Genomic DNA, 288,358 nt, shown 5'->3' with positions numbered 1-288,358 from the left:
AGAGCTTTTATAGGCCAAAGACAGGGAGGCAAAGTAGACAAATCGCCTGATTGGCTATAACTAGGCATTTGCCTTGTGGGATATGACTGGTGTCCTTATAAAAAGGGACATTTGGACACAGAACACATACAGGGAGAATGCATGGTGTGATTTGTTGGCTGCTTACGATTGGCTGAAACCTATTTGTTACAAAAATGTACTATTAAGTTAGGTTGTGGCTTGCTGTGTGGGAACTCTTAGAGACAGCCTCAGGCCAACAGCCTCCTGCTTATTGAATTCAACACTTCTTTTCAAAGGCTGTGGGGGAGAACCTGTTCCATGACTTTTTCTCAGCTTCTGGTGGTTTGCCAGCAATCTTTGGTGTCCTATGACTTGTGGAAGCATCGTCTCAATCTCTGCGTTTATCTTTTTATTTATTTTTATTTTTATTATTTTTATTTTAGGAGACGGGGGTCTCACCATGTTGCCCAGGCTGGTCTTGAACTCCTAGGCTCAGGCAATCCTCCCACCTCAGCCTTCCAAAGTGCTGGGATTACAGGTATGAGCCACCACACCCAGCCTATTTTTTTTTTTTTTTTTTTTTTTTTGAGACAGGGTCTCAACTCTATCTCCCAGACTGGAGTGCAGTGATGCTATCATAGCTCAATGAAGCCTTGACCTCCCAGGCTCAAGCCATCCTTCCACCTCAGCCTCCCAAGTGGCTGGGACTACAAGTGCATGTCACTATGCTCAGCTGATTTTTTTTTTTTTTTTTTTTGGTAGAGACAGGGTTTTGCCATGGTGCCCAGGACAGACTCCAACTCCTGTGCTCAAGATCTTCCCACACCTCAACCTCCCAAAGTGTTGGGATCACAGGCGTGAGCCACTGCGCTTGGCCTTTGCCTTCATCTTCACATGGCATTCTCCCTGTGTGTGTTCTGTGTCCAAATTTCTCTTTTTATAAGGACACCAGTCATATCCCATTAGGCACTTACTCTACTTGAGTGTGACCTCATTTTAACTAATTACACCTGCAGTGACCCTATTTCCAAGGTCACCTTCTGAGGTACTGGAGGTTTTGTGCCCCCCAAGGTATGAAGTTGGGGGGCACAAAAACAAGGGGCAATGGTCATCATTCACACTGAAGCCTCCCAAACTCCTTCTCTTCTATTCACTCTTTTCATGGTTGTGACACCCAGTGACACCTCTTTCATTACGTAGGAAATGCATTACAAGAAGACTCTGAAGCAACAGAATAGCTGCCAAAGGGATGTAAAAAATCTGATGGAGAATCACTGAAATGAAATGATATCAGGTCAAAATCTGATGGAGAATCACTGAAATGAAATGACATTGGTCATAGGAGGTGTCCTGGCCTGGGCATCAGAACACATGGGCGGTAGTCCCGGCTCTGATTCTACTCCACCGGGGAAATCTGAGCACATCACTGTGCTTGCTAAGCTGCAGTACCCTGCCCCATAGGATGGAAGGGCTAGACAACCCCCACTTGGCGAATGAGCCAGCCGTGGCTCACAGAGGATAAGTGACCAATCCACTCGCTGGCTGAATTGGAACCAGGAAAAGAGCCCAGGTAGATCTCTTTTGGCCTATGACTTTCTCCACTGTACCTACATCTCTCTGAGATTCTAAGTCCAATCTCCTGAGCCCTGAGAGTCTAAGTCAGGCCTTTTCAAGGCTAACTACAGGCTTAACATATAACCTTCCCTCAAAACCTCTGACCCACCTCAAGATCGGTAAGTCACCCCATAATCCTTTTAGAAGGCCTGGTGGCTGGACAGCCTATAATTTCCTTGACTAGCATCACCCAGCCCCACAGACCTCAGAACTGCTCTGGGTGGGACAATTCCTGGTATTGAGAAGACTCTGGGTTTGCTGGTCTCGGTAGATGGTTTTCCACGGCCAGCGCTCACAGAGGGCTGTTCTGGAGGCCCATGCCGAAGCCAAGTGTGGATAGCATTACAAGTGTGCATAACGTCAGGCCCAGCACACCAAAGTTTGGTTACTCCCACTCCACAGGGGTTCCACTCATCTGAAAATGGAAAAAGCACTAAAACCTTAACCATTTACCTTTCCTTCAACTTTCTGCCATGTCCCACACTCACAAATAGCATAACAAGCCCTTTTTCTTCCTCCCTGTGAGAACAGTCTGAAAATGCTGAACACAGATTGCTGGTTAGCATTAGCCACAGGGAGGGAAAATATAAGATATTAATGTCGCTTTTTCATATGGCAATGTGAGACTTTGTGGATAATAATAAACCCTTATTTGCAGGGTCAAACACCACAATATGTACATATCCCTAAAGAGTGTTTGCAAAATAGGCAATCACGGCTAGAAATAGACTGTCTCGGAATGGCTAATAAACAATAAGCCCCTTGCCTTTAAAATTAACAACAACAAAAAGAAGCATATTGTGTGTAGTCTACACTGGGCAGAGTGGGGTGCAGAGGAAGGTGTTCACGACTCATGTCTGTCTGCACCGTTACTTCTGGCACAGCAGGAAGGCACGGTCCTGTAAAACAGCGACAAGAGCAAAACCCGCAAACGCTGCCTGGAGAGGCAATGCCAGAGAAATTCAGAATTTTACAGCTGGAAAGAACTTTTGTGTCCCTTGAACTCCAGCTTGCCTGGTCCTCAGTGTGCAGTGACTTACCCGAGGTTACACAAGGTAAAGCAGGAAATGCCCACAGGAATCTTCCAGTCTGAGGAAGTTACGGTTTGGGGGTTTGCTATCGAATATGCTGGGCTTGAATCCAGGAGCCCTGCGTTTCTCCCTAGCTCTGCTGCTGTGTGAGCTGGAATACATCCCTAAACCTCACGGGACATCACATTCCTCTGCAAATAGAAGTGGAAGCACCTATTCATGGTGTTGCTGTATGAGACAACGTGGGTAGCAGAACCTGGCAAATGTAAAATGGCATTAAATGAAATACATCAAGCAATAATGTGAGTAAGAAATGCTATTTTTTTTAAGTGATACTGTTACAATGATTATAAAATCTCAGAAAGTCAGTTGCTATCCAAGTCGATAAATACCTCCATCTTTGCAGCATGAAGTAATTGCTTCTGGAGTAATAATAATATCAGATATGTATTTAGACCTTTCCTGGTTACCAAGTGCCTTTAATACACCTTTCTGCATTGGTTCTCACTGAGGAAACCAGAGCAGAACCAGACTCAAAGCAGCCCGCAACATCCTCAAGGTCACCCAGTTAAAGAATGGCAGGGCTGGACTTCCAGTGCTCAGTGAGGTGCACCATCAACAAAACCACATTGCCTCGGGAAAGAAACTGCCCAGTCTGGGCAAACTAGTATCTCAAAGTGGTTGCCCATTGTTGACAAAGGCTCATCCGGACCCAGGACCATTGCTGGGCTGGTTTGCAACCTCACATGGAGAGTCCCAGAGCATGGGGCTGAACACCCAGACTATAAAGCAGCCTTCTCCCATGAGGCACAGCCCTCCCACAGTCACTGGAATGGGAGACGTTGCTCAAGGCAGCAGGAAATGAGGCTCAGCCCAGCCTCGTGATGTCCCTGATCTCAGATCCTCCTTCCCACTGTCAACACCTCTTGTAAATCAGTGCAATGATATAAACCCCTGAGCCCTTTCCAGTCCCTGATCCCAAATCCAAATAAGACCTGCACATAGAAGCAATAACTCTCTCCTGGATGAAATATTCAGAGTACCAAATCTCATACAGAAAACGAAACTGGCCGGGTGCAGCAGCTCACATCTGTAATCCCAGCAACTCGGGAGGCTGAGGCAAGAGGGCAGCTTGAGGTCAGGAGTTCAAGATCAGCCTAGGCAACAGAGCAAGATCCCCATCACTAAAAAAAAAAAAAAAGTAAAATAAGTATTCAGTATTTTGTTTGTTACCAAGAGTTTGCACATGTGAAACTATTCAGCTAAATGCATAAATTCAGCTTTTTATTGGCATATTTTCTCACTGTAAAGAGAATCACAAAGACACAAAGGAAGCCTCTGTGCTCCTCAGTTCCTAGGGCTAAAATTTCAGAGTTATTTCTGGAAGCCCTTTTGGCATTGTCCATCAAGTACTCTAAGTTATCCATATCCATTGGCCCTGTGATTCTCTTTTATTTACTTATTTGTTTATTTTGGATTCAGGGGGTACATATGCAGGTTTATTACGTGGATATATTACCTGCTGCTGAGGTTTGGGCTTCTAATAATCCTGTCACCCAAGTAGTGAACATACTCCCAGATAGATGGTCTTCCAACCCGTGCCCACCTCCGTCACTCCCTCCCACAGTTATTCCCTTTATAAGAATCATGATCAGAAATCCAGATGAAGATATTCGTCACTTACAATTGTGAAGAGTCAGCCATGAAGCTCAGTGTTTGCCACAAGATGTTAACGGCGATGAGGTTATGACACAGCTGTATTTTTCTCTTTTTCTTTACATGTTTCTGTAATTTCCAAAATTATCTATAATGAGAAACAACCCAAATATACATTGACAGATGAAGGGATAAACAAAATGTGTAGATGCCCACAATAAAATACCCTTCAGCCTGTAAAAGGAAGGCAGTCGGGTCACACGCTGCAACATGGATGAACCTTGATGATGTTATGCTCAGTGAAATAAGCCAGGCACAAAAAGACACATACTGTCTGATTCCACTTGTATGAGGTTCCTAGAGTCATCAAACTCATAGAGACAGAAAGTAGAATGGTGATTGCCAGGGGCTGGAGGAGGGGGAGTGGAGAGCTGGTGTTTAATGGGGATGGAGTTTCAGTTTGGGGAGATGAAAAAGTTCTAGACCTTTCTTCCTTCCTTCCTTTCTTCCTTCCTTTCTTTCTTCCTTCCTTCCTTCCTTCCTTTCTTCCTCTCTCTCTCGCTCTCTTTCTTTCTTTCTCTCTGTGGCCCGGGCTGGCCCGGCCTGCAATCTAGTCAGCTGGCTGCTACACCGCCACGCGCGCTGCCTGGGATTGCCGGCGCGGCCTGCTTTCCCTCCTTTGCCTGCAGGCGCGGTTTCGCCATCTTGGCCACGCTGGTCTCCCCCTCCTGACCCCGAGTGCTCTGCCCGCCTAGGCCTCCCGAGGTGCTGGGACTGCAGACGGAGTCTCGCTCACTCGGTGCTCGCTGTGGCCCGGGCTGGAGTGCGGTGGCGTGGTCTTGGCTCGCTGCAGCCTCTGCCTCCCAGCCGCCTGCCTTGGCCTCCCAGGGTGCTGGGATTGCAGCCCCTGCCCGGCCGCCCCCGTCTGGGAAGTGGGGAGCGCCTCTGCCCCGCCACCCATCGTCTGAGAAGTGAGGAGCGCCTCTACCCGGCCACCCGTCGTCTGGGAAGTGAGGAGCGCCTCTGCCCGGCTGCCCCGTCTGGGAAGTGAGGAGCGCCTCTACCTGGCCACCCGTCGTCTGGGAAGTGAGGAGCGCCTCTGCCCAGCCACCCATCGTCTGGGAAGTGAGGAGCGCCTCTGCCCGGCCACCCGTCGTCTGGGAAGTGAGGAGCGCCTCTGCCCGGCCACCCGTCGTCTGGGAAGTGAGAAGCGCCTCTGCCCGGCTGCCCCGTCTGGGAAGTGAGGAGCGCCTCTGCCCGGCCACCCCGTCTGGGAAGAAGTGAGGAGCGCCTCTGCCCGGCCGCCCCGTCTGGGAAGTGAGGAGCGCCTCTGCCCGGCCACCCATCGTCTGGGAAGTGAGGAGCGCCTCTGCCCGGCCGCCCCGTCTGGGAAGCGAGTGCCCGGCCACCCAAAAAAAAAAAAAAAAAAAAAAAAAAGAAAAAGTTCTAGAGACGGATGGTGGTACTGGCTGCACGACAATGTGAGTGTGGAATGTGCTTACTGCCACTGAACTGCACACTTAAAAATGGTCAAAATGGCAAATATTATGAATATTTTACCAAAATAAAAAAATGTTTAAGGAAAATTATTTGTAAATATGTATTTTACTGTGCTAGGAAAAAAAAAAAAAGTTGCATTACAAGAAAATTAGGCCAGGCGTGGTGACTCACACCTGTAATCCCAGCACTTTGGGAGGCCAAGGTGGGCAGATCACCTGAGGTCAGGAGTTCGAGACTAGTCTGGCCAACATGGCGAAACCTCATCTGTACTAAAAAAAATACAAAAATTAGCCGGGTCTTGTGGCGTATGCCTGTTATCCCAGCTACTCAGGAGGCTGAGGCAGGAGAATCGCTTGAACCCAGGAGGTGGAGGTTTCAGTGAGCTGAAATTGTGCCACTGCACTCCAGCCTGTGAGAAGAGTAAGACTCCAACTCAAAAAAAAAAAAAAAAAAAAACGGAGAAAATTAAATAACCATGCTGGGTTTGTCTAGATGCTTTCCCTTCCAGCTCCCACCAGCCCTGCCTTGATGCTGTGTTCCTATCTGTGCAGCGACATGATGAGTGGTCCACGGCCATGCTAAACAGTGACCTCTGGACTCATCTCAGATGCATGCAGAGACTCTTATTTAGAAAGAAAGAATGAAGTCTCATTATTTCCTTTTAATAAGTTCCTTTACATTTTATACTAAGTGTTTTTTTTTAAAGGAAATTCCAAATCTAAATTCAGTGCTTGAGGGGTACAAATATGCTTGCTTAGACCTTTTTTTCATAATCACAAGAATGAGAAATTGAGGCGAGCATTACATTACCTACACATTTTCTGTATCAGGTCACATCTGTTACATTTAACTGAGTAGTAATACTTGGCAAATATGTCATGTGCCTTCCTGTTCAATCATCTACAGTTTTAAAAAATGATCTGGGCCAGGCACTGTGGCTCATGCCTATAATCCCAACACTTTGGGAGGCTTAGGCAGGAGGATCACTTGAAGCCAGGAGTTTGAGACCAGCCTGGGCAACACAGACCACCAAGTCTACAAAAAATTAAAAATAAAAAATTATCCAGGTGTCATGGTACATCTCTGAGGTCCCAGCTACTTGGGAGGCTAAGGTAGGAGGATTGCTTGAGCCTAGGAGTTCGATGCCACACAAGAGCTATGATGGTGCCACTGCACTCCAGCCTGGGAAACACAGTGAAACCCTGTTTTGACCAGGCATAGTGGCTCAAACCTGTAATCTTAACACTTTGGGAGGCTGAGGCAGGAGGATGGCTTGGAGCCCAGGATTTTGAGGCCAGCCTAGGCAACACAGCAAGACTGTTTTTTCCAAAAAAAGAAAAAAAAAATCAAAAAATTAGTCAGGCATGGTGGCGTAGGCCTGTGGTCCCAGCTTCTTGGGAGGCTGAAGTGGGAGGACCACTTGAGCCCAGAGGTTGAGGCGGAAATGAGTCATGATTGCACCACTGCACTCCAGCCTTGGCAACAGAGTGAGACCTTGTCTCAAAAGAAAAGAAAGAAAAAGAAAAAGAAACCCTATCTCTCAAAAAATAAAAATAAAAAGTAGCCAGGTGTGGTGGCTCACGCCTGAAATCCCAGCACTTTGGGAGGCTGAGGCAGGAGGATCACTTGAGGTCAGGAGTTCGAGACCAGCCTGGCCAGTATGGTGAAACCCTGTCTCTACTAAAAATACAAAAATTAGCTGGGCGTGGTGGCATGTGCCTGTAATCCCAGGTACCCAGGAGGTTGAGGCAGGAGAATCACTTGAACCCAGGAGGCAGAGGTTGCAGTGAGCGGAAATTACACCACTGCACTCCAGCCAGGGCAACAGAGTGAGACTCCATCTCAAAAAAAATAAAATAAATAAAAATAAAAAGTAGAATCATACAATGTTTGTCTTTTTGTGACTAGCTTACTTCACGTACTGTAATGTCTCCAAGGTTCGTTGATGTAGCATGTAGCAAGATTTCTTTCCTTTTTAAGGCTGAATAATAGTCCATGTAGGTATACACCATATTTTGTTTATTCATTCATCCATGAGTAGACACTTGGGTTGCTTCCAGCTTTCGACTATTGCGAATAATGCTACTGTGAACCTGGGTGTACAAAAATTCAATACAAATTTTAAGAATCGGTGAGCCATATGTGTCTAGGAAAATAAAGTAGATGACCTCTAGCTCACTGGTACCAGGAAATCACTTATTTCATGGAATCAGAAAATGTTAGACCAGGAAACAATTATTAAATCATCATCTATATTTATTTATAGATGAGGAAACAGACACGAAGAGACTTAACTAGGATGGTTTGTAAAATGTTCAGTTCCTACGTTTGGGGAGGAGGAGCTGTTGAGAAGAACCCCTCTCCCAGGTAAAATTTTCTACCCAACTTGTCATGCCACATACCTCAAATTCCCTACATCACAGATTTATTTACTTAGATGAAGGCACTGGTAATTTTACCAGGAATCTCCTAGTAAAATTAAAATAGCTCCAAGGGAAAGCCATTGTTGACCCACAAGCCTTTGTCTTGAAAGACTGGTTTTCCATGAAACAATAAGCTTGGAGTGGTGCTCTTAGGGAATAGAGCCTGCCCAGGAGAACTCAAAGAGGAGGTGGAGTCTCCAGGAATTGTCAGCATAGACAAGCCACAAGGAAACAATCGCCTCTTGAAAAGCTCCAGGCATCCAGGGGTAGTCAACCCCAGAAAAGTCTAGCTAGAGAAGGCCAAAGACCAACTCAGGCAGCATTACAATGCTGGCTAGCTCTTTACTCCACGTTGGGCTTCATGTCAAAATATAAGACTTCGCCATCAGTGCTTTGGGGCCAGGACTCAGTTCAGGATGTTCGTGGCATATTTCACCAGGCTTTCTCAGTCACATGAGCAAAGACTCTTTTTTTCATTAGCAAGAATGGAAAATGCCCAAATGCATCACCAACTGAGGAAAGCATTTTGTTTCAACAGATTTCAATCTCTCTGGCACCAAAATGTGTTTCATGATGGAGCTGAGGGAATTCTGTCAGCAAAATGCAGTGTTCTAAGACCAAGAGAACTCCATTATAACACAGCTCGTTAGCACAAGCATCTGAACATTCCTCGGGTCAGAGACTGCTCTCTATAAACACAGCAACCAAGGTCGATTCTTCAGTAAAGTGTTATTTCTACCTCCAATTCCAAAGCTGTGAAGTGGTTCCTTCTTATGCCTGCAGAAGAACAACAAGATTTGAAAAGAGAATTATGGTAGACCAAGGAAAGCATGCACCTACAAATATGTTTGACAACAACCACAAATGATGGATAGAGCCTTTTACAATCCCAACATTAAGGCCGATGAGACCAGAAAACCTGCTATTTGTTAAAAAATAATAAAACAACATATAACAACAACAGCTAATTGGCCAATAAGACATGAGATTTACTGTTACATCCGCAGGTGAGTCAAGAGAATGTAGAAACTGGGTAATTAAAACAAAGTCAGGCCAGGTGTGGTGGCTCATGCCTGTAATCCTAGCACTTTGGGAGGCCAAGGCAGGTGGATCACTTGAGGTCAGGAGCTCAAGACCAGCCTGGCCAACATGGTGAAGCCCTATCTCTGCTAAAAATATAAAAATTAGCTGGAAATCGCTTGAACCTGGAAGGCAAAGGTTGCAGTGAGCTGAGATCGTGCCACTGCACTCCAGCCTGGGCAACAGAGCAAGACGCTGTCTCGAAAATAAATAAATAAATAAATAAATAAATAAAATGAAACAAAGTCAGAGGTGTGGCTTAGTGGCTCACACCTGTAATCCAGCACTTTGGGAGGCCAAGGCGGGAGGATTGCTTGAGCCCAGGGGTTCGAGACCAGCCTGGGCAACATCATGAGACCCCATCTCTACAAAAAATACACACACACACACACACACACACACACAGTTAGCCAGGCATGGTGGCATGTGGCTGCGGTCCCAGCTACTAGGGAAGCTGAGTTGGGAGGATGGCTTGAGTAGGGAAGGAGGAGGTTTCAGTGAGCTGAGATTGTACCACTGCATCCCAGTCTGGGCAACAGAGCCAGACGAAAAGGAGAAGGGAAGGGGAAGGGGAAGGGGAAGAAGAGGAAGAGAGGAGAGGAGAGGGGAGGGGAGGGGAGGGGAGGGGAGGGGAGGGGAGGGGAGGGGAGGGGAGGGGAGGGGAGGGGAGGGGAGGGGAGGAGAGGAGGAGAGGAGAGGAGAGGAGAGGAGAGAAGAGAAGAGAAGAGAAGAGAAGAGAAGAGAAGAGAGAGAGGGAGAGAGGGAGGGAGGGAGGAAGGCAGGAAGGCAGGAAGAAAGGAAGGAAGGAAAAAAGGAAGAAAGGAAGGAAGAAAGGAAAGAAAAGAAACCTGGCCGGGCATGGTGACTCACGGCTGTAATCCTAGCACGCCGCTTCTGCTCAGGAGTTTAAGACCAGCCTGGGCAACATAGTGAAAGCTCATCTCTACAAAAAGGTTTTTTTACAATTAAAAAAAAAAAAGCCAGATACCACAGTAATTAAGACAGTTTACACACATTAGCTGTATAGTTTATTAAACTAGGAATCAACCATACTCTGGGGAGAATCCAGAAAACAGTATTTCTGGGGCCCTGCCATTGTGATACCTATAGTATGTGATAAGTAAAGTCCACAATAACAAAATATAGTAAGTTCACAACAAACTAATCTAAACAATAAAAATAAAATAGTAGCATTACTCCAATTCCCATGGTGGTAATATTTGGCTTACTTCACTGGCAAGGTAATTGTTAATTGAGACAACATCTGCTTTATCCTCTCCCATGTCCCAGTAGGCCAAGCTCATATGACCTATTCCAATCCTCCCCAGAGGCCTTCCTATCTTGTGTCTCAGCAGCCTAAGGAAGCATACTGGACTGTGTTAAGCTAGCCCCTAACCAACAGAGCCCACACTGCAATCTTTTTTTATGGATCTTACCACGGAGTAGACAGCCCCCAGAACTGGGTTGGGATTGTCAGAGACACCACTAAAGGCTGTCCTCTCCAGCACTTGTAAGCTTGGTTTCATTTTTCCATTAAAAAAAGGAATATACGGCCAGGCACGGTGGCTCACGCCTGTAATCCCAACACTTTGGGAGGTCAAGGTGGGTGGATCACCTGACATCAAGAGTTCGAGACCAGCCTGGCCAACATGATGAAACCCCGTCTCTACTAAAAATACAAAAATTAGCTGGGCATGATGGCGGGCACCTGTAATACCTGCTACTTGGGAGGCTGAGGCAGGAGAATCACTTGAATCCGGGAGGTAGAGTTTGCAGTGAGCTGAGGTTGGGCCATTGTACTCCAGCCTGGGCGACAAGAGTGAGACTCTTATCTCAAAAAAAAAAAAGTATATACACAAAACACATTATATTAGTACGTCCCTTCTATAATGACTATAGAGGGAGGCACGGAATATTCCTTTGATCAGTTTGTTTTATATTTTTCCAGCACTTTTTCCAAGCATTTATATATATGGCTTATAATCTATTTTGCAACTAGAGATTTTTGTTTAACAAATATGGCTCAGATCCTAGGTCTTCTGCAGGTTTCCTAGAGGCTTTTTAGCAGGGACGTGAGAGAGGGTTTGGCCTCTACAGTGCCCCCTCAGAACCTGTCCCTTCAACCTGTTCTCTCTGTCAAGCCTTTCGCACTTGAAGGAAAGTCGCATCAAAGCAAAGGGGCTGCCTGTCTCTACAACATGCTCTGGCAGGAGGGCTGGGCTCCAGCCAAGCCAGAAACCACACTGGAAACCAGAGATCCAAATAAAGGGAGCAAATGAGAGAAGGTAGCACATCTAGGAGGCTATAAAGTAGATCGAGCAGGAGGCCAAGACCAAGGGCTCGGAACCAAGAGCAGGAGGAAGACAAACATGGGCAGGGATATCAGGGGTATGAGGCATGGGCTGGTCTGCCAGATTTAAAGAGTCCAGGAGGCCAGGGCGGTGGCTCACGCCTGAAATCCCAGCACTTGGGAAGGCTGAAGGAGAAGGATCCTTCGAGCCCAGGAGTTCGAGACCAGCCTGGGCAACATAGCAAGACTTCATCTCTATGAAAAATATTTTGTTTTTGTTTTTGTTTTCTACTAAATTTTTTTTTTAATTAGCCATGTACGGTGACATATGCCTATAGTCCAAGCTACTTAGGAAGCTGAAGCAGGAGGATCACTTGAGCCCAGGAGTCCAAAGCTGCAGTGAGCCATGATCACACCACTGCACTCCAGCCTGGGCAATAGAGCGACACCCTGTCTCTTAAAAAAAATTTAAAAAATTAAATAAAATATATATACGTGTGTGTGTGCATATATACATGTGTGTGTATATATATGTGTGTGTGTATATATGTGTCTGTATATGTGTGTGTATATATATGTGTGTGTATATGTGTGTGTATATGTGTGTGTATATGTGTGTATATATGTGTGTGTATATGTATGTATGTATGTGTATGTGTGTGTGTATATATGTGTGTGTATATATGTGTGTATATGTGTGTGTATATATGTGTGTGTATATATGTGTGTGTACATATATGTGTGTGTATATGTGTGTGTGTTTATGAGTGTGTATATATGTGTGTGTATATATGTGTGTGTGTTTATGTGTGTGTATATATGTGTGTGTATATATGTGTGTATATATATGTGTGTATATGTGTGTGTATATGTGTGTATATAAATGTGTGTGTGTGTATATATGTGTGTGTGTATATGTGTGTGTATATATATGTGTGTATATATATGTGTGTGTGTATATATGTGTGTGTATATATGTGTGTGTGTGTATATATATGTGTGTGTACATATATATGTGTGTGTGTGTGTGCATATGTGTGTGTGTGTGAGGCAGTTTGTGATGGAATCTACTGGATTTGCCCCAGTGAGTCCTGAGGGAAAGAGGGCAGCAAGGGGTCACAGGTGACCTACGACAGGGAGAAGGTGGTGCAGTTATAGAAATGGGGAAAGCAGGGCCCAGAGGCAGGTTTGGAGAGATGGATGAAATGAATCTTTTGGATGGGGAAGACAGTGGTGGATGTTTTCCTCATGGTTCTGTCTGCTCCCGACATTCCTTACTATAGTGAGTTTATGGAGGAAAGGGGCATCAACGTGAGAAAATAGGTTCATTTATCCACCAAAAAGCCCTCATCCCACCCTCATTTGGGGCATCATCTTTGCTTACCTTTTCTTATCTCCCACTGGGAAATACACTCCTAAGGGAAGCCCATCTGTCTTTGTCACCTCTGTAGCACTTTCTAAGGGATTTAAAGTGGCTTCATGTTTGGGAAAACAGCCAGATCCATCTTTCACGCCTGAGTTAAGGTTTCAGCTCTAGTGATGGTCACAACAGCCGAGGCTCCAAAGCCCCTCTATGCTTTTCAAGGTCCACGCACTCAGAGAAGGCAAGGCACGGGCTGCTAGAAAGACCTGGCAAGGACCAGAGTGGTGGAATCTGTCCAGGATGTCCTGGGGACAGCCACACCACAGAAAGGAGAAGGGAACAAGAGAGAAAAGATGGGAAAGCACATATATAAGAGACTGAAATAGGAAATTCTGGACCATCTTCATGGAGAACCTTTACAAAATATAGGTGGAACTTATGCCTTCAGAGAGAGAAGAAATGATGAACCAAATCCCCAAAGCTTAGCAGTGTTAGAAGCTGCATGAAAACATTTGGAAACACCATGACTCGTTTTTGGCATGGGAGCAAGGATGCAGATTGATAGATTAAGTTAGCATCTTGAGTGGCATTATGCAGATACCTCTCTGGAAGAAGCCTTCACAGGCGGCCCAGAGGCACCTGAGCTCAAGGTCGACCAGGCGACCCATCTGACCAGCAGGGCTAATTTATTGACAGAGAGCAGTGAGAATATACCTTTCAGCCAAGAGCTGGGAGTAAAAGTTAGGGACAAGAATGGAATCAAGACACTTATTTAGGGCTGGGCATGTGGCTCACACCTGTAATCTCAACAATTTGGGAGGCTGAGGCAGGAGGATTGCTTGAGCCCAGGTGTTCGAGATCAGCCTGGGCAACATAGTGAGACCCCATTTCTTAAAAGAAAAAATATAATTAGCTGGGCATGATGGTGCACACCTGTAGTCCCAGACACTGGGGAGGCAGAGGCAGGAGGATCGCCTGAGCCCAGAAGTTCTAAGCTGCAGTGAGCTGTGATTGCACCACTGCATTCCAACCTGGGCAACAGTGCCAAACTATCTCTAAAGAAATTTTTAAATTAAAAAAATTAAAAAGACACTTATTCAGGAAAAAGGAGGCTCTGCCAGGAGGTGTGGCCCAGGGCCTTTAAGAACCTTTGCTCTAGCCCACTCTGTCCAAAATACAACAGTTACAAAAGGAGGAGAATGAAAAAATAAAGACAAAAAAAGAAAAAACAGTAATACAAATTTCTCAAAAATAAACAGTTCAACACAAAACAGGGGAAGCTATAATCATTACAAATAGAAATAAAGTCAGTTTTTTTTCTTTATTTCTTCTTAAAAAACAAAAACAAAAACGGGATCCATGTGCAGAACATGAAGGTTTGTTACATAGGTATACATGTGCCATGGTGGTTTGCTGCACCTATTGACCCGTCCTTTAGATTCCCTCCCCTCACCCCCCTACCCCCAACAGGCCCTGGTGTGTGTTGTTCCCCTCTCTGTGTCCATGTGTTCTCGTTGTTCAACTCCCTCTTATGAGTGAAAACATGCTGTGTTTGGTTTTCTGTTCCCGGATTAGTTTGCTGAGGATGATGGTTTCCAGCTTCATCCAAGTCCCTGCAAAAGACAAGAACTCATTCTTTTTTATGGCTGCATAGTATTCCATGGTGTATATGTGCCACATTTTCTTTATCCAGTCTATCATTGATGGGCATTTGGGTTGGTTCCCTGTCTTTGCTATTGTGAATAGTGCTGAAAGTCATTTCTACTGCCTGTGCTTTTGGAAATGCATCAGAGGAGTGGACCAAAAATGCCAACCCTCACCCTCAGCCCAGCGGCTTCATATTACATGGGGACTAGCAGGTGGTACCCTCAAGTTCTGGGACACTTTGTTTCTTCCAGCACTTCTGCAAGTGCTATGGTGGGAGGGCCGTGTCACTTTGGGGGTCAGTATCTCAGGGCAATGGTGTGCCTGCATGCAACACTATATTGTGTTGTAATACAGCCTTTATTTGTATCCAACTATATTTATTAAAATATAATAATCTACCTGACACCTTTGTTTTCTCTCTCAAGGCTCATTCTGCCCCAAACTATTTTTCCTCTTGCTTTTGTACAGTGAGATCTGCAATCTGAATGCCAGCTTGCTGAGGCCATGCCTGTGGCTCTAGTTTTGAACAAGGAAGTGTGACTTGGAATCAAACGTGTTTTGAGGAGCTGGGGGAAAGAATTGGTGGAGACCGCGGTGAGGAGAAGGGATCAGGGCAGTCAGAAATGGGCATGGGGGCCGGGCGCGGTGGCTCACGCTTGTAATCCCAGCACTTTGGGAGGCCGAGGCGGGCGGATCACGAGGTCAGGAGATCGAGACCACGGTGAAACCCCGTCTCTACTAAAAAATACAAAAAAATTAGCCGGGCGCGGTGGCGGGCGCCTGTAGTCCCAGCTACTCGGAGAGGCTGAGGCAGGAGAATGGCGTGAACCCGGGAGGCGGAGCTTGCAGTGAGCCGAGATTGCGCCACTGCACTCCAGCCTGGGCGACAGAGTGAGACTCCGTCTCAAAAAAAAAAAAAAAAAGAAAAGAAATGGGCATGGGGCCAGGCGCGGTGGCTCACACCTGTAATCCCAACACTTTGGGAGGCCGAGATGGGCGGATCATAAGATCAGGAGACAGAGACCATCCTGGCTAACACGGTGAAACCCCATCTCTACTAAAAATACAAAAAATTAGCCAGGAGTTGTGGCAGGCGCCTGTAATCCCTCTACTTGGGAGGCTGAGGCAGGAGAATCGCTTGAACCTAGGAGGCAGAGGTTACAGTGAGCCCAGATCGCGCCACCGCACACCAGCCTGGGCGACAGAGCGAGACACTGTCTCAAAAAACAAAAAAAAAAGAAAAGAAATGAGCATGGAAGGACGGTGGCATGAGAAAGGCAAAGGGACATTCATCTAACTGGAGTTATTTGTTAAATTTTTTTTAATTTCCATGTGCCCTTCTGAACCGTATTTCTCCTCAATAGTAAGAACCAAATGCCTCCCACCTCATGTTATTTAATTAATTATGCCACCTCAATCTTAGCATCACTGTTACGGAAAGGCAATCAGGTTAGTGCCTAAGTGTGGCATTTTATTTTAAAAATCAATAAGCAATCTAGAAAGCTAAATTTTAGCAATATTAATTCTTAAACAATGTTTGACACTTAAATCCAGAAATTTGATTTTTAAAGGTTTCCTAATTACTTCACCAAAATCAGGTTGAATGAAAACTGCTTTTGTCTAAAATAGTTTTGCAGATGGCAATTGTTAAGTCATTGTATTTTTCCATTTTGCAGCTTACAATTTCACTGAAAGGCAGATTGATGAAAATCTGCTAGGCCAGTTTCTGAACATTACCCTGTCCTCCAGAGGGCACGCCTCCAGGACAATCTGTCTCTTCTGGCCTGCCTTCACAGGGATCCTCCAGTACCTGCCTCTCCCAGGAACATTGTCCTGAACAGACAAATCTAGAAATGAGCTGGGCACGGTGGCTCACGCCTGTAATCCCAGCACTTTGGGAGGCCGAGGCGGGCGGATCATGAGGTCAGGAGATCAAGACCATCCTGGCTAATACAGTGAAACCCCATCTCTACTAAAAATACAAAAAAAAAAAAATTAGCCGGGCCTAGTGGCGGGCGCCTGTAGTCCCAGCTACTCAGGAGGCTGAAGCAGGAGAATGGCGTGAACCCAGGAGGCAGAGCTTGCAGTGAGCCAAGATCATGCCACTGTGCTACAGCCTGGGTGACAGAGCTAGACTCCATCTCAAAAAAAAAAAAAAAAAAAAAAATATATATATATATATATATATAGAAGTGAGTGGCCAGGGGTGCAGGTGCCCGGCCTTTGCTTTGGAACAATGGCTAATTCCTGTTTCTGCCAGGAGGAGGGACCCAAGGGAAGCCGCACGTTTTCTTGGAGTCACAGGAAGAGGGGACTCTCAACTTTGAGAGTCGTTCTCGCTTCCCCTTTCCTCATTCACTCATATCCAACAGACATTGGCTGCAGGTCTGTGCTCTGCCACACTCTGGGAATAAATACCAAGATGAGTTATGTGGGGCCTCCAGGCTCATGGGGTATGGGGCAGTCATGCCAGGACACAGTTACAACCCAGTGTGAAGGTGCTGGACCCTAGAGAGGCCCAGGCTCCACGTGAGCACATCAGAACAGAGCCTAAACCAATATAGCAGTCAAGCAGTTGGAGTCACGGAAGAGTGCCTGGAGGAGTGACCCTAACACTTACATCCATTCAGCTAGTATTGAGTGATTATCATGTGCCCGACACAGCTCTGAGTGCTGAGATATATATAATATATAACATATTTCATTTAAAATATTCTTTATATATTGTAATGATATAAAATATATATTTTATAAAACATATATATTAAAATGTGTGTGTGTGTGTACTTTTTTTTTTTTAGGGAAGAGGTCTTGCTTTGTTCCCCAGGGTGGAGTGCAGTAGCGTGATCACAGCTCACTGCAGCCTTGAACTCCTGGGCTCAAGCGATCCTGCTGCCTCAGCCTCCTGAGTAGCTGGCACTACAGGTATGTGCCACCATGCCTGGCTAATTGTTTAATTTTTTGTAGAGATGGGTCTTACTATGTTGCCTAGGCTGGCCTCGAACTCCAAGGCTCAAGATATCCCCCCGACCCTTAGTCTCCCAAAGTGCTGAGATTACAGGCACAAGTTGGTGATTTTTATGCTGAGACCCTAATGACAAGATGGAAGGACATGCTTTTCTTTTTTTTTCCTTCTTTTTTGAGACAAAATCTCGCTCTATTGCCCAGGCTGGAGTGCAGTGGCACAATCTTGGCTCATTGCAACCTCCATTTCCCCGGTTCAAGTGATTCTCCTGCCTCAGCCTCCTGAGTAGCTGGGATTGCAGGCGTGTGCCACCATACCCAGCTAATTTTTGTATTTTTAGTAGAGACAGGGTTTCACCATGTTGGCCAGGCCGGTCTGGAACTCCTGGCCTCAAGTGATCCGCCCACCTCAGCCTCCCAAAGTGCTGGGATTACAGGCGTGAGCCATCGCATCTGGCCAGGAAACGCTTTTCAAGCAGAGAAGAAACGGCCTGAGGCCAGAACAAGTTTGTTGTGCCATGAGAGTAGCAGAAAAAGAGACCAGTGTGGATAGAATTTAAGTGGGCTAGGGAAGCATGAAGGAGCTCAGGTCAGAGGTTCAAACAAGGACCAGATCAACCAAGGCTTACAAATTTGGATGGTTACAAAGTTGGATGGTTACAAATCTGGATTTTATTGTTTGCACTGCGGGAAATCATTAAAAGATTTTAAGCCAGAGAGTGACAAAATCAGATTTGTGTTTTTTATTTTATTTTATTTTATTTTATTTATTTTATTAAGACAGGTTCTTCCTCTATCACCCAGGCTGGAGTGCAGTACTGTGATCTCAGCTCACTGCAACCTCCGCCTCCTGAGTTCAAGCAATTCTCCTGCCTCAGCCTCCGGAGTAGCTGGGCTTACAGGCACAGGCCACCACGACAGGCTAATTTTTTATTTTTGGTTGGGGGGGAGGTTTCCACCATGTTAGCCAGGCTAGTCTCGAACTCCGACCTCAGGCGATCCACCCGCCTCAGCCTCCCAAAGTGCTGGGATTACAGGCGTGAGCTCCACACCCAGCCTAGATTTGTGTTTTAAAGTGGTCACCCCAGCTGCATGGTCAACCCAGGGAGTGGGAAGGAGGAAGAGTGCTTGAAGGAGGCAGCATGTGAACAGGCCCTGGGAGAGGTGGCCCCAGCGATGCAAAGCCGTTCTGTGTGGCCATTCTGGGAGCATAGCATCTGGTGGAATGGAGAGAGGCAAGGCCAGACCGACAAGATTCTCCCATGCCACACCAAGGTTCTCATGTGCCACTCCACACATACCATGCCAAGCATAATGGCATCAGTTGGAGGCCTCGAAGCAGGGCTGACATGATCACTAGTTACTAAACTCACTTGATGGTTTTTTGTATGTGTAGACCGCTCCAATATTGTTCAGGCAGGTCTTAAATGCCTTGGCTCAAGCAATCCTCCCAGTTTGGTCTTCCAAAGTGCTGGGATTAGGCCGGGCACGGTGGCTCAAGCCTGTAATCCCAGCACTTTGGGAGGCCAAGGCGGGCAGATCACGAGGTCAGGAGATCGAGACCATCCTGGCTAACACGGTGAAACCCCGTCTGTACTAAAAATACAAAAAATTAGCCGGGCGTGCTGGCGGGCACCTGTAGTCCCAGCTACTCGGGAGGCTGAGGCAGGAGAATGGCGTGAACCCGGGAGGCGGAGCTTGCAGTGAGCCAAGATCGTGCCACTGCACTCCAGCCTGGGGGACAGAGAAAGACTCTGTCTCAAAAAAAAAAAAAAAAAAAGGCTGGGATTAGAGGCGTGAGCCACCGTTCCTGGCCTTGGTGGCTTTTCTATTGTGGGTAGTGTTGAGGCAATGAATTCCCCTAATAACAAGGACCAAGTGTGTGGAATAAATTCTGTCTTTAAAGATCCAAATTTTACACTGCTTTTCAGAGTTACTAAAATGTATTAACATTCTTCACATTCTTCCACATGAAGCAATGGTTTTCTCATTCTCCAGAGCTCAATGGGTAAAGGAGAGAAGCTGATTATTCCAACTTAGGGTGTATGGATATAAAATATGGACTTATGTCAGAAATAAAGATTTACATCAGAAATACACTAGTCCTTGAAGAAGAGATGCAGTATTTCATAAGGATGTAGGTTCTAGAGCCAACATGGCATCCACCTCGCCAGCTGTGTGACATGTGGATCAAGTTGCTTACCTCTCTGGTTTCAGTTTTCCCATCTATAAAATGGGAGCCAATACGATACCCACTTTATGGGGTAGTTATAAGGCTTATGCAGGTGATATAAGTAAACGGCCTAGACAAGAACCAGGCACAGAGTAAGCACCAATATGTGATTACTATCCTTATTTTTATTTTTATTTATTTATTTATTTATGTTTGAGACAGAGCCTCACACTGCTGCCCAGGCTGGAGTGCAGTGACTCACTGCAACCTCTGCTTCCCAGGTTCAAGTGATTCTCCTGCCTCAGCCTACTGAGCAGCTGGGATTATAGTCATGCACCACCACACCCAGCTAAGTTTTGTATTTTTAGTAGAGACAGGGTTTCACCATGTTGGCCAGGCTGGTCTCGAACTCCTGACCTCAGGTGATCCATACACCTTGCCCTCCCAAAGTGCTGGGGTTAGACGTGAGCCACCATGCCCAGCCACTATCATTATTTTATTGTCGTTGCAATTTACTTTCTTACTGCATTTCACACTACTGATCACTCACTTCCTTCTTAAACTTCCTTCCTTTGGCTTCTATGACTCTGGACTGCTCTGGTTTTCCTTCTTTGTTCCTTTCTAGATTGTTTTACTGCTTCCTCTTCATCCTCTCACCCTCTAGGAGTTCCTCAAGGCTCTAGCCTCTACTCTTTCTCAGCAGTTCCTCCACCCATGTGGGTGCTCTATGCTTATGAATCCCAGGCTAATCTCTGTGTTTCCAACCTCCCTGCTGAGCATGGCACCCACATTTCCAAAGTTGCTGCCCACCCGATGTCACAGGGGCCTCTCAGGTTCAGTGGGGCCAAACTGCTCTCTATCTTCCCCAAACCATTTTCTTATGAAGTTCTCTTCGTTAGTGCAGTCGCCTGTTTACCCAGACTAGAGTCCCCAGCCACTCTCCCTCTCTCTCGCTCGCTCTCCACACCCAACTGATCAACAAAGCCTGGGCCTTGTCATTTCTCCCACGTCTTTAGAATATGTCCCTTCCTTTCCTTTTCCATGGCTACCATCCTAGTTAGCTGTCATTCACCTTAACTGTTGCAACCATCTCGAAATGGTCCCCTTGCCTTTGAAATTTATTTGTTATCTCAATTTATCTCAAGCCCCAAGCACAATCTTTAATCTGGCTTTGTGCTGCTCACAGTAAAAAGACACCATTTAGGCTTGAGTTTTCTCAACTCTCCGCCTCATCAAGCCTACTCCTACTACAGTCTCTCTACATCTACATTTACCCTTGGTTCTTCTCCAGTCCAACCTGATCCCCTCATCTGTATCCCACATTCTAATCCTTTCATCTCCACTCCAGACTCTATTTATCTCGTCTCCACTTCTCTCCCCGCATACAGCCACCAAGTTCTGATTCCCATGGTCAGTACACAGGTTCATTGCCAGAAACTAAGGGATTCTCATTAGGGCTGAACAATATGCACCAGCTACCAATGCCAGCTGGTCTCCAGATCTTCATCGAGCATGTAAAAGATAACCAGGGACAGGGCGGTGGCTCACGCCTATAATCCCAGCACTTTGGGAGGCTGAGGCAGGTAGATCACATGAGGTCAGGAGTTCAACAACCTGGCCAATATGATGAAACTCCATTTCTACTAAAATAGCTCAATTGAAAAATGAACTAAGGATTTGAACATACATTTCTCCGAAAAAGATATACAAATAGCCAATAAGTACATGAAAAGATGCTCACCATTATTAGTGAATAGGGAAATGCAAATCAAAACCACAGTGAGATCCACTTCACACCCAGTAGGATTGCTGTAGTGAAAAACAAAATGAAAATAACAAGTGCTGGAGAGAATGTGGAGAAACTGGAACCCCACTACACTGATGGTAGGAATGTAAAATGGTGCAGCTGCTTTGAAAAAGTTGGGTAGTTCCTCAAAATGTTAAATATGGAGTTAACACATGGCCCATCAATTCAAGTCTTAGGAAAATAAAAACATGTATTCATACAAAAAGTTGTGCATGAATGTTCACAGCAGCCTTATTCATATTAGTCAGAAAGTGAAAGCAACCCAAATACCCACCAATTGATGAATGGATAAACGAAATGTGGTCTATCCTACAAGAGGATATTATTTAGCAGTAGAAAATAAAGTGCTGGGCCGGGCGCGGCGCCTCATGCCTGTAATCCCAGCACTTTGGGAGGCCGAGGCAGGTGGATCGCTTGAGGTCAGGAGTTCAAGAATAGCCTGGCCAACATGGTGAAACCCAGTGTCTACTAAAAATACAAAAATCAGCCGGGCGTTGGGAGGCTGAGGCGGAAGAATTGCTTGAACCTGGGAGGTGGAGATTGCAGTGAGCCAAGATCATGCCACTGCACTCCAGCCTGGGCAACAGAGTGAGACTCTGTCTCAGAAAAAAAAAAAAAAAGAAAGAAAGAAAGAAAGAAAAGAAAGTGCTGGTATGGGCCGGGCGCGGTGGCTCACGCCTGTAATCCCAGCACTTTGGGAGGCCGAGGCGGGCGGATCATGAGGTCAGGAGATCAAGACCATCCTGGCTTACATGGTGAAACCCCATCTCTACTAAAAATACAAAAAATTAGCCGGGCGTGGTGGCCTGTAATCCCAGCTACTCGGGAGGCTGAGGCAGGAGAATGGCGTGAACCCGGGAGGCAGAGCTTGCAGTGAGCTGAGATCGTGCCACTGCACTCCAGCCTGGGCAACAGAGCTAGATTCCGTCTCAAAAAAATAAAAATAAAAATAAAGAAAGTGCTGGTACATTACAACAAGGATGAACCTTGCAAACATTATGCTAAGTGAAAGAAGTTAATCACAATAGTCCTTATATTTATGATGCTTTTATTCTTTTCTTTTTTTTTTTTTTTTTTTTTTGAGAGAGGGTCTCACTCTGTCACCCAGGCTGGAGTGCAGTGGTGCAGTCTCAGCTCACTGCAGCCATAACCTCCCTGGGCTCAAGCTATCCGCCCACCACAGCCTCCTAAGTAACTGGGACCACAGATACATGCCACCATGCCTGGCTAATTTTTGTATTTGAGATGGAGTTTCGCCATGTTGCCCAGGCTGATCTCAAACTCCTGGGCTCAAATGATCCCGCTGCCTCAGCCTCCCAATGTGCTGGATGACAGGCATGAGCCACTGTGCCCAGCTACTATGACACTTTTTATTTGAAATGTTCAGAAGTTCAGAATAGACAAATCTAGAAACAGAAATAAGATTAGAAACAGAAATTAGATTAGTGACGGCTGAAGAGGGTAGGGGAAATGGGGGCTGATAACTAATGAAAATAGAGTTTATTTTGGGGATGATGAAAACGTTCTGAAAGTGATTGTGGTGGGTGGTGGAGGTTGCACAAGAAACAAATTACAGTTGTTGCTCCTGGGAAGGGGAACTTGACAACTGGGGACCAGAAGTGTCTATATATATAGACTTGTGTGTGTGTGTGTATATATATACATATATACACACACACACACAAAAGTGGGTAAGTATATATAAGTATACACACACACACACATAAACGTATATATATATATATATATATAGGCGCCCTGGGTGCTTATTTGATTTTCTATCACGAGTATATATAACCTATTCACTAAGAAATAAATAAAATAATATTTTACAAAGAAATTGCATTTGGGACCAGGAGTGATGGCTAATGCCTGTAATCCCAGCACTTTGGGAGGCTGAGGCGGGCAGATCCCTTGAGCCAGGAGTTCGAGATCATCCTAAGCAACATGGCGAAAACCCATCTCTACAAAAAATACAAAAGTTAGCCAGGCTTGATGGTGCACATCTGTGTTCGCAGCTACTCGGAGGCTGAGATGAGAGGATTGCTTGAACCTGAGAGGTCTAGGTTGCAGTGAGTCTGGATGACAGAGTGAGAGCCTGTCTCAAAAAAATAAAACATAAAAAAGGAAATTGCATTCGGAATCACAAGAGTCATAACCACAGATTCAATAAAAATTCAAAAAGTATTAGAGAACAATGTATTTTCATAAATACATATGTAGCTCTAGATGAAAAAGGTAATTTTTAGGACAATAAAATGTCAAAAATTGACTTTGAAAAGGATAGGAAACCAGACCAGGCTAATGGTTAGACAAAAAACTGAAAAGATAGCCAAAATTATATCCCCTCTCCCACAAAAAAGAACATCAAGGGCAGAAGCGTTTTACTGGTGACTTCCAATTCTTCAAAGAGCAGGTACTTCTTATAAACTGTTTCCAGGAACGGGAAAATAACCAGGGCTCCTCCACTCATTTAATAGGAATAAATATCAGTGTATACAAATTGGAGGATAACAAAATGGAAGAAAGAAAGGAAGGAAGGAGAGAGAAAGGGAGGGAGGAGACAGCAGAAGCATCGCTCCAGTTTTGTTTGACCCACGCTGTTGTCTCTATGTATCTTTTTTTTTTCGTTTAATGGGACAGAGTTTTCACTCTTGTCCCCAGGCTGGAGTGCAGTGGTGCAATCTTGGCTCACCACAACTTCCACTTCCTGGGTTCAAGCAATTCTCCTGCCTCAGCCTACCAAGTAGGGCACGGTGGCTCATGCCTGTAATCCCAGCACTTTGAGAGGCTGAGGCAGGCGGATCACCTGAGGTCAGGAGTTTGAGACCAGCCTGGCAAACATGGTGAAATCCCATCTCCACTAAAAATACAAAAATTTGCCAGGCGTGATGGCGGGCGCCTGTAATCCCAGCAACTCGGGAGGCTGAGGTGAGAGAATCGCTTGCACCTGGAAGGTGGAGGTTGCAGTGGGCGGAGATGGCGCCATTGCACTCCAGCCTGGGCAACAAAAGCAAAACTCCGTCTCAAAAATAAAAATAAGAAAAAAATAGAATAAAAAGCCAAAGATATGAGTGGGCAAGTGTAGATAGACAGATAGATAGATGACAGATATTCAAAGAAACTCACATTCAATAATATTGAAGGAAGCAAAAATTTAAACAAAAATGAGAAATCATTTTTACCCATCAGATTGACAAAACTTTTAAAACTTATAATAATCAGCCTGTTAGGGTTTGGGAAAATAGATACTTACTTTTGTCCTCATGGGTATTTAAATTGGTACAACATTTTATGGAACAATTTGAAGATGCTTATTAAAAATTTAAAAGTGCATATATTTGAACTCCAGCAAATCCACTTCTCTGTGTCTATCCAGGAGAAATACTGGGAAATGTATTCAGATGACCATGGTGTTTTCTATTGCTACATAACAAATTACCACAAAATAGCTTCAAACGACATAAAATTGCTGTCTCACAGCTTCTGAGGATTAAGAGTCAGGCGCAGCTTAGTTGAGTCCTCCAGTCAGGATCTCGCTAGATTTAAGTCAAGGTGTCAGCCCAGTGCATTTTCTTTTTTTAATTTTTTTACTTTAATTTTTTCTTTTTAGAGACGAGGTCTTGCTTTGCTGCCCAGGCTTGTCTCAAACCCCTGGGCTCAAGCCATCCTCCTGACTCAGCCTCCCAAAGTGCTGGGATTATAGGTGTGCCCCACTATGTCCCGCTAGCCCAGCGCATTTTTTTTCTTTTTTTCTTTTTTTATTTAGATGGAGTCTCACTCTGTCACCCAGGCTGGAGTGCAGTGGCGTGATCTTGGCTCACTGCAACCTCCGCCTCCCAGGTTCAAGCAATTCTTCTGCCTCAGCCTCCTGAGTAGCTAGGATTACAGGCACCCACCACCATGTCCAGCTAATTTTTGTATTTTTTTAGTAGAGATGGGGTTTCACCCTGTTGGCCAGGCTGGTCTCAAACTCCTGACCTCAAGTGATCCACCCACCGCGGCCTCCCAAAGTGCTGGGATTACAGGCGTGAGCCACTGCACTTGGCCCTTTTTTTCTTTTTTTTTTTTTTAGAGACAGGGTGTCCCTCTGTTGCCCAGGCTGGAGTGCAGCAGGAGTGAACCACTGTGCCAGCCAGCCCAGTGCGTTTTCCTCTGAAGGCTCAGCAAGGGAAAGATCTGGTTCTGAGCTCCCTCAGGTTGTTGGCGGAATTCATGTTTTCAAGGTTATGTGGGGTCCCCATTTTCCTGCTAGCTGTCAGAGAGGGCCCACTCTCAGCAACTAGAGGTCCTGGGAAGTATCACATGACCTGGCCTCATAACTCCCTTCCTTATGCCCCCTCACACTTCCAAATCTCTCCCTTCAGGGATCCCCTTTTAAGAGATCCCCTGATGAGGCCAGATCCACCTAGGATAATCCAAGTTGATCAACCTAATCACAGGGTTGTATCCCATCCAGTTTCAGTGTCCTGCCCATACTCAAGGAGAAGGGATGACACAGAGAAGGGGCAACAAGGTGGGTGAGACATTCGGGGCAATCACAGAATTCTGGCTGGGCACGGTGGCTCACATTTATAATCCTGGCATTTTGGAAGGCCGGGATGGGAGGATTGCTTGAGCCCAGGAGTTTGAGACAAGCCTGGGCAACATAGCAAAACCCCATCTCTACAAAAAATACAAAAATTAGCCAGGCATGGTGGCGTGCGCCTGTAGTCCCAGCTACGCAGGAAGCTGAGGTGGGAGGATCACCTGATCCCAGGAGGTTGAGGCTGCAGTGAGCCAAGATTGCACCACTGCACTCCAGCCTGAGCAACAGAGTGAGACCATTTTATTTTATTTTTATTATTATTTTTTTTCTTTTTTAAGATGGAGTATCACTCTGTCTCCAGGGCTGGAGTGTAGTGGCACAATCTCAGCTCACTGCAACCTCCACCTCCCGGTTCAAGTGATTTTCTTGCCTCAGCCCCCCAAGTAGCTGCGATTACAGGCGTGTGCCACCATGCCCGTCTAATTTTTGTATTTTTAGTAGAGATGGGGTTTCACCATGTTGGCTAAACTGGTCTTGAACTTCTGATGTCAGGTGATCCACCAGCTTCAGCCTCCCGAAGTGCTGGGATTACAGGTATGAGCCACTGTGCCAAGCCAAGACCCTTTTTTTAAATCTCAGAATTCTGCCTGCCACCGCCCATATTAGAGGATGCTCCTACCAGTAGAGAGCTGGTAAGGATGAAAAACTGGAAACCATGTAGAAATGGTTAAATACATTGTGAATGCTTATATAGACTATGTACATCTATACTATGGAATATTGGACTGAGTTGTAAAATTGAACGAAATAGATCAAGATGACATAAAAACTAGCACAAAAAAGGCAAGTTTCAGAATAATATATACAGTGGGATCCCATGTATGTATTAATAAATAAATGCTAGCTTCCTGCCTCTACCTTTGTCCTCTGAAATCCTCTATTCTGCTGCCAGAGAGGCCTTTTCAAAATTCAGATCTGATCAGGCCACCAGCCCCTGGGCCCACCGTGCCCCCCAGGCTTAAAATCCAACCTTGGATTCCCATCATTCTTAGGATAAACCCTAAACAGACCTTTACCCTGGCCTGGGTTGCGGCCCTGGATGGTCCCTGCTGCCCCGAGCTCCAGCCACAGCTCTCTGGGTCCACAGTTCTTCCTCTACCACTGAGCCTTACCAGCGACTTCTCTGCTAAAATGCTCTCTAGTAACCCCCCTTTCACCAGGCCAACTTGATTCATGCTTTCAATCTCAATTCTAGCTGGGAACAGCGGCTCACACCTGTAATCCCCAACACTTTGGGAGGCTGAGTATTAAGGCCAGTATTCAAGACCAGCTTGGGCAACATAGTAGGACCCTGTCTCTTAAAAAAAAAAAAAAAGAAGAAGAAGAAGAAAAGAAAGAAAACAAAATCTCAATTCAAATGACACTCTCCTATCTCAAATCTCCTGTCTGCCCACAGACCAGCCAGATACCCTGTCACAAGCTCTACCCATGCTCCCTCACCACTCCCACAGTTAGTAAGGCTTCATTTATGCGTGCGTGGATCAGATCATTTATCTGACCCATATCTTTCTTCCTCAAACGACCTTAACTCCACAAGGACGGGACCTTATCTGGCTTTGCTTACCATTGTGCCTCCAGTGCCTGCTACACTATCTGGCACCAAGCAGGGGCTCAATCAGTATTTGTTTCATGACTCTGGCTCTCCTGTCCCTTCCTCATCAGATTTTGCACACCGTGCCCACGCACTTTCACATCTCTGGGCCTGGGCATGTCATTTTGTCCTTCTGGAATGCCTTGCCACTTTTGAATTGCCCGGCAAACTCCTACTCATTTTGTAAAGCCCAGTTGAAATGGCCCCTCTTGAAGCCAAGATAAAATGAAGAAGGAGAGGCCAGGCGTGGTGGCTCATGCCTGTAATCCCAGCACTTTGGGAGGCCGAGGCAGGTGGGTCACTAGGTCAGGAGCTCAAGACCAGCCTGGCCAACATGGTGAAACCCCATCTCTACTAAAAATACAAAAATTAGCTGGGCGTGGTGGAACGTGCCTGTAATCCCAGCTACTTGGGAGGCCGAGGCAGGAGAATCACTTGAACCGAGGAGGCGGAGGTTGCAGTGAGCTGAGACCACGCCATTGCACTCCAGCCTGGTGACAGAGCAAGACTCCATCTCCAAAAAAAAAAAAAAAAAAAAACAAGAAGGAGAATGCCAAAATGTGAATAATGAAGGGTGAGATCACAAGTGATATTTATTTCTGTTTTATGCTTCCTGAATGTTTTGCAATGAGTGGCTATTACTTTCATAATTATAAAAAGTAAAATAGATTCTGTTCCAAGATGGTCTAATAGGAAGACCTCCGGTCTGCAGCTCCCAGCATGATCGACACAGAAGATAGTGATTTCTGCATTTCCAACTGAGGTACCTGGTTCACCTCATTGGGACTGGTTGGACGGTGGGCGCAGCCCATGGAGGGCAAGCTGAAGCAGGGCCGGTCATCGCCTCACCCAGGAAGCACAAGGCGTCAAGGGATTTTCCCTTTCCTAGCCAGTGGAAGCCGTGATAGACTGTACCTGGAAAATCGGGACACTCCCACCCAAATACTGTGCTTTTCCAGCGGTCTTAGCAAACGGCACACCAGGAGATTACATCCCGTGCCTGGCTCGGTGGATCCCACGCCCAAGGAGCTTTGCTCACTGCTAGCGCAGCAGTCTGAGATCGACCTGCAAGGCAGCAGCCTGGCAGGGGGAGTGGCGTCCACCATTGCTGAGGCTTGAGTAGGTAAACAAAGTGGCCGGGGAAGCTCACACTGGGCAGAGCCCACTGTAGCTCAGCAAGGCCTACTGCCTTGTAGACCCCACCTCTGGGGGCAGGGCATAGCTGAACAAAAGGCAGCAGACAACTTCTGCAGACTTAAACGTCCCTGTCTGACAGCTCTGAAGAGAGCAGTGCTTCTCCCCCAGCACGTGTTTGAGCTCTGAGAATGGACAGACTGCCTCTTCAAGTGGATCCCTGACCCCTGTATAGCCTAACTGGGAGACACCTCCCAGTAGGGGCTGACTGACACCTCATACAGGTGGTGCCCCTCTGGGAAGAAGCTTCCAGAGGAAGGATCAGGCAGCAATATTTGCTGTTCTGCAATATTTGCTGTTCTGCAGCCTCTACTGTTGACACCCAGGCAAACAGGGTCTGGAGTGGACCTCCAGCAAACTCCAACAGACCTGCAGCTGAGGGACCTGTTAGAAGGAAAACTAACAAACAGAAAGAATAGCATCACCATCAACAAAAAGGACATCCACGGCAAACCCCATCTGCAAGTAACCAGCGTCAAAGACCAAAGGTAGATAAAACCACAAAGATGGGGAAACCAGAGCAGAAAAGCTGAAAATTCTAAAAACCAGAGTGCCACTTCTCCTCCAAAGGATTGCAGCTCCCCACCAGTGATGGAACAAAGCTGGACAGAGAAGCTGATAGAAGTATGCTTCAGAACGTCAGCAATAACAAACTTCTCCGAGCTAAAGGAGGATGTTCAAACCCATCACAAGGAAGCTAAAAACCTTGAAAAAAAGATTAGACAAATGGCTAACTAGAATAAAGAGTGTAGAGAAGACCTTAAATGACCTGATGGAGCTGAAAACCATGGCACGAGAACTACATGATGCATATACAAGCTTCAATAGCCAATTTGATCAAGTGGGAGAAAGGGTATCAGTGTTTGGAGATCAAATTAATGAAATGAAGTAAGAAGAGAAGTTTGGAGAAAAAAGAATAAAAAGAAATGAACAAAGCCTCCAAGAAATATGGGACTATGTGAAGAGAACAAATCTACATTTGATTGGTGCACCTGAAAGTGATAGGGAGAATGGAACCAAGTTGGAAAACACTCTTCAGGATATTATCCAGGAGAACTTCCCCAACCTAGAAAGGCAGGCCAACATTCGAATTCAGGAAATACAGACAATACTGCAAAGATACTCCTCAAGAAGAGCAACCCCAAGACACATAATTGTCAGATTCACCAATGTTGAGATGAAGGAAAAAATGTTAAGGGCAGCCAGAGAGAAAGGTCGAGTTACCCACAAAGGGAAGCCCATCAGACTAACAGCGGATCTCTCGGCAGAAACCCTACAAGCCAGAAGAGAGTGGGGGCCACTATTCGACATTCTTAAAGAAAAGAATTTTCAACCCAGAATTTCATATCCAGCCAAACGAAGCTTCATAAGTGAAGGAGAAATAAAATCCTTTACAGACAAGCAAATGCTGAGAGATTTTGTCACCACCAGGCCTGCCTTACAAGAGCTCCTGAAGGAAGCACTAAACATGGAAAGGAACAACCGGTATCAGCCACTGCAAAAACATGCCAAATTATAAAGACCATCAATGCTAGGAAGAAACTACATCAACTAATGGGCAAAATAGCCATCTAACATCATAATGACAGGATCAAATTCACACATAACAACATTAACCTTAAATGTAAATGGGCTAAATGCCCGAATTAAAAGACACAGAGTGGCAAATTGAATAAAGAGTCAAGACCCATCAGTGTGCTGTATTCAGGAGACCCATCTCACATGCAAAGACACACATAGGCTCAAAATAAAGGGATGGAGGAAGATCTACCAAGCAAATGGAAAGCAAAAAAAAAGCAGGGGTTGCAATCCTGGTCTCTGATAAAACAGACTTTAAACCAACAAAGATGAAAAGAGACAAAGAAGACCATTACATAATGGTAAAGGGATCAATTCAACAAGAAGAGCTAACTATCCTAAATATATATGCACCAAATACAGGAGCACCCAGATTCATAAAGCAAATCCTTAGAGACCTACAAAGAGACTTAGACTACCACACTACAATAATGGGAGACTTTAACACCCCACTGTCAATATAAGACAGATCAATGAGAAAGAAGGTTAACAAGGATATCCAGGACCTGAACTCAGCTCTGCACCAAGCAGACCTAATAGACATCTACAGAACTCTCCACCCCAAATCAACAGAATATACATTCTTCTTGGCACCACATCACACTTATTCCAAAATTGACCACATAGTTGGAAGTAAAGCACTCCTCAGCAAATGTAAAAGAACAGAAATCACAACAAACTGTCTCTCAGACCACAGTGCAATCAAATTAGAACTCAGGATTAAGACTCACTCAAAGCCGCACAATGACATGGAAACTGAACAACCTGCTCCTGAATGACTACTAGGTAAATAACGAAATGAAAGCAGAAATAAAGATGTTCTTTGAAACCAATGAGAACAAAGACACAATGTACCATAATCTCTGGGACACATTTAAAGCAGTGTGTAGAGGGAAATTTATGGCACTAAATGCCAACAAGAGAAAGCAGGAAAGATCTAAAATTGACACCCTAACATCACAATTAAAAGAACTAGAGAAGCAAGAGCAAACACATTCAAAAGCCAGCAGAAGGCAAGAAATAACTAAGATCAGAGCAGAACTGAAGGAGATAGAGACACAAAAAACCCTTCAAAAAATCAATGAATCCAGGAGCTGGTTTTTTGAAAAGATCAACGAAATTGATAGATCACTAGCAAGATTAATAAAGAAGAAAAGAGAGAAAAATCAAATAGATGCAATAAAAAATGATAAAGGGGATATCACCACTGATCCCACAGAAATACAAACTACCATCAGAGAATACAATAAACACCTCTACACAAAGAAACTAGAAAATCTAGAAGAAATGGATAAATTCCTGGACACATACACCCTCCCAAGACTAAACCAGGAAGAAGTTGAATCTCTGAATAGACCAAAAACAGGCTCTGAAATTGAAGCAATAATTAATAGCCTACCAAATATCCATCAACGATAGACTGGATTAAGAAAATGTGGCACATATATACCATGGAATACTATGCAGCCATAAAAAAGGATGAGTTCATGTCCTTTGCAGGGACATAGATGAAGCTAGAAACTATCATTCTGAGTAACCTATCACAAGGACAGAAAACCGAACACTGCATGTTCTCACTCATAGGTGGGAATTGAACAATGAGACACTTGGACAAATGGCAGGGAACATCACACATGAGGGCTTGTTGTGGGGTAGAGGGGAGGGGGACGGTTAGCATTAGGAGAAATACCTAATGTAAATGACAAGTTAATGGGTGCAGCAAACCAACATAGCACATGTATACCTATGTAACAAATCTGCAAGTTGTGCACACGCACCCTAGAACTTAAAGTATAATAATTTTAAAAAATTAATAAACTGGAAAAAAATTTTTAAGGCAAAAAAAAGTAAAATAATCTCTCAGCATCTTCAAAAATATACATTTGCTTCATGAAGCAACAAATGAATTCCCTTCTCAGTCCTCCAGATCCCCCTTCTCACGGGAACTTGGCCTTTCCGTTCTCATCAGACACTCCCTCATCAAAGTGTATCTGTCTCCGGGTACTCAGTGTCCTGTACTGGATTGTTTGCTTACAGACCAAAGTGTCCCTCCTAGTCTGAGCTCTTCCCCAACGCCATCAGCCCAGTGCTCACCCTAAAGAAGAGCTCAGTAAACGCATAATGAGAAAATGAATGGACAACCAATCAGCCTCTTTCCATTATCTCCACTATTTCCAGTGGATGTCCTGTTTGGGGATGGCCCTGGGTCTTTAAGGCTCACTGCAGCAAGCAGGCTCTCTTCCTGCATGGAGGGTGGAACAGGCGCTGGGGGCACAGACCCACTACAGTGGCTGGGAGGGAGGGAGTCCTTTCTGGGAGGAAGAGGATGGCAACAGCGAGTGTGGCAACAGGCGGTGGGAAGTGTAGTCAGCACTGGGGAGGCCCAGTGCAAGGAATATAGTGTCTCACCAGACATGAAGAGCCACATAATGAGGGGTCCCGACGGAAGCCTCTGTTCTGAGTGAGACATCGGAGAGGGACCCCACAGGGCCCATCCCAGGGCCCTGCACAGTGCCCAGCTGTTCCACAGGCCAGAAATGGAAACTTGACACTGAATTCTGTGCCCTCCAAACCAATGTTTTCTGAGCAGTTTCCCCTCTGCCCCCCGGCTTGCATGCCCGTCCTCCTCAGCTGCAGGGTCTAAACAATGAAGAACCCAGCAGCAACAGGGGCAGAAAGTGAAAGGGAAAATGATTGAGTGCAGGGCAAGAAAATCAAGGTGTGAAAACCCTTTTAAGGGGTGTAAGCTGAAAGTATGTTTTGTAAACTGTTGAAATTGGTGCCCCTTTAGTGGGGTGTGGTGGTGCGTCCCCATAGTCCCAGCTACTTGGGAGGCTGATGCGGAAGATAGCCTGGAGCCCAGGAGGTTGAGGCCGCAGTGAGCCATGATCTTGCCACTGCACTGCAGCCTGGGCAACAAAACAAGACCTTATCATAAATAAATAAATAAATAAATAAATAAATAAATAAATAATTTTAAAATTAAAGAAAAAAAAGGCCAGGTGCGGTGTCTCACACCTGTAATCCCAGCATTTTGGGAGCCCCAGGCATGTGAATCGCTTGAGGTCAGGAGTTTGAGACCAGCCTGACCAACATGGTGAAACTCCGTCTCTACTAAAAATACAAAAATTAGCCAGATGTGGTGGCACACATCTGTAATCCCAGCTACTTGGGAGGCTGAGGCGGGTGAATCGCTTGAACCCGGGCGGCGAAGGTTGCAGTGAGCCAAGATCGCACCATTGCACTCCAGCCTGGGCAACAAGAATGAAACTCCGTCACTCTGTCTCAAAAAAAGAAAAGAAGAGAAATTGGTGCCCTCCATTAAGGCAGGCAAGTCATATTCAAACGGACCTGCAGGAGTTTGGGAATATCTTCATCTCCAGGTCATTTCACACAGTTCCTGGGCCCCTGCTTCTGAGGTGGTGAGGGCATCCCTCCAGGCACTCCATCACTGTTCCTCTCTTAAAATCCACCATTCTCCATTGTGCCTTCATTTAGATAGATCTGACTTCTGGAATCTAGAACCCAGAATTCACAAAATTAAAAGAAGGCAGAAACTAGGAGCACTCAGAAGTTATTCAACGGAACTTTCAAAATAAGAACTTTTACCTAACAAGCACATTCAGATTTTCAAGAACATCCGCCCTAGCCCTCACTTTGGGGCCTTTACTAGGCAGAAAAAAACATGCAGCGGGCATCGGGAGGCATTCTGGAAACAAGACTGCGCTGGATTGCAGAAGAGCCATGCCAAGCGACAAACGGGAAGGAGGAGAAAATGCATCTCAGCACTTTCAAAGCAGAAACACAAATTACTGTCCCCACCCTCCTCTCTCCATCTCTAAATTTCTTTAGTAAGATAAACTTGGAATTAGGGTTAAATAAAGCCATCCAAGTACCCCTTCCCCTCCAGTCTATGCCACAAGGAATCTATCCACTGACTCGGACATCATCTGGAGTTTCTGTCTGTATGGGGATAAGTTGTCTGCATGGGGATAAGAGAATCAAAGGAAATTTAAGCTACATGTTGTTTAGGTTACTGGGGTTATGCAGAAAGTTAGACTTTTCCTGCCAAATAAAGTAGCTACAAGGGGCTGGGCATGGTGGCTCACACCTATAATGCCAGCACTTTGGGAGGCAGAGGCAGGAGGATCACTTAAGTCCAGGAGTTCAAGACCAGCCTGGACAACATAGTGAAACCCTATTTCCACAAAAATTAGCTGGGTGTGGTGGCATGCACCTATGGTCCCAGTTACTTGAGAGGCTGAGATGAGAGAATCACCTGAGCCCAGGAGGTGGAGGCTGCAGTGAGTGAAGGTTACGCCACTGCACTCCAGCCTGGGTGACAGAGCAAGACTCAGTCTCAAACAACAACAACAACAAAAAGTAGTTACCAGGGAATTTTATCTGGGAAAGTTTCCCTTTGGAAGAATTGAAAGGAAAAAAAAAATGTTACCATTGCATCAGAAAATAATGAAGCCCAAGAAAGGGTATGAGAAGGGTAACATACCAGGGGAGTGGGCACAGGTGACTCCTTCAGTCACACAAACAATTGAACACCTAGCAGACAATGTTACCATGAGGTTCCTGGGCTTAATTTGAATAAACCACATGATTTCATCATCTTAGGGAATTGTGATATAGTTCAATTCTCAAATAAAATTATTCTTAATTGGTTTTAATCTTTTAATATTAGCAGAGATGAGAAGGCATTAAATCAAACAGACAGCAACATAAAAAACAACTTCAAAAAATATGAGAGTTGTCGCCTTATTTCTGTGGTTCCTTCCTCAAATGCTGCCACCCATCTAAAAAGAAAAATTTCTTTCTCTTTTCTCTCCTTATCCAAATAATTGAGAGCATGCTCCCTCCTTTTACACTCCATGATTCAGGCATCAAAGATCCAACCTCAGCCTCAGCGTAAGTATTTGCCTGTGTCAAGCAAAATCTACAAGAATACATCTCTCTCTCTCCCTCTCTCTCTGTCTCTCTCTTGGGTAGGTACACAAGAATCTCCACATCAGTCGATCATAGTGGATTGGCTCTACCCAGTGTCGTAAACCGAAAGATAACAACAAGGAATTTTCTGCAAAATGTCAAGTAAATAATAAACACGCACATACACACACACAAATACACACACACCACCACCACCTTCATCTTCAACTGTCAGAACTGCTCCCAGCAAGCTTTCTACTTCAGGGGAAGACAATGTATGTTGTATTTAAAAAAAAAAAAAAAAAAAAGACATTTGGGAGTTGCTGATTTAAGATGCAAAAATGAAGGCTGGGTGTGGCATCTCATGCATGCAATTCCAGCACTTTGGGAGGCCAAGGCAGGAGGATTGCTTCAGTTCAGGAGTTCAAGATCAGCTGGGGCCATATAGCAAGACCTTGTCTCTACTAAAAATCAAAAAAAATTAGCCAGGCATGATGGTGCACACCTGTAGTCCCAGCTACTCAGGAGGCTGAGGTGAGAGGATCACTTGAGCCTAGGAAGTTGAGGCTGCAGCAAGCTGTGATTGTGCCACTGCACTCCAGCCTAGGCAACAGAGCGAGACCCTGTCTTAAAAATAAAAAAAAAATTAATTTTTAAAAATGCAAAAGTAAGAAAATATACTTTTTTTTTTTTTTGAGAAGGAGTCTCGCTCTGTCGCCCAGGCTGGTGTGCAGTAGTGCGATCTCGGCTCACTGCAACCTCCGCCTCCCAGGTTCAAGTGATTCTCCTGCCTCAGCCTCCCAAGTAGCTGGGATTACAGGCACCCACCACCATTCCTGGCCAATTTTTTTGTATTTTTAATGGAGACAGGGTTTCACCATGTTGGCCAGGCTGGTTTCAAACTCCTGACCTCAAGTAATCCCCCTGCCTTGGCCTCCCAAAGTGCTAGGATTACAGGCGTAAACACCACACCCAGAGAAAATGTACATTCTTAACTGGTATGGGGCAAAGAACCTTTTCTGGTGGAGCGCAGTGGCTCACACCTGTAATCCCAGCACTTTGGGAGGTTGAAGTGGGTGGACTACTTGAGCTCAGGAGTACAAGATCAGCCTAGGCAATATAGGGAGAGCTCATCCCTACGAAAAATTTAAAAATGAAAAATAAAAAAGAAATTTTACTATTTGTCTACCCTCCCCCAATAAAATATAGGCAGGAATGGTATAATAAGTATTAATATTTGTTGAGCAGTTATCACATGCTACACTCTGCATGGATTATCTCATTTAGCCCTCACGACAATCCTATAGGTAGATACCATTATTATTCCCATTTTACAGGCAATGAACTGAGGCTTAATGAGTCTGGCAATGAGCCCAGGAGTCTGAGGTTACAGTGAACTATAATTGTGCCACTGCATTTCAGCTTGGGCAACAGAGCGAGATCCTGTTTAAAAAAAAACAAAAAAACAAAAAAACCTAGCGAGTGGCCGAACCAAGCTATGCACCCAGACAGTCTTACTTCAGGGCTCATTTCCTTAACTAGTAAGCTCTGCTGCCTCCCTGCAGAATGTGGTAGACAGGAATCAGAAGACTGGCTTGGCCTCAAGACCTTCCTCTTACTCGCCACTAGCTTGTTCTAACACATTGAGTAAGACAGGGGAAGATCTTAACATGTTTGACCAAACAACGTTCTACAGGTATTTCCTAGCTCTTCCATTTTGGTTTTCCAGAAACCTCACAACTGACTTCGCTGAGTCTTAGGGATTGCTGGCGAAGGAAATGAAGCAATCTTTGCAAAGGAGTTTTAAAACGCAGAAAGTGCTGTGTCAGAGGTTGCAACCTACTGAAAGGTGAAGCCAAAGTTCTGACCCTTTAGCCTAGCCCTGTGGGGTGAGGGTGGGGTGAGAATGATCATGGGTAGGTCCCCAACTCCCAAGGCAATGACAGCAGCTGCAGACCCCATGCTGTATAAACTGAAGCTGCTACTGAGTGCACACACTGATATGCTTGATATAGGGCACCTACACAGTCTGTTAACATTTGTGTAGTGACTAATGGATGCAAAGCTCTGTACTAAACATGACACCATCCAGCCTTGTCTTCCAAGAGCTGATGATCTGAGGAGATATGAGACAAATAATCATGCAAATGGCTCCCAAATATACAGCAGAAAACAAAAAGAAAGAGCTGTTATTAAAAGCTTGGGGTGGCCGGGCGCGGTGGCCCACGCTTTTAATCCCAGCACTTTGGGAGGCCGAGGCGGGCGGATCACGAGCTCAGGAGATCCAGACCACGGTGAAACCCCGTCTCTACTAAAAAAAAAAATACAAAAAAATTAGCCGGGCGTGGTGGCGGGCGCCTGTAGTCCCAGCTACTCGGAGAGGCTGAGGCAGGAGAACGGCGTGAACCCGGGAGGCGGAGCTTGCAGTGAGCCGAGATTGCGCCACTGCACCCCAGCCTGGGCGACAGAGCGAGACTCTGTCTCAAAAAAAAAAAAAAAAAAAAAAAAAGCTTGGAGGTAACAGGAGAGAGACAAGCAATGGAGATGGGTGAGGTCAGACCAAGAATTGAGATAGTCTTGGGGCGGCAAAGACAGGGTTGCTTAACCTCAGATTTTTATATAGGCTCAAAAGAAGACAGTGTTGCTGGGGCAGAGTGATCTTTTGGTCTTTTTTTTTTTTTTTTTTTAATTTTTAGAGATGGGGGTCTTGCTTTGTCACCCAGGCTGGCGTGCAGTGGCATGATCATGGCTGACTGCAGCCTTGACCTCCCAGGCTCAAGCAATCCTCCCACCTCAGTCTCCCAAGTAGCTGGGACTATAGGTGCACACCACCATGCCGGGAAAATTTATATATATATGTTTATTTTGTAGAGACGGGGGTCTCCCTGTTTCCTGATCTTGAACTCCTGGGATCAAGCAATCCTCCCACCTCGGCTTCCCAAAGTGCTGGGATGACAAGTGTGAGCCACCACGCCCTGCTGGCCCTTTGGTCCTTATCATCTTGTTTGAGAAAAGAAGCATTAATGCCACATTTACTTTTCTGTTTCCTACTTTCTTAAGGGAATGTTCAGCCTTCTTCTATCCAGGGGAATTTCTACGGGAGTAGGTGTTCAGTAAATATCTGGCTGGATCAATGAATTGGGAGGTGGGGGTGTCTTACGTTGGTGCATTTATTCAACACATTCTCATTTATTCAACAACTCCTGTGGTGGTTTTAAAGTATGTCCACAAATTCTTTGATATGCCGTCCTTCTTCAAAAGGTGGAGGCTAATTCCTCTCTTATTAAGTGTGAGCTGTATTTAGTTTCTTCTAACAAATTCAGTGTTGCCAAAATGGCCAAAATAATGATCCAAGTGAGTCTAGGACATACTAGGCATAGTGGTCTCCTCTTTGCTCTCTTAGATCACTCTTTCTGGGGGAACTCAGCTGCCGTGTCATGAGGACACTCAAGCAGACATTTGGAAAGGCCCACGTAGTGGTGAGTAGCTAAGGCCTCCTGCCAACAGCCACGTGAGAGGGCCATCTTGGAAGATCATTCAGCCCCAGTCAAGCCTTCAGATGACTGCAACCTCGTGAGAAAGCTAAGTTGCTCCCAAATTCCTGACCCACAAAAAACTGTGACATAATAAATGCTTGTTGTTTTAAGCCACTAGGTTTTAGGGTCATTTGTTATGCAGCCATAAATAACTCATATAGGCCTCTACCCTACTGTGTGCAAGGCTCTATAAATATGATAGTATATAGAATAGCTCTATCCTTGGCCTCACAGAGCTCAGTCTATTAGACAATACAGACAAAAACCAATTATATTGAGTGACAAATGCTCTAATAGGAAGAAAGAGGCCCCAGTGGGTGGGAGTCTGAGGATGGGATAGTGATGAAAACCACCTAGCCCAGTCTGGGAGGTCATCTCTAAGTGATATCTAAGCTTTAGATCTAAAAGATAAGCAAGAATTAGCCAAGTGAAAGCATACAAGGAGAGGGGAGACCAATCCAGGCCGATGGATTAGCATGTACTGAAGACCACATAGGCAAGATGTAGTATGTGAAATTGGAGAATTATGAGTGCGAAGTAGGGGAATAGAGGAAAAGTTGATGCCAGGTCATACAGGGCCTTGTGAGCCATATCAAAACATTTAAATTTTATCCTAAGAGCAGTAGCAACCCTTGGAGGGTTTTAAGAAGGTAAGGAGACTCACATTATCCGAGTTGCATGAATTGACAGCAGCAAGAGTCCACACAGGGAAGAGATGATGGTGGCATGAACTGAGGTGGCAGTGATGAGGTGGAGAGAAATAAAGAGACACACGTAATTATGGAATGGAACGTGTTAAAGGATTAGCTGTTGTTGGGGGAGGGAATGGGAAGAATGGAAATGATGCCAAAGCCCCTAGCTTTGGCCAATTGATGGCCAGTGGTGCCCTTCTCAGGGATAACACAAGAGGGCTCGGGGCAAAGAGGACAAGTTAGGTGTTGGACCTTTTGAGTTTGACGTTACTCAAGCCACAAACTTGTTGTGCATACGTGTGCACCCAAGAAGAAAGATATAGTCTGACGACAGAGATTTGGAAGCCATTCACATAGAGCTGACAGTGGAAGCCCTGATAATGAATGAGATCTCTGAAAATGAGAGTGCCTTGAGATGAGAGAATAAATATATCTTTGGAAACCACCAACTCTGAAGAGACAAGCAAAGCATCATTCAGAGAGAGAGGAAGGAAACCAAGAGAATAGATTCATTCAAAATATGACAGCAGCAAATGATGTTGAGAAGTCAGATAAGAACTGTGATGTGCCCCTTAACTGTAGCAACAAAGACATCGCCCAAGACCTTGACAAGCAGGTCAGTTTCAGGGATGCTCTTTTGAGGTCAAGGAGTTCTTTTTTTTTTTGGAGGGGGGGCAGAGTCTCACTCTGTCGCCCAGGCTGGAGTGCAGTGGCACGATCTCCGCTCACTGCAAGCTCCGCCTCTCGGGTTCACACCCTTCTCCCGCCTCAGCCTCCGGAGTAGCTGGGACTACAAGCGCCTGCCACCACACCCGGCTAATTCTTTGTAGTTTTAGTAGAGACGGGGTTTCACCATGTTAGCCAATATGGTCTCGATCTCCTGACCTCGTGATCCACCCGCCTCGGCCTCCCAAAGTGCTGAGATTGCAGGCATGAGCCACCATGTCAGGCCAGAGTTCTTAATAGTTTTAAATATATTAGAAAGATTTCTTTTTCTTTTCTTTCTTTTTTTTTTTTTTTTGAGACAGAGTCTAGCTCTGTCACCCAGGCTGGAGTGCAGTGGCGTAATCTCGGCTCACTGCAACCTCCGCCTCCCAGGTTCAAGCAATTCTTCTGCCTCAGCGTCCTGAGTAGCTGGGATTACAGGTATGTGCCACCATGCCCGGCTAATTTTTGTACTTTTAGTAGAGACGGGGTTTCACTATGTTGGTTAGGCTGGTCTCGAACTCCTGACCTCGTGATCTGCCTGCCTCAGTCTACCAAAATTCTAGGATTACAGGCATGAGCCCCTGTGCACAGCCGACTTCTTTTTTTTTTACGAACAGATGAAGGGAGAGCTACTCAGCCATTGGCATTGCCCCCAAAAAATTCCCTTCCTCATTGGATTAGCAAAATGGCCCCAGGTTTTCCCTAAGGCCAACAGAGAGGTCATTAAGACAGGGTCATGTGAAATATAGCAGGAGCCTCTTGCTAAAGGCTCAGGAACCAAAAGAGGCGTCAATGGACATGGTTTAAACACAACCAACTTCACCCAATATCCTTCCAGAACACAGGAAATAAATTATTTCTTTTCAGAGAAACACAGGGGAGAGGACTTAATTTCCAGTGCTGTCACAAGTATAGGCAGAACCCTGTCCAGAAGGTCCCTAGCATGTATTTCTTTCTCTAGACAGCGTAGCCTCAATGCCTGAGTTTGATATTAGCTAATCACTCTGCACTCATTACTTAGCCTCCTCAAATCTCCATTCCTTCATCTGTAAAATAAGGGTGAATATAGAACTCACCATAAACGGCTAAGGATTGAGATTACTGAGCACAGTGCTTGGCACACAGTAAGAATTCAGGGGAATGTTTTTGCTATAATAGATAGTAAAGTTATGCAATGAATATTATCACTACTAGATTCAAGTCAGCATCAGAAATCTGTCTCTTTGCATTGTTTTTTGGTGCGTGTGTTTAAGTGTGTGTGTGTTTATGTCTTATGAGTAAAGTGCCAACATCTTAACAAGGTTTCGCATCTGTGCAAAAACTCAATCATTATGCTTATGAACTATAAAAGGGCTTCTCTTTGCCTTGTAACTTATGACTCTGCAGGTTTTTCTCAGCCCTCTCCATCACTACTTGCACCTCCACCACTCCTTTTCTGCCTGCAGCCCTGCTCTTAGAAGCAGGAGATAAGTCTCATTATTTTATTTTATTTTATTTTTTTGAGACAGTCTCGCTCTGTCACCAGGCTGGAGTGCAGCGGCGCGATCTCACCTCACTGCTTGCTCCGCCTACTGGGTTCAAGTGATTCTCCTGCCTCAGCCTCCAGAGTAGCTGGGATGACAGGCGCGCACCACTACGCCCAGCTAATTTTCATATTTTTAGTAGAGACAGGGTTTCGCCTTGTTGGTCAGGATGGTCTCAATCTCTTGACCTTGTGATCCACCAGCCCCAGCCTCCCAAAGTGCTAGGATTACAAGCGTGAGCCACCGCACCCGGCCTATTTTATTTTATTTTATTTTATTTTATTTTATTTTATTTTATATTATTTTAGAGACAGGGTCTCTCTCTGTCACCCAGGCTGGAGTGCAGTGGTGGAAACTCAGCTCATTGCGGCCTTGACCTCCTGGGCTCAAGGGATCCTCCCACCTAAGCCTTCTGAGTAACTGGGACTATAGGCACACACTGCCATGTCAGATAACTTTTTTATTTTTTATTTTTTGTAAAGACAGGGTCTTGCTATGTTGCCCAAGCTGGTCTCGAGCTCCTGGCCTCAAGGCATCCTCCCACCTCAGCCTCCCAAATTGCTGAGATTACAGGTGTGAGCCACTGCACCCAGCCTCATTATTCTTATCACACACTCGATGTCTAGTATAGTGCCTGGCACATAGCAGTACATCAATAATGCTGTGGGATGAGTTAATAATAAATTCCAAGTTTATCCCCCAAAATGTACTTATTATAGCAGAGAAATGTTGCTTCTAGGAACAGAAAATGTCATCTATGAGGAGCCAAGGAAAGGTTGGGGAGTCTGAAGGGAGAAGGACCTGAGGCTTGCACCATATTCTGGATGAGGAGCACGGAGATCACTCTCAAATGAAGTTTGGCCAGATAGTGAGCAAAGCAACAGAGCAGCCTGACCGCTCAGCAGGAAGAAAAGATAACAGCTCTGTGGGGTTTTGTTGGTTTTTTTTTTTTTTTCCCTTGCAGGGGAACTCCTTTCATAGGCAACAGACCAGAGAGAGCTGTTGAAGATGAATGTGTCTCTCTTGGTAAATGCTGAGGAGTGTGCACTTCTATCACATCATTAATCAGGAGGTAGAAGAGAGAGGGTTCTGGTGACCAGTGATGATTTGGGAACACCAAAAAAAAAACAAACAAACTCCAAATATAATCCAGTGAAAACCCAACAAATTACATGACATTTCAAACCCAGCAGGAGACAAAACACAGACCCCAAAGAGGAAGTGATGTATTCACCCTAGCCAAACAAAGAGGTCGACACTTTGAAGAGGAAAAAGAAAATCAAGTACAAAGGGACAACCTAAATTCCTTAAAAGAGCATGGAGGTTGTGACTGAGATCCCATTCCTGGCCTCTGAATCCTGTCTCCCACAAGCAGTCAAGCCTGTGGTGATCCATGGACTACCATGCGCTGGAATGAACCAAGAGAAATTAAAGCTTCCTCTCTTCAGAGACAAAACTTCATGCAAACGACATCACTTGAAGTCACCATGGAAAAGAACAGATGGAGTGGGGAGGGGACATCATGGAATGAATAGTGGGAAAGGTGACCAAAAGACCTTGAATGATATTCATTCAAAGGTAGGCCTCGAGTTGACAATAAAGATGGACTCTTCCATGTAATGCTGCTTTGCAGTAATCAGATCTCTAATCCCAGTTATCGCAAAGAAACGCAAACATTAATGAGGTATTCATTCCCAATGTCTCTAGGGGAATTCCATCTTCATCCTTCATTTAACTGAGAAACTGGGGTGCAAAGAAATGAAGGTAATCGCCTAAAGGATGACAGTGTGAGTCAGCAGCCCGACAAGGAAGCCGGGGCTGCGACTCCTCACTTCCTAGTTTTCTCTACAAATGTGAAGAGTACATTCCCTTCCTCTCAGAATCGGTTTGTGGCAGCAATTCTCTAGCTTAGAAAGGCAGCTTTCCAGGAGAGAAGGCACGGGCATCTGGCTCCTGCTGGGGGGAGGGGGGGGCGCGAGGTAACCCGACATCAGGTCCACAGAAACTGAAATTCCTTCCAAGATGAGGCTTTCCCCTTCCTTCGCCTGGAAAACCAATTTGCGCTGATGCCCTGACTCCCTCTCCTTAGAGGAGTGTCCTCCCTGCTCACCATTCTAAAGCAGAGGCTGCACAAATTAGCAGTGCTCTTTGTCCCTAGAGCTCCAGAATCCGATTGTGTTCCAGTGTGTGCCGCAAGCCTCGATGTGTGCTGTGCATTGTAAAACACTGGCACGTGCTTCTGCAAAGAATTTTGTTCTTCTTAACAGCCACCAGAAAGTTTGTTTGGCCATCCATCCCACTGAAGCAAAAAAGGAGAAGAAAGAGAAGAAAAGGCTGTGAACCGCTTATTAGAAGCTTCCAAAGCTGAGTGGAAGTTTAACCAATTTCAAGGAAAGCACACACACACTAAACCCCCCACTGTTTGAGGACTTTCCACTTTTGCATGCACTGGAGCTGGACTCTGGAGCAAAGGGCAGCAGTGATTATTGTAGAGGTTATGTCATAGATGGTGTAACATTATCTTCTGCCCACTGGGATCTTATCAGCCATGTGTGCCTGGTCTATTTTGAGACCCATCTGAGCCTGCTACCTGGGACATGGGTAGTGTTAACAAATCAACATATGGCTGACAAGAGTTTAACCTGCCTCGTCTGGTGAAGAACAGTCAGAGCAAACTGTCTGTCAGCAGCAGCAGCTGAATTTGTGATATGAAATATTGCTTTCTTGCCTAAAAGCAGGACAGAGAAAGAAAAAGAAAAAGGAAGCAAAAGAAATATTGCTTTTTCTTCCAAATAAAATTTAGAGGCACAGCGTAAACTGCAACTGTGACCCAAATCAACCAAGTAGGTGAAACACACACACACACACAGAGACACACGCGCATCTTTTTACTTAGATAGCTTTGTTATTCATCAAGAAGACAAATTATTAAAAAGTTGCTGGGCACAGTGGCTCACCATGCTGTAATCCCAGCACTTTGGGAGGCCGAGGCGGGTGGATCACCTGAGGTCAGGAGTTCAAGACGAGCCTGGCCAACATGGTGAAACTCCGTCTCTATTAAAAATATAAAAATTAACTGGGCATGGTGGCGGGCGCCTGTAGTCCCAGCTACTCGGGGGGCTGAGGCAGGAGAATTGCTTGAACCCAGGAGGCAGAGGTTGTAATGAGAGCCCGCCACCACACTCCAGCCTGGCAACAGAGTGAGACTCCGTATTAAAATAATAATAATAATAAAATAAAAAAATAGAAAGTTGAGCTCTTTCCACAAGTCAGGGCTGAGAGCTGGCATCCTAGGCAGGCAGGCCAGACCCAGGGTGTGCAAAGGCCCTATTTGTTGCCTTGGTCTTATGTACAGAAGACCTTGGCTTCTCTCTTTGCCATTAGCAGGAGTCGAATTCTCAGGGCCTAACCTCAGGTTCTATTTTCAGCTATTTCCACAAAGCATGCAGCCTCTTAGTCTGCCTGTCTTCCTGCTCTCCCTCACCCTCCAGGCCAGCAGCAGTGCCGGCCACCTGCCAGTAGCACCTGCTCCCTGCCCTGCTGCCTTGCTGCTTCCTTGGTTCCAGAAAGCCATCCCTTCCTCCCAACTCTCAAATATAAGTGGCTTCCAGGCAGGCACGGTGGCTCACACCTGTAATCCCAGCACTTTGGGAGGCCAAAGCAGGAGGATCACCTGAGGCCAGGAGTTCAAGACCAGCCTGGGTAACATAACAAGACCCCCATCTCTACTTTTTGAATAACTTTTTCTACTTTTTGAAAAACTTTTTAAGTGGCTTCCTCTTATTTGTCTACCCAGCGAGTGGTGACGATTTATGTAGTGTAGGGAAGATGTCAGAAGCTGTCAGCCTGAAACACCTGGCTTTTGTCTTCCTAAAGAGAGGGGTTTATTTCTGGCAGACAATCCTACCAGATTTAAAGTTGGGGTGGTTAGAGGCTGCCTCTTCATCCATCTTGAAGTGGACATGCTGAGGAAAAAATATACTGAGGAAAATGGCCAGTTAAAGACTTCATTATTGGCTGGGCGCAGTGGCTCATGCCTGTAATCCCAGCACTTTGGGAGGCTGAGGTGGGCAGATCAGCTGAGCTCAGGAGTTCGAGATCACCCTGGCCAACATGGTGAAACCCCGTCTCTACAAAAAATACAAAAATTAGCCAGGCATGGTGGCAGGCACCTGTAATCCCAGCTACTCGGGAGGCTGAGGCCAGAGAATCACTTGTACCGGGAGGCGGAGGTTGCAGTGAGCCGAGATTGTGCCACTGCACTCCAACCTGGGCGACAGAGCGAGACTCTGTCTCAAGAATTAAAAATAAATAAAGACTTTAGCTGATGGTAATATGGCTCAGGGTCCTAAAAAGCTCATAGAAAGTGAGAGGTGAGTTCTCTTCAAAGTACCTAAGAAAGGCTGGGTGGGAAGAGAAACCAAGAAGATTCTCCACTTTTTTAGCCACCATACGTGCCAAATAGTGGAATCTTCCAGGGTGCACATGTTACTTGTGACTTAACAGCTATTGTGTGCAATGGCCTCTTCATTGACTTCTCCTCAGACAAGTCATAAAAAAAAAAATCTCCCTTTCTTTCAGGAAAGTTAGAAATTCATTTGCCTCCAAAATAATTTCCTCTTCTTTCAGGTAGAGAGGCCTAAATAAGTCTTTCAAAGTCTCCCTTTTTTTGATGACTGTTTCTAGAAGTAAAAGCCAGAAAGGGCAGAATAATTAGGTTAAGTCACATCTAGCCCTGTGCCATCTGTGCATGGTGTGTGCAGATGATCTCGGTAGCGGTTAAGCCACTTACTAACCTCCTATCCACTGGGAAGTGATGAAGGAAGAAGTGACTAATGATGCTAAGGAGACAGCTGTCCTTATTTGGGCTCAGTTTACAGCAATTCTTGACTTTGCAAAGATAACCAGGGGTTCAAAGCATTACATCTAAGAGTGGGTGAGGAAGCCCCATCTGTGCTAGTTAGGGCTTTGGAGTCACAGACTTGGGTTCTAATTCTAATTCTGTCACTCACTGGCTGCATGACCTTAAATTACTTAACCTTGTTAAGTGTAGATTCCTCATCTGTAAAATATGGAAGAAGAAGATTTGCCTCTTAGGGTTGTCGTGAAGATTAGCATAAAATGCCAGGTGCAGAATAAGGGCTTAGTAAGTGGCAAATTATTATTGGGGAATAAAATAAATGAAGAGGATTTTGTTAATAAACAAGATTCTTCCAACTAATCCCACCTTCAATTATGATTTGGGAGCTCAGTGTATATCATCCTTCGCACTGGAACCCTGCTCAGCAATGATGCCATCTGCTTGTTTGCTTGCTGTAATAATCCAAGACTAAAGACCCTTAAAAAAAAAAAAAAAAAAGATACCCTGCTGAAGGGAAAATTATACAGGGCAAGTAGAGAAATTCAGAGTAAAAATGTACTTAGTAATAAAACCCTCTGAGTCACTATGAGCACCATTTGTGTTTCTGACGAGTACCACTCAATTTTGTTTTCATGACCATAAAAAGTTCCAGCAGACACGTAGATCTTGAGTATTTCAGGTCTGATAGTGTGCATGGATTGTAAAACCTTTTCTTGGCTTTGGGCACCAAAGTAGATTAGGTGCAAAGAAGAGATGTTTGGAGCTTCCAGTTTTGATAGCCAAATGATAAAACAAATGTGATGAGAGCATAGAGTTATCCCCAACACCGTTATATCCCATAAAAATCAATCAAAAAATTATGTGTTACATAAAATAAAGACAGAGAGAAAGAGAGAGAGAGAGAAAGAATGCCTGCTTTACTAAATTGATTTTCTCTCTCATCAGAGTTGCTTCTCCTTTTTTGACCCCCACCATATATATAAGACAATAGCTGTACTTTAGTATTCATTAATTTAAAAGATACATAAAAATTAGCTGGGCATAGTGGCATGCGCTTGTAATCCCAGCTACTCGGGAAGCTGAGGCAGGAGAATCGCTCGAACCTAGGAGGCAGGGGTTGCAGTGAGCCGAGATCACACCACTGCACTCCAGCCTGGGTGACAGAGGGAGGCTCTGTTTCAAAAAAATAAATACATAAATGAAAGATACATAATAACAAAATAATAATGTAAAAATGTGTAAATGTAAAAATGCTTTTAAATGAATTTGTGATTTATTAATTAATGACAAAGACATACATTTGGACAGAGTGCCTTTATATGCCAGTACTATTATTCCATTTGCAGGAAGTGCTGGGTGCACATAAAGCACTGTTGACCCTTTGCAGTAACTCGGTGTCCCTGAGGGAGTATTTAGCCACCAACTGGGAACCACTGACTTAGAGCAGAAATATAATGTGAAAGCAGGAAGGGATGCTCAATACATCCTTCAAGTGTTTTTCTGAAATTTAAGCAAGGTGAAATAAAAATATTTTTCCCCTAAGCATCTGAGCCCGTGAAGTTAGTCTCATCTTGCAATTAGTTTCATTTCCGTGTGCTTAGAAATCAGCCCACGTTACAGTTTTTCACCTCCCTACAAAACCAGAAGTTTTGCCAATCAAATATTTATTGAATGATAGTGATCTTGCTTATAACCTCAGTGGTGTCTATCCCTTAAATTAACCACATTCATTGTGTTGTCTTTGTGAGATTTTGATCGTTTCCAGCTGCAGATACACCTTATATGAATAGAAAGAGAAAAAAATCCAAAGTCATTCAAAATAGAACTAGAACTGTAGCTACCACATGTGTTTTAAATATATTACCCATACAATTAAGAATACAGTATTATAAACCAGCTCTATAAATCTTGTAATAAAAACAGAAATGCACCAACTCTTCTTAGCCACAAAGAGGCCCTTAATGATACTATAGATTCCATGATGATGTGGCGTTGGGACTAACTTAATATTCCATAGGAAGAATGTTAGCTGGCTGAAATAAATAGAGCGTATCCCTTTCCGTGCATAACTAAAATGAAGGGAAAATATTTTTCTTTCATATAGACAAAAAAGAAGCCCTTTTTATTTTGGAAATTCTTAAAGATACACAAAAGTAGAGATAATAGTATAATGAATTCTCACATGCCTACCACCCAGTTTCAGCACATGGCATCTTATTTCATTTATATTTTTCATTTTCTACTCCCACCAAAAAAAAAGCTGTATTATTTTAATACTAGACATCACATCATTTTGGTGCAAATATTTCATGATGTATGTCTAAGACATGAGAACTCTTTGAAAAAAACAGTATGATCACAAATTCACTAATACTCAAACCAGTAATTCTTTAATAGTCTTTAATATATAGTATTCAAATTTCCCCAAACATCCCATATTTGTTTACTTTTTAAAATCAATTGTATCTTCAACTTTTAAGGATAGTGGCTGTTTTTAAGGAACTCACATAGCTGAAATCCCCTTACAGTTCCTCTGAGAAATGTCTTTAAATAAGTGCTTAGTCATGGGACATTTTATCACTGATTCAACAATCACTCTAGGCCTTTATTGAGATGGGCGCAAACACTGCACAGCAGTGGAAACAGGCTCTATTAAGACTTCTCACTGTCTCTTACTATAGGGCAGTGCCTTAAAGTGCACAGAGCTGGGGGCGGGGAAGCTTTGATTCTAATCTTCATGTGGTTGTTATATAACTGTATAACCTTGAGTATATCTCCCTTCTTTGTCTCAGTTTCCAGGCCTGTAAAAAGAGTGGGTTAGCCTATGTAATTTCTAAATTTCTTTCTGGCTTTTAAGATTCAACACGTTTGGTTTTATGTCTATGTCAAAAGCTGTATCTGCATGGTGTTATTTTCAAAAATGAGAGAATGTCTATTGTAAAAGAGAGTGGGTCTTATGAAATCATAAGACTAGTTGAATCCTGACTCTAGGCCCTTGGGTAAGTCGTTAACCTTTCTAAGCCTTAATGTCACACTGTATTACAATTATTTATTTTACATATCATCTCTCCTATCAAAAGTGAGCTTCTAGAGAGTGGGGTTTTCTCATATTTGTCTTTCTATCATCAAAGTCCAGGGTCCTGGCTGGAGCCTGGAAGGTTCTCAATAAGTGCTTGTTACATAAATGAATGGGAGGGTGTGCAACCTGAGGGTAAGAATGGTGGCTCCATCTACTTTACAGGATTACTGCACCGTGAAATGAGCTAATGTACATAAATTCACATTTTATATTTGTATTTTAAACATTCTAAGTAGGATATTTTATTTGCTTATAAAAATCTCTGCTTTACTTCTTACCTTTAGTAAGGGATTAGTGAGGTAGATTTTTCTTTCCTATGCTCAATTTTTGTTTGTCTTTTGTTTTTTTTCAGAGACAAGATCTCACTCTGTCACTCAGGCTGGAGGGCAGTGGTGCGATCACAGCTCACTGCAGCTTCAAACTCCTCGGCTTAAGCAATCCTCCCACCTCAGCCTCCTGAGTAGCTGGGACCACGGGCACGTGACAACATGCTCAGCTAATTTTTTGTTTTAAGTTTTTTGTAGAGATGGGTTCTTGTGTTGTTGCCCCAGGCTGGTCTCATCCTGTCCTCAAGAGATCCTCCTGCCTTGGCCTCCCAAAGTGCTGGGGTTACATGTGTGAACCACCACATCTGGCCTTCTATCTCCAATTTTATTTGTCTTTGGAAAATTGTACATGCCTCTTGTTCTTTCTTTTTAATTAGAGTGAACTTTTTTTTTTTTTTTGTGATGGAGTTTCTCTCTTATTGCCCAGGCTGGAGTGCAATGGTGGGATTTTGGCTCACCGCAACCTCCACCTCCCAGGTTCAAGAGATTCTCCTGCCTCAGCCCCCCGAGTAGCTGGGATTACAGGCATGCGCCACCACGGCCAGCTAATTTTTTGTATTTTTAGTAGAGATGGAGTTTCTCCATGTTGGTCAGGCTGGTCTCGAACTCCTGACCTCAGGTGATCCTCCCGCTTTGGCCTCCCAAAGTGCTGGAATTACAGGTGTGAGCCACCACGCCCAGCCTAGAGTACACTTTTATGTGCTCACCACCCTTTCTTATTTTTCTGTAACAATGTTTTGGGGGACTTTTTGTAAGTAATTGGGGAGTAGCTTAGTGCCAGTCTAATTTAAATAAGACATTTTTATTAACTCCTACAAATTAAAATAATGCAGGAGGTAGTGTAACATGGATTAGAGATATCAGATGCATGAATTTTCCGACATACTAAATGTTCACTGGAACCAATTCCCTAAAGATGGTCCTGATTCAGTTTCTATTACAGCCAAATGTGAACAGTTCTGCCTCTAAATGTTTCCTCAAGTGGTCTTTCTGTCTCTTTTTGGTAATTATACTAAAATTTAGTTTATCAGTTGATGATTCCTAATGACACCATTTTGAAACGTGAACATTTCTCTCAACCCTGTTCAAATCTGGCACAATTCCTACAGCAGCAGAGCAGCAGCACCCAGAAGGAATACTAGCCCTAGGCAAAATCCTCACCAAAAACAAAAAACAAAAACGGTGACTGAACAAATATACTTAGGAAAGTTTTCATATTATAAACTCTTCGTGATGATTCACAAACACCTTAGCACATCAAAGATTCTGAAAGGCCTTACGCTGCTGTATTTCTTGTGTAACAAATACACTTGATTTAACTTGTTTAACTCAGCACTTCTCAAACTTCCTTATTTTATGGACCACTAAGAAAGAAAATCATTGCCAATTAAACTATGACCCAATGCTAAGATGGCACCAAATATAAGACATCAGAGATGTTAACATTCAAAACTGTAACTGGGAATAAATGTGTTGTGATATATGACCACAGAGCCCTTTTTTCAAATATAACTTAAGGCCATATTGAAGATTTAGTTCTTTGGAATGATATTCTGGAAAACTACGCTCTAGCCTAGACTTTCATAATTATTTCAGAGGAAAAGGGTAGAAGGTGATTTTTTTTCATTAAGAAGTAAAAGAAAATAATGTCATGGGATTAGAGAAAAGAGAAAAAGAAGTAAAAGAACCAAAAATGTTTAATCTAAAAAAGAGAAATACTGTTCACCCGTTTGTGGTGTGAAATAAATTGACCTTATCCAGTTAAAAAGTAATTTCCAGGTACACGTCACAATGTAACTGTCCAGCTGGCCTCATGAACATGCAAATATCTTTAAATTTAGATGGCATGTAATTAAATCACTCAGCTGGTTACCAGGCTTCTCCGCGCAGGTAGTTTACTTTCACTTGAAATAACCGCTTTGCGTCTGAAGATCCCCACACCCTGAAGTGACTAAACTTCATGACACCACCATTGAAATCTCTAGCTTTACAGGCAATAGGCTTGGCCAGCGAGCATCAGTAACTCGGCAGTGAGTCAGATGAAGAGCTCTGGGGAGGAAGGTTGGAGGCTAAGTTTGCTTGCAGGGAATGGGTGCGGTTGAGCGCAGGGGCCTGGCCGGGGCCTGGCCAGAGCCTCCCAGTTTACATCCTGCTTCCCTGTTGCCATTCCGGCTCCCGGCAGCCGCCCTGAAGGGGTGTGGGCACGACTTCGGGGACATCGGGTACCATCCCACGCCGTCCCAGGTTCCCTGTACTCCTGGATTTAGCCCCACTGAAGCTTCTGAAATGTCTGAACTACATGAATCCACCTTCCGGGACGCGCACCTGGGACTAGCGAGACCGGCCAGGGCTTTGGGCAGTCCTTAAGACCCGGAACAAACAGCTGATGACCCCGGGGTCACATTCACACTCTCCTCTGCCCCACACCTCGTAGCCCTCGCCAGCGGCCTGCTGCGGCGCGGGGCCGGGCGGGAGGGCAGCAGCCCTGCGGCGGCTCGGGAAGCACAACTTGTGCGAGCTGGGCCGCGCTTCCCCCGGGCGCTGCATCCGCCTTCCGAGATGCTGGCAGCGCGGGACGGCCTAGCGACGCCGTCTCCTTATTTATCCACCCAGCACAGTTTCCATGGTTCCGCCGCCATCCTTCCGCCCTCTTCCTCGCGCAGAGCCCAGCGGCAGTCGAGGGCCTGGCTGGTGGGGGGCTGCGAGGTGCGTGCGCGGCGCGGGGCCCGGGCGTACTTTCCAAGCCTCGGGGCGCGTGGGTGCGCCCCCCAACTCCTGCCCCCCAAGAGGCTGTGCCACTTCCGCAGCCCCAGCCCAGTCCCTTCCCCACTGGCCCGAACCTCCACTCTGCCCCCCAAGGCGCCGCGCAGTCCCCGGCCCGGCCCGGCCCGGTGGCGCGGGGGAGGGGCGCGCGGAGCAGGCAAAGTTGCTGAGTTGCTCTGCACGCTCAGAAGTTGCAGCTGCGACGGCAGCTTCCCTCCCCCTTCCTGCACTGGGCTACCCGGAACGCACACCCACCCGTCACCACCCGCTACCTGCCCTCGCCCCTGCGGCCCCGGCCGGGACTCCACAGCATTCCCACCCTGCGCCCTCGAGGAGCCCAGGTTTCCAGCGGAGTTGGGCTGGGGGCGGGCCCACCCCATCTCCCCGCTCCGCCTCGGGGGAGGCGGGTGATGCCGGGGGCGGGGGTGGTTAGGATCCCCTCCACCGAGTCGCCGCTTCCCTGCGGCGCTTTTGCACTTTGTTAAGCTGAGCAGCTGTGCAGGCGTCGCCCGCCGGCCCCTGCACCCTCCAAGCAAAGCGGGGTTTACAGAACGGGAACTGGGCAGTGTTCCCATTCCCTCCCGCAGGGAACTTTGCCGTGAGGGTGGAGAGGGGGCGGCAGGGGGCTCGGCTTGGGGCTGAGGTCGCCAACAGGTGCTCGCGGGTCCGTGTGACCGAGGAGGGAGCGCGCAGGGAAGCCGGGGGTGGGGGTGGGGGCAGGCTCCCTCGGGGTCCCCCCCGTAGTGCCCGACGCCGGGTGCACCCAGCCGGCAGCGGTCTAGGGAGTGCTCGCGGGTGGCTGTTCGGAGCGCTGGCACCCTCGCGGCCTGCCTGGGAGGAGGAGGAAGAGGAGGGGGAGGGAGGGGACGCGAAAGTGGGTCAGGAATGTAACTGGATGCTGCACACCCCCCACGCACACCCCCGCTGTGGCCGACCGAGGCGGCCAGCTCCAGCCTTGGAAAGCGAGTCATTTGCTGTTGTGGTTCCCCAGCATTATCGGTGGACGGTTACCAGGGGATCCCGAGGGATGTGTTTCCCTGTGACCCTTTGGGAAGGAAAACTTAGTTGCCTCAGTAACCGAGTTTGGCTTGGATGCAATGATGCAGTGAATGTTCTAGGTGAGCCTGGCCGAGAAAGAGGCTGCTGTTGCACTAGGGGGTGGATTAACTTTTCTTATTACCGAACCAAGACGTGAAAGGAAAGCTGGGGAGGAGGTGGAGTTTTGCTCTGTGTTTGTTTTTTTACTATTTCAGAGAATACGAACTAAACGTTTTTGCGTTAGGGTTTGAGACTTCCAAATGCATGCCCGGGCTGCCATACATTTATCAAAGTTTTACTACTGACCACTAAGTTCACACAAAGGTTTGAAGCTGATATCCTAGAGTTGGAAGGAGCAGGGGACAGTGACAGTTTTGTATTTGAGGAAGGCCTGAGAAACAAACGTGAAAAGGCCTTTATTAAAAGGAGAGGAAAAAAAAAAACCGACCCTCCTCAAAGCAGAAGAAGGAGAGCAGCCCAGTTCCCTTATGAGCACAGTGGCACCTCACACCCCAGGCACGTGATGAGGAAAGGGAGGAATGGAGATTTAAAAGGGATGGGCTTTGGGTTTGAATGCTAGTGAGACAAGCAAAGTCAAGAAAAAATAAAATAAAAGATGAGACTGCAAAGGGAAATTTAGCTGTGTGAGTGTATAGCCCAAACTCTTCTTGAGCACCCTACCTGGTTTTTGTCCCATTTTTTTTGCATCGGGTTTTGTCCAGTGGACCTTAGTCACAAGGTGTAGGCAGGACTGCTGAACCAAGGCCCAAAGAGCAGTGAAGCTGCAAACCCAGAAGCAATGTGCAACTGCTGGGACTTTTTATCCAGAAGCAAAAAAAGGGGTGTGTTATCCTCTTAAGGGTTATCTGAAAAGCTGACTTAGGAATTAAATTTCTGTATCCACGGCACTCTAAAATAAAGAAACATACATTGAGATGTATTTTACTTTAAGGAGTATATAGTATATTCTTAGGAGACAAAAACTAATCAATTGAATTATATTCTAAACATGTAAAAGTAGAGGTTATTTTGTTGTGAAAACTTTTGTGGAGATGTAATTATCCCCAGTCTACATTTATTTATTTATTTATTTATTGGTAACTAGGTAAACCTTGCTGAAGTTGTCTCACTAGTAGAATGAGAATAATAATAACAATTGGCCTTACTGGCCGGGTGCAGTGGCTCACGCCTGTAATCCCAGCACTTTGGGAGGCCGAGATGGGCGGATCCCGAGGTCAGGAGATCTAGACCATCCTGGCTAACATGGTGAAACCCTGTCTCTACTAAAAATAAAAAAAAAATTAGCCGGGTGTGGTGGCATGCGCCTGTGGTCCCAGCTACTTGGGAGGCTGAGGCAGGAGAATCCCTTGAACGTGGGAGGCAGAGGTTGCAGTGAGCCGAGATTGCGCCACCGCACTCCAGCCTAGGCAACAGAGCAAGACTCTGTCTTAAAAAAAAATCAAAACAAAAACAATTTGCCTTCTTTGAGGAGGTAGATTGGACTTTTTTAGTTTTTGTTGCTGTTGTTTTAATTTTGTAGAGATGGGATCTTACCATGTTGCCCAGCTTGGTCTCGAACTCATGGGTGAGCTCAAGCAGTCCTCCTCTCCCAATCTCTCAAAGTGCTGGGATTACAGGCATGAGCCACCACACCCGGCCTGGATTTTCTACATTATTTTCTGGATAGAGAATCTTCAGTTCAATTGGCAAAAGTCATTATTTTCATTTATGGTGTTTGCTTAAACTGCAGAACAGCTGTAGTTGAAAGATCGCAAATTCTATACTTTGAATAGTCTTACATTCTGAATGAAAATAGCGAAGTTATACAAAAGTTTTCTTGGAACTAGAACACATTCATGATCTTAGATTTTGTCATCCTGTTAAGGAGCAGGGTTTCCTTTTATGTAAGATAATTAGACTTTAAAATTTTGGTTCAAACCAGAATTGTTGCTATAGAAATAAATTGAAAATTTAAGTAAAATGAAGTGGCAAACTTCGTTTTTCCTCTCATCCTTTCTCCCTACCCCCATATTTCATCTCTGAATTCATGAAACATTTATATATAGGTTGATCTGCATTTTAGCTGTAAATCAGATTAATAAAGCAAATTAAAGAATGAGCATCTGTTAAGAAAAGATTACCAATAGGATTCTTAATATTATGAAGTGTTCCTGTATATTTAGAACTTTTGATATATACATTTTGGGGCACTTTTCAAGAAATCATCTACGTATAGCAGGTTTTCACATAGATTACCATGGGCAATGCACTTGGAACCATTTACTCACTGACACCCCCAAAATATTTTTTGAATGAATGTTTTAAACATCTGAGCCACCTATTCTGTGGGCAGATCTATGTTTAACACTTTGAGAGTTACAGAGAAGTAAGTATATGCATGTTCCTTTAAGAGTCAAAGGGTTCAACAGCTAGATGACAAATATAAGAAGTTTAACTGTTTTAAATATTTTTTTAATTTTTAGAGACAGGGTCTCACAAGGTTGTCCAGGCTGGAGTGCAGTGGCTTTTTTTTTTTTTTTTTTTTTATAGAGTTTCACTCTTGTTGCCCAGGCTGGAGTGCAGTGGCGTGATCTCAGCTCATTGCAACCTCCGCCTCCCAGATTCAAGCAATTCTCCTGCCTCAGCCTCCCGAGCAGCTGGGATTACAGGCATGCGCCACCATGCCCAGCTCATTTTGTATTTTTAGTAGAGACAGGGTTTCTCCATGTTGGTCAGGCTAGTCTCAAACTCCCAACCTCAAGTGATTCACCTGTCTCGGCCTCCCAAAGTGCTGGGATGACAGGCGTGAGCCACTGCACCTGGCCAAGAAGTTTAACTGTTGAAGAGTTAAATAAAAACACCAGTAAGGCGGGGCACAGTGGCTCACACCTATAATCCCAGCACTCTGGGAGGCTGAGGTGGGTGGATCACTTGAGCTCAGGAGTTGGAGACCAGCCTGGCCAACATGGTGAAACCTTGTCTCTCTACTAAAAATACAAAAATTAGCCCAGTGTGGTGGCACAAGCCTGTAATCCCAGATATTCTGGAGTCTGAGGCAGGAGGATCACTTGAACCTGGGAGGCAGAGGTTTCAGTGAGCGGAGATTGCACCACTGCACTCCAGCCTGGGCAACAGAGCCAGACCCTGCCTCAAAAAAAAAAAAAGTGAAAAAAATGTGCATAAAAAGAGATGGTGGATTCACAGACAAAAGTTTCCATGAATTGAGAAGTGGAATAATAAGAATTTTTTTTAAGTTTTTTCTTCTTGCTTTTATTTATTCTCTAAAATGTTACTAATAAACCTGTACTGCTTCTGTATAAGAGATTTGCTCTTTTTAAGGAAACATTGCCAGGAAGTCAGTGTATGAATGACTGTCAATGAAGTGTCAGACAAAAAGTGCCCAGGAACTTCCAGAAAGGGCAGAGAGCAAAGCAGGCTGGGCCAAGAGGACTGTGTGGAGTACTAGGAACCAAGTTCAGCTTTGTCAAAAGTAGAACGCAGAGGGAACGAGGGAAGGGAGAGGGGAAGGAAGAAAGGTTCAGATGTTGCGGGGTGCTGGGTGTGTTCTGGGAGGGTGGCTGTTAGGTGGCAGCCATCAGGAAGTGCTTCAAAGGGAGATGGTAGGACTTGAACTTAGGCCTTAAAGGCTGTACATGATTTTATACCCAGCGAGAGAGAGGCATTCCTAGTGGCATAAGCCTAGTGAGATAAGCCAAGAGGCAGGAAGTTGCACGACACCTTTGGGAAATTTGAATAGGTCAGCTTTGCTAGAAGAGATGGATCAAGTATGAAATCTGTCATTTAATGATAGCTTATAGTGTTAGGCCCTTATATGCAGGTAATAGGGAATTATGAAAGGATTTTGAGCAGGGGAAATACATGGTCAAAGTTGGATTTGGGGAAGGTTAATCTTATAGGTCCGATTGGAGTGGGAGGTTAGGGGCCATGAGTGGCTATTGCAGGGAACCAAGGGGACCTGGACAAGGATAGATCAATGAGAATTGCTTGGAACACAGTGCTTTGTGAGTTATGAAAGAAAAATTGTCATCATTTTATAGTGTTTAGATGTGGAAGGCAGGAGACTTGAAGAGTCCAAGATGACAGAGGATTTAAATCCAGAGAGACCTTGAGAGGTGGGACTATCAACAGAAATGAGAACAGGAAGCCAGTGTTCAAGGTAGGTTGAAGGGTTGATTTGCATTCAAGGCTAGGAGGGGTAGCTGGGTTTAGGTGAGTTAGGGGCAATAGATGGGTCAGGGCTGAAACTAGAGCTGTGAGTCATCTATATAGAGGTGATTATCATTCACAGGTGTGAATGAGCACCCAAATTTGAATTTGGTGGCAAAGGACTAGTTTTAGGGAACATTCACAATTAGAACTTGCCTCAAAATATAATTTTGCAGGCTGGGAGCAGTGGCACATGCTTGTAATCCCAGCACTTTGGGAGACTGAGGCGGATGGGTCAGTTGAGGCCAGGAGTTCGAGACCAGACCTGGGTGACAGAAGTGAGACTCTGTCAAAAAAATTTTTTAAATATATATTTATATATAAATTAATATTAATAAATGTAAATGTATTACTAAAATTACATATATATGTAATTTTGCAGATTGTCCTCCTTCCTCATAGAGTGTAAGTTAGTCATTCCTTGGCTTTAGTTAGAGCCGATATGCTGACTCGGCACTGTTCCAACCAGAGTGCTTTAACCCAGTGGCTCCCTAACCTGCCTCATCAGATTAAGAGGCCGCACCATACAGTTGTTGCACCAGAATCTCCTGGGCCAGTAGTCCATTTTTTTTTTTTTTTTTTTTTTTTTTTTTTTGAGACAGAGTCTTGCTCTATCACCAGACTGGAGTGCAGTGGCGCGATCTCAGTTCACTGCAACCTCCACCTCCTGGGTTCAAGTGATTCTCCTGCCTCAGCCTCCCGAGTAGCTGGGACTACAGGCGCGTGCCACCATGCCCAGCTAATTTGTGTATATTTAGTAGAGATGAGGTTTCGCCATGTTGGCCAGGCTGGTCTCCATCTCTTGACCTCAAGTGATCCGCCCGCCTGGGCCTCCCAGAGTGCTAGGATTATGGGCGTGAGCCACCGTGCCTGGCCAGTCTGTATTTTTAATAAGCCTTACAGGTCACTCTGGTATGGATCATTTTTGGGAACCAATTTATTAGCTAGTTTGTTGTAGAGCCTGAGACCTTCCCATGAGACCTCCTATGTCTCTCCCAGGGAGAGAAAGACCTCAAACTTTTTATGAGTTCGTTTCAACCTGTCCTTTTGCTTTCGTATATGATGGACGGTCATTGATAGTGGTGCTCAAAGTTGTTTTTATCCAGATGACCTGCTGCTTTCCAAATTTAGCACTGGTCTGAAAGAGCGGAGGGATGTGTCAGAAGTCCTCTGCTCTGCTGCTAGGCTGGAAGGAGATTTGGGTTGAAGAGCTATGTGGAGAGTGGAGAGTGACTCAAACTTTGTACATTGAAGCTTGTTGGAATGATGCAATCACCCAGGCATTGGACAGACCACTTCCTGTACCTTTGGATATGCAGACCCAGGGTGTGGTATTTGGCAGTACTCTCAGGAGTAGACTGGCTGATCCTTTTCAAGGGAGCTGAGTAGTCAGAGGTAAGGCCAGGCAGGCTGCAGGCTCCAAACCCACAAATGTTTCTAGTTTAGAGACAGATGGATCATCAGAAACTTGGAGGAGGATTTCTAAAAGGTGATGAGTACGAACACCTGTCTCAAGGAATACCTGGCTCTCTAGGTGTATGTTTCTTTCTTTATTGTCAGAAAACAAATGTCTGTCCTGTGGAGCAGCAGTTATACATGTTGTCACAGCCAGCTTTGAATTAGTTTGATGCTGATGATCTGCCTACAAATTATCATTTGCTCTTCATTTTCCCATTTGGTTTATAAGCTGTAAAGAGACGAATTCACGTGTCTATATTATTACATGCCTGGTGAATGAGCAGGCGGAAATGAATGTTTAAAATTGATGATGGAGGCTGGGCGTGGTGGCTCACGCTTGTAATCCCAGCACTTTGGGAGGCCGAGGCGGGCGGATCACGAGGTCAGGAGATCGAGACCACAGTGAAACCCCGTCTCTACTAAAAATACAAAAAATTAGCCGGGCGGGTGGCAGGCGCCTGTAGTCCCAGCTACTCAGAGAGGCTGAGGCAGGAGAATGGCGTGAACCCGGGAGGCGGAGCTTGCACTGAGCCCAGATGGCGCCACTGCACTCCAGCCTGGGTGACAGAGCGAGACTCCGTCTCAAAAAAAAAAAATAAATAAAATTGATGATGGAAGGTTTGAGGGGCAGGATCACACCACACCCCACCCCCCATACCTGACTCCAGCATCACATACACAGAATTCAAGCTGTCCATTTTTCTAAGTCTCTAAGGGGTGGGTCATTTTGTTATTGCTCCACCCCTACCCAATAAACAGTGGAAGTTGATACAGTCTAGTGGGTTTTTTTAATTGTGGGAAGGTATACATGTAAAATTTATTATCATGGCTTAAAGCCGGGAAGCAGAGGTCACAGTGAGACAAGATCACACCACTGTACTCCAGCCTGGGTGACAGAGCGTGACTCCATCTCAAAAAATAAAGTAAAATAAAATAAAATAATTTACCATCTTAACCATTTTTTTTTTTTTTTTTTTTTTTTTTTTTTTGAGACGGAGTCTCGCTCTGTCGCCCAGGCTGGAGTGCAGTGGCGCAATCTCGGCTCACTGCAAGCTCCCCCTCCCGGGTTCACGCCATTCTCCTGCCTCAGCCTCTCCGAGTAGCTGGGACTACAGGCGCCCGCCACCACGCCCGGCTAATTTTTTCTATTTTTTAGTAGAGACGGGGTTTCACCATGGTTTCGATCTCCTGACCTCATGATCCGCCCGCCTCGGCCTCCCAAAGTGCTGGGATTACAAGCGTGAGCCACCGCGCCCGGCCCATCTTAACCATTTTTAAGCACACAGTTCAGTAGTGTTAAGTGTATTGCACATTGTTGTGCAAGAGACTCTAGGTTTTTAGAAATCCATTTAGAATATAAGAAAGTATTCTAAAAATGTCAGAAAATGAAACCCAGAGTTATTACAAAAAAGACTATACATGAAAGAGAATAGTTTTATGTGCAAACACAGCATTTGTATTCTATCCTAAGAGAAGGCACATAGAACGTTTTTCTTGTAGGACAGGCTTGCCCGAGTCTGTCCTTTCACAGTACCTAATTGTAATCAGTACAGAGGAAAAAGACAATTTGGTGCTTGAGATGGCTTTAAGAAGCCAGAAATAGGCCAGGCACAGTGGCTCATGCCTGTAATCCCAGCACTTTGGGAGGCCAAGGCAGGGAGATGACGACGTCAGGAGTTCGAGACCTGCCTGCCCAACATGGTGAAAACCTATCTCTACTAAAAACACAAAAATGAGCCGGGAGCGGTGGTGTGTACCTGTAACCCCAGCTACTGGGGAGGCTGAGGCAGGAGAATCACTTGAACCCGGTAAGTGAAGGTTGCAGTGAGCCGAGATTGCACCACTGCACTCTAGCCTGGGCGACAGAGCAAGACTCCGTCCCAAAAAAAAAAGAAAGAAAAGACTGGGTGCAGTGGCTCACACCTTTAATGCCAGCACTTTGGGAGGCCAAGGTCTTAAAAAAAAAAAAAAGCCAGAAATAGCACTAGCATCTTGTTTTATTGTTTTTTGTTTTTGAGACAGAGGCTTTATCTGTCACCCAGGCTAGAGTGCAGTGGCATGATCTCGGCTCACTGCAAACTCCGCCTCCCAGGTTCAAGCAATTCTCCTGCCTCAGCTACCTGAGTAGCTGGGACTACAGGTGCCCGCCACCATGCCCAGCTAATTTTTATACTTTTAGTAGAGATGGGGTTTCACCATGTTGGCCAAACTGGTCTCAGACGCCTGACCTCAAGTGATTCAACTGCCTCAGCCTCCGAAAGTGCTGGGATTACAGGTGTGAGCCACCAGGTCCAGGCTAGTGCTAGCATCTTGATACAGATGTTCAAGTTTTCTTGAACCTGCGAGTGTACAATGAGAGGAGACATCCAGTCAACTGTGAATTTACAGATTTTAATTTACACAATTTCCTAGAGTTTCCACTTTGTTTTCCTATACTGTATGAAAATATTCTCTTGACAGACACTGAAAGTAAGTGATATTTGCCACTGTTTTCCTAGTGAAAGACAGCTTATTATTATATATGAAAATATGGATATCAATGGCCAAAAAAATCCAAATGAGCAGGAATCTTTAAATCTGTTATCAGGTAAATGACCACATTGTTAAATGAAAGAATTTTTAAAGTTAAATGAATCTTACTTAAGATTCACAAGAAATATTGGAAACGTTATTGCCGTTTGCTGAAGTTCTTAGTCAACCCAAACTGTATTAACAGTTCATTCTTTTTTTTTCACATTAGAAAATTTATTTTCACAACACTTACTGTTTGCACTCAGTTATTCATAATACCTACAAAACAGGTTTGAAGGCAGTCAGTCCAACAGGATGTGAGCTACAGTTCCAAAGAAAGTATGGTTTGTGTTTTACCAAAGGAGAAATGCCTTCCCATATGTATATGTCTCATGGCTTTGAAAATTTGTAGCTTATTTAGCAACCCTCCATTTAAAAACTGCTGCTAGATTTGAGAAAACTTATAGAATAATTCTGAGTTTATCTTATTCAAAACTGCTTCAGTAAACTTTTGCTTATCAGTCTTGAAAAGATGTGTTAAAACCAGTTTGGCAACTTTTTAAATATAGCATGCTGGAAGGCCTTGAGAGAAGAGTTTTGAAGCAATATCAGTGTTGGAACTAAAAGGGAACACATTTATTTATTTATTTATTTATTTATTTTTGAGACGGAGTCTTGCTCTGTCACCCAGACTGGGGTGCAGTGGCACGATCTCGGCTCACTGCAACCTCTGCCTTCTGGGTTCACGCAATTCTCCTGCCTCAGCTTCCTGAGTACCTGGAACTACAGGCGTGCACCACCACACCTAGCTAATTTTTGTATTTTTAGTAGAGATGGGGTTTCCCTATGTTGGCCGGGTTGGTCCTGAACCCGTGACCTCAAATGATCTGCCCACCTTGGTCTCCCAAAGTGCTGGGGATTACAGGTGTGAGCCAGCATGCCCGGCCTAAAACGTAACACTTTTAAACAAGAATATTCATGATGCACATTTCTCTGTATTTGGAGGGCTCATCTTTTAAAAAGCAAGGTTTTGTGATGGGACTGAATTAGTGGAAGAGTTCTCAGTGGTAGAGCCATACCCAGCATAGGCAATCTAGAGCCTTGTTAAGAACTCAGGAGATTGTCTATTCTGTATGACATCTACATATTCACAACCTTGCCTCTCACTCCATTCCATAAAACTTACTGGAATCTGTTTAGAAGCAGACTTTACACAGATATTTGAATACTTTGTACTGTAATAGCATAGACATACAGCATTTCAAATGAGAGTTCTCTCTAAAGGCTTCATTTGGAAGTCATAATTATTTTTAATAAGGCTGGGCATGGAGGCTTACGCCTGTAATCCCAGCGCTTTTGGAGGCCAAAATGGAAGGATCACTTGAGGCCAGGAGTTCGAGACCAGCCTGGTCAACATAGTGAGACCACATCTCAATTTTTTTTTAAAAAGTATTTTAAAAAATAAGGTACAGTCACTCTAGCAATTTGAAGGGTATGAAGCAACTATTTTATATTGCAGTTCTAGAATATGTTTGTCCTTCCCGGTGCAGTATAGTCACGAGTTTCAAGGGAATTGCTGAAGGAAAGGGGCAGCTGATTCATATTTCTGCATCACAAATCTGTATATAAAAGACAAGTTGAGATGGCTCTGAGAGTCCAGCATATCTTAATTTTAACTTTTATTATAAACCTGAGATCTTATATTTTAGTTGAAAATGCTCTCCTCTTTTTTTTTTTTTTTTTTTTTTTTTTTTTTTGAGACGGAGTCTTTCTCTGTCCCCCTGGCTGGAGTGCAGTGGCGCGATCTCGGCTCACTGCAAGCTCCACCTCCCGGGTTCACGCCATTCTCCTGCCTCAGCCTCCCAAGTAGCTGGGACTACAGGCGCCTGCCAACACGCCCGGCTAATTTTTTTTTGTATTTTTAGTAGAGATGGGGTTTCACCGTGTTAGCCAGGATGGTCTCGATCTCCTGACCTTGTGATCCGCCCACCTCGGCCTCCCAAAGTGCTGGGATTACAGGCTTGAGCCACCGCGCCCGGCCGAAAATGCTCTCATTTAAAATCAAAATATTTATCAATCTATGGAAGCCTATTTTTACAGTGAAATTCTGTGATCACAAACAGGAAATTTAAGTATTGCATGCTGGTGCAGAAATACATTGTTCTACAGTGACGGCCCTTTGCTTTGTCATAGCTGTCTTTAACAGGACTTTCTGCCTCCTGAAATGTCAGCGTAGCCCTCAAACTCGTGTCTATTCTACTTTTGATTACCTTGGTCCTCAGCCAGCCTCATATTTGACACTTTCAGCACGGGCAGTGTAGGTCCTTCTTGATGTTGAGCTGTTAATCTTTTTATTATTTCCTGTCACTTTTCACCATGATTGATGCTCTTGAGCCAGAGGAGAGAAAAGTGATGAAAATGACTTTGAAAACAGCTTTGAAAAGGAGTATTTTAAGTTGGACTTGGGTCTTACCTGAGACCATAAAACGATTGAAAAAGCGCACCGTGTGTTTTGTAAGGCACTACATGGGTCCATGCAGTGAGGGAGCAAGTGTGCTAATAATGAGTGCTTGGGAGTAGGAGTGCTGAGGGCTTTCCTGGTGTTTGTGCAGCGATTCAGTTGACTCAGGTCTCTGGGTCTCTGGTGTGAGGGATGCTGAGACCTTCCAGATGGTCTGTATTTAGCTCTACGGAAAGGTTACAGAAAAGCGTCCTCTTTCCCTTAGACCTAAAAATAAGATTCTTTTTCAGTTTTAGGCATTACCAAGGCTCAGACATTTTTATTTTCTCCAGTATTCCCTGTACCCCACATCCGATTCATTAATTTTGGGTTTGGCTTTGGAAACTTCTCCTCATCTCCTTTCCCCATAGCATGCAGGGTGACCCACTGGAGTGTGAGAAGAAAATATTATAACCTCTATTTGTATTTTTACTTTGTCCTTTCTAAAAAAACTATTTTATTGTGGCAAAATATATACAACAACATTTGCTGTTGTAACCGTGTTTGTTGTTGTTGTTGTTGTTGTTGTTGTTGTTTTTGAGATGGAGTTTTACTCTCGTTGCCCAGGCTGGAGTACAGTGGCACAATCTCAGCTCACTGCAACCTCTGCCTCCCAGGTTCAAGCGATTCTTCTGCCTCAGCCTCCCAAGTAGCTGGGATTACAGGCACTCGCCACCATGCCCGGCCAATCTTTTGTATTTTTAGTAGAGATGGGGTTTCACCATGTTGGCCAGACTGGTCTCGAACTCCAGACCTCAGGTGATCCACCCACCTCAGCCTCCCAAAGTGCTGAGTTTACAGGTGTGAGCCACTGCACCCAGCCCCATTTTTTACATATATAATTCGGCGGCACTAATTCACAGTATTGTACAACTATCACCACTATTTCCAAAATTTGTTGTCACTCCAAATAGAAACCCCATACTCATTAAGCAGTAGCTCCCTATTCCCCCTTTTCCCAGTCCCTGGTAACCTCTGATCTTTCTTTTCTTTTTAAATTTTTTACATAAGAAAGAGACAGGGTTTGTCATGTTGGCCAGGCTGGTCTCGAACTCCTGGCCTCCAGTGATCTACCCACCTCAGCCTCTCAAAGTGCTGGGATTACAGATGTGAGCCGTCTTACCCAGCCTTCTGTGTTTAATTTCTTAGGATCCTCCATACTGTTTTCCACAGTGGCTACACCATTTTACATTCTACCAGCAACGATTTAGGGTTCCAGTTTCTCTATACATTGACCATTATTTGTTACTGTTAAATATTTTCCATTTTAAAAAGATTTTAGCCATCCTGTTGGATGTGAATCACATTGTGGTTTTGATTTGCATTTCCCTGATGGCTAATGATGTTGAGCATCTTTTCATGCGCTTACTGGCCATTTGTATATCTTCTTTGGAGAAATGTCTGTTAAGTCCTTTGTACTGGGCTGGGCACAGTGGCTCACGCCTATAATCCCAGTACTTTGGGAGGTTGAGGAGGGTGGATCACTTGAGGTCAGAGTTCAAGACCAGGCTGGCCAAGATGGCGAAATCCCCTGTCCACTAAAAATACAAAAATTAGCCAAGTGTGGTGGTGCGTGCCTATAGTCGCAGCTACTTGGGAAGCTGAGGCAGGAGAATCCCTTGAATGTGGGAGGCAGAGGTTGCCGTGAGCTGAGAAAGTGCCACTGCACTCCAGCCTGGGCGACAGAGCGAGACTCCGTCTCAAAAAAAAAAAAAAAAAAAAAAAAAAAAAATCCTTAAGCTTTATCAGGAGAATCATATTTGGTTAAATATAACATGTTTCTTGGAGGCACCATATGAAATTAACCCGAGGGTCCCAAGGCTGTCTTTTATGATGTTTCCTTTTGGTACTTAAGAAAGTGAATCTTGGCTGGCCGCGGTGACTCACGCCTGTAATCCCAGCACTTTGGGAGGCCGAGGCGGGCAGATCACGAGGTCAGGAGATCGAGATGATCCTGGCTAACAAGGTGAAACCCCGTCTCTACTAAAAAAATACAGAAAAAAAATTAGCTGGGCGTGGCGGCACACGCCTGTAGTCTCAGCTACTCGGGAGGCTGAGGCAGGAGAATGGCGTGAACCTGGAAGGCGGAGCTTGCAGTGGGCTCAGATCGCACCACTGCACTCCAGCCTGGGCAACAGAGCGAGACTCTGTCTCAAAAAAAATAAAAATAAAAATAAAGTGAATCTCCTTGGATGGGTTTTAACATAGACTTGCCATATGTTCAATCCCGTTTTATGGTTAACGGTGGCGTTCCAAGGTGCTAGTATATTTTATTAAGAGATAGAAACGGTTTTTCGTACCATGTTAAATACGACAACCAGAAGGCACAGATTAGGGCCAGGCACGGTTGCTCACGCCTGTAATCCCAGCACACTGGGAGGCCGAGGCGGGTGGATCACCTGAGGTCAGGAGTTTGAGACCAGCCTGGCCAAAATAGTGAAACCCCATCTCTACTAAAGTACAAAAATTAGCCGGGCATGGTGGCAGGTGCCTGTAATTCCAGCTGCTCCAGAGGCTGAGGCAGGAGAATTGCTTTAACCTGGGGAGGCAGAGGTTGCAATGAGCCGAAATTCCGCCATTGCACTCCAGCCTGGGCGACGAGCAAAACTCCGTCTCAAAACAAAAAAACAAAAACAAAAACAGAAGGCACAGATTAAATCTAAAGGAAGAGATTTGATTCCAAAATTATTATTATTTTTTTTGAGACAAAGTCTCACTCTGTTGTCCAAGCTGGAGTGCAGTGGTGCCATCTTGGCTCATTGCAACCTCCACCTCCCGTGTTCAAGAGATTCTCCTGCCTCAGCCTCCCGAGTAACTGGGATTACAGGCAGGCGCCATCATGCCTGGCTAATTTGTGTATTTTTAGTAGAGATGGGGTTTCACTATGTTGGCCAGGCTGGTCTTGAACTCCTGACCTCGTGATCTGCCCACCTCAGCCTCCCAAGGTGCTGGGATTACGGGCGTGAGCCACCATGCCTGGCCTCTAAAATTATTATTATTAGAATATCATTTATAAAACTAATTTGATTATATAAAGAATTTAGCTGTGAAGGTATGGAACCAGCTTACCTAATGACCCAGTAAGAGCATTTTAGGCCTTTGGGGTTTAATTTTACCTTTTTTTTTGAGGCAGAGTCTCACTCTGTCACCCAGGCTGGAGTGCAGTGGCTCGAACATGACTCACTGCAGCCTCCACCTTCTGGACTTATGCGATCCTCCCACCTCAGCCTCCCAAGTAGCTGGGACAACAGGCACGTGCCACGATGCCCTGGCTATTTTTTTTTTAATTTTTTATACAGACAGGTCTTGCCATGTTGCCCAGGCTGATCTTGAGCTCCTGAGTTCAAGCAGCCCTCCCGCCTGGGCCTCCCAATGTGCTGAGATTACAGTGCCTGGCTAGGGGTTGAATTTTTTTTTTTTTTTTTTTTTTTGAGACGGAGTTTTGCTCTCATTGCCCAGGCTGGAGTGCAGTCGTGCGATCTCAGCTCACCGCAACCTCGGCCTCCCAGGTTCAAGTGATTCTCCTGCCTCAGCCTCCCCAGTAGTTGGGATTACAGGCATGTGCCACCACGCCCAGTTTATTTTTTGTATTTTTAGTAGAGACAAAGTTTCAATGTGTTAGCCAGGATGGTTTTGATCTCCCGACCTCCCAGAGTGCTGGGATTACAGGCGTGAGCCACCACGCCCGGCCCAGGTGGTTGAATTTTTAACAGCTTGATATTCCCATTGTTGTCCTCGTCTCTGAAAGTAAACTTTGTGAAGTTGCCCTAAAATGCTAGCTTCTATCAAGGGTGTGACATCACTATCCTGGTACATCCTGGTGTGTTTCTTGGAAAGTGTACACACTGGCAGGCATTTTCCAAATAAAACATTTGTTTCAGTAAACAAGTGTTTTATCCAGCAGCCCAAGTGGAGAATTTTAAAACCAGTGTTTGTTTTGCCAGCAAACATTTTGTTTCAATCCTTGCAGCTAAACAAGTGGGTAAGATTTAAGTGGCCTCCTAGTAAAAACAAATGGAAAACCATTTTCAGAAAACTCAGGGCTGAGCAGAAATCTATTTGCTGTTAGAGGGTGAGTGTAGACCTTCAGGGATATAATTTGTACTTTCTATATAGTTCTGTGCTTAGCTGCAGTCAGAGTGAAAAGTCTTAGGTTTGGGGAAGAGAACTTAATTATTTTTTTTGAGGCAAGAAGGGAAGAAAAAGAAAAGAAGTATTAAATAAAATGTATTGGCTAAGTGTGGTGGCTTACACTCATATTTCCAGCACTTTGGGAGGCCGAGGCAGGAGGATCACTTGAGCCCAGGAGTTTGAGACCAGCCTGGGCAACATAAGGAGACCTCATCTCTATAAATAAAAAATAAAAATAAAAACAAGGTATCATCATATTGCCGTATTTAAATTTTATAGCCTACCTTTAAAATATAACTAAAACATCATCAGGTATTTGCTCTGCTGTGAATTTCCTACCTCTTTTCTAATTATTTTTGTGATAATTCCTCCAATGCATAATACAACTCAATCTCCATGCTAATTTTCAGGCTTCATCTTCTAACAAAATTTGACCAAAAATCAAATTTTGGTCAGCTGTTGTTGCTTTTATTTAGGGTTTCTTGTCATTGAGCATTCTTGCTGTCTTGAATAAAATTTGATTGTGACATATTTCTCTTTTTCTTTTTTTTGAGACAGGGTCTCGCTCTATCACCCAGGCTAGAGTGCAGTGGTATGATCATGGCTCACTGCAGCCTCTGCCTCCCAGGCTCAAGTGATCCTCCCACCTCAGCCTCTCAAGTAGCTGGGAGCACAGGCATACACCACCATGCCCAGTTAATTTTTATATTTTTTACAAAGACAAAGTTTTGCCATGTTGCCCAGGCTGGTCTCGAACTTCTGGGCTCAAGCAGTCCACCAGCCTCAGCTTCTGAAAGTGCTGGGATTACAGATGTGAACCACCATGCCCAGCCTCTTTTTCTTTTTCTTGTTATTTATTTTTAATTTTTTTTTTTTTTTTTTGAGACCGAGTCTTGCTCTTGTCACCCAGGTTGGAGTGCAATGGTGCGATCTCGGCTCACTGCATTTTCCGCCCCCCAGGTTCAAGCAATTCTCCTGCCTCAGCCTCCTGAGTAGCTGGGATTACAAGTGCCTACCACCATTCCCGGCTAATTTTTTGTATTTTTGGTAGAGATGGGGTTTCACCATGTTGGCCAGGCTGGTCTGGAACTCCTGACCTCAGGTGATCCTCCCTGCTTGGCCTCCCAAAACGCTGGGATTACAGGTGTGAGCCACTGCGCCCGACCTACATCATCTAGTTTTGCAATTTTGAACATCATATAAATTAGAGTAGTATATATTACTTTTTATACGTTTGCTTTTGTCGACATTATGATTGCGAGTCTGGCCCACGTTGATGCCAATAGCTATCATTTATTCATCTTCATTGTTTAGTATTCCTGTGTACTACAACAATGCGTTTATCCGTTTTACTGTCAATGGACATTGAACTGTTTCTAACTTTTGACTCTTATGAAAATGGCTGTGAAGGACATTGTTGTATGCATCTCCTGGTACAGTTACACAAAAGTTTTTCTAGGGTATAGGTGGAAGGTGGATTGTTGGATTGTAAGATATTTGTATTTTTAGCTTTGTGCTATAACTGTTTTCCAAAGAGGTGGTTCTAGTTTGTACTCCCTCTAACAGTGAATAAGAGGCTGGGTTTTTTTGTTGTGTGTTGTTTTTAGATGGAGTTTCACTCGGTCATCCAGATTGGAGTGCAGTGGCGCAATCTCGGCTCACTGCAACCTCTGCCTCCCGGGTTCAAGTGATTCTCCTGCCTCAGCCTCCCGAGTAGCTGGGACTACAGGCACGCACCACCATGCCCAGCTAATTTTTGTATTTTTAGTAGAGACAGGGTTTTACCATGTTGGTTAGGCTGGTCTTGAACTCCTGACCTCAGGTGATTCACCTGCCTCAGCCTCCCAAAATGTTGGGATCAAAGGCATGAGCCACCCTGCCTGGCCGAGGTTGGGTTTTTAAAAAGGGTTTTTTCTTTTCAGCTTTATTGAAGTATAATTGACAAATAAAATGTTAATATACATTTAAAATGTACAACAGGGGCTGGGCGCGGTGGCTCATGCTTGTAATCCCAGCACTTTGGGAGGCCAAGGTGGGCGGATCGCTTGAGCTCAGGAGTTTGAGACCAGTCTGGGCAACATGGTGAAACCCCATCTCTACCAAAAGTACAAAAACTAGCCAGGCATGGTGGCACATGCCTGTGGTCCCAGCTACTCGGAAGGCTGAGGTGGGAGGATAGCTTGAGCCTGGGAGGCAGAGGTTGCAGTGAGCAGAGATTGTGCCATTGCACTCCAGCCTGGGTGACAGAGTGAGACCCCATCTCAAAAATAAGTAAATAAAATAAAATATACAATAGGATGATTTTGTATATGTATACATTGTGAAATGATTACCGAAATCAATTTAACACATCTGTCACTTTACATAATTATCTTTAAAAAAAATTTTTTTTTGGCTGTGTGGGGTGACTCATGCCTTTAATCCTAGCACTTTAGAAGGCTGAAGTGGGAGGATTGCTTGAGGCCAGGAGTTTAAAACTAGCCTAGGCAACATAAGAAGACCCCATCTCTACAAAAAATTTTTAAAGATACTAGCTGGGCGTGGTGGTTCTTGCCTGTAGTACTAGCTAGTTGAGAGGCTAAAGTGGGAAGATCTCTTGAGTCCAAGCGTTAAAGGTTGCAGTGAGCTATGATTGCACCAATGCACTCCAGCCTGGACAACAGAGAAACTCTGTCTCTTAAAAGAAAAAAATAGAATGAGCATTTTTATTATTCCTAATTTTCACCAAAACTTGGTATTGTTAGATTTTTATATTTTTGCCAAAATGGTGACTATGAAATGGTATCTTGTTGTGGTTTTAATTTGCTTTTCCCTTTTTACTAATAGGTTTGTTGGCCATTTGTATACTTTTTTTTTTTGAGTGTTTATTTAAACTTTTTGCCCATTTTTCTGTGGATTGTCTCTTTTTATAAAACTAATTTGTTACTGATTTGTAGGACTCCTTAATATATTCTGGTGTGAATCTTTTTTTCTTTTTATTTTTCAGTGCCCAGCATCCGAAGATATAGTATGACTCTTTTTGTCGAGTATATGTGTTGCAAATATCTTCTCCGACTTTGTGATTTGTCTTTTTACTTTTTACTGATAAATTCAACAATATTAAAATTAAGAATGTGTATGCATTCAAAGGCATACACATTCTTTTTTTTTTTTGAGACAGAGTCTGGCTCTGTCACCCAGGCTGGAGTGCAGTGGCATGATCTCAGCTCACTGCAAGCTCTGCCTCCTGGGTTCAAGAGATTCTCCTGCCTCAGCCTCCCAAGTGCCAGGACTACAGGCATGTGCCACGACGCTGGCCAATTTTTGTATTTTTAGTAGAGGCGGGGTTTCACCATGTTGGCCAGACTGGTCTCGAACTCCTGACTTCCCGTGATCCACCCACCTTGGCCTTCCAAAGTGCTGGGATTACAGGCGTGAGCCACTGCACCCGGCTGGCATACCCATTCTTAATTTTAATATTGTTGAATTTATCAGTCTTTTTCTTTATGGTAATACTTTTATATTTTAAGAAATTCTTCCCTATTTATGAAGTTATTCTCCTGTATTCTTCATAGTTTTTTGAAGATATTCTCCTCTATTCTTTATGGTTTTTTTCCCCTTTCACATTTTCTTGTATGGTATTTCACTCATCTGGAACTGATTTTTATGAATGTTGGAAGGTAGAGGTCCATTCTCAGTTTTCATTTAAATAGAATGTGCTTGTCCAGGCACTGTTTTTTGCAGCTTCCATCTTTCCCACACACTCTAGAATGCCACCTGTGTCTTGCGTGTGCTCCGTCTGTTTCTGTGCTCTCTATGTGCCATCCGTCTCTCTGTCAACCTTAGACCCAGCTCTACACTGTCTTAGTTATGACAGCCTTTAAGGAGTCATGCCATCTGGGAGGGCATATTCTTCCACCTTGCTCTTCTTCAATGATGTCTTGGTGTTCTTGTCCTTTTGTGCTTCTATATACATTTTAGAAACAGTTCCAATTCCCTTACAGAACCTTTTGGAGTTATTAGGACTGCACTGAATCTGTAGACCAATGTGGGGAGAACCAGCACGTTTACAATTGTGTGGCTACCACATTGAAAGGCAGTGTGCAGTATCGCTAAAAGGATGGAGCCAGACCTCCTGGGTGTAGATCCTAGCTCTGCTCCTCACTGGCCATGTGACCCTGGAGAATTTGACCTTAGAGTGTCTCAGTTATCTCACTTGTGTAATAGGGATCCTAGTAGTACCTACCTTATAGGGTCATAATAGTACCTACTATATAGGGTAATTGAAGGATTAGGTGATTACATGTCTTGCATATAATATGTGCAAAGTGCTCAGAATAGTCTCAGGCATATAGTAAAATTATATAAGTGCATGAACACCAATTATGTATATCTTCTTCAATGCCCCGAGAACGTTGTGGTTTTCTTTATAAAACTCTATCTGTAGAATATACAATCCGGTCATGTGTCACTTAACGAAGGGGATGCATCCTGAGAAATGCATCATTAGGTGATTTTGTCATTGTGTGAACATCAGAGTATACTTACACAAACCTAAATAGTATAGCCCACTACACACCTAGGCTATAGGTATATAGCTTATGGCTCCAAGGCTACAAACCTGTACAGCATGTTATTGTACAGAATACTGTAGGCAACTGTAACACAACAGAAATTATTTGTGTCCTTAAACATATGTAAACATAGAAAAGGTACAGTGAAAATATGGTGTTATAAGGAATGTGTATATACTATCCCTCATGGGACCTCTGTCATATATACAGTCCATTGTTGACTGAAATGTTGTAACTGTATTCCTACATCTCCCTACATATGTAGAATATATTATATTACAGATGTATTAGTGTATAGTAAATATTCCTACATACCATATATAGGAATATATATAACTTTTAAAATATATTAAAATACCTTAAAACTTTTGATGCCCTTATAAGTGGTATTTTTAAAGTGTTTCTGTGTACAGCATTGTTGTGTTTAGTTAGTACGTTTTAAGAGCCGATTATGACCATCTTTGATAAATACTTAAATACTTGTGTTGCATGAGATACTGCTTGGAGGCTGGGCACAGTGACTCATGCTTGTAATCCCAGCACTTTGGGAGGCCGAGGTGGGCGGAACACTTGAGGTCAGGAGTTCAAGACCAGCCTGGCCAATGTGGTGAAACCCCCATCTCTACTAAAAATACAAAAATGAGCCAGGCGTGGTGGTGGACACCTGTAATCCCAGCTACTAGAGAGGCTGAGGCACGAGAATTGCTTGAACCCACGAGGTGGAGGTTAAAGTGAGCTGAGATTGCACCATTGCAATCCAGCCTGGGCGACAAGAGCCAAACTCCTTCTCAAAAAAGAAAAAAAGAGAGAGAGAGAGAGAGAGAGATACTGCCTGGGACCAGAAATATGGACACTTTTATCTGGGTGATGGCCCATCACGATTACTCCTCTGTTCTCACGGGGTTGAACATTTTACTCACTTTACATGATTTTAAACCACTGTATCCCATTGACTTCTGTTGTTGAAACTTGCCAGAGGATTTTGGCAACCTGGTTCGTTTTCTTTGTATATCAGGTTCTTTGGGTTCATTACCTTCTTTTTAATAAGATCATGATATTTCAGTGTTCATTTATAGCTCACCCACCATTTAGGTTTTATTTCCAGTGCTCTCATGCTTCCCTAAATCCTGTACGAAAGATGCTACGTTGGGAAGCACGGTGACTCAGGCCTGTTGTCCTGGCACATAAGAAGGCGAGGTCAGGTGTTTGAGAATAGCCTGAGCAACATAGGAAGCTCTCATCTATTAAAAAACAAAAAACAAAAAAACATGCTATGTCCTTGGCTGTTGGAGCCACAGCTTTGTGCATTGACACACATCCAGCATCAGCAAGCTTTTTCTAAATGAGAACAAGCGTCATTCCTTTGTCCATTTGTCAGACATGTCACATATGTCTCTATGGGATTATAATTTTTTTAAAAAAGAAAAGAAAGTAAAGGGGAAAATATCTGTAGGTTCCCCTTGCCTGTGTATTCCTCTGGTTTCAGCTCTTCAGCACAGGCAGTCTCGGTCACGTGGCCCCCACGCTGCGAAGCTCTGTATGATTGTGTTTTGGGTTGCAGGAGGCAGAAACTCAAAGTGAAACCAATGAAAAAAACCAATGTGTTCTTAATGGTTTTTACCTAAACCATAAATCCCGCTCTTCGAGGGAGAGGGGAATCACCCAAAATTTGGCCCAGTTCCCTCATTAAGTTCCAGGGCTATATTTGTCTGTATTTTTTCTTTTCTTTTTTTTTTTTTTTGTTCATATGTGTGTCAGTTTGGTGACCACCTGTGTCCAACTCACTCAAGGAAGATATTTAAAATGCAGATTCCAGGGCCTGATCTAGACTAAGGGAATAAGACAGTGGGAAGAGGAGGAGGTAGAGAGTTGAGTCTCCTGACTCCCTGGTGGTGCTGACAGTCAAGCAGGACTTACTAATAATGATGAAGGTATTATGGGCTCAGATTTTTATCCATCACTACATTATCACTAAATTTTTTTTTTTTTTCTTTGAGACCAAGTCTCACTCTGTTGCCCAGGCTGGAGTGCAGTGGTGTGATCTTGGCTCACTGCAGCATCCGCCTCCCAGGCTCAAGCGATTCTCCTGCTTCAGCCTCCTGAGTAGCTGGGACTACAGGCGCGCACCACCATGCCCAGCTAATATTTGTATTTTTAGTAGAGACGGGGTTTCACCATGTTGGCCAGGATGGTCTCGATCTCTTGACCTCATGATCCACCCGCCTCAGCCTCCCAAAGTGCCAGGATTACAGGTGAGAGCCACCGCGCCAGGTTTAATTTTTATATTTTTAGTAGACATGGGGTTTCACCATGTTGGCCAGCCTGGCCTTGAACTCCTGACCTCAGGTGATCCACCCGCCTCAGCCTCCCAAAGTGCTGGGATTACAGGCATAAGCCACTGCGCCTGGCCTAATGGAAAATTTTTTACCAGGTTTAAAATAAGATATCTAATGCCAGATGCTGTGGCGCACACCTTTAGTCCCAGCTGCTTGGGGGGCTGAGGCAGGAGGTTTGCTTAAGCCCTGGAGTTTGAGACCTGCCTGGGCAACATAGTGAAACCACATGTCTATATGAATAAAACAAATACATAAATAAATAAAATAAATGAAATAAGGTAGCTAACACTTATTAAGTGCCATGTGTCAGGCAGGCACTTCACATTTAAACCTATGTGTAGGCTACTATTGTTAGTCCCACTTTATAGAAAAGGAAACTGAGGCACATAGAGGTTAAATGCTTTGCCCTGAGTCAAACACCTGATGCAGAATTGTCATGTTCTTTGACAATCTTCAAAGCAAATTCATGATATTTGTTAATTACAAAATAACAGTCTCTGGCACAAATGGGCCCAAAGAGTCTGCTTGGATCATAATCATGCCTTGGTGCTATATTAGGTCCCTTATAAATTATTCATTCTTTTAGCAAGTTCTTACTGAGCATTTAGAGTCCCCATGACTTGGGACAGGTATTCCACAAAAGGGAGGGATGTACAGGAAGTTATACAGACAAACTAGAAACTTCTTAGCAGATGCCTGTGCATAAATGAGAGGACTTGGATTAGGGCCGGGGGGAAGCGGTGCTGAGATAACTACTGTCCAGAGAGCTGTTATCTTGTTATCTGTTATCTTGGCTGTGTGCTAAATGTTTTAGGTGTATTTTTTTCACTAATTTCTCACAAGAACCCCACTGGGTTAAATTCTATGAATAATCTATTGAACAGGAAACTGAGGCTTAGAGATGTGAAGAGACTTGCCTGTGGTCATATGGCTTCAGCCTTATGGTTGTGATATGAAGGCAATGCGTATCTCTCTCTGGACCCTGGCTTTCATCCACTGGATTTTCTGCTTTCGTCAAATAGGATTTCGTTTTCTAGAAGAGAACTGCCATCCCTCTGATAGTGACCCAGATGGCCCCATCACTAGGATCACTCTGGGCTTTAAAGAGATCATGGCTTATGATGTCAGTCATCGATGGCTTGGCCTCTCTATTTTGTCCTCTGGTTCTGGTGTCCTCACCTGGTCCCTAGGGAATCCTTCAGGAATATTAGTATCAAGGCCATGTCCATGGCCTATAACCAGATTGGCAGATGTCTATAGGCTGGAGGAAGCCAAGAACTGTTTCTGAAGGAGCATCATAGCTTTGCCCATCCACACTTACTGCTGTGCAGAGGTGAGGGGCCTTCTGTCCCTACTCAGGCTTCTTCATTTTCACGAGAGGATGTTCAATGTTTTGTATTGTTCACTATGCAGATGGATATTCAATATAATTTTTTTTTTTTTTGAGACGGAGTCTCACTCTGTTGCCCAGGCTGGAGTGCAATGATGCTATCTCGGCTCACTGCAAGCTCCGCCTCCCAGGTTCACGCCATTCTCCTGCCTCAGTCTCCCCAGCAGCTGGGACTACAGGTGCCCGCCACCACACCCGGCTAATTTTTTGTATTTTCAGTAGAGACGGGGTTTCACCGTTATAGCCAGGATGGTCTCGATCTCCTGACCTGGTAATCTGCCCGCCTCAGCCTCCCAAAGTGCTAGGATTACAGGCGTGAGCCACCGCACCTGGTCTCAATACAATTGTTTTTGAGCCACTTCAGAAGGGTAAAATGGAAGAAACTTTAGAAATTTGATGTCTCCATTTTACTGAAAAAGGAAGGAAAAAACCTACATATTAAATTACTTATTCAAGGTAACAACTAATTAGTGGCAAGACTGGAATCCAGTTCCTGACGCTCAGTTCAATATCTTCCTTTTACCCCTTTAATCTGATTTTACGCAAGGACTGCCCTAATCTCTGAATCTTGTCGTGAATAAGCTGTAAGAAATTCAACTTCAAAATGATTCCTATGGTGGGGCTTTGTTTTCAGAGGCAGGTTTACCTTCCTAATTATGAATTATTTAGGTTAATGATAAAGTTACTTCACATTTCTAAATAAATAGTGGCAGATGATGGCAGAGGCGCTCCTAAGACAGTATCAGGTCAGCTGGAAACTTTAATACCCAGCAAAGTAGAAACCTACTTGTTGATATTACATTTGCTTATACATGTTTGTAATGAGAAAGAAGAAAATCTAACAAAAAGAAAAGATGAGGTACGTGTTGTTGTTACCATTATTATTGCGTTTCGATCTATTCTCGGCCTGCTTCCTTACTGTGGAGGCCTCAAACACACAAGCACGGGTTGTCACTTACGTCATCCCTGTGACCCAGTGTCCTTGGAGAATGGGCATATGAAAGGTGCATACTTAGGAGAATGGCGTGAACCCAGGAGGTGGAGGTTGCGGTGAGCTGAGATCGCGCCACCGCACTCCAGCCTGGGGGACAGAGAAAGACTCCGTCTCAAAAAAAAAAAGAAAAGAAAGGTGCATACTTCATAAAGAATCCATTCATTAGATTTATTTCATTCATAAAAATAATCCCACCATTACTGAATGATTAAGACAGTAACATCAGGACCATGCCTCTAACTCATTATAGTTGGCCCTCTGTATCCATGGCTTCCCTGTCTTAGGATTCAACCAACTGAGGATCCAAAATATTCTAAAACAGAGCTGGGTGTGGTGGCGTGTGCCTGTAATCCCAGCTACTTGGGAGGCTGAGGTGACTAGGAGTTCAAGACTAGCCTGAGCAACATAGTGAGACCCTGTCTCTAAAAAAAATAAATAAATAATGTAAAAAATTTATTGGAAAAATAAAAACAACAAAAATAATACAAATAAAAAGCAATACAGTACAACAACTATTTACACAGAATTTACATTGCATTAGGTGTTAGAAGTAATGTAGAGATGATTTTAAGTATATGAGAAGGCTGGGCACAGTAGCTCATGCCTGTAATCCCAGCATTTTGGGAAGCTAAGGCAGGCAGGTCACTTGAGCTCAGGAGTTCAAGACCAACCTGGGCAACATAGTGAGATCTGCCTCTACCAAAAAAAAATACACATGAACAAACTGAGACTGGAAAAAAAAAATTAAAAAGTATATGAAAAAAAGTATATGAGAGATTGTGCATAAGTTATTTGCACATACTATGCCATTTGACATCAGGGACTTAAACAGTCATGGATTTTGATATCTGCGGGGGTCCTGGAACAAATCTGCTGGGGCTGCCAAGGAACAACATGTACCTTGTTCTTCTGCTCTACCTACATCCCTTATTTTGTCACATTGGCATTGAATTGAGATAACATCAGAAGAAACTTGTGGCCTTTTTCTTTTCCCATTTTATAGCAGTGTAATATTAACCCAAAAAAGTGCAGATCATAAACATACTCTTCCTTGAACTTTCACACAATGAACACACTTCCATGAGCTTTTGAGTGCCAAAGACCTGATTTTTAAATTCTGCCTTTACCATCTGTGTAACTTTAGGAAAATTAACCTTTTGGGGCCTCCATTTTCTCATCTGTCAAATGGGGAAGAAATAATAGCATTTCATAGGTGTTTGTAAGGAGTAAAAGATAATACATCTCATTTACCTGGCATTTTTCTTCCTTTCCTCTGACTGCAAGAGAGCTTTTGAAAAGAGACACCCTCTGCCGGGCGCAGTGGCTCACGCCTGTAATCTCAGCACTTTGGGAGGCTGAGATGGCTGGATCACGAGGTCAGGAGATCTAGACCATCCTGGCTAACACGGTGAAACCCCGTCTCTACTAAAAATACAAACAAGATTAGCCGGGCATGGTGGCGGGCGCCTGTAGTCCCAGCAACTCGGGAGGCTGAGGCAGGAGAATGGTGTCAACCCGGGAAGCGGAGCTTGCAGTGAGTCGAGATCGCACCACTGCACTCCAGCCTGGGCAACAGAGCGAGACTCCGTCTCAAAAAAAAAAAGAAAGAAAAGAAAAGAGACACCTTCAAAGTGCATTAGATGTGTGGTAGTTGAATGTTTGTAATGTTAAATAACAGCTCATTTGTGTGTGGAAATGTAGTTAATCATATGGACTATAGAAAACAAATGACTCGGGCCGGGCGCGGTGGCTCACGCCTGTAATCCCAGCACTTTGGGAGGCCGAGGCGGGTGGATCACGAGGTCAGGAGATCGAGACCACGGTGAAACCCCGTCTCTACTAAAAAAAATACAAAAAAAAAAAAATTAGCCAGGCGTGGTGGCGGGCGCCTGTAGTCCCAGCTACTCGGAGAGGCTGAGGCAGGAGAATGGCGTGAACCCGGGAGGCGGAGCTTGCAGTGAGCCGAGATTGCGCCACTGCACTCCAGCCTGGGCGACAGAGCGAGACTCCGTCTCAAGAAAAAAAAAGAAAGAAAACAAATGACTAAAAGTTTTCCTACTTCCTACTTTGCTACAACTGATTTTTGACCATTTATCTCAGGGACTCATCTGAGAACGTCAATTAAGTAGTAAATTAGTCTGGGAGTGGTGGCTTATGCCTGTAATCCCAGCACTTTGGGAAGCTGAGACGGGAGGATCACTTTAGTCCAGGAGTTTGAGATCAGCCTGAGCAACACAGTGAGAGACATTGTATCAAAAAATGAATGAATGAATGAATGGGAGAAAGAAAAAAGGAAGGAAGGAAGGAAGGCAGGAAGGGGAAAGAAGGAAAGGAGAGAGAGGAAGGAAGGAGAGAGAGGGAGGGAGGGAGAGAAAGAGAGTGAAAGAGGGAGGGAGGGAAAGAGAGGGAAGGAAGGGACGGAGGGAGGGAGGGGAGGGAGGGAAATTAAAACTATAAGTAGTAGATAAAAGATTCATTCCAGCCGGGCGTGGTGCTTTGGGAGGCCGAGACAGGCGGATTGCCTGAGGTCAGGAGTTTGAGACCAGCCTGGCCAACGTTGTGAAACCCCGTCTCTAATGAAAACACAAAAATTAGCTGGGCATGGTGGTGAGCGCCTGTAATTCCACCTACTTGGGAGGCTGAGGCAGGAGAATCACTTGAACCTGGGAGGCGGAGGTTACAGTGAGCTGAGATTTCACCATTGCACTCCAGCCTGGGCCACAGAGTGAGACTCCTTCTCAAAATAAATAAATAAATAAATAAATAATAAAGATTCATTCTACTTATTCATACATACCCTGCCTCATCCCAAAAAGGGATTGTAGAAATACACGTAGTAAGTACAATAGTATTTGTTGCTCCGTGGAGAAAAATATTATAGAAATAAAAATAATGAGGCCGGGCACGGTGGCTCACGCTTGTAATCCCAGCACTTTGGGAGGCCGAGGCGGGCGGATCACGAGGTCAGGAGATCGAGACCACGGTGAAACCCTGTCTCTACTAAAAATACAAAAAATTAGCCGGGCGTGGTGGCGGGCGCCTGTAGTCCCAGCTACTCGGAGAGGCTGAGGCAGGAGAATGGCGTGAACCCGGGAGGCGGAGCTTGCAGTGAGCCGAGATCGCGCCACTGCACTCCAGCCTGGGTGAGAGAGCGAGACTCCGTCTCAAAAAAAAAAAAAAAAAAAAAAAAAGAAATAAAAATAATGTTAAACTTACAAAGACTCTAATGAGTCTATTTTAACCTCAGCCAGTCTGTTTTAAATAGTGTCATGGCCGGGCGCGGTGGCTCACGCTTGTAATCCCAGCACTTTGGGAGGCCGAGGCGGGCGGATCACAAGGTCAGGAGATCGAGACCACAGTGAAACCCCGTCTCTACTAAAAAATACAAAAAAATTAGCTGGGCGTGGTGGCGGGCGCCTGTAGTCCCAGCTACTCAGAGAGGCTGAGGCAGGAGAATGGCGTGAACCCGGGACGCGGAGCTTGCAGTGAGCCGAGATTGTGCCACTGCACTCCAGCCTGGGCAAAAGAGCAAGACTCCGTCTCAAAAATAAATAAATAAATAAATAAATAAATAAATAAATAAATAGTGTCATGAATTTCTGGGGCCTGATTCTATCTTTTCAGATTTTGTTTATTTGCTAAAAGTTTCTTTCATTATACCCACAGTTTTTTCATGTTGTTCCTATTACTATTATTATTTTTGAAATAGAGTCTTGCTCTGCCACCCAGGCTAGAGTGCAGTGGCGCAAACTTGGCTCACTGCAACCTCCGCCTCCTGGGTTCAAGTGATTCTTGTGCCTCAGCCTCCTGAGTAGCTAGGATTACAGGAGTCCACCACCATGGTAATTTTTGTATTTTTAGTAGAGACAGGGTTTCTCCATGTTGGCCAGGCTGGTCTCAAACTCCTGACCTCAGGTGATCCATTTACCTTGGCCTCCCAAAGTGCTGGGATTACAGGCGTGAGCCACCATGCCCGGCCTCATATTATTTTTAATTGACACAGAATAATTGTACATATTTATGATGTTCAGTGTGATATTTCCATTCATGTGTACAATATGCAATGGTCAAATTATGGTAATTAGCATATCCATCACCTCTAACATTTGTCGTTTCTTTGTGTTGGAAGCATTGAAAATCTGCTCTTGTAGCTATTTGAAAATATACAATAAGTTGTTGTTATAGCGCTGTAGAACACTGGAACTTACTCCTCCTATGCAGCTAGTACAACAGTATTTAAAATAAATAAGTGGGTGAACTGAGGCTAAACCTTGAGATGAGGTTGATGCACAAACTGTATATCCTGAGATCCAGATCGTCTACTAGACATGGCCTGCAGAGTCGGCTTTCAGCTTCCTAAGAGCACTCAAAGCAAGAAGGGGAAATGATTAATGATACAATTTGGAAGGTCCTTATAATGTGAAAACAAACTGGTGGTGCAGGAGAAACTCAGTTTTTTTTTTTGGCGCCAAGACCTTCCTTCCATGGGTCTTCACAAAGAGAATTTAATGTTAATTAGCAGTATTCCCTGTAATAAATAAAAGTATCTGATTTATTACACTGTGCCTCTGTGTAGACAGGTGACACAAAGCCAGTGCTTCATTTAATAAAAACAGTTTGATAAATGACCATAAAATAGATTAAATTGTATTCTCTAATATTACAATGGTGCTATGAAAATTAACAGAGACTGGGCTGGGCACAGTGGCTCACACCTGTAATCCCAGCACTTTGGGAGGCCAAGGTGGGCGGATCACCTGAGGTCAGGAGTTGGACCAGCCTGGCCAACCCGGCAAAACCCCGTCTCTACTAAAAATACAAAATTAGCAGGGCGTGGTGGCGGCCACCTCTAATCACAGCTACTCGGGAGGCTGAGGCAGGAGAATTGCTGGAACCCGGGAGGCAGAGGTTGCAGTGAGCCGAAACATGCCATTGCACTCCAGCCTGGGTGACAGAGTGGGACTCCATCCCAAAAAAAAGAAAAAAAGAAAAAAAAAAAGAAAGAAAATCAACACAGACTGGTTACATGCACCCTATGATAAACTCATTCATGAAATTTTAAACCTACCAAGCAGTGTCATGGTAAATGGAAATTCTACGTGTAGGCCAGATGGAGAAAGAAGCACTTTCTATACTGTTCTAAAGAAGACCCCAGGGAGGAAGTATGGTCTTTATGAAGCACTTAGGAAAAAGAGCTTAGCACTTTGGGAGGCCAAGGCAGGAGAATCACTTGAGCCCAGGAGTTTGAGGCTGCAGTGAGTCTAATAAAAAAAATTACACATAATAAAACAATTAGCCAAACATGGTGGCACATGCCTGTAGTCCCAGCTGCCCAGGAGGCTGAGGTAGGAGGATCGCTTAAGCCCAGGTGGTTGAGGCTGCAGTGAGCCGTGATTGCACCATTGCACTCTAGCCTGGGCAACAGAATATCTCAAAAAGAAATAAAAAATCTTATCTTTTTTTTAAATAACAAGTTTGGAGAGTTAGGAGAAATTTAAAGTAAAAAAATGAAAAAATAAAGGCTGGGCGCATGGCTTACGCCTGTAATCCCAGCACTTTGGGAGGCCGAGGTGGGTGGATCACTTGAGGTCAGGAGTTCAAGACTAGCCTGGCCAACATGGCAAAACCCTGTCTCTAATAAAAATACAGAAATTAGCTGTGTGTGGTCGTTGGCACCTGTAATCCCAGCTACTCGGGAGGCTGAGGCAGGAGAATTGCTTGAACCTGGGTGGCAGAGGTTGCAGTGAGCCAAGATCGCGCCAATTCACTCCAGCCTCGGCGACAGAGCAAAACTCCGTCTCAGGAAAAAAAAAAAAAAAACCTGTTTGGAGCCGTCAGTAATTTTAAGTATGTAAGGGAGTCCTGAGACCAAAAAGTTTGAGAAGCCCCGTGTTAGACATATGTATACCATAGACTGTGTTGGTACCGTGCACCAATTATGCTACACAAAGCAGCTGTGGTTCCTAAGAGCAAAGACATACTACCATCACCCACTGGATACACACCTACAAATAAATGTCCACAATTATTCCAAAGAGTATTGACACCTCTGTTTATTAATGTGTTTATACAACAGATATTTATTTAGCACTGAGATTAGGGCTGTTTGATAAAATAGAAAAGGCCTCTGCCCTTGTGGAGCTTATTTCTAATAAAAGTGCATTACAAAATCAGAAAAGATGAATAGTTACAGTTGGTATTTGTGACTCTGGAATTGGTAGAAAGAGAACCTCTGAGGGAATGAATCCTGTTCTTCACCATGGGTCAAGCACTGTGCTGAGTGCATGTGTGCATTATTTAATTTATATAATAATCCTGTCCAGTACACAAGGTCATATATCTTTATAGGTGAACAAATGGAAACTCATAGAAGTTAGATAATTTGTCTGGGTTGCCAGCTAATAAGAGATAGAACCAGGATTTGTGCATTTTTGTAACACCCTTGTTCTAGGTAGCCTTTCTATTTTAAGGAAGCAAACTTCTCGTTTAACTCTCCATCATCCATTTTTGAGACAGGGACTGGCCTTGCCATACTTACCTATTGCAAGGTAGCTTTTGGACCACGTTCTTGCAAAGGTGTAGAAACTTTCACATCCAGGTTGGGACTCTTTCATTGCAAAAGCAGCCAGGGGCATCTACAAATGTGCTGTGCATACTGAATGCACAAAGAGTGTGGTTGGGAACGACGAAGAACCCAGTTAACTGGGAAAGCCCCCCTCCAGGGATGCTGACATGATACTGAATGCCAAGAAAATATCCATGGCAAGGTCTGTATTCTTCCACCATCTTTGTGCCACAGCCAGTTAAGATTTCAGATTTTTTCCTTCATTGCCAGAGCAGACGATTGTGAATTATCTCCTAGAGGAGACCTCTCTGGACCTGTAAAAGGTTTTAATTTGGACCTTTACTGGGATGGTAGGTTCAATCTAGGAGAACCTTTGGATTCAAAGCCAGCCAGTCTCCACTGCTTGGGGTTTTGTGGCACCTGCCATGGCAGGTATTTCTGTTCCCATAGGAGCCTCCTCTGACCAGTCTGGGCACCACCTCCCGTCCTCTCCCCACCCTCCCAGATAACTTGCACCATCATCCGCCAGAAAGACATTGTGACTTATGGCCGTGCTTAGTGGTGACAGCTTTGTGTATTAACCCCTATCAAAAAACAGTACAATCCTGGAATCTTTCAGAAGTTTGAGGAAGTGGAAATAAGTCTTTCATTTTTTTTTTTTTTTTTTTTTTTTTTTAGACAGAGTCTTGCTCTGTTGCCAGGCTGGAGTGCAGTGACATGATCTCTGCTCACTGCAACCTCTGCCTCCCGGGTTCAAGCGATTCTCCTGCCTCAGCCTCCCAAGTAGCTGGGATTACAGGTACCCGCCACCACACCTGGCTAATTTTTTGTGTTTTTAGTAGAGACGAGGTTTCGCTGTGTTGCCTAGGCTGGTTTCGAACTCCCGAGCTTAGGCAATCTGCCCACCTCAGCCTCCCAAAGTGCTGGGATTACAGGTGTGAGCCACCGTGCCCGGCCAGAAATAAGTCTTTCTAAGTGGAGAGCACACACATACACACTCACAAATAAACTTCATTTTAGGATGGAATTTGGTCCTCTCTTTGCCAGATTTTTGACTTACACCCCGCCTTGACCTATATCATTGTGTTGTCTGAAATACCCATTATGCGCGCAATGGATGAAGCATAAAACTACCTGTTTATCCTGGTGGTGGCTGAATATGCAGAAAGGAGCACCATTTATCCTACATATGAGTTCACAGCGTTCTGTTTCCCCAGTTTCCTCTGGGTGGTTTCTTCTGTTGAAAAGCCCCTTACTTGGCCGGGTGCGGTGGCTCACGCCTGTAATCCCAGCACTTTGGGAGGCTGAGGCGTGTGGATCACGAGGTCAGGAGATTGAGACCATCCTGACTCACACGGCGAAACCCCATCTCTCCTAAAAATACAAAAAATTAGCCGGGCTTGGTGGCGGATGCCTATAGTCCCAGCTACTTGGGAGGCTGAGGCAGGAGAATCACTTGAACCCAGGAGGCAGAGGTTGCAGTGAGCCAAGATCATCTCACTGCACTCCAGCCTGGGCAACAGAGCCAGACTTAGTCTCAAAAAAAAAAAAAAGCCCCTTACTCTACCAGGCATAGTGGCTCACACCTACAATCCCAGCACTTTGGGAGGCCAAGGCGGGTGGATTACCGGAAGTCAGGAGTTTGAGACCAGCCTGGCCAACATGGTGAAACCCAGTCTCCACTAAAAATACAAAAATTAGCCAGGCGTGGTGGTGGGTGCCTGTAATCTCAGGTACTCAGGAGGCTGAGGCAGGAGAATTGCTTGAACCTGGGAGGCCGGGGTTGCAGTGAGCCAAGATCACGCCATTGCACTCCAGCCTGGGAGACAGAGTAAAACTCCGTCTCAAAAAAAAAAAAAAAAAAAAAAAAGCAAAGCCGCTTATTCTAGTTAGCTTGTCAACTAAGCCCTCTCCCTGGGTGTGTGATGTTTCTGCCTCTCTTCTTCCTTCCTGTGGCTTCGCTTTACAGCATTCAGATAGCTATAGCAGTCTCGGCTGCACATCTCTTCTCCAGTGGATCATCCCCTCTTTAACTTTTGTCCTGTTAGCTTGGTGACATTTTTGTACGTTAGAGGGGCAGGCAGAAAAACAACAGCTCTGTGCTTAGAGCCATTTCTCCATTTTATCCCAAGGTGCTCCTTATCACTCTAGTTTAAATAACAACCTTTCTCCGCCTTTCGCAAATCTAGTGTCTTGGTGTACATTTAGGAAAAGGAGGAATGGCACTTAAGCAGCTTCTCATATCCAGCCTGGCGTTCCAGCAGCCCTCTTCTTCCCATCCTTAAGGTGGGGCCCACAGGGAGGGTGGGGTTCAGAGCTGTCTGAACAAATCAAGTTCGATTTGTTGGTCTGTTTTAACCACAACACCTTTTTTTTTTTTTTTTTTTTTTTTTTTTTTTGAGACGGAGTCCCGCTCTGTCACCCAGGCTGGAGTGCAGTGGCGCGATCTCGGCTCACTGCAAGCTCCGCCTCCCGGGTTCACGCCATTCTCCTGCCTCAGCCTCTCCGAGTAGCTGGGACTACAGGCGCCCGCCACCGCGCCCGGCTAATTTTTTGTATTTTTAGTAGAGACGGGGTTTCACCTTGGTCTCGATCTCCTGACCTCGTGATCCGCCCGCCTCGGCCTCCCAAAGTGCTGGGATTACAAGCGTGAGCCACCGCGCCCAGCCTTACAACACCTTTTAAGAAAATTAAAATCACTATTTCAAGTAGGGACCAAGTCAGTAGAGGGACCCCTCACTGTTGTGATTTCTGGGTGTTGGCAAATGGTACTGCATCATTTCACTGTCCACAATGCGGACTCAGAATTGGTTCATTCTAGGACCTTGGGTGATTTAACCTCTCTGAATCTCTTTTCTGTCAATGGGGGCAGACTATCTGCCTCGAAGGGCAATTGCAAGGGTTAAATGAGGTCACTTGGGCAAACCACTTGACTCAAAATTGAGTCAGGGCTCTCAGCACATGTCAATTTTTATTTGTTTCCAACTTCATAATCCAGATTTATTGACAATGCAATGTTTTGTTGCTCTGAAATTCACTATAAATGGGTTAAGGAGGGCCAGGCGCGGTGGCTCACGCCTGTAATCCCAGCACTTTGGGAGGCCAAGGAGGGCGGATCATCTGAGGTCAGGAGTTCGAGACTAGCCTGACCAACATGGAGAAACCCTGTCTCTACTAAAAATACAAAATTAGCCGGGCGTGGTGGCACATGCCTGTAATCCCAGCTACTTGGGAGGCTGAGGCAGGGAATCGCTTGAACCTGGGAAGCGGAGGTTGCAGTGAGCCGAGATCATGCCATTGCTCTCCAGCCTGGGCAACAAGAGCAAAACTCCATCTCAAAAAAAAAAAAAAAAAAAAAATAGAATGGGTTAAGGAAACTGAAGGAGACCAGGTCTACAAGGGGTATCCTTAGCTGCTTGGAAGACAGAAGGGAAAGACAACAGAGAGGTAAATAAAAGCAATGCTTCAAGCAACTTGAGATGCCAGAACACCTAGAAAGATCCAAGGCGGATGAAAAGCCCCAAGGGATATGCAAGCCTGGGGGGCCATCTGGGTGGTTTGCATCCTAGCCCGCTGGCCTTGGAGGGGCTTTCCTGTCTTTTCCTGATTTCTTTCACTGCTGAAGAGGCTGCCCTCAAAGGCTGGAGCAGTTGGCAGAGTTCCAGGGATCTGTACCAATGCCATGCCTCCTGATGACAGAGCGGAGGCTGGTGATACTAGCTCACAGCCATGTGGCCTTGGCCTTGTCCTGCCTCTCTCTGACAGATGCTAGCATCAGTGGATGCTTTTGAGTTTCACATGGAAGACTGCTGAACTCTCAATTCTTGGGGTCAGGAGGTCTGAATCTAAGTCTCAGCTCTGCTTAGCTTTGCTGCTCTGAGTAGCTTTGGACTTTCAGCAAGTCACACATCAGCTTTCAGAATCCCAATTTCCCAATTTATTAAATGACTGTTAGACTCATTTAATAGGTGGGCTCTGGGTCGTTCCCCCGCTGGCGGGTATGCATTTTGAAGTCACCTCCCCAGGCCTCCTTCAAGGCAGCACCACCTTTCAGGGTCAGTACCTAAGACACTAACTACCAGCACCTCTCAGACTCTGATCTGATTTTGAAAAATTGTAGTTTTGGAAGCCTGATGTCCACAACCATGACCGAGGTTGCTCAAATGACTCTGATGAGTTTCCAGCACACCCTACACCCTGGCTGCACCCACAGCGACCCCCTCAGCCCAGCCTTCCTCAGCTTCCATCTGTGTGCCTGCTCCTCTTCCCCTGCACCATCTGAGAATTAAAGACGCATTCTTAATGAATCTTTCACTTTCAGTGTGTTCTTCCTGAATGAGTCGTAACTTCCATTTTTTTCTAGCTTCGCTCTCTGATCTCAAGGGCCACATCTAACAGAATTCACGTGTTCAATACAAAAAAGAAAGAACAGGAGGTTTCCACATCTTTTTATTAATCAGAATGACTTCAGTTTACATTAAATGTCCCACACAGAATTCCTTTAGAAGACTAGAACTATTCATTAGAAAGTGAAAGTAGCTGATAATCCTTTTTTAAATATGAGGGGGGAAAAATACTGGCAAGTCATTTAAACGTTTTTCCCCTGGTAACTTAGAAAAAAAAAGCAAAGTACTTTAATTTTGTCACCTTTTCTTTTTCCCTCCTTTTGCCCACAATAAAGATGTCATAGAAGCTTTTCCATTTGTGCTGGACTCCTTAGGTTGGAGAAATAATTGGCTTTTGCTTGAGAGAAGGGTAGTGACAGACTGTGTCTGAGCTATTCTCTTGCAAATCCCTGAGGGTACTGAATAACAAAGTCTGTCTAGCTTCCAGTCTGCAACTCTTCTCACTTTCCTTTGAACAAGGGCAGTAAGTTGCTCTTTTTCTGCCCAGCTCTGGCACTGAAAAAATCCAGTAGGTGGCCAAAGAGCCTTTAGAAGACTAAAGGCAGCTTCAGAGAGCCATTGGACCAGATTTTAAAAAGAAAAGTGTGCTTGTATCTTTGTATTGCAAACAATGCTGGAGGAGCTGAATGGTGCTTCAGACCTTGGGCTTAAAGACAGGTGACTTATTTAGGCCCCTTACAAATGGGCATGTTTGACTATAGCTAAATTAAGTTCTCAAAATAATCCCTGAAACTGGAGCTCCGACTGTTGAAGCAAGTACTCAGGGCAGACCTCTCAGGCGCACTCATTTTCACCTTTCATTTGTGACATGGTGTCATCCTTCACAGCTCCACAGAAAAGCTCCTCCAGTGTTCTCTGAAACAGGAAAGAACTCTGTCTGCACCAGATGAGCCAAACCCCTGGAGTTCCATGGGCTGAGAACTTTGCCCTTCATAAATTACTTTTGTGAAAAGTTCTAAGCTGAGGAGATGGCAATAAAGAAATTGTTCTGCCTTGTTTTATGGTTCCAGCATTCGGTTTCCTGTGGCGTCCCGTGGTCTTTGGTTTGAGTCATGAGAAGAAGCCTGAGAAGCAGGTATCACCCTGCTCTCAGCTAGGTATGTAGAACTGGCTGCGGTGCCGTGGACATCCCATATGCCCAGCCACAGCTGTGTGCTGTATCACTGGGATGTTCTGAGTGCAAGGTGCATCTTTGAATGAAATACTAGATGTGACTGGTGCCTTCAGCAGTCATGTGGCAATTTTTTTAAAATTGTGGTAAAATATAAATTACATACAAATTGAGCATCTTAACAATTTTTAAGTATACAGTTCAGTGGCATTAAGTATATATATGCACAGTGTGATACAACTATCATCACCACCCATTTCCAGAACTTTCTCATCTTCCCAAACTGAAACTCTGTACCCATTAAACACAAACTCCCCATTCCCCCACCCCCAGCCCCTGGCAGCTGCCATTCTACTTCCTGTCTTGTTAAATTGGAGTACTCTGGGTACATCATATAAGTGGAATCATACAATGTTTTTCCTCTTGTGACTGGCTTATTTCACTGAGCTAATGTCTTCAAGGTTCATCCACTTGTAGCATGTGTCAGAATTTCCTTTCTTTTTAGGGCTGAATAATATTGTATTGTATGGATAGGCCACATTTTTTGTTCATCCATTCATCTGTTGATGGACACTTGAGTTGCTTCTCTGCCTTTTGGCTATTGTGAATAGTGCTGCTATGAACATGGGTGCACACATGTCTGTTCAAGTCCCTGCTTTCAGTTCTTTGGGGTATATATCTAGAAGTGGAATTGCTGAATCATATGGCAATTCTATTTTTAATTTTTGAAGACCTGCCATACTTTCCATAAAGTCTGCACCATGTTACAATCCCACCAGCAGTGTTTAGAGGTTTATATTTCTCCAGAGCCTTGCCAACACTTGCTATTTTCTGTTTGTTTTTTTTTGTTTTTTGTTTTTTTTTTATAATAGACACCTGATAGCTGTGAGGTAGGGTCTCATTTGGACTTTCTTGCATGCCCCCATACTCTTTTATTATAGATTTATAAGAGTATTAATATCTAATACTCCTTTCTATAGTTCTTTAGCAAAATTTTATTTGCTATTCTCATCTGCTTGTTTTCCTCAGATGTACTTGGGAATTATTTTTGTTATATTTCTCCCTGTACAATATTTTATCCAGTTAGGGTTTTGATTGGAGTTGCATTTAAGATATAAATTAATGTAGAATGAACATCTGAAAAATAAAATTTTGGTCTTTCTTTTTTTTTTGAGACGGAGTCTCGCTCTGTCGCCCAGGCTGGAGTGCAGTGGCGCAGTCTCGGCTCACTGCAAGCTCCGCCTCCCAGGTTCACGCCATTCTCCTGCCTCAGCCTCTCCGAGTAGCTGGGACTACAGGTGCCCGCCACCACGCCCAGCTAATTTTTTGTATTTTTAGTAGAGACTGGGTTTCGCTGTGGTCTCGATCTCCTGACCTCGTGATCCGCCCGCCTCGGCCTCCCAAAGTGCTGGGATTACAAGCGTGAGCCACCGCGCCTGGCCAAATTTTGGTCTTTCTATCTAAATCTTCCTTCATCTCTCTTCTTATATGTATGTCTAGGTTGTTGTTTTTCATTTATTCGTTGTAGACAAACCTTCCTGAATTTGTTGCTTTGTGAATGAGGTGTTAAAATTGTATTTTTGTAATGGTTATTGCCTTCATATAGGAGTGTGTGTGTGTGTGTGTTTGTGTCTGTGAGTATGTGTTGTAACTGTCCACTTTACAGAGCAAAGCAATAAGATATTCAAAAGAATACAGTCTTTGTAGTCAGTCAGACTTGGGTTTGAATCCCAGCTCTGCTACTTAGCGATGCATGACACTGAGAAAACTTTAGTATGGTGTTTTACATACAGGAATTCAATAAATAATGGCTACTACAGTTAAATAATTTCCATTAATTTCCTTGAATTTTCTGGTTACACAATGATGTAATCTGTAATTAATGATAATATTAACTTTTTCTTTCCAATATTTAAATCTCTCACATCCATTTCATGTCATATTGTATTCACCAGAAAAACTTGTAGGACAATACTCTACAATTCTGTGAACATATTCATTCCAGGGGAGTTTTATTCTGATTTTAAAAGGAATGCCTCTAGCTTTTTACCATTAAGTATAATATTGACATAGCTTGAAATTGATACTTTTTATAGGTTAGAGAGTGTATTTCTTTTTTTTTTTTTTTTTTTTTTTTTTTTTTGAGACGGAGTCTCGCTCTTTCACCCAGGCTGGAGTGCAGTGGCGCGATCTGGGCTCACTGCAGGCTCCGCCCCCCGGGGTTCACGCCATTCTCCTGCCTCAGCCTCCTGCGTAGCTGGGACTACAGGCGCCTGCCACCTCGCCCGGCTAATTTTTTGTATTTTTAGTAGAGACGGGGTTTCACTGTGTTAGCCAGGATGGTCTCGATCTCCTGACCTCATGATCCGCCCGCCTTGGCCTCCCAAAGTGCTGGGATTACAGGCGTGAGCCACCGCGCCCGGCGAGAGTGTATTTCAGTTCTTTCTTTTTAAGTATTTTTAAATTAGAAATCAGTTATCTTGGAAGATTTACACAATTATAACAACTTTATTTGTAAATTATAGTATTAATGTTACCTAAGAAGAAAGAGATGTAGGATCAATCCTATCCGGTCTGTGTGAAGTCTTTATTTTATTTTTTATGCCACTGACTTCAGGCTCATGAGTGAAGCACTTTTTTTTCTTTTTAGACTGTTCATTATGAAGTGGATTTGCGTGTGTGTGTGTGTGTGTGCGTGTGCTTCGCTTTCAGACCCTCATGAATTTTTTTTTCATTTCTGAAGTCTTTATAAGTATTTTTTAGGGATTTGAATATGGAAAGGAAATTAATTTAATTTGCCTGCGGTTGGGTTTTAGGTGACATCTTCCTTTTACTGGCCAAACCACCAGTTTCTTTCTGTTATAGAAATTAGTACCTCGGCCGGGCGCGGTGGCTCACGCCTGTAATCCCAGCACTTTGGGAGGCCGAGGTGGGCGGATCACAAGGTCAGGAGATCAAGACCATCCTGGCTAACACGGTGAAACCCCGTCTCTACTAAAAATACAAAAAATTAGCCGGGCGAGGTGGCAGGCGCCTGTAGTCCCAGCTACGCGGGAGGCTGAGGCAGGAGAATGGCGTGAACCCCAGGGGGCGGAGCCGGCAGTGAGCCGAGATCGCGCCACTGCACTCCAGCCTGGGTGAAAGAGCGAGACTCCGTCTCAAAAAAAAAAAAAAAAAAAAAAAAAAGAAATTAGTACCTTACTTTTATATCTGGTTTGTGTCCTACAGGCACATTTTTATCTTTGATTCCCATGTATAATGCAACTATGGAATATTTAAGTTTTAAGTCAGGGGGGCCCAATCCTTTGGTGTCCCTGAGCCACATTGGAAGATGAAGAATTGTCTTGGGCCACACATAAAATACACTAACACTAACGATAGCTGATGAGCTTTAAAAAAATTGCAAAAAAAAAAAATTCTGATAATGTTTTAAGAAAATTTACGAATTTGGGTTTGTTGTTGTTGTTGTTGTTGTTGTTGTTGTTTTGAGATGAGTCTCGCTCTGTTGCCCAGGTTGGTGTGCAGTGGCACGATCTCAGCTCACTGCAATCTCCACCTCCCCGGTTCAAGTGATTCTTCTGCCTCAGCCTCCCAAGTAGCTGGGATTACAGGCATTCACCACGCACCTGGCTAATTTTTGTATTTTTAGTAGAGATGGGGTTTCATCATGTTGGCCAGGCTGGTCTCGAACTCCTGACCTGAAGTGATCCACCCGCCTCGGCCTCCCAAAGTGCTGGGATTACAGCCGTGAGCCACGCGTGCCCGGCTGAGTTTACGAATTCATGTTGTGCTTCATTCAAAGCCGTCCTGTGACATTTGTGGCCTGCAGGTCACGGATTGTATAGGTTTGTTTTAAGTAATTCTATAATTTTAAACTAGTTACTCTTCTGGTTAAAGTTTATTAATATTTTAATAATAACTGTTTTCTTGATATAAAAGTAATATATTAGCTGGGTGCAGTGGTGCACACCTGTAATCCTAGCACTTTGGGAGGGCCAAGGCAGGTGAATTGCTTGAGTCCAGGAGTTTGAGACCAGCCTGGGCAACATGGCGAAACCCTATCTATTAAAAAAATACAAAAATTAGCCAGGGCTGGAGCAGTGGCTCACGCCTGTAATCTCAGCACTTTGGGAGACCGAGGTGGGCAGATCACCCGAGGTCAGGAGATTGAGGCCACCCTGACTAACATAGTGAAACCCTGTTTCTACTAAAAATACAAAAATTAGCTGGGTGTGGTGGCACACGCCTGTAATCCCAGCTACTCAAGAGGCTGAGGCAGGAGAATTGCTTGAACCCAAGAGGTGGAGGTTGCAGTGAGTCGAGATTGCACCACTGCACTCCAGCCTGGGTGACAGAGTGAGATTCAGTCTCAAAAAAGATTAAAAATTAAAATTAAAAAAATAAAAACAGCACATACAGTTTTGTAAGATGCTTTTTTTCTCTTACTGTATTTTGAAAATTCCCAATTTCAAATAGCCTTACACCTTATGATTGTTAATGGTTAGCATGTCATTTCATCATGTGAATACATTTAAATTTATGTTCCAAAACTCTGTTAGTAGACATTTAGCTTGTTTCCAGTTTTTCATGCTGGCAAATAATCTAATGACAATCATTCTTATGTAAATATTATGTATCTCTTTAAGATAGTTTCTAGAATTTTTTCTTCTTAGGAGTGGCTGACTGAGTTATACATTTTTATTTTTCATTTTTTTTTATGTATTTATTTGAGATGGAGTGCTGGAGTGCAATGGCACCATCTCGGCTCACCGCAACCTCCACCTCCCAGGCAAGCGATTCTCCTGCCTCAGCCTCCCGAGTAGCTGGGATTACAGGCATGTGCCACCACGCCCAGCTAATTTTGTATTTTTAGTAGGTACGAAGTTTCTCCTTGTTGGTCAGTCTGGTCTCGAACTCCTGACCTCAGGTGATCCACCCACCTCAGCCTCCCAAGGTGCTGGGATTACAGGCGTGAGCCTGGCTGAGTTATACATTTTTAAGAATGTATAATCCTGGTTGGGCATGGTGGCTCACGCCTGTAATCCTAGCACATTTGGGAGGCCAAATTTGATAGAAGAAAAAAAAATCTTACTACCTGTTTTAATTTGCGTTTCTTTGAGATTGAACATTAAAAAGGTGTTTCTTTAGTATTTATATGTCTTCTTTCATAAATTATTCCTTCTCATCCTTTGCTCATTTTGCAATTGAGGTGTTATTTTCCATGTTGATTTGTAAGAGCGAGTAGAGCATAATAATTAAGATCAAAAGCATGGAATTCAGAAAGTTTTATGTTCAAATATCTGTTCTGCTGCTTATTAGTGATGAGACCCTGGGCACATTACTTCATAGCCATTTGGTGTTTGTTTCTTTATTTTCAAAAGTAGAGCTAGGCTGGGTGTGGTGGCTCACGCCTGTAATCCCAGCACTTTGGGAGGCCGAGGCAGGTGAATCGCCTGAGGTCAGGAGTTCAAGATCAGCCTGGCCAAAATGGTGAAACCCCATCTCTACTAAAAATTCAATAATTAGTGGGGTGTGGTGGTGCGCGCCTGTAATCCCAGCTACCCAGGAGGCTGAGGCAGAAGAATCACTTGAATGCGGGAGGTGGAGGCTGCAGTGAGCTGAGATTGTGCCACTGCACTATCTCAAAAAAAAAAAAAAACAAACAAACAAACAAATTGGGCTGGGCTCGGTGGCTCACGCCTGTAATCCTAGTATTTTGGGAGGCTGAGATGGGCGGATCACCCAGTCTGGAGATGGAGACCATCCTGGATAACAGGGTGAAACCCTGTCTCTACTAAAAATACAAAAATTAGCCAGGCACGGTGGTGCGTACCTTGTAATCCCAGCCACTCAGTAGGCTGAGGCAGGAGAATCGCTTGAACCAGGGAGGCGGAGATTGCAGTGAGCTGAGCTCGCGCCATTGCACTCCAGCCTGGGTGACAGAGTGAGACTCCATCTCAAGAAAAAAAAAAAAAAAAGTGGTACTAATTGTACCTCCTTTATAGGATTATGATGAGATATTTTATGCAAAGTGCTTAGCATGTCTTATACCCAATCAGGGATCAATAAAGTGAAGCTTTTCTTATACTGAGGCTCTTAATTAATTCTGTCTGTAAATATGTTTTTTCCTAGTTTGTAATTTCCATTTTAATTTAACCTATAGTAGTATATATAGAATTATGTAAATGAAAATACATACCTTTTCTTTTGTGGTTTATTTCTTTTTCCTCAAAAACCCTTCCACACCCTTAAAGATCAGATAAATATTTACCTACTTTTATTCTGGTTCTTTTTTTTTTTTTTTTTTTTTTTTTGAGAAGGAGTATTACTCTGCCTGCCACCCAGGCTGGAGTGCAGTGGCGTGATCTCGGCTCACTGCAATCTTTGCCTCCTGGATTCAAGTGATTCTCCTGCCTCAGCCTCCCAAGTAGCTGGGATTACAGGCACCCGCCACCACACCCAGCTAATTTTTGTATTTTTAGTAGAGACAGGGTTTCACCATATTGGCCAGGCTGGTCTGGAACTCCTGACCTCAGGTGATCCGCCTGCCTCAGCCTCCCAGAGTGCTGGGATTACATGTGTGAGCCACCGTGCCCACCCTGTTTTGGTTCTTTAATCATTCATATTTTACATTTAGCTCTTTAATCCACTTGGAGTAACTGTTTTGTTTTTGTGAGAGGGTCTGGCTCTGTTGCCCAGACTGGAATGCAGTGGCACAATCTCAGCTCACTGCAGCCTCCATCTCCTGGCTTAAGACATTCTCCCACCTCAGCCTCCCGAGTAGCTGGGACTACAGATGTGCAACACCATACTTGGCTAATTCTGTGAGGGTTTTTTTGTTGGGGTGTGTGTGTGTGTGTGTGTGTGCGTGTGTGTGTGTGTGTTTGAGATGGAGTCTCACTGTGACATCCAGGCTGGACTGGAGTGCAGTGGCCTGATTTTGACTCACTGAAACCTCTGCCTCCCCGGTTCAAGTGATTCTCCTGCCTCAGCCTCCCAAGTAGCTGGGAATACAGGCATGCACCACCATGCCTGGCTAATTTTTGTATTTTTAGTAGAGACATGGTTTCACCGTATTGGCCAGGCTGGTCTCGAACTCTTGACCTCAAATGATCCACCGCCCCTGCCTCCCAAAGTGCTGGGATTGTATTTCTGAAAGAGGTGGCGTTTTGCCATGTTGCCCAGGCTGGTCTTGAACCCATGAGCTCAAGCAGTCCTCCCACCTCAGCTTCCCAAAGTGCTGGGATTACAGGCGTGAGCCACCGTGCCTGGCCTGGAGTAAGTTTTTTTGTTTTATTCTTTTATTCTTTTTGGGATGAAATTTTGCTCTTGTTGCCCAGGCTGGAGGGCAGTGGTGTGATCTCAGCTCACTGCAACCTCTGCCTCTCAGGTTCAAGCAATTCTCCTGCCTCAGCCTCCCAAGTAGCTGGGATTACAGGTACCTGCCACCACGCCCAGCTAATTTTTTTGTATTTTTAGTAGAGACAGCCTTTCACTATGTTGGCCAGGCTGGTCTCGAACTCCCGACCTCATGATCTGCCAACCTCGGCCTCCTAAAGTACTGAGCTTACAGGCATGAGCCACTGCGCCCAGCTGTTAAGTTTTAATCTTTAGTGCAAAGTGGGTATTGGGTGTGAATTTTTTTCCTCTAAAATTGTTCCGCATATATTGACTAATTTTATTCTTTCCCCCACTGATTTGAAGTGCCATTGTACCATACACCAAATACTTCTGGGTTTTCTGTTTGATTCCATTGCTCCACCTGTTGTTGCACCAGCACTATACCATAGTATATAGTATGTGTACAATATGTACATTCCAGCTTTATCACAGGATTAATATCTGGAAGCATTCATCCCCTCTCCCCTCAACACCATCTATTGTTCTCAGAATTTACAGACTTGGATTACAGCCTGATCAGGATTTAAATTTTTCTGTCATTCCATACAGTGCACAGAAAGAACCTGGGCTGCAGACTCAGAGGACTTGGATTCCAATCCTGGCTCCACCACTTAGCAGCTGTTTAAATTGCGCATGTTATTCTCTGTAAACCTTGGGTTCTTTATTGAAATAATCCTGTGAAAATCAGCACTTAACCCAGGTTCCTCTGAAATAATGGGACCAAATTGACAAACCATGGAGTCACATCACTCAGGTTTACATATTTCTGCAAAATAAGCCATTGTTGGCTGGGCGCGGTGGCTCACGCCTGTAATCCCAGCACTTTGGGAGGCCAAGGCGGGCAGATCACAAGATCAGGAGATCGAGACCATCCTGGTTAACACGGTGAAACCCCGTCTCTACTAAAAAAAATACAAAAAATTAGCCTGGCGTGGTGGCACGTACCTGTAGTCCCAACTACTTGGGAGGCTGAGGCAGGAGAATTGCTTGAACCCGGGAGGCGGATGTTGCAGTGAGCTGAGATCATGCCACTGCACTCCAGCCTGGGCGATAGAGTGAGACTTGGTCTCAAAAAAAAAAAAAAAAAGGCAATTTGATGTAACCTTAACACTTTTATTGGTTTAAAATACGTGTATTTGATTGCAAAATATGACTATTAAGCACCTCATTTTCTTTTTCTTCCTTTTTTTTTCTTTTGTATAAATGTAGGCGGTACATACAAGTGCAGTTTTGATATATGGAAATATTGCATAGTGGTGAACTCTGGGCTTTTAGTGTAACCATCGCCCAAATAGTGTACATTGTATCCATTAAGGAATTTCTCATTCCTCACTCCCCTCCCACCCTTCTGGGTCTCCAGTATCTATTATTCCACACTTTACGTTTGTGTATACACATTATTTAGCTTCCGCTTATAAGTGAGAACAAAACATCTAATTTAAAAATATATAATATGAAGGGCTGGTGCAGTGGTTCATGCCTGTAATCCAAGCACTTTGGGAGGCCAAGGTGGGAGGATCACTTGAGGCTAGGAGTTTGAGATCGGCCTGGGCAATATAGTGAGACCCCTTCTCTATAAAAAATTTAAAAATTAGCCAGGTGTAATGGTGCATGCTTGTATTCCTAGCTACTTGGGAGACTGAGGCAGAAGGATCGCTTAAGTCCAGGCGTTTGAGGCTGTAGTTGGCTATGATCAGGCTACTGCACTACAGCCTGTGTGACAGAGTGGAACCCCATCTCTGAAAAAAATATATATGCACAAATATATTTTGCATATATATGTACATATATTACATATAATACATATGTATAATATGTACATATATTACATATATTATATATGTATAATATGTACATATATTACATACATTACATATGTATAATATTTACATATATTACATATATTACATATGTATAATATTTACATATATTACATATATACATATACATATGTATATATTATACGTGTGCATGTTGCATACATGTATCTTTCACATGCGTACATATTTTATATATATGTATTATACATACACTGTAATACATCTATATGTATATACAAGGTGTATGTATTTGTATGCTTATGTACATGGTATATATACAATTATGTACATAGTATATATACATATTATATATATACACACTAAAAAAGTATATATACAATACTTTTTTTTGTTGTTTTTTGTTTTTTTGTTTTTGAGATGGAGTCTCGCTCTGTCGCCAGGCTGGAGTGCAGTGGTGTGATCTCTGCTTGCTGCAACTTCCGCCTTCCGGGCTCAAGTGATTCTCCTGCCTCAGCCTCGCGATTAGCTGGGATTACAGGCACACACTGCCACACCCAGCTAATTTTTTGTATTTTTAGTAGAGACAGGGTTTCACCGTGTTAGCCAGGATGGTCTCGATCTCCTGACCTCGTGATCTGCTCCCCACGGCCTCCCAAAGTGCTGTGATTACAGGCATGAGCCACCGCGCCTGGCCGTCCCTTATTTTTGTATCTGTGTCCTCATCTCCTCTGATAAGGAGACCATATTGAATCAGGGCCCACCCTAAAGACTTCATTTTACCTTAATCCCCTCTTTAAAAGCCCTTTCTAGGCCAGGCGCAGTGGCTCATACCTGTAATCCCAGCACTTTGGGAGGCCGAGGCGGGTGGATCACCTGAAGTCAGGAGTTCGAGACCAGCCTGTCCAACATGGTGAAACCCTAGCTGGGCATGGTGGTGGGCACCTGTAATCCCAGACACTCAGGAGGCTGAGGCAGGAGAACCGCTTGAGCCTGGGAGGTGAAGGTTGCAGTGATCCTAGATCATACCACTGCACTCCAGCCTGGGCGACGGAGCAAGACTCCGTCTCAATCAATCAATCAATCAATCAATCAATAAAGGCCCTCTCTCTAAATACAGTCACTTTCTGAGGTCCTGGGGTTTAGAACTTCAATGTGTGGGTTTTGGGGGACACTTCAGCCCATCACACCTACGGTAAAGCTGGGGTCATCTGTTGATTACCTGCCTCTTCCCCTCTTCTAATCTCTAAGACACACCTCCTTCACAAAAACCTAAGTAGCTGCTCCATACTTTTCCTCTCACCCCCTCTGCTTCCTCATTTTCGGAGACAAAACCATCTCTGTCAAGGACCAAGTCCTATTCTGGCTTCATATCTGCTCCACCTCCTCAGCCCAGTGATTGGGATTTCTGCTCCATCTTAGAGTCATTGGGGTCTGCCCCTCAAGGGCTCTGACCCTGTGTCTCCCACCCTCACCCCTCCTGCTTTCCCTGCACCTGCTTCACCCCCCTGCCACCCCTCCTGCCTCCTTCCACATCTTCAGGCCCCCCGGCCACTCCCAGTTCTCAAGGTCTCAGCCCCTTCCTGCCTTATCCTCCTGGCTCCATTTGGACCTGGACCTGCCCGCATTGGCACCCAATCACATTCAGAAAACTCTGGACATCTTCTGTGGCTCTTCTGGACACTTTTGTGTCTGCCTTGCTCATTTGAATTTCCAGCTGCCAGTCAGCATTCCCACTGTAAGTTTCCTCCCTCTGGGGTGCCCATAGCATTGAAAGGAAGCTGAAACAGCTGGTCTTCCACCACCAGTTCCTGCCTTCTTCTCTCCCTACCCTCAGCCCCGGGCCCCACCCCTACTCTCCTCAATGCTGCCTTACACAGTCAAGGCCAGCAGATACCTTTTCTCACTAATATTTCTCAGTGTGTTCCTACTATTCTTTCCCCCTTCTCTCTCATCTTAGAAGATGAAGTATTCCTCTTTTCCTTCCTAGGCTGATCTCTGCCTTTCCTCCTGTGCCACAGACTCTCTCTCACCCCCTTCCAACATTGTTTCATACATCTCTATATGATCCCTCTCTGGGTCTGCATTCCTTTCCTGTTGACATAAATTGTTTGGGTAGTTTAACCCTTCTAAAACCCCTTCTCCACATTCTGATACTCATGGAGATAATTTTTTTTAAGAGATGGAGTCTTGCTATGTTGTTGCCCAGGCTGGTCTTAAACTCCTGGGCTCAGAGATCCTTCTGCCTCAGCTTCCTAAGTAGCTGGGATTATAGGTGTGCACCACCACACCCAGCTCCTAGAGATAATTTCCAAGGCACTGTGGAGCAGGGCTTCTCAACCCCGACACTATTAACCTTTGCGACCAGATAATTCTTTGCTGTGGAGGGCTTTCCCTATGCAGTGTAGTATTTTAAGCAGCGTCCCTGGCCTCTACTCACTAAATGCCATTTGCACATTTGCCCCAGCTTGTGACAGCCAAAAAATGTCTCCAGACATTGCCAAACATACCCTGGGGGTCAGAATCACCTGGCTGAGAACCACTGGTGTAGACACGGAAAACGTGGACTCTACTGTGCTAGCCCATCTTTAGCCTTTTGCTATGCTAGGCATGTTGGAATCTAGAAAATACCCAGCTACAGCTTCGGAATTTATTCTGCACATATGGAACGTAACACTGGGAGAACAGAAAGAGATTTGTACCTTATGTTCCCGTGAGGGAGGGGTGATTATAAACCAAATTAACAATACTTAAAAATGTGCACTCACTTATCCTTCTAATTAAATCCTTGTAAAACAACTGCACAGACAACAATGGCCCTTCTGCAAAACTCCAATCAAGAGGGTTTTATTGAGATTAGTCAAGACAATCAAGTAGGTTTTTTTTTTTTGAGATGGAGTCTCGCTCTGTCGCCCAGGCTGGAGTGCAATGGCTCAATCTTGGCCCACTGCAACCTCCGCCTCCCGGGTTCAAGCGATTCTCCTGCCTCAGCCTCCCGAGTCGCTAGGATTACAGGCGCATGCCACCACGCCTGGCTAATTCTTGTGGTAGATATTTTTTATTTTTATTTTTTTATTTTATTTTATTTTATTTTTTTGAGACGGAGTTTCGCTCTTGTTGCCCAGGCTGGAGTGCAATGGCTCGATCTCGGCTCACTGCAACCTCCGCCTCCCAGGTTCAAGCAATTCTCCTGCCTCAGCCTCCCGAGTAGCTGAGATTGCAGGCACGCACCACTACACCCGGCTAATTTTGTATTTTTAGTAGAGACAGGGTTTCCCCATGTTGGGGCTGGTCTTGAATTCCTGACCTCAGGTGATCCGCCCACCTCAGCCTCCCAAAGTACTGGGATTACAGACGTGAGGCACCGCGCCCGGCGGTAGATATTTTTTAAATTAGTAAACTAATTCTTAATAGGCTAACAACAGCAACCATGACAGTGACAATAAAAAAGTGTGGGCTCCAGGGTCAGGGTGCCTGGTTTGCATCTCAGTGCTACCCCTTCCCAGCTGGGAGATGTTGGGCAGTTGAGGAACCTCTCTGCTTCAGTTTCATCAGCTGCAAAATGGGGATGGTAATGGCACCCACCTGAGTGAGGGTGGAGGGCACAGAGCCAGACTATACGGAGGAGGCCCTGGAGCAGGGCCTGGGCAGAGTCAGCCCTTCAGTAAATGCTGACTGTTAATGGTCATTGCTATTGTTATTTTTCTTTCTTTCCCTTCCTTTCTCACCTAAGTTTACCCCAGAGCAGGGCCTTCACTTCCTCTTCTTCTACTCACTGTTTAACCCCTTGCTTTCTGGCCCCTGCCTACCATACTCACATGGACTCACTTTCTCAGCTCTCAGCCTTTGTTTCTGCCACTTGCCTTGGTTTCTCTTTGTTTGTTTGCTTTTTGCATAAGTTTAAGGGGTATAGGTGCAGTTTTGGTACATGGATATATTGCACAGTGGTGAAGTGTGGCCTTTTAGTGTAACCATCACCCACATGATGTACATTGTACCATTAAGTACTCTTACCCCTTGCCACCCTCTCACCCCTCCAAGTCTCCAATGTCTATTATCCCACATTCTGTATGGTTTCTCTATGTTTTAACACTGTGGGCCACCTTTTCCCTTAGCTGTTCTGCTTCTTTAGAGGCAAAAGAGAAGGAGCTCTTATCACTCCCTCTTCTTTTTCCACTGAATTGCAGGCATTTCCCTGGGTGCTGCCCTAGCCTTTCATTGTCCATGGTCTCTTTACCTAGATGTGTCTTTAGGCCTCCCTTCTGAGTTCCCCACCTCTCCAATTCCACAAGTCGCACCCCCCTCCACGACTCATGCCACTGGTGAATGGACCCACCCTCTATCCAGTTATCTAAGGCCAAGCCCAGAGAATCGGCCTTCTTAAACCCACGACTTCTCACTCCACAACCAACGGGGACCAAGCCTTGCGGATCTGTCCCCTTGACATCTCCTGTCTCTGGTCCTTCCTGCACTGCCATGGGTCACGCTAACTGCTGCAGCAGCTTCACCTCTTTTGTTGCCACACACCTTGGTCAGTGCTCCAGACGGACTGTTTCCTTTTCTCCTTTTTTTTTTTTTTTTTTTTTTTTTTGAGACAGTGTCTCGCTCTGTGGCCCAGGCGGGAGTGCAGTGGCGCAATCTCGGCTCACTGCAAGCTCCGCCTCCCGGGTTCACGCCATTCTCCTGCCTCAGCCTCTCCGAGTAGCTGGGACTACAGGCGCCCGCCACCACGCCCGGCTAATTTTTTGTATTTTTAGTAGAGACCGGGTTTCACCGTTTTAGCCAGGATGGTCTCGATCTCCTGACCTTGTGATCCACCCGCCTCGGCCTCCCAAAGTGCTGGGATTACAGGCGTGAACCACCGCTCCCGGCCCGTTTCCTTTTCTCTCACACTCAGTTGGTCAAGTTCTGTTGATTCTATGGCCTAATTATGTCCCAGATGAATCCATTCCTCTCCACCTCTACAGCCAGTGCCTCTTCCACCCCTACAGCCAGTGCCTCCCTAGGTCTTTGTTCTTGCTTAACTAAATTCTTCTATTACTATTAATTCCTAACTCCCCCTCCTGCCTCGTCCTGCCATCCTCCAGACCATCCTCCACGGTACCCTCCTCCGTGAGCCCTTTCACGGCCTCACTGCTGGATAACGTCCAAGTCCGCTGTGCATAGCGCTCTTGGCGATCTGGCCCACTGGCTACTCCTGCAGCCCCATCTCTGGCTGCCTCCCCTCCTCCCTCTGCTGCTCCAGCTCCAGAGGGTGGTATTTGCAGTTCAGGAAACTGACCTTGTTTTACGCCTCTGTGCCCTTGTGCTTGCAGCTCCCTGCCCAATCTGGCTGGAGTGCCCTGCCCCCTCCTCTCTGCCTGGGGACACCTACACAGCTGTGAGGCCTCATCCAAGTGGCCTTCTCCAGCATCCACACCTTTTTTCTTCATGATCCTCTTCCATAGCTTAGCTCTGTTTTCCATTTATTTCTACCTCCAGGCTCAATATCACCTACTCTGTCACCTTCCACCTCAAATGGGTTCCCCTTCTCCCTGACTTTCTCATTTTTGTCCTTCTGTCAGCTACCTAGCTAAGACCCAGGCATCATCTTGGCCCTGATTTCTGCACCTCACCCCCCATCCCTTGTTCCCCCTCCATTACGGGTCTACTGGTTGCTTCTCTGTGAGTTCTTCCTCTGAAGTGCTTCTTGACCTCCTCTACCCTCACCCTAGTTCAGGCCCTTGGTACCTAAGCTTTTCCACGGCCAATATTCAGAATTCTTCGTGGGACAGGCTCAGCTTATTTACCTTTTAGTCTCATCACCCATCTATTCCTGTAAATGTTATATTCAGCCAAGCTGTAATCCTTACTGGTCTCCGAGTGGGACCCATAATTTGTTACAATGGTGCTCTTGCATCCGCTGCTGTTTTTAATTCCCAGTCTTCATCTACTGAATTTCTAGTCATTCTCCATGGCCCAAATCCATTACTTTCTCTTCCATGAAGCTTTCCCTGATCGCTCTTCTTAGAATTGATCTTGGCTAGGGGCGGTGGCTCACACCTGTAATCCCAGCACTTTGGGAAGCAGAGGCGGGCAGGAGTTCAAGACCAGCCTGACCAACATGGAGAAACCCCGTCTCTACTAAAAATACAAAATTAGCTGGGCATGGTGGTGCATGCCTGTAATCCCAACTACTCAGGAGGCTGAGTCAGGAGGATCTCTTGAACCCAAAAGGCAGAGGTTGCAGTGAGCCGAGATCGCACCATTGCACACTCCAGCCTGGGCAACAAGAGCGAAACTCAAAAAAAAAAAAAAAGTTCAGCCTGGCCAACATGGTGAAACCCCACCTCTACAAAAATACAAAAATTAGCTGAGCATGATGATGGGCGCCTGTAATCCAAGCTACTCAGGAGGCTGAGGCAGTAGAATAGCTTGAACCCAGAAGGCAGAGGTTGCAGTGAGCCGAGATCGAGCCATTGTACTCTAGCCTGGGCAACAGAGTGAGACTCTGTCTTAAAAAAAAAAAAAAGAAAGAAAGAAAGAAAGAAAGAAAGAAGGAAAGAAAGAAAAGAAAAGAAAAAAAGAAATGATCTCTGCTAGGCATAGTGGCTCACACCTGTAATCCCAGCACTTTGGGAGGCCGATGCGGGAGGATCACTTGAGGTCAGGAGTTCAAGACCAACTTGGTCAACATGGTAAACCCCATCTGTACTAAAAATACAAAAATTAGCTGGGCATGGTGGTGGGTACCTGTAATCCCAGCTACTTAGGAGGCTGAGGCAGGAGAATTGCTTGAACCCGGGAGGCAAAGGTTACAGTGAGCTGATATTGCACCACTGTACTCTAGCCTGGGCAACAGAGTGAGACTATGTCTCAAAAAAATAAAAAGAAAAAAAGAAAAAAAAAAAGAAGTGATCTCTTTGCTCTGAACTCCTGGATTTTGTATATATTTAATTTTTTTTTTATTATATGTGAGACTACGTCTCAAAAAAAGTGATCTCTTTGCTCTGAACTCAATTTTGTATGTATTTAATGTTTTTTATTGTATGTTGTTTTGCATGAGGATGCAGAGATTAGATTGCAAGCTCTTTTAAGGCACAGATTATAAATTACCCATTTTTGTGTCAGTTCTCCACTACAGAACCTAGCACAATTCCATATATGTCTATACAGCTCAGCTTTTAGCTTACATACCAATTAAAATGTACAGTTCAATGGATTTTTAGTATATTTAGAGTTGTGCACCCAACCACAATCAATTTTAAAACATTTTAATTTTAATTAATTTTAATTTTTTTGAGACAGGGTCTCACGCTGTCGCCGAGTCTGGAATGCAGTGGCACAAGCATAGCTCACTGCACCCTTGATCTACCAGGCTCAAGTGATTTTCCGGCCTCAGACTCCCAAGTAGCTGGGACTATAAGCATGTGCCACCATGTCTGGCTAAGTTTTTAATTTTTTTAAATTTTTCCTTGAGACGGTGTCTTGCTCTGTCGCCAGGCTGGAGTGCAGTGGTGCGATCCTGGCTCACTGCTATCTCTGCCTCTGCCTCCCGGGTTCAAGGGATTCCCCTGCCTCACCCTCCCGAGTAGCTGGGACTACAGGCACACACCACTACGCCCAGCTAATTTTTTTTTTGTATTTTAGTAGAGACGAGGTTTCACCATGTTGGCCAGGATGTTTTTATTTTTTTTCTTTTTTAGGCAGAGTCTCGCGGGAGTGCAATGGCGCGATCTCAGCTCATTGCAACCTCCGCCTCCTGGGTTCAAGCGATTCTCCTGCCTCAGGCTCCCAAGTAGCTGGGATTACAGGCACCCGCCACCACGCCCAGCTAATTTTTTGTATTTTTAGTACAGACGGGGTTTCACCATGTTGGCCAGGCTGGTCTCAAATCCCTGGCCTCAAGCGATCCTCTGCCTTGACTTCCCAAAGTGCTGGGATTACAGGCAGGAGCCACCTTGCCTGGTCTACACTGTTGTTGTTGTTGTTGTTTTGTGAAGGGGAAGCAAGATACTTCTTTTTTTTTTTTTTTTTTTTTGAGACGGAGTCTCGCTCTGTCGCCCAGGCTGGAGTGCAGTGGCGCGATCTCGGCTCACTGCAAGCTCCGCCTCCCGGGTTCACGCCATTCTCCTGCCTCAGCCTCTCCGAGTAGCTGGGACTACAGGCGCCCGCCACCGCGCCCGGCTAATTTTTTGTATTTTTAGTAGAGACGGGGTTTCACCGTGGTCTCGATCTCCTGACCTCATGATCCGCCCGCCTCGGCCTCCCAAAGTGCTGGGATTACAAGCGTGAGCCACCGCGCCCGGCCCGCAAGGTACTTCTTATATGGCAGAGTGAGAGGGAGTGAGAGAGTGGGAGAGGGGGAGGGGGAAGGGGAGAGGTGGAAAAAGGAGGGAGGAGGGAGGAGGTGGGGCGAGGGATAGTCTGGCCTACTACATTTTTAGCATCCCAAAAAGAAACCCACACGTTAGCAGTCAATCCCCACTTCTCCCTAGTCCTCAGTTCTAGGCAACCATTAATCTACTTTCTATCTCTATCAATTTGCCTATTCTGGACATTTCATATAAACGGAATCATCCATTATTTGTCCTTTTGGGTTTGACTTCTTTCATTTAGCATAATGTTTTCAAGATTCATCCATGTTATATCGTGCATCAGTACTTCATTCCTTTTGATGGTTGAATAACAGTCTATGTATGGCTATATCACATTTTGTTTATCCATCCACCAACTGATGAATATTTGAGTTGTTTCCACTTTTTGGCTATTATGAATAGTGCTGCTATGAATATTTGAGTACAAGTTTTTGTGTGGACATATGTTTTCATTTCTTGTTTATGTACCTAAGAGCGGAATTGCTGGGTCATATGGCAACTCTATGTTTAACATTTCGAGGAACTGCCAAGCTATTTTTCAAAGTGGCTGCATCATTGTACATTCTCACCAGCAATGTATGAAGGTTTCAATTTCTCCATACTCTCTTCAACACTTATTGTCTGTTTTTTTATTATAAACATTCTAGTGAGTGTGAAGTGGCATCTCATCATGGTTTAGATAGCATGACTCTTGAACAGGTGGTTTGACTGCCAAGTTTATTAATTAGCTAGAAATTAGAAACACAGGGCCCAGCATCATGATACTCCAATTTTTAAAATATAACGTAATAGGCTGGGCACAATGGCTTACACCTGTAATCCCAGCAATTTGGGAGGCCGAGGTAGGAGAATCACTTGAGCCCTAGAACCTGAGACCAGCCTGGGCAACACAGCAAGACCTCCTCTCTACTAAAACTTTTAAAATTAACTAGGTGTGGTGACATGCACTGTAGTCCCAGCTACTTGGGAGGCTAAAGGTGGAGGATCACTTGAGACCAGGAATTCAAAGCTGCAGTGAGTTGTGATCCCACCACTGCACTCCAGCCCGGGCAACAGAGTGACGCTCTGTCTCAAAAACAAAAAAAATTATTAAAAAAAGTTGTAGTAAAACTGTTTTCAATCTTTTTTGTTGCCAGTATTTTCTAGATGGCACTATACAGGTGGCAATTTGTCATGAAAATTCATGTAGCATTGGAGATTTGCTAAATTATGCATAAAATTCCAATTTTGATATTTTTCCTATTCAAAACTTATCCCTGAATGGGGAGACCAGGAAAGGCTAGCTCCTGAATCAGAGACAAAGTGAGTAAATAAAGTAGCATTCCCCACAGGGCCCTTCCTCTGCCCTCGTTGGAACACATCACAACTTAGAAACACAAGACACCAATTCTATGATGGCAATGTGAACTATTATTCCTGTCTAGAGACCTGCCCATCTCCTCCACGACTGGCCTGTCTTCAAAAAAGCATTTGATAATACATTTGGGGGCGGCGGGGTTGCGGAAGGTTCAGAAAAATGCAACCGCTAAAATTTCTCTGGATGGAGTTTTCTTCAGTAAACAGTAGACCTGGGAAACATAACAGGTTCCGAAAACTTAATTTTGACGGCTGAAAGTCAGAGAAACGGCCAGCTGAATCAGCTCCTTCTTGGGCAGTGGTTTAACCTACTTATCTCATATCAGACCTAATAGTCCAGCTGCTTTTCCTTGGTTCTAAAGAGTTCTATTCTGGCCAGGACCCATCCCGAGACAGACACTTCTGTCTGCAGCCCTGAAAACTAGAGGTCAATGGAAGGGTCAAATTAAAGGCCCACAGTTGGGCTTACAACTCTCCATGGTGTTCAAGCCTTCTCAGAGGAGCTGGTGTGGTGGAGCCAGGGTCAAAGGTCATAGTAAATAGAAAGTAGCCAGCTTTCTGCCTGCATAACATCATCTTGCTTAACCAGACTCAAACGCTTAATTCTACTGTAGTATTCTTTGGACATTCTTCTTTACAACTAGGGGGGCGGGGGGGTGTTTATTTTCAACAACCACAATCATCCTTATCTTTCTGAAGATGTTTCCAAAGGCTGAGAACAGACCCCTTTCAGAACCTCGGTAGGAGAAGTATTAACAGTTGGAAACATGTCAGCTGCTTTATGGAGGAAGCACAGCCCAGGCCTGGTTTCTCTGGGCTCCGTGATAACTTGGGGCAAGGCAGCCAGTGCGAAGCGTGGTGGCAGGAGCTGGAGAGATGGAGAGCGACTCGGAGAAGGGCCCCTGCTTTTCAGAGTTGAAACAGGAGCCCTCTGAGAGAAAGAGATACTGCGTGTGGCTTCTCTGAAGCCTTGGAGGGCGACGTGGATGACACAGCATCAGCCATTCCATCGCGGAGTGGGGACACAGTGGCGACAGGAGCCGTCCTCAGCCCCTGGCGGCCACGCAGTTCCTCGCTGAAGCATCCTTTGTGGGGTGTGGGTAAGGGAAGGGGACCAGAGTAGGGTCGGAGTTGAGTTTGTTAGACGGCGAGCATGCTCAGGGCGGCAGCCCAAGTAAGAAGGATGGCCCCGGGAGAGAAACGGCTCGAAGCTAGGGGCGGGGTGAAGCGCCTGCTCCTTAATCTCCTGCCCCATCATCCACTCGCCCCACCTGTATGCAGAGCGAGGACCGCGTGGAAAGGAAACGGCGCGGGCGGGGCTCCCCCTCGCAGATGCCTCGGAGACCCAGAGGGGCGGCGCCAGGCCAGGGCCCCGAGCCCTACGTCCCCCATCCCCCCAACCCCAGCGCCTCCGAGGTGCCCCTCTCGCAATTCCGGGGCATCACCGTGTCTCCCCCGCCTCCGTTAAAATAGTGAAACAAACTGCGGAGTGAAGTGATGGAAAGCCGGGGGCGGGGAGTCGCCCGCGGCGAGGGGCTGCAGGGGAGGGGGTGCGGTGGCCGAAGAAGGTGGCCGGCGAGCAACGGGACGAATGGGATCGCACTCAGTCGCGGCCTCTGGGACCCTTCCTCTCGGGCAACCCGGCCCTCCTATGGCCCAGGGCGCTTTGGGAGGGCGTAGGGCAAACCTGGGGCTGCGGTGGGGGGTGGGGAGGGGACTCCACCTCCATCCATCCAAGGATGGCAACTGTGGTCGTCCTGCTAAAGTCGGGGCGGGGGCGGCGGTGGGGACAGGCGGGTACCGCGGTCCTCCCCCTCACCCCCCCAGTCCGAGCGCCGCCGCCGCCGCCGCCGCCGCCGCGGCCGCTCAGTAACACGTCCCCAGGAGACTCGCAGGAGCAACACGTGATGTGTCTACTTATCAGGGTGAGAGGGGGAGAGCGAGACTCCGAGCGTGCGGGCGAGGAAGCTGGGCGGGGGGCCGAGACGGGGGCCGGGACGACGGCTGGGGCGCCGGGGTCGCCAGCTCCTCGCCCACCTCCCTCCCTGTGGGAGAAGAGGAGGAGGGGAAGTGACTGCGGAGTTGATGAACTTTGCACATCCAGAAACGCCATTTTGATTCCTTTTCCGGAACAAGTTTGCATCTCTCCTCGGTCTCTCCCTGAAGCCCACCGGTCCCCAACGCATCATGCCTGGGAGCCAAGCGTCCTGCCCGGCCGTAAGTATGTGCCCCGGGTTCCGACTCGCGGTACTCCGGCGGCAGCGAGACGTCTGGGGCACAGCCTGAGCGACCTTTTAAAGAACTTTGGGGATGGGGAGGGTGAAGTCTGCAGAGCGCGTTGTACTTTTGAAACTCGGTGTGTCCCGGAGCTGGGGACCCGCACGCCCCACTCCGCGCAGCGTGCGCTCGGGCCGGTAGGGCGGCCAGGGATGAGCGGGGCAGCCCTCTCCCCTCGGGCTGCGCGCCGGGCCGTTCCTCCTCCTCCTCCTCCTCCCTTTCCTCCGCTCTTTTCCCTTTCCCGAGCCGCCGGCTCTGCCAACCAGCTCCCAGCGCGAGCCGCCGCAGCGCCCCGCCAGCAGGACCTGATGCGCATCCATATTAGCCGTCCGAGCGCAGGAATCCGGCCCGACCCGCGCCGCCGAGTTTATTTTTAACCAGCACCGCCGGGACTCGGATGGTGCGCGCACCGCCGGCCAGAAACATCTTCCCAGCGCTACTCTCCATCTTCCGCCCTCTCTCCCTCGACATCCTCCCCCCCATGTGGGAGGGGAAACTTTTCTCCTACATACTTTCGAGTCCCTCTCGGGCCGGGAAGCGCTGAGATGACGGCGCCCGCCCTCCCGCCGCCGCCGTAAGGTATCCGGGGGTGCCTGCGTGGGGGTGCCTTCCCGGGGTGCTCGCGCGGGGGTGCCTGCTCGGGGCTGCTCGGTGGGAGCATCCGCCGCGCCCTGCTCTGCGGACTTTGATCCACCCGGGCGGACGGCGCCGGCCGGGAGGGGGCCGCGGGCAGCCCCGCGCCCTCGCCGGGTCCCGGCTGGCGGTCGTGGTCACGCCGACCACCGCCCCGGGGGGCCAGGGGAGGAGGGGACCGGGCCCTAACTGTGCGGGCACGTATTGTTCCCTCGCCCTTCCGTTGGCGGGGTGCGTGTTTTCGTGGGAGCCCTCGGTGTGGAGCTAGCCTGCCTCGCGGGCGGGGGGGGGGGTTGGGGGCTCGGCACCGTCACGAGCACAGGAAGGAGGCCGGGAGCATCCGAGGCGGGGCCGGCCGCCTGGGCCCGCTCCGCCGCCCAGCTGTGGAGCGCGCTCGGAAACTTTTGTCCGCCGCCCGCTGGACCAGTTTTTCGCGAGTTCTGGGGCTTCCCTTCCTCCTCCCATCCCGGCCCCCAGCGTCTAGCTGGGTGGGGGGAGGGGGCCTGTTGCTGCCCCCCCCACAACTTCCCGCACAAGCCTCGGGCCGGGCCCCCCGCGCCCCCTCCCCGCTCGCGGTCTCTTAGGAAACTGCGACCTTAATGGTTGCTAAGGAGCAGGGGAGGTCCTTCCCGTCGCCGACCCCCTCCCTGGGAAGCGGCGTGTTTTCTGGACCGGGCCAAGGGCGCTTCGAGGATGTGACCTGCTCCGCGGCCGCGCGTGAGTGCGGGGCGCGTCGGCCGAGCCCACCGATGGGCGAGGCCACCTTTCTCTCCGGGCGGGGCGGGGAGCTGGGGGACGCGGGGACCCCACGGGGTGCGGGCCCGGGCCGCTTGACAGGCGCCGCGTGCAGCTCGCGCCCCTAGGCCGCCGTGCATCCGTGATGGGTTATAAAAGAGGAGGAAAGTATTTCTCCTTGCTCAGCAGATTTGCCCTCCCTCGCTCCTTACTGGTTAGGAGATAGAACGTGAGCCCAGATCCGGACGAACAGTTCACATTCCATTACGAAATTCTACACGGCTTCAGAGCCAGCAGCAGCACACATTCGGGGCGCTTTGGAGGGTTTTCTTCTTTTGAGGATGCTCCTGCTGCTGCTGCTTGTGATGATGGTGGATGTGGAGAGAGACAAAAGGGTGAATAAAAAAATATAACGTTTTGGTATGTTGAAAAACCTGTCCGGGGGTTTTCATTAGTAGAAAATTGAACCCTCTTAAAGTTTAGATTTAAGCTTAGCTCTTTAAAAGCCAGTGGAAATAAAGTTTGCCTGTTGAATGGTGTTGCTGGAAATAGCGAGGAATTTCTGTCTTAAGAAGACTTGAAATGATTTCTGCAAAGGCAGAGTTGCTAGTGCATTTCCATTATTTTTGATATTTTTTTCCCCTTTATATAGGTAGTGGACCCTGCATGTGTGCGAGTTGATTCTGAAATAAGTTTAATTGAAGTGGAAGGTGGGGAAAAGAGAACTGCCAAGAAAAGAATGTGGTTTAGTTTTGTTTTTTCACATCCATGAAAATCATCCTCTAGATTTGGTGCTTTTTCAAGTAGGCAGGTATAGTTTCTAAGACATATTTCAACCCGGAAGTCTGAGTTAGATAGAGGCCAAAGTGTTGGCTAAAACCTCTTTGAAAAACAAACGTTGAGTTCTCTGTACTATCTTGAGGAGTCCACAGAACTTTTGAAGGAATGGGCTCGAGCTACTCTACAAGTAATTTATACAAAGACGGATAACTAATTTTAGGGGTGGTGTGTGTGTTTGTGTGTGTTTACCTCTGCCCTTTGGAGGGAGCCTTCTGGGTACCCGCTGATGGGTCCTGCTTTGATGTGCTTTGAGCTTTGGTTACACTGATGAATTAAACATTTGAATGGCTTTAATCAAGTTTTAAATGTGTTAAAAAAAATACCTTTCCCCCATTTTTACAAAAGAAAGGGAGAGAAGAACTCTTTGATTTAGTTATTTGCTTAGCTTGTGCTCCATTTTAGGTTAATGAACTTGCATTGTCTTTGTGTTAAAACTACTGCTAAACTGGTTGCATTTTAGAATGTCTTGTTTTTAAAGAGGATTTGCTGGATGTGTAATACTCTTTAAGAAATGCTGCTGATGCTTACTGTTATGTGGAATATCATTCTCTGGGTTTTTCTAGATACTAGATACTGCTTTATTTCTCTTCAGAAAATCAGACTCTAAGCCCTTATGGCAGACAAGTGTTTGTTATGTGATGGGGAACACGCATCTTACTGAGCTGGTACAGGTGGTGCATCCATTCCTAACTAGTTACATCACCCAACAAGCGACCTTTTGATTGAAGGGTCTTTTAAATTTCTTCAGGCAGACTCCAAAGGCCTTATTTGTATCCAACACAGGTACAGCATGTTGAAGGAAGAAAATAAACCTACACATATTAGTCCAGCATCTGATCAACAGCAGTTTATTGGTTACCTGCTGTGTGCCAGGCACTGTACCGTGTAGCTGCCTTAGGTCGTTTTTGCTCTTCAGTTTTGAGCTGTTGCGTTATTCCACTTCTGAGGTCAGTTAGGAAGTCTTTGCTTGCTATCTTATGCTCACTTGCTAACATCATTTATCACCTTCAGCTAAGGAAATGTCCCAGTTAATGAAGTTTTAAAATGCTACCCTTTTTGGATTTTGCAGGGCATAATTAATATGAATTTAACTCCTATAAGAATTGGTTAAATATATTCTTTGGAAACAGAAGTGAATTCTTTTGATGTTTCTATTCATTATCCTTCTGAAAAGTAGGTGGTGCTTAGAAGGTCATAGGATAAGGGTTGCTAAGCAGCTAAACAGAAGGATGCTAAAATTAACCGAAGCATTTTTGAAAGGGAGTCATTCCCTGTTTTACATTATTTACTAGGCTTAATTAATTTCTGATGCTTCTATGTCCTTTGACCTGGGAAGGTAGGATGTTAAAGTTTGTTTTGGTTTTGTTATTATATTTAAATAATCTCTTTCTTTTGTAAGTGTCTTTAATTGAAGTTCAGTACTCTATGACCAGCCTTGTGGTGTCAGATGGCAGCTTGTCTGGTGGACTTCTTGACTATTACCAATGTGTTCAGGTTGAACCTTCCTGAGGATTTGTGTGTATCGTACCCTCTTATTTCTAGTATTAATAACTGATTCCTTGGTTTGTTTGGAAATTCTACATAATCCATAAAGTTATGTCTTTTATTCTGCATCAAACAGGTTTGTATTCAAAGATAGAAATGCAATTTAGTATCAATAGAAAGTATGCAATGTAATCTGTCCTGATAAGGGGACAATAGCTTTCTTTCCCGCTTTACTAAGATTACCATTCCCTTAGATTAGGTTTTGATAGGGCTCCTCCTCCATTTCATTCCACTTCCCTGGTGCAGTTTATTCCGCCCAGTTCATAGATATCTTTTTAAAAATAATTATATTAGGTTCAGAGTATCTTTGGAAGGACTGGCCAAATGTTAGAAAACAAAAATAGGTGTGGTGTACATTACATTTCTGCCATAAGTATGTTCAAGTATCTTGAAGTTTTTCATTGAGATAAAATGGTTGAAATCTAATTGAAGCCATGATTAGTAACTACCATCTCTTGGTTGAATGGTAAGCCTGTTGTAAGCCAAAAGTTTCCCTGCTTCAAGGTTAATTTGTGTACATCTGACCTATTGAACAGGCAGTGTTGAGTCATATTTTTTATATCCAAATACAATTAAGAAATTGATAAATGAATTTTCTTTCTGTTTCTTTTCTCTCTTTCCTGATTTAGAGAGTGATTTTTGAGTAGAGGTAGCCATGGCACTTTTCAAAGAGCAAGGGTCAGACAGTGATTTCCACACGGGGGCGAGGGTTGCAGGGACCTCCCTTTATATCAAAGGTAAAAAGTACACCATATGAAACCCAGAGGGTGGCATACGGTGTGCTCTCTGAAATGCATCACTTATTTTTAATTTCCCCCATTCCCATAGAAGGCAGAATACAGAAAAGAAAACTACTGATGTTTTCATTACTACGAAGGTAAAAGAACGAGGAAGGTGGAGAGGGGTTTTTCCGTTTCTGTTAGCAGTCCTGTCGGCAGTGTCATCGACTGTGCTCCGCTCAATTTCTCTTGTCAGGTTCCCTGGTGTTCATCGTGGTCTGAACTGCAGCCGATTGTAGCTGGGGATTGCACTCTGCCGTTGGCAGTGGCGGGTTGGGGTGAAGCGGATGGGGAGGAGCAGACTGGTAGCGACCGGTGCATCTTGTTTTTGGTGGGACTTCAAGGGTACTGAAGTTAGCCAGTCTGCCCATCAGTAAAGGTGGCTGCCTGTGAATAGGTGCTTCAGACAAAAGCAGTGGGAGAGGGTGGAGACTGTTTGTTCAGTGTGATTCAAGCAAGTAATGCTAAGAGAATTCGAAAACCTCTGTAAAGTCCCAGGACTGGGTACTGACTGCTCCTGCAGGGATTCACCTGAGGGCTTGCAGACATCATGAGGGTGGGTGGAGAAAGAGAATGAAAACCCCCACAGGCATTGTCAGACAGCCAGACGGAAGAGAAAACGTCTCAGTGGGGGTAATCAGATAAAGCTTTTAAATGCTCTATTTGTTTTTCTCTAGCTTGCTTGGTATTTCATCTCTTTCCCCCTTTTCAGAGACTATGGGATAGGATTGTTATGAAAGTGTGTGATACTTCTGGTGGTTTAATCACTTTAAAATTTTTCTTTTTCATTCAGATATACCTTCTAGGACTTAGTTAATTTCACCCTGCTTTTGTGGAGGCCTTTAGCAAAGATTCCAAGTTTATGCTTAGAGGAACACTGTGAGAGTTGGGTGGGTATGTTGACCCATTTTACAGCTGCCCCGTGGTCCACCCAGGGGCTGATAAATCAAACTTGGAACCCAGAACTCCTAACTCCAGCCTAGCCCTGTGGAACCGCTGCTTTTTAGAGTCACCGCTGCTTTTTAGAGTCAGCTTGACCTCAAGAGGACTTAGCAGCATTAAATATATACTGCCTATTTATCTCCATGTGTATGGTGTGTGGTTTTTAAATAAGACCAGATCCTTTTCAAAATAAACCTAATTGAGTTTGAAGGTATAAGGAAATTTTAAAATGCACTTTTGCTCTTGGTAGCATTTCTGTTGATGAATGTGATGATACGTATCTTTTTAGTAGCCTTTCTACCTCATGAGATTGTTGTAAGGATAAAGTAGATGTTCCAGAAAGTCAAAATCTATAAGCGGAAGAACGTGGTATATTTTGAGCTCAGGAAGCTTTGTGGGTATCCATTCTGGATTTCCTTTCCAGAATTTTGCACACCTCCATTACCTTAGTCAAATTTTGCCTAGGAGTTTATGTTCAAATTGGGGAAATGCAGCACTTTGTTTTTGTTTTTAGTGCTGGGAGACTAACAGAACTATCAAATTCTTCTTAATGTGGTTCACTTAGGTGAGGCGGAGACTTGCTGTCGCCCAGGATGGAGTGCAGTAGCACAATCTTGGCTGTCTGCAACCTCCACCTCCAGGGTTCAAGCGATTCTCCTGCCTCAGTCTCCTGAGCAGGTGGGACTACAGGCACACACCACCACGCCCAGCTAACTTTTGTATTTTTAGTAGTGACAGGGTTTCACCATGTTGATCAGGCTGAGTGAGGGATGAGTTTTAAGGAAAAAGCTGATGACAAGCTTGGGGCTTACTCTTTGAAGAAGTGGTTCTCAACCTGGTGGTTTTGCCCCCAGGGGACTTTTGGCACTGTCTGGAGACATTTTTAAGTGTTTCTGGCGGGGGAGGGGGGGCGGGGGGGGGAGTTGCTACTGGCCTTTAGGCGTAGACCCCAAAGATGCTGCTCCACATCTTAGAGTGCACATAACAACCCCCATATGTCAGCAGAGCTGAGAGTGAGAAAGCCTGCTTGAAAGGTACGGTAGTCGTGGCCTGGGTCTCATCTACAAGTCCACTGGGTGCACTGCCTGTATTGCATGCGATATATTTAGAAATCTGAAATTCCATAAAGCAAGTAAGCAAGTAAGCTCTTATATGCCTCTGAGGTACCATGGTTGGCAAGTTCGAAGTTTCTCAGAAAATTTGGGGTTGAGGAAAACATCAAGTGGCATTAAATAAATTTGAAAACCTCATAGTAAATGAAAATTCTAGAAGTCGTCTACTTCTAAAACAAACTAGATTCATTGGCTTTGTGAAGCTGTTCTGGTAGATGGCTCAGCTTTCCCAGTCACCTTCAGTTATTTGGGAAACTTGCCCTGGTGCTGTCATCTGCAGCCTCCTTCATGGTCTAAGTTATGTGGAGTATACTATACCTTTTTTTTTTTTTAAGTGTTTGAACTAGCCCTTACTTGCTTAACAGTTCATGTTTTTGCATTCGTAGTCTCCCTTATTTTATTTTCTCAAGTTTTTGCAAAATTCTTACATAACCGTCTGCCATTTTTATAGGGCAGTGTTTCTGAGCCGGGTCCTCTGTCCATACATCTCCTCTTGAGAGGGTGGATGGCTGCCAGCTGCTGTGGTTGGGAGGGATAGGGAGGGAATAATAAGGGGATGCAGGGTAGGAGGCAGTGATTATTTTTATGTTAAGGGACCCCAGGCCTCAGACCAGAAATGTCTAATATAGTGACAGGAGTGATCTTTTAGCCAGCAAGTGTTACTGATCTGACCCTTGGCCTTCCCCCCAACCCCCCAGCCTATCACACAGACAGGAGGTAAGGAAACCATGGAGGGGAGAAGAAAACAGGGAGACAGAGATTGAATTCCAGAAAAGGAAGGGCTGCCAGTGGTAGGCAGAGTCACCCCTAGAGTGGCCTGGGCTCCCACTTTATAGACATGTGCAATACTTGAAGATAGCTCCTTTTACATCTAAACCAGCAGTTAGTCAGTGTCCCATTGGTGTCAGTCGCACTGATGGTGCTCAGGGCCATTGCTCTGCAGCCACCTTTGCAGTCCCATACCTGGTAGTGAGTCTTGTTCCTGCAGAACGCACTCTGCATTCTGGTGCTTTTCTGCCTTCTCCTCTAACCTATAAACTGCCAACTCCCAACTCTATCTCCATTTACAACTTCTCCCAAGCTTGAACCTTTTGTCACCCTGATCACCCTGCAAGTACCTTACCCTGCAGGTACTTGTAAAAATGAAAGTCCTCTCCCTTCCTTCTGGAAGGTGATCACCATCCACCCAGCCTTCTAGGCCAGGAGTCTTACTGCCGTCCTGACGCATGTCTGTCCTGCCCCGATGTTCAATCAGTCACCAGGCCCTCTGCAAAACCACACTCCAGTCTGGCCGTGACATTGGCTGTTCTGTCGTTTCTGACCTAAGGCCCTGATCAAGTCACAAGCGCCTCCCAAGTTAATTTCCTGCCACCAGTTTCTCCCTACTGCAGTTCATCCTCCACTCTGCTGCCAGAATCATCAAAACTAAAGCTGTGCGTGGTGTTTGCCTGCTTAAAAACATCTCTTGGCTCTCTGTTGTCTACAGGAAGAAATCCAAACTCCTTAACTTGGCATACAAGGAACTTCATCTGCTTCCAAGCCAAATTTCTAGTCTCAGGTCTTGTCACTGTCTTCTACCCCACTGCCACACTGAATTGATTCTTACTGCCTCATGTTGCCTGGATTGTTCATTTTGTTGCATCCCCATCCCCTTCCTTCAGCAATAAAGATTTTGTACTCTTTTTTTCAAGACCCAGCTTAAATACTACCTCTTCTATGGAGAATTAGCTCTTCTGTTGTGAATAACTTTTACCCCATCTGTCAAGTCTTGTCTGTTGTAATTTATCTGTTAACATGTTTCTCTCACTTCAAGAATATTATTCCACCTCCCGTACCTAGAACGATTGCATAGTTGGTGCTCACTCACCACTGTGTGTTGATTTCTGATACAAAAATGAGAGTTTCTGAAGATTTTGGAGAGTAGCCACATGTAATTTGGAAGCTAAGGCCTAAATAGTGCTACAAATTCAATGAAGGAAATAGACATGAACTAACGATTTCAGCATACCCGTCATGCAGAATGTGGTGCTAGGTGGGAAAGAATTAAGTGCTTTGGTGGGAAAGAATTTTGAATTATAGAAATTCTAAAATAAAAGTTGGCTCAGCTTAATGTAAAAGTGAAAAAAACTCCTTGTTAATGCCTGGTTGCGCTAAAAGCTGTCACACTGGGGCCTTTACTAATTATAACCATTTTTCATGGCTCTTGATTTGAAGTTTACATTAAATAGGAGAGATGGGCACACAGATCAAAGACCAAAATCATTTCAGAGCTCCAATGTGTGGGCCCATTTTCTCTGCTTAGTTAGAGTTTTGTTTCATTAGTGGTATGAGTTAATAGGAGTGTTGGTCTGTGTATAATTTAACTTCTCTTTTTTCCATTACTCGTAGGATTTAAAACAGAATACCAAGCCAGAAACCTACAGGGTATAAATCTTGCTTTATGTGTTTGTATGTCTGTGTATGTGCAATATACACGTGATAATAGTTGATTTTAGATCATATTTATAAAAAGAATCATTTTCACTGTTTTAGGGGAGCTCCCTTTATTCTGACACTTCATTGTAAAAAACAAAACATTTCTGTGAATATATAAAATCAAAATCTTAATTTTCTCATAAAAGAGGTAGATATGTCTTCAGAAATAGGGGAGATAACCAGGAAGATGGGGTGGGTGTTCTGGTTCTGAAACACAAAGGTGAACCATGTGAATAGGTTTCCTGGTTTTTTTTTTTTTTTTTTTTATTGAGACGAAGTGTTTTACTCTTGTCACCCAGGTTGGAGTGCAATGGCGCAGTCTTGGCTCACGGCAACCTCCGCCTTCCAGGTTCAAGCGATTCTCTTAGCCTCCCGAGTAGCTGGGATTACAGGCGCCTACCACCACGCCCAGCTAATTTTCGTATTTTTTTTAGTACAGATGGGGTTTCACCATGTTGGCCAGGCTGGTCTCGAACTCCTGACCCCAGGTGATCCGCCCACCTCGGACTCCCAGAGTGCTGGGATTACAGGCGTGAGCCACCGCGCCCCACCAGGTTTCCTTTTTAAACAATGATTTATTTGTTTATTTATTTTGGAGACAGGGTCTCTCTATGTTGCTCAGGCTGGTCTCAAATTCCTAAACTCCTGGGATCGAGCAGCCCTCCTACCTCAGCCTCCCAAAGTGTTGAGATTACAGGTATGAGGTATGAGCCACTGAGCCTGACATGAATTTAAAAAAGCAAAAAAAAAAAAAACGACATAGTGTGTGGAAGTTCTTGGTATTTTTTATACAAGATGAAATCCTGGTTGATTAAAAATATTTTTTAATAAGTGCTTACCTGCTAACTAGAGTTTAGGCTCAGATCGTGGCAGATACATTCAGATATAATATTCTAACATAGTTTTATTTATCAGGAGGCTCGTATATTTTCCTCTCCAATACAGAAAATAGATTTTTTTTTTTTTTTTTTTTTTTTTTTGAGACAGTCTTGCACTGTCTCCCAGGCTGGAGTGCAGGGGCAGAATCTCAGCTCACTGCAACCTCCACTTCTTGGATTCAAGCGATTCTCCCACCTCAGCCTCCCGAGTAGCTGGGATTACAGACGCATGCCACCACACCTGGCTAATTTTTATATTTTTAGTAGAAACGGGGTTTCGCTATGTTGGCCAGGCTGGTCTCAAACTCCCAACCTCATGTGATCTGCCCGCCTTGGCCTCCCAAAGTGCTGGGATTACAGGTGTGAGCCACCGCTGCCAGCCCAGAAAATAGATTATTTTAAAGTCAGTTTTTCTTTTGCTTTAGGAATTTTAAATGTTTTGGAGGATAATTTTATGAAACTAGTGAACATCTCAAACAGGTTTTCTGTGACTTGGTTAGTTAAATCGGTATGTATTTGGCTAAAGTGTTCTACTTAAAAGTTTAAAACCAAGTATAATTTAAAGGAGGCTTAACTTGCATGTCTCTGAATTTGATTTGTATTTAAATCATGAAAATAAGGTTTCTGAGAACCATTTGTTCAAAAGCTTAATAAGGCTTCACAACCTCCCGTCCTTAAGTGTAATTCGGTATGAGATTTAGCCTCCTTTTGAAAATAGGCAGTTTTTCACCACCAAATTTGCCAATTCCATGGTGTTTATTATTATTATTATTATTATTATTTTTATTATTAGAGACAGGGTTTCACCATGTTAGCCAGGCTGGTCTCGAACTGCTGACCTCAGGTGGTCCACCCACCTCGGCCTCCCAAAGTGATGGGATTACAAGCGTGAGCCACTGTGCCTGGCCTCCCATGGTGTTATTTTTTTTTTTTTTAACATTTACAGATTTTTATTGATTTAATACATATTTGAATATCCACTATGCAAGGCTACTGTGTTAAGCACCAAGTTTAGTGGTATGGGAAAGATAGTTGAAAGCCTCATAGAGGATATATTGCATCGAAAGAAATGGCGGGCATGGTGGTTCATGCCTGTAATCCCAGCACTTTGGGAGACCAGACTGGCTAATATGGTGAAACCCCATCTTTACTAAAAACACAAAAATTAGCCGGGCGTAGTGGCGGGCATCTGTAATCCCAGCTACTCGGGAGGCTGAGGCAGGAGAACCGCTTGAACCCTGGAGGCAGAGGTTGAATGAGCTGAGATCGTGCTACTGCGTTCCAACCTGGGTGACAGAGCGACACTCCATCTCAAAAAAAAGAAAGAAAATAAAGAGACATGTTCAGCAACTAAGAAGTCATTTTTATATACATGTGCTAAGTGCTACCAGTGTGTGGCCTTTATGTGTATGGGAGGAGTGAAAGATGCTGGGAGGCCGTTCAAAGAAGGCACCTTGTGGAAGTGACATTGGAGCTAATATCTGAAGGGTGGGTGAGAGAAAAGAAGAAGCGTCAGAAAACAACTTGTACAAAGACCCTGAGGTTGGAGAGAGGTGTGCGTCCAGGAAAATGAGAAAAGCACAGTGTGTTTGGAGGAAGACAAGACACAGAACCAGTGAATTACAGGGATGGTGCGGTAGATAAGGGCTAGAGCAGGCTGCTAGGAACTCTGGGAAGCTACGAAAAGGTTAGGCCAGATTAGCATGATGAGATTTGCATTTTTAAAGATTATTCCTACCCAGAGTTGAGAATAGACCTGGCTAGAAGGAAGCAACTGTTTGCCTTCTGTTTGGAAGAATGTCAGAACGCTAGTTTTTGAAACTTTGAAAACCGGCGGTGGCAGTAGAAAAAGGGAGCTTAGAAGGATTTGATAAAGGTTTAAGAGGTGGGAGGGGCTTGGTGATGACGCAGGGTCATGGAAGGGAGACATGACTTCCTGGTCTCTAGCTTTTGCAGCTGAGTGGATGATGATGCCTCTGACAGTGAAACGCTAGATTAATCAAGGTTTATGAACAAGGTGTGTTCTCTACCTTTTAAAGAGCTATATTTATGTCCCCATCCCCCCGCCTGCCTTTTTTAGCTTTCTTTACTTTCACGGTGTTTTAGTTGATTAAAAATTATGTACCTAGGCCAGGCGTGGTGGCTCATGCCTCTAATCCCAGCACTTTGGGAGGCCGAGCCGTGCAGATCACTTGAGGTCGGGAGTTTGAGACTGGCCTGGACAGCAAGGTAAAAAACCCTGTCTCTACAAAAAAATACAAAACTTAGCCGGGCATGGTGGTACACACCTGTAGTCCCAGATACTCAGGAGACTGAGGTAGGAGGATCACTTGAATCCAAGAGGTTGAGGCTGCAGTGAGCTGTGATTGCACCCCTGCATTCCAGCCTGAGCAACAGGGTGAGACCCCTTCTCAAAAAGAAAAAAAAGTACATGGCATGGATGAAGCATGAATAGTACTTATGTAACAGTGAGAAACAGACGTTATGTTCGTACCATTGGGAAAAAAACCAATGGCTGCCTCGTATTCTATCCTCCTTTTTCTTCTTTTAATTTCCTGATGCTAAAAGGAACAGGAGAAATTTCTTGTAGATGGTCTGAGCTTTTGAATGATTTTTAGATGAGATGTACACCTATTTTTTTTTTTTTTTTTGAGACAAGGCCTCGCTCTATCAACAGGGTAGAGTGCAGTGGTGTGATCACGGTTCACTAGAGCCTTGACCTCCTGGGCTCAAGCGATCCTCCCACCTCAGCCTCTTGAGTAGCTGAGACTACAGGTGTGCGCCACCACGCTTGGCTAATTTTTGTTTTTTGAGACAGAGTCTTGTTCTGTCACCCAGACTGGAGTGCCGTGGCACGATATTGGCTCACTGCAGCCTCTGCCTCCTGGGTTCAAGTGATTCTCCCTCCTGCCTCAGCCTCTCGAGTAGCTGGGATTATAGGTGACTGCCACCATGCCTGGCTAATTTTTGTATTTTTAATAGAGATGAGGTTTCACCATGTTGGCCAGGCTGGTCTCGAAGTCCTAACCTCAGGTGATCCACAATAGAGATGAGATTTCACCATGTTGGCCAGGCTGGTCTCAAAGTCTTAACCTCAGGTGATCCACCCGCCTCAGCCTCCCAAAGTGTTGGGATTACAGGCGTGAGCCACTGCGCCTGGCCAATTTTTGTGTTTTTTGTAAAGATGGGATTTTACTATGTTGCCCAGGCTGATCTCGAACTCCTGGACTCAAGTGATCTACCCACCTTGGCCTTCCAAAATGCTGGGAGCTACCACACCTGGCCTAGAACTAAATCTTAAAAGCACTGAAGTGTGTTTTAGCGATGCTTTATCTGTTTGACTTGAGCATAGGGTTCATGGGAAAAGCCTTTGGGTAGGGACCAAGCTAGGACTCTCACAGTGGCTCATGCCTTTTACTTAGGAGCATCAGAACTCATTTCATGACCTGATTTTCCAACTTATTTCTTAGTTGGAACCACATAAAGTACCTCAGTGGTCACACGATGCCCTTAATATATTAGAGTTACATTAGTATTTTGCTTGACCTGTAATCTGTGTGAAAACATAGTTCATTCAGTCAACAACACTTGTGTATCTAATGTGTTGGGCCCTCCACTAGATCTGTGGGTGCCAAAGGAGAAGATTTATTTGACCCCTTTCGCAAGGAGTGGAACTTGTCCCCATGGAGTGATTGTCTAGCTGGTATTTAAATACCTCTGGTGATGGCTGACTTGGTCCCCACCCCCAGGCAGTCCTTTGGTTTCCACTACGTTAATTAACTTTTTTTTTTTTAATGGCAAACAAAATCTTTTTGGAACAAAACCGACAGTGATGTGTTTTCCACTGCGTTGGTACACACTAGAAGCTGGAGTGCAGGTGTGCTGCCCTGCTTTATGCAACGCAGGGAGGCAGGGTGCAATCTGACCCTGAGACTTCCATCAGGGTGTGCTCCGGCCACTCAGCAGGTGGCTGTCGCCTACTTAGGATTTCTGCTTCCCGAGGGAAGGCGCCTGCCTCACTTGGATGCATGGCCCATCCCCTTCTGTGTGAGTTGGGCCACTAGCCTTTAAGATGGTCTCCCGTGAAAGTCTTAGTGGGCTACCATTTTGGGTAATGCTTTTCTCTAATGTCATCCAAATAAGTCATCAAAACCTCAGGTGAACATGCTCCAAAGAAGCTTCTCTTTTATAAGGTGTCAACCCTGATGGATATAACCTGAACATTCCTTTGGGCCCCAGGTAGTGTTCTCCTATATTGAGGAGAACGTGAATTTCCATCTCTCTCTCTCTCTCTCTTTTTTTTTTTTTTTTTTCATTTTTAAGGGATGGAGTTTTGTTGCGTCACCCATACTGGAGTCCAGTGTTGTGATCATGGCTCACTGCAGTCTCGATCTCCCAGGTTCCAGTGATCTTCCCACCTCAGCCTCCTGAGTAGCTGGGACTACAGGCGGGCACCACCATGCCTGGCTAATTTTTAAAATTTTTGTAGAGGTGGGGTTTTACTGTGTTACCCAGGCTGGTCTCGAACTCTTGGATTCAAGTGATCCTCCTGCTTTGGCCTCCCACAGTGCTGGGATTACAGGCATGAGCCACCGTGCCTGGCCCGGCCCTGTATTTGGTCAGATGAATTGAACAGATGGGAACAAAACAAAGACCTACTCCTCACTTTTTCTGATTGGAATGGCTTGGTGAAGAGATGGCTAGGAAGAAAACTTTAAAAACTAGACTTAAGCATGTTTTTGAAAATTTAAATTTTAAGGTGCTCTACAAACAACTTGGAGTCTTTCACTTCAGTGTGACCTAAGCAGATATGTAGATTCAGAGGTCAGATGAGAAGTGTGTTATAAATACAGCATACTAGATAATTGCCTTATTATGAATGTCCAAAATTGTGGTGATAATACATTTAGAAACCAGTTTCTGCTGACAAGCATGTATTAGCTCACTTTTGGATAACCCATCCACAGCTACTTATTTTGAAGAGTGCTGGATAGTGGTGACCATACATACTCTCTGTTGGGTAATGTGTTTTACCTTAAACATTTATGTTTTTGCCTCACCGTGGTGTCGCCCCTCGGGGCCCTGGTTTGTTGGTTTCTCTAGGCTGTGGGGTATTGGCATGTCTTACATACGGCTGTTTTCTGAATATGTTAGACCATCTGTTGCATCATCTGTGAATGAAGTTGAATGCGTTTTTTTTTTTTTTTTTTGGAGACGGAGTCTCAATCTGTTGCCCAGGCTGGAGTAAAATGGCGCAATCTTGTCTCATTGCAACTTCTACCTCCCAGGTTCAAGCGATTCTCCTGTCTCAGCCTCCCGAGGAGCTGGGACTCTGTACAGGCGCACGCCACCACGCCTGGCTAATGTTTTGTATTTTAGTAGAGACAGGGTTTCACTGTGTTGCCCAGGCTGGTCTCGAACTCCTGAGTTCAAGCAGTCTGCCCGCCTCAGCCTCCCGAAGTGCTAGGATTACAGGCGTGAGCCACCACGCCCGGCCGAAAGTTGAACGTATTTTACATAAAGCTCCTGAGGACCTGAGGAGATTACTGAAATAAGTTAATAAATAAATACATGTTTTGGAATTTTAGTGAGGTTTTCTCAGAGAAGTTCAGAATGGCATCAGTTAGGCCAGGCCATATGATGTGTCTTTTTTTTTTTTTTGAGATGGAGTCTCACTCTGTCGCCCAGGCTGGAGTGCAGTGGCGTGACCTCGGCTCACTGCAAGCTCCACCTCCTGGGTTCACACCATTCTCCTGCCTCAGCCTCCCGAGTAGCTGGGACTACAGGCGCCCGCCACCACGCCCGGCTAATTTTTTTGTATTTTTAGTAGAGACGGGGTTTCACCATGTTAGCCAGGATGGTCTCGATCTCCTGACCTCGTGATCTGCCTGCCTCGGCCTCCCAAAGTAGTGGGATTACAGGTGTGAGCCACTGCACCCAGCCTCATGTGATGTGTCTTAAGGGTATCTGTGATATGTCCCTTCTTCGTGTACCCAAAGGCCTGTCATCTTGCTAAGAATGTGGCATTGGGATACATGATATAAAAATTACTTTTTCCTTAGGAAAGTGGACACTCTGCTTTAGAAAGAGAGTGTATGCATGTTTGGTCCTATTGCGGTAGTAAGCTCTGGGACAGGGGTGGTCACCCATCTGAGAGTTTTGTCGTTGATTTTATTTTTTGTTTAAGCAGCTCTTGATATAGATGTGGCAAACACGGTGGCCTGTGTGTTCTGAGGCTTGCTTTGTGCCTTTGTCCCTCCATTCTGCCCTGGAGAGTAGATACTGTGTGGTCATGTGTTCCTTTTGTGGTGTGCTCAAGAAAAGGGGGGGAGTATATGTGTATTGGGGAGGTGGTGTGGTTAGCACTGGCCAAATTATTATATTTAGAGATCATGATTTATTTCATTGTTATCTTTGCAGGAAGTGGAATTTTGGAAGGGCTCATTTGGCCAGCTTGTCTCTAGAAGTCTCATGGTAACTAGTGTTGCCTCTTGTGTCTCTTCAAGAAACTGAGTACACAGAAATCCAGTCCTAAACACCAGAAACTGCAAGTGGTTATATTACAAATTAATCTGTCTAGAGTACTTTTAAATAAATAAGTTCAACTCCCAGCATTCAAGTAACAGACCACCTTTGGTGAAAAACATCCCTGGGCCAGGCCTGCCTGTATTTGCTTTATATCAGATAAACCAGAAGTTAGGCATTTCAGTTTCTCTTCTGCCCATGCTGGATTACTCCATAGGACTCCATTGTTATAATTTAGTTTTCACCCTTTGTTGGTTGTTAGGCTTTTCTTGTAGAAATACTCCCAGCATGATGGCAGTAGAAGCAGCAGTCATAAGATCTAACATTTATTGAGCCTATACTAGTTACCAGCTGCCTAAATTCTTTTCATGCATCATCTCATTCATTCATCACAACAATTCTCTGACCCCATGATGTAGATGCAATTGTTATCCCCATGATTTAGATGAGGAAATTGAGACCCAGAGAAGCAGCTAGCTAGTAGGGCTCAAACTGTGAAGTGTGACTCCGAGCTGTGCTTCTGACCCCTGGCAGACTACCTGTCATAGAGACATGATCCATTCACCAAACAAGAACTCACTGAAAACCTGCTGTGTGCAGATCCTTCCTTGTGAGGCACATCAAGGGGAAAACTGTTCTGGCTTGTGGAAACAGCAGATTACAGCTTACCAGTGGAACAGCTTATTCTAGCTGGTATTTGACAGCATAAGCTAGATCTTCACTTCTGTGATGGTCAGGAGGGAGATTCAGTGTTTTGTGGGAGTGAGGGGTTTGCAAAGGTGGTGTTAGTACACAAACCAGGTGACTGGGATTTGGGAGCCCTTATAGAAGGGAGGTCTACAAGACAATAAAGCATAAGACTGCCAGGGAAAGACCTGGAGGAGAGGCAGGGTGAAACACTGGACAAATCCTGCCAGGTATGGAATTGTCACCCTGTTCCCCTTGGAAAGGTTAGAGTGTAGAACGGAGATGATCTTTTGCGTGGTGGGAGATGTCCCAGAAGTGGAAGAGTTGGGACTTGGACTCCAGGCTTCTGCTAGTCCTCCATGTGGTTAATGGGGGGTCCTCTCCTGTCTCTTGAAACCTTTCATGTGGGCACCACTTTTAACCTCCCTGAAAGTACTCAGCCCTGTTTCAGACTCATAAGTTGCCCACTTTCGAAGTGACTCTAAGCTCTATAAACATTTGGGAATTTAGTTTTGCATTGGGTAGGGCCAGTGCCTTGAGAACAGGTCCATTGTTGTTTTATAATAGTTTATTATTTTGCGTAATACGGAAACTCAAGGTTTTGCCTCAGAACTGGTATTGGGGTGATTCTAAGAGGCCCAGTGACATGTGGCACTGCTCAAGTATGATAGCCTCTGGGAGGTGTTGCTTCTTTGTTGTTTTGCTTTTCAAGCAGGAAGAGCCCTGTGGACTGGAGGGCAATGAGAGGAGACTATCCTGTCTCTTAGAGTGTGTTTGGGATGGGGGTCCCCAGTGTGCCCTGCTCCTTTGTGAGGGCATCGGAGCAAGTTATGGAACTGGCAGATCTTGAATTACGTAAGTACTTCAAGGTCTGTTTCCTGCTTCTTCCTGTCTGCAGAGAAGGACTGTTTTTTGTGTGTTTGTTTGTTTGTTTTGAGACGGAGTCTTGCTCTGTCGCCCAGGCTGGAGTACAGTGGCACAATCTTGGCTCACTGCAACCTCCGCCTCCCGGGTTCAGGCGATTCTCCTGCCTCAACCTCCTGAGTAGCTGGGATTACAGGTGTGCACCACCACACCCAGCTAATTTTTATATTTTTAGTAGAGGCGGGGTTTCCCTATCTTGGTCAGGCTGGCCTTGAACTCCTGACCTCGTGATCTGCCCACCTTGGCCTCCCAAAGTGCTGGGATTACAGGCATGAGCCACTGCTCCTGGCCTTGTTTTTTTTCCCCCACTCTTGTTGTCCAGGCTGGAGTGCACTGCAACCTCCGCTTCCCAGATTCACGCAATTGTCCTGCCTTAGCCTCCCTAGTAGCTGTGATTACAGGCACACGCCACCACACCTAGCTAATTTTTTTATTTTTAGTAGAGATGAGGTTTCATCATATTGGTCAGGCTGGTCTTGAACTCCTGACCTCAGGTGATCTGCCTGCCCCAGCCTCCCAAAATGCTGGGATTACAGGCAGGAGCCACCACGCCAGCAGAAAGACTGTTTTGAAACTAGTAACAGAATTACGTCTTGTGTGCTACCAGCTCAGTTATAACTGACCTATATCTTCTCTATTTACTACTGTTATTATCATTGTTATTTTGCTCACAGCAGCTGGGTAGTTTCAGCAAAATAATAGTGAGAAGCAATCTGGATTAGGAGGCCAGCATTCTGGGCTCCTTTTTTCCCATCTGTGGAATATGACCATCAGCAAGCCTGCATCAAGAACTGTTTCTTGACACCTGCCCTGGGTACCAGGTTCTAGAAATGCAAGGATGGGTAAAACATGGTCCCTGCCCTAAAAGTCGTCAGTGCCTCATAACCAGCAAGGACAAGTGGAGGGGCCTGCAAGTGGGAAGTGGTTGGGAAAAGAAGAGGAAGTGATGCTCTCAAATGTGCAGGGCTTGTCACGTGGAGGAGGAGGATGTGGGGAAGGAAAACGTCCTTCTAGGCAAAAAGAGCAGTTTAAGTACAGGCCTTGGAGTATGAAAATATGAGGCTTAGTTGAGGACAGGGTAGGGCAAAAAGTGGAATGTGACTAGAGGATAGGGCTTAGGCGTTTTGTATTGAGTTGGAATGATGAGAAGTGTTGGCCCTGGAAAAATGGGCGGGAGCTCGGTGGTGGAGTCTGTTGTGAGCCATCAAATGCTTTGAAGCAGGACTGTGATGTGAGCAGCTCTGTGGTTCAGAGAACTGCTAACCCTTTAGAAAATTTAAGTGGGAGAGAAGACAAGGTGTTTAGCAAACTGCAGTGTGAACTTGGAATTTGGTATTCTCTTTAACAGAATAACTTCTTCCTTTTTTTTTTACAAGAGATTTTTCAGCCCAGGATATGTGGGCTGGGCTGCCTTCTGAAGCCTTGTTAAATGATAGTGGAAAGGTGGGAACATTATTTTCCGCAAATAGAATTCAACAAAGTTTAGACTTCCCTAATTGCGTTGTACTAATTGGTACTTATTTAAGGTCATTAGAGATTGGAATTCTTTAGAGGAGAGAGACTCATTTCTCAAAAATATTGACGATGGACACTGGGAGCTGAACTGGGACAATGTATTCCTAGTAACCACGAATTTGGTGTGTCAGTTGGGAGTGATTGTGGGGTGGGACAGGGTGTGAGCAGAGGGCCAGCTAATTTGCTGTCTTGATGACTCTGTGGGTGATGGCTTTAGGGGCTGGCAGCGTCTGGTGGAAATAGAATCTGTTCAAAAGGTGGAGCTGCCTTACAGCAGTTGCCAGCTCGCTGCTCACCTGCAGAGCATGTGCCCTCATCTGGGTCACGGCTCTGCCCCTCAGATGTTCCTGGTCCTCTGCTTGGATCCACCCCCTTCACTGCAGCTAAAACAGCCAACAAAGGAGCGTCATGTGCCCGAGGCCTGGAAAGTTAGAGTGGATGTGAAGGAAGTCAGACTGCAGGCCCCAAAGACAATTAATGATGTAGTAATTATTGTAGAGGCACAATATTGCCTTGTACTCTCAGGTTTTCAGAGTTCTCTGGGGAAGAAATATGAATTTTTTGTAGCCTGACTTTATACATTTCAAAGCTTGTATTCATGGACTAAGGGGCTTGATGGGAGGGTTGTGCAAAATGTGGGCAGGCCTCCTGTAAATTTGGTGGGTTGGACAGAACACATACCTCAATCATTTTCATTACTGAAAACAGGTTGTTTCATTTTATGATTTTCCGAATTGTTGGCAAACATTTTTTGTTTAGTTTTGTTTTTTAATGTGTTCTCGCATTTGAGCTAGGATTGTGCAGGAGGAAGTAGGATTCTGGTAAGCTGAAGTGGAGCTTTTGGGGGACCTGGAGGGGAGCTGGGTTGGGGGGCAGCGTCTGAAAGTGCTGCTTTTAGTGGGTTCGACCAGGGCATACTACTTAGGGGAAGCAGAGCACCATGTATGTCTCTGTGTGTAATCATCTCAACAACTTCATGAGGTGTAGCTATTATTTTCTCCTTTTTAAAGACAGGAAACTGAGGCTTAGAGATGCTCCTGTTTCTGAGATCATGCAGCCAGTGACACATGACCAGGAAGCTTTATGGCAGGCTTTAAGAGGAGTTCTTTTAGATAATCTCAATATATGGTGATACCTGGAGAGTTTCTACCACTTGACTCAATTTGTTTGTCTTGGGGCCGGGCTCAGTGGCTCACACCTGTAATCCCAGCACTTTGGGAGGCCAAGGCGGGCAGATCACCTGAGTTCAGGAGTTCAAGACCAGCCTGGCCAATATGATGAAACACCATCTCTATTAGAAATAGAAAAATTAGCCAGGTGTGGTGGTGGGCACCTGTAATTCCAGCAACTCGGGAAGCTGAGACAGGAGAATTGCTTGAACCCAGGAGGCAGAGGTTGCCGTGAGCTGAGATCGGGCCACTGCACTCCAGCTTGGGCAACGAGCGAGACTCCGTCTCAAAACAAATGTTATGCTTTTGAGCATAACACGTTATTTGAATACCTCCAGCTTCATCTGAAATATCCTTAATTGAGCAATTGCTGTGTTTAGGATGCCAGGTTTAGGCATGGTGGAGTTTGGTGGTTCTTGCCTTTGGGGAGTTGACATTATGAAAGGAATTCTTATGCCATGTGGACCCTGAGCCAAGTTCCCATGGGAAGGCCAAGGCTCACAGAAGCTCGCAGGAGTGGGTCTGCACTTCTAGGAAAAGCACAAGTAGGGGCTGAGAGCCCAGCGGGAAAGCAGGTTGGTTTTGAGTTTACAGTGTAATTTGGTGTTGAGGAAGGTGTTTGAGAAGATGGGTTGGAGGGATAGTGGGGCAAGGTGGAAGGTGGGGCAGGATTTGACCTTTTCTTCTTAATTTAAGTGGTAGGGAGTCCAAAGTTTTTGAGTAGAGAAGTGACAGTTGGCCTGCTTAGGCCTTGGAGACACCCTCAACAGTGGGCATGTGGTTTGTGTGTCTGTGCTTTGGGTGGCTGCCGTGGCTCACTTCACTGTTCGCTTTTTGGCCTGAGGCAGAGAGTGCATCCCATGGCAGCTGGTACAGGATGAACCGAGAGGCAGCACCCAGGATATCTGAATTGCCTAAAGCCACTGCAGTGATGTACACACATAGCGAAGCTTTATTTCTTTACAGCCATAGACCTGTTGAAAAGCTGAATCACATACTCTGCTTGATATTTGACTTCGTGGTTACCAATTCCAGGTGAGCCACCTTCAAGAGGGGTAACATCCTGTTGTCGGAAAGGTGCGGCCGGGCAGCAGGGAACCTGGGTTCCACTTTAGCCCTGACATAGAAGGTTTTGGTTCATGTCCCTTTGGTCTGGTAGGCCCCTTTTGGGTGCTTGTTTACTGAACTGATTTATCGTGTTTATAATGTTGGTAGATGGGTATATATACCAAGACCTCTGGTTTACTGAAGGTAGGGCCAAGAGCTTTGCAGCAGTCTGTTGAGTGGAGCCACGGGTCAGTCAGGACACCTGGCCCAGAGCACTGTGAGCTGGTGGACCTGCTTGTGGTCCCAGGTATTGTAGTGTGGCACTTGAGCCCACGCTACTGACTCTCTCCTCCCTTGCTCAATTTTGGAGTCATGCTGTCTTTGCCTGTTGCTGTTCTCTGCCTCAGCCCAAAAGGAGACAAGGAGTGCCTTCACCTGCCCTCATTGGGGGCAAGAGCAAGTCTGGATAAATGACTTTTACTGATAATTCCTCCAAATCATTTTTATCCTCCATAGCCAACACTCCTTCCTCTAAAAATCTGCAAAGTAGTAGTAAATCCTTTTCCATTCCTCTCCTTTGCTCTTTCAGGCCTCTGGTAAAGCTGGAAGCGCCTGAAAGAGAGGCAACTGAAGCCAAGGCTGCTGTAATCCACACGCTCTGGACATCACCCTGGGTGACTCAGATTTGGTTGCATTTGTCATTTCACAACCACCTGCATCTGATCCCACTGTGTGGGCAAACTCTCTTTTGGGAGTCTCTGCCTGGTGCCTGGTCTTGGGAGCATAGTGTTCTTCCCCCGAATTGCTTTTCCCAGCTCTTTCTCTATAGCTTTAGCCATGGGGTTCTCTAGTGAAAGCTGCCATGCCTATCCTCCCCATTTACTTTTGTTAATAGTCATTCCTTTTTTTTTTTTTTTTTTTTTGAGATGAAGTCTTGCTCTGTCACCCAGGCTGGAGTGCCATGACGCAATCTTGGGTCACTGCAACCTCTGCCTCCTGGGTTCAAGCAGTTCTCCTGCCTTAGTCTCCCGAGTAGCTGGGATTATAGGCATCTGCCACCACACCCAGCTAACTTTTGTATTTTTAGTAGAGATGGGGTTTTACCATGTTGGCCAGGCTGGTCGCAAACTTCTGACCTCGTGATCCGTCCACCTCGACCTCCTAAAGTGCTGGGATTACAGGCATGAGCCAATGCTCCTGACCGTTAATAGTCATGTCTTTTTTTTTTTTTTTTTTGAGATGGAGCTCGCTCTGTCGCCCAGGCTGGAGTGCAGTGGCGTGATCTCGGCTCACTGCAAGCTCCGCCTCCCGGGTTCACACCATTCTCCTGCCTCAGCCTCCGGAGTAGCTGGGACTATAGGCACCCGCCACTGCACCCAGCTAATTTTTTGTATTTTTAGTAGAGACAGGGTCTCACCGTGGTCTCGATCTCCTGACCTCGTGATCCACCCACCTTGGCCTCCCAAAGTGCTGGGATTACAGGCGTGAGCCACTGCGCCCAGCTAATAGTCATTTCTAAGAAGCAAATATGTACCATCGTATGCCAGTCATGTTAAATGCTTTCTGTGCAGTATCTTCATAGTCCTCGCAACAGTCCTATTAAATAGGTATAATTATCCTCATTTTGCAGATTTGGAAGGTGGCATTTGGGGAGGTCACCCTAATCTTTTCAGTTACCTAACTTAATGTACGGGAGGCATTATACCTCTTGCAGTCTGTATTTCATCTCATTTAATCTTTGCATCAACTTAAAAGTTCACTGTCATTTCTGTTTACAGATGAGGAAGCTGGGGCTTAGTTTAGATAACTTGCCCAAGGTTACTCTAGCTAGTTAGTGAGGGAGTCTGAATTCAAACCCAGGCCAGTGTACTCCAGTACAAGTGCTCTTCATCTTTTCACTTCTGCATTTGTTTATTAAGTAAAAATGTCCACTTTTGGGCTGACAAAGCTGATAGCTTCTCGAACTCCTGGCCTCAAGGGATCCTCCCATCTCTGCCTCCCAAAGTGGTAGGATTACAAGTGTAAGCCACACGCCCGGCCAAAGCTGATGGCTTCTATTGGATGTTTTCTAATGCTTTGTCCATTTTTAAATGGGGGAGGAAAGGGAGATAATGTACTATAGTTTAAGCTCCTTGAGGACTTTTTTTTTTTTTTTTTTTTTTGAGACAGGTCTCCTCTGTCACCCAGGCTGGAGTGCAGTGGTGTGATCTTGGTTCACTGCGACCTTCACCTCCTGGGTTCCTGTGATTGTCGTGCCTCAGCCTCCCAAGTAGCTGGGACTACAGGCGCATGCCACCACTCCCAGCTAGTTTTTGTATTTTTAGTAAAGATGGGGTTTTTTTCTTTGTTTGTTTGAGACGGAGTTTTGCTCTGGTTGCCCAGGCTGGAGTACAATGGTGCGATCTCGGCTCACTGCAACCTCTGCTTCCCGGGTTCAAGCAATTCTCCTGCCTTAGCCTCCAAAGTAGCTGGGATTACAGGCATGCGCCACCATGCCTGGCCAGTTTTTGTAATTTTAGTAGAGACAGGGTTTCATCATGTTGGTCAGGCTGGACTCGAACTCCTGACCTCAGGTGATCCACCTGCCTCGGCCTCCCAAAGTGCTGGGATTGCAGACGTGAGCCACCGTGCCCAGCCGAGATCGGGTTTTACTGTGTTGCCCAGTCTGGTCTCCTGGGCCTCAAGCGATCCATCCACCTCGGCCTTCTAAAGTGGTGGGATTAGAGACATGAGCCACCACACCCAGCCACTTCTTGTTCTTTTTAAGCATTTTATTCACTGATGCCTCCCAAGCACTTGCAATAGTGCCTGGCACATACTAGGTGCTCAGTCAGTGTTTGTTGAAGGAATGAATAAGGTAGGGGTTATTTGACCTGTTTCACAGGTGGCAATATTGACACAGAGCAGTTGGGGTGTCTTGCCCATAGGCATGCACCATTGTTGAAAACAGCTTTTGCTCTTCACACACAGATTTTTTTTTTTACAGGTATAAAATGGAAGTCATTAGATCTAAGTGATGGGATTGTAGAGTGTAATATAACACACTATAAATACCCAGTGTCTGGTATACAATGTAAACATTCAGTAAGTGACTGTGTTTGTTGTGGTTGGAGCTGCTTTTCTGCATGTGCCCTCATTTTGGGTAGGGTTGCCACACAGATTAGGAAACTTGAAAATTTATGAGCTATGGAAACCTTTTAAAGACATGTTTAATTAATCCAGTGTTTCTATCTTTGCTATACTATCCATCAAGCTATATAAGTAGTCAAATTGGTGAAATGAGTTCACATCTATCCTAAGCAAGTCGACAAGTGGTTATGACTGGCAAGATTTGATTAAATGATATTTGCATTTTCCCTGTTTGCAGTCGTGGAGCATTGCACTGGAAGGGGCCTCAGGGAAGCATGGTTCGTTTCTTTTCCTTATACCCCCTTAGCTTACATGTGAGGAAAGTGAGGCCGGGAGAGATGCAGGGGCAGGCTTGATGTGGAACTCTGGTCTTGCATGTCACATTCTTTTAGACATCAGCTCACCCTGCCAAATCCAGGTGCCTGGATGGGCTTGTGTGAACTTTTGTGGTGGAGCCACAATTATTCCTACTATGATGTTAGTAGCAGATTATATCAATAATCCACCAAGAGCCAATAAATCAAAATCAGGACTGTTTAAACATTGTTTTTTACCCATCATAAAATGTTCTTAGCCAGGCACAGTGGCATACCCGGGAAGTCCCAGCCACTTGGGAGGCTGAGGCAGGAGGATCGCTTGAACCTAGGGGTTTGAAATCAGCCTGGGCAACATTGTGAGACTCCATCTCTAAATAAGTGAATGAATGAATGAATGTTCTTATTCATTGTAGATAATAAGAAGGAATATGAAGAAAAAACAAGTTATCCTAAATTAAGATTATAAATAGTCCTAAGGATTAAAAATTATTTTTCTCATCAGAATTTTAATTATTTCACTGCACCTATGCCCACAATAGAAGAATTATAAATGAACCAAAAGGAAAAAACATCTAATGATGCAAAAAGGAAAAAGGAAAGTAAAATTGTTTATGCCCACAAGTCAGAGATAACCATTGTTGATACTTTACTGTTTCCTTCTAGATGGTTTTCTATGGATATATACACATATTACAAAAATGAGATTTATTGTGGACAATAAAAAAACCCATTTTTGTACATGTCTTTATATCATATGTTTAAAAATTTTAATATGATATGACAAGTCTTTTTCGGTGTACTCAAATATTCTTGAACATGAAAATCACATTTTGATGTGGCATGATTTTGGGGGGCAGTGTCATAGGCTAATGTTATAATTATTTTGCATTCCCTGGGCACTCATTGTATGAGTGAAGGAACCTATCTTCTAGGTTACATGAAACCAACATAGTATTAAACTTTTTATGGTAAATTGTGAATACGTAGTTCATCAGAAATTTATTTTAAAGAGGAAAATACTGAACTGACAAAATGTGTGTGTTTGTTTTTGGATAGCATGTGATCTGTCTTATTACCCCAAACCCGTGAGGGTTACTGATGAAACACAAATTGAGCAGTTCAAAAAGTCCTTCTGCTAGAGGGTTGGCCTCTCTTGAGAGGAAGGTGTTTGTTCTCTTACATAGGGCACTGTGTTGTGAATGTTAGGAATGATGTGATGTGTCCTTTATCTGTGGTTGTATTTTTATTGGATGTTTAATCAATGTCATGTTATTTGGACATTCTAGAGCAATTACTCCCAATCTTTTTAAATGTAAGGTACTCTTTTAATGTAAAAAATTTCCAGACCAAGTATGATTTTAATTATTTTTTTAGATTCTGTCGAGAAGCTCTAATGACAGAAAAACTCTATTAACACTTTAGTGGCACTTATCTTTATTAAATATAGCAGCATCTTCATATACTTGCAAAATAATAGTACATATATGTGTAAATTTAATTAATTTCTAGATGCTTGATGAGCAAATGATTAAGTGGAGCCCTTGAAATAGCTCCCTGGAGGGCCCCTGCCCTAGAGGAAGACAGATCCTGCATATGTAACCCTAAAGTCTAATGTCAGGAAAATAATGATTAGACTAGTTCTGAACTGCAAGTGGAGTTCTGTAACTCTAGAGCTAAACGCCACTGTATGACAAGTTAGGAAGATATATTTTCTTCCACCTGTTCATACATTGAACGGTTTCCAGAGCAGCCCTTGATATCACCTCATTTTCCTCATCATTTCAAAGAATTCAACTGGGGAAGAGAATGCAGTCAGCCAGATTGTAAGAAACATTTGGACATAATGACTCTCCCTTGGCCCTTTTAATTAATCTACTGTGATCTATTAGAGAGAGGACTGGGTTTGTTAGCTAGAAGACTAACGAACGTAAGGTCCTGAATGCAAGCCCAACCTTGATTATGATTAAAATAGAAAAAGATATACTTCACACCTTGGTTTTTCCATCTCTAAAATGGGCAGAATTATCTTCCTTGTGCCTTCTTAGGAGATGACACAGTGATACCCATGGGCAGCATTTTCTTTCTTTTTAATCAGTAAACGTAAACAAAAACCTTTGTAAGGATGGAAGCTATTGGAAAGTACCATATAAAGGATTAGGACCATAAATCCAGGGAAATTCTAAGCATTCTGAAAGCTGCCTTTAGGCAGGGCAGCAGCCAAAAGACCAGCTGGTAGATTGAGACCTTTCTCAAAAACCTGACTTCATTCTCTTGTGGTTCCATTTTCCTTTTTTTCAAATGGGGTCTAGTGGCTTAGTTGTGGTTATTCCACAGTGATGCCTCTTTTATTGCTATTCTTCTGGTTCTGACAACAACAGCATTCTTGCATCACTTAACTCTCCAAGATGCAGGCAGGGGAGGTGACTGCCTCATTTCTGATGTGCTTGTTACCTACAGGAAAAGCAACCCAGTATTCTACCTTTGTCTAGGAGTTGGGATTGGGAGCAGGTATTCCGTTTAAGTTTTATGTGCCATCTGTATATTTTCAAAAACATTTAACATGATCTTTATTTCAAGCTTATATAGCCCTTTCAGGTTGCTCTAGGGAACTTAGCAAAACAGGTAGACAGTATGGATCAACTGAGCCCAGGAAAGAATGGGATTTGGGAAGATAACATTGTTTGGATTTTCTGCTAATACTGAAACTGGATTTTTACTACACAGGCAGGGAGAATTACCATCCTGTGGTGGACCTGGTGAGAGAGATGGCATATGACTAAGCGAGTCAGCTGACCTCAGTTAAAGGGCTGTGACCATCTGTACAATGGGACCAGTACCTCCTCCAACTGTTGGTCTCAGCTGAGTGAGATTCCCATGTCTGAGGAGGTGATCGGGGTGATGATGACTTTTGATGGAACTGACCTCACACAGGTTTCCGGGGGAAAAAGCCCACCAAACTTTAAGAATTCTAAAATAATTTTACAATTCTGATTTGAGTAGAAGTTTGATTTGAAAAGCAACTTCATCTGCACCTTCTCTCTTGCCTTTGTTTATAGATGTCAGTAATGCCAGTATTTTAAAAAGTAGAAATGAGTTATAAATCATATCTTAAGGATTTTAGTTTGTTTTGAAGAATTGTTTAATTGGCTAGGATTTCTCCCCCCTTCAGTAGCTTCAGATCCCAATGGCTAGGCAATATGGAGATAATAGTAAAGAACTAAGCTTTTTGTAAGAGATGTTATTTATTTATTTATTTTTAAATAGAGATAAGGTCTTGCTGTGTTGCCCAGGCCGGTCTCAAACTCCTGGGCTCCAGCAGTCCTCTATCCTCAGCTTCCCAAAGTGTTGGGATTACAGGCATGAGCCACTACACTCAGCCTGAGACATTATTTGAGGAGGAGGTCATGAATATATAATAAACTTAGGAGTACAAATGAAAAGTTTTCTCTTGAACCTACCTTTTTGAACAGGAGAAGAGGTGATTTTTAGGTATAATGGTGTGCAAAGTAACAAATAACAGTCTCTAAAGACATTTAAAACAATAAGTAAATCATAAATATCTTTATTCAGGATGAACTGAGTTCTGAAGCCTGATGTTTTCAAGAGTTCTTTATTATCAGGTGGCTTGTGAAAGCCCATCGTTAACCAAACGTGTTGTGTTTGCCTCAGAATTTCATTAAAAAGGTATGCATAGGTTCATATCCCCCTTATGTGAGGTGGCAGTGAAACAGAAACTTGATAGAAATATTGAGGAGGGGAAAAGATGAAGCCACCGCGGCACCTGGCCTCCCTCTTTCACTTCCCTTTCCAACTCTGCTCCTTTGAGATGTTCTTCGAGAAGATGGAGGAAGCTTGCTGGGTTTAGGGTCATCACCCAGGATCTGGCGACAGGAGTGGCTCAGCACTGGGAGTTCCCTCCCCAAAGCCAACTCGTCACATCCAGCTGCTGTCAGGAGTTGAGCAGCCCTGTCCCCTGGCTTTCCTGGGAAGGCCTGGGTGGAGGCGGCAGGAGCAGGCAAGGGACCAAGAGAGTGCCTGCTAGACCTGATGCTTCCCCCTCCCCCCGCAGCCCCCAGGGAAGGAGCTGCCTTGTAGACTCCGTACAGGGAGGCAGGGAATAGAGGGTTGGAATCCAGAAAAGAGGGTGGAGGGCATGACTGCAGTTACTGCCATTGTCTCAGGACAGACAGACCAAGCCCTGGTGCAGAAATTGTTTGGCTGTTGTCCTTTTCAGATGTTTGCATGCAGGAAGTGCCTTTGATAAAGTACGGTTTGCTAACATGAGTATGATATTCATGCGCATTTTTGGATGCCAAACACATAGGCAGATGAAACTAAGAAGCCAAATGCTAAGATAGTTGTTGATGAATGGAAACTAGCCTAACTGGCTCCACTGTTGGAGTAGTTGCTCAAACTACTCCAAACTTTTGTGTGGTCTACTAAAAACATTAGTTAGAAAGGTACAGTGTTAATTTAAGGCAGGGAAGCCTCCAGCACATGAGAGTCGGGTCTCTCTCGGTGATGCTGGGAGGGAAGGATGGGAGATGAGAGTCATTTCACGGCCGCCTAGCTCCTCCTCTTCCTCTCTCTGCCCTGGAGCTGCAGCCTCAGCTTTCAGAGTGTCTTGCCTGGTGGTAGGCCCGGCAAGCAGTTGGATTTTAAGTATTTCTCAGTTATTTTCAGTATCATCAGTCATCACTTTCAGAGTTCCTTTTCTTTTTCAAGGGTACCCAGTCTAACTGTTTAGCTCCTTTTCAATAGCCCTCCTCACTCACTTATGCCCAGTCAGGAAGATTAATAATGTTAACTGATTTACTATCGCTGCAAAAAGCATTAGTTAATTAGACTCTTACACCTCAGTCAGATGGCATTAGACACCCTTTGTGCACTTTAACTCAAGGATGTTAAAGACCTAAATCTTTCAGAAAAAAAGAAAAGAAAGAAAAAGGACAGGCACTTTTCCAGTTTAAGCTGCATGTTGGTCCATGTTAATTAGGCATTTGTCCTTTAGTCTGGAGGTGATAGAAAATGCCAGTTACTGTGGTATTTAACTGACATCAAACTCCTGTCCAAATAATTCAGTTGGGCCCAGCCTTCTCTCTTAATTGGTGGGAAGGAAAACTTCGGCACACACCCAGAATAGGGAGGAAACTGTTACTTACGTTGAACATTTTAAAGTTTCATTCTGAAGGATCTGAAAGACACTTGAATATTTTTTAAATTAACTATCCAGTTGAGCTTTTTAAAAACAGTAACAAAAGAATCTCCCCTAAAACTTGAGCTCCCCCAAATGATTAGCTTTTGTAAGTCTTCAGAAAATGAAAGTTTAGTCATTGTTACCCAAGGTCAATGTGGTGGTTGTTATCCATAGCTCTTACAGATTTATGTATCTGTTTGGCCCTGTTTTAAAAAGTGCTCCGAAAATTGACAGTTTTCTAGCTCAGACTCATATTTCTTTATTAATACCAGGAATTCACAAGTGGGTTAAGGCACCCAGCAGTATACACATTTAAAAATCAATATATGCTAGCATATTGGGACAAAAGTGACATGAATATGATTGTTTCATGGGAGCAATTAGATGACACTTTTTTTGTTTTGTTTTTAAAAGTAACTTGTTCCTAGTTGCTGGAGAAGGTAATCCTCCGTAACAAGAGTATAGTTTACCTTATTCATGAGTTACATAAAACAATTACAAAAATAATGAAAAGATTTTTTTTCTAACTAGTAGGTAGCCTTATTTGACTCTAAACCTTACTCACTTTTGTGTATGGTTTCTAGCCAAAGGTTCACACATTTGAGAGCATTTCACTTTTAGTACTGAACTACTTTTTCGTGCACTGAATGAATACAATATGTTAACACTCCTGTAAGGTCCAGAATTGCTTGGCTGCCCCTTGCCCTGCCTGCCTGGTACTGGCTGAAAAGGTACCATTGTTTGCTCTGCAAACACTGAGTGATGTTTGTTTCCAAGGTGACTGGTTCTATTGCTGCCCTTTAAGCAAAGGTGGGAGGGGGGGTGGGGGAGAGAGAAAGTTGGCTTTAAACACCTGAGAGCATCCTGTTCTGGGTACAGTGTGTGTATGTATATGTTTGTAAGTTGAAATTTTATTTTAACTGAGGTAATAGGAGAAAAAGGGATAGTGTAGAAATGGGAGGAAAAGACAGTATCAGTAAGTTAAAAATATCAGTAGGTTCTGATATTTAACTCAATATACTTTGAGTGAATGTAATGGTAAGAAATGTTAAAATTAAAGATCTGGTTCGACTGAAGTTAACTTTACATTTGGAGTTAAGGGGAGAAAAAACATTTTAGATAACTGTTGAAATGTTAAATTTATTTTTGCATAAAATAATTCTGCTATAACCTGTGTGTAGCTATTCAAACGAATAAATATTTGACAATATAACTGAATCGGTTATTGATCAGGTAGTTGGGCCTTCAAAAAAAAGTATGAGAGAATATGAAATATAAACAGATTTAAGTTCTGTAAAAACAAAATCTGTAAAATCCTTCAGGTATATTTGTGTTCAAAATTTTCCAAAAAGATAAAATAGATTAAAAGTATCTTTTAATTGGTGATATATATTGACTCAATTCATTAGACTTTGGAAATTTATATTTTATCAGTCAGAACTTTTAGATTCAGACTACAAAAAAAATTCCTTCTTGGTCCATTCCCCCACCCACCCTTTTTATTGTACATAGATGCTGTTAACAGAACTTTGCCTTTTTCATTCCTATCAGGTTTAGTACAGTTCATGCGCAGGTTTCAGTAAACATTAACTACTTTTATCAGAGCTTGCAGTGTGCTGAATGGTTAGCAAAGAGAGTGTACTGCAAGAGACAGATGAAAATGAGAGAGTCCAAGGTCACATGGATTTTGAATTTTTTTTAATTATTGAGAATTTAGGGGAAAGACCATCAGGCTTCACACTTTAAATCTCTTTATGTGGGCCTGCCACACGGCTTCTTTGCCAGCTTTTGTACGTACTGAAGCTAAAATATTTGTTCAGATGCTGTGAGTGGCAAGACAGGTGACTTTAAAACATGGTTTTATTTTTCTTTCAATCAGAAAAAGTTTTATTCAGGGCTGCCTCCTAGGATGAAAGATTCTTAAGGCCCTATCAAAGATGTAATGCAACACTTATCGTGGTGATTCTTAGACTCCTTTGAATTTTATAGGGATATCCTTTTTTCTCAAAGATTTTTCAGGATTGCCTTTTGATAATCTATTTCGTTTCTGGAGTTAGCACAGTAACTCGTAAACCAAGTGCTAAGATGAAATCTGAAACACAGATACAGAATAAACGTGTTTTGGATATCATGTAATGATCCCCAACTTTTGCCTATCATTTTCGAAAACAGGAATGTGATTTGTACTTATTTTTAGAGAAAAGGACACGAACATTTAAGAAATTACTGACAAAAATTATTCTCCTCCTGCCCCTCCGATCCAATAAGTTTGAAGCCGCTGGTCCTCGCCTTTTACTCCTTAGCTGGACAGCGGGTTCGGGATCTGCCCCATGACTAAGGCTGAAGTGGAAAGTTGCGAAGATAGAACAAGAGTTGTTCCTTAGGGTGGTGTCCCTAAACTTGAAAGTGGACTTGGTCCTGCTCGCAGGTGGGCTTGCACGCGCCAGGCTTCGTATGGTGGCTCGCGCGCGCTGGCCCTCGAGTGCCAGCGTGGGTGACCCTTGCCCCGCCCCGGACGGCCTTTTCACCCTGTTCTGTTTCTGGGGAGGGGCGAGGGGAAAACTGCGGGTGCCTTCCCTCAGAGGCGGGCAGCCATTGTGCCTCAGGAACACGGTCTGAGTAGAGTTGTGTTCGCACAGCTGAAGGCGCCCGGCGGCCCTCCCAGGGCCTCGAGGGTCTGTCTGTGCCCTCCTCAGGCTGGGAGCGGGCAGCCGACTGCCCGCGTCAGGGCTCCACGGCCACGGGAGCCCCCTCGGGCCGCCCCTGGGGCTCCCGCAGTGGGTGTCCGGTGAGCGGGTAGCGAGGCCATCAGTCAGGGCGACGGGCGCCGATTGGCTGGCGGGCTGGCGGGGGCCGGGCGGGGCGGGGCTCGGTGTTCGTTCGCGCTGGCGTTCCCCTGTGAGTAGAGCCGCATCTTCCAGCGGATCTTGCCGCACTTTCCTCAGCCGCGAAGGGCACGGCCGCTGGCGACACAACCTAATGAACAACCAGAGCTATTCAGAGATGCCTTTAGCAACTCAGCTCCTTAGAAAAAATAAATTCCTCTCAGGGAAAGATTAGAAGATGAGTGTGCTTGGAGCGAACCCGTGCCCGCCGGCCCCCCCCCCCCGCCTTTTTTTGGCTAGAGGGCATTTAGCCTGTGACCACTTTTAAATTTTCACAAGATTTGCATAGACATGAGCATGCCCACTCGCATTATGCAATTATTTCCCCAAATAAGTCCCCATTGAAACATTTGGCTTCCCCGATGGCTATTTCAGAATAAAAACGTAGCAGGGTATTTCATGATGGGTAGCGCCAAAAACTTGTTTAAAAGAAAAACCACGTATCTAGAAAATGCTCCTTAAAGCCTTTTTTTGACGAGGAGGAGGGGTGCAGACACTTGCCTGTGGCAAAGTGGACCTGGAAGGAGCGGGGCGTGTGTAGGACAGAGCCCAGGAGAACGGGCAGCCGGGTGGCCGGGCCAGGAGGCAGGGCCTTTCTGGCCCTTTCCGCAGAGGGCTGGATAATTGCCTCTCCTTTCTAAAAGGAGCCGTTTTCTGGGTTGGGCGCGGTGGCCCTCGCCCGTAGGCTCACGCTCGTAATTCCAGCACTTTGGGAGTACGAGGCAGGCGGATCATCTGAGGTCAGGAGTTCAAGACCAGCCTGGCCAACATGGTGAAACCCCCGTCTCTACTAAAAAAATACAAAAATTAGCTGGGCGTGGTGGCGCGTGCCTGTGATCCCAGCTACTCAGGAAGTTGAGGCAGGAGAATCGCTTGAACTTGGGAGGTGGGAGGTTGCAGTGAGCCGAGATCGCACCACTGCACTCCAGCCTGGGCAACAAGAGTGAAACCCCGTCTTAATTTAAAAAGAAAAAAAAAGTCTATTTTCTGAGAATGGAGGTGGAGGACCACACAAAACCCAACCAGTTCCTGTGGCTTCCGCTTATATACCCTCCTCCGAGAGCCAGTTCCCATGCCCTTCCCAGCTGCGCTGCCCTCGGCACCACCGGGTGCCTGTCCCCTCTCAAAGCTGGACGCCTTTGTCTCCTCCCGCCTGCCCTTGGTGTCAAGTCTCCCTCCCGGACGCAGTTTCTCGATGTTCTGTACTGGAAGTACATCACCAGTGAGGACAGCAGGTCACTGGTAACCATCAGGCTGTTCCCGGTGGCTAAAGGTTGCCTGCTGCCAGGCGCCTTGCTGAGTGTGCCATGTCTTAGTCTGAGACAGTTCGTGGGGTCAGGCTTGACCCCCAGCAGGCCTGCTTCATGAGCTGGCGCCTCTGCAGCAATGTGATGGGCGGAACCATGTAGGGCCAGCTTACCAAGCCAGGGCACTGACTTCTGCCCCAAGGCCGGGCAGGGACGACCCCAGCACCGGGCACTCTAGGACCCTAGAACGAGTTCAGTGACTTTACATGGCACCCTCTCTCTCCACTTTGAGACTTACCTCACTTTTGCTGTACCACTTTTGGTGGTCGCTTTTCTCCTAATAGTGATTCTTCATTCTTCATGGGGGGTGACTTTTCTCTTCTGCACATGCTGGGACCCCACTCTAGGAGGTTCTGGTGGAGCATGAGCCATTGACTGGGGCATTGGAAGCTTCCCAGGCGATGCAAATACAAAGTCCTAATAAAGCTTTCAAAACTGCGTTAGAAACAGGTCACTTTTACATTTGTGTTGGAAACTTGTCTTGAGACAAATGAATACATTTGAGCCACTGGGATTTTTGGGGAAAATACAGCTAAAAGGGTTAGGAAATGATACATAAGGAAATTCTCCCATCTGATGCTTGCTTGCTTGCTTGCCTGCTTGCTGCAAACCTGTGTGTTTTCTATTAAGTGAGGCATTGTGGTTCCTGTGCTAGCCCTGATAGGCCTTCAGCACTGGCAGGTGTAAATGCGGCTCATTAATTTTTTAAGAAATTGGAACTCTGACAGTTTTCAGGGATGCTGAGTAGCTGGTACCAGATGTTTCTTTTGTTAAGGGCATGGAGAGGCAGTGTCACAGGTAATCAGGCTATGGTCGTTCACTCCCTTGGTCTGAGACTATGCGTTTTGTGGTGCTGAATATTTTCTTAAACCAAGAAGGGTGTGGGGAGGTGCATGTTCTGGTTTCTAGTTGGGCTTTCCCCGGACACTGGCTCTTGCAGTATTATCTTATGTAGAGAGGTGTTGACTCAATTATCATTAGACCCAGCTCCTGTTAGAAGAGAGTAAATGGTGCTTGGGGCCTCTTTATCTAGACCGTTTTGCCACAGCTGAAGTGACAGCCTGTGCTTCTAACTGAATTCAGTCCTTTATTTTCACTCCCTTACTGTGGAACAACAGCAAAGTCGGCCGCTCATCATTCGGGTGCAGACTTTACAGCCTCTGAACAGCCTCTGCTTTTGCAGTTTATGAATGCACCATTTGTTGTTTGGAGCACAACTGTTAGATACAACTGGCCTCTGCAGCCCACTCTGCCGGCGACCAGTGTGCATCACTGCAGCCTTTTTTTCTTTTTCTTTTCTTTTTTTTTTGCATAGGCCAAATTTTTGCTTTAAATACCACCATTTTGTCCACACTAGAATTTCTTTGACCCAACTTACATTTTTTCAAACGTAAGTTTCAGAAATAAGGTTTTAATTTGGTCAAACTGTTGGTCTAGGGATCCTGAATAAGTGCAAGTATTTTGCTTTATTAAAGGGGGAATTGTTTTTGTGACTTGGTTTTGCACACTTTTTTTATATTCTCAAATATGTGACTTCCAAATTTTCCTTTAAATTGGGTTGAAGTTAGAAAGTTTTATTATTTCCTAAGTCATTATATTTTTTCTTTTTGAGCTTTATGCACAAATAATGTCTTCAGTTTAGAACTTTAGATCTTAAATGTTCTCATAACAAAAAATAAGTATATGAGGTTATAGATATGTTAGCTTGATTTAACCATTTCACAATGTATACATATATCAAAACCTCACCTGTACACCATACATATACAATTTTAATTTGTCAACTATATTATAATGTGAAACTTAATTTTTTTTTTTTTTTTTTTTTTTTTTTGAGACGGAGTCTCGCTCTGTCGCCCAGGCTGGAGTGCAGTGGCGCAGTCTCGGCTCACTGCAAGCTCCGCCTCCGGGGTTCACGCCATTCTCCCGTCTCAGCCTCTCCGAGTAGCTGGGACTACAGGCGCCCGCCACCATGCCCGGCTAATTTTTTGTAGTTTTAGTAGAGACGGGGTTTCACCGTGGTCTCTATCTCCTGACCTCGTGATCCGCCCGCCTCGGCCTCCCAAAGTGCTGGGATTACAAGCGTGAGCCACCGCGCCCGGCCGAAACTTAATTTTTAAAAAAGAATTTAAGGGAAACTGCCAAAACCAAACTTTACAATGTGATATTGAAGAGTATTTATAAGTAACTTTAATTCCTCATTCTTCTGCTATTGAAACATGGTCTTATCCAAAGGTGATAGCATTAATGTTAGGATTTTCACTTCTGTTTTGTTTTTCTCACATAGACAATTCTTTGACCCTGTGTCATTATGATGGTGTTGTGTTCTCTGGTTGTATACATTGACATTATTCCTTTTTTTTTTTTTTTTTTTTAACAAATTATTTCTATTTCTTTGTATTTTAGTTAATAAAGTATATTTTAATCTTTTTCTGCTGTGCTTTACATATTCAACAACTGGTTCAAATTGTCAGTTCTAACTGCGTTTAGGCCTTGCTTCAGCCAAGGAGATAAATTTCTGTTAAGGCAGCAGTAAACATCTTACAGCAACCAACTCTATGTGCCTTGGTATCCTGGAGCTTCCAAAAATGAAACAGTCACTTGTTGAAAATGAAGAAGCTTTCTGTAGTTGAATTTTGAAGTAGATATATTTATTCATTGTCCTTCAGAGAGATTATGAAGGCCCTGGGTTACATCTGCATTTTTGATAAAATTGCGACATACAAACATAGTTAATGGGGGAAAGTGTAATCTTTTGTGAGAGTCATGCTTTCTTTTTCGTCTCAGTGTGTAGAGGGGAAGATCTGTCTTTTTATGATTAAAAAAGACACCCACTCTTTCCACTACCTGAAGAATCCTGAAGGTCCATGTGAAGACAAAGCAGCCATAAGCAACAAGTTAGGGAAAATGAGCTTGTGTGTTAGTGCTTCGAAGAGCAGTTTTCTCAGCTCTGTTCTAATTTTCAGAGCAGGTTTACGTGTGTGGTCCCATGTTTTGGTGGTTGGTTTTGATCTGTACCTTTCAACTGAGCAAAGTCTCCTTGGACTTTTCTCCTTTTCCCATAGTTTCTTGCTGGCTTCTACCTGTGATTAATATGTGTGTTGCTTAAAATGGCAACTGAAACATCACCAGGAATTTTCACCAGGTAGAAACTGCTTTTCCTGTATCAAAACAACCAGTACAGCTTAGCTGATGCTTCTGTTGCTAAGCAGGTAAATTTCTGGTCTTCAGGCTGCCCTTATTAACCCTGTAAATGCCTAATGTCAACCAAAGAAGAAGGAAAGAACTTGATGCTTCCTTCTTATCTAGTGCTTTGTTCAAGTGCGTGAAAACTGGACCTATCTCAGCCTAATTTTGATGTATCTATTTTAGAGGACCTAACCTTGATTTACCTATTTTGCAGGGTCAGGAGGAGAGTTGGGAGATGGAGAGGGCCTGTGAGGTTGGTAGTTTCCAGTGAAATGTCAGCCCCAGTAGCTGATAGTGGAAGTCTCATACTAGATGAACAAAATTATGGGTTTATTTCAGTCAGTAATGGGCCCTGTCTTTTTCTTTGGGACTTTTCTCTGCCTGTAACTGCCCCTATGCCTGTGGGGATAAGAAGAGGGAAGAAAGGGGTTGCTGTTTGCATCTGTTTGCCAGAAAGGAGTTAACAGAACATACCGCAGAACAGGTTGGGCAAGACTGTTAAAGCCAGTGATGAAGCCTTCCTCTCTCTCTCTCTCTCTCTTTCCCTACCTCCCTACGCCACCTCTCTGTATCCCTCTCCTTCCTACTCTGCGCACCCCCCCCCCGCCAGGACTTTAATACGTCTTCAGACTATACTCCCCCCACCAACACACACACACACACAGAGACACACACACTTCAGTATCTGGCTTTCCTTCTAGGCAGAACATTGATGTGAATAAAACACTTTGTGGAGCCTGTGTGAGAAGCAGGCAGTGGCTGTGGGCCTCAGCCTTGCCATCTGTTTCTAGAGCAGTCTGTGGCCCGCTTACCATGCCCTCTGTCATGTAACATAGGCCCCATTCAGCAGCAGCATTCTTGAATGTGCATTTATGTCTCTGTGGGACTGTGGGGTAGATGGCCTGAGAGAGGGAAAGCAGGAGATGGGAGGGGAGGAGGCGAGGTGGGGACGAAGAAGGAAGTGTGTTGCACACGCAGACAGCCAGGGAGGGCGGTGAGGTGGAGTCACTGCAACTTGGTGCCAGTAAGTCAGGAGACATTGCTGCTGGAAGTATCCACAGTTAGCTCTGACTTAGGGGACGTCTTATGGCCATAAATGTGGAGGAACTGAGGGCTTTAAAAGCCAGTTTGGGTCTGATATAAGTTCTGCTTCGTGTTTGTGTCCATTCACTCCGTAAACATACCATATATAGTCATGCTTGAGCTCACTATAACACACATTGCAAGGGAGCCGCTCATAGTGCACACATCCTTTGGCTGTTAGAAGCAGACTCACATAGGCTATTTCTGGTGTGTCGTGGCTTTCTTCTTTCTTTTTTTTTTTTTTTTTTTGGTGGGGAGGAGGTAGTGGGGGAGGGAGAGGAAAAGGAGCTCTTTCCTTCCATCTTCACACTGTTTGGAAGATGTTTCTGATTCTAGTTTGTCTGGCACTCTGAAAGCTAAGGAACTGTATTGTCATGGCAGAAGAAACAATTCTCTGTGTGCATCTGTTTTAGAATGAAACCGTATTTTTCTTAGTATCTTAACATCACATGCATTTTGTAGTTTATGGTCTCCAGTCTCCAGCTGTTTTTGGAGCACCTTCTAACTTTGAGAGGGTGAGCTCTAGCCTGTAAAATGGACTGTGGGTGGCTCGTGGAGAAGGTGCCCTGGTGTGCTTTTTTGTGTCCTCTCTGGATTCTCCCTGAGCTGTCCACCTCTGAAGTCTGCTTCACCTTCACACTGCCAGGGCAAGACATGCAGCTTCTGCAGAACTCATGGCAGCCGTTTTCCACTTGACTGAGCTGGGTCTGTGAAGCAGAGAGGAATCAGTAATAGGAAAGAAATGCAGTTTTTTTTTTCCACCCTTAGAATACCTATGATACTGCATTTCAGCTTGGAGTGCGCAGCATGAGGCATTTGTGGTTCAGATAAGAGGTCTTCCTTTTTCCTCCTCCTGTTTTCTTTTCCTTCCTTCTCCCCCACTCCCCAAAGGCTTACTGCCTTTCTTCTAGGCCACGTGTGTAGATAACCTTTGAGGAAAAGATGGTTTCCGTGCTGGGATATTTGGATATTATGTGAAGGGACAAGATGAGCCCTTTCTTTGCCTTGTTTTCTTTTCTCTGGCCTCATCAGAGTGAATTATATCTGACTGTGTGACAGTTAATTGTACCATCCTTCCCGTGTCCTAAGCTGATAAGCCCCTCTCTGTCTGCCTCCATCAAGCTTCTTTGTTTGAGAAGTTCCTAATGCAGTAGAAGAACAAAGTGACAGTTTTCTCATTTACTGAGGTCTCTAAAGCACATTCATAATGCTCTTCATTATATCTTTCTTATAACCTCAGTCGTTCAACTTAGGTAATTGAATTGTTCCATAGTACCAGTGATTGATAAGTTAAAACTTCCTCAGAAACCTCAGTGAGTTCAGGAAAAAAAAAACAAAAAACAGTTTGTTTTTTAAGCTATGTATATTCATTCCAAACTATTATTGGCTTGGTAGATAGTATTCACAGTAAGACACTGGGCACTGCTGGAGTGCCAATTACCATTGTGGATATAGCAATTGATTAGCTAGCTGACTCAAAAGTAGTATGCTGCTTATGTAGAGGTCGCTTATTTGGCATTCTTCAGTCCAGAATATTCAGCCGATGTGCATGTGAGTGAGAGCCAGCAGGATATACGTGGGGGGAGAGGTATGTAAAATAAAGTTTTCAAAGCCACAAAGGTGTTAGGAAGTCCTGGTACTGTAAACACTCCTACCTTGATTCCCATTGATCCTTTAGGCCTGCACTTTAGCACTATTTATGCTTACTGTAGATACAGCCCTGACCACCTTGTCTCACATTTTCCAGTCTACACTTGTGAGGCCAGTGTTGGGGATGGAAAAAAGCCATCAGAAGGAGACACATTGACAACAAGCAGGAAAGATGTTAGAGGATGAGACAAGAATTCAGACGGCACGGTGGATTCTCATTGGGGGAATTTCACAGACTGGACAGGGGAGCCCTCTGTGTTATTTCTTACAACTGCCTGTGTATCCACAATTATCTCAGGAAAATTTTCAATTGAGAAAAACAAGCATGGCCAACAGAGCCATGTGGTATAGTGGCACAAGTAAAGTGGAGGGGGGGGTATGTCACTAGTTTCGAGCCAACAGATCCATGTGGTATAGTGGCACAAGTAAAGTGGGGGGAGCATGTCACTAGTTTCCAGCCAACAGAGCCATGTGGTATAGTGGCAGAAGTAAAGTGTGTGGGGGGGTATGTCACTAGTTTCCAGAGGCAGCCTAGTGTAAGTTGTTCATCATGATGATCCTGAGTCACCCCCACAAAAGTTTGGATTAATCATACGTTGATTCACCATGCTATGCCTAAGGAAACAGGGAAGTTTGAAAGATACTTTAGAATGATTTACACCCAGGAGTTTTGTGTGGAAAACTAATTTCTGAATACTTTCCTTCCCCTCAGTGATGTGCAGCTGCTTCATGAGTTAACATGACATGTTAGAATAAACCTTTCAGTATAGTCAGACATATACTAAAATATTATTTATCTTGCCCAGATTTGTAGAAAAAAGTTATTCATTAACAGATTCAGATGATGTCCAAATACCATACCAGGTTGTCTGTATTCCCTTTATTTTTTGAGACAGAGTCTCGCTCTGTTGCCCAGGATGGAGTGCAATGGCACAATTTCGGCTCACTGCAACCTCTGCCTCCCAGGTTCAAGAAATTCTCCTGTCTCAGCCTCCTGAGTAGCTGGGAATAGAGGCGCGTGCTACCACACCCAGCTAATTTTTTGTATTTTTAGTAGAGTCGGGGTTTCACCATATTGGTCAGGCTGGTCTCAAACTCCTGACCTCAGGTGATCTGCCCGCCTCGGCCTCCCAAAGTGCTGGAATTGCAGTTGTGAGCCACCGCGCCTGGCCATTTGTCTGTATTCCTAATGTGAATTGTGCATATTTATCACCAAAAGAATATACAAAATGTCATGGATTTTTAAAAGCAAATGATACCAGAGATCCCTAGGCACCAGAGAAGTCATAGACATCCTGGAAAACATAGTCTCTATAGGAAAAGAATCCTGAACTTAAAGGAAGTCTCAAGTTAAATTTAAACCATCCAATGGTGAATTGGAAGGAAGGAGTGCCCTCAACTAAGACTTACTGTAAAAAACCATAGAATTTTAGAGCTGGAATGGACTTGAGAGGTGACTTGTTCTGTTTTTATGGGTTTGTCTTCATTTTACTCAGTGTTCTTCCACAATTCATGTCTCTGCCCAGAATTGAACAACTCACCTGGAATAGTGTCCACGTGGCTTTTTGGCCATGAGGAATAATCCTAACTTGGAAAATAAAAGGTATTTACTCAGCAGAAATTACTAGGTTTTGGGTTTTGTTTGTTTGTTTTTTGTTTTTTGTTGAGACAGAGTTTTGCTCTGGTCACCCAGGCTGGAGTCCAATGGCGCAATCTCGGCTCACTGCAACCTGGCGCCTACCAGGTTCAAGCGATTCTCCTGCCTTCACCCTCCCGAGTAGCTGGGATTACAGGTCTGCACCACCACGCCCCCGGCTAATTTTTGTATTTTCAGTAGAGACGGGGTTTCACCATGTTGGCCAGGCTGGTCTCGAACTCCTGACCTCAGTGATCCACACACCTTGGCCTCCCAGAGTGCTAGGATTATAGGCGTGGGCACTGTGCCTGGCCTGGCTGGTTTTTTTTTTTTTTCAAGGTTATTTGCTAATTTTATTCTTCTCAGTAGTTCCATTTTATAGGTAGAGAACACTTCAGCACTCCATGGTGCTATACCAGACTCTTTCTTGGCCTTGTTACGTATTAATGGACATTTTCATGGAAATCCCAGGGTTGAAAGCTCCCCAGAGTTGTTAATACCTGCTACTGGTTCTCAAGTGGTTTGATATTATATACGTAAGTGTGGAGCATTGCTGGACCCAGGTTTTAATAATCAGATTAATAGGTACATTTGAAACACTGTCATATTAGCTTTTAACAGTACTGAATTTGAGTCTTCTGTGCACTTAGGTTTGCTGTAACGCATAGTTAACATATATAGGTTGGTATAACTTTTTCTGTTCCTGATTCAGATAGGGTTTTCGTGTGTTTTGGGTTTTTTCTCCATAAGAGAAATTGTTCCCTTTGAAATTTTAATTAGTTTTGAAATTTGGTCTTGTGCATATGCATGGCAACTATACCTCCTGATTGCTGTGCTGAAGGTGGAAAGTATTCTCTTGTAGTATAGACATTGGTCATATTGTCAGGCAAGGGAAATGCCACTAATTTCTGTTTCTTGAATTGCATACCAGAAATAGGAATTCGTTGTCTGACCATTAGATGCTCAGGGCAGATGGAAAAGAAAAACCAGGACTTCCCAAGAAGCAAGTGGCAGGTCTGTGTGCTGACTGTTTCAGGGTGGGGACAGCACAGAGGGGGCTTGCAGGAGAGATGTGGCCGAGGGTGGAAGAGCTTATCTTCGGTGCCTTGTGATAACCTGCAGAAGTGACCTGCAGCTTGTTGCAATGGCGACTCCATTTTAGATGATGTGCTTGTAACATCCGCCGGGTAGGTGGAGCCTCAAGGACAAATGTTGAGAGGTTGGGGTGGTGGAGCCAGGAGGTGCAGTGAGCGAAGCATCCAGGCATGGATTTGAACAGCTGCTGGCCGCCCGGAGATCAGCCTCCATGAATCAGTCATAGGCACAGAGAACTCATCTGTGCGGCTGGAGGCTGAACATGGAGAAGGAAGGAAGGGAGCTGCTTTCAGTTAATACCCTGATGCTTCCAGAGCAGTTTAAAGATATTTCGGAAATTTGTGGGTGGTTCATTGTTTGTTTTAAAAGCTTTGCCCCCTTCACATAATCCTCTCTTTTATTTAATATGAATGCAATCAGTCTGCTTTAAACACTGACTAAAATTGCTTTTACTAGACATTGTATTATTTATAAGGGGGGAGCTGAGACCCGAAGAGAAGACTTTGATCAATTGATTTAAGGTTGTTGGAGGATTGAAATGTTACTTGATTGCTGGTCTTATCCAGGATTTCAAGATTTCAAGGAAAAGTGGACAATGCCTGCTTTAATCTAAGGGATTTCAGCAGTCATATGATCTACAAACCAGCCCCCAGGAGCAGCAGGCCCTGGCAACCTCTGTGCTATGGAGTCCACGCAGAAGAGGGACTTCAAAGTGGTTGGGGTGTGCTGGTTTGGGAGTCATTGCACTGAGAACTGGTTTTGGTCATGGCCTTAACATCTACATAGATGTTGCACATTGCAGGCACATGACACTTGAATGGGCTGAGATTTAGGTGCAAGTTGGTAGAGCTTAAAGGGGAGGTAACATTAGTGAGGCCAATGGGCAGCACCTCCACTGCTGAGCACACACTGCAGTTCCCTGCAGGGCCAGGGAGAATGTGGCCTTGCCAGGTTGAGGCTGGGAGCAGAGATCATCTTGTTAAGTTCTCACAAATCAATTACTGACACGGGAACAGTGTGTAAAAGTCTGAAACCACAAATCTTTTTGGACATTTTGGCTGTATTTATAAGCTCCCAGGAATTTACTTATAGTTTGAGTGTCTCTTGTGATGAACAGGACAATGGGAGAAATAAACCAAGCGAGTGAAATCACAGAAACTATGTGAAATCACTTTTAGATGGCTTTCGTTTTCAAAACATTGGATATTCTCATTATATTTCCCTTGTAGGTACATACACAAGGACACTGATTTGAGGATGCATTATGAGTGTTAGAAAATCACCTTGCTAAATAATAGGGAGTTTGGGGCTTTATGGGAGAGTGATAGTAAGATGTGATGCTGAGTTTTTTAGCTGTGTGTATAAGTCCACTTGGTATCTAATTGCACATTATTCCTGTTGTTTCCAGTATCCTAAGGGAACCTCCCTCAGTGTTAACTCCTTACGAAAAGTACAGAAATAATCCTGTTTTAGGGTGTACATGATGACTTTCTTGGTCTCTCTAATTTCTTATAAGTGGTATATTATGTGATTTTAAAAAATAGACCACTAATGTTAGATCTTCAGGTTTTCATTATTGTTAATTGACTTTTTTTATGTCTCCTGAAAGACAAAAAAGGAGAAAATAATCCACTCACCAAAAAACCCAATAGTTGCTGAATAGCTATGAAAAATATGAAAGAAATTCAGCTTTTAGCATTGGGGCCTTTTTATTATTCTCAACTTTGATTTTACAGCTGAGCTATAAATGTGACCAAATGCATCACATGAGTGTTTACCTTTTTTTTTTCCTTTCCTTTTTGGCCACATGGAAGTACCTAAAGAGATGGAATGTGACACACCCAGAGAATGAGGCACTGGAGGGGCCTATGAACTTGAGAAGGCCAGGAGCAGCAGGGTCCCTTCGTCTCAGTGCTTAGCTTTGCCAGTGCTAAGTGGGAAGCAGAAGTCACTGAGCTTCTTAGCAAGTGAGTTTTTAAAATGTGTGTGTGTACACAAAGGAGTTGTTCCACTGCTCTCTGTAGAAAGTGCTAGGGAGAATTCTAGCAGGAAATTCCACCACCTTTGAGATTAGTTGTCAATCCCACTAAAAGATAGCCCTCCACAGAAGTGCTGCTTTGCTCTGTAGACCTGAAAGATCCTATGCGATTCTTACATACTTCTTAGTTCCCTCTCCTCAGTTCTTTTAATTTTGTGTATTTTCATGAATTTTGTAGTCTTAAGTTGTTAGTTGAGGTGTTCTGGATTGTAATGTATTTTGGTGTGTGTGTGTGAGAGTGAAGGAGGTATTAATCTATGTGAGAGGTGTGTTTTGTTTTTTTTTTTTTGAGGAAAATCTTTTTAACGTTTCATTCCACAGTCTGGTAAGTTGTATACTGTTGACAGCTCATTACCTACATGTTAAACTGCAAAATGTTCCTAGATTAGTAGAACTATTTTTTTTTTTTTTTAAAGTAGCTTTGTGGTTAAATTCTGATGCTCTTAAAGAGATCACTTTCTCCTATTTTGGCAAAACAAGTTATCAGTCCACACGTGATTACATAAATAAAATTGAAACCCTTTACTCTTGCTCCTCCCTACTGAATTAAAGTCAAGGGATTCCAGTAGTGGTATACACACACACACACACACACACACAAATCCTCCAATGTATTTAGTTTTCACATTTTTAATACATTTTAGCAGACTGAGCTTTCCAAATTATTAGCAACTAGTACATAATCATGTTGCAGTAAACAATTTTTTTAGTCTGAGAAACAGACCCAAAATAGGAGGTTGAAAACAATTCATCTGTTTTGGTGAATAGAAGTGAATGAGAGTAGGGTAGAAATTCTAGCCGATTTTATAAAATATCTCAGATCTGTTTGATAGGTTGGGCTTAAGATTGATGATGTGGGCATCCTCTTTATGATGAAGTCAGGCTAAGCAAAGCTATGTTGAAGTATCAAACAAACCCTGAAATCCCAGTGGCTCAACCCATAAAATGCCGTTGCTTGTTGGTGTAGAATCCCCTGCACGTCTGGCTGCTCTCTAGTATAGCTCCCTTACAAGTGGTAACCCAGGGATCCAGGCTGCTCCTGTCTTAAAGCTACTCTGTCATTACACATGCTTCCAGGTTGCCACCATAAGGAAAGAGCTAGTGGGTTACATACCGACTTTGAAAGGCTGCAGCCTGTCAGTGATGGCTGGTACTTGTGCTCACAGCTCATTGGCCAGGACTAGTCATGTGACCTGCCTGACCACAAAGGTATAGGGTTGCCAGGAAATATGGAAGAATATGTGGATATTCTTTGAGCAGTGAGCATCTTTGCTTTATTCTCCTTTTCCATTTCATCTCCGTAAGGTTCTCTATGCACATAAACTAGATGAAGCTTAGGCCTGAAGCCTAGAACATAATGACACTTTGGTTCTCAAAGTGTGGTCCCCAGACAAGCAGCATTAGCATCACCTGGGAACTTGTTAGAAACACAGATTCCTAGGCGCCACTCCAGCGCTGCTGAATCAGAAATGTGGAGGTGGGGCCCAGAAATCTGTTATCATAAGCTCTCCAGATGCATACTAAAGTTTGAAAATGACTGCCCAGTGGGAATACAATGTTTGTAGCACCTGTTGAACTCATCACTGGGGATGTGAAGGACTAATAGACACTTGCTAATGTGAACGTACAGTATGTGTGCTTAGGTGTGAGCATGTATATGATAATAAAAAGCACTGAGGGATGGTATCATGTGTCCCAGACAGCTTTTAGCACTTTATAGATTTGACTAATCTATTTCTCAAAACAGTCATATGAATTCAATAGTATTATTGTCTCCATCTCACAGATGAGGAAATTGCAGAACTGAGAGGTTCCCTAACTGTCTAAGGGTCAGGCCACTTACCACTGCTGGCAAGTGGTACAGGCAGGATTTGCGATGTGGCTCCAGAGCCTACTCCTTAACTACTGTGCAATTCTGCTTGTTCATCTTTGGGTGGTTACCCACCAGGCCTTAAGGTAGTCTTTTCATTTTTTCTTGAATGGAGACAGTCTGTCAGAGTTCGCAGGAAGTGTGGTGTGCTGGTGACAGTTCACATTCCAAGTTAAGCCCCCTTACCACGAGCTTCATTCGTTGGTGGTTTATGTGTGTGGGGGGCTGGTGACAGTGTTGGTCAATACTAAGGGGCATGGCTAGGCAGCAGCTGCCCAGTCATTTAAAACTGAACAATAAATAGAACGGGGTTGTTAGGGGCGGAACAAAGGGGCCTAGTGGGAAGTGGGTTCTCAGAGGGAGATGCTTCAGTCACACTAGAAGAATATTTTCTTCAGTTAACCTATGTGTAATTTTCAGGCTTATGAGAAGAAAAGGCCCTGTTCTCATCACCCTCCCTTTTGATTCTTCTTTGGTCTTTTTCCATCATCCATCTGCCTGCCCTGAGGCCTGATTCCATCAGGTGGTCTGAAGAAGGTTTCTATGAAGTCTTTATGAACTGGACTTCGGTTTTGTTTTGTTTGTTTGTTTGTTTGAGACAGAGCTTTGCTCTGTTGCCCAGGCTGGAGTGTAGTGGCGCGATCTTGGCTCACTGCAACTTAAACCGCCTCCCAGGTTTAAGCTATTCCTGCCTCACTCAGCCTCCTGAGTGGCTGGGATTATAGGCATGTGCCACCAAACCCAGATAATTTTCATATTTTTGGTAGAGACAGGGTTTCACCCTGTTGGCCTGGCTAGTCTCGAACTCCTGACCTCAGGTGATTTTGCATGCCTCGGCCTCCCAAAATGCTGGGACAGGCGTGAGCCACAGCACCCAGCCAGGACTTAAGTTTTGATAGAGAAAATGTGTTTTCCTTTCCAAGAAACCTGATAAAATAGTTTCCTCCCTTTGCACTTGGGAAATCCAGATAGAGTTAGATGTGATTTAATCTTTTGAATTTTGAACTGATTGAAAAGGATTTTCCAAGTGACATTAAGAACTGCTTGTTTCCTTGCATCCTTTTAAATTTTTTAATTATTAACTGCATTTTCTTCCAGGTGGGTCTATTATTTGTTGTTGTTTAGGTGTCCTTTGCTGGCCCATGTATTCCCTTGGCTTCTTTGTCTTTTGTGTTCAGCAGACTAGAACTGAGACGGCTCCTTGGCAGCTCTGTCCTGGACAGTACCAGCTTTAACTCTAGGTAGAAGATAAAGATAGCATCACCCCTTTCGGGTTTCATGTTGGCTGGGAACAGCTGCTAAGCTTTGTATAACTCAGTAACATTTCATTCCAGATTTGCTGAAATTTTTAGTTTTCTGCAAGCCAGGGCTTAACCACGGGTTTTTTCTCATTCACACTTGAGTCTAGACTTTTCGTTTGAGAAGCAGTTGCTTGTCTTGGAGTTTAGTAATTGAAGGGAACAGAGGTGGGAGAGGGAGGAAATTATTTGCGTAAGTTGTTTCAAAGCTCCATCCACTTCCTTTCCCTTCATCACTTTAAATGGTTTAATTTGCTTAGGTACTTCAGCAGAGGTGTAGATAATTAAAGTAAATCTCGAGTCAAATCTAAACAAAAGAAAGAACTGACCTAAAAAAGAGCAACTGAACTCACACTAATTGAATCACAGATTTGCTCAGACCAACTTAACCTGTGAGGAAGGCCAGGGAACACTGTGCCCTTGGTGTGCTTTTTGCCTCTTAAGAGGGAACACCAGCCAGTCGCTTGTGGCTCTCTCAGCCACCTTCCGCACTGTGCCACATCTGGGTTAGAGCTGCAAAATTCAGCCTGAAAAAAAGTGTGAAAGCCATTTTGGGTTGGGCATTTGTAAAACAAATTTTTCTCCTTTTGGAGACCTGGTGCCCTTGGTATTTGTATATAGAATCCACTTGTTTATTCTTGAGGAGAGCAGCTATGTGTGTAAATTGGGCATCCATTGGAAGAAACCTAACAGGCTTGCCTGTAACAGCTGGAATATAGTTGCAGCCCTTTGAAATAAGACAATCAGTTTTCCTTCCTTCTCCTTAGCCAGCCATCCAGCGTAGGAAACAGGATGCTGTACGTACCCTGAGTAGGAGGAGAGGGTTCTAGAGTGCCACTTGGCTGCTTCTGTGTACCCATTCTTGTTCAAGAGCACCTTGAGATCACATGGTCTTAAATACCAAAGTTGACCAAGAGCTGCCCCTCTGTTCAGCTTCATAGTCCCTGGCTGTTGGGGAGGCCTTTGTCTGTCTGACTGCCACTGGGCTGCCTTGCCCCAGCTCCCTGGGGTCCTTTGCTCCTTAATCCATCAGCTCTTCTTTTCTTTTCTTCTTACTCATAGTATAAGACCTGACTGCCCATTTTTTGGAGATGACTAATTAGTAAAATATTTGGCTGGGCGTGGTGGCTCACGTCTGAAATCCCAGCACTTTGGGTTGCAGAGGCAGGCAGATGGCTTGAGTTCAGGAAGTTGGAGACCAGCCTAGGCAACATGGTGAAACCTTGTCTCTACCAAAAATACAAAAACTTAGCCAGGTATGATGGGGCGTGCCTGTAGTCCCAGCCACTTAGGAGGCTGAGGCACAAGAATTGCTTGAACCTGGGAGGTGGAGGTTCTAGTGAGCCGAGATTGTGCCGCTGCACTCCAGCCTGGGCAACAGAGTAAGACTCCATCTCAAAAAAAAAAATTGAGTGCCTACTGTGTGCACATGTACCCTGTGTGACCATGGGCCAGGTGCAGTGGTTCATGCCTGTAATCCCAGCACTTTGAGAGGCTGAAGCAGGTGGATCGCTCGAGCCCAGGAGTTCAAGGCCAGCCTGGGCAACATAGTGAGACTCTGTCTCTCCAAAAAAAATAAATAAATAAAGTTAGCATGGCGTGGTGGTGTGCACCTGTGGTCCCAGCATTTGAGAAGCTGAGGTCGGAGGGTTGCTTGATCCTGGAAAGTCAGGGCTGCAGTGAGCCATACTCCAACCCAGGTGACAGAGCAAGACCCTGTCTGTCTCTTTAAAAAAAAAAAAAGAAAAAAAAAATCCAACATAAGAGTTTTCTTGTGCTCCCTCTCCACTGTTCCTCTTTGCTCTTTCATCCCTCCTGACTCCGGAAGAGGGCTCTACCACTCGCCGCTAATGCCTTCACATTTATCTGGATTCCTGCCTCCTGGGGACCTCATCCTTGCCAGCCCCTGTTGCTGTGCCTGTGCCCTACCAGGGATGTTTCCATGTTCACATCAGTGACCCTGCTTATCCCTGAATATCATCACCTGGCTCATGCCTGGCTTCTCTGTGGAGGGATTCATCCCATGTGCATTCTTCAATGTATGAATCCCACAGAACCAAGACCTTCTGGATTGCTTTCCATTTCTTCACATTCAAGCATCTCTACAAAAGAATGTAGCCTAACCCTCCTAACCATCTAAAACTTCTTCCCAAGCACCATTTAGTGCCCCAGGACACTTGCCTGTGGCCAGAGCGACTCTCTTCCTTTCTGCCCTTTCCATTGTCTACCCTACCTGCCTCCCCTTTGAAAATTGTTCAGGTTTAACTTTCCCTCCCTATTGCCTTTGTTCCCGTCTCTAGGCAGGTCTCCCTCCCCTGCAATCCCATAGCGTGTTCAAACAGGTTTTCTTAAAACTCTTACATCACTTTTCTCAGCCTACACCCCCTACTGCCCCAGACCCAACCCCAACTCTCCCAGCTCCTGTAATTTGCCCACTCCACACACACCCTCTGTAATGATGCCCCTGCCCTTCAGCAGGACCTGGCTCCTGGGCTTCTTGTGGTACTTCCTGGGTATCAGCTCCCTCCAGCCTCCACCTCCATACCGTTCCTCTTACACTACCTCAGTCCACTAATCTCTGCTTTTTCTAGACCTAAAATTAGAATTGTATAGGCAGCACTTAATTCTCTTACCTTCCCAAGCTTGCTTTTACCTCTTACCAAGTGGTAAGCTTATGGAGTCCCCTACCCCAACCTAGTAGTGGATCAGGAGTTACTAACTGAAGTAGCTGACATACATTTTTATCATCAAGAAATATTTGAAGGCCTAAAGTAGAGTATTTCACCCGCAAATCATTTGAAGGTAGATTGTAGGTCCCGTTTGTTTATTTTTTTCAGACTTTTTTTTTTTTAAACCTTGATAGCTTAAAGGCCAGGAAAAAACTGATTAGTTTTCATCTTCAAAGGACACAGGATAAAACAAGGACTGAGCTAGCCCACCCCTACCCTCCAAACACCTTTTAATCACAGTCACTTTTCCCACTCCCCTGGTTGTGACTTTTGAATTTTATAGTTGATATAATCCCTCCTTTTATAGCCGATTTATGCATTGCAATTTAAGTAAGCAGAAATGTTCAGTGCATGGGAGGACTCGGATTTAATGATTTTTGGCTTAAATTTAAAAGGCTCACTAAGGCCCCTGTACCTCTTATTAATTGCAAAACAAACATTCTCCATAAGACCACCCTCTATTCTATGACCCCTTTGAGGTTCCTAGGAATTGATAGTTTGTGGGCCGTATTTACACCCACAGGAGGACTTCTTTACAGAAAACCTCCCCAGTATCTTTGATGGCCTAGATGTGTTCACAGTCACATTGAGAAAGTTTTAACCTAATAGTCATTAGGTTAAATTAGTTTCATTCAGAAACTAACTCGAATCCCAACATCAATCCTGGAATAACGGGACAGCCGCATAGATGAGGCTCACAAGGATGTCTCCCCTCTCGTCCCTTTCCAGAGGATGAGTTCTGTTTTAAAATTATGACTGTTTATTACAGGCATTGGGCGGATTGCTTTAGGAATTGATTTAACGAATGTTCATTGGGTTATTGCCTTGTGTCAGTAATGTTTTGAGTGAAATATCAAAACGACGATGAGATGGTTTATCTCATCTCATCTTTACAAGATAAGGGAAGGTTAGAGGATTTGGTGTTGCCAGTGTTTTTACTTATTGTTGGTGGCCTGCCTGAAACTGATGGCAATAGTAAGTAAGGAAAAAGCCTGCCGGTCTCCTTAACTCTCCAAAGGTAGGATTAAATCTGCTGAGGCTCAGACCACTGCTGTAGTTCTGACCTTTCCTGGAAATCATAGATTCTTTTGAAAGGCTGATCAAATTTATGGACTATTTTCCTAAAGCTGAATACTATCTACATTTTACATGTGGTTTCAAGGGTATGACTCTTGCACTTGTCTACAGAACAAGGCTTATCAACCTAAGCATGTCATCTGATCAGCTCAGCTGGCCCATAGTAGGCTTTCAGTACCTGTTTATAGATTGAGAGAAACAATACCTACTGTGTGCCAGGCACTGAGCTACAGACTAAAGATACATACATTGGGGGAGGGAGGGCAGGGAGCAATTCCGTATCTTAAGAAGGACTGAAATTTGATCACTTTCTTTTTTGCATTTTTTTTTTTTTTAATGAGACAGGGTTTCCCTCTGCCACCCAGGCTACGTGAGTACAGTGGTACAATTATAGCTCACTACCAAGCCCAGCAAACTTTAAAAAATTTTTAGACACAGGGGTCTTGCTATATTGCCCAAGCTGGTCTCAAGCTCCTGGCGTCACGAGTAGTTGGGTCTTTCTGGTATATTTTCAAAAATTATGTTAAGTTTTTTTTTTTAAAATAGTGAAATCAAATTATACTTAAAAAAGCACTGTATTGTCATGATACGTACATCGTTTCAGATTGCCTTTTCTAGACTTTATCCATAAATATAGCATAGAATCTTTAATGTGCCAGCTTGCTTTTTAAACTTGACCTAACTTTATAAACATTTTCCCATGTTTTCACACATTGACTTTTTTTTTGAGACAGGGTCTCAGTTTGTCACCCAGGCTGGAATGCAGTGGCGCAATCACTGCTCACTGCAGCCTTGACCTCCTGAGCTCAAACAATCCTCCCGGTTCAGCTTCCTGAGTAGCTGGGATTACAGGCGCACAACACCACACCTGGATAACTTTTTTTTTTTTTTCTTTTTGAGACAGAGTCTCATTCTGTCACCAGGCTGGAGTACTGTGGCACAATCTCAGCTCACTGCACCCTCCGACTCCCTGGTTCAAGCAATTCTCCTGCCTCAGCCTCCTGAGTAGCTGGGATTACAGAGCTAGGATTACAGGCACGCGCCACCATGCCCAGCTAATTTTTGTATTTTAGCAGAGATGGAGTTTCACTTTGTTGGCCAGGATGGTCTCGATCTCCTGACCTCGTGATCCACCTGCCTTGGCCTCCCAAAGTGCTGGGATTACAGACGTGAGCCACCGCACCCGGCCCATACCTGGATAACTTTTTGTATTTTTTGTCTAGATAGGGTTTCGCCATGTTGCCCAGGCTGATGTCGAACTCTTGGGCCAAATGATCCTCTCGCCTAGGCCTTGCAAATTGCTGGGATTACAGGTGTGAGGCACAGTGTCCAGCCCACATTGACCTTTATGTTTGAGGTGGGACCAGGTTCAAGCAGGTTTAGGGTAGATGGGGCAGGGTGGGGATGACTCACCTGGGAGAAATCAGCATGCTTAGGACATGTCCCTGTATTGTTGGTTTCATGGATTATTTCCCTCTATGAACTGAAACTCTAGTCAACACTAGGCAAAGTAAGTTACTTCTGAGATCCACTAACCCCCCTCCCAAGCCTGCAGGTAAAACCATTCCAGATCACCTTTATTCCTGCTTTAGGGTTTAAAAACCCCAGGAGGCAAACAAATTAAAGACTGCAGATGTTCTTAGGATGGTTAGACTTGACATGAACGAGAGAGGTACACTTAAAGTTCAATTCCTTGGTCATATTAGCCACTTTGAAAGAGTTACAGGAGTGGATATTATTGTTCTCTTGTCTTAAACTTGATGGAGTTTTGTGTAGTCTTTTTAAGCAGTCCTCCCCACTCCACTCCCCTCCAGTCAGCAGTTTATGTTGGTCAGTTTTGTTCATAGAGTTCAGTTTGACAATTAACATGTATATTGGTATGGTTGCCTGTGTTTGTGTTGTGTTTCACTGTGTTTCATCTTCCTGTGCCTGGGAGCCCCCATGCCCTCCTTTCCTATCTCTCTCAAAACCAGCTGTTTTTCCCCATCTGCTGCATTTTGGTTATAGACATTTATTTGTAGGTTTTCTTTAAAACAAAACTCTAAATCCTACTTGATAACCATCCATGCTCTTTACTCTCTCCTGTCCTGGGAGCTCTCTTCCTAACTCCTGCCCTTCATTCTCGACGCCTGCCTGGCCTCCTTTTGGTTCCTTCTCTGCAGCATTGCTTCCACCCACCAGCCGCAATGCCCCTGTCCCTTAAGAGTATTGCAGTGCCTCCTAACTGGGTTATATGCCTCTGATTATCCATTTTTAAATCTGCTACCAAGAGCTTTTAAAGCTGTGGATACGATTATTTCATCGTGGGCTTTAAAAATTGTGAGGAGGGGCCCTTCAGTGGGTTTCCAGAGCAACAGGATAAAGTTCATGGCTCTCAGATGGAACCTTGAGCCCAGCATCATTCTGCCAGCCACATCTTTGCCATTTCCCCCACTCCACTCTCCCTCCTTTCTCACAACACACTGGTGCACTCTGATGGCTCCCAGGGGTTTTGTTTTCATGGGCAAGACACACAAAACTTTTGCAGTTAGACACAAGGTTGCCGTTTTTTTATTTTGCGAAGTAAGGGCATTAAAAAATGATCTCTACCATCTACTGTCTTTATCTCATTTTAAAAGATGGCAGTTTACCCTAAAAAAAAAAAAAAAAAGAATGAATTCAGCATTGTGAGAAACTCAGCAAATCATCTGCTTTTTCTGCACACTGTGTTACAGCTTTCTGCATGTGGCTGGGAGGCGAATCTCTTCTTCAAGCTCAGGTTTGCTTTTGCTCTGCTGCCCTCGCCTCACACTCAGTGATGCTTAGATGCTTACCTCTGGTGAGCCCCCGCAGCTCTGGAAGTGTTTGGCTCATACTCCAGGTTCCCTGGAGTTGAAATTTCCCTCTCTGTGTCTCCTCTGACATAGGAAGCTAGGGCTCTCTGTCTTACAGCTCTTGGTGGTTCTGGCACCTGGAATGTTAGTAGCCTTGGATGTCTGAGGATGATCGTCATATTATCCCGGGTTTTCACACAGATCCCAAACCTTACCCTACATGTAGGGTACACAAACAGTATAGAATATTTTAAGCCACTAATTTTAACAACATGCTGAGAATAGCCATTTTTCTCTGCCTATGGATTGGATACACTCTGAAAGGAGCAAGGATGGGCCTACAACTCCAGCTGCAGGAAACTGAATAGACCGCTCCCCTTTATTTTATTTTACTTATTTATTTTTTATTTTTTGAGAGAGGGTCTCACTCTGTTGCCTAGGCTAGAGTGCAGTGTCACGATCAAGGCTCACTGTAGCCTCAACCTCCCTGCTCTCAGGTGATCCTCCCACCTCAGCTTCCCGAGTAGCTGGGACTGCAGGTACCCACCACCACACTCGCACATCTGTCTTCCAAACTCTCATCCATTAAAAGTGAATCTTGACTAGTAGGGTAAGAGAAAGCCATCACCATAATTAGCAGTGTCTTTTGGGGGAAGCCTTGAAAGGACTATTCTTCCCTTGATGAGAGCAGAGCATTAAAGTTTAACTACAAGGAATAAAGAGACAGTGAGTTTTTTCTCACATATTTACTGTGGCCAGGTAGCCATTTGTATAATCTGTTAAGCCTTTTTTCCCCCTTGGAAAAGTTCTGTTTCCAGATTGGGAGCACTTCAGGATGTCACTGGCCTCTGAAATACTTTGTGGAAGTGTGTTAGTTCCCATTCTAAATTGGTTTGGTGACTGAGGCTGTTCTTTGACTTCAGCGTTTTGTTTTATTTTATTTTATTTTATTTTATTTATTTTTTGAGAAAGAGTCTTGCTCTTTTGCCCAGGCTGGAGTGCAGTGGTGCTATCTCGGCTCACTGCAAGCTCCACCTCCTGGGTTCACACCATTCTCCTGCCTCAGCCTCCTGAGTAGCTGGGACTACAGGCGCCCGCCACCATGCCCGGCTAATTTTTTTTTTGTATTTTTAGTAGAGATGGGGTTTCACCATGTTAGCCAGGATGGTCTCGATCTCCTGACCTCGTGATCCGCCCGCCTCGGCCTCCCAAAGTGCTGGGATTACAGGCGTGAGCCACCGCGCCTGGCACTTCAGCGTTTTAGTTGTGGGGCTGGCAGAGCATGAAATTGGGTTTGTGTGAGCATGTGTGTGCCTGGGTGTAGTGGACTGCATTTTCTTTGCAGAAGTATAATGAAGCATCTTCAAGGACTTTGAAAAAGTTTCCTCAGGCATATCCAGTGAGCATGGTAGATGCCATTGTTTTGCAAGTTTTCTGTTTTCTTTGTCTGTACAGGTTGTTCCTGACTTCATGGCTGGGAGGAAATTGAGGATGCTGAAGAGTACTTGCCGTTTGGCCAGTGGGGTTGAGCCAGTCAGCCGGCTCCTTTTCTCCCATGGGCCGCTATCGGGGCTGGGTCCTGTGGCTGTAGGAGAGGGGCCACATAGAGGCACCGTTCTAAGTTCTGTGTGGGGACAGCACAGTTCCTCTGGTCGCCACACATGCCCTGTCTGACTCATCTATTATCTAGACTCATAAAAAAAAGGTCCTAAAAAATACTGGCTCCATTCTGGAGAGTTGGCACAGAAATTCGGATTGTGGACTCATTCTGTAAGCTGGCTTCTGTTCCTCACCTCCCACCCTTTTCTCCACGCCTTCCCTACCTACTATCACCACTCCCCACTGCCCGTCTCCTTTCCCCCAGCCGGTTCTCTTACCTGTGTGACTGTTAGGAGTTCAATGGTAGGTATTTGGGCAAGGAAATTTCTCCTTTCCTTAATTGATTTTAGGAAGATCTTTTGTATCCCAGAAAGGAACTCCAGGGGGACTGCAGTAAATGTCTGATTTAATCATTTTCTGAATGCATTAACCTCACATATGCTGATGGGATGCCAAGAAAATGGAGCTCCTACCCTCGTATGGCAGGGAGTCAGGAACTCTGTCCACTGGTGTGTGAATTCCCTCAGGTCATCCCGTCCCATAACTGACACGCACAGTCTCACAACCCTCTTGATCGATGCACAAAAGAGTGGATTTTGCTGCTATACTGAGTCCTGGATATTCACAGCAAAGCTCTAAGTGCCAGGCAGATGGAAGTGCTTTTGAGTCTGAACCTAAAAGCGCCTAGACATCCCTACAGAGTCAAATCTGAGGCACAGAGTTAGGACTGGGAGGAACATCAAAGACCATGGCCTGGCCTCGCTCCACAGCCGAGGGGTCCAGTGTATTCCAGGCCATTTGCTTGTGTAAGGACATGGTGTTCTGTTTTCAGTTCCAGTGGTTAAAGGACACTATTAAATGCTACTGAATTATTTTAAGAATAGTAGTGTAAACTACATTTAACTTGAGCTACTGTAACTAACTTCTGGGGTTTCTGGACTTTGATGAAGATAGCTCTTGTGTTTGCAGGAGACAGAAAGCAAATATCTAAGTGAGCCCTGAAAGTAAGTTCTCTTCTTGGAAGCATTGGCCTCTCCCACACAGAGGCACAAGGAGTGCTATCCGTTGGACTTGAAGGCTATTAGAGTTGGAGCTGCAATGGATGCCGGGTAGGTGTTGCTTGGGCATTGTTCCAAGAGGCTCTGGAGGCAAATATTTTAAACAAGTCAAACAGCCCCTCTAGGCGAGCTGCAGGAAGTCCGGCCCTTGCCTTCGTGTGGTCAGCAGGAGATAAAAGTGTGGACTGTTGGAGGCCAGGCCCCTCCTAACACTGGATAACAAACTGTTAAGGGAAGATAAAAGGAAAGAGTAGGGATGTTCTTTTGAAACAACATGAAGGTGACTTTGTAACATGCATTCAAGTAAATTAAGGGTGGTGAGCAAGACATGCCTCATTTTTATGATCACAAGCGTGTTGAAGAATTCTGAGAAGCAGGACTTGGTTTCACAAGTATGCCAAAACAATTTCATGTCATGAAAATACTGGTAGAGGTAGGCTTTTGATTGAGAATGTTCCCATTACATACTGCTTACGTTAAATGGGCATCAGCTTGGATTTCCAAATCTGTGTGCTATAGAGATTTTCCCTGTTAAGGTGTGTCTGACCCATGGGGACTGGGTGGACGTGTCCAGCTGCCCTTGGACTGAGCCGATGAGCAGGCAGGGCAGCTGTGCTTCTCTGAAGTGTGCGCGTCTCCTCTTAGTTGTACTTCTGGTGTTGGCCCAGTTATTGCCCGGGTATGAAAGAGTTTGAAGGAAGAGACTGTCCTGCTGGTGTCTATCTCCCCTTTTCAGTTTTCCTTCCTGTTCTTTGTAACATTTGGGGGGAGTTTGGGGGGCTTGCAAAGGGGTTATCTGTTTCTCAGGGTGGGGCTTGTAAACGTGAACCCACACTTAAGAGCCTGGGCATGTTCAGTGCCCTGCGTGAGCTCAATCCAAAGCAAGTGAACAAGTGTGCTTCAGGGACATGATGCTTGTTTCAGGTCCCGCTGGGCTGTGGAGCGGGGGGTGGCCCTTTGTGCAATTAGACCCCCCAGGGAGTGCAGTTGTTGTGAACTAATCACCGCCTGGAGAGCCTGTGTGCCTCACACTTCCTCCAGGACTGTACTAATCCCCACTCCCACCCCCACTGCCAGCCCCTGGCCCTGGCCCCCTCCTTCCAAGGTGCCTCTGCTGGTCCAGGAACATGCCACCTCCTCTCCCAGCTGCATATGGGCTTTCCGAAAAGGCCCATCCTGCCTGCTTGTCATTTTTGGTTTGCTCAGTTTACTTTAAGAAAACACGTTTGCTTGCCAGTGTTTTTGGTTGGCTAGCTTGCGATAAACACTATCAACCACTTATATCTCAGAGCATTTGTTTTCCTTCATATGCACAGTAGTAAATACTTTTCTTAGAGGCGAATTTGGGGGTGAGGGGATAGAAGATTTTCTGTTATATGGCAGAGGGCAGCCCATCCAGCTCCTGGGAGCTGGGCATGGTCACTTCACCGCACATAGTCATTCCCAGCTGACGGTTTGTAATGTCTGATTACACACTGTGAAATTTTGACCACAGCTGACCACTTTTCCAATGGGCAAGGAAAGATGTGATCTCCTCCTTCCACTGCCTTCTCTAAGCTAAGCTGTTACGGGAGAAGCATTTTAAACACTTTTATCTTCCACAAGTCACTTTGGTTTTCTAAGGAGTGTCATCCTGAATTCTGGGAATTCGAAGCCCAGATTTAAGGTAAACCACCTGCCCTGGGATTGCTTAGCTTGCAGCTTGTCCCTGGGGCAAAGTGGAGAATCCTGTTGCTGCTGCACCCTTTCCCTGAGCATGTCAGAAAGGCCGGCCCCGCGACCTCAGGGCCTGTGAAAGAGTTGCAGGATATTGCCTAAAACTCTATGCAAACTGCTACTGACCTTTACCCTAGCTTCTTACCAGAAGCTGGAAATGTGACTGAAGATACTTAGATTCACTTCAGAGATGTGTCCAGAACACTCCCATTTCTACCATACAATGTCACGGTGTTAGCCATGCTGTATTCAGGTGCTGCAGTTAGTTGGGAGAGAAGAAGCTTGGTATATAGGGAAGAAAGAGCTGCATCCTTGTGGGAGCCAGTAGTGTGTACTTCCGTAATTAACCAAACGTGAAGCTGACCAGGATTGGTTTCAGCAGCAACTGAATTCAGAGGGGTTTTTTATTTCCTGGTGGCCATATAGCATGGTGACTATGTCAGCAGCTGTTCTCATTGGCCAGGGGATTGCATTTGGGAAAAGCTAAATTATATTTATTTTAAATTGTCCAACTTGTGGGCTGGGACAGGATTTTTTTTTTTTTTTTTTTTTTTTTGAGATGGAGTTTTGCTCTTGTTGCCCAGGCTGGAGTACAATGGCACAATCTTGGTTCACTGCAATCTCTGCCTCCTGGGTTCAAGCAATTCTCCTGCCTCAGCCTCCCAAGTAGCTGGGATTACAGGTACTTGTCACCACGCCCAGCTAAATTTTTGTATTTTTAGTAGAGGTGGCGTTTCACTATGTTGACCAGGCTGGTCTCGAACTCCTGACCTCAGGCAGTCCAGCCGCCTCAGGTGTGAGCCACCTCTCCCGGCCGGGGACAGGAATTTTTTTTAGAAGATCATCAAGGTGAGCTCCTGCCTTCAGAGTTTTGGCAATCCAATAGGGGAAGCAGATGGGTGAATTGAGGAGTTAGGAGAATCAGCCCAGGGACTGCCTGGAATGTTGGAGGATAAATAGTGTGGCATCAGTAGCTCGCATGCTGGAGGATGCCACAGTGTTTGTAAAGTATTTTAACAAGCACTCCTTTGAATCTATATCGTAAGGTAAAGAGGGCAGTGTTATCAGCTTCATTTTTCAGCTGGGAGAACTGAGGCTCAGAGTTCGGTGGCTCCATTGATGGCAAGCTGGGTTTCCAGGCCAAGATTTAAGACTCCCATGTCAGGCCCGGCACGGTGGCTCACGCCCGTAATCCCAACACTTTGGGAGGCCAAGGCGGGAGGATCACTTGAGGTCAGGAGTTTGAGACCAGCCTGGCCAACATGGTGAAACTCCATCTTTACTAAAAATACAAAATTAGCCTGGTGTGGTGGTGCACGCCTGTAATCCCAGCTACTCGGGAGGCTGAGGCAGGAGAATCACTTGAACCCAGGAGGCAGAGGTTGCAGTGAGCCGAGATCCTGCCACTGCACTCCAGCCTGGGTGACAGAGTGAGACTCCATCTGGAAAAAAAATAAAAAGATTCCCCATGTCATGTGCTTTTAAAGTTATGCTGTAATGGTTTATTCTTGCGTGTGCTTTTGGAATCTTAAGGTATGATGAAGAGAGGACGGTGTTATGCAAGATAGATTGTCCCCTTAGAAGTGCAGAGTCTGGAAGTCAGAAGAGCCTTCTAACCTGGTCTCCCACCCACTGCCGAACTGGGGTTTTTTGTTTGCTTTTTATTAACTGGTGGTTACCCACCCTCTGCTTGAAGACTCCTGGGGACAGCGAGCTCATTACCTTATCTGGCCTCTATCCATCTGAGGGCTTAGTTCAAAGTTCTGGTTTAAAGAATCATGGAGCTCCAGAGTTGCTTGTTTGTGCCTCATTCTTTGCATGGCGGACCCGTGCAATGAGTGTGCCCCTCTTCCACACACCAGTCCTGCAGCTTTTGTAGCTGGCTCTTGTCTCCATTCTGTTAGCCATTTCCAGTTTCCCCCTTGACTTGGTTCCCCAATCCTTTAGCTTGCTAATGACCCTTCTCCAAATGGTTTTTCAAAGACCCTTCTTGTGGTACAGTGGGAAAGTACAAGATTTTTGGAGTCAGACAACCCCAGGCTAGACTCCTGGCTCCGCCCTTTAAGAGCTGCGCTATATCTAGCAAATAATCTAATCATTATCTTACAAGATATGGGGGAGGATTAAATATATGTAAAGTGCCTAGCATATTTCTAGCATAGAGTTTGTGTCACAAGTGCTAGTGCCCTAGGTTATCAGGGAAGCGGGTGCTCTGGAAAAAATATAATTGGATGCACATTAGATTTCCAGTATACTCTGACTTGAATCCTGTTTTCTGTTGCTTGTAGCAACATTGTTTTCTGTTTTCAAATTCCTCAACCAAGGTGTGTTGTGGAGGCCTCTTCCTACACTTTCTTGTACCTGTGTCTACACAGGAGAGCAGATCTTAGGGTGGGACAGGGCAGGGGAGCTGCTCAACTTAATCCCCTGCAGGACATCTTTAGCCTTGGCCCAGGAGACCCTGCCTTGCCCTGGGGGTAGGTGAGGGTGCCCTGTGGGCCCTCCGCCCCTGTGGTCCAGCATGGGTGCTTCCTTATTAGAGCATAGCCCACCTTGGCCACCCAGAGTAGAGGACAATACACGTTTCTGCTAAGTTAGGCAAGAAAGTGATGAAATACCAGGTCCTGGCAGGCAGGCTGAAAAACAATGTTTAGGAAAAGTCTGGCTTTTTTGGGGAAAGGGCCAGGGACTCACTCCTCCCACAGCTGAGCGCCGAGGGCTGCTGTGTCCCCTCCCAGGGGAGCAGGGTGCTGTGTGACAAATGGCTGCCATTTAGCAGCTGTGTCTTGGCCTTGCAAATCTGGCAGTAGTTTGATCCTGGCAGGAAGACATGCTCCCTGGAGAAGAGCTACAAGAAGTGGAGTCAGCTTCTTCATAGTCCTCATGTACTAGCAGGAAAGCTTATCATTGGGACTGTGCCCCATTTCCTTCCTTTAAAGAAGCACAGAGCCTTGCAGAGAGGTGCAGGAAGAAGAATGGGGTACCACAGGATGGTTTTATCTGGCATTGTCCAAAAAATCTCCCCAGCAATCCTGTGGCTCATGTTTTAAATACTCAATCTGACTGACGTAGATAAGTTTGGTAGGCAGGGACCCTGTCTCCCCAGTCAATATGTGCCTCCCTGCTGAAGTTGTATTTAATGTAATAATTTAAATGTCCAAGTGATTTTTAAGAGAAGCTGCTTCCTGCATGGAACCTATTACTCTGCACTAAGCTGCTCCTTCCCCCACACTTTACAAAATATTGAAGTTTTCCTTTACCTAAGAACAACTGACATTGCTTTTGAAAAGGAGCATCAGTAGCTTGTGTTATTTCTAATAAAATGCTCCAGGTCAAGACCAGTGGGGTATCTGAAACCCAGTCAGAGTAAGGAGCAGACACCCTGGCCTGTGAGAATGTAACTCTGATTTTCCTTCCTCCACCCTCTGGTCCCATTAAGAGAGAAACTGTAGTAGACGGTGAGCAGTTTCTAAGGCTGTAGGAGGGAACCTCAGGGCTGCGTGTCTCCCCTTGAGGTCATCTCCCTAACTGTTCTCCCCGTCACCTGCCCCTTGTTGCTCACTCCTCACTGCCCAGGAGCAGCAGAGAGGTGAGGGAGGGTATCCGGGGCCACCAGGAATCCTGGCTGAAGGGCTCAGGTTTGGAGGTGATTCCACAACCCCCTCCAAGGAGCTTTTTGGGAAGTTGCACAGGCTTGGCAACTGCTATTTGCTGGAGAGAAGGCTTTTAGGATCCAGGGCTGCATGAAGGCCCAGGCCATGTAGTTTTGCCAGCCATGCACTGCAGGCTGGCATTGCCTGTCTGAAGCCTACCTCTGATGTGTGTTTGTTGCTGAGGAAGCCCTGCATAGATTCATTCCTCCCTGTCCCTTATTTTTTATTATTTTTTTATTGTGGTAGATAAAGCCAAAGTTAGAAATGGGGATCTTTGTCTCTGACCCAGGGCCTTGGTTTTTGCTCTGGAGGTGTATGATAAGCCAAGCAGCTTCTCCCAAATCCTCACTAAAGGAAGGTTTTCAGGGAGATCCTGGGCTTCTTCATAAGCTGGTTCTCAGGGCTGGATGGAAGCCTCTAGAGAGCTGTTAACTCAGAAACTCACACTGCTGCGCCAGCCCCCAGAGGGTTTCTGACTCAGTAGGGTCTGGGGTGGGACTGAGAATTTGCATTTCTAATAAAGGGCTGGATGCTCCTGCCCTTGGGGTTTGGTGGAGGGTCTGTAGTAGTTAATTTCTCCCTGCCTTGTGTTGGTGGATCTTCTCTGCAAGGTCAGCTCATCAGATAGGACTAGACTGTTCAGGATTCAGGCAGAGCCTCCCTTGCTTGGCTGCTTCTAGAACACAAGGGTATAGAACGTGAAGTGCCCCATAACTTTGCAGAGCAAGCGTGGTGTTTCCAAACTCTTGCCTGCTGCAGCGAACCTTTTAGACTGAGGTGGAAGTCCAGTTCTGCCTCCTGCCAGGGAGAGGAATGCAGAGGTGAAGGGGGAGGAGAGCACTCCTCCTTCCTGCCTTGACGGGACGGAAATGGAAAGCCAGGTGCTGAGCATCTGGAAGGGCCGCAGTGATGCAGAGCAAGATTATTAGAAGTCACAGAACGTGACTAAGGAAGCACACCTGTGCTCTCCAGCCATGGGCCAGGAGTCACACACTTTTCCAAAAGAAATTTAACAGAGTTCAGCAACTGGATTTATTACATTGCTCTACCACGCAACAGCTCTAGGATCTTGGAGACAAGTGACTCAGCCCCTCTCAACCTTTGTTTTTATGTCTGTACAGTGGAAACAATCCTCATGGTTGTTGTTATGAGGATTAAATGAGACAATGCATGTGGCACATGGTGCTCAAAAATTGTTAGCCATGATTAAGTGTGATGGGTGTGATGGCAGAATTAGAGTTAAATGTGTCCTGGAATTTGGAACCACGAGCCATGGGTCAATGGGAGTCATGTGGAACGTGGCCATGAGGGATGGGGTCAGGAGAGGAGTGCAGGCAGATATTCTGGGGCAAGGAACTGAACAGAGAGGGTAACCAAGGGGACTGGTGTGTGACGGGGCCAGAAGGTAGACTGAGGCCAGAGCATGGAGACCCTTGAATGGCAGGTTAAAGAGCCTGACCCTGACCATTAGTCTTTTTTTTTGGAGATAAAGTCTTGCCCTGTTGACCAGGCTTGAGTACGGTGACGTCATCCTAGCTCAGCGCAGCTTCGAACTCCTGGGCTCATGCAATCCTCCTGCCTCAGCCTCCCAAGTAGCTGGGACTGCAGGAGGGTGCTACCATACCTGCCTAATATTTAAATTTCTTGTAGAGTTGTGGTCTCACTTCATTGCCCAGGCTGGTCTCAAACTCCTGGTCTTAAGTGATCTTCCCACTTGGCCTCCCAAAGTGGTGGGATTAGAGGCATGAGCCACTGTGCCTGGCTTGCTGTATTCTTGAGAGGATGAGAGTATAGGAATGTTCTGGAGCTCAGAAGACACCCAAAGAGGAGACCGACATATATATCTCGGGTCCCAAGTTTGCTGCCCCCCTTCACCTCTGCACTTTTGTCTTGATGTGGCCTGTACCAAGGGATGCACCCCCCCCACCCACCTCTTTTTTTTCTTTATCAGAGACGGGTTTTGCTGTGTTGCCTAGGCTGGTCTTGAACTCCTAACCTCAAGTGATCCTCCTGCCTCTCCGTCCCAAAGTGCTGGGATTATAGGCATGAGCCACCACGCCCAGCGCCCCCCAGTTTCTTAGGAGTCCCTTCTCACCCAGGAAGAGAAGGTCGGAGTTGGCTGAAGCAGCTCACGGTGCCCCATGGTGTAGGGGCCTGCTCTAAGGCTCCTGTCTTACCAAAGCCTGTGCCAGCCACGGGTTGTCGGTGGGGGGATGACTTTCGTGGGTTGCCGCCCTATCCAAGGCATAGCCTGGACCCTAAGCCAAGAAACACATCAACTTCCTGGAACTGAAAGCCGTCATCACAGCTGTCTCAGCCCTCAGAGCACATGTGAGGTGGTTAGAAGAGATGGTTTTGCCCCGAGCTTTGCAGGCAGAACAGGCATGGCCCTCGTGGAACATTTAGCCTGGTTTGATTCTGTCCCCAGCCTAGCCAAGACTCAGCCCATCCTTCAAGAGATGCCTTTGCTATTTGTCAAGCTCCCTCCTGACTCAGACCGTTTTAGTGTCTGATCTGTTAACTCAAACTTTCACCCTGTCCTAGGTTGGCCTGAACTGGTCAACTAGGCTCTTACACAGCATGGATCAGCCATCCCAAGTATTTGTCGGTGTTGTGGAGGCTCTGCACTGTGCCCAGCCTGGTCAAGTGTTGTAAAACCCACTGTTCTTTTGTCTGTGGGAACATTTTTTTCAGGGCCTCAACCATCATCCTAGGCATCTAAACTTATTCCGCATTTCCTGGGGGCCTTAGGACAGAGTTTAGATTTCACTTCAAGAACCCTCAGGAGGCTGGGGCGGTTTGGATCACCTTAAGTCAGGAGTTCGAGACCATCCTGGCAAACATGGCGAAACCCCATCTCTACTAAAAATACAAAAACTAGCTGGGCATGGTGGTGCACGGCTGAGGTAGGAGAATCACTTGAACCCAGGAGGCGGAGGTTGCAGTGAGCCAAGATCGCGTCACTGCACTCCAGCCTGGGCGACAGAATGAGACTCTGTCTCAAAAACATGAAGGAAAAAAGAAGAACCCTCAGGTTTTTGCCTATAATCCCAGCACTTTGGGAGGCTGAGACGGGTGGATCACTTGAGGCCAGGAGTTCAAGACCAGCCTGGGCAACATGGCAAAACCCTAAAAACCCAATTTTAGTCTCAACTAAAAATGCAAAAATTAAAGTTAGCCGGGTGTGGTGGCACACACGCCTGTAATCCCAGCTACCTGGGAGGCTTGAGGCACAAGAATCGCCTGAACCAGGGAGGCAGAGGTTACAGAAGCTGGGATGCAGCCCTTATCTTTCATCTCTTCATTGCTATCTCCTTAGACCTGGAGACCTGCCCCTTAATCTTCTGTTTCTGGCTTTACATAATATTGTCCCTTATCTCCCCCGGGGCTTGGGGGCTGGCCTTTCCCTCCCCTCACAGAGGGACTTCCGCCCTCTCTTAGTCCTCCTGCCTCCATTGGCTTTGCGTAAATCTTGTGGGAGTGCAAATCCAGAAATTCAGCAGCCTCCACCAACAACCAGACCCAGCCTTTCTGTCACATTTCACCTACAGGAGTCATATTTAGGGTGCTACTAGTCTGTCTTTTTTTTTTTTTTCTGAGACATTGTTGATGGAGGTAAGGGGTGTCTTAAAGTTTCTTCTAATAACTCTTTTGTACTTTTCCACTCTTCAAGCTCTGTGACTCCCTCAGGCCTAATAGAACCCAAAACAAACAGCCTAGTGAACTCTGGCTTTATATTGCAAGACATTCTCAATATTCAAATCATTTACACCCAAGGGCAAGAGGATGGAAGTTTCAAGGTCAAGTCTCTCCCCCAGCCCTCTTTCTCTAAAACCATCCTCTCTCCTCCTTGCTATCCTGTGTGCTTCCAGGAAGCTACCTGGTGGACCTTTTTTTAAGATGTCTTTTTAAAATGAAGGGAAATAAAATAAAATGAAATGAAGGGGAGGCAGCAGGTCTAAATTTTAATGGAAGTCTTAGCTATATGCTAGAAAAGTTTAATTCCAGACACTTAGTTCTGACTCTGAAGTGTGTTTATTTATTGTATTTATTTTTTTGAGACGGACTGTCACTCTGTCACCAGGCTGGAGTGCAGAGGCGCAATCTCAGCTCACTGCAACCTCCGCCTTCCGAGTTCAAGTGATAATCTCCTGCCTCAGTCTCCCAAGTAGCTGGGATTACAGGTGTGCGCCATGATGTTCAGCTAATTTTTGTATTTTTAGTAGAGATGGGGTTTTGCCATGTTGGCCAGGCTGGTCACGAACTCCTGACCTCAGGTGATCCACCTGCCTCAGCTTCCCTAAGTGCTGGGATTATAGACGTGAGCCACCGCGCCTGGCCTGTGTATTTTTATTTTTTAAAAATTTTTGTTATATCTTTTTATTTTGAAGTGTGTTTTTATTAATTATGAGTAAAACTATGGTTCATGCTATTTATTTGGAGATCTTGGCAGTTTCTAGAAAAAACCAAAGGGCTATTCCTCTTCAGGCTTTGTTCCTAAAAAATTTGTCATTAATTAAAATATGAAAAAAACAATAACTGCTTTTTTTAAAAAAAAATAAGCAGTATTTAATTTCACCTTAAATGGGTGAAGATAGTCTGAAAGGATGTTTGTGCATTTCTGAAAACTCCACGGGTATTTTTCATAAAATGGACTTGATTCATAGTTTACAAGAGGGCAGGTCATATATCACGCAAAACAGGGATTCTTACCCTGCTGTCCCTGGGTGGGTTTCTAGGGTCCCTGACCCTCCTGGTACGGAATGAAAATGTTGAGTATAGAGTATGTGTATTTTTTCAGTGGGGTCGCGGGGGGCATAATGTCCAGTTTGAGGGTCTCTGCATTCCCTTTTGTGGGACAGGGTCTGTCCCTGTGGGTTAGTCGTGAGGTTCATGGTGACAGCTGTGTGGCACAGATGGGCAGCTTGTCTGTAGACACTCCCGAAGGGGAATAAAAGTGAGAAAATATGCCAAGCAGTTGTTTCTCCCCCGGTGTTGTCCATGTAGGGTTTATTTTACCTCTGAGTTTTCTCCCAGTTTTGTGCTCTTCACGTTAGCTGAGGGAGGCTGTGTTGAGAGCCAGAGGATGTGGCCACATGCTGTAGCTCTGGGAAATGCTGCATTCCAGTTTTCTCCCAGCACAGGGCTTTGAAGCCCTTGACACCCCAGAGCAGACTTGCTCAAACTTTTGAAGGGCATGTGTAATTTGAGATGTTTTCTGCATCTTCCCTACACAGAAAGGAAAAGGTCTGCATTTGGTCCTATTTGACGTGTGTTACCAACACTTTCTCCTCACACCTGCGAGAGGATGTAATCATCTCTCCTCTACTTTAAGGCACTGTTTAGTTGTATATTTCTTATTATTTATTTTTTGAGACAAGGTTTGGCTCTGTTGCCCAGGCTGGAGTGCAGTGGTGCAATCTCAGCTTACTGAAACCTCTGCCTCCTGGGCTTAAGCCATCCTCCCACCTCAGCTCCAGAGTAGCTGGGACTACAGGCGCATGCCACCACACCCAGCTAATTTTTGTGTTTTTTATAGAGACAGTGTTTCACCATGTTGTCCAGGCTGGTCTCGAACTCCTGAGCTAAACGATCTGCCCGGTCTTGGCCTCCCAAAGTGCTGGGATTACAGGCATAAGCCACTGCTAGTTGTATATTTCTTAATTTCTTCAACTGTCTTATTTTTTCCCTCTCCGTTTCTGATAGCACTAACTGCTGCCTTGCTTTTCTCTTCTTGTTAAACTGGCAGTCTGTAGGTATCTGCTGTGAACATGCCATTAGGATGCACGAAGCTCCCCCCAGAGCCAGTGGTTCGAGTCATTCTCACATGGTGCTGCCCTTGACATTATTGGAATGTGCCTGGGGGAGAGGGGTGTTCTTGTCTGTTCAAGGCACACTCAGCTCCAAGCTCTTACTTGGATGTTAATGGGACAACTCTGGATGGAATCAGCCTGGCTCCTGGCAGCTTGCTTGTAATTGCAGGCAAGGGATGGGAAATGTTTTCTAGTCCTAATTTGTGACTCCCGGTGATGTTGAGCAGAGGACCATTTCTGGTCTTAATCCTCTTTTAACGTCACCTTTTCTTATTTTTGTAGGTTGCTCCAACTGTGTGTTCCAGGAGTGGTGGCTCTGAAGTGTGACCCTGCCCACGTTTGGGCCCAGCCAGGTTCAGCCCCCCAATAAGGAGGGCAGCTTGATAACAAAGAAAACAGGTTAGTGAAACGGTTTTGACTCTCAGTGAGTCACAATAATGTTGAACGTCGAGTCTTCCCATGCCCTCCCCTCCTACCCTCCCCACCTCCCATTTAATTGTCGTGCCCTTTCCACGTCCTCCTGAGGTTTTGGTGCAAAATCGTGTTGAAATTGTAACTAGGCCAGGCACGGTGGCTCACACCTATAATTCCAGCACTTTAGAAGGCTGAGGGGGGCAGATCACTTGAGGCCAGGCATTCAAGACCAGCTTGGCCAACATGGCGAAACCCCATCTCTACTAAAAATAAAAAAAATTAGCCAGGCCTGGTGGTGCGTACCTGTAATCCCAGCTACTCAGGAGACTGAGGCACGAGAATCGCTTGAACCTGGGAGGCAGAGGTTGCAGTGAGCTGAGATAGTGCCACTACACTACAGCCTGGGCAATAGAGTGAGACTGTCTCACACACATAAAAAAAAAAGGAGGAAAGAAATTGTAACTGTAACTTGTTAGTTCTTGATCGGATGGGCCTGAAATGTGGGATGAGAAAGGGTGCCAAGGGTTTGTCTCAGGAAGCAACACTTTGGACATCTCATTTTTTTTTTTTTCTTTTCTCTCCCTCCCTCCCCTCCAAATCCAGACCGTGTGTGTTAAAAACTGGAACACCAGGTTCATCTGCTTGATAATGTTGATCCTATCTATGACTTGGGAACTTCATCTGGGTTCCCAGTGCTCTCTGATTCCAGTTGGAAGAGATTATATTAGAATATGACCAGTGATATTTATTTTTAAGAGACAGGGTCTCACTCAGTCACCCAGGCTGGAATGCAATGGTGTGATCATAGCTCACTGTAGCTTTGAACTCCTGGGTTCCTGTGATCCTCCCACTCGGCCTCCCAAGTATCAGGGACTATAGACACATGCTACCACACCTGGCTTCTTTTCTTTTCTTTTTTCTTTTTCTGTCTTTCTTGTCTTTCTTGATGGAGTCTTGCCCTGTCACCCAGGCTGGAGTGTAATGGGGCTATCTCGGCTCACTGCAACCTCTGCCTCCTGGGTTCAAGCGATTCTCCTATCTCAGCCTCCTGAGTAGCTGGGATTACAGGCATGTGCCACCATGCCCAGCTAATTTTTGTAGTTTTAGTGGAGATGGGGTTTTGCCGTGTTAGACAGGCTGGTTTCGAACTCCTGACCTTAGGTGATCTGCCTGCCCTAGCCTCCCAAAGTGCTGGGATTACAGGTGTAAACCACTATGCCCGGCCCCGGCTGATTTTTATTTTGTATAGATGGGGTCTTGCTGTGTTTCCTAGGCTTATCTCAAATTCCTGGCCTCAAGCCATCCTCCCACCTCAGGCTTCCAAAGTGCTGGGATTACAGGTGTGAGCCACCACACCTGGCCTTATTTTATAATAATAACATATATTATCACTAATATTGGAGTGATGTCAGGGAGAAGAAATGCTGCAGAAGAAAGAATGAAAAGTCTAGGATTGTAAATATCCAGAAAGAAAAAAATGCTTCATGAATAGACCATAAAAATGTTGGAAATAGTCTTTTATTCCCTGAGATTGAGTATCAGAGGGTTTAGGTTGGTTAGTTTGGGCTGTTGTTCCAAAATTGTACAGGATGTGGTTATAGGGTAGATAGGACCAACTAATACTGGCCAGCTTGCTCTGGTTAGATGATCATGTAGAAGAGCCCGCATGTTACGGTGGGTTTTTTCTGACGTACAACAATGAGCTCCATTGTGCCTTGCACCAGCTTCTTCCCCTTCTTCCCCGCTCTGTGGTCCTGAAGGAAGAACTCAGATAGAAGACATAAGAACAAACTGAGTACAATCTTGTCACAGCCCAAGGGGCTGGTTGTTGGTTGCTTCTGGAACAGATTCTCAGGGATGAGGCCAATGACTCTTTTTTTCAAACAGTGTAGCTAGGAGTTTCATTTTATTAATTACGCTTTCAGATTAGAGATGAGTCTCTATTTTTTTTAATTGCTATTTACTTAAAATAGGAAAAGGAAGTAAATGTGAGTGATCTTGGTGTCATCAGTGGGTAGTGTCACACTTTATACTTTATCCCCAAGGAAGAAACATGTTTAGCAAATATCTTCCTGTCCAGACAAAATGGCAAACAACAAGGCTTTTCTCCTTTTCAAGTGGGATAAGCTTTTGCAATTTTCAGCCCTTACATTGGTTAACTGTACTGACTGTTGCTAGGCTTTCTGTGTTTAAGACACTTAGGTAGTTTGCAAGAATGTATCTTTGATAACATGACTGAAAAGAATTCTTACTGGCAATTTGGCTCTGTTTAGTGAATATATTTTTGTCACTTTGCTTATTATTTCCCTCCTCTCCACTTTCTTCCCTTATTCAATGATAGAATTTTTTTTTATAACTTACAATTTTACATTTAGTCTTAAAGGTGTTTAACCTGTTCCCAGACTTGAGCAAACTCTAACTCTACCACATTTTTCTTTCCTTTTTCTACTCACATGCACACACACAAACACACACTTGGTTGGTTGGTTGTTTTTGCTTTTAAAATTTGAGATGGGGTCTTGCTGTTTTGCCTAGGTTGGACTTGAACTCCTGGGCTCAAGCAATCCTTCTGCCTCGGCCTCTGAAGTAGCTGGGAGTAGCCCTCTTTTCTAAATGTAGTAATAGGACAAAAGCAAGATCATCTTCAAAACTCATAGTATAAATTGGTGGAAAGTTTGTAACAATTACAGGAAAGAGATTTCTAGTCAGTTATGTTATAATTCTCTGTACATTAAAATTATGAGGGAGATAAATGTATTTAAAAGAAGAAGGAGGTGAATTCAGTATTGAAGGTATCCATTTATGAATCAAGTACGTAATTGATTACAAAAATTCTAGGAACTGATGACTCTCTTTTTAGTAGTCCATTAAGAAAAAAATGTGTGTACACACTCATGTATGCACTTTGTGTCTACATGTTTTTTCCCTATAGAGAAATCGCCCAAAATAAACCTTCAAAGACAGTTAAAAACAGGAAGTTTGAAGCACAGTTTTTTTTTTTCTTTTAATTTTTAAAAATCTTTTGTAGAGATAGGGTCTTGCTGTGTTGCCTAGGCTGGTCTCAAACTCCTGGGTTCGAGTTGACCCTCCCACCTTGGCCTCCCAAAGTGCTGAGATTACGGTTGTGAGCAACCGTGCCTGGCGTGAAGCACAATTCTTCATAAATTTAAAGGGTCTGCTAGCGTGGGGAAACGTCATGGAAAGATGAAAGTGTAGATCTTTTTTTTTTTTGGTTGTAGCTTTCCTCTCTTTATGGAGAAAGATGTGGGCAAAGAGGCTGGATCCATATTCTCAAATTGTATGTTTCTGCGGTTAGTCCTTTTACCTACCAGTTGGAAAACCATTTGATTCACATCTTCAAAATGTCTATTAACAAGGAAGGCACACTTTGTCTCTTTACAAAACAAGTACTTTCCCTAAGATTCCCTTTTGCCCTTTTGGTAAGAATTTAGGCTGGTACTGCATGTTGGTAGCTGCTCTGGGTGGTACCGTTTCTCATATGCTAGGTCATATCCCCTAAAGTTGGAGGAGGAAGCCATGAGAAATCATATTCTTTCTTGTGTTGTTCCTACACATTCTCTTTACAGCTGAGATGATGAGCTTGATCTTCAGCTGCTGTTGTGGACTTGTAGAATTTATTAGCACACATTGTGGGATAATAGGATATTAATATCCTAATACCTTATGGTAGGGCTTCAGCTATAGAATATCCTCCTAGATAAAATGAGGGAAGCAGTAGGCTTCATACCTACTGACCGCACCTGTAGCCATAATAGTTCTAGTTGCAAGGAACACACATGGCCTGAAGAAGTAAATTGTGACATGGCCATGGGCCATAGTTTTCCCTTTGGTCATTCTTTTCATGTCGCCAGGTTTCTTTTATGTCTGTCCTGAGAGTGTCTAAACTCAGCCTTTAGTGAATGCCTGAACTGTTTTGTCTTTGGTCACTTTTAGGTAAAGGCATGAGATGGGTCAAGTGGAGCCTGAGCATCCTTACAAGGGACTGAGGCACAGTGTGAAAGAAAATTTGATGCATGGGTATAAATATGAGCTTTAGAAAGTAAAATTTTACTGCAGAGTCCTTTTGGCTTTTGGGAGTGTGCGTAACAGGCAGTACTGTAGGGGTTAAGATAAGTTAAGGTTGAGAAACAGCTACAGAATGTGGTTTTGGAAGAAAGAAAGGCAGACATTGCCTCCCATTTGTGCTCCTTGCATTGTTGTGAATATAGTGGTCTAAGATTATAGCAAATAAATGATTTCAGTTTTTTCTTCACTAAGTGAAAAGATGTTCACTTGGGACCTTTGCTTCCCTTCCAGTGTCAACGAGTGCTACCAGAAGAAGGAAGAAAAGAGATCAACACAGACTCATTTTCTACTCCATGTGAATGATAGCTACAGCAGGGGGAAGTTTCATAGTCTATCAATTGGGTCAGAAAATGGAGGTAATCAGCAGTGTGGTGGGAGGGTTCTTCTTTCCATTTTCTAGGGTATGTTACCTGCTTTATACATATTTTTTTTTTTTTTTTTTGAGACGGAGTCTTGCTCTGTCACCCAGGCTGGAGTGCAGTGGCACAATCTCGGCTCACTGCAAACTCCGCCTCCCGGGTTCATGCCATTCTCCTGCCTCAGCCTCTCCGAGTAGCTGGGACTACAGGCGCCCGCCACCACCCCCGGCTAATTTTTTGTATTTTTAGTAGAGACGGGGTTTCACCGTGGTCTCGATCTCCTGACCTCGTGATCCGCCCGCCTCGGCCTCCCAAAGTGCTGGGATTACAAGCGTGAGCCACCGCGCCCAGCCTATACATATTTTTTAAGAAACAGGCTTTTATATGTCAATTTGAAATTTGTTTGTAACTCTGATAGTGTTGGCTTCTCAAATCTCTTATAAAATTCAGGCTCCGCATCAGAATCACTGTATTGCAGCAGTGGAGTTAAATGAAACCTGATGTTTCTCATCACTAGTTTTAGGTCTGGAACATTTGTGTAGTAGTGAATGAGCCTGGGTTCTTAAGAGGGTGCTGCAGGGCGGCAGCTTTCTGGGCTTTGTCGTTGTTGGCTTGGCCTTTCCCACTCTGCCTAACCCAGATTAGGAAAGGTAGAGAAACCTGCCTCTCATGAGTTTGAGTCCTGTTGCTAGTGCACACTCAGAAAGGAGGCAAGGTTACTTCGTCCTTGGTACGCCAAGACTTGGTTTAAATGAAAGCTTCCGTCACTCTGGGCGTGAATGTGGCCTTTAACTGGAGAAAGACAGTGTTGGATGTTTTTGACCTGAATTACAATTAGAGTAGCCATGGCCAGCACCCCTTGGCAATGACAGAAGCCTAAACTTCCCCATGATCACATCAGCAATTTCCAATTTTCAGTTTTATGGCAGAGGCTTCTTAGAAGCTTAAACCCCTGTCCCAATGACGTCAAGTTCGCCCGTTGGCTTGGAAGGTTCAGACCTATCTTCCATCAACACCATGATGTCGGCGGTCATGAGTGTAGGGAAGGTCACAGAGAATGGCGGGAGCCCCCAGGGGATCAAGTCCCCCTCGAAGCCTCCAGGACCAAATCGGATTGGCAGAAGGAACCAGGTAAGTGTTCACACCTAGTGGTGACCTCTGGTGGGTTCAATCCATGAGAACATTGGGAGATGTTTCCCAGTTTCCTATGATAAAACTTTGGAAGAATTGGGAATAAAACGGACATACCGAGAGGCCTTAATCATTTTTCAAGAGCAAAATTTTCATGGCTTATGTTAGTTTCCTTTCATGGAGAAAGTTTTCTTTGCTGTGGTGTCGATGTTGGTGGAAGTGCCCTTATTTTTGGCCCCACCATTGGATTTTAACTCAAGCTTTCTTCACGTGATGGCCATGGCAGGGAACATGACTGATATCTCTTCTGTGATGTGGTTTGTTTCCTCATTCACACAGCTGGCTATTTTTAAGTGTCTTCAGATTAGGTAGCAAATAAGCATTGCCTGTGCTAGGGCTGCTGTTCAGCTTTCTATCCTTGAAAAAGCACAGAATTTGGCTTCAGATAATTCCAGTTAAGATGCTGTTTAGTTGTCCTGAATTTTCACTGGGCATCAGATCAGAACGGGGTATAAAGTAAATAAGTGGAATTGAGAAGGGTTAATGCTGTTACAGAAGTTAATGTCTTCTCTATTGGGAAATAAACGAATCTTCAATGTAAGATGGGACATTTCCTTGAAAAGTTGTTGCTGTCTTGGCAACATACTGTTGAACAGAAGGTAGGTGGAGGAAGGAGGCAAAGAGTGAATACTTCTCATTTCAACTCTGGATCCATGTAATATGAATTGACTTCCTCAAGTTTGGTTTAACTGATTTAATGAGGTTATACTAAATCCTTGGAGAGAAGGTGGTCTTGCGTTTGTCTAGGAACCAGCAATGGATGAGAAAGCAAACCTGCTAGGCTTCTGTGAACTAATTTTCTTCTTTTATAAATAATCCTACTGTGGCTGTCCTTATACAGAATTCTCTGAGTATTAATATGATGGTTTTCTATAAATTCTTAGAAGTAGAGCTTAATTAAGGCTTTTGATATAACTTGCCCTACAAGAAAAGTTGTACAAGCCCCAAACCCTGCCAGCAGTGTAGGGGGGATGCATTTCTCCACACCTTGCTGAAGGATGGGGACTTGGCAGAGTTCAGTGATGTCTTAGGGTTGGAACATTGATTTCTTTCTCTCTCTTTTTTTTCCTTTTCTCCTTGTGCCTCTCTTCCTGTGGGTGCCTGAGAAAATACTCAGCCTGTATGACTGTGGCCTGAGTCGAGAAGGAGCGCTAGCTCTGAGAAGAAAAGGTTTATTTCCACTCTCATGTGACTGTCCATCTATCCATCTCTCCATCCATCAACCCATTGGACAATATGTACCCAGTTCCTATATCCAGCTAGCTACTGTACCAGGTGCCAGGCATTTGGGGAAGAATAAGACAGACAAGGTTGTCATCCTCATCTTTCTGCTGTACCAGGAACAAGTGAAGTGATAGGAAGAGCTTTTCCTCAAATAGCTCTGAGTTGTCCCAAGTCCAGCCTCCAGATCAGAGACTGTGGTTAGGGCCCTGGAGGATGCCCACAGCGCCTCCCATGTTTGCATGCTAACTGGAGGCTGCCTCTTCAGGTGTGAGGAGGCAACTGTGCAGGTGGGGCAGGGCCACCTTTCATCCCCCTTCTTTCTTCTCCAGGGATCTGGTATCCTGAGTTTGCTTTTGAAATGGAGGTCCTGGCCAGAGGTAGCCTGGTAAATACAGTTCTTAATCTAAAAAAACAAAACTCAGTGGGGAGAGAGTATGGGGAAGAAGGAAGCATTCTCCTTACCTGTGGACTAGACAGGGAGTGCTGAGAGAGGGAGCCTGGGGAAAGTCCCATTGGTGTGAGCTTAGAGTTCCAGGAGAGATTAGACACAGCCGGATGCTGACAAGGGTGCCAGATTGTTTCATTATGGAATGGTGAGTTATCACATTAGCTGCTAATTTTGTCTTTGAGCTCAGGAGGTGTGCTCCTTCCACCAGCATGGCTGCAATAACTGGATTCAAAATTCTCCATTAGGGTGTTGGGCGTGGTGGCATGTCTCTAATCCCTGCTACTTGGGAGGCGGAGGTGGGAGGAATGCTTGAGCCCGGGAGTTCAAGGCCAGCCCGGGCAATATTATGAGACCCCCATGTCCTATAAAAAACAAAAACAAAATTCTCCAGGAGGACCTCTCTTCCAGTATCACAGTGCTCTCTCTTCTAGTAGGTTCATTTTATTATTATTATTTTTTTAAATAGAGACAGGTCTCTATTTCTCACCAGAGCGTGGTTGATTCCTAGTTTCATAAACTATATAGCTAATGTGTGTAAACTGTCTTAATTGCTGTGATATCTGGCTTTGTTTTTGTTGTTGTTGTTGTTGTTTTTTAATTATAAAAAAACTTTTTGTAGAGACGAGGTTTCACTGTGTTGCCCAGTCTGGTCTCAAACTCCTGGGCTCAAGCCATCCTCCCACCTCAGCCTCCCAAAGTGCTGGGATTACAGGTGTGAGCCACCATGCTTGACCTGGTTCGTTTTAAAAGATTACATCTGGGTCTGTAGACTTCCTCCCAGATAACTTGGATTTTGTGGACCTGTATGATGGCCTGCAGCACAGCACTGCCAGCCTCAGAGAAGGTTGGGGTGTCAGTTCATGAATCATCCCAGAGTCAACACAGGTCAGCCCCACCAGCCGCACAGTGTGCCTGCTATTGCAAGGTGAATGCAAGATGATTTTTTAAAAAAATTTGTCTCCCTGTGGCTGGTCACTTGGAGGCCCTTTTTTTTAAAAAAAAAAAAAAAAAAAAAAAAAAACATGTATTTACATCCTGTTGGTGACTTTAAAAATTTTATGTATATAAAATTGCCTGTCTACTAGTTTGACAGCAATACCGCGGAGATGGAACTCATCCCCAACTTTTGGTCTGGCTGTGAGACATCCCTCCTTGTTATATCTTATTTTGTTGCTGTTGCTTTTGTTTCTCCCCACACCCTTGCCCCCATGGGGGTCCTTGGCCAACTCTACTCCGACTGCAGTTGTAGAACTGGGCAGAGAAAGTGTGACACCGCCTCCCCCTATTATACCTCACAAAGAACTAGAAGTATGATAAACGAGTAAGACTGGGAATTTGTTTTTTCCACTGTCTCTAGGATGTTCATGTTTTGTAGAATCCATATCCTTAATTCTTTTTGAGAGTGAGAAAATGTAGAGCATACCTAGTTCTCAGACCCAATTCCATAGATTAGAAAAAAGTTTTGGCCGGGCACGGTGGCTGATGCCTGTAATCCCAGCACTTCGGGAAGCTGAGGCAGGTGGATCACCTGAGGTCGGGAGTTCAAGACCAGCCTGGCCAACATGGCAAAACCCCGCCTCTACTAAAAATACAAAAATTAGCCAGGTGTGGTGGCGCACACCTGTAGTCCCAACTACTTGGGAGGTTGAGGCAGGAGAATCGCTTGAACCCGGGAGGCGGAGGTTGCAGTGAGCCAAGATTGTGCCACTGTACTCCAGCCTGGGCAACAGAGTGAGACTCCATTTAAAAAAAAAAAAAGTTCCTATTCCTCAGAACGAGACTTGTTTGTCTTTGAAGAGGAGTGAGAGAGAAGGTGGCTGTGAGCTAGACATCGTCATGCCTTCATTCCACCCGTCTGGTTTATGGTGCCATTTGCTTTTATAGTCTTCCAGGTGACTTTTATTTTCATCATCTCTCATAAGCAACCACAAGAGTGTTTCCTTTCTGTGCCTTGGGGTTAATCCTTCTTTTGGTCAGACTTTATATACAGCATAGTGGCTTAGAGCACGGGCTGTGGAGCAGCTGGCCTGGGTTTTAATGCTGTGCCTACCACTTAATAGTTCTCTGACTTGGGGCAGGTTACTTGCCTCTGTGTACCCCAGTTTCCTCGTCCAGAAAATGGGATCCATAATAATGCTTGTCTGTTAGTGGTTGTGAAAAAACCCTGACGGTTCTGTATAGAGTTTAGCACATGGTAAGTGCTCAATAATTGGTGTTATTTGCAAGGAGCAGAAACTCATTCAAATGAATGCAAGTAAAAAGAGGTCTATTGAAAGATGCCCGAGGATAGGAAATGACCCAGAGCCTAGACAGAGCATCCAGCCCTAGGGACAGTGCCCTCCATCCCGTTGGGTTAGCACTGACATCTTCCACACTGCTTTCTCCTGGCTTGGGCTTGCCCAGGTGCAAGCCTCCTTGGGTTCAGCCCTACCTCTCCATGAACTTTCAATTCAAGGGCTCATAATCACCCAACTTTTAGTAACTTGGCCATCCTCTAACCCGGGCACATATCACCATCATCTGGGGAGCTTGTGAGACAAACAGATCTCTGGGGTTCTACCAACCCCAGTCCCCCAATGACTCTGATGTGGCACGTCCAGAATCTGGTTAAATGCATAGAAACACCCCCCCCCCCGCCCCCCACCACCCACCACCCCAGGTGATTCGGCTGATCTTCAGAAATCTCTGAGCATGCCAACTCCAAATTACTGGGAGAGGTATCCAAGCCTAGGTCCAGTTAGTTTTGGGTATGGAGACAGGAACCTGTGGTCTTAGGGACTGTGAGGGTGAGGAGTCAGTGCTGCACACAGCCTAGAGCTCTGCATGAATTATTTGGAAAGAGGATCTGTAGCATAGGGTTAGTGAACGACATTGGCTTTTTCTTAAAAAGACAAAACATACTGCTTGACCTGTGCATTCTGAGGGAACATAAAAGGATCCCCCTCACCAAGTAGTGAGCTGGTTCTTTTGTCACCTTCTGTGGAAGTCTTCAGTTTGGGTTGGCATTCCTATCAAAGTTGTGATAAGGACAGCAATTTTCTCAGTGTGATGTTTTTGTTGAGTATTTATGAGCAGTGTTAAGCAGATGCTAGCAGTGGGCAGGGGCATGCCCACTGGGTGCACAGCTAGGCACTGAGGGCTTCCCTCCTGGTAGGGTGGGCTCTTCTGATGAGAACCTTGTTATCTCTCATGTGTTCTTAGAGACCCTGAAACCTGTTGCAAAATAGCCCAGGCTGGACTTGGGGAGAAATGTATTCCTTTCCAGCTCTTCCATGAGTCAATGCCTAATTTTTCACCATCACAGACGATTAAGTGGTGTCTGTGTAATTAGAATGCTAGTATTTACTGAGTACTTACTATGATCCCAGCACTGTTCTAGTGCTTGGCATGTGTTAATTTAACCTGCATCACAGCATGGTGTGGTAGATGGTACTGTTTTTCCCATCTTTCAAATGAGGAAACTGAGGCAGACAGGGCAGTGACTTACACAAGCTTATACCTGGGCAGGTTCTGGAGCCCATGCTCTCAGCTATATAGACACAAGTGCTTATTACACTTATTACAGAAAGAAAAGGCACTCGTTGACTGTGGTTTGAAATTTATCTTCCCTTTTAATTTTTCTTTTTAGGAAACAAAAGAGGAGAAGTCTTCCTATAACTGCCCCCTGTGTGAGAAGATTTGCACTACCCAGCACCAGCTGACCATGCACATTCGCCAGGTAGATTCCCACTGTTCTTTTATTGTATTGTATTGTATTGTATTTTTTTTAGTCAAGTGCGGTAGTGAGAAGAGGGGGAAGAGTAGAACAAGGAGTTAAACACTCACTGTGAGCAATCAGTTGAGATAACTCACTACCTTCGGACCAGCCTATTTTTGATTTAAATTATTCTTCCTTAAGCAGAGGGCAGGGTAATTGGATTTTAATGGATGAATTGTAGCTTGTGCCTAATTTAAATTTAGTATTTTAAATAATTTTGGAGGTGGTTATGAAATGACTTTTGTATATGCATATTCCTGTGACAAAGTCTTAGGTCAACACAGAATTCCCTTTTGGCTGGGTGCAGTGGCTCACGCCTGTAATCACAACACTTTGGGAGGCCAAGATAGGCGGATCACTTGAGATCAGGAGTTGGAGACCAGCCTGGCCAACAGGGTCCAGACCAGCCTGGCCAACCCATCTCTACCAAAAATGCAAAAATTAGCCGGGCATGGTGGCATGCACCTGTAATCCCAGTTACTTGGGAGGCTGAGGCAGGAGAATCACTTGAACCCGGGAGCAGAGGTTGCAGTGACCCAAGATTGCGCCACTGCACTCCAGCCTGGGTGACAGACCGGGACTCTGTCTCAAAATAAATAAATAAATAAATAAATAAATAAATAAATAAATAAATAAATAAATAAAAAGTAGAATCGCTCCCCTCTCCACACACTTTTTTGTTTGTTTGTTTGTTTGTTTTTGTGAGACGGAGTCTCGTTCTGTCGCCCAGGCTAGAGTGCAGTGGCGCGATCTCAGCTCACTGCAACCTCTGCCTCCTGAGTTCAAATGATTCTCCTGCCTTAGCTTCTCAAGTAGCTGGGATTACAGGCGCCCGCCACCACGCCCAGCCAATTTGTTTATATTTTTAGTAGAGATGGGGTTTCAGCACATTTATATTAGTATAAACGTACATAACACAGAAGGAAATCTACTCAGCTTGGGGTCTTTTTTTGCTTTTCTCCTTTATTATGAGATTTACCCTTCTCCTGCTATGGCCAATTCATGACAAAATATTGATGAGTGTAGAACAGTGAAAGATTGATGACCTAGTGAAATCATGACATAGTACTGAATTAACATCAAGTCACTAAAGTAACTTGGGTTTGAATGGAAATGTTCGTTTTTACCATCTTTCAGAGGCCAAAACTCTGCCCTGTGCAGGTTTCAGTTCTCTTTCTCTGACGGCAGGCCTGAGTCATCAAATCTGAAGAAGGGACGTTGACTCTTTTAATGGAAGGACATATTTCCTTCACTGTTGAGAGTCCTTTGGCTCATAGGAGTTAATATATGTGGTCACTGAATCTGTATGTCATGATTTCACTAGGTCTCTACTTCTTTCTGAGCCTTTCGGTAGAAGTAGTTTTCAAAACAATGTGGGAATGGAGGAATATCATACAAAATATTTATTTGCCTGTTTTCCTGATACATTTTACCCCTTCAGAAAGATATTTAAAATGAAAGAGAAACACATAGCCAAGAAAGTTCGTTGGTTTTTTTTTAATAAAGCTCTCGATCTGCATTTCCTAAGAGCTGAGCTTTTGATGCATTTTCTTAAGTGACCACTGTGATCATTGCTTTCTGCAGCACAACACAGACACTGGAGGAGCCGACCACTCATGCAGCATCTGCGGGAAGTCACTGAGCTCGGCCAGCTCCCTCGATCGCCACATGCTGGTGCACTCTGGCGAGCGGCCTTACAAGTGCACTGTGTGTGGCCAGTCATTTACCACCAATGGGAACATGCACAGGTGGGTGAGGGCGCCCTTTGCTTGGGGGGTTGGCTGGTACCTGGAGGTCGGCAGGCAGGACAGTGGCCTCTGAGCCTTCAGAAGACTTGCCTAAAGGTACAGAGAGTTCTGGAGCTCTGTCCATTGTATGGAAAACCCAGAGATGCACACTATCTCTGGGGTATTAGAGGTGTCAGATCATGGGAAGCGGAAGTACCTTGGCAAGGTCTGTGGCCCTTCAGAGTTCCTCAGGATGAAACAGAGTCATTTCCCCTCTGCCGATTGGAGTTTGTTGTTTGTTTGGGTGCTAGAAGTGGGCAGATTATCACATGTAAGAGAAGAACTCTCCAGGAGTAGCATCCATGTAACCCTGCCATTTAAAAAATATTTGCATATGCCTACCAGATTCCTGACAGACCTTTTCGTTGCAAAAAAAAAAAAAAAAAAACGAAAAGTCTGGGAACTTTGAATAAATAGTTAAGTGGCCTGGTCCTGGAGCTTCAGGATAAGATAGGATAAAATTAAGAAAAAGAAAATCTGATGAATGTCAGGACGTTAATTCCTGAGAGAGAAAGATGCTCACTCAAGTGGGAGACAGCAGAGTGCTGGACATATTAAAATTGTTTGGGGTGAACCGATGGAAAATAGAGTTTATAGGCTGATCATACATGTTTTGAGGGGTTTACTTTTCCATACTTGTCCAGTCCTTATTCTGCTTTCTTTTAAAAAAGTTGAGTCACATTTGTTACATGTTTATTTCAAAAGAAAACTTTATATAACTACTATAAAATTGATATGCTAGTTATATTTGGTTATATAAACACTAAAATGAGTTGGGCCAGTTTATTACACGTACACATGGGACATACTGATACAGCGGTTAAGTTTCTTGATTTGGGAACTAGGCACCTGAATTCAAATCTCAACTGCTACTTGTAAATTTTCTATTCTCAAGCAAGTTATTTAACCTCTTTGTACTCCAGTTTCTCATCTTTAAAATGAGATTTTTTTGTTTTATTATTTTCTTTCATGCTATTTTGACTCCCAAAAACAAGATTTTTAATCGTACCTACATCATTGGAAAAGGATGAGGATTAGGTGATAATTAGTTTAGCATACAGTTCCTGGCACAAACTAACCACTCAATGTTTATTATTATTTGCATTTCTAAGTAATGCTGCAATAATTTAAAGCCTGTGTATATCTCAGTCTAAACTCTTAGAAGTGAGGTATAGTATGACTTCATGAAAAGCATGAATATTTTAAGAATTTACAAAGTGTTTTGCTTTTTTATTTTCTCATAAATTTCAGTCCTGATGGGTTATTCTCTTTGCACCTCATCTCCTCCTGGGAGTGTTTTTGGGTACAAAGGAATTGAATAGTGTCACTATTTTACAATACAATATTTTGCATTTTAGCGTTTTATTTTTTTTACCACCATGTTGGCCTGTTGGTATCATTTTTTTTTTGCCTTCTGTTTAGGTCTGCTCGTTCTACACCTCACACCCCCCAAAAGTCCTTTGTCCTTTACATATTTGCCCTTCTCAGAATCTGGTCCTAGAGGTATTGCCTGTTCCCCTCTTGGGGGTTCCATCACTTTTTCCTACTGAGCCTTTGCTCAGTGGAACTCCCCATGGGCCACCTCCAAGTTGGCAGGGGCAAGTGGGCACATTGGTGAAGAGGCCCCTCCTAGTGGCGTTTTGGCCTTAACCACTGATCGCTGTGATCCTCTATGAGACATCTCTTGATGGTAGGCCCAATCACTCCTGATTCGGAAATTTTCCATTTTGAGACATGATTGAAATAAACACAGCTATAAAAGGCATAGTTATTGTCTTCTACAATAACCTGTGTGTCAGTGTGTTTTTACAAATAATCATTGCTGAAGCTGTGGTGCTCTGGGTGTCATATCTGTATTACATGAACACATGTCTGTATTCACTTTTCATTTGTTTTTTTTTACATCTTACGGTATAATTCATACATCATACATTATACCATGTAAAGTGTGCACTTCAGTGGGCTTCAGGTTCTTTTTTATTGTTAAATAATAGTTCATTGTAGAAATATGATACCACATTTTACTTATCCCTTGATCAGTTGATGGACATTTGGGTTGTTTCAACTTTTCGGTTATTATGAACAAAGCTGCTGTTGACATTGTTGTACGACATTTTGTGTGGGCCTAAGTTTTTATTTTTCTTGGTAGACACTTAGGAATGGAATTGCTGGGTCGTGTGGTAAATCCATGTTTAAGTCGAGGAATTGCCAAACTGTTGTTAAAACTTTCAATTTGGGGGTATTGCCATCATAACAATACTAACTCGATCCACGAACATGGGATGTTTTCCCATTTGTTAAGTCTTCCTGAATTTCTTTCAATGTCTCATAGTTTTCAGAGTACAAGTTTTATATCGGTTAAATTTATTTCTAAGTATTTTTTTATTTTTGGCACTATTATAAGTAGAGTTTTCTAATTTAATTTTTCAATTGTTCGTGGCTAGTTGAAATTTATATATTGATTTTGTTCCCTCCAACCTTACCTCATTTATTCATTCTAGTAGTTACTTAGTGGATTCCTTATTCTATATCATGTCTGTATTCATTTTCTCGCCTACTTGCCCTGGCTAGAACCTGCAAAACAATGTCAAATAGAAGTGAAGAGTATGAACATTCTTTTTTTGTTTGTGATCTTAAGGAGAAGGCATTCCGTCTTTCCCGATTAAATATGATGTTAGTTGTGGGTTTTTTAAATAAATGTTTCTTACCAGTTTGAGAAAGTTTCTTTATTTTCCTAGTTTTTTGAGTGTTTTTATCATGAAAAGGTATTGGATTTTGTCAGATGATTTTTTTTTTTGCATCTATGGTTGGGTTTTTGTCCTTTATTCTTTTGTTGTTGTTGTTGTTGTTGTTGGTTTGTTTTTTTGAGATAGAATCTCATTCTTTCACCCAGGTCAGAGTGCAGTGGCGCAATCTCGGCTCACTGCAACCTGTGCCTCCCAGGTTCAAGTGATTCTCCTGCCTCAGCCTCCCGGGTAGCTGGGACTGTAGGCGTGCACCACCACGCCTGGCTGATTTTTGTATTTTTAGTAGAGATGGGGTTTTGCTGTGTTGGCCAGGCTGGTCTCGAACTCGCAACCTCAAGTAATCCTCCCGCCTCAGCCTCCCAACGTGCTGGGATTACAGGTGAGAGCCACCGTGCCTGGCCCCAGATTTTGTTTCTTCTTGAGTCAGTTTCAACAGGTTGTGTCTTTCTAGGAATTTTGGACATTTCATCAAATGATATAATTGGTTGGCATACAATAACTCATAATATCCTTTTTATTCTGTAAGGTCGGTAATAATTTCTTTGCTTTCATTCCTAACTGTAATAATTTGAATCTTCTTTTTTTCCCTTAGTCAATCTAGCTAAACATTAGTAAATTTCATTGATCTTTTCAAAGGACCAACTTTTGGTTTCATTGATTTCCCTCTATTCTGTTCTCTATTTCATTAAATTACTGTTCTAAACATTATTATTTCCCATTTTCTGCTTTCTTTAGGTTTAGTTTGACCTTTTTCTGGTGTTATAGCAAAGTATAAGGCTGGATTATTGACTTGAGAACTTTTTAAATACAGGCTTTAATAGCTATACATTTTTCTATAAGCATTGCTTTAGTTGTTTGCCATAAGTTTTTGTATGTTGTGTTTTCTTCTTCATTCATCTCAGCATATTTTCTAGTTTCCCTTGTGATTTCTTCTTTGACCCATTGGTTATTTAGAAATGTGGTCTTCAGTTTTCACAAATTTGTGACTTCTCAAATTTCTTACTAATTTCTAGTTTCATTCCATTATAGTTGGAGAACATACTTTGCATGATTTCAAACTTTGTAAATGTACTGAGACTTGTTTTATCACCTAGCATATGGTTTATCCTGGAGAATGTTCCATCTGTTTGAGAAGAATGTGTATTCTGCTGTTGTTGGGTGGAGTGTTCTATAGATTTGCTGTTGGGTCTAGTAGGTTTATGGCATTGTTCAAGCCTTCTATTTCCTTATTCATCTCCATTTATTTTTATGTACTCTGCCTTGTAGGGACTGTATAATTATTATCCCATTTTGCAAATGAGGAAAGGACTAAAGTAATAGACAGTGCTAAGATTTGAATAAAGGATATCTGGCTTCAGAGGCCATGCTTTTAACTACCACAGATTGAGTACCCCGTATCCAAAATGCTTGGGACCAGAAGTGTTTGGGATTTTGATTTGTTGTTTTTTTCTTTTGTTTTGTTTTTTGGAATATTTGCACATACATGATGGGGTATCTTGAGGATGGGACACAGATGCAAGTCTACACACAAAATTTATATATGTTTCATATATACATTATACACATAGCCTGAACGTAATTGTATGCAATATTTTTGAATAACTTTGTGCATGAAACAAAATTTTGACTGGGACCCATCACATGAAGTAAGGTGTGGAATTTTCACTTGTGTCATCATGTCAGCACTCAAAAAGTTTTGAATATTGGAACATTTCAGATTTCAGGTTTTCTGATTGGGACACACAGACTGTATGTGAGAAATAATTGATGTAGCTTTTGTGTCACTTTGCATATTAGAAAAAAAGCATTCTTTCACTCTTTTCCTCATTCTCAACACAATTCTTTGCTGTTATAGAACGTTATTTTCAATGTTAAACTATTTCTGTCATCCCAGTAGCATATTCTATGTATAGTGAGCATGGGATAGTTTTGGGGGCAACCATTTTGACTGAATTTTATTACTCTGTGTTGTTTGGGTTTACTTGGATAGTCTTAGAAATTATTTTGAATTTTTTATAGCATAGCCCTTGGTACTGTTCTAAGATACATTTCTCATTTGTGGTCATTGTATTTTGGAGTTGTTTATAAATATTTTTTTAAAAGCAGGCATTGGCCGGGCACGGTGGATCACACCTGTAATCTCAGCACTTTGGGAGGTTGAGGCGAGCCGAACACTTGAGGCCAGGAGTTTGAGACCAGCCTGGCCAACATAACGATATCATGTCTCTACTAAAAATATAAAAAATTAGCCGGGTGTGGTGATGTGTGCCTGTAGTCCCAGCTCCTCAGGAGGCTGAGGCACGAGAATCGCTTGAACCCAGGAGGTGGAAGTTGCAGTGAGCCGAGATCTTGCCACTGCACTCCAGCCTGGGCAACAGAAGAAAAGCAGGCCTTGAGGATACTTGTTTGTGCTAATTTTTGGTTTTCTGGTACTGATTTTCCTTATTTTGAGGCACCTTGATTCAGAGGAGAGGACTAAATTGGGGCTGAGTTCTAATCTTAGTTCTGCAGAACTTTGTGGAAATCTCTTAATTTTTTGACACTTTAGCAGAATGGCTTAATATTACCTCATATTGAACTTGGGCTCAGATTTAATAATGTTTGTAAAAAGGTTCTGAAGGTTTACAGTGTACTATGGACATGCCCTGGGTAGAGGGAGTTTCTGAGTCTGTATTGTTAGAGCTGAAACCACCATAATGACAATCTAAGGAAGTGTTCCATTACTAGCTGTGTGATCCCAGACAAGTTACTTGACACCTCTGTGTCCTAATTACTTCATCTGTAAAAGATAGTATTATCCGTACCTACTGCATGGGAATGTTGTGATGATCAGTAAATAATACACGCAAAGCACTTGGGGTAGTGCTTGTTAAATGGTACATATCAATAATGGTTACTACTCTTTTAGTGTTGTATGTGCCAGAGAGGGAAAATATATTGAGTAAACATTCATACAATGCCAGAAAATGAATTGAGTAAATTGAGAGTGATTTCTTTTAAGTTTGCTTGTTTTACTTTTTGCTACACTTAATCTGTAATTTAAGTAATAATATATTTGAAATATTAGGGATTATCATACTACATTTATTATGTCCTTGCAGAAAGTTGCAAATAATTAGTTAAAAGAACATTTGGGTTTTGGTAAATCACGTAAAAGTCATTACCATTTCATTTGTTAGCAAAACTGTACTTTTGAAAAAAATTATAAAAATGTGAGAACACTTACAAAAATGTGCCAGAGAGCGTGGAGTTAGATTTATTTGCCCCAGTGGATCTGTTCCAGAATCTGAGACTGTAGTAGTGAGCTGTGATCTCTCCCAAGCACATACCTGTGGGCCTGTGTTACATTAATCAGGGGCCAGAACCGCCCTGGGATGTGTGTGCAGGAATTAAAAAGAGTAATGCAACCCAGGTCCTGAGAAGTATGAAAGGAAATCAGTCGACTTGTGAGAGTTTAGTGCTTAAGATCAAAGTTCTTTTTCTTGTTTCCCTTCCGCTACCACTGCTTCCCAAGGTCTCTTGGCACCTGCTGGGATTGGGTAGTGCACAGGAATTCCCTCATGGGGTCTCCAGAGCCGATACTAAGCTGAGGGATCAGAGAACCTCTGCCTTAGCTTCCCAGGACACCCACACCCAGGTGCCTCTGTTCCATCTTGTTTATAACCTGCTTGAGGCCCTCCCTCAACTGTGCCAGTTTCGTCTGACATGGCCCTGTGCTCTGATTTTTGGCTCTTCCCCTGAGGGACACAGATTGCGGGGGTCCTCTGCTGTGGCATGATTCCCTGTAGCGTGGATTTCTGGAGTTTTGTTTCTCTGAAGTCCTGATTCCACAAGGCTGGTCTGTGCTCTGCTCCTCAACAGCACAGTTGATGACTACACAGCTTACCCTTCCCCCTCCTTCTGCTCACCCCCTGCTCCGAAGGCTGTCCACACACACACGTGGGATGCACACCTCCGTGTATGTGCACACTCTTCCAGATGAGCCCAACCCTGCTTGAGGCAGATCTGGGCTCCACCCCAAAGTTGTTTTTTGTTTTGTTTTGTTTTGTTTTTGCTGAAACACTCAGAGAGCCTCACAACACAGACTCTGAGGACTACATCCTTTCAAGTTTCAAGTTACAAGTTACTCTTAGCTGATATTGAGGTGCCTTTATAGAACAACTCACTCTATTTCCTTTGGCCTGTAGTCATTTTATGAGTATTTGTTAGTTATCTGTATTTATAATGCTACTCAGTCTTTTTGTAGAGTTTCCTTTATCTTAGTTTTATAAGAGGACACTCAGAATTGTTATATTGGTCAAATAAAGTAAACTTCACAGAATGAAGGTAGCGTATTAAATTATGTGTAGTCATTGACAGTTGCTTTGTAGCACTGATAAAGCTTATAACTTCTTATACTTTTTTCTAGTAAATAAATTTACTTGATCTTTTAAAAATAATTATATTTTGGCAAGTAGAGAGATGAGAGTGATGCTAATTCCAACTTATTTTGAGAAAGGTTAGGATAAAGACCCTTTTAATTTATTACTTATATTATTTTAATTTATTTTGAGAAAGGTTAGGGTAAAGACCTTTTTAATTTATTACTGTATCTGGTATAGCTTTGTGAGCTGCCATTTCCCTGTATGCAGATTCTCACGTTTTTGAGGTTTGAAAATCCTTTGTCCCAAGCCTTTCTAACCACAGCTCAGTTGCTGAGCAGAAGAGTAGGTTGCCATCAAGTACAAAACATGTATCACGGAAACATCACTGTGGATCCAGCTTTTAACTTCCCAGAACTCTTTATCAGTTGCTCCCACGTTGAAAATTTGGATTGAGTGGTGCTCGTCTTCCAAAACAAACTTGGGAAACTGAGCCAGAGCACGCCTCTGGGAGACTCAATGTAGGAAAAAGGGCATTGAGCTTTGCAATTTGCAAAGCTTGTTCCAGAAAGTGTTGAGCTGCAAAGCTGTGAAGAAATGATACTTGAAACAGAGGATTGAAATGTGCCTCATTTAGAATAAAACCTGTCTCTAAAACTGGTATTTTCCTTTTAAAATTGCCTTGGGAAAATAAGAAATTAATTTTTACTTTGCTCCTTATTTTACAGACTGTAGACTTTTAATTCTATTTTTTTTTTTTTTTTTTTTTTTTTGAGACGGAGTCTTGCTCTGTCACCCAGGCTGGAGTGCAGTGGCGCAATCTCAGCTCACTGCAAGCTCCGCCTCCTGGGTTCAGGCCATTCTCCTGCCTCAGCCTCTCTGAGTAGCTGGGACTACAGGCGCCCACCACCATGCCCGGCTAATTTTTTTTTTGTATTTTTAGTAGAGACGAGGTTTCACCGTGGTCTTGATCTCCTGACCTCGTGATCCGCCCGCCTCGGCCTCCCAAAGTGCTGGGATTACAAGCGTGAGCCACCGCGCCCGGCTGACTTTTAATTCTAAAGAGTTGTGGAGCATGTCTTACATTTAAGGGCATGCTTAAGACTCTGGCAGGGGCAAGCTTTCATGACTAACTTCATTTATTCTTTGAAGAGTAGGGATGTGTTCTGATTTCAGCTGTCATTAGAATGGTGAAGATGGGCCAGTACTTTGGGAGGCCAAGGTGAGTGGATCACTTGAGGACAGGAGTTTGAGAACAGCCTGGCCAACATGGCAAAACCCCATCTCTACTAAAAAAACAAAAATTAGCCAGATTACCCATAATCCCAGCTACTCAGGAGGTTGAGTTGACTTGAACTCCTGAGGCGCAGGCTGCAGTGAGCCGAGATCACGCCGCTGCACTCCAACCTGGGCAACAAAGCGAGATTTTGCCTCAAAAAGAAGGGTGAAGATGAGGAAGGGAAATCCTTGGAACATCATCTAATTGTTTCGTTGCAGGCTTTTTTCCTGCAGCCATAGGCACAATTTTTTCTATTGCCAAGTATAGGAGACATAGGCCCTGAGGATGCCCCTGGACATCAGGATAGGCTCCAAGAACAGAGGCTTATATGTTCCTATTATGCTTGAAGAAAATATTAGCTGCACAGAAATGTGACCTGCTCCATGACAAATGAGACCACGAAGGCTCTGAATTTAGCATACTACTCTCAGATGCTTAAGCTAAGCCAGCCCTTGGTGCACAACTGCACTTGGGTATCTGGAACAGGTGGCCAGTATTAAATGAGAGAAGGAGCAGAGGTAGCACAGTGTCTCTGAAAGCAGGGGACAGTCACTTCATTACCCTCAGTTCCCCGCAAGAGGAAGGGTCCTGTGAACTTCCATCATGGTCATATCAAGTTTCTGAGGACACCCTGTAGCTCGTTCTGGCGCTTGCTGTTTCTCAAGGGTAGAGGTGACCACTCAAAGGTTCAGTCAGTCCCATCTTAAAATTAATCTCGTAATCACCAGGTCCCTGTCCCTCTTGACATATTCTTCTGGAGGAAGGAAAGTATCAGGACAGTTCACATGGGAATAAATTATATATTTATTTGTAGGATAAAAATCTGTGGGTCACCCTGCCCCGGACTGTGTGAATGTTTCGTTTCCCTTGAAATACTTCTGTGGAAAAGAAAATCTTAAAAGCATTTCAGTTGTCTACACCCAAGGGGGAAAGACAAATCAAAAGCAAATGTCCTTCAGGGATGCTCAGAGATCTTAACACATTTAACTCCACTTAGAAGGACATAAATGTTCTGTGCAAAGACTGTTGAGGGGTTCGTGTAAATATGATTTTAATGGGATATATGTAGTCAGCATAGCTGTGTGAACTGTATATATCTCCTTATATATGTTAGGCATTTAGTGAATATTTGGTACTGTAGTTTCATCATGATAATACTTGGGTATCAAAGCAGTTTTCAGTGTATGTTAGTACTCTGAACACTAAAATAGACATACTTCTGGTATAATTTAGAAAGCTTTTCTTTAAGAAGGGCTGAAACTTCTCTTTTTAACCAGATAAAAAAAAATATGTAAGTGTAACATCCCATTCCATGATCATTCCACTTAATATGCTTTTCACTCTTGAGAGTGCACCTTGGTAAGAGGCCCATAATCTTCCCTCCAGAGTGGAGATTTTCCACTAGATAAGACATGGAGAAAAAGAGGGGATATTTACAAATCTGTTTACTGCAGCAGAATGCCTGGGCTACCAGTCCCCCCCAATAATAGCATTATTAAGCTTTCGCCACATAAGCTTATTGATTGATTAAACAAATTTAGCCTTTCTTTACATCTCGTTGGCTGGATTTGAAACCTGTGTGCTTTCATTTTTATTTCAGTAGTGGTTTAAAGAAGGGTGACATTTTCTTTGGTGCTGCTGAGTCCTCTGATAGCTCTGCCTAACTTTTCTGGCCAGGGCTGATAAAGGATACTTCCTGGAATGGTCAAGAGCCTCAATTTCTTCATCTTTAGTGGGGGTAGCGTTTACTCACAAAATCTGTTAGAAGGATTAAATGCTGTAACATATACTCAAGCCTCTGGCTCATGTTAGGTGCTCAACAAATTGCAGTTCAAGGCCTTCCTTTCTCTTCTCCCTTAAGATATTTAACTCAGCAGTTCCTTATACATACTAGTTCAGCAGATGGATTTACTAAAGTGAGAAAATATACTCCCAGCTTCTTAACAATTGGGGCAACATAGACTGCATTCTAAGAACCCAAGAACCTGGTAACAATGCCGTGAAACAGTAGCTATGTATCATGTGCTGAATTTCCATGGCCAAGTTGTGCAAATCCTTATTATTATTTGAATATTTGCCTTTTTTTTTTGATTATTTGTTCTATGATGTTTGCATATATATGTGTGTGTGCTTGGGTTTTTTTGTGTGTGTGATTTTTTGTTTTGTTTTGAGACGGGATCTCACTCTGTCTCCCAGGGTGGAGTGCAGTGGCGCCATCATAGCTCACTGCAACCTCAACCTCCCAGGCTCAAGCCATCCTCCTACCTTACCCTCCCGAGTAACTGGGACTACAGGCACACTCCACCATGCCTGGCCTGTTTTTATACCTTTTTAGTGTGGATTTGCATTAATACTATTAGATGAGATTCTGTGGCTCTTTCCAGAATTTTTACTTTGCATTTTAGAAATCTGTGAATAGTTGAAAGCTGCCAGTATCCTCTGAGAAAAAGGGTAGGCAAGTGTGATCTGTCACTGAATTTTATTCTTCAAATAAGATAAAAAGTGTAAGAAAATTATCAAAGCTAAAAGTTGACCAATTTTAATTGACAGTCTCTTGTGTAGCCTGTTTTTTGTTTGCTAGACTTGACCTTCCTCAAAACATTTTTCCCTTTTACTTTGTGTTTTTTCTTTTCTAATTCCCTTTAACAATCAGCACATCTTATTTTATATATATATGTGTATATATATATGAATGTGTGTATGTATGTATGTGTGTGTGTATGTGTGTATATATATATATATATTTTTTTTTTTTTTTGAGATGGGGTTTCACTCTTGTCGCCCAGGCTGGAGCGCAATGGCACAATCTTTGCCACCTGGGTTCAAGCAATTCTCCTGCCTCAGCCTCCTGAGTAGCTGGGATTACAGGCATGCGCCACCATACCCAGCTAATTTTGCATTTTTAGTAGAGATGGGGTTTCACCATGTTGGCCAGGCTGGTCTCAAACTCCTGACCTCAGGTGATCTGACCACCTCAGCCTCCCAAAGTGCTGGGATTACAGGCATGAGCCACCATGCCCGGCCTATTTTATATTTTTGAAGAAATATTTGAAAAACCTCTTGTGGCTGATGCTTACTTTTGATTTAGAATTTCTCTCTGAATTGAACTGACCAAGTTGAAGTTCAGGTATGCCAAAGAGCATAACAATCATAAAACTGTCCAAGTGGACACTTTCCCCTCAGTGGACATGTTAAGCAACAACCAAGCCTTTTTTGTCCTATCACTGGTTCTCAAATTTATGATCTGGTTCATAATTAGTTTTTTATCATTTGGCCAACTGGATGCTAATATTTATAACTTAAGTTTTCTTCTGTTTTAGCAGAGTTGGTGGTGGTAGTTTGTTTTTTGGAAAGTCAGGAAATGCAAAATAAATTTTATCTTTAATGCAGGCAGTACAGTATTTTTGAGATATCTTGTTGAGGTATTTCAGCAGCTCAGTCTTACCGGGTAAAACTGGTGGATGGCAGCAGAATCTGGAACATCATGCTTGCCCACACTTGAACAGCAGGCAGTGGTGAGAGTGAGAAATTAGGTTAGGGAAGGTTAGGGATGGGCTTGCTGGGGGTAGGATGAGGAGCAGGGAGCTGGCCTCTGCTCTGGAATGCAACGTGCCCCCGTGTCCTCTCCCACCATGCCCCTCGTCTGATGCGCTGAGAACTTTGAACAGGTCCTGAGTGTGTGTCCAGTTTAGTTTCATAACACGAAAGTGGCAAAGTCAAGAGGGAGCCTGACTTCCAGCATTAGATCACAAAATGAAACCTTCAGGGAGCTGGCAGCATTTCCACCGTAGCACTTCACAGGGCTTTATACCTTACATTTTTCCGCCTTTGTTTAAATATCCAACCTGTCCGACCTGTTCGGGCTGAACAAGCTGGTGCTAGCAAACACCGAAGCGTGCCCACTCACTGTCAACCTTTTTCTGATGTGTTAAGGAAGGTGATTAGCAGCAACATTGTCCCCCCGCCAACCCCCATCCCACCCTCCCCACCGGAACATAAACAAGAAGCACTGAAGTCTTAGCCTGTGTATTCATGACACGGATTCTCATCTCACCTTTGGCATGTCTTTGTGCCTGTGGGCCGTCCTCAGCTTCTCTTTGGGCTCTGGGATGCTTAATGGAAAGGTTGTTGGCCTTCAGTGGAGACAGATTTTATATTTCCTTAAACCGGAGATTCAGTTGCATAATGGGTTCATTGGTCCTGTGGTGTCAGCACTTAATTCTTCCTCTTCATGCTTATATAACCCAGCTTGCTCAAGAGGACTGCTGTTCCAAGTTTATGGGTGGGAAAACTGAGGTCTGTGATGCTGCAGGTTCTTCCAGGGCTCTCTCTCCGGTTTCTGTTGGTGGATGGTGTACTGTTCCTCCCTCGACATCTCTAGAGAACAGAGGCCATGTGTGCACCATGTCCATCCGTTTTAGATAAAAGTGGCTATAAACGGCCTTGGTCATACAGAAGGGCTCTGTCACCTGGTTGGTCTTGGGAGGTGACATTTCTCTTTGGATTCATTTATATTCATTCTCTCTCCAATCTTGGTTCCCCTTTCCTTGCCAGCAGTTTCTCAGTGGCCCCTAAGCAATATAACACAACATCCCCAGAGTGGGTGGCTTTCCTTTTTCACTACGCTGCTTCTTGCACTCGCCCACTGCACCTTCCACTTTCCTTGTGGGCACATGGCCGACCATCTGGGATGGCCCCACCCGTGCATTTCTTGTTCCTCTTTTGGAACTGGCTGAGGAGTAGCAGTGACTTAGCACTGCCCTATCATGAAGATAGTCATCTCTTCCTCCTGCACAGAAAGTGAGTAACTAACTAGGTCTCGCCTTCTTGAAGACACCTCAAGTGATCTCCCTTCAAGCTGAAGTGGGAAATGGCCCCTGTGACTTCGGCACTTCCCTCTTCCTACGAAGCTTAGGTGTGGGGGTTGGTGTGTATGATTTTAGCCGTTGTCCTGGGAAGCTGGTCTCTGGTGGCCGGCAATGGCTTCCCTCAGAGGGGACAGCTCTGGGCTCTTGAGGTCACTTTGGGAATGATGACTTCAGTTGGGACACCATCACCTCAGACTGTAATATGGGGATATTCAGCATCCCTGCTGGGAGAGGCCAGCCATGGGTGTGGGGATTTGGACCCCAGGCTGCATGTAAATGTTGAGGAAACTGAGGGAGGTTAGCCTGGGGAAGAAGAAGAGGCCGTGACAACACAGCAGCTGCCCTGAGGTATCTAAGGCCTGTCGGTGGGAAATGGGAGCCTTCCACTGATGTCTCTGGATTCACCCAGGAAGGTCCTAGCCGGCCGATTGTAGCTCTATGTTAATGAGAGTTCTCTTTGGGTGAGAGAAACATCAATTCATCCAACTTCTGAGGTCTTTTGTTTGTTTTTAAGAATGTCTGACTTTGTATGGAAATATGTACTATGTATTTTTGTGGATTTTGTAAATAGGTATGGGGACCAAATAACATGAAAATTTATTTTAGCAAAACATAAGCAGGCAAGGGAAAAAGACAAGCACCGGAAGATGTAGGGTGTTACTGATTCAAGGGTAGGGCAGTTAGGAATCATGTCTAGAGTAAAAGATTTTTAAAAGGTTAGTGCTGGTTCATGTGGACTGACTGCCAACACGTCCCTTACCTACTGGATCTGAAAGTCAGGAGAGGAGGAAGGAGCTGTAGAGGCAGCAGAGAAGGGCCCTCAGTTTTCTAAGTAGACAGTCATTAGCAAGAGAATGTCATCCCTCGACCCTTGGCCCAGGAGTTTGAGGCTGCACTGAGCTAGGATTGCACCACTGCACTCTAGCCTAGGTGGTGCAGCAAGATGCTATTTCCAAAAAGAAAAGAATACGTATTCTTCAGGCATTATAATCCTAGCTCAATGCATCATTAAGGCAGTATCTGTACCAAGAATGCAGAAGGGTCTTTACCCAGGACCAAGATAGAAAAGGAACTGCTGTCTCCAAATACTGCCAAGGAACCTGAGGTAGGAGAGCAGAGATGGTGGTCCAGCCTGGAGAACCATGACCCCATGCCTGGGGTTGGAGAGAAGCTCTGGGCTGACGAACAGTGGAGATTGAGAGTCCACCAAAGCTGTTTGCTTCTAAGGAACATGAAAATGAACCCCTGGTACACCTGGACTTCAAATTAAGATTCCTTAACTTCTGATAAAATTTAACTTTATCCTTACACTGGCTCCCTTGGAATACTATGCTACAGTCAACAGATGAGAGGCGTTCTCTATTCTGGGGATGTATTGCCCTAGTATTGCAGGGAAAGGGGGGCTTGTAGAGGAGATCCATGCTGTGGAGCATGTGGTCTTTATAGACACCTCCCAGAATGGAGGCAGTAGGAATAAACCTCAGTACCAGCTGCAAAGCTTGACTTTGTCATGGCCTCCATGGGCCACATTGCCCACTTTAGAGACTGTGGGATCTAACTGGCCAGTGGTGGTGGCTGCAGTGTCCAGTGCATTTCACCAGGAGCATCCTGCAAGCCCTGGGAGCTGCCTGGCTGACGGCATTCCCACAGCGAGCCTACAGACTGCGAGTGTACCATTCATGCCAGGCTGACTTTAGATTTTTCTAAGGGCTGGCTTTGGGGGTCAGCACAGGTGCTTATGCATTGTCTAACCTTCCTCCACACCCTGGGACAGCTGTTGTGACCTGCCTTCCGGACAAGCATGACTGAACCCAAACAACACCTGAATTACTAGAAGGTGCCTCTGCAGTTTACAGGTGGGGCCACACCAGGAATTGCTCAGTTGCCACCTTGCTGTCCTCCCCCCACCCCCTCCCACTCTGTGTCTGCTCTCCATCCCCCGTTTGCTTGCATAGAACTTGATTAGCATTACAAGCATCATCCACAGCCCTCCACACTGAACTCCTAGGCATTTGTTAGGAAAACATACACACATCTTTCTAGAATCGTACTTTGGCCAGAAATATAGGTTGTGCAGCTGTGGAGGTTCTTAATCTTATTCATTCCCTCTTTGTTTATCACAAGGCTTTGTTGGACAAAATAAAGTGAGTACCAGGTACGGATGGGGATATCTCTATAATCAGGCTGCCAGACCCTGTTTGAACCTGTTGCCTCCAGCTTGGCAGGTCCTGGGCCGTGCTATGTGAGCTTTGTATACAGCGTCCTGTGTCCTGACGGAGTGACTTTCCTTACGGTACCATTCACTCAGAGTATCAAATAAGTCGGCTCCTCCATTAACAGTCCTAGGATGAAATCGAGACTGAAAAGTTAGCAAATACTGGAAGTGTCTAGATTTCTCCTGAGGTTTAACCTTCACATGCAAATTACGTATGCGGAGCTTGAAGAATGTCTGAGACCTGCTGTGAGGGCAGCTATGACTAAGTAATCTTTGGTTTGGATCACATTTAAACTTGTTGAGAGTTTCCCAAAGGATTTTGCCCCCAAAAGAATTTTAAGAATGTTAAATTTCCCAACTTTTTGGTTAAGCATTTATGCCTGGTAAACTGATGGAGAGACTGCTAGTATATTGGAAGATGAGTCTGGGAGATGTTTAATGCTGGTATCCAAAAAATGTCAGCGTCCTGGTCAAATGGTTAACCGACCCTGCAGACGGTGCAGAGAGCTGGAGAAGTTCATTGTGATTCCATGGTTCTCACACTTAAGCAGGCTTCAGTATCACCTGCAAGGCTTGTGCAAGCCAGACTGCTGGGCCCTGACCCAGCGCCTACCAGTCTGCAGACCTGGGGTGGGACTCGGGGGTTTTTATTTGCATGAAGCTCCCAGGTGGTGCCCATGCTGCTGGTCAGAAGCCTACAGAGTGAACACTGGTGTTCCAGGAGACTGTCAGGATTGTCCTCATTTTACCAGTGTGGAAACTGAAGCTGAGGTAGCCCAAGATTCTCTGGAGTCTCCATAGTTACTAGGTGGCAGAACAGAGATCACACATCTCAAATGTGTCACTGCTCAGAGACCACCCAAAAGCTTCATTGCATCACATGGTCTCTGTCTACACCATCTTTCCACCCAGATTCCTGATTGCTGCTCAGAGCAAGCCAGTGCTTGAATAGCTAAGAGCTTTACCCCATTCCCAAGTCTAATGACTTCCATGCCTAAGGAAGGTCAGCCGAAAGTTCCTGTATTTGGAACTGGAAAGGAGAACATTCAGGGAGGCTGGGAGGGTCAGCTTTTAGGGATTGGTCTGTCTCCCTGGAGTTATTGACCAGCCTTCAGCCCTTGCACAGGGTGTACTCTTTGGTTTAACTCTGATGTTTTCAGTATTCTTACAGACAACCTATACTAAAATGGACCATCTCAAATTTTAGAAAGCAAATGATTACACTTGTGGGAGAAAAGCCACATAAGTTGAAAATCAGCATCTACTCCTAAATTCAACGTAGGCTCCAAGTTGTGCCAAAAAGTGCTCAGATTTGGGTTCTTTTTTTTCCAAGTTTAAAAAACATCTGCTATATTTGTGTTCGTTCACCACCGTAAAAGCCTCTTTGGGTGTTATGAATAGGATAAAACTTCTCTTGACTCCAAAAGTTCTGATAAAATTCCTTCCTTAGACCACAGTGCGGCAGGATTCCTACTGTTAAAGTGTCATGCTTCCAAAAGAAAATTACAGAATCTTATGGAAAGGCAGAACTATACTTGGATTTTATGTTAACCTCTCTCTACAGTGAGTGTAGGTGTTGTTTTGAATGAACAAACATATGAATTCCAATAAGAAAAGGTTAACACATGTCCTCAGTGTTCATTGTTGGAGTGTTTTCGATTGAAGTCGCTTCAGTGTGGCACTGTTCACAATCTCGTGTCATGTTTGCTCACACCAAATTCTAGCAAGGCAAGTTATAAGATGTCCTGGAACCTGAGAGCGTATGTAATAGTAATACTCTGAGTGAAGCAAACATTTTCTACATATACTTCATTCCTTCTCTCCTTCATTTGTCCATTCAGGAATTCAACAAATATTTATTTGTTTGTTCTTCCATCCAGCAATTTAGCAGATACTTACTGACCAACACCTGTGTGCCACCAGGGCTCGTGCAGAGAACAACAGAGACCAGGTTCTTGCTGTGATGGAACTTACTTTCAATTGAGGGTGAGGGGACAGTCAGACGAGTAAAATACATGATATCTTCAGCTACTGCTGTGTGCTGTGGAGGAAGAAACACTAAATTGTGGGCGTAAGAGCATCTGCACAAGTGGGGTGTGGGGCCTCAGGGAAGGCTTTGCAGGAGAGGCATGTGGCACGAAACCTGGACGGCAGGAGCCAGGCTTGGGAAGGTCTGGGGTGCAGTTTTCCGGGCAGAAGCAGCAAGCACCTGAGTCCCAGAGGCGGGAACTAGTTGGATGCATTTGAGGGACCCACAGGGGCTAGTCTGTCTAAAAGGGCCTTGAGATGGAAGAGGGCAGGGTGCTCCACTATTGAAGTCTAGCAGATAGGTGGAAGCCAGATTTATTTTAATTCTAAGAATGGGACTGTCAGAGGAATTTAGTCAGGGGAGTGGTATGATTGGTCCTGTGTTTTAGATGTTCAGCCTGGCTGCTGGATAGAAAATGGAAAATAAGAGAGCAAGAGGAAGAGCAGAGTGGCCAGCTTAAGATACTAAGACCAGCTGGTAGGAATTCCTGCCATTGCTAGTGTTTGTGCAATGTATCCATCAAAACATGAATCCTTATATATGGATCTTTGCACATTTGTTCAGTAATTAGACCTGAAGACAGATTTCTAGGAGTAGAATTACTGAGGCAAAAAGCATACATATTTAAAATTCATGGCCGGGCGCGGTGGCTCACGCTTATAATCCCAGCACTTTGGGAGGCCGAGGCGGGTGGATCACGAGGTCAGGAGATCAAGACCACGGTGAAACCCCATCTCTACTAAAAATACAAAAAAATTAGCCGGGCGTGGTGGCGGGCGCCTGTAGTCCCAGCTACTCGGAGAGGCTGAGGCAGGAGAATGGCGTGAACCCGGGAGGCGGAGCTTGCAGTGAGCCGAGATTGCGCCACTGCACTCCAGCCTGGGCGACAGAGCAAGACTCTGTCTCAAAAAAAAAAAAAAAAAAAAAAAAAAAAAAAAAAAAAAAAAAAAAAAAATTCATATCTCGTGCTCAGCCACTTTGCAGAAAGGCGGTCACTCATTCCTACTCTCACCAACGATGTGAGAGTACCAGTCTTCTGAACCACACCAACACCGCATATTGTTAATATAAGACTTTCTCACCCTCACCAATCTGGAAGGTGAAAAGATGCACTGCTCAGGTGCAGAATGGAGGAGACGTGGTTTGATAGCAGTAAATGAAGAAATCATGGGGATCGTGATAGACAACAAACTTGGTAGGAACTGCGGGTATAAACACACCCAATGGAACCCACCCAAGCTCCCTTTATGTACCTTCTGGAGGTCATAGTGCCAGCCATGTGCCCTGGGCTGTCAGATCACATCCAGACTGGAATTTGCATCTGGATCCAGCATTTCATGAGGATACCTGCACACTGGAGAGCATTCCAAGGTTACTTAGGACCAGTATAATTCCACAGACTTGCAAGCAGAGCTTGAGGGGGGGCTGTTCGCTTTTGAAAAGAGAACACATTACAGAAACGCAGTAGTCCTCTTACACTATTTGAAGAGCTGCCACGCAGATGAGAACATGGACTGATGCTATAACACAGCACCTCCCTTGAGGACAGATAGAATTTCTGGCTCAATGTGAGGGAGATGGTTTTAACAATTCGAACAGCCAGTGACAATGGAGAAGTCCTTGTTGGTGGAAGTGTCCAAGCAGAACTAAATGGTGATGCCTCCAGTCTGCTGTGGAGAGGGACTTTCTATGCAGAGTAGAGGGCTGAATGCCATCCCAGTTCCCGTTCATGAGCTCCTTGTCATTTATTGACTCTCAAGATGCATGGAAATTAGACAAATTAGCCCTTGAAATCAACCCTGAGAGAAAGACAGACTCAAGCCTTCTAAGGATTAGAATACCCTCTTTCCCACCACCCCTAATTTGTTTTGGCCACAGCTTGAGGGGAAGGGGTCATTAGTGTCTCATCATGATGATCCTGGCTCCACTTCCTGTGAGCTTTTGGGAGGAAATGAACAGCTCGAGTTGCCACTCCTGTTGTTGGAGGCTAGGGAAGCAGAGCAGGGGTCAGAGCAGTGGGGAGAATCTCTCACTACAACATCAAATCCATCGTCAGACCTGGCCAGACCCCTCCAACCCTGCAGTTCACCCGTGGGCTGAATTGAGGTTGTCAGTGCAGCTTTTGCTCATCAAGCGGCTGGAAGGACAAAGCAAGAACTTCCCATGTTGTACCCAGTAGCTGGGGATTTCACCCTGGAATGGAGCAGTGCTTGCGCTTTTGCACCTGGGGCTCCAGGGCTCAGTGGGAGAGCTGGAGTGAGCCGCTGTCTGTCAGACTGCCTTGGCCTGCTTTCGTCACTCTGCCACTTCTAGGAGTGATGCAGTTCAAGGGCAGCCCCGGTTTTCCAGACTAGGACAGAGGCTCTGCAGTCCTTGAGCAAAACTGGAGGTGGGAATGTTCTATGCCTGAGCTGTGGGCTCCTCACCCCCTTCACTTTCCTGTTGAAGTTTGGTTAGAGTTTGGTAATAAATGTGCCACCTTGGGCCACAGTCCACCAGAGAGGAAGTGTCCAGGTTCAGGTTATATCCCTAAGATTCCAGGTGGTGATCCAGAACGGAGTTAACTGACTGGCGTGGTCTTGGGAGATAGGTTGGGGCTGGGGGAAGAGCATGAGCTCAGAGTCGGCGCACATAGGTCGGCTCAAGCTCTGAGGCTATGGGCAGGTTGGCCTCCCTGCACCTCAGCTGCCACATCTGCAAAATGGAAATAATGATCTGTCTAAGGTTCCTACTAGGCCCTCACTAAGTGTTGGCCCCAGTCCCTCCTTAATGAAAACAGCTTCTTTCGTAAATCCCAAGAACAAAATAATTATCATTTTGTATTTCTATAAATATTGTGTCTTGTGATTCAAAAGATACAGCTTGAAATGGGCTCATGAACTGTTTACAGTTGTCAGCCTCTAATTTCTAATATTCTCATATCAACTGTAGAGAAGGGTGTGGATTTTGTTAATTAATTTTGAGTAATTTATTGAAAGGGCAGGTTTGATGCTAGTTTACATCTCTTATACTTTCTCAACTCTTAGATGCTTTCTTTAAAATGAGCATTTCTAAAATTGGAGTGTGAAAAACTTGCTAGCCTTTCTTTTTTGCTCCTAATGCTTACATTGAGGGATGGTGTTCTCAAGTCATAATCACTTTGGAACAGAGGTACTTAGAATAAAGCTATTTGTTCCCATGAACTTTTATAAGGCTTTAGGAGGCCAAGAACTAAATAATGGTTGTCTGTGATTCTTTATTATTATTCTATTTCTTTCCTTTTTTTTTCTTTTTTTTTTTTTTTTTTGAGACTGGTTCTCACTCTCTCTCCCAGGCTAGAGTGCAATGACATGATCATAGCTCACTGCAGCCATGACCTCCTGAGAGCCAATACCGTGCCACTGCACTCCAGCCTGGGCGACAGAGCAAGACTCCATCTCAACAACAACAAAAAAGGGGAGGGTACAGCTAAAAAGAGAGCAGAACTTCTTTTCAGAACGGTGACAGGATAGCTCATGAAAATTTTGCTGTCTTTCCCCACTCCTGAAAATTTCTCAAGCAAGATAATCCTATAAAATAGTTATTCATAAAAAGCCGTGGCTATGGTCCTAAATCTGGCACAGTTCAACCACAGTTACACGATGAGGGTGATGATGATTGTCATTGGCAAAACTAAATCATTTTTATGTTGCAAAATTAGGAAATTAAAACTCACTATTCATTTGTAATGTCATTTGTTTCCTGTATATCTTGGGACCTTGTTCTTAGAATGTTTGTTTTAGAACTCAATAAAGTAAGGTCACTTAAGTTGAATAACCCGTAAGACTCTTTTTGGAATAGACATGCACATATTTTATGTAATACTTACTATGTGGGTAGCCTAGTCCTGTAGATATTAGAGTTACCACATGTAACTTTTTCATTCTACTGTCCGAGTTAACTCTTGTGATCTATAAATCCACATAATACTACGAACAACAAGGAACTGCTTTCAGATCTTAAGCACTCTGGACATTTGCTCTGTTAGCATGTCCCAAATTTGACCACCAAAATGCTTCCAAAGCAGAAAAGAGAGATGTGTACAACAGATAGATGGGCAGTGGGTTCTTGGGGCAAGGATAGCATTATCACTTAGTTTATGAACTAGTGGAACAGTTTAGGTATCTGGGAATTCTTTATTCTACAGAATTCCATGTCCTAAAATAGTACTTTTTGTCTGCATGAGTGGAACAGGTCACCAGATAGTTTGTTTCATCTTGTTAATGCCAGTTAAGTTCATGAATGTCTTCCCGTGAACAGCAAGACATTAAGCAACACTTTTGGACAGCACTTTTTAAGAGCTTTAAGAGAGGTTCAAGGAGATTATAGAGTTTTAAAAAGATAGCAGTCACTGTATAAATTATACCTCACATCTCTTAACTAAAGACAATTTAAGTACCAATGCCTAAATATAAAATATTAAAAACATAAATGAACTGACTTCTTTGTTAGATCACATTGTGTGTGTGTGTATTCTTTTCAGACATATGAAGATCCATGAGAAGGACCCTAACAGTGCCACAGCCACAGCCCCTCCATCTCCTCTGAAACGCAGGCGATTGTCCTCCAAGAGGAAACTGAGTCACGATGCCGAGTCAGAGAGAGAAGACCCAGCACCAGCTAAAAAGGTCCTCTTGGCTCCCAGCGCAGATTCACCTGCTCATGGGACTTCTGTCAGAAATGCCACTAATCTTTATTTTCTCAGTGTGGGGACTTGGCAGACATCCATCCTAAGCTCTTAACCTGTGTTTTCCCATACTGTTTCTGTAAAGTGTCTAAGAAAAGAATACCGGTGTGCACTTCCTCTTGAGCCCCTCTGCTGAGCCCGGAGATGAAATGAGAGCTTTTACAATTGTTTCTATGCTTTCTACCTGTTTTTTCTAGCTAAAGCGCAAGCTTCATAAGCGTTCGGGACTCTTTTGTCCTCACTTTTTTATTACCAGTGCCTGGCAGATACCAGGTGCTGCATAAGTACTTGTCTGGTGGGTGGGATGGTGGATGGATGGATGGATGGATGGTAGCATTCTGGGAGTATTTGTTGTGTGAATGAATGAATGGTCAGGTCCTTAATAATCAGGATTGGATAATGCAACCCTTGCCTTTTATTATTGTAAATCTCTGCATTTAGCATTGGCCTCTCTTCCGAAGCCATCCCATGTGGGAGACCTTCATGACTTCACTTTTTTCCTTTTCCCTCAGATGGTAGAAGATGGGCAGTCAGGTGACTTGGAGAAGAAAGCTGATGAAGTCTTTCACTGCCCAATATGTTTCAAGGAGTTTGTTTGCAAGTATGGACTGGAGACCCACATGGAGACCCATTCAGATAACCCACTAAGGTAGGAGAAAGGGTGAACTAGACCTTGTTCATTTCTGTTTCTCCTGGCATGTGACAATGTTCTTAAGTCCTGTTACTCCAGTGATTGAACTTGGGCACAACAACATTAGGGAGGCAGTTAAGAAAGTATTGGTGTGGGGAAGAAGTTGGCTGAGAGTTGTCAGAGGGTGGCTGTATCCACAGGGTGTTCACATGGTTCACTGTGCCTTCTTTCTCTCAGCAAAGCCCCTTGAGTAGTCACCAGTGAGCCCCTGAACACTGGGGAGTCTGCTATCATGGGTGTTCTTGGACAACAGATTTTCTTCGCAAAAGATGTTGCAACTCAAATGACTATTAGCAATGCATGAATATGTGGCCGAAACAGGGACAGCCCACGTGTTGGATACCCCTGGCACAGTACTGGTGCATCATAGGCACTCAGAAGTGTTTGAACTGAGCTGGACCTGATAGCACAGAAACCTGAGAAGCCGTTTTGGGGTAAGAGAAAGTTCTACTTAGTGCAGGACACTTGGCCAAAAATGGATCCTGATATGTTTCAATAAAAAAGTGATAGGTGATTGCTCTGCCATCCAGCTTCAATTGTAAGGGCTTCCCAGCTCCAGTGTTTCTGATCCTTAGCCTTGCCAGGCAGAAAACATGGGTAGTGACAGGACTTCCCACAAGAATTCAGGGGACTCTTCTTTCTTTCTCTACCTTCTCTGATAACTCATCAGGCAGCCAGTCCTGTATTCTTGATGAGTTGATAGATTTGGAAGTTATTCCTAGAGAATTGCCAGTTTAAAAATGTTAACTGCCAGAGATTTTAAGCATTGGAAAGAACAAAGAACTACTTAAACACCCCTGCTGTCATTGAGAGACTTGAAAGTAGCCCATCCTGGAAGTCACACACAGCTGCAGGGTCACAGGCACACAGCAGGGCCATACACGCCTGCAGCTTTGGGTTTTAGAAGACAGCTTGGGAATGCAGGAATTTGGGCATCTGTTTGCCTGAATCCCTGATACATGGACCAGATTTCCTTCTTGAAGACACATGTTTAGCTGTGACTTAGGAATGAGAAAGTCTGAGCAAGCTGAAGACTTATGTTATAGGGAAAAGCCAAATTGTACAGTAACTTGATGCCAGGTCAAATATGATTATCCTTAATCACATTAGCCTGACATTTTTCCATTGGTGAGGGGAAAAGGAACTTACAAAAAAGTTAAACTGCTGCACAATTGAAGTGCTATAAAATGTCTTTACGGAACTCCCCAGTCTCAAGAAATTGCCTGATCATTGGGTTGGGCACAGACTGGTTGTCAGGCCTAGACCCCCACTCCTCTCTTTGCTCACACAGGACCTCAGCCAGCTACATCTGAACCTGTTTTCTCATCCTTCAAATTGAAGGAGGGCAGGACCAGATAATCCTTGTGTTCCTAAAACCTTATTTTTATTTTTTTTTTATTTTTGAGAAAAATGTTGCTTTGTCGCCCAGGCTGGAGTACACTGGCGCAATCTTGGCTCACTGCAACCTCTGCCTCCTGGGTTCAAGTGATTCTCCTGCCTCAGCCTCCCGAGTAGCTGGGATTACAGGTGTGTGCCACCACACCTGGCTAATTTTTTGTGTTTTTGGTAGAGATAGGGTTTCACCATTTTGGCCAGGCTTGTCTCAAACTCCTGACCTCTGGTGATCTGCCCCACCTTGGCCTCCTAAAGTGCTGGGATTATAGGCATGAACCACCATGCTTAGCTCCAAAGCCTGCCTCCTAACAGTTGTTTTATTCTGTCTACCAGGAAAAGGCATATGGCTCCTCCCTGTGTAGGCCCTCTGGTTCTGAGAGATTTGGGAAACTTCACAGGTTCAGGAATGTCCACAGCATCTCCAGCATGTGGGCTCGTGGTGGGGGGCAAATACTGAAATAGTTCTCTAGATCAAGGACCTGAGTGAGCAGAGATGACATTACCAGCTGAACCTCCCAAAGAGAATCATGAGCAGAGGCAGAAACCCCAGCTCCTGCTCACGTTCCTACCCAGCAGACTTCAGAGCCAGTGCTGCCGTGAGTACAGGCTGCCTCTGAGCCCCTCTGTATACTTTATCTCACTTCATATTTTATTCTGTGATCAGATACCACCTTAGAAACTATCATTTACCCCCTTCTAGATAATTCTGTACTGCAGGAAAAATAACGTGGCTCCCACAAGAGATTTCTGAGCCGTCCAAGCCTGCATAGCATGGTGTGTGGCAGCGATAGAGGCAGATCAGGTATCCCCTTCTGAAATGCTGACCTGGATGAGGGACGAGGTTCTCCTGGAGCAATCCTCTGAACAAGGACCTGCTCCAGGGAGGAGAGGCCAGGCTTCCTCTGCACAGAGGTTGGAGATGGGCGTTGCACTGGACGCTCATCATTTTTTCATAGTTGGGATGGGTAGGATTTAGTGGGTGATTAATCCACAGTGATGGTAGGGCTGGTGCTGTAGACAGGCTGTGAAGTTGAACCCTCAGTCCTGCATGTCCAGCTAGCCGACCTAGAGGATTTTCCTTACCTGTTTACTAATAATGCCCTGTGTTTGGTGAGGGGTTGGCTTAGACAGTTTTGTAGCCTGACAGGGACTTGGCCCCTCTGGGCAAGCTCTCACTTCGCTGGCCCCACAGCTGTGGCTGAGGGGTGGCCCGTAAGAAGAGAGGTTGCCGGGCATCCTTTGTGGGGGCACACAGGCCACCCCTGCGCTGTGCCTCTATCTATAATTGTTGCTAGATGGGGTGGGGCTGGCATCTGGAAACCAAAAAGAGTTGATTACAGAACATGGTTAATGTCCCTTTGTTCCTCTGTGCTCTACCGATCCCCATAATAGCCTGCTATCAGAGGAGGCCTGGGGCAGCCTGCGCCAGCGGGGCCTAGCCAGGCGGTGAACTGGGACAGTAGCTAGTGGGAGAGACAGCTTGTTAACCCAGAACTAAAATAGACACCAGCTCCATTTCAAACCCCAGAGGCAGCAGAACCACAGTGGGATGCTACCCGCTTAGACTGAAGGTTTGTAACTCAAAACAGCTGTTGCCTTCTCACTCTCCTGCACTTGTCCCCCTTCACCCCCCACCAACACTGGCAAGGTGCCCATTGTTCCTTAATAAAAAGTGTTGGAAATCCAAACTCATATAAATCTCGACTCCATTTCCCTCCACTCCACTGTGTTTCAAATGAATGAAGTGTTGTCGTAGAACAAAAGGAAGACACAAAGCTGCCTGTAGAGATGCCAGCTCTTAGGGTCAGGTGTTAGCTTCACCCTGACATGACCAATGGTCAGTCATCCCCCTTCCCCCAGGGCTCCCCAGATGAGGGAGAGAAGGCAGAGGAGGAAGCGGAGTCAGGCTATGGCGAGCTGGCATTTGGAATCGGAGGTGAGAGACGGAGTGTTCAGAGAGCAGGCGGCTACACAGAGGACATCCTTTGTGTGAGGATATTGCTGGGCATTGAATGTCCATCAGAATAGAACTGAGCAACTGGCCATACCCTGCTGTGAATGAAGTCAGCTGGGAAGGAGCATCCAGGTCAGCCCAGCCAGCAAGAGAATCTGAGCCACGCGTGTCCTTGGAATTTTCTAGTAGCCATTTTTTATTTCATTTCATTTCATTTTGAGGATCTCGTTCTGTCACCCAGGCTGGTGTCCAGTGGCGTGATTATGACTCACTGCACCTTGACCTCCGAGGCTTTTAAGTGACCCTTCCACCTCAGCCTCCCAAGTAGCTGGAACCACAGGCCTGTGCCAGCACATGCAGCTAATTTTTTTGTATTTTTTGCAGAGACAGAGTCTCCCTATGTTGCCCAGGCTGGTCTTGAACTCCTGGGCTCAAGTGATCTGCCCACCTTAGCCTCCCAAAGTGCTGGGATTGTAGGCGTGAGCCACCCTGCCTGGCCCTAGTAGTCATGTTTTAAAAAGTAAGAAGAAAGAGACAAAATGAATAATGCTTCATTGAGTATACCAATATCAAAATATAATGTCAACACATAATAGAAAAATTGTGAGTGATGTGGTTCACATTCTTGCTTCCATGTACTGACTCTTTGAAATCTGGTGTGTGTGACACGACCCCATCCCATCTAGGCCGCACCACACCAGCCAAGGTGCTTAACAGCCCACAGAGAGGTTTCAGATGAGCCACCTATGGCAGGGAGGGCTGCAGCTTTGATGCAGAGCCGTGTCTTGTGTGTGAAGGCCCAAGGGCGGCAGCTGGATGGTCACCCTGTTGGCACAGCCACTGCTGAGGGTGAAACTTAGCCAAAGTTATTGTGTAATCTTAGATGGCCCCCTGATGAAAGGAGTTCGGGTAATAAGTAATGTTAACATCATTTCAGTTAAAATGTACCCAGCAAATGATTGAGTTTGTACTGTGTGCCAGGCACTTGCCCAGGCTTGAAGGAAAGAGTGATGTTTGAGACAGGGTACCGGCTAGGCACAAAACAAGCTGGTTGGTTATAAAACAAAGTTCAGGGGTGAGTTCAGGGCCCAGGAGGGCACATTTCCCTCAGATTCCAGGCAGGCAGAGGGATCTGGTGCATGCAAAACTTCTCCTTGGGATTTTGCATCAGAGGCTGTGGTGCTTCACTTAATTTCCTCTGGGTCAGGGCCCAACTGGGTCTGGTACTTCATTGACCCTGGTCATCTCTGAGTTCAAGGTGATGACATTAAATCTCTGTTGGGAATTAGTATGTAGGGAGCCCAAGGGGGCTCTGGCAGGCACCTCGGCTCCATGAGTAGGGAGGGCAGCTGAGACCACCCCCTTCCTGTATCTTAGTAGTGGGGCCACCAGAGGGAAATGCCTTCTTTTTCCTGCATTCTCCACTGTTCCAAGGAATGTTTACCTCCCTTCACTGCATGCCTACCACCTATAGAGACCCCGAGACTCCTCATACACCCAGTATTGATCCCACCCTTGTCAAATGTCATCCGAAAAACAGGGAAAAGATAAAATATTTGTCAGCATCTTGTATTCAGGAGTCTGTGAGTCTGAGGCTTGGGCAGAAACAGATTTTCAACACTTCTGGGGGCTGTGAACAGAGGTCCCTCAAGGAGGGGAGGACTGCCCTCACCCCTCACCTGATAGGTACAGAAGCCTTGGTCAGGACTACCCTGTCCCCCACCCAAGGACCAGAGCGAGGAGTGGCCCACCCAGCTTCGGCGGCCACTACACACCCTTTGTGAAGTCCCTCAGACTCTGTCGAATGCTTCATGCCACGCTGGTTTGGTTGAACAGTCGGAGCGGGGCATTGGGTTGCTGTGTGCAGCCCAGGCGGGTTCCTGGGGCATGGGGAGGGATGGCTGCCTGGCCAGGGCCCTGTCACAGGGCCATCACTGTTGCTCGCAGCAACTGGGAGAGATTAGTGCAGCTGTTGGATGTCAGTTCTCTGCCCTGAGATGGGCAGGGGAGGGTGGGCTGAGGAGAGAGGAATGTGTGAGTTGGTTGGGACTCTAGAGGAGAGGTTGTTTGCACTTACTCCTTCTGGCCTCTGGAGACAGAACAGGAAAAATGAAGCATGAAATCCCTTTTGAGAAGGAATGCCAGTCTCTCCATTAAAACACAATAATGAGGAAGGAATTCAGTATCTGAAGGAAATGGCCAAGCTGAGTGGCAGCTTCTCGGCAGGTATTTCGCAGGTTCTTCTGATGAGGGTTGCAGGGAGCAGGGAGTGTCAGCGTTAGGAAATGCTCCCAGCTGAGCCAGCGTCCAGGCATTAAGGATGTGTGGGTCACATAAGGAGCCAAGGCATCTGCAAATAGCTGTCCTCTGAACGCACAGCCTGGCAGAGTGGAATGAAGCCAGCCGGCTCCGTCCCAGCCTGCCGCCTGGCAGCTCTGTGACCTCGGGCGAGTGGTGACTTGGTTTCCCTATCTGGAAAATAGATTTGAAGACTGTTGGGAGGATGAAGGGAGATAATCCACAATCCTCAGAGTCTAACAAATACTAAGTGAAATTTTTCTTCTGATACTATTATTTAGAATGTATATTTTTAATATAAAATTTTATATAAAATTAAAATTTTTAAATATTTTAAACCTTCCAACATTTACAGTTACAGGTGTTGTGCCACTCTATGGCTATCCCATTCCAATGGAATTGAAAAGGAGTCAAATTCCAGGTGCGATTTACTTGGCAGAGAACATGAAAGCAATTTGTCCTTTACTCTTACGAACAGCTGTTTTTATCTAGTTTCACTTTCGTAAAGATTGGGGAATGGAGTGGCTCTTTAAATTTTGTTTGAGTCTTGCTTCCCACGTTTCTTAATCCCACTGTGTGAAAAGCAGATATTTAGAAACGTGAAGGAACTCAACACCTTTACGTAACAGAACCACACATCACTTTCTTTAGATTGGTGGGGGAACCCTAGGGTTTTAAGGAAGTGAGTTTCCTGATGTTTGAAATTCGCCAATGCAGCCTTTCAAAAATATGCTTAGCATAGTTTAAAAAAAAAAATCATCCTTCTTGCTGATTGTGAGGAGGTCAGATATCTGTCCCTCAGCTATCCCAATGGTAGACTTGATGGAGTTACGTGACAGAGAAGAGAGCCCAAGGAAGCACCTGAGTGGTTTCTCATCTCTGGGCCACTCTGTTAAGGCTTGTTTGTCGACTTCGGGATTTTCATCTTGTTCTGGAGAGTTAAGGTCGCCAGATGAATAAAATATTACTGTTAGTGAGCACTGGGGGAGCTCATCCCCAAACTGTTTAGCCACAAGGTTAAGAAGTTAAAAAAAAAAAAAAAAAAAAAAAAAAGACTTTTGGTGTCCTTGTTTTCTATTTCTGTAAATCACATTGCTGATAAATTTGCCTTTGGGCATGCACCCTGCCCATTTTAGGTACTAGGCTCAGTTACTGGCTACAGATTGCAGATTCCCTTTTCAGGGCTGATGCTTTTAATGGTGATAGTTATTCCTGATAAGTACCTTAACTCTGCTGTGAGGTATCAAAACTGCTGGATCTATTTTTGGCTGCCTCTTTACCATTACTCCCTCTAGAGAATGTCCATACCATAACAACGTATTTATCACACTGCATTTCTACCCCAGCTCAGAATTGTGCAACTTTCTTAAAAAAAAAAAAAAAAGAGGTCCTGTCTTCTTCCAAGGACATTTGCTGTCAGAAGAACAGATATCTGTGCCCTGCCTAAATAGGCAGGCTGTGTAGCACAGATAGCCGTTAATTCAATGACTTTTTAAAATTTTAGGGCCTCACAGTGGCTCATGTCTGTAATCCCAGTACTTTGGGAGGCCGAAGCAAGGGGATCGCTTGAGGTGAGTGAGGAGTTGGAGACCCGTCTGGCCAACATGGCGAAACTCCATCTCTACTAAAATCCAAAAAAAAAAAAAAAAAAAAAAAAAAAAGCCAGGCATGGTGTCTCAGGCCTGTAATCCAGCTACTGGGGAGGCTGAGGCACGAGAATCGCGTGAATCCGGGAAGTAGAGGTTGCAGTGAGCTGAGATTGCACCACTGCACTCCCGCCTGGCTGACTGAGCGAGACGCTATCTCAAAAATACATAAAAATAAAATAATAAAATTTTAATTTACTTTTGTTTTCTTAAGACCTAGTGAATCTGAGTGTGAATAAGAACATTATTTGTTGTATTAAAGTCCCTTGAGGATTGAAAGGACAAAACCCCAGCTAGCAACTGAGTGTATTTTCTTGACCTGTTGGAGCTGGTTGGTCCCACCCCTTGCCCTGTGTACCTCCTGCCTTTGGTGACTCAGGCACGTGGTCCAGCAGTGGCTGGCGGTTGGGTCTCTGTGACTTCAGGACAGCGTGGAGTTGATCAGCTCGTGTGGGAGTCAGACTTCTCTGACCATGTTAGTGCTATGCCCTTTCCAGCCCAGCAAGGGTCAGAGCCAGTATGCTGTGGGATTTTGCTTGTCTGTTTGATTTTTGGAAAACGGACAGGAAGGGCTGTGACAGTGCCTGTCTAGTCACTGACAACCACAGGCACTTCTCTGAGCACATATCAAAGACTCTCTGTGATCGTGGTTCCCGGCCCCTGGTGTTGGCAGCTACCTTCCTGCCATCTGTGCCTTTACATACCAGCGGCCATGTAGAAAGAGCTTACCTTATGACCTGGGAGTCGTTTTCCTCCACTGGGACTCCCAGGCCCTCCTCTCTGCTTCACCCTACCCAGTGCCGCCAGGGACATTACAACTGATACTAAGGGAGGGAGGAAGGGATGGAGGATAAGTGCAGGCAGCTGCTTCACCTCTCCTGTTCCAGGGAGCCCCAATTCCACACACCCCAACACCACAGCTCCCTCCTACCATCTACCCTAAGAACTGCTAGAGCCCCTCCACCCCATAATAGGAACCTCCACAGTGGAGCAGCCCTACTGGAGGCAGGACCCACAGTTCAGCGACTGGAATGTCATACATGGGGGTGGGGAATGGTCCAATCTACTCCAGCATTCTAAATTAAAATTTCTTATCCTCTTACAGAAACACTGGCCAACGTGTGCTAGAATGCAGGTGTTTTCTGGGTGAAACAGGCTCTTGTGCACTGTCTTGGTACAGAAACACTTATTTCTGTGAGCACAGTGATTTGGAGTTCACCTATGCTAAGCAGCTCCTATAAGTTGAGGTCAGGCTGAATGTCCATCTTGGATTCCATGTGCAATCTAACCTTAGTCTGTCGTTTGGAGATTTTTCCACTGATGATTTTTTTATCTTCCTGAAAGTAATGTAGTGTGATTTTAAAAGAAAAAGAAAGTTGTGTTTTTGAAAGGGTCAGTGGGGTTTTGTTAATTTTCTTTAAATTCTACAAAGAGATACACTTCCCCAAAATACATTTACTTTAGTGACAGCAAAGTTAGTTTCCATTTGGAAAAGTTACACTGTTTCCAACATCAAGTTATCTCTGTTGCCAGAAAATCAAAAGGCAGCCAATCAGATTTGTAAATCTTTCCTCTGGCACATTGTCAAGATCTCTTGCAAAATGAAATTGTCCTACAGCCCTCCCCTCTCCTGTGGCTCTAAGTGCAGTTCTGCCCCATCTAAATATTAATATTTTGCAATCGTGCTCTTTATGAGCCCCTGGCAGAGTAGAGATACGCCACAGACGGGGTGAGGAGAGAGTCTTGGGGACCACTTGGCCAGTGGCTGTGGTCTTAATGAAGATTGACAAGCCCAAAGGAGGCTTGCAAATACCCTGATGCCTGCAGCCGGCTTTGCATCCAGCAGCTCCCTCCACAGATTTACAGTGGCCTCTGTTGTCCTTGAAGAGCTGCTTAGAAACAAGGTTTCAAAGCTTTCTCCTTGGGGCCTTGGGAAGGCTGGATGAACCCTTGTGTCTCCATCTGATAGGGCTGATCCAAGTGTTTCTGGGTGGTGGTTTTCCACACTGGTTTTATTTAAGGTCTATCAACAGGTGCTGAATGTGAGGCAGGGAGGCAAGTGTTTTTCTGTGGGTGTTTCTTCCTTTTAACCAACTGCACCACATGCTTCTGGTTTCAAAGCAGAATTTTTTTCTCTGCCACTTTCATGTTTTATGTCTTTTCACTTATAGGAGTGCCTTAGTTGAAATTCCATGAAAAGGGTGTGAAGTGTGGATCACCTTGCTTACACTCTGTTAGGAGGTTGAGTGCTTGTGCAGGCTGGGAGAGCATGCACTTCTTTTCAGGAGGCAGGTGAAGGGAGCAAGTGGGATGAGGCAGAAGATTGGCCAGAAAGAACACTTTTCTCCCCATGAGTCTTGCAGTTAGACAGAAGTAGTAAGAGCGATTGTGAAGTTCTTGAAAGTGAGAAGAGAGAACACGTTCCTTTAATATTAAAACTCAGTTTTTCCTGATTTTTCACGTTGGCTAAAACGTGCCAGGAAACGGGCTTTTCCTGATTTCTTTTTTCCCCTAGTACAATAACATAATGATTAAATTTGGAAAAGAACTTTGCAGTTTTCAAAGCACTTTGTTATTCACAGTTAACTGCAAAGATCCCCCTGTTTTAGATGAGAAACTGAGGTATGAAGAAGGAAAGGAACAGGAGAGAAGTAACAAAGATGAGTAACGTATTGGTAATTTCTCTAGGAGTTCTAACATTCTAACAGGCTTGTAGTTTAAGACGTTTCTAGATAGCAGATTCTCACATCTAACTCACTATATTTTCCAAACTTATCTAACTATAAGAATCAGCTGGTGTGCTTGTTCATATACAGATTCTTAGGCCCATCTTCTAGTTATTCTGATTTCAGTTGGTCTGGGGTGATCTAGGAGTCTGCTTTTTTTAACAAGGTCATGTGGGGATTCTTATCTCTTGGCATGTTTGGGAAATTTTACATAGCCGGCAGCTGAAGTGCAGATGGAAATAAGTTGTCCAAGGTCACGCAATCTGAACTCCCTGATCCCCACCTGGTGTCTCTGGTCCCTGAGCCCACATCCCCCTACCACCCACTGCTCCACAGCTGCCTTACCAGGTACACAGAGTTTGTGATCAATACTGGATAATTCTGCCACGTCTTTATTGTCATGTCTTCATCACCTACTACGTATGAAGCTGTCCAGAAACAGGAGGGATTTGAGGGTGAGGGAGAGAATGAAAAAGACAGACACAGGCATAAGAGACAAAAAGAAACCTCAATGTTATTAAAAATTCAAGCCAGGTGTAGGGGTGCACACCTGTAGCCCTAGTTACTAGGGAGGCTGTGACGGGAGGATTGCTTGAGCCCAAGAGTTCAAGGCCAGTCTGGGCAACATAGCGAGCCTGCCTCAAAAAAGAGAAAAAATCACTACAACCATAGAGGCACAGTAAATTCTAAATCTAATTGCCATATTAAGAGGCATTCATTCTCCATTCCCTTCATAAAACCTACTTATTAATGCCAGTCACACTAAATATTCATAACCAATAGGCTGTGCACTAGTACAGAAGTCTCAAAAGTGGAGAGTAGCCAAGCACAGTGGCTCACAACTGTAATCCCAACACTTTGGGAGGCCAATTCAGGAGCATTGCTTGAGCCCAGGAGTTCGAGACCAGCCTGGGCAACATGGTGACACCATGTCTCTACAAAAAATGTTAAAAATTAGCCAGGCATAGTGGCACATGCCTCTAGTCCCAGCTATGAAGGGAGGCTGAGGTGGGAGGATCACTTGCGCCCAGGAGTTCAAGACTGCTATGAGCTGTGATCATGCCACTGCACTCCAGCCTGGGCGACAGAGCAAGACTCTCTTTTAAAAATAAGGCCGGGCACGGTGGCTCACGCCTGTAATCCCAGCACTTTGGGAAGCGGAGGCGGGCAGATCAGCTGAGGTCAGGAGTTCGAGGCCAGCCTGGCCAACATGGAGAAACCCGTCTCTACTAAAACACAAAAATTAGCTGGGCGTGGTGGCGCATGCCTGTAATCCCAACTACTCAGGAGGCTGAGGCCGGAGAATCACTTGAACCAGGGAAGCGGAGGTTGTGGTGAACCAAGATCACGCCATTGCACTCCAGCCTGGGCAACTAAACTCTGTCCCCCCCCAAAAAAGGTGAAGAGTATTCAGGAAGATCTCTAGGATACAAGGAAAAAAAATATATTTTTTATCTCACCCTTTTAAAATTTCTATTTGGTAATGTACCTGGCACATTACATGTATGCAAATATATATGTACATAAATACATATACATACTACCTATGTACACACATACACATTCTCAGCTAAACAACAAACACATATGGACCACACATGAAAAACTTTTTTATAGAAGCAGTGCACATTTCAGAAAGTTTGCAGCCACCTCTCAGTCCTACCTGCCTGCCTTTTGCAGTTGACTTGTATGCTACGAAAAGTCTCTTCCCAACCTGTTTATGTCTGTAATACTTGTAATCATTTATTATAATTTAATTAAATTTTATATAAGCTGATGTAATGTTGTTTTAATAAAAGAAAAGAATAGTCTCTGGAAACTTACGTTGGAAAGGCTTATTTACAGTGCAGATTGGACAGAGTATTTTTTTTTTTAGTTGCTGTCAAATTTAGGCTAGGTAAGATACCTGTGCACAGTTGAATGCCATAATCGTAAAAATCTAGGATTCTGCTTTAGTTTGGCTTGCAAAAATCTGGTATAATAAACTCCCATGTACCCTTATCCAGTTTCAGGGATTATCAACTCACAGCCAATTTTGTTTCCTCTCTTCCCCAACCCAGGTAATTTCAAAACAAATCCCAGATATCCTATGTTTTATTTATAAATATTTCGTTATATATCTTTTTTTTTAAAAGGAACCTTTTTAAAAAGCATAGCCCAAATTTTGTCATAACTAAAAAATTCAGTCACTTGTGAATATATCAGATATCTCTAATCAGAGTTAGATTTTCCCAATTCAGACATTTCTCTTATCCTTTCAGTCCAATATAGATCTTGCAGCCAACTGGTGGCGAGGTGATGGATTGGTGACCATGGGGAGGGTTGAACTTGAGCATGGGGGAAATGAAGTGGGGGTGGGAGAAGGAAGGAGCTACATCTCCAGGACAGAGGTTCTTGTTGCCTCCAAGGGTCACTGTCCTCTCTGTGTGCACAGCTCAGAGCTTGAACGTATTTCAGCCAGAAAGAACCTCACCCAGAGGGGCTGCGTCCATTCTGCTTCCCCGCAGGGTCTGTCTCATGGCCTGTGATTTAGACCGCTGGGTACTTTGACATCTGGGCCCGCAGTGTGAGGACTTCCAGCCCCTAAAGGTGTTCTTCATTATCCAGATCCATCCCTTCCCTGGGCCTTGGCCACAGTGGTGAGCTCAGCAGAATTCCCTCAAAAGGAATGCTGCGTTTTGAGTGGCTCATGGGAACCCGGGTTTGGGGTTCCAAAGGTAGCTGAGCAGTGACGGGAGAGTGCTCAGGGGAGGCCCTTCCTGGACAGGGGAGCCAGGGGCGGAGCATGCTCAGCAGGACCGGGCTCTGCTGTGTCCGCTACAGCGTGATAAGGCGAGCAGGGCGGCACATACTGGCACTTCTTCCTTTCAGTGCTTCCAGAAAGTGAGCACAGCTGCTTCGTGGCTGACTTCGTTATCTCTTTATTTCCAGGGAAGACTCAACTCAAAAAAGTTTTCACTGTGGTACATGCAGTGTGGACATAAGCAAGTGGCTTTGCCTGGCTAAAACAGTGATAAAAGGAGCTACCTTAGAGGTGGTGAGGGTCAGATACGCGTGCACACATAAATACATGGAATGATGCTTGGTATACAGCATTGTCCAACAGAATATCCTGTGATCGTGCAAACATACTCTGTCTGTGCCTCCCGATGCAGTTGAGCCCTTAAAAGAAGGCTGAAGTGACGGAGGAAACTTTAATTAATTTAAATTTGAATAGCCACATGTGGCTTTGGTGACTACTACATTCCATGCAAGTCTAGGGGATGTTGATAATACCATAACGATGGTATTTTGTTTTTATCCACCCATCTGCACACTGATGTAAAATTTTTAATATGGTTCTCAGTGAAGACCTAGAAGACAATACTGGTATGAAAAGCAGAGACAGTATTATAAAGTGGTGTTTGCTATGCATCTGTGTGACCCAGAACATTTAGGATGTCAAAGATCGTCTCTGAAATGAAGGGTCAGATTTTGAAGTGGACTGCATCTGTGGGAGTCTTTCAAGGAAGGGGAGACAGCCTTGTGATAAGCATGGGTGGGAGCAGGAACTCAGGCTGACATTTCGTGTGTGCTTCTTACTGGCTATGTGGCCTGAGTCACATCGCTTCGTATTTTTGATCACCAGTGTTCATCTGGAAGATGAGGGTCATGATACGCACCTGCCTGCTGGGGTTGTCACATGTGCTGAGCTGTCAGGGCACCTGGGCTCAGTCCGTGAGGACCATGGTTATCATTCAGATAATGATGATGCTAATACCACAACTTAATGCACAATCACCATCACTTCTAATTAGATTGGAAAATTTAATAATTTTTATCTCTATCAGATGCCAGGGATGCTGATTGATTGCCCTAGATGCTACTTAAATATATGCTCTTTTGACTTTTAAACATTCACAATAATTAGAATCCAGTGAACTGAGGGAGAGAGAAACCTCTAACATGATCCCACTAATGCCTGATCGAGGTGAGAGCAAGCAGGTCGGCCACAGTGGCTGCAGGTTCCCAGCTGTCATCTTCTTGTGCTCAGACTGTGGGTTTTTAGGTCATACATACATCTTGTGCTGCCTGCAAAGATTTGGTATCCAGAAGTTGATAGAATACAATTTTTTTTAAGAGGAAGAGGTTTTTGGTGTTAACCATGTAGCCTGGCTTCTTGACATCATATCATTTTTATTTTACTCAGTTGAAATGAATCAACAAAAACATAAGGCTGGAAGAGTGGAAACTCTGACTTAACTGCTTCCTCATATGCTCTCCCTTTCTGCCTCATATGTTCTCCCTTTCCTCTCCTAGATGTGACATTTGCTGCGTCACCTTTCGAACACATCGAGGACTGCTGCGTCACAACGCGCTTGTCCACAAACAACTTCCCAGGGATGCAATGGGCAGGCCTTTCATACAGAACAACCCTTCGATTCCTGCTGGCTTCCACGACTTAGGATTCACAGACTTCTCCTGTAGGAAGTTTCCTCGCATTTCTCAGGTATTCTGATCAGCCCATGGAAGCAACCAGCAACTGCCTTCCATGGTCCACACAGTTAGACCGTGGAAACTTCCCCTCCTTGAGGTTTCTTTCCTTAAAATGTCGGTTGGGCTTTGTCTTTTTTGTAACACCTTTTTTCTTAAAATTATCGTTGGCCCTTTTAGTCTCCCTTGGGTTGTTGGGTTGAGAAGGGTGCATAGTCTTGTTTGGGGTTGAATATCCTATGAACTGTGCATTGATCTAGCTCTTCTGTGCCTTTTGCCCGTTCTTGGGTCTTTGAGGTTTAAGTTGTCAGTTGTAGACTAGGCCCCAGTGGCTCACACCTATAACCCCAGCACTTTGTGAGGCCAAGGCAGGAGGATCATTTGAGATCAGGAGGTTGACACCTGCCTGGACAGCATAGCAAGACTTTATCTCTACAAAAAATTTAAAAATTAGCCAGGTGTGGTGGTGCGCACCTAGTAGTCCCAGCTACTTGGGAGGATGAGGTGGGAGGATCACTTGAGCCCAGGAGGTTGAGGCTGCATTGAGCCATGATTGCGCCACTGCACTCCAGCCTGGGTGGCAGAGATTGTCTCAAAAATAAAATAAAATTTTAGGGCCGGGCGTGGTGGCTCATGCCTGTAATCCCAGAACTCTGGGAGCCCAAGGCTGTCGGATCATAAGGTCAGGAGTTCAAGACCAGCCTGACCAACATGGTGAAACCCCGTCTCTACTAAAAATATAAAAAATTAGCTGGGCATGGTGGCACATGCCTATAATCCCAGCCGCTGGGGAGGCTGAGGCATGACAATCTCTCGAACTCGGGAGGTGGAGGTTGCAGTGAACGGAGATCATGCCTGGGTGACAGAGCAAGACTCAGCCTCAAAAAGAAAGAAATAAAACTAAAACTACTTCGAAATTATTTTTTTCCCCATTTAAAAAAGTTGAGACAGAAGGTATCAACAGTGTTGTTCTTCAAGTGTACAAGGTACAAACTCAATGGATTGTTCCATATGCACACACCCATGTGTGTACACCCCCCAGGTGACATTCCTCATAGCCCCTCCTAGGCAGCATCCCCCTTCCACAATCACAGAGGGATAGGGTAGCTGATTCTCCAACATCTCTGACCCTCAGTTTTGCAAGGCACCCACTTTTACAAAGAGAATTAATTCTACCCTTGTGGTATTGTTACTTAACTATACTTCAGAATCTCTAGTGAGATACCCTGTGGGTTGATATCATTTATCATGCAAACGTGATTCTTAAGATGCTTTGTGGATTTCCTTATTCAGTCCAGTGTGTTAGCAAGCAGGAGAAGGTCAACTTTTTTTTTTTTTAAGGCAGAGTCTTGTTCTGTTGCCCAGGCTAAAGTGCAGTGTGGCATAATCATGTGTCACTGCAGACTCAACCTCCTTAAGCTCAGGTGCTTTTCCTGCCTCAGCCTCCCAATAGCTAGGACACAGGCATGTACCACCACATCTGGCTAATTTTCTTATTTTTTTAATAGAGACAAGGTCTTGCTATGTTGCCCAGGCTAGTCACAAACTCCTGGCCTCAAGCCATCCTCCCCTCTCGGTCTCTGGAGTAGCTGGGACTAGAGGCATGAGCCAACACACCTGGCTAATTTTTTTTTTTTATTTTTTGTAGAGATAAGGGATCTTGCTATGTTGCCCAGGCTGGGAACTCTTTATATTTTAGGGAAAGGCTGTGTACTGGGATAAATGTACAACAAATACTTTGTGCATCTCCGTTTAGTGATTAGTTTTTCAATCTTCACGTGTGTTCCCTTGCTTTTACCGGTGGGTTCTATATAGGCCTGGTGCGAAACAAACCTGCGGAGGTGCATCAGCGAGCAACACCGTTTTGTCTGCGACACCTGTGACAAGGCGTTCCCCATGCTCTGCTCACTGGCTCTGCACAAGCAGACCCACGTGTCGGCAGACCAGGGTCAAGAAAAGCCGCAGGCCACGCCCCTGCCTGGTGACGCCCTGGACCAGAAGGGCTTCCTGGCCTTGCTTGGCCTGCAGCACACCAAAGACGTCAGGCCTGCCCCCGCCGAGGAGCCCCTGCCGGATGACAACCAGGCAATTCAGCTCCAGACACTTAAGTGTCAGCTACCTCAGGACCCCGGCTGCACCAACCTGCTGAGCCTGTCTCCCTTCGAAGCTGCTTCCCTAGGCGGTTCTCTCACAGTTCTCCCCGCGACCAAGGACAGCATAAAGCACCTGTCCCTGCAGCCCTTCCAGAAGGGCTTCATCATCCAGCCTGACAGCAGCATTGTGGTCAAGCCCATCTCTGGCGAGTCGGCCATCGAGCTGGCAGACATCCAGCAGATTCTGAAGATGGCGGCCTCGGCTCCCCCTCAGATCAGTCTTCCGCCCTTCTCCAAGGCCCCCGCCGCCCCACTGCAGGCGATCTTCAAGCACATGCCCCCTCTGAAGCCAAAGCCCCTGGTCACACCACGGACCGTGGTGGCCACCTCCACGCCCCCGCCTCTCATCAACGCCCAGCAGGCTTCCCCCGGCTGTATCAGCCCCAGCCTGCCGCCACCCCCTCTGAAGCTCCTCAAAGGCTCAGTGGAGGCGGCCTCCAATGCCCACCTGCTGCAGTCCAAGTCCGGGACCCAGCCCAACGCGGCCACGCGGCTCTCCCTGCAGCAGCCGCGGGCGGAGCTGCCGGGCCAGCCCGAGATGAAGACGCAGCTGGAGCAGGACAGCATCATCGAGGCCTTGCTGCCGCTGAGCATGGAGGCCAAGATCAAGCAGGAGATCACAGAGGGGGAGCTCAAGGCCTTCATGACAGCGCCCAGCGGCAAGAAGACGCCCGCCATGCGCAAGGTGCTCTACCCTTGCCGCTTCTGCAACCAGGTGTTTGCCTTCTCGGGGGTCTTGCGTGCCCACGTGCGCTCCCACCTGGGCATCTCGCCATACCAGTGCAACATCTGTGACTACATTGCCGCCGACAAGGCCGCGCTCATCCGCCACCTGCGCACGCACAGTGGCGAGCGGCCCTACATTTGCAAGATCTGCCACTACCCCTTCACTGTCAAAGCCAACTGCGAGCGTCACCTGCGCAAGAAGCACCTCAAGGCCACCCGCAAGGATATCGAGAAGAACATCGAGTATGTGAGTAGCAGCGCGGCCGAGCTGGTGGACGCCTTCTGCGCCCCAGACACCGTGTGCCGGCTGTGCGGCGAGGACCTCAAGCACTACCGTGCCCTGCGCATCCACATGCGCACACACTGCGGCCGCGGCCTGGGCGGGGGCCACAAGGGCCGCAAGCCCTTTGAGTGCAAGGAGTGCAGCGCCGCTTTCGCGGCCAAGCGCAACTGCATCCACCACATCCTCAAGCAGCACCTGCACGTGCCCGAGCAGGACATCGAGAGCTACGTGCTGGCCGCCGACGGCCTGGGCCCCGCAGAGGCGCCGGCCACTGAGGCCTCAGGGCGTGGAGAGGACAGTGGCTGCGCTGCCCTTGGTGACTGCAAGCCCCTCACTGCCTTCCTGGAGCCCCAGAACGGCTTTCTTCACAGGGGCCCCACCCAGCCTCCGCCTCCCCATGTCTCGATCAAGTTGGAGCCCGCCAGTAGCTTTGCAGTGGACTTCAATGAGCCCCTGGACTTCTCTCAGAAGGGCCTGGCACTGGTCCAAGTGAAGCAGGAAAACATCTCCTTTCTGAGCCCTTCTTCCCTGGCCTCCTACGACTGCTCCATGGAGCCCATCGACCTGTCCATCCCCAAGAACTTCAGGAAAGGGGACAAGGATTTGGCCACTCCCAGCGAAGCCAAGAAGCCTGAGCAGGAGGCGGGGAGCAGCGAGCAGCCCTCTCCCTGCCCAGCACCCGGCCCTTCTCTTCCTGTGACTTTGGGGCCCAGCGGGATCCTGGAAAGCCCCATGACCCCTGCGTCGGCAGCCACCCCAGAGCCCCCAGCGCAGCCCCTGCAGGGCCCTGTTCAGCTGGCGGTCCCAATCTACTCCTCAGCCCTGGTCAGCAGCCCTCCGCTGGTGGGAAGCTCAGCCCTCCTGAGTGGCACAGCCTTGCTGCGTCCACTGCGGCCCAAGCCCCCCCTGCTTTTGCCAAAGCCCCCCGTGACAGAAGAGCTGCCCCCGCTGGCCTCCATTGCCCAGATCATCTCATCTGTATCCTCGGCCCCCACCCTGCTGAAAACCAAGGTGGCGGACCCAGGGCCTGCAAGCACTGGCAGTAACACCACGGCTTCAGACAGCTTAGGAGGCTCTGTCCCCAAAGCTGCCACCACCGCCACCCCTGCCACCACCACCAGCCCAAAAGAGTCTAGTGAGCCTCCCGCTCCAGCCAGCAGCCCAGAGGCTGCCTCTCCCACTGAGCAGGGCCCAGCGGGCACGTCGAAGAAGAGGGGCCGGAAAAGGGGGGTGAGGAGCCGACCCCGCACCAACAACGGTGGGGTGGACCTGGACTCCAGCGGGGAGTTTGCCAGCATCGAGAAGATGCTGGCCACCACAGACACCAACAAGTTCAGTCCGTTTCTGCAGACAGCGGAGGACAACACTCAGGATGAGGTGGCCGGAGCCCCTGCCGACCACCATGGGCCCAGTGATGAAGAGCAGGGCAGTCCCCCAGAAGACAAGCTGCTGAGGGCCAAGCGGAACTCGTACACCAACTGCCTGCAGAAGATCACCTGTCCCCACTGTCCCCGGGTTTTCCCTTGGGCCAGCTCCCTACAGAGGCATATGCTCACACACACTGGTAAGAGGGCCACCGGGCTCCCAGGCAGTGAGTCCTGCTTCCTGGCAGGCGGAACCACGAGTGTGGGTCAAAAGCGAGACCCATCTCCCACAGCTCCAGTTATTCCTAGCTTGGCTTCTTCCCCAGTCTCCAAAGCCCCGAGCTTGTCTGGTGGTGCAGTATTGCCTTTGTGCAGGGACCGAGCCCTCCAAGGACAGCATTCTAGTGAGTGTTCACCCAGGGCGTTTTGAGGTGAAAGTGGTCACAGGCCCTCAGATCACTCATGGCGTCGCCTCATCCCTTCCGGAGGTGGTAGCCAGATTATCTACTGGGTTAAGCAGGGAGGTGGCTCCGGAGAAGTGAGACTTTTTGTATTAAGGTATTGGGGCATAATGAGCTCGGTGCTTTGACATCCCATTCCAGTGTCCTCAATGCAGCTTTTTAAATTTTGAAAATTTTGTGAAGTTTCTTTGGATGCCATGTCCTCTTAAACAGAAATATTACAAATTGTGATGTTGGCTGTTTTCTTTCAGTTCACTAAGGCAGTCACATCTTCCCCTGTTGATTGTGAAAATCAGCAATGAGTGGTGGTAGAATGTTTTAAAATTTCTGTTTATACTACAATTGTAAGCCTTTCTGAGAAACTTCTCTCAGAAGGGCCTGGCGCTGGTCCAGGTGAAGCAGGAAAACATCTGCTTTCTGAGCGCTTCTTCCCCAGCCCCTACGACTGCTCCATGGAGCCCATCGACCTGTCCATCCCCAAGAACTCACACCCAAGTGTGAAAAAATTCTAAGTAACAGACTTAAATTGTCAAAGTGATACCCCAAAAGTATCTTCCTTTTTTCTTTCTTTCTTTTTTTTTTTTTTTTTTTTTTTTAATAAAAGAGTCTCACTATATTGCTCTCAAACTCCTGGGCTCAAGCAGTTTTTTTGCCTCCCAAAGTGCTAGGATTACAGGCATGAGCCCCCGCACCTGGCCCCAAAAGTATTTTTCTTTTTTTGAGACGGAGTCTCGCTCTGTTACCCAGGCTGGAGTGGAGTAGTATGATCTCAGCTCACTGCAACCTCTGCCTCCCTGGTTCAAGCAATTCTCCCTTCCTCAGCCTCCCAAGTAGCTGAGATTACAGGCATGTGCCACCATGCCCGGCTAATTTTTGTATTTTTAGTAGAGATGGGGTTTCACCATGTTGGCCAGACTGGTCTCAAACTCCTGACCTCAGGTGATTTGACCACCTTGGCCTCTCAAAGTGCTGGGATTACAGGCGTGAGCTACTGCGCCCGGCCTGCCCAAAAGTATTTTTCAAATGTTAGTTTCTAGAAGTTAATTTTTAAAGAGAAGTTTAGGATAGGAATATACTTTAAATAATTTTGTATCAGGTGCTTTTAGTATATAAATGGCCATACAACTCTCATCTGAATTATAATTTTCTGAATTTTCTCAGTGAACAGTCTCAGTATTCAGTTTATGTTATTGAACTAAGGGCAAATTAGTGAGATATCCTATCTTTTTGGAGTTTACAACCAAAATATTAATAAATAGATAGGGCCTTAAACCAAATGGTACTGGATTGGCGAATAAAATACAGAACACCAGTTAAATTTGAATTTCAGATAGACAACAAATAATTTTTAGTATAAGTATTTTTATGTAGTTCTTGGGATTTACTAAAAAATTATTTGTTTATCCAAAATTCAAATTTAGCTCTGGGCATCCTGGGTTTTTTTGTGGGTTTTTCTTTTTGCGCTAAATATGGTAACCCAAGGTAGTCAGGAGGTTTATGACAGGATGTTGAGGGTGGGTTGTGGGAATTGGTGTGAGCTGTGCTCTGTATCCAGATGGAAATGCATTACATAGAGTTGATCATCCCACAAAGCTTTGGAGAAGCTCGTTGAAGGCTGTTTCTCCTAGATGAGGTGGAACAGCAGGAGGGAGGTCATGGAGCCACGGCTGGATACCTGAACAGTGTGCAGAATGGAGCCTGGGGAGGGAGAGGAAGCTGGGAGCCAGAGGGAGTTGTGGCTGCGAGCAATAGGACTCTCAGAGGTTGCACTGGTCACCAGAGCTTGCCACACAGACACTGCATTTCTTTCTGCTGTGGTGGGTCCTTGAATCCAGGGATTGAGGAGTAGCAAGTCAGGAGTGCCTGTCCAGGGAGGACTCAAGGAGAACCAGGATTTCTAGATTTGTAAAGTGTGTACTGCCCTTTCATACCACTGTCTCCCTGTTAAAATAGTTTAAGCCTGACAAGTAAAGCAATCATTCTAATGATGACAGCAGTTCAGGGAAGAAAATGCATCTTCAAGAGAAGGTGCCCCTTATAGCAGTTTCTTTTGCTACCCTTTTTGGGTGCCACCTGTTTATCGCCTACTGAGAGTCTATGGGGAAGTGAGTTTTTCTGTTACCACTTTCCAGAAAGCAGATGGTCTGGATCTGATGATTGGCTTGGCTCACCCCCTTCCTCAGTGCTCCCACCTCCCCCTGCTGTCACCCAACCTCCCCATCTTCTTCCTCCAGTATTTCCTTTTTTAAGAGTTGTGCCCATGTCTTTGCAGGTGCCTGATATGTGTTCCCATTTGTGAATCCAGTCATGATTGCCTGGCTTTTGAATGCCAAAGTATCAGCGTTGGTTTAAAATTTAGTAGCATCTGAAACTGAGCAAGAAAGCAGGAGGTTTGTTTAAGATAGGATGGGGTAGATATAAATATAAACATTCTGCCTCTTGTCCCTTAAAAGTTACTGATAACCTCGATAGATGTGTCTGCTTTGGCACAATCCCTGTATCCTATCATAATATGTTCTTGGTAGAGCTAGTCTTCATGACAGTCCTGTGAGGGTGATGTCATCCATGTGTTGCCACAAGGAAATCAAGGTTTACTTTTAAGGAGCTAAGTAACTTGCCTACAGCCATATGGGGAATAAGAGATGGAGCTACTTTTCCAAGCCAGGGTCCAGTTCTGTGCAACTGCCCACTGGTCAGGGTGTGTGTGCCCAGTGTGTCGTCTGTGTGAAGGCAGAAGGCAGGCAGGGTGCACCTTCCATGCCTCCCCGTGTTCCCACATGTCCACATTGCAGAAGATTGGGAAGTAGTTTGAGATAAGGCGGGACACCACTGTGGATCAGAATGTTATTAGCTAATTTGAGACTTAATGACTACAGAATCGTGTTAGCCACATGAATAGACACTGTATGAAGGTTGGTGCCCATTGAGCTCCATTAACTTCCTTTGCTGTGCTTCACTCTCAGCTTCCAGGGATGTTCAGCATCACCACTACTAAATCATGTTATATGGAGCACTTGGCTACATCCAGTGTCATGTTAGAGCATTTTCCATTCATGGAGCATTAGAGCTGGAAGGAGCCTGGGAAGTCATCTGATGGGCCCCCTCTCCCCACAGACCTGATCTTTTTCCTGGTAGGCAGCTCTGCTGTCACTCAGAGCCACATGGATCCTTGGCCCCCTAGGCTTCTGTGAGGCGCTGTCTCCAAAACTTTGAAGAAAGTCTTGAGTATACACATGTTAAACATTGACTCTGCAGCCACCCTGCAAACAGAGGTGTTACTCAGAGAAGATGTTCTGTGGGGTATTTTTGTTTTTTCTAGTTTTTTGCTTTTGTACAGACAAGGTCTCACCATGTTACCCAGGCTGTTCTCGAACTCCTCAGCTTTGCAAAGTATTGGGATTATAGGCGTGGGCCACTGTGCCTGGCCGTTTTGTGTTTTTGAGTATAATGTTAAAATCTAGCCGAGTTCCAGCCAGAAGCATTGAGCAGCATCCGGTTTTGGACTGCATTTAAACAAACTGTCTACACCTTGAATGCTGGCCTCCTCCTACCCCCTCAGCAAATTACTGTACTGTCTCTACTTTGTCTCAAAACACATGTTCTCCAGTCCTCCCCATCCTCAAAGGGGCAGCAAGAAGCAGATCTGGTGTTCAGTGTCCAACGAGGGGTATACCTGCTGGCTGCTGGCAAGGAGCATGTGGCCTCAGCCTTTTCTTGCTCCCGGCTCAGGTTCCAGGAACTGTGTTTGATGAGGAAGCTGGCAGGGCTGTCATTTTTCATACCCCCTGGCACAGTCTCCACACACCTGCCTTTCCTCCTTCCTTCCACTCCTCTCCAGCTCTCTCCCAGACCATACTTTCCTGCTGATGAGGACAGTTCCTGGTTCCTTACCTTTCTCTACCTAAACGCACCACTCCATAGGAGACAAGAGTGCACTGTTCCTGCCTTTACCCCTCGGGAGCATCTCGTGTGTTTTTAGGCCACAGGTGGAGGAGAGGGTGCCAGAAAACACAGCCAGTCTGTTCTAGCCTCTGTCCTCATTTTCTTCCCCCTTCCCTTTTCTCCGGTTCCTTGTCCCAAAGTGATGGGCTTGGGACTATGGGGTGTCCATTCTGGGCTTCCCTGGCTTGCTCACTTTCTCACAGGTGCTTTGAGCGCCTTTTTTGAGCCGGCTCAGGCTTTCCCCCCACACCCTTTCCTCCCTGCTCCTACCTGGCAATGAGGGTCACAGCTTCGGTCAGTGAGTCATCCAAACCTGGGTGTGGAAAGCACCTGGGACACCACTTGTATTTGGCTCCTTTTAGCTTTCTTAAAAGACAGCTTTGGCCATTTGTACCCAGTCCTGTGTACACTTCTGCCAAATACAGAGAGAAAATGCCAAAAGAAAGATACCTGCATGCAGGGATGGAGGAGCAACGGAGAGAAGGCTGGGCTGCTCAGGCTGTCATCTTGTTACAAAAAGAAAAGCAACTGCAAGGTTTTCTATGCTAGTTAGACCCCACCTTTCTAACCCTGATTGTCTTTGAAAAATGAACAGAAATGTTTTCAGTTCTGTTTTTGTTTTTTTTTTTTTTTATCTTGGAGGCCAAGGCCCTAGTCTCCTCATCAAACTATTCTCACTGTTCACTATTCTCTTGCCTCAAAGTCCTTCTTCATTTCTTGACTGTTCTGGGAGAGTAAACACTGGCTAATTTTTTTTGTTTGTTTTTGGAGATTTTTTTTTTTTTGAGACAAGCTCTCACCCTGTCACCCAAGCACCCTGGCTAGAGTACAGTGGCATGATCACAGCTCACTGCAGCCTTGAACTCCTGGCTGAGTTCAAGTGATCCTCCTGCCTCAGCTTCCCAAGTAGCTGGGACTACAAGTGCACACCACCATGCCTGGCTAATTTTTTTATTTTATTTTTTGAGACAAAGTCTTGCTCTGTAGCTCAGGCTGGAGTGCAGTGGCACGATCTTGGCTCACGACAACCTCCGCCTCTCCGGTTCAAGTGATTCTCCTGCCTCAGACTCCAGAGTAGCTGGGATTACAGGCGCGTGCCACTGCACCCAACTAATTTTTTGTATTTTTAGTAGAGACAGGGTTTCACCACATTGGCCAGGCTGGTCTTAAACTCCCGACCTCAGGTAATCCACCAGCCTCGACCTCCCAAAGTGCTAGGATTACAGGTGTGAGCCTCCACACCGGCCTTTTTTTTTATTTTTTGTAGAGACAAAGTCTCACTGTGTTGCCCAAGTTGGTCTTGAACTCCTGGGCTCAAGCGATCCACCTCCGTTGGCCTCCCAAAGTGCTGGGATTATAGGCATGAGCCACTCTGCCCAGCTGGCTGATGGTTTAAGCGCTCGTGTTGGGGCTTGCAGAATGCTGTAGGTCCTGAGTGTGCAGGTAACTCCCTGTGGTTACAGGTGCTTTTACAAATCCCCTCCTAAAGCAGATATTCGTGGCAGCTCCCAAATAAATAGAATCATTTGCTACTTTCTATACAGGTGGCTGGCCAACAAGTGTTTTTGAAACCTGTGTTATTATAAAATACTAAACGAGCCCGTTTTCCTGCATCCCTGCAATCCAGAGAGCCCACCACTATGTGAAAATGTCAGACTTACGCAGTGAAATGCGAGCTTTTAATGACTCGTGTGAGTTGTTATGTCACTTTGGGAGCCTTTGTACTTTGATGCAATGCTTTCACATCATGGATTGTTTTCTGAATTTAGCATTAATAGGGACCTTCTCATGGGGACGTCAGCCTGGCAGTCCTAACCAACTGTAAAGGTGACGCATTTACCAGTGTGAAAATTACAGAGTAAACCATGTGACAGGGGGAGCGAGAAGCCGATTGTTTTCTTTGAAATCAAGAATCCTATCATAGTAGCTTCTTACTTGTTTTCCTCCTGGCCCAGTTATTTTCTCAATCTGGCCCGACTCAGAGAAGCAGCAGTGTTACCTTTTGACAATAAAATGTTAAAAGTACTTTATTTTTACTTGAAATTATTAAATACTGTGTTCAATTTTAAGTGACAAACAATAAGTAATTTTTTTCATTTTATTTTATTTTTGAGACAGAGTCTGTCTGTCGCCCAGGCTAGAGTGCAGTGGCACGATCTCTGCTCACTGCCACCTCCGCCTCCCAGGCTCAAGCGATCCTCCCACCTCAGCCTCTCCAGTAGCTGGGATTAAGGTGTGCACCACCATGCCTAGCTAATTTTTGTATTTTTAGTAGAGACCGGGTTTCACCATATTGGCCAGGCTGGGTCTTGAACTCCTGGCCTCAAGTGATCTGCCCACCTCGGCCTCCCACAGTGTTGGGATTACAGGCGTGTGCCACCGTGCATGACCACAAGAAGTAATTTGGAAGATGCACCATAAACACTGTCATACTGTACAACTAGTCACACTTTTTTTTTTTTTGATGTGGATGTTTTAAAAATAAATTTTGCAGAATGATATGAGGAGACCCTGAAAACAGTCAGTGGGGTTCTCCACTTCTGTTCAGGTTGTCTTGTGGAGCTACTCAGAAGCACACAGGCCGGGTTTCTGGGTTTCCGATTCTGCCCTTTCCAGGTTTCTAATTCTGTTGTCTTTGTTGCGAGCATCTTTATTCTTAAAAGTGCCTGAGGAGATTTGTAAGCATCATCTTAAAGGGTCTTTTAGCTCAGGAGGGAATCAACGTCCCCTGTCTCTGATTATTACTCCTGATGTGAAATTGTGGCCATGCTGTCATGGGGGTGGTGCCAGGTCCACACCTTCAGGCTCTGTATGAATGGCGCCCCCTGGAGTCGTGTGACACAGCCAGGCCGGTCAAGGCTAGTCCCTCCTTCCCCTGGGAAAACACATGGCCCCTCTGGCTGGTCCCCAGGTGCCAGGCCCTTGCTGTGCATTCACAGGGGAGTGCGTGGCCTTGGGCACCTGCACTAGTTCAGGCTTCTGTCGACATTAATCTAACACCAGAGGCCCCTGTGATCTGTGTTTCCAGGGAGCTGTGTTTAATTGTGGCAATCCCAGGGTTATGAGACAAAAGTACTGGGCCCCAGCTCTGAAGTCATGTCGGTTAACACACAAAACCTTTTACCCTGTAACATTAGCAACTGGGACCTTGGACTCCAGCGACTTGGGGGAAAGGGAGGAATTCAGTGATACACAAATGATGCACCACCGACTTCCATCTCCTGAAGGCTCCTGATCCCCTCCCTCCCTCCACTCTTTTCCTCTCCACCTCCTTTTTCCCTTGTGCTTTCTTTCTCCCTCACATGCATCCACACAAACCCAGGACAAGTCGTAGAGGAGCTTCGATTGCATTTTGAAACATGACGTTTACAGCACAAAAGGAATCCAAGTAAAAGGAGAGGGTAGCAGACCAAAGCAGGAGGGGACTGTGCCTCTCTCAGTGGCTCACCCATCTGTGCGTTTGGGATGGGTCTAGGGGCGAGGCAGGGCTGCCAAAATGTCCTCTTCACATGCACATCTGTTGAGTGGAGCACATGATCAAATGCAGACATAGTTACGTATTGGTCACTCATTTGCAACCAAGCTTGGAGCAGGGGGAACAAAGAACCTTTAATGAGAAGATCTGACTCTTGCCACCTAGGACGACAGTGAACTTGAGCAGAGGTCACTGCAGGATGTCTCAGCAAGTCAGACAGGAGTTGTCCTGGGAAGTCACAACTCACTGCTCCCATTCCCCTGAGGGAGGGACACAGCCACCAAGACCAGGAAGGGGGACTGGCCACCCTGGCCGGGGGCTGTCACTGACTTCTTCTCTTCATGAGCCCCCAAAGATACCCAAGGGTTCCCCATTGGATTTCCTAGTGTTGATATTACGGTGTCCTTGCCACACTAGAGCTCGTTAGAGGGCGTCTTTCTCTTTGTGATAGAATATAGGCGTTTTCTCGCTGTGCTCTAAAATCTCTTCATTCGCTTTTTTTTGTTGTCATTAATATTTTAATTGTAATACCATTGTTTTACTTTAAATGTATATTTTCCGGTTTCATTTAGTATTTTGAAGACAAAAATTCATATTCCATTCAACTTAGGAAAAGGGAGAATGATCATTTTAGTCATTGATTTTTTTTTTTAAATGTGTTTTATTAATTTTCTTGAAGGGGTGGAGGAGGGGGGAACAACTGCCAATGATCCCAGGAGAATAAACAAAAGCGACTTTTCTGTTTCATTGCAGTAGAAAGCCAGATAAATATGTATTTTTTTTCCTGCTTCAGGTCAGAAACCCTTCCCTTGTCAAAAATGCGATGCCTTCTTTTCTACCAAATCTAACTGTGAACGCCACCAGTTGCGCAAACACGGAGTTACCACCTGTTCCCTGAGAAGAAACGGGCTTATCCCCCAGTCAAAAGAGAGTGATGTTGGATCCCATGATAGCACAGGTAGTGCCGCCAGGTGAACAAGAACCCAGGAAGAGGGAGAGAGAGGAGTTCGGTTAAGAGTTGTAGCAAACTCCGGTCCGAGCTGTGGAGGGGCTGCTTGTTCACTTCTCTGTAGGATTCAGAGCCCACAGCCTATTAATAGAAAGGCAGGCCCTGCTGATGATTGGGAGGGAGCATAACTCCTGGGTCAGATCGCCTAGACAGACAGCAGAAAACAGTGACAGTGCCCCTCGGTGACTCTCGGGGCTGCCAGGGAAGATCTGTCACCCTCTTGGCAGAAGAGGCCTTTGTTCCCTATGTTGGGAGGTGGGATGTATGGGAAGGCCTACAACTTTAGCCCTGGGTATGAACTCATGTAAAGGGGATGTGAAACCTAAAGGTTTGGGGAGCCTTAGCCTCTGCAGCCTCCTCGGGAGCAGGCCTGGGCTCCCCAGGATATCAGGGTATTGCTGGAACGAGGGGTGCGGTGTTCTTCTTTTCAATAACTCTCATCCCGGTGTAAGACTGTCCTTGTTTGAAAAAGCACTGTGCATGTCCTTTCTTTAATCACATCTCTGCTTGACCTGAATCCGGGTATTATTCTCCTGTGCTGATGTGTGCTTCCTCCCTCCAGCACCCGCAGAGCAATTAACGGCTGCCCGATACGTCTTGTGCCACCTTGTTTCCCTTACAGTTTCTGAATTTACTCGTGTCCTCTGTCAGTACACTCCATCCACTCAGACTGCTGGGGTTCTCCATCCTCACCCCCAAGAGCAAACAAAACGAAAGCCAGCCTGCTGCAGGCCACTTAGATACCCTGCCAGTTGGCACTTAGTAACAGGGACAGCATCATGGTGCTGGGTCCAGTTCTGCAAGTCTTGAAAACCTGACACTATCTCATGGCTGTGAAGAGATCCCCCCAGCTATGTTTTTTTAGGGTTGTATTTGCGTCCTGTGGCTTCTGTTCCTCTGACTAGGGTGGAGATGGGGTGCCCTATAGTTATGAGGCACCCCTGCGTCAGGAGTCAGTGTGGACAGAGGGTTGAGCATTAATCTTAGCCCCCTTGTCCTTACTTTGGTTACAGGGATACTGAGTGTATCTGAAGTGGAGGGGCCACCCTTTGCCCATCTCTACGCCTCCCACTGAGCCCTAGTGAAACCAGCTGTGAGTGCTCTTAACTGCCCGCCAGTCTAGGCCAGATCCTCTGAGGGTATGAAAGGGTAAGCTGGTTTACTCACTGCTTCCCCAGCTTCCACTTCCACATAACTCACCAGTATCTTTGAGTGAAGAAAGATGTGGGTGCCCACGGAATCTTAGCCTAACTTGGACCCCTGTGAGCCAAAGATGACCTGTAGTTCAGCCCACGGGAAGCGCACACCAGTGCTGGCAGGTACGCGTTTGCTGCAGACCATCCTGTTAATGTTTAACCATCAGCCGCCACATTATCTGTTAGTCTGGAACATTTTCTTTCAGCCTGGTTTAGAAAGCTGCCCTGTGATCTTCCCATAGTGGTTCCACAGTAGCGAAAGCAGCCAGTAACTGAGGGAGCTGAGGGGGAGCTCTTGGGTTTCCATGTTTACAAATCAGTCTTAGTAACTCCGTGCTGGATGTGCATTTTGCATCCAGCTTCTTTATCATAAGGGAGGAACAAAGACTGGGGCTCCTGCTGGCGTCTGCAGACACAAAGCTGAGTGGGAATTAGTGGTCTTAGCTTCAGTTCAGCACCAAGTGTATTTATAAGTTTGCAGTCATAAGTTTTGTTTTCCAAATCCCAACAAAGCCCTTTCCCACCTCCACCCCACCCCGGAAGTTATATAGGTTTCCTTGAAGGGACAAAGCCTCTAGAAAAAGAAAAGTCACTGAAAGTTGTTATGTGAAACCAGCAAAGAGAAAATATATGTTTGGTTTAGTTGTGGTCACAGTCCATGGTGAGAAAAGGGACTGAGATTTAAGTGAGAGAGAAAGGAGGTTAGGGAGGCAGAGTTTAGTGATTTCAAGGAGGATTTTAAAAACCAGATGAGCATGATGGACATGGGGCGAAGCCTTCATTCTGGTTCCCCCCGCAATGAAGTTTAAAAAGTGAGGCTTTGAAGGAAGACCACTTAAAAAAAGGGAAAAAAATAAAATAAATGACCAAGGAGGTCCTTGAGGGGTTTTCTAGGCTTATATGCCTAGGTGGCATTTTCTTAAAATTCCTACACGTTTTATAATGTAGGTCTGACCTTTTTCAGTGTCATAAAGCCCCCCAAAAGAATGCTAAAAATGCCACAGTGGGGGCAGTTCTCCCTTAAAGGTCCATTTTAAACTTTCAAATTTCAACTGAAATTCTTCATTCACTGTCCTGGACAGAGAGGCACCCTGGCCCCCTCTGCCCTTGAGGGATATGCCCTTGGTCCTTCTTCCGATCATGCCCCGTCTTTGTGTTTGTAGGCACCTACATAGGGCTGTTTTTAATTCGTATAAACATGAAAGTGTTTAAACTCTCCCTTCATGTGGCCACCTTTACCAGCCCAGAAGTCCCACGTGTCAGCATGGACTGCACCTCAGGAAACCCTCTCAATCCTCAAATGCTTTGGGTAGAGTGCACACACAGCGGCTTCCCCTGCAAAGGCCCCCCTGCCAGGTCAGATAATTACTTAGGTTGGTAGTCTTGTCACATCGGTTGAGGCACATTTAATTTTTAGGAAGCAATAGATCTTTAATTGTTGAGCTGACTAGGGCCACCTCCACTGTCCTGTAGGAGGAGCTGCGGGTTTATTATCTACCAGGATTCCTTCTGCTTCCTCTAGCAGTTTTCTTAGTTGTTGAACAACACAAACCAAGGGACTGATGGGGAGAGGGAAGAACTGCATATTTTTAAGGTAGCATTGCTTATAAAAAGTCATCAGCTCAGCTACCTGCATTTGGGAGTCCGGGTGTTGAGAGCGGGGATTTATACAGCACCTGGCCTTATAAGTTGACTGTTCATGATAGGTGAAGAGGTGAAGTTTTTTGTTCATCAGAATCACTAATGAAAATCAGTTGTTTAGAATGTGAAGGGCACAGCCTACACTGCTAAAACACTCCCCCTAGTGGGAGTTTGGTAGAATACAACCAAGCCCCCTGTGTCCAGAGGGAGTTGGCCTTTCATTGTACTCCGGGTGATCTCTCTCCATTATCCGTGCAAAGGAAGGGCCTGAGAGCAGGAACAATTTGATCTTATATTTCTTTGGGTTTTGTTTCAAAATTTATTTTACTTTTTTTAAAGCTCTATCATGTTAAATATGTTCTGTGCAGTTAAAATAATGCATGTTCTTTGCTGAAAAAAAAAACAATGGACGTGTAGTCTAGGATATACTGGGGACAAAGGGGAAGTAACCAGAGATTAAACCTTTTAAAAATTACCGGTCGGACGTGGTGGCGCATGCCTGTAATCCTAGCCCTTTTAGAGGCTGAGGAGGGTGGATCACCTGAGGTCAGGAGTTCTGAGACCAGCCTGGCCAACATGGTGAAACCCTGTCTCCACTAAAAATACAAAAATTAGCTGGGCATGGTGGCTCACACCTGTAATCCCAGCTACTTGGGAGTCTGAGGCAGGAGAATCGCCTGAACTTAGGAGGCAGAGGTTACAGTGAGCTGAGACTGCACCACTGCACTCTAGCCCAGGTGACAGAGCAAGACTCCATCTCAAAAAAAAAAAAAAAATTACTTACAAAGGCCAGCCACAGTTGCTTATGCCTATAACGTCAGCACTTTGGGAGGCCAAGGCAGGAGGACTCCTTGAGCCCAGGAGTTCAAGACCAGCCTGGGCAACATAGGGAGACCCTGACTCTAGGGAGGGAAATTACCCACAAAGCCAGCAAACAAATTGAGCATTTTGTATTTTTATTGTAGAGTTTATACCAATATCCATTCAATAGATGCGCTCTGTTGAAATGATTCAAGAAAACGAACATCTCCTTTTTCCTTGGAACGTGGCCCAGACATTGGTGTGCATATCCCAGGACGCATATTCTTTAAGCTTTTGGATAATTTTGCAAAATCATTTCTTCTTTAAAATTTTATATTCACACCATAATATTTCCTTCTGAAACCTCTTGAGATACCCAAACAGTGGCTGCCAAAAAGTGCAGTCAGTGTAAAGCTAATGAAATGAAATGATGTAAGTAGCCACGTTATTCAGATGGCTGTGGGTAAAGCCTAAAGCCCCAAGCAGGTGTGAACAGTAGGTACTGTCTCCTCAGACCTCAGGACGGGGCAGGACCAGCTCCTTACCCCAGCCCTCCTGACCGCCTTGATGGCAAATAATCAAGCATGTGACATTGAGGAGGAGTGATGGATGCAGGTTGACATTGTAGTTACACCTGATCACGTCGAGTGAGAATCCAGGTGAGGTGCGTGAATCTTCTGGCTCAAGGACTGCAATCACATCTGGTCTATTGAGGGAGGGGCATCTTCGTACTTGTGCCATAAAACAATGACTTTCATCCACCTAATTATCAGAGGAACTTCTGAATCTCTGCAGTAATAAATCAGACAGTGGCCGGGCACGGTGGCTCACGCCTATAATCCCAGCACTTTGGGAGGCTGAGGTGGGTAGATCGCCTGAGGTCAGGAGTTCGAGACCAGCCTGGCGAACATGATGAAATCCCGTCTCTACTAAAAATACAAAAATTAGCTGGGCATGGTGGTGGGCGCCTGTAATCCCAGCTCTCAGGAGGCTGAGGCAGGAGAATTGCTTGAACCTGGGAGGTGGAGGTTGCAGTGAGTGGAGATCACACCATTGCACTCCAGCCTGGGCGACAAGGCGAAACTCTGTCTTGAAAAAATAATAATAAAAAATAAAGCAGACATAGGATCTGCAGCTAAATAATAGGTCCCACCAGCTTCCAATGTACTGTTGTAGTGCATAATTTTAAGAAGTTATTAAGTCCTCTTTCAACCTTAGTAAAGAGAAGGCCTTTTGACACTGTTTGATGTGAATATTGCAACTGTGCCACCCCTTAAAAGGACTGTTGAAAACTGATAGGCTTTCCACATACAGTTTTACTGGGTGGAATGGACAGATAGGAACAAATCAAGAGGCAGGAAGTCAGGGTAGGTGAGATGCCTGGAGCCCAGAACCCCTTGTCTTCACAGGCACCCACAGCCTTTCACAGTCCGCTCCCCTCACTGTGTGCTGTTGCCAAGCCTGGCATCAAGGGTGCCCTTCCTTTGAAAGATTTCCACCACCCCTGGGAGGCTGACAGCTAGGAAGCCTGCAAGCTTGCCTGTAGCCCCTTGGGTCTCCGCAGCCTCCACCTGGAGATGAGCGTCAGGCAAGAGTGTGCATACCATACACAGAGAATGCAGGCTTGGGGTCGTTTCCTGTGAAACTCATCAAGACCCTGCTTTGGAGGATTAGGGGTAGGGGTGGTCCTGTGTATGTTGCATGTTTGTATGATCTCTTTGCACTGGAAAAATAACTATAACTCAAGCTTCCTCAACCTCCCTAGCGCTGCGAGTCTCTGGAATGCACCCCTCTCCTATCTCGCAGCCCCTGTCTGCCCTGCCTGAGTCACTCACACCTTCCTGGGGGCGGGGGCAGTGGAAGCCAGGGGTTCAGGGGCACAGCGGCACAGCCAGCCCTGGGAACACACCTGAGGTGATGTGGAGGCTGCTTTTGCCTTTCTTACGTCCCCAGGGTCATCTTGGTCCTCCTGGGGGATGTAACAGGTGGTGAGGATTTGGGCCGAAAGAAGTCCTCACTGGTTTGGGGTTCAGGCTGCTGGCGTGGGTCTAGCCCATTCCCGGCGACATCCCTGGCATGGGCGTACCTGGTGGTGCCCCTCTGAGCCCTCCCCGCTGTGCTTGCCCCACAGACAGTCAGTCGGATACGGAGACTGCAGCCGCCGCGGGCGAAGTGCTAGACCTCACCTCACGGGACAGAGAGCAGCCGTCGGAGGGCGCCACTGAGCTCCGCCAGGTCGCAGGGGATGCCCCTGTGGAGCAGGCCAAGGCGGAAACGGCCTCGACGGTGCACCGGGAAGAGCACGGGCCTGGGGAGAGCCATGAGCCGGAGGAAGAGCATGGCACTGAGGAGAGCGCTGGGGACGCCGACGGCGCGGAAGAGGACGCGTCGAGCAACCAGAGCCTGGACCTGGACTTCGCCACCAAGCTCATGGACTTCAAGCTGGCCGAGGGCGAGGGCGAGGCAGGCGCCGGGGGCACGGCCTCGCAGGAGCCGAAGTTCGCCTGCGACACCTGTGGGAAGAGCTTCAAGTTCCTGGGCACCCTGAGCCGCCACCGGAAGGCGCACGGCCACCAGGAGCCCAAGGATGAGAAGGGAGATGGCGCCAGCACTGCAGAGGAGGGGCCCCAGCCCGCCGCCGAACAGGAGGAGAAGCCCCCCGAGACCCCGGCGGGGGTGGTGGAGTCGGCGCCGGGTGCCGGGGAGGCCCCGGTGGAAAAGCCCGCGGAGGAGACTGAGGGCCCCTCCGACGGGGAGAGCGCGGCCGAGAAAAGGTCCTCGGAGAAGAGTGACGATGACAAGAAACCAAAGACAGACTCCCCCAAAAGCGTGGCCAGCAAGGCAGACAAGAGGAAGAAGGTCTGCAGCGTGTGCAACAAGCGGTTCTGGTCGCTGCAGGACCTGACCCGGCACATGCGCTCCCACACAGGTAACCAGGGCAGGCCAGGTCCCCGGCCCAACAAGAGAAGGCGAATTGGGCACCTCTCCTAGGAGCTCCCCTGAAGCGGCGCCGGAGGCCACCGAGAGAACGTTTGCTTACTTGCTTACGTTGCCGGTGTGCCCGTTAAGCCCGTGAACTAGGAGTTTTAAGGAGTTGCATTGTTAGCCCTCGAAGACGGTGCAGGCCTCCTACAGCCAGGCAGGAGAGGGTCCTTGGCCGTTGTGTTTTTGAGAACGCTGTGATCCGCCTCAGCTCTGCTGCCTCCGTCTCCCCATCTGTAGAGTGGGGGTGACAGCTGCCCTGTTTCATAGAGGTATCTAGGAGAGGGTGCTTGTGCTGGGCATTTGGGCCACTTAGTCCTGTCTAGTCCTGTGGCCCGGACGACAGGCACTGCCCCAGGCCGCTGTGGGGCAGGCACCCTGTGTGATCCATTAGGGTCAGGGGGGCCTTTTCCTTTCTTAGCCGTGCAGCCTGGCTGAGGTGACTGGGGCAGGACCCTTAGCCACTGCCCTTCACACTGTTCCTAGAGTTCACCCACCACCTACAGGGTGGAGGCTGCAGACCCCAGAGCAGGGGCGCTTGATTTGACACAAAGACCTGATTATGCTCATGGAGTCCAGAGGTACATCCTTCTTCCTTCCAGAATAACCTGCCCCTCCTCTCAGCCGCTGCTTCCCTCCCTGTCAACAGCTGCAGCCCGCAATGAACACATGTGCCCCGACCCAGCGCAGGTGGCTCTGCCCTGCGCTTGCCCGTGTGAAGGGCCAGGGTCCTTGGCTCTCAGAAGAGGGATATTCTTGGGCTCCCAACAAGCGTGGTGGGCCTTGCCCCGGGCCTGGCGTGTGAGCCATCAGGAAAGCCCCCGCTGCACCACATCGTAATGCAGAGGGTACCTGGTGCCCCTGACCTAGGTGCTACTGTCCATGCAGATCCCTGAGAGGGTCCACTCCTGTCCCCCTCTAGATTCCTTCCCAGGCTCTGGTCGAGGCCAGTCTGCACATCTGAGGCTTCTGCTTCTGGGACCTGGGTTTTCTGGATCAGTATGTAGAGTGCCTGGGCTGAGAGGAAGGAGAGGAAAGGTCTCAAACTGACAGCTTGAACCAGCAAACGGAGCTTGTCCGTCCTCAGTTTGCTGGTTCAAGGAAGAGGCCTCTGGCTGAGTAGGAAGGAGTCCCGGCCCCCCGCACATAGCCTGGGGGCCTCATTCTTCCTGTGCAGAGCAGGGTGCAGTGGGTACTGGTGCCTTTTGGTTGATGGAAATTCTTTCTTCCGTTGTTCCAGGGGAAAGGCCATACAAGTGTCAGACCTGCGAGCGAACCTTCACCTTGAAGCACAGTCTGGTTCGCCACCAGCGGATCCACCAGAAAGCCAGGCATGCCAAACACCACGGGAAGGACAGCGACAAGGAAGAACGGGGTGAGGAGGACAGTGAGAACGAGTCCACCCACAGCGGCAACAACCCCGTCTCAGAGAACGAGGCTGAGCTGGCTCCCAACACCAGCAACCACATGGCCGTCACCCGGAGCCGGAAGGAGGGCTTGGCCAGTGCCACCAAGGACTGCAGCCACAGGGAGGAGAAGGTCACGGCAGGGCGGCCGTCTGAGCCTGGCCAGGGTGACCTTAACCCAGAGAGCCCGGCGGCCCTGGGGCAGGACCTGCTGGAGCCGCGCAGCAAGAGGCTTGCCCACCCAACCCTGGCCACAGCTGACGGCGCCTCCCAAATCCTGGGGATGGAGTGACAGCCTCCGTCCCCCTCAGCACAGACAAAAGCCAGCAGAGCAAAGCGTCTATACTTCATGGGGTTTCCTCAGTGCCCTTTGGCTGTTGGGGAGTAAGAGAGAGAGAGTGCGAGAGACAAGCAGGAGCGTGGCTGCTCGCTCAGTGCCATAGCCTCACCGCAGCCTGCGCGGGAGGCCACAGCCCGTGCCGATTCCAGTGCCTTAACTACTTACCGGATCCCTCCATATTATCGTGGGTGTTGTATTTTTCCAAAATGACTTCTTAAACAAAACAAATATTATAATGAATTGTCTGGAGAGGACCTCTTCATTTGAGCATTAGCGTTATTGTGTATTGGTGTGTGTGAGCTTGTTCTTGTGAATCTGTGATAGCACCGTTTGTTCTGTGAGCTGGAAACAGAAGGAAAAAACATACCCTTGGGTACCCATAGCCAATAACTGGAAGAAAATGATGTGAATTTCATGTAAATGACCAGAGGAAAGATGGATAAGATGATAATTTCTTAAATAGACATTTTCCTTTTTTCTGTGTGCTTCATGGTGGAGCTGTCATCTGGTCCTTGGTATTACAGGATGTGGTTGATGAAGGTTTCCAATATGATTTCAAGCCAAAACCAGGAAAGATTCTAGCTTTAGCCTCATGTCCGTTTCTACTCTGTCAGCATTAGACATGGTCACTGTTCAAGTTTCAAGACATCCATTCTTAACTATAGAGAAGAGTTACTCCCCTGGCGTCTTAACCTATGGAAAACATGCATGGATAGCATATATTTGATTGCCTCCTCTTCCTTTTCAGTATATGTATTATTAATATTATTATTATTATTATTATTAGCTCATCAGTTTGCTGTTCTCTGCAGTGAGCAGAATCAAATGGGCAATATTTGTCCTGGGAGACCTGTGCCACACCCAGGTCCCCGTGTTAACGTGTGCCTGTGGCTGTGGTTGGCACCTTTGGGTGGTAGCTCTTCTACTGTAATGAGACAAGCCTTTCTTCTGTCACTGCAGAATTTAGCAGGGGCCGTGAGCAGTCTTCCCAAGCATGGCCCAGGAGCAGCTCAGAGAGGGTGGAGTGAGGATGCATGCATCCAGGTAACAGGCATCAAGAAGCCAGGGCCGTGCCTGGAGCACTGCAGAGATGACTTTGGAGAAAGCAAAGCAGTGACCCAGTGACCAGGCACGTTACTCGTGAGCGAGGTATTCCCAGTCTTCCTGCTAAGCCTAATCCAAGCCTTACCCAGCTGTGCTACTGTCATTTGCAAAGCGAGGAAATACTACTACTGGTAATAAAACTACACATGCAAGATGTCAGATGAGAAATAGGTTTATATTTACCTTCCTGCGATGTGGGGTTGGTGCTTGAAGATAAATGTGCTGTTTCTAGTTTCTTAAATAGTCCAAACCCCTGGGCGCAAAAAGGCAGGATTATTTTTACCCATGAGCATCCTATGCAGGCAATAGACTTCCCTCACTGTCCCCGCCTGCAGGGAGGAGAATGTACCCCACTGCACCTGAGCTCCTGGTCCCTCAGCCAAGACCTCAGGGGCCCCCAGCCAGCCTGCTGCTGGGGACCCCTGTCCTTGCTGCAGTGTGTGGAGCCTCTTGCCTTCCCCTGGAGAGGCACCCCTGTACCCCAACTTCCTTCCCCTGGCCTTTTCTGGCCCCAGTGCTCCTCCTTTACAGACTTGTTCGCACAGAAACATGCACGCCCCCTTTTCTCCGCCACTTCACCAGTTTCTGAAATCCAACCTCCCAGGCTTCAAAGGAAGATAGACATTCTTGACATAATGAAAAGTGATATCTTCGCATACGAAAGGAAAAAAGGTTGAGGTATATATGATTTTTAACTGTATTAGGGATGTATGAACCAGTTTAAAAACGAGGTTTTATTTACTGTAGAGATGAATGCAAATCAGAACCAATGTTCCCTTGGTCTACTTAGTTAAAACCAGTTCATACATCCCTTAGGTTTTTTTTTTATTATTATTATTATTACAATTGTTATTTTTGTTGTTATTATTATTTGGGGTTTCTTGTGTTTTTTCTTTGCGACTCTCCACACTAAACTTGCAATATTGTGGGGAGAAGCTGTGACTAAACTCTACGCTGCGGTGAGATGTAGCAGTAATCAGCTCCCAGCGACGTGTGTAGCCGGGGCTGCCGCTCGCAATAATCACTATTGATTTAAAGCTTTACTTAGCCTTGATCTGTACCCTCGTAGTCAATAAGGTCTTGCCACATTTTATTAGTGAGGTGGAGAAACGTATTATTTGTTTGTTGTTTTTGCCCTTCCCCCACCCCCAATATTAAACTGTGAAATTTGTGATTTGTTTAAACTCTGGGTGAATCATAGCTTAGTTTGCATGTCCAGCTAATTTGTTTCTATACATTTTGTTTGATTCTCTTTCTCCTTCTCTCAGGGCTTTTACAAAAAAAATATATATATATGGATCTTCTGAAAAGTTTTTTGAGGTGCAAGTTTTTTCTCGTTTTTTTTTTCTCATTGATTAATGGACATGACGCTGAGATTCAATCACTACATGAAACACCTGGCTGTGAAAACAAAACAACCCAGAGAGCTGTTTTCCAAGCAGCGCTGGGGAAGCTACATAACAGTCGGATGCCAGTTTCGGGAAGATTCACCATACGTTCTGACCCTCTGTTCGTCTCTTTCCTCTCCTCTTTCTTCAAGAAGGAAGTTGATCCCAGTGATTTCAGCCCATGCATTAAACAGGAAACAATAATAAATTTGTAGAATTCATATTTTTCTAAAGGGAACTTAAAAACTGCTGCTACATGTTATGTACAAAACTGGTTTATGCCACATGAACAGAATCACAAGTTTAGTTTTGGTACTTTTTGTTCCTCTTTGTATTCAGTTGTATAGAACTTCCAAATTCAGAATGAGAAGAAAGCTGTTCTGTATCAAACCATCTAAGCAATAAATGTTATATTTTAAAAGCGGCAGATTGCCGGTCACGTGGCTGTCCTGTGATTTGTTGTGATCCCATCCCCAAGCCCACAGCCCACTTGGGGCAGGTCCCAGGTGTGCAGTACCATTGGGGGGAGTCACAGGTGCCCAGAAAAGCTCTTGTCACCCAGGCAGCATTTTTTTTTGCGCTGGAGGCTGGGGCAGTGACTCTTGCCTATAATCCCAGCACTTTGGGAAGTCAAGGCAGGAGATTCACTTGAAACCAGAAGTTCAAGACCAGCCTGGGCAAAATAGTGAGACCCCTATGTCTACAAAAAAATGTTTAAGAACTAGCTGGGCATGGTGGTACATGCCTGTTGTCCCAGCTATTTGGGAGGTTGAGGCAGGAGGATCACTTGAGCCCAGGAGTTTGAGGTTGCAGTGAGCTATGATCGTTCCTCTGCCCTCCAGCCTGGGGGACACAGCAAGACCCTGCTGTATGTAAAAGCACTCGGCTGCAGTTGTGAGAGCTGCTTTGAGAGCATGTGGAAAGTTAAGTGCATGGCCACTGTCAGAGCTTCAGAGTGGAGACCTTGGTGTTGGGTGCACAGGGCCAGGAGGCTGGACCTAATGAGGCACCACAGTGCAGGCCACTCTGTCATTGGCTAAAGCCAGCAGTTTTGTTTCCTGTGCAATAATGCCTAAGAAGTCCGCCTCTCCTCTTCTTCCCCCAACCCAGTTGTAAGTGATTGAGTCAGCACCTAGTGGAGGGAGAACAAAATCTGTTAGTGTGACCAGATTTTGGTGAGACGGGAGGGGACAGCAACCCTAGGGCTGGGGATGGTGCAGGTTAAAACTCACATTTGGGTAAAATAGCAATCAGCAGAGCCCCAACTCCTATAACTAGGGAGTGGCTCTCAAAAAGCAACACTGGGGGCCCGGTGCAGTGGCTCACGCCTATAATCCCAGCATTTTGGGAGGCCGAGGCGGGCAGATCACAAGGTCAGGAGATTGAGACCATCCTGGCTAACACGGTGAAACCCCGACTCTACTAAAAATACAAAAATTAGCCAGGCATGGTGGTGGGCGCCTGTAGTCCCAGCTACTCGGGAGGCTGAGGCAGGAGAATGGTGTGAACCCAGGAGGCAGAGCTTGTATTAAGCCAAGATCGCGCCACTGCACTCCAGCCTGGGCAACAAAGTGAGACTCCGTCTCAAAAAAAAAAAAAAAAAAAAAAAAACCACTGGGCCGGGAGCGGCGGCTCACACCTGAAATCCCAGCACTTTCGGAGGCCTAGGCGGGAGGTCAGGAGTTTGAGACCAGCCTGGCCAACATGGTGAAACTCCATCTCTACTAAAACTACAAAAAACTTTGGGTGTGGTGGTGTGTGCCTGTAATCCCAGCTACTCGGGAGGCTGCGGCACAAGACTCCCTTGAACCCGGGAGGCAGATGTTGCAGTGAGCCGAGATGGCACCACTGCACTCCAGCCTGGGCAACACAGTGAGACTGTCTCAAAAAAAAAAAAAAAAAAAAAAACCCAACACTGAAAGAAGTTGGTTTTGAAGGAGGCTGATTGTGGATAATGCTAAAATGCATTGAGTGCCCTGTACCATACACTAAGTGCCACCTCACTGCAGGACCAGAGCTGTGGCTGTGGTCCTTAAGCTTTTTCAGCCCCTCTGTTGAAATACGTAGAATTTAACACACATTTATATGTGGGAGCTTGGGGGATCCGCATGCCTGCGTGGGCGGTGGCAGGTGGAGATGTACTAGCCCTGGGTAAGCGGATCTCAAACCTCAGGTTCTCCAGCCCAAAGACATAGCCAACCACCTGCCCTGTGTTAGAGATGCAGGGCAAAGAAGTAGCCATGAGCTGTGTTGCTGGGGACAAGCTGGCTGGCATGAAAATCCCAGCTCTGTCTCTTGGGGCTGGTGAATGGCCTCGTGCCTCAATTTCACCATTCCTAAGAAGGGGATAGCAATAGTACCTACCTCATGGGCATTGTTGTGTGGATGCCATGAGTTCATTACATAAGGTGCATGTTAGGGGCTCTCATTATTGTTTCTACAGAGTCTTCTCATAGGAATGCTTCTTTGGTTGCCTGGTGAGGAATTAGGTAGAACTTCGCCACACGCATTCATGGCACAGTGCGGGGAACAGCCAGAGGAGGGCCTTGTGGGAGATCACCAAGATGCAGGCACTGTCCTTGAACCCCAGGGAGTCTTGCCACCTTCTCCTACCTGGCCTCCTCTGGCCCTGTAATCCCACTACCTTTCCGCTCAGCCTGTGGCCTCCCCATGGCCCCAGGACCGTGCCTGGGCCTTGGTGCTTATCCAGCATCCCCACCCTGGACCAAAGCCTCCTCCACTGGAGGAGGGCATGGGGCGTGGGGATGGGGGAGCTGGCGGCATAGACCTAGCACCCAGGATGAGGCCTAGTCCCTTGCTACTTTACTGCTCAGAGTGTCGTCTGAATACCCAAAGCATCAGCATCCCTGGGAGCTTGTTGGAAATGGCAACCTCAGTTTGACCTGGCGCGGTGGTGTATGCCTGTGGTCCCAGCACTTTGGGAGGGTGAGGCAAGAGAATCGCTTGAGGCCAGGAGCTCAAGGCTGCAGTGAGCTATGTTCACACTCCAGCCTGATTGACAGAGCGAGATCGCATCTTCACAAAAATAAAAACATAAACACAAAAATAAAAGAAATGAGAGCCTCTGGCCCACCCAGACCTGCTGAGTCAGAATTTGCATGTGAACAAGGGCCACAGTGGATATGTGCACACATTAAAGTTTGAGAAGCTCCGGTCTAGACCCCAAAGCTTGGTTCAGAATAAGGTGGATGGTGGACTCAGCAGCTGGCTGCAGAGACGGCTGTGGATTCTCCCTCTCAAAGACAGAATCCATCTCAGAAGGAGTGGGCAGAGCCCACATATGGCTTTAGAGAGTGCCAATCTTGGCCCTCCAGAGGTTCCTTCCACAGTCCCTACTCCAGCCCCAGCACAGACTCAGCCACTGCCTAAACCCGAGTGCCCCAAGAGTCTTGTTTGGGCTTTCTGCCTGTTTGCCATCCTTGTGGATTCCAAAGGCTACTTTGAAAGGGCTGAGGAGCGAGTGGGGCCTCCAACCACTGGCCAACAGCGCCAGCTGCCTGCTTGCCTGTCCTGGTGTTAAGCCTTGGGCCTGGAGCAGTCAGGCCTCTCCCCTTCATAACCACCTCCCTCAGGAGGCCAGGAGTGAGGGAGGATGACTAGGCTTATTTTAAGCTTGTAATTGAAGGTTGCTCTTTAGCAACAAAAGAGTCTCCTCCAATTCCAGGCTGCCAGAGTCAGTGTCCCAAATAAGAAACAAGCGGTCACTCCTTTCCCGTTTTACTGCTAGGGGAAGGAAGCCACAGCCCAGTGGGGAAGTGACATCCCTGGCCCTTGCTGTTCACCACTTCAAGTCTTGCCCGGCTGTCAGGGCAGGAATTCATGTCCCCACGGTGGCGTCTGCTTCCCAGTCTGTGGGGCCAGCAAGGGGCTCAGCTGCTCCCCAGCCCTGCCTTCCTCCATGAATCTGACATAACTCTTTTATGGGAATTTACATAAAAGTAACGCCTTGCTCAGTGTGGAAAATTTAGGAGCTGCGGGAAAATATAAAGAAAATTAAGGAAGTCATCTCGCTTCTCAAACACCGTTTTAATTTGGTGAGTGTTGCTCTTTTCATTGGGCCTCTCTTTTCCCTTCCTCATTCTCAGATGTGTTTGTACAGGACTTTGCACACTGCAGTGTTTTCCTGTGGTTTTTGTTTCTTTTCTTCACCCAAGTCCAGTGAGCTGTGAAGGAAAAAAAAATCCTTATTCCTTCAGAGCAGGGACGAGCATTGAAATGATTTGCCCAGGTCAGCTGGCTATTGAGTGCTTTTGTTGGGAGGAAATTCTCCACCAGAAAAATCCTAAAACAGAAGTCCCCGAGAATGGGTGGTGTGTGTCGTCCACTGAAAAGGGAGTTACTCAAAACTAGGAATGCGTGCCCTCTAGGAAACATGGCACTGATGCGATTTGGCACATAGATATTTGGCATACATATTCCCAGGGTCACTGAGTAAATTCCCAACTGTTCCAGTCCTCTTTTGCTGCATGACAAAGAACACCAAAACTTTGGGTCAGGATTCGGTGGGTTGAGCAGGGCTCTGCAGGGTTGGCTCATCTGTCCTCCGTGAGGCATCAGCTAGGGCAGAGCCTCCAAGACCATTTTTTCTCGCTTATATCAGGTGCCTCTGTGTGTATACACACCCACTCACCTACCCACTAAAAGAAAATTCTATGAGTTGCTTGTTAAAAATTGCATTTCAGGCTGGGTGCAGTGGCTCACACCTGTAATCCCAGCACTTTGGGAGGCCAAGGTGGGCAGATCACCTGAGGTCAGGAGTTCAAGACCAGCCTGACCAACATGGCGAAACCCCGTCTCTACTAAAAACAAAAATTAAGCGGGCATGGTGGCGAGTGTCTGTAATCCTAGCTACTCGGGAGGCTGAGGCAGGAGAATCGCTTGAACTCAGGAGGCAGAGGTTACCATGAGCCAAGATCACACCACTGCATTCCAGCCTGGGTGACAAGAGTGAGACACTGTCTCAAAAAAAAAAAAAAAAAAAAAATTGCATTTCAGATCTACTGATTCAGGATCTCAGGAGGGAGGACCTAGCCATATGCATTTTTAGCAAATTCCTGGAGAATTTGCTAAAGCCCAGAAAAGTTTGCAAACCAGGGCTCTGTTAAAGACTGTTCCAGATTCCTGCCCCTCAGTTGTACCTCTAGTTGTCCCTCAAGCTAACACCAAGGCAAATTGTTTGCAATGGAGCCGTTGTTTGGTCTGGGGTAACTCTCCGATATCTAGGATATGTACTGGAACCTTCCTTCAAGCCTCCTGTCTGGCCTTTTTCCCTGCTTTGGCAGCCACTCCTCTGCCCATATTGGCACAGGTGCTCCCACCCAACTTTGGGACCACCTACCCCCAAAAGGGAACTTCTAAGAACCTGTGGCTGGGCTCGACCTTGGCACCAAGTCTAGGAGCAGTTGCTCCCACCTGGCTCACCTTCCTGGAGCTTTGGGTCCCTGGTCTCCTGATATGCACTTGTCAGGGCTGGCTCATAATGGTGGGATCCATATGGATAAATGAAAATGTGGGGCCCCGCTCTGTCACCTGGGCTGGAGTGCAATGGCACAATCTCAGCTCACTGCAAACTCCGCCTCCTGGGTTCAAGCAATTCTCGTGCTTCAGCCTCCTGAGTAGCTGGGACTGCAGGCACGTGCCACCACAACTGGCTAATTTTTTTTTGTATTTTTAGTACAGACAGGGTTTTACCATGTTGCCCAGGCTGGTCTCGAACTTCTGGCTGCCTCAAGTGATCTGCCCTCTTGGTCTCCCAAAGTGCTGGGATTACAGACGTGAGCCACTGTACCCATCTTGTGTTTGTTTTTGTTTTGTTTTGTTTTTTGTTTATTAAGAGACACGGTCTCACTCTGTCGCCCAGGGTGGAGTGCAGCGACGCAATCTCAGCTCACTGCAGCCTCAATCTCTCAGGCTCAAGTGATCCTCCTGCCTCAGCTTCTCGAGTAGCTAGGACCAAGGTGCACACCACCACACCCGGCTAATTTTTTTGTATTTTTTGTAGGATGGGGTTTCGCCATGTTGTCCAGGCTGGTCTCAAATTCCTGGGCTAAAGCAATCCTCCCACCATGGCCTTCCAAGTGTTGGGATTACAGCGTGAGCCACTGTGCCCGGCCAATGGGCTCTCCGAGGCCACATTACCTTAGGCATTGGGATACTTACACGCAGGTGTCCGCAGGTGCCTGAGGTCTCACAGAGAGGGTCTCTGCTTCCACACTCAGGCCTCCACCAGGGGCCAAGGGGGCTGCGATCACTAGGCAAGGGCAGGAGGCTGAGTGGCCAGAACCCGTCCCAGGGAGTCAGGAGAGAGAGGGAGGCAGGACCACACAGGAGCCAGGGCTCCCGGCACCCAGTGCACACTCCATTGCCCCATCAGAGTTCACTGACAAATCCACTTCAAAGATAATATCATAAAGAGTTTCAAGATGGGGCCCTGGGAGCAGTGAACTCCAAGCACGGGCCCTCGCAGGGGTCCCACTGCAGGAAGCCCGCCCTGCTGTTGACCCTGCCCACCTCCCTCAGCTCCTTGGTCCTGTCGGGTCTCCCTGCTGACCCCATTGCACTGCTCTACCCTCCTGTCTGTGGAGCCCCCGTCTGTCCCCACCTATAATTCTGTTTCCATACCAAGGCCTAACCGATGGCCCCCGACCCCGTTCAGTGTTTTGGGCCAGCCACTCCTGTTCTTGGCGGCCCTGCCCTCCCCGGCTGCCCTCGGATCCGGACACAGTTGCACTTGTTATCTGGTGTCAGCACTAGGGAGGCTCAGTCAAGCCAGCACTAATGGTGGGTTTGGTGTCCTTGGGACTTCTCCACCCAGGGCCTGTGCCAAGGCTGGTCCTCAGTGCTTGGTCAAGAGTGGCTCTGGCAGCTCTGGGGTGGTGGCCCCTGCAGCTCAGTGCCCCTGCCACCCATGCTCACTGGATGGGGGACGACACCCTTCCTCCCAGTTCAAGGTGGATGGGCCCCAGAGCACTGCCCAGCCAGCCAAGCCTCCCTGCCCGTGCCCTGCCCTCCGAATGGCTCAGATCATACCTGCTGCCTTTCTTTCCTAGCTCACTGCCTCCACCCAAGTCACCTTCTGTCCTGACTCCCAAGGACTTGGGTCCCACTGGGGAAGTCGGGAGGAAATGGGAAGCCTTCCTGACTGTGGGTGAGGGCAGGAGGGGAGGTGGGGTCAGAGCGGGCACATGGAGGGTGGCAGGAGAAAGCAGGAGAGCGTGAGAGAGGTGGCAGAGGAGGGGGGTGCGAATAAGAAGAGAACACCATCATTGTTTACCAAAACTGAATTGCACCACACCAAGGTTTCCTGTTATTTATTTATTTATTTACTTATTTATGTATTTTAGTGTGTTCAATTGAGGTAAAAAAAAGAAGCAAGAAAAGTGTTTGCAGATGGGCTGTATGGCGGTGAGCTTTGCAATGATCTCTGAAAAAGTCGGGGGAATCCAGCAGGCAGATGAGAATCCAGGCTTGCTGGCATACCCAGATGACTCGGAAGGAGGACCCCAGACGGGGAGGGGCAGTGCTGGGAGCAGGAGGAGTCCTGGTCAGACTGTCCGTCCATGTTTACCCAGCAAATATTTGCAGGCCCTGAGCTCAGCAGGGGAGGAAATCTCAGGCAAATGAGACAGAGACTCTGCCCTCCAGCCGCTTAGGAGAAAACAGCCAAGAAGGACATTGTTAAATGGACTGGCCAGCCCAGAGCATCAAGGGCATTTGGAGGTGGGGGGCACTGCTAGTTGGGGACATGTAGACCAAATTTACAGAGCGAGGCCCCTGGAAGGATTTCTGCAGGTTGCAGCAGGGTGGAGGAGCGTCGCCGGCCTGGGGCCAGAAAGAAGCTCAGGGCACAGGGATGCTGGTCACGGGGTGTCCCATCACATCAGAGTGGTGTGGGCTATGGCTGGAAGGGCAGGCAGGCCACTGGCTGACATGCCACACAGCAGACCGTGAATAGACGCATGAGCGAGTCAGGGAGTCAGGACAGCGCTGAACACTTGAGTTCATTTCCTGCTGGAGGTGGGAGCCGTTGAAGGTTCTTGAGGGCATCCGTGAGTACATCAGAACTGTGGTCTAGAAACGTCCTAGTAACAGTGTGAGACAGGGAGCCAGCAGAGAAATCATCAAAATAGTCTAGGCAGAAGGTAATGAGGGCCAGATGTGGTGGTGTGCACCTGTAATCCCAGCTACTTGGGAGGCTGAGGCAGGAGGATCACTTGAGCTCAGGAGTTCGAGACCAACCTGGACAATGTAGCAAGGCCCTTTCAAAAAAAGGAGTTGGGGAGAGAGAGAAAAGGTAATGAGGGTTTGAAGTGGGCTGGGGAGGAGAGGAGCACTGGCGAGATCACATTTGGCACTACTTGATTAACGAAGATTGCAATGGGGGCGCAGTCAAGCTTTCAACATTGTCACTGGAAATCGGGGGAGGTGGTGCCATGAAGGATGCCGGGGAAGCCAGGTGGAGAAGCCAGTTTGATGGAACACAGAGATTGTGGGTTCCTTCTTGTTGGAGGTGTCTATCAGAGGTCTTCAAGTGACAAAAATTCAACTCAGAGGCTGGGTGCATTGACTTATGCCTGTAATCCCAACACTTTGGGAGGTAGAGACAGGAGGATCACTTGAGTCCAGGAGTTTGAGACTACCCTGGGCAACAAAGTAAGACCCCCCCATCTTTACTATAAATAAATAAATAAATAAATAAATAAATAATAAATAACTCAGACCAGCCTCTACAAAAACGAGAATGGGTTAGCCCACATTGACAAAAAGTCCAGAAAGTGACTTTAGTTAGATGCACGTCCACCATAGCTAGTGTTCGAGCCCACCATGTCCCATCCCCTGGTTCTGCTTTCTTCCTCAGGGAGGGCGCCTGCCAGGCAGCAGTGTCGCTCAGCTTATGTGCAGCCAGCTTGGTGACTACAGTGGCTCGTCCTAACAAGAGACCAGGACTTCAGGCTGGTCTGAGGCACATGCTCACCTCTGGGTCACACGTCATTCTTGAAGCAGTGGGCAAGTCAAATATCCCCACCCCTCCTGCACAGAAAAGGGGAGGATCCCAAGAGGAGAATGTGAGGGCTGCCTCCAGGAGGAGAAGAAAGACTTGTGGGTCCACTGCAGACATCCAGGTGGAGATGTCTGAAGCCCAGGGGTCGGGTAAGAGCTACAGCCAGGTTTGGGTTATTGTGGGAGGAGCCGCAGGAGTGAATGAGATCAGGAAAGGTGGCCGGTGCAGACCTAGGACTTAGGGACCTAGGAAAGAGACAGACACGCTGGGGAAGAAGAGTCAGAGGACAGAGGGTGAGACGCTTGAAGAGGAAGTGGGCGAGAACAGTCTTGCCTAAAAAGAAGGAGCCCAGTTCCCCGAAGGCGAGGGTGAAGACAGGCCATTGGGCTGAGACGATGGGCAAAGGGCAGGGTGTGGGCAGAGCTGGTTTGGGACCCAGAGCAGTGGAAGAGCAGAGCAGCCCTTGCCGAGACCAAGGGACAGCAGGGCTGAATGACCACAATGCAGCACCCGCTTCGCTTTGCAAATAAAATGCGGACTGCGCAAGAAAGCGTGGCTTTTAGTGTCCATTCGTGTCCAGGAACAGCGACCAGGGCAAGTGCTTGAGTGCGCCAGGCTGGGCGAGGCAGGGAGGAACTGAGGGCTGGGTCTGGGGGAGAGGAGTGGCCAGGGAAGAGGGGCGACCCAAAGGCCTCCGGAGATGCGCTGACAGAAGGTAAAAACAAGGAACAAAACAAAACCACACACAAGACGGCAGCGCGGAGTCCAGGCCCTGCCCTCTGCAGCAGCGCAGCCCAGGGACTCTGGGGCTCCCCCTGCTGCCTGTGGAATTTCCAGGCCAGCGCATCGGATTGGCCTGGCCTGGGGCAGTGGGTGGGGATTTGGATGTTTCCAGAGAAGGGAAGATTTCGATGAGAAAGCCGCTCGGCAGCTCCAGAGGGTCGATCCCCCGACAGGGGAAGGGGGCGTGGGCGCCACATGGCAGCGCTGAGACTTGAGTGCTGGAACAGCCCAGCGAGGAAGGTCCCAAAGACAGCTCTTTTCACCAAAGACAGGCCTTGCGTTTGCGGTGCGGTTTCCACTCCCAGTTCTGCTTCAGGTAGAAAAGGGATGAGGGTGCCGGACCAGCTTGACCCGGTTTCCGCAGGGGCAGAAGCACTCCTTACCTTTGGCCTGCATTGCCCCTCAAGCAACAGGGAACCACACATTCTCCTGCCCTTGGAAAAAGTTGACCCGCTTCACAGTGAAGCCTAAGAGGCGAGGTGGGGGCGGCGGGGGGATTTGGATGGGACTTGCAGATGCCTTTCTTCTTCCCAGTGCCCACCTAGGGATGGGGACGCTAGGACAGCTGAAGCTGGCACACATCTAATCAATGTTCCTCAAGCACCTCTTTGTCCATGCACCCTCCCTGCCCAACACCTCCAATGGCCTCTGAGGCTTGGAGAATGACATCCAAGCTCTGTTTCCCAAACAGGCCCAAGCCCACCCTCTGCCTCCCAAGTCATCCTACCATGACCACCATCTGTCACCCTTTGCAGCCACGCCCTGCGGTGACCACGCCCACAGACGACCTCGGCCCTGGTGACCTCGCCCACAGGTGAGCACGACCTTGAATGGCTCTGCTTTTGATAGTCACGCCCCTTGTAGCCATGTCCTGTGATGGCCACGCCCACCAATGAGCATGCCCTCAGGTGACCACTCTCAGACACCCTGGGATCCAGCTGCCCTCGTACCCCCAGGGCATGTCTGGGCACACCTGTCCTCTCTTTGGCCCTTCCCTAAAAAGCCTTCCACATCCTAAATCCTTCTTCGAAATCCTGTTCTGCTGCTTCAGTCTCACCACCTCGAGGCCCCTGTGACTACCCCAGCTCTCTGGTGCTCACTCGCTTGGTTCCTACGATACATTGGAGTACATTTGCCTTTTTAAAAATAAGCTGAGCTGTCTCCATAGCTAGATTTCCAGATCCCGAGGGATAGGATGGAGGCAATTATTCTTTTTTGTGTACCATCCAAAACTTAGCCCAGTACCAAATACCTTTTAGCTATTCAGTCTATGTCTCTCTCTTTTTTTTTTTTTTTTTGAAATGGAGTTTTTGTTCTGTTGCCCGGGCTGGCGTGCAATGGCATGATCTCAGCTCACTGCAACCTCCGCCTCCTGGGTTCAAGCGATTCTCCTGCCTCAGCCTTCCCAGTAGCTGAGATTACAGGCACCCGCCGCCACGCCCAGCTAATTTTTTGTATTTTTAGTAGAGACGGCGTTTCACCATGTTGGCCAGGCTGGTCTTGAACTCTTGAGCTCAGGTGATCCACCTGCCTCAGCCTCCCAAAGTGCTGGGATTACAGACGTGAGCCACTGCGCCCGGCTTGGCTCCCGAGAACTTTCTAATGTGCAAGGAGGGCTGGGACTGGCTGATCTAAGGGTACCCTGGGAGTGTGATAGTGTGGCCACCTTATGGGATTTGGAGCCAAACAGCCCCAGTCCAAGCCCCTCACCTCACTCTCTGTGTGCGATCCAGCAGCCCTGGGCCTCAGTCATCTTCATCTCCCATATGGGTTTAAAATGCCCACTGCCCAGAACACACAGTGCCTACAGAGCTGCAGATGAGTCGGAGCCCCTAAAGCGATAGCCCCTAAGCCTCCCTCAGAACTTAAGGGCTACACTGAGATGGACCCTCAGTCTTCTATACCCGGGGACATGTGGGGACAATGCAACACTTTCAAAAGAGGTGACTCAAACAATGTCAACCATAGTCATTTTATAGTGCTGGGAAAAGAATAGCTTTAATTTTACATCTGATTATAGAGGGAAGGATTCGTAGTGTCCCTAAACTGACCTGTCTAAATATTTCCACATAATATGCACAATTATCATCTGCAGCCACAAACGTTTCCTTTTCTTTTCTTTCCTTTTTTTTTTTTGAGACTGAGTTTCACTCTTGTTGCCCAGGCTGGAGTGCAGTGGTGCGATCTCGGCTCACCACAACCTCCGCCTCCAGGGGTTCAAGGGATTCTCCTGCCTCAGCCTCCCGAGTAGCCGGGATCACAGGCATGTGCCACCACGCCCAGCTTTTTAGTAGAGATGGGGTTTCTCCATGTTGGTCAGGCTGGTCTCAAACTCCTGACCTCAGGTGATCCACCTGCCTCAGCTTCCCAAAGTCCTGGGATTACAGGCATGAGCTACCGCGCTCAGCCAAACGTTTCCTTTTCTTTCTTCCTTTCTTTTTTCTTTCTTTTCTTTTTTTCTTTTTGAGACAGAGTGTCGCTCTTGTTGCCCAGGCTGGAGTGCAGCGGCACAGTCAGCTTACTGCAACCTCTGCCTCCTGGGTTCAAGTGATTCTCCTGCCTCAGCCTCCCAAGTTGCTGGGATTACAGGCGACTGCCATTATGCCTGGCTAATTTTGGTTGTTTTTAGTAGAGATGGAGTTTCGTCATGTTGGGCAGGCTGGTCTCGAACTCCTGACCTCAGGTGATCCACCAGCCTCAGCCTCCCAAAGTGCTGGGACTACAGGTGTGAGCCACCTTGCCTGGCCCAAACGTTTCCTTTTCTAAGAGGCCGTGGGGTGTCCTGGATCCGGGCAAAAAGGGCACTTCAGGGCACAGGGCCCCTCGAGGTGACGCCCTTGTTGGCCGGTCTTGGTATTGCTGCCCACCTGAGCTGGGGAGTGAGCCCTAGACTCGCAATATTCCTCTGCCCCGCTGCCCACGACAGGAATGCTTGTCTGTGAAAGTCATGGGTCCCCTTTGTGTCCCAGAGTTGTTGAACAAGATCCTAGTATACAGCATCATCACACCACATGCTGGGAAGGCCAGAGGATTCTGGGACCGGAGCTCAGTTTGTTTTTTTATTGATACTAGAGAGAGGCTTAGAAGCTTTTCTAATTCTAAGAACCTGCTTAGAATTACACAAACTGAAGGGGATGGGGCTTCGAGTATTTTTAAGAGCTTGGGGCTTGCAGGTGTTACATGTTTATCTGAAGATGAAGTTAACTGGATCACGAGGTAAGTAAGGGCAACTTCAACTTCAGGTGGTATCTCTTTAGTATGCAAAGCCCTTATCCACATAGATAGCCAAGTCTATAGGAAATACTGCCTGCTATACGCTGGACTGAGTCTCCCCAAAATCCTTACGGTGAAGCCACCACTACCTCAGAATGTGAGTGTATCTGAGGTAGGGCCCTTACAAAGGTAATTCAATTTCAATGAGGCCATCAGGGTGGGTCCTAATTCAATCTGACGGGTGTCCTTATAAGAGGAGCTTGGAACACAAACTCAGAGGACGCGGCAGGAGGAGACGGCTGCAAACCACGGCGAGGCCTGGGGGAAACCAACAGTCGAAGGCTTCCTCTTGGGCTTCCAGCCCCCCGGACGGTGAGGAAATCTGTTTCTACTGTGTAGGCCTCCCAGACAGAGGGCTTTGTTGCGGCATCCAGCCCTGACTAATGCACTGCCCTGGTGGATTTTCTGCATGTTCCTGATACAGCTGACAGACAGGTGGATGATGACAGGGCTTCTTCATTTTGGAGTCTCATGAGATGCTGTGGGCACAGCACACAGGATACTCTCCATCAGCATTAGGGACCGGCACAACCATTGCAATGACAACCCTTCTCTTAATGCTCATGGGAGAATGCAGGACCCAAGGTCCAAGGTCCAAGGCCTGTGCTGGGCAAGTTATAAATCAAATCCACAAATCTTCACTGGGCTCCTACAATACCATACCGGGTGTGGAAAGCACTGCTTTAATCATGCTGGCTGGTCCTCACATTTCTTTCTTTTTCTTTTTTTTTTTTTTTTTTGGCGACTGAGTCTGGCTCTGTCGTCCAGGCTGAAGTGCAGTGGTGCAATCTTGACTCTCTGCAACCTCCACTTCCCAGGTTCAAATGATTCTAGTGCCTCAGCCTCCCGAGTAGCTGGGATTACGGGCGCCTGCCACCATGCCTGGCTAATTTTTGTATTTTTAGTAGAGACGGGGTTTCACAATGTTGGCCATGCTGGTCTTGAACTCCTGATCCCAAGTGATTCCCCCACCTCGGCCTCCCAAAGTGCTGGGATAACAGGCTTGAGCCACTGTGCCCAGTGTGGTCCCCACATTTCATTAAAATATCCTTATGGAACTCAGAGAAACAAGAAAAGTTATGGAGTTTTTTTTGGGGAAAGTCAAGAAATTCCTCTGTCCTAGAACTAGATAGTGTGTCTTGAGTTCTCTTTGATTGGGAATATTTATTTGTCTAAAGGGGGTTTCTCAACTCTGGGTGCCTATCTGTAAAATGGATGTTACCAGTTTATCTGTCCAATCTAATGGCAAAAGGCCTATGAAGGACAGAGTGTGAGGGCAAGGAGAACAAGGTGGCACTGTCCCTCTCTCCCACCCCACCGAGCTGTGTGGCCTTGCTAAGAGGATTGGTATTGTATTGAGAGTGGTGACGGGATGGACAGAGGCCCCTTCCAATTCTCCTGCTCCTCCAATCAAATAATAGGTTTGCCAAGTTCCCACACCCTGGACTCTACTGTCAAGGACCAGACAGTCTTTGGGAACTGCGCCCCTTATCAATTTAGTGCCATGCAGCTCCAAGTTCATCCTTCATTGTCTGCTTTGAGAAAATGGATCTGGCCGCTTTAGACATGTTTCCTTTGTGTGCTGACACGGTATTAGGTTTTGTCAGAGGGAGAAGTAGTAGGACATGGCCAGAAGGTTTTCTTCCTGCCCTATGTGCCCACTTGGCTGACTCCTGCCATGCTCATGGCCCCTCCAGCACCAGGCTCCTGCAGTGCGTGGTGGTCAGCAGCAGCCAGCAGCTTCCTCCATCCTCTTCAAGCAGTTTGTGGCTGACTTCCTCCAGGAAGGCACTTCTCTTACGGGAACAGCTTAACTCTGGCCCCCGCAGAGCTGGATAATCCAGCAACTCCACTGCTTTGGCACCAACAACAACTTCTCAGCCCTTCGGTGAGTCTGGGCAGTGCTCTCTCAAATGAGGGCTCGAGGTGGGGTGGAGGAGCGGTTGGACGAGAGGCTGTTTCTTACAGCTGCTCTTCCCAGATGATTGGAGTTGACTTCTTACTAGCCAACCCGTCACTACTCTACACCTGTTACAGTTACATCAAACTTCCTCCATTCAAATTAACATGTGGTTTCCTCTCTTGGTTGGTACAGCGTTGGCACCGTGAGGAGCCCCAGCCATAGACCTACAAAGATCGGATTTGGAAGCTAGTTGTGCCTTTGGGCTTGAGCACAGTGCTGGGCTCCTTGCTGGAGGGACACTGGGTTCCTACTGGGAACAGACTTATCATTCCCAGGGGCCCTTCTTCCAGTCCTGTGTAGCCTGCTGATAAATGATCATCCCTAGATCCAGGACGTGACCAAGCCCCACGTGTGATGGCAGCACAGCCTTCCAAGGGACATCTGGGGTTTCCACCTGTGACCTTGGCAACACTGGAAGCATTTCTGGGTGCTGGAATCAAGGCACTGCATGGATGCCCAGAAATGCTTCTAAGTGGCCTCAGAGCCACAGGTCTCTGATGCACTGCTTAGGAGATGGAATCACCCTGAGCAAGGGACTCTGGCGGGGACCACTGGGCAGCGTGACCCAGGCTCACCCATCTTCAGATCGGGGCACTGGGCGTCTGTCACATGTCCAGAATACCGTACCACTGTCGCAGAAGGCTTGAAACCAAGGATGGGCACACAGGAGAGAAAGGCACATCTGGTCAAATCAAAGTGCTTCAAATATTGCGACTGTCCCGGCACCTCAGTCTCAGGAGAGCCAGTGAGGGCTTCCTTCAGTCTGGCTGATTCCTCATCTCTCTCCAATCCATCTTTTTCTCAGAGGCCCCTGTATCAGCCTCACCCATCGGGGAACTGATCAGCAAAGCAATTGGCCCAATTCCAGGCGGACTGACTCAGAATTTCGGGGGTGGAGCCCAGTAGTCTGTGTGTGGACAAGTCTTACAGGCGACTGTGCTGTGCGGTGAAGTGCAACAATTACTCACATACCAGGGGCGAATCCTGGCAGGCCAGGCCTGCAAATCACTGAATGTCTCCGCACCCCTGCTAACTGACAGAGGCTCACCACCCGCCCCCAACACACACAGTGTCAATCTTTGAATTCACATGTAGAGCTTGTTTTAAAATGCAGGTTCCTGGGTCGGCTCTCTGAGATTCTGCTGGAGTAGGTATGTGGGTGCGTTCCGGGTGGTTCTGATGCGTGTGGCTCACAGGCTGAGTGTGCGATGCCTCTCTCTGCCTGTGACTGTGTGTGCACATGTGTGTGCCTCTATCAGGTGGCAAGTGAGCACTGCGTCTCCGCCCTCTCCTGTCTTCGCCTCAGATGCAGTGCGCCTCTGCTCCTGTTGCATCCCAGGTCCCCTGTGTCCTTCTTACTTTCACCTTTTTCCAAAATCCCCACTCCCATTCTCAGAGGCTCAGGTCAAAGATCTCCTCCTCCCGAAGCCTGTCACCCTCCTCCCCACTCCCACCCACCACCCCCAGCGTGTTCTTGCTGCAAGTCCATAATATTAGTTACGGGCCTGGCTAGTGTGAAGACAGGCAAGCGGCTGTCTTATTCAGCTGTGACTCCCCAGAGGCTCGCACTCAGCAAGAGATTCATACTTATTTGTAGGCCTTTCAATTCAATTTATTTCAGTCTAATTTGATTCAGGGCAATTCAACTCCATTCACGTCAGCACAAGGAGAGGGCGCCCTGGAGCCCACCATGAGCACCAACACAAAGACAGCGGCCTCAGGCAGCCCGGCTGGAAGGAGCCCACTGGTCTCACAGGTGTGCTCGTGTTTGCAGGCATAACTCGTGCGCACGTGTGGCACTGCTCGGCCTGGGCACCAAGCGCTCCCCGTGCCTCAGGCCCCTCCAGACGTGGCCCCTCCACCGCCCCTCTTGAGGACTCTCATCTTTGAAAATGTCCTAAGACGGAACTGGAAGCTCTAAGGTATGCGTTGCAACCATCACATGGCAGGGGCTGGTGGGCTTCACGCAGAGCCCCCTGTCTTCTGGCCTCATTCACCATCAGTGTAGCGGGTGGGGGCAGCTGATGCAAGGGCCCCTACTGCATGGGTCGCATGGTTCAGCCAGTCCTTGCTGGCGGGACCTGCATCCCCATCCTACCGGCTGGCAGAGTAGGACTGGTTTCCTGGGACATCTCCACCCAGAAACAGCACACGACAGCTGTTATTCATCAGCCACAAAGCCGTAGTGACACAGCCATGCCCAGCGGTGACTTCCCAGAGCCATCCGGTGGAGGACCCAGTTGAACGGGCGGCTGCTGTCCTAAGTTTCACAAATTGCAAAACGATGCAGAAAAGATGGCCGGATCTCCAGGAACGGCTGTTCTGAGGGATGTCCTGAAGCAGCCACAGTGGAAGCGCTGGCCTTGCACCTGGAGACCGCGAGGCACCCGAGCTGCAGGAGCGGCCCGATGTCATCAGTGCGTCTCCCTCCTCCTGCGTCTGAAAGAGCAAAGAGAGACAGTGATCTCCTGAGAGGCTTCCGGACGCCCCGCCAGGCACTTCCCTACCGGTGCATGAAGTGTGTGGCTGGACAGAGGCAGCAGGGCGGGAGGCCCAAGACTCTCTGCTGCTCTCTCCAGGCCACGATCAAAGACCCAGAGACTCTCCCCTCACACCCACCCACCCTCCCATGAAGAAACACATGCAAAAATCTAGGATGGGGTTCCAAGTTTCTAAAACTGGTCCATTCTGTGATTCCCCAAAGGAAGGATAAATATCATGCTTTCTTCTTGGGATTTGATCAGACTTTCATGCTTTCAGTGAGAATCTGGCATAAAAAGAAACCCCAACATTTAGCCATGCTTCAGGAGTAAAGCAGTGAAAACCACACACAAAGACCCATCTGGAGAGATTTGGAGGTTTCTGCTTTGTAACTCAATCAGCTCCCAAATCTCACTCATTCTTTCATTCACTCAACAAATCTTTATTAAGTGCCTACTATGTGCCAGGCCCATAGGAGCTGGGGCACCATCGTGAGCAAGATGAGGTCCCCTGAGCCTTGCAGTCGAGCAGGGGAAGAGACACCAAGATGGCTTGGTCAGCGCAGGTGAGGCGCTGTACCCAGGACTCAGGTGAGGGAACAGCCACCTACCCTAACTGCGGGTGCCTGGAGGGGTCTACGCAAGCTTTCTTAGAAGAGGGGTCATGAATACGGAGGTTGTAAAAAATAAATAAGACCCCACCGTTCCCAAGTCATCAGTATCCACATCACCAGTAACGGGGCCAACCCAGCAGCACCACGTGGTCCTTGGGATGCTGAGCTGGGAAGGCCAGAGCATTGCTGCAGGGCTATTCTTGCCAAAAAGGCAGAATCTGAATCTAATCCAGAGGAAGGATCACACACACTCTCACTGGGGTACTCTCTGCAAAACAACTAGCCTGTGCTCTTTAAAAATGCTGGGGTCGCTGAAAGAGAGGCTGTTCCAGAACAAAGGAGACCAAGACATGACAACTAAACGTACTGCGTGATCCCAAACCAGGAAAAAAAAAATAGCCATCAAGAGGATTGCTGAGACAATTAGTGAAATCTGAACACAGCCTGTAGTTTAGAAACCATTACATAAATGTTAAATGTCCTGACTTTTATAACTGTAGTTTAGTTATGTAAGAGAATGTTTGGGCTGGGTGCGGTGGTCATGCCTGTAAACCCAGCATTTTGGGAGGCCAAGGCGGGTGGATCACCTGAGGTCGGGAGTTCGAGACCAGCCTGACCAACATGGAGCAATCCCATCTCTACTAAAAATATAAAATTAGCTGGGCGTGATGGCACATGCCTGTAATCCCAGCTACGGGAGGCTGAGGCAGGAGAATTGCTTGAACCTGGGAGGCGGAGGTTGCGGTGAGCAGAGATCACGCCATTGCACTCCAGCCTGGACAACAGGAGCAAAACTCTGTCTCAAAAAGAAAAAAAAAAAGGAATGTTTGTTCTTCGGAGGTAAACACTGGTGTATCTGGGGGAAAGGGGAAATGGTATACCTGCAATTTACTCCCAGAGAGCTCAGAAAAATATACATATGGTGGGTGTGTGCATTTGTATGTGGTGAAATGCTAACCACCATCTGGGTGAAGGTGAAGGGTATAGGGAATTTCTTCATACTATTTTGTAACTTTTGTGTAAGTTTGAAGGGGGCAGAGTGTCTGGGAGAGAGGGCAGCCTGTGCAGGCAGGAGGTGGCACCAGTGTGGTGTGCACAGGGAATGAGCTGCTGGGCTGGAGTACAAATTCACAGGAGGACCAGTGAGACAGAAGCGCCAAAGGGCAGGCAGAGGCTAATGGTGGAGAGCTTTGTCCTGATGGCTGTGCGGAACCTTTAGAAGGTTTCCAGCAGGAGAGAGCAACAGGGTCAGAATGCCATTGGACAATGGCCACAGAAGCAGCTCAGGTGGTGGGCTGGAAGGGGACCAGACTGGCAGCTGGGAGAGTGGGGCAGGGCTCTCTCAGCACTGCAGGCAAAGGCTGGCACCACACCCACACATGGCAGCACACGGGAACCAAGAGCTTGCCGCACATTCCCAAGGCCCAGAGCAGGGCAGGGCCACAGAAGAGCTGGATATAAAAGACCGTTAAGAGGCAGGAGGATGGAGGGGGTCTGCAAAAAGGGAGTTTCTTCTGGAAGCGATGGCACCAACCGAGACAGGAAATACTGCAGGAAAAAGTGGTTTAGGGGGCTGGGTGCAGTGGCTCATGCCTGTAATCCCAACACTTTGGGAGTCTGTGGCGGGTGGATCATCTGAGGTCGGGAATTCGAGACCAGCCTGACCAACATGGAGAAACCCTGTCTTTACTAAAAACACCAAAAATTAGCCAGGCATAGTGGTGCATGCCTGTAATCCCAGCTACTTGGGAGGCTGAGGCAGGAGAATCACTTGAACCTGGGAGGTGGAGGTTTTGGTGAGCCAAGATCGCACCACTGCACTCCAGCCTGGGCAACAAGAGCAAAACTCCATCTCCAAAAAAAAAAAAAAAAAAGAAAGTGGTTTAGGGAAGGAAAATGATCAATCCCCATATGGAGTTCCGGGTGCCTCTGGGATACGGGTGTTTGGCTGGATGGGTCTGCCGCTCGCTGGAGAGAGTGCGGGCACTCCTGGGGCCAGCCTACCTAAGTCCATATCCTGGCTGCATTTCTCACTAGCTGGGCGGCCTTACCGTTCTATACCTCAATTTGCTCAGCTCTAAAATGGTGATATCATAACCTGTCTCAAATAGAGAACGATGTGAGTGAACACAAGTCAAATGCTTTGAGGAGTCTCAGGTCAGAGCTAAGTGCTCAGTAAGGGGCAGCAGCCCCCACCCATTTCAGGTGGCCTTGCAGCTATCAAACAAAGGGTGAGAAGTATCAGGAAGGGGGCACGGAACACGGCCCTGGGCAGCAGGAGCCTCATCAGAGACAGGCTCCCCCTGCCCTCGGTGGCTTGTGCCGTCCTGCCACGTGGCTGCTTAAGGACGTCGTGGCTGTAAGCCACAGCTTGCCCTGGATAACGGTGTGCAGCATGGTTGTGGGAGAACCAGCAGCACTTGTTAAAATGCAGACTCCTGGGCCCCAGCCCAGTGTCAGAGCCTCTCTGGGGATGGCGTCCTGAACCTTGCACTTCAAGGAAGCCCCGCCCTTTACCCCCAGTCTCAGGGGCAGTTCACAAGTGCCTCAGAGCAGGAAGGAATTGCTGAAGTAATGTGTTTTGGACGGAGAGAGCTAATGGCAATCATTTCCATCTTTTATCTCAGGTCATCACTTGGACCCTTTAATTTACATAATTCAATAGAATCTGTAAGGTTTCAAGGAGTCAGACAATTATCATCTTAATAAAGCCAGTGTTTCCTTGAAAACAAAATTGCTCTATGGAAATATATATATATATATATTATTTATTTATTTTTTTAAAGACAGAATCTCGCTCTGTCGCGCAGGCTGGAGTGCAGTGGCTCAGTCTTGGCTCACTGCAACCTCTGCCTCCTGGGTTCAAGCAATTCTCCTTCTTCAGCCTCCCGAGTAGCTGAGATTACAGGCGTGTGCCACCATGCCCAGCTAATTTTTGTATTTTTAGTAGAGAGGGAGTTTCACCATGTTGGCCAGGCTAGTCTCAAATTCCTGACCTCGTCATCTGCCTGCCTCGGCCTCCCAAAGTGCTGTGATTACAGGCATGAGCCACTGTGCCCAGCCCAGGAACACATTTTTTAAAAGACCCATGTAGGTTGCAGGATGTTTTACCTTGGCCTGGATAACATGATTTTTGACAAAGAAAGAAATGATAGCTCTCTTCAAACTATAATATAAAGGGCTGTTGTAAGGGACAGAAGGCAGTTTTTTTTTTTTTTTTTTCCTAAGAAGATCTGCAGAGCAGAACTAGGACATTGACAGGGAAGTTGATTTGGGTTCAAGGAGGAACTATATTTGAGCTGTCCAAAACAGGCCACCTGGCCAGGTAGAGGTGTTCATACAGGTGGCTAGAGAAGAGGGTCCTGCATTGGGTAAAGAGCTGGACTAGATGACTCTTAAGATTCTTTCCAACTCAAACATTAAGTAGAAGATGAGAGGTCTCTACCAGAAGTTCACAGGGAGGAATAAGTTGCTGATAGTGGTTTTCAGTTGGCTGACAAATAAATATGGCTTATGTAATGAGGAAATAAATATTCTTAGTGGTGAAAATTTGAAGGCTACTCTGTGCCAGGCATTGGGATCAGCTTTTTCTTAACATGTAGAATCTTTAAAAAGTCAAAACCCTTGACATACAGCAAGGACTTTATAAATATTCCTAGGATAACTAATACTGTAGTTACTATTATCCCCATTTTACAGATGAAGAGACAGGCTGAGACAAGTGACTTGCCCAAGGTAATCTAGCCACTGAGTGGCTAAGTTTTGATTCAAACAAGGGCTAATTCCAACAGCTATTTTTTTGATACATAAAAAACTAATTTTAAATTTTTTTGTAGAGATGAGGGCTTACTATATTGCCCAGGCTGGTCTCGAACTCCTTGCCTCAAGTGATCCTCCTGCCTCGGCCTCCCAAAGTGCCAGGATTACAGGCTAGGATTATTGTTGGAGCTACCATGCCTGGCCTCCAATAGCTATTAACCATCATACTATACTACTGACTGTCCAACAACTGAAAATATTTGATTTGTTCATCCGAAGTCATCCTGTGTGTATACGTGTATGGACATGACAGAGGCAAAGTCGACGGGTGGCCAGCTTTGTCTGTCCTCAAAGACTGCTCCTTTTGAGAGGCAAGCTGAATCTAGACAGCACATGTTGGGCATGGTCAGGCAGCTCTACAGATGATCCGCGGGGTTGTCTCACAGCATGCATCTTTCTACCAACACAAACCATTCAAATTACTTTAAAAATCTGAGATTATTTCATTGATGTCTTAGCAAAAGCAGCATTTTTCGTTTTCATTTTAATTCTGGGGTAGGGGTGGAGCACAGGCTGTTAGGTTGGTTGGAGTAGGGGGTTTGCTTTAGCAGAGAATGGTTCCTAACAATCTTGTCTTCTTCCCAGGCTTCTCCAGCTTTCTGGCAATACCAAGCGGCAGACCCGGGAATGGGTTGTTCATTCACTGCTGTACCGCCCATGAGCGGCAGAGGGCAGCAAAACACACTCATCGGATGGGCATCAAGAGAGCCTGGGGATAACCAGGTATGCTTTAAAATGTTTTCACATCATTTAGGGAACTCTTGCAGAGAAATACTACAAATTTAAAATTGTGAAACCACAAACACACAGACACAAGTAACTATTTATTCTCTTATGAGAAACTTACAACTGGGTGTGGTGGTTCACACCTGTAATCCCAGCACTTTGGGAGGCCGAGTTGGGAGGATCACCTGAGGCCATAAGTTCGAGACCAGCCTGGGCAGCACGGCGAGACCCTGTCTCTACTAAAAATTCAAAAAAATTTAGCTGGGCATGGGGACATGTGCCTGTAATCACAGCTACTTGGGTGGCTGAGGAACAAGAATCCCTCGAACCTGGGAAGCGGGGGTTGCAGTGAGCTAAGATGGCGCCACAGCACTCCACTCCAGCCTGGGCAACAGAGCGAGGATCTGACTCAAAAAACATAGAAGTGGGCTGGGCGCCGTAGCTCATGCCCAGGGTGAGACGGGTGGATCACAAGGTCAGGAAATCGAGACCAGCCTGGCTAACACGGTGAAACCCCGTCTCTACTAAAAATACAAAAAAATTAGCTGGGCGTGGTGGCACGCGCCTGTAGTCCCAGCTATTCGGGAGGCTGAGGCAGCAGAATGGCATGAACCCGGGAGGCGGAGCTTGCAGTGAGCCGAGATCGCGCCACTGCACTCCAGCCTGGGTGACAGAGTGAGACTCCGTTTCAAAAAAACAAAAAACAAAAAACAAAAAATTAGCCAGGCGTAGTGGTACCTGCCTGCAGTCCCAGCTACTCGGGAGGCTGAGGCAGAAGAATTGCTTGAACCTGGGAGGCGGAGGTTGCAGTGAGCCAAGACTGTGCCACTGCACTCTAGCCTGGGTGACAGAGCAAGACTCCATCTCAAAAAAGAAACATACAAACAAACAAAAAAACCATAGAAGTATACTTTTACAAATTCTTCTTTAAAAACACATATATAATTTAAAACAGAGATGGGGGTCTCACTATGTCAACCAGGCTGGTCTCAAAATCTTGGGCTCAAGTCATCCTCCCGCCTTGGCCTCCAAAGTGCTGTGTGAGTCACTGTGCCCAGCCAACTTTGACAAATTCTCTTTTTTTTTTTTTTTTTGGAGATGGAGTCTCACTCTGTCACCCAGAGTGGAGTGCAGTGGTGCACTCTCGACTCACTGCAACCTCCACCTCCTGAGTTCGAGCAATTTTCCTGCTTCGGCCTCCCAAGCAGCTGGGACTATAGGCGCTGGCTAATTTTTGCATATTTAGTAGAGGCGGGGTTTCACCATGTTGGCCAGGCTGGTTTCAAACTCCTAACCTCAGGTGATCCACCTGCCTTGGCCTCCCAAAGTGCTGGGATTACAAGTATGAGCAACTGTGCCCAGGCTACTTTTATAAATTCTTAAAGACACAGCTAGTCTCCTGACGTGAGGCACTACTCAAAGGGAGCTTGAACAAATAGTTTTCCTTTGGTCTCTTTCCTCACGGTGTTCCTGTGGCAGCTTTGTGTGCCTGTGATATGTTATGGAGTTGTTTCCACTGGGAATTTGGTAACTTTGTCATTATGCGTTTAAGGAGAAAATAGTTAAGACTACAATTCACTCAATTTAGGAACCAACTTTTTATTTTGAAGCTACAGCTGTGATCTATTGTTTCACTTCCCTTTATGGAACTCACCTAATGGAATTTCACAGAAACCATCTATAGCAACGCCTATGCACTTGCTTGCCAGTTTCCGTTAAGTTTTTGTTTTAGTAAACGCTTCCTGGTTGAGCTGCAATGTACAACCAAGGTGCCATTTCAACTTCTCAAGGTGCAGCAGTCTGATCCATAACCCTGCAAGTTCCCAGCCAGAGATGCACGCGTTTGTGAACAGGACACACAAACCTGTGTCCAGCTCTGCCACTTAATGGTTGTGGAATTTCTGGCAAGTTGTTTAACCTGCGTTCAATTTCCTTATTTGCAAAATGGAGATACACCTACTTCACAGTGTGATAAATAATTCACATGAAACACCCACCACGTGTGTCAGGTCCTGTTTTAAGACTTGGTGAGCTGGTGACAAAAAAATTCTTGCTGCCATAAGCTTACATTCACAAGGGGTGACAGGCAATGGAAGGACAAGGTAACCTCTCTCCCTGTGTGTGTGTGTGTGAGTGAGCCAGAGAGAGAGAGAGAGAGCCAGAGAGAGTCTGTCTCCCTCTGTCACCCAGGCTGAGAGAGACAGAGAGACTTGCTCTGTCGCCCAGGCTGGAGTGCAGTGGCACGATCTCAGCTCGCTGCAACCTCTGCCTCCCGAGTTCAAGCGATTCTCCTGCCTCAGCTTTCCGAGTAGCTGGGATTACAGGTGCGTGCCACACCTGGCTGATTTTTGTATTTTTAGTAGAGACAGGGTTTCACCATGTTGGCTAGGTTGGTCTCGAATTCCTGACCTCCAGTGATCTGCCCACCTCAGCCTCCCAAAGTGCTGGGATTACATGCGTGAGCCTCTGCGGCCGGCCCAAGGTAACTTCTGATAGTGGTGAAGATAATGAGAACAGAGCAGGGTGTGTGGGGCCTTCCATGAGGGGAATTGTCAGGAAGACTAAGAGCAGGGAAGATGGGGGCTGAGACCTGGGCAGAGGGGATTACTGCCAAGGCCCTGATCCTGGACAAGCCTGGCAGGGTAGAAGATGAGGAGGTGGCTGGCCAGGAAGCCTGGAGGGCAGCACAGGAAGGGGCAAGGCAGGGAGGGGGAGATCGTGGAGAGCCCTGCAGGCAGTGGTGGAGCACTTGTGCTCACCTAAGTGTCAGTGGAAGCCAGAGGAGAGTTTCCGGAAGGGAAGAGTCAGGATCTGATAGAGTGGCTTGGACTCTTGTAGGCATAAAGCCTGAGAGGCAAGGGGGTGGGGCAGGAGTGCCTGCACTGAGCACCGGCCTGGCAGCAACTCGGCAGCAGAGAGGAGCTCATGTTTTTACAAATAGCAAAGAGAAAGGCTGAGTCCCTGAAAAGGAGAAATGCTTTCAAGGGTTTTCTATTAAGAATCTATCTTGGAACCGGGCACAGTGGCTCACGCCTGTAATCCCAGCACTTTGAGAGGGCAAGGTGGGCGGATCACGAGGTCAGGAGATCGAGACCTTCCTGGCTAACACGGTGAAACCCCGTCTCTACTAAAAATACAACAATTAGCTGGGCGTGGTGGCGTGCGCCTATAATCCCAGCTACTCGGGAGGCTGAGGCAGGAGAATCGCTTGAACCCAGGAGGCAAAGGCTGCAGTGAGACAAGATTGCGCCATTGCACTCCAGCTGGGCAACAGGGTGAGACACCGTTTTTAAAAATATATATCTTGATTTTCTTTCACTATGTAGTGACAATGCATCCAAGTTTTAGTGGCTCAGTTTCTTTTGGGGCCACAAATACGCTGTCCACAACCACTGGGGTTATTATACTCATTGTAGGAGGCTCAGATAAATTTCACATTTGGATTTATTGCTTCCATTATAAAATATAGGCACATTACAAACATTCTGAAGAAGAAAAAAAAAGTCCACCATCCTAACCAAAAACGGCTTTAGCATTTTGGTGTGTTTCTTTTCAGACTTTGGATTAATCAAAAGTTTAATACTGAATGTTTCAAGCATTGCAGAGAAGACATAATGCTGGTTCTTACTGCCCTAATATATTTTTCCCTAACTCCCCAAGCTTGCTATGCTCTAGTATTTTTTATTCTTCAAAGCATTTTTTCCTCTCAGCAAAAAAAGCTGTAAACATTATTATCTGGTAACAAAGACTGATTCTCCAGAGTCTGCACAGCCTCTAATTAAAAGTTACTTTTTCTATGAAGAACACGTTTAATTCTACTGCTTAGAATACAATCTTGAACGGAAAGAAATCTTAGGTGCTACTGACTTATTGGGTGGGTATACAGATGAGAAAATTAAATCAAGGATCCATCTTGGCTTCCTTAGAAATGTTTAATAAGCGATCAGAGAATGCAGTCTGTGCAGTTATTGGGAATGGTAACTCAGTATGGGAGTGTGGGTGGGGTGGACCTTCCTTACTCATATACCTGTGTGTGGGGGAGTGTCTTTATGATCATCATCTGAAAAGCCAACTAGCTGACAGCCTAACAGTGCCTGTAAAACCAATCTTAAATCACCTTTATTCTAAAACATCACTGTTACTTGAAATGTCTAAAAATGTGTGAACTTTTTTTTTTTTTGAGACGGAAGCACCCAGGCTGAAGTGCAGTGGCGTGATCTCAGCTTACTGCAACCTCTGCCTCCCGGGTTCAAGCAGCTCTCCTGCCTCAGCCTCCTGAGTAGCTGGGATTACAGGTGCGTGCCACCACGCCCAGCTAATTTTTGTATTTTTAGTAGAGACGAGGTTTCACCATGTTGGTCAAGGTAGTTCGAACTCCTGACCTCGTGATCCATCCACCTCAGCCTCCCAAAGTGCTGGGATTACAGGCATGAGCCACCGTGCCCAGCCAAACTTTTAAATAATTTCCAGGAGGACATTCTGATCAAAATTGTGATTTTTTTCTTTTCTGATTCCTCGTGCGTCTTGAGACCAAGCAGGAATATGCACTGGTACTTTAGAAAACATTTCATGTTGCACACAAATACTTTCATGATCAGCTTTAATTTAAGGGACATGTAAATAAAAAGATGCGTTTGACAGGGCAGCAGACTAGTTCAAGCAGGAGGTTAGACCAGTAAGAACAACCAAGAAAGCAAAGTGCTCATTTCCATCTTGGCTTGTTACCACACTTACAAACTGATACCCAAACAACAGAAATGTTTCTCAAAGCTGCACAAGAATTTTAAGGATTCATGACCCCACTTTCATTAAATAGTCCCAGAAGATAGCTAAATGACGTTTTCAGATAGAAGCTCACACTGCAGAAGTTTCCTAACAAACAAACCTAAGATACACTCACAGAAATCACAGTGAGTTTGCAAGCACTAGAGCTCAAATAGCAAACCCAAGACCTCCTACAACAAATTAGAAAATATCAACAGAAATATTTTAAACCACAAGTATTTCATCCCAACTAAATACATTCAGATTTCTTCAATGTTCTCTGAGTTGTTAGATTTCAAAGTGAAGAGAACTGAAATCTCATTTTATTCATAGCACAGCCAAAACTGGAAGTCACTTATTAAATGCCTATGTACAAAACACCATACCTGGGGCTCTATGTGATTTCAGGTTGGATAAACGAGTCATGGTGAATGACAAAAAGTTAGACTGGGGAGATTTACGGAGAGAAGCAAGCACCTGTGATTTGTTAGTTTGGTGTTACAATAAACACTGTAAGTGAAAATGAGTCACAGGCAGTGAGAATGGCGTTAAGGAAACCATTTAGGTCTAAAAATCAGGACTGAAGTGATCCACAGTTAACAGATGGAGCCATGAGAACTGGCACGCTCTGGAAAGGCTGGTGCAGAGAGCGGGACGGTGAGCCTGAGTGAGCTTGGAGTTAGTCAACAGATTCCTCAACAGAAAAGGAGTGAGGAGCAGGGTCAAAGAAATGAATGTGAATTTGCGGGGTGGTGGTCAATGGGTTAAACACACAAGTTGAGGCCGAGGAACTGAGGCTGAAGAAGGTTCTGGCAAGTGGGGAACCATGAGATCCTGACAGAGCAGGCTTTTGTGGGCAGAAGCCATATTAGAAGAAGAGCTAAAGGAAAGCCTGAAAACCTGGCAACGAAAAGGAAGCCAAGAACATAGGAGATATTTTGACAAAGGGGAAAAACAACAGAACAAGAAGTGAGGCAGGAGAACCACAGAGATGGAAGGCAGGAGGGTGTCCAAAAAGACGGGCACAAGAGAAAAACAGCCAGAGACCGAGAAAACGGCGGGAAGGAAAGGTTTCATCTGGAGAGAAAAGCCTCTCAAGACTGGAAGGGACAGGAGCTGGTGACCACGAAGCAGTTCAGACTCAGCTCTGAGCCCCTTGTGTGGACCACAAGCGGCACAGCAAAGTCCTCGCTGTAGAGAGAAGCCCATGGATGCACACAGACGGGGTTATCCCTTGAAACCAGGTCCGGGAAGCCATCAGTCAAAAAGCCTGTGTGGTCACAGATGCTTCCTGGTGGTTCCTGAAATGAGTATTGCTAGGCAGGGGGCTTCAGTATAAATCAGATGTGTGCTGTTTGGGTGGACTTCAAGTAAGGAGTCGAGATAAAACACTTAGAGTGACTTTTTGGCCACTGCTGTGTCTGCAGGCTCAGCCTGCTCTAGATCTGATTCCCACAGTGGAGGGACAGAGGGCCAGCAGCTTGTAAGGCCAAATGAGAAAAACACATCATCATTATGTTTTAGCCAGAAAAAGGCAACTTGATTATGAACTGGATGACATATCAAATGCAAGGCCTTAAAATGCATTCACTCTAATAAACTGCTCCGTAGAATTCAAGGGAATGAAATCCGGTTCTCATACGTACCAAGGACCAACTGCTTTGAACCTTCCACTGTGGATGATGGCAACCAGTCCTTTCAGGAGAGCCATTTTCCAGACAGTCTTGTCTTTACTTTTTTTTTTTTTAATTGTTAGTAGCTTTTACTTATTATTTACGTACTTATTTTTTGAGACAGTCTCACTCTGTCACCCAGGCTGGAGTGCAGTGGTGCAACCTTGGCTCACTGCAACCTCCACCTCCTGGGTTCAAGTGATTCTCCTGCTTCAGCCTCGTGAGTAGCTGGGATTACAGGCATGCACCACCACACCCAGCTAATTTTTGTATTTTTAGTAGAGATGAGGTTTCACTATGTTCGCCAGGATGGTCTCAAACTCCTGACCTCAGGTGATCTGCCCACCTTGGCCTCCCAAAGTGTTGGGATTATAGGCGTGAGCCACTGTGCCCGGCCTTTTTTTTTTTTTTTTGTATTTTTTTGTAGAGATGGGGTTTCACCATGTTGGCCAGGCTGGTCTTGAACTCCTGACCTAAAGTGATCCACCCACCTCAGCCTCCCAAAGTGCTGGAATTACAGGAGTGAGCCACTGTGCCCTGCCCAGACGGTCTTTATAAATGAAGCTTGACTCTGGACTGTGATAGCAGAAACAGATACAGGCAGTGCCTCAGAGAATACAAAATATCAAGCAAATCCTAAGTGTTGAAGCTAGAACCCAGGTGAGTGCACTCTGTGCATTACTGAGAATGTGCTCCCTGTCAAAAGGCTCCTACACCTTATTCCAACCAAGCCGGAAACAGACCAAACATGAGGAGTGGGTGCCTCTGCGCTCCTTGAGGCTGTTTCATTACAGATAACAAGGTTACCTAGGGCAGTTGTGAAGATGAAGTGAGGATGCGTGTGGAAGGGCAGAGCAGATGCTTGATGTACTCAATCTGAACACTACTCTTGACCACAGTATTTCTCATTCTCCTTTCTGAAATGCCTTTAGGCCTTAAGCACCTATTTCTATAAATGTTGGGTGATCAGACCGATATGGTTTCTGAAAACACTGTTCAGAAATAGAAATAGACTGATTTTCTTTTTTTTTTTTTTTTTTTTGAGACAGAGTCTCGCTCTGTCGCCCGGGCTGGAGTGCAGTGGCGCAATCTCGGCTCACTGCAAGCTCCGCCTCCCGGGTTCACGCCATTCTCCTGCCTCAGCCTCCGAGTAGCTGGGACTACAGGCGCCCGCCACCGCGCCCGGCTAATTTTTTGTATTTTTTAGTAGAGGCGGGGTTTCACCGTGGTCTCGATCTCCTGACCTCGTGATCCGCCCGCCTCGGCCTCCCAAAGTGCTGGGATTACAAGCGTGAGCCACCGCGCCCGGCCAGAAATAGACTGATTTTCTTTGGGTGGTTCAGTCTGATGCTGAAATAAATTGCAAGATGATTTTCAAAAATAACATGAACCCCCAACAGCTTCACAGAGAAATATGGAGACTCTTCAAACATGTTTTTAAAAAGAACTGGATGTGCAGCTGTAAAGAGATTTATTACAAAACAAAAACTCCCCTTGCCAGCCTTATTACTCTGGTTCATCATTAAATCCAGTGCCAGCCATATTACATGCCGATCTTGAAACTTTTATCCTTTAGTTAAAAAAGGAATACTATTTAGCTTACATATTCAGAATTTACCTACTACCCCACCACATCAAAGTCCATAAGGTACCATATACTCTTCCCCGCCCCATGCTTCATGGGATGTTATTACAGTATGGTGCTTTACAGTGAAAATGAGAGCAGTCACTTAAGCGGCTTACTGAGAGCCAGGCAATGTTCTAAGCAGCTACACACAGTAACAACCTTAGGAGGCAGGCACCAAAACCTGAAGCATCATACAACTTGCCTCCAACTAACAGGGGATCTGGGATTCAAACCGAGGCAGCCTGACATGAGCGTTTCCTGTTTTGTTTTTTTTTTCTTTTTCTAAGTAAAATCTAGGTTTAAGGGAAGAATCATTTATAATAACACTGAATTAAGTAAGGGTTTGTAGGTCACAGAATCAGACTATTTAGGGCTGACACTTCAAGCATATCTCAATTCACAAAAAAGCACATTGAGACTCCAAGGATGAGCTGCCTGCCTTTGCTTAGTGGCCAGGGCACTGTCAAGACCCAGAGGTCTCCTAATTCCCACGCTAGCACACCATACCACCCCTTTGTTCAACCTCACAGAATTGCCAATACTAGCCTATCACCAGGAATACTTATGAACCATACTAACGCACATGGAAGAATGGCAAATGAAAACTGGCCCACATTTTCTTGTTCCTTCTTCAAAGAGTAATAGGGTTCTACCTAATTGTGAACTAGAAGCTAGGCATGAAAAACAAGCCAGATAGCACAGCTCACAGTCCAGAGGGAGATGTCAACAAGATGACAGACAGGCTGCCATGGGTACTGACAGAAGTCTACATAAGGGACAGCAGGGGAACAAAAAAAGGCACAGTCAGAACATCTTTGACTGCAATTTGGAGACTTTAAACAAGGATTATCCTTTCTACAGGTATACTGCATTTTTCAATGCCTCACTGTGCCTATTAAGCAAAATCCATAATATAACACACCAGACAGAAGCCTTACCCTGCGGGCCGGGTGCAGTGGCTCACACCTGTAAGCCCGACACTTTGGGAAGCCAAGGTGGGTGAATCACTGGAGCTCAGTTCGAGACCAGCCTGGCAACATGGTGAAACCCCGTCTCTACCAAAAATACAACAAAAAAATTAGCCAGGCCTGTGGTGTGTGCCTGTGGTCCCAAATACTTGGAAAGCAGGAGAATCGCTTGAGCCCAAGAGGCAGAGGCTGCCGTGAGCTGAGATCATGCCACTGCATTCCAGCCTGGGCAATACAGTGAGACCCCATGTCAAAAAAAAGAAAAAGAAAAAAGATAAAAGCAGCCTTACCCTGTAATCTTAGTTCTAGTACTATCTGGTTCTATAACCCAAGAGCAGATACTTCACTCTCGCCTTTAACGTGAAGATTTATCTTTCAATCTTTTAGAGCTTGAAAATGCAATCAACCCATGAAAATGTTTTTAAAGACCATGATTCTGTTCATCAAGGAGACATTTACAGGTATGTCATTAATAGAAATTGAAAAGGGTATTGTGGGTAACTGAATTATCATAGATACAATACAGCAAGTATCTATGGTATATTCATTACTGAGATGATTTGAACTTTTCATATTCAATATGTAACCTTGAGCAAGCTACTTAAATTCAGGTTTTGTCTATTCCATCTACAAAATGGGGACAGTATCACCTTCCTTCAGTGAGCTGTCGTAAAGGTGTGTGATATGATGACTAGAAAACCAATAGAACACAGCACGTGATTGATGAGTTCTACTGGTATAAATGAGTTCCCTTCCCACTTTCTTAAAGTGCAGCAAAGTGGTACCCAAACCTAAGAGCTATTATCCCTAAATAATTTCAAAATCTAAAAAAAAAAAACCTTAGAACCTCAGATGATATAATTAACATAAAAGCCCAGGTTTTTGTATAAATGAAAAGGGATAAAAATTCATACAAAACCCATTAGTAACATTCATAAGCACCCTAAATAAATTATTTAGATATCTGCAAGTCAGCTGCAAGGTGTTCTTTCTCCTCAAATATCCTCTAAAGATGAGCTTATAGACAAATTAACTTAACAGTGAAACCTAACATTCCACCAGTAAGAATCTTGTTTGTGTTAAGCTGCTCTTTACTAAGTTGGAGGTAAGAGTTCAAAGTAGAGTTTTACTTAAGAAAATTGGGGCAAACATTGATTTTAGTTCTACAGCTATAAAATGATGCCATTCAAAAAGTGAACACTGGGCTGGGCACAGTGGCTCACACCTGTAATCCCAGCACAATTTGGGAGGCCAAGGCGGGCGTATCACCTGTGGTCAGGAGTTCAAAGAAAGACCAGCCTGGCCAAATGGCGAAACCCCGTCTCTACTAAAAATACAAAAATTAGGCGGGTGCGGTGATGGGCGCCTGTAATCCAAGCTACTCAGGAGGCTGAGACAGGGAGAACTGCTTGAACCCGGGAGGCAGAAGTTGCAGTGAGCCGAGATCGCACCA

The 288,358-nt window shown here is 45.7% G+C and overlaps 1 protein-coding gene and 1 pseudogene across 13 annotated transcripts; one reads left to right on the top strand and one right to left on the bottom strand.

Moving 5' to 3' along the window:
* Window positions 1-41,637: 41,637 nt before the first annotated feature.
* LOC129473888 (uncharacterized) lies at window positions 41,638-41,724 on the bottom strand (annotated as a pseudogene).
* Window positions 41,725-53,141: 11,417 nt separating this feature from the next.
* On the top strand, window positions 53,142-255,632 carry RREB1 (ras responsive element binding protein 1). Of its 13 annotated transcripts, none has more exons than XM_055263009.2 (14): window positions 110,836-110,959; window positions 111,171-111,251; window positions 180,552-180,668; window positions 185,001-185,125; window positions 186,047-186,259; window positions 191,620-191,709; window positions 193,333-193,496; window positions 215,536-215,680; window positions 216,252-216,388; window positions 230,749-230,938; window positions 232,738-235,648; window positions 244,120-244,284; window positions 250,105-250,902; window positions 252,196-255,632. In XM_055263009.2, exons 5-14 carry the CDS (start codon window positions 186,089-186,091, stop codon window positions 252,651-252,653), a joined length of 5,229 nt encoding a protein of 1,742 aa, XP_055118984.2. In that variant the 5' UTR covers window positions 110,836-110,959; window positions 111,171-111,251; window positions 180,552-180,668; window positions 185,001-185,125; window positions 186,047-186,088; the 3' UTR covers window positions 252,654-255,632. The 13 variants fall into 13 exon arrangements, with proteins under 13 accessions (XP_063489006.1, XP_063489007.1, XP_055118984.2 ...); XM_055263015.2 differs by having other exon boundaries at window positions 111,171-111,255; XM_063632934.1 differs by lacking the exons at window positions 110,836-110,959; window positions 111,171-111,251 and adding exons at window positions 142,597-142,658; window positions 156,420-156,572.
* The last annotated feature ends 32,726 nt before the right edge of the window (window positions 255,633-288,358 follow it).

Source organism: Symphalangus syndactylus, chromosome 23 (assembly GCF_028878055.3).
Source record: "Symphalangus syndactylus isolate Jambi chromosome 23, NHGRI_mSymSyn1-v2.1_pri, whole genome shotgun sequence".
In the NCBI taxonomy this organism is placed as follows: domain Eukaryota; kingdom Metazoa; phylum Chordata; class Mammalia; order Primates; family Hylobatidae; genus Symphalangus; species Symphalangus syndactylus.
Note: the sequence above shows the minus strand (reverse complement) of the source record. Positions and strands in the feature narration are given on the sequence as shown.

Coding starts and splice junctions, on each gene's coding strand:
- RREB1 (XM_063632936.1), top strand. CDS start 186,089: ATGACGTCAAGTTCGCCCGTTGGCTTGGAAGGTTCAGACCTATCTTCC. Junction 191,710..193,332: donor TGACCATGCACATTCGCCAG/GTAGATTCCCAC, acceptor TGCTTTCTGCAG/CACAACACAGACACTGGAGG. Junction 244,285..250,104: donor TGGATCCCATGATAGCACAG/GTAGTGCCGCCA, acceptor CTTGCCCCACAG/ACAGTCAGTCGGATACGGAG.